Here is a 288,358-nt window from a genome sequence, read left to right as displayed (position 1 = left end):
AAAAATGACATTCTAGTAATGTTTACATATCCACACCAGTCTGAATTTTACTACACGTAATTTGCCGTGTAAAGACAGAAAAAGTAGGGATACACGTAAAATATTTGCGAATTATGTACCCATAGCCTTAATATGAAAATACATACACAAATTAATTCTTTGACAAGGTTGTCAAAACCAAACTTTCAATATAATTAGTTAGCATGAAGACGATCTTGGTTTCCATGACGATGATTCAAAACGACTGTTATTGTCTACTAGTCTAAGAGCTAGTGAACCCTCCGACTAACGGTCGTCCTGTAAGGCTAGAAATTTTTCTAGTGATAATTCATAGCACACCAAGGCTAAAAACCATGACCTGGCAGGCCTCAGTGGTGCACATGTATCTACCAGGTGAATCGAAAAGTGCAAATTTAGGGGGTAAAATAAACTTTCTTCTGTAAGGTTTAAATTTAAGTATGTGTTCGAGTAAGTCATTCAGAAGAAATGTGTACAATGACAGGCGATTCTGAAGAACATAAGACCTTGCCAGGCGAGGGGAAAGATTAGGGGTTTTTCCTAAAATTGTTCTTTTTGCATCGAACAATTTTTTTTAGGTTTTTTAAATCATTCCAAAAAGAAAACGTCTTTAGTGATTTTTCTCTTAAGTTAACAGTTTTTGTTATATAAGCGATTGAAAATTTTGAAAATTGCGAAATCAGCCATTTTTAACCCTAAATCGGACATTTATCTAAAAATTTCAATGTTGCCAAGATACGTAGATATTCTTTAAACATTGATTAATGAAATTCTGAAGAAATTTTTGCAATAAAATATCTAAAACCCCTTTGTTTTTTAATTGCTAATCAAGCGGGTGCGACACTGTAGTATAAGTGAGGACGTTTGAGTTTGCATAAATTCATTATCTCGAGAATGGGCAAATTTCAAGAGAAATCCTCAGACAGGTCGATTTTTATTTTTAAATTAGGACTTTTTGATGTTTTGCAGAATTGCGTGGATGTTAATTAAACACCGAAGTACTTCTAGTCAGTTTTATTTTAAAAGAAAACTCAATAATTCTACAAATAACTTAAACATCAAAATCAACATTTATTTTTCTTTTGACACTTATTTTTGCTTACAGTTGACATCTGACACTTATATAACATTGTTTCCAACTACATCATACAATAACAAAAATCCCCTAGATTTGCCGTTGCTTATTTTTACTGGGTATTCAACACCCCCCCTCAACGGTAAATCTCCTAGATCTAAATTAATTTTTTATTCTAAACCTAGCAACTCTCTAAATTTTTTAAACAGAGTTAAACCTAATGGTTTTGTACATATGTCAGCCTGTTGGTCACTTGTATTAAGATATTTTAATACAACAATATTTTCCTTAATTTTATCTCGTACAAAATGAAATCTAATATCAACATGTTTTAGTCTCTTATGAAATTCCGGATTTCTACTAACCCTTATAGCACTTTGATTGTCTGCATGAATTAGAACCGCTACATAATCAGGTTTTATTTTTAAATCATACATTAAGTATCTTAGCCAACATGCTTCACTCACACATACACTTAGTGCAACATATTCAGCTTCAGTAGAAGACAAACTGACTGTAGACTGTTTCCGTGATGCCCATGACACCGTGCAATTAAAAACTTTGAATACATATCCTGATGTAGATTTTCTATCAGTACGGTCACCTGCCCAATCTGAATCTGAGTACCCTACTATCAAATTTTCCTGTTTATATTTATGTTTATAGTATATCAAACTCATAGTAACTGTGCTTTGAATATATCTCAATACTCTTTTTATTGCTACCCGCATCGTTACTTGCACATGTTTGATACCTGCTTAATATACCTATAGCTATACACAAATCTGGTCTTGAGCATAACATTGCATACATCAAACATCCTATAGCAACTCTACATTTCTTTTCTATCTCTATGCTCTCAGATTTTTTTCGTTTGAGAAAATCGTGGTGAAAATTATTATCCATTGGTGTTGTTGATGGTTTGCAGCTTGACATGTCAAATTTCTTTAAAACATTTTTTAAGTAAACAGTTTGATTAATTTTTATTTTGCCTTCAGACAAATTTTGAGTTATGCACATACCCAAAAAATGTTTTATTTGACCTAAGTCGTTCATTTTGAAGTTTTTGTTTAAAATGTATTTTATTTTCTCAACTTCTTGATCATTTGTACCTGCCAACAGCAAATCATCAACATACAGCAAAATGTATATCCTACCTTTTTCATTTACTTTAATATAAAGACAATATTCATATTCAGATCTTGAAAAACTCAAATTTTGCATCAAATTATGAAATTTGTCATTCCAATTTTTAGGTGAACTTTTCAAACCATATAAGGATTTTCTTAATTTGCAAATAGTGCCCTCTTTTTCTTTAAATCCCTTTGGGAGTGAAATAAAAACATTTTCTTTAATATCCCCATTTAGAAATGCACTACAAACATCTACTTGATGAATTTTCATATCAAAAGTATTACACATGGCTAAGAAAATCCTTATTGATGGTAATTTTGCTACTGGACTATAAATATCATTAAAAAACATACCAATTTGTTGAAAACCTCTAGCTACCACACGAGCTTTATATTTCACTACTTTACCATTTTCATTTTTCTTTTTCTTGAACACCCACTTGCACTCAATGACTTTTTGACCATCACTACTTTGCACAAACTCCCATGTTTCATTTTCTAGCAACGCATTTATTTCTGATTGCATAGCTTTCTTCCAATTTTTACACTCACTACTGGCCACTGCATCATCATACGTCTGGGGTTCTTCATCATCACTAAAAGTCAACAAACTCATTTCGTCATCATCCAGAACATAATCATCATATCTTGAGGGTCTTTTTATATGTCTTCTCAGGTCATATCCATGCTCCTGCTCTATTTCATTCACATCTTCAACACTGCTATCAGTTTCGAGGTCACTCTCACTGCTTTCTTCTCTATTATTTTGAAGTTCTTCTGCTTCCCTGTCATCTTCTTCTGACTTTATCTCCTCACATATCATCTGTATGTTTTTATTCATGTCTGTCTCCCCATTTTTTATTTCTATGGTTTTCTCGGGCAAAAATATGACATCTCGATGAATTTCAACTTTATTTTTGTCTGGGACAAATATTTTGTAACCTTTTACATCCTCACTGTAGCCAATAAAGAAACCAAGCATATTTTTTGCATCCCATTTTAATCTCTTCTCTTTTGGGACATGCACTGATACTCTAGAACCAAAACTCTTGAGTGTAGAAATATTATTGACTTTCTTTTTGTACCATAATTCATAAGGTGTCACATTTTTTATGCTACTAGGGCCTGTTCGGTTTAAAACATACACTGCTGTATGTATGGCCTCTGCCCACAAGTTTTTATTCAACTTTTGCCCTTGTATCATAGTTCGGGCTGATTCAACTAGGGTTCTATTTTCCCTCTCAGCCCTACCGTTCTGCTGAGGCGTATACACTACTGATCTCTGATGTTTTATGCCTTGATAGTCAAGCATCTCCTTTATTTCTTGGTTCATAAACTCTAAACCGTTATCTGATCGTAAATTTTTCATCTTGCAGCCTGTCTCTCTCTCGGCTAATGATATAAAATTTTTAAGGTGTTTCTTAACTTCTGATTTATTTTTCATGAAATACGCGTACCTATAATTTGTATAGTCATCCTTTAACAACAGGAAATACCTATTTCCCCCTAAAGACTCTTCTTCCATAGGGCCACATACGTCTGTATGCACTAATTGTAATGGCTCACTTGCTCTTGATTCACTTAACTTGAATGGTATTCTGTGTTGTTTACCTGTTAAACACTGTTCACACACGAATTTTTCGTCTATAAAATCAATGTTATTTTGCCTTAAAAAGTTTCTCACATATGTAGTATTTTGATGTGCTAGTCTGCAGTGCCAAACTCTCAAACTTTCTGTTGTTTTTGCAGAATTACACTCTGATAAAAATACATCTACTAAACAGCTGTTTTCTTGAACTTGACCGTCAGACAAGTTTTCGTTAGGGGTGCGTTCCGAAATTAAAATATTTGCAAAGGTTTCAGTGTTTTGTTCTTGTGAGAATAACATTTTGTATAATTTGTTATCCCGTGTTGCCAATGCTCTTATTTCTCCTTTGTCATTATAAAATTCACATTTTTCATTGTTTGAAAACATCTTATAACCTTTATCTAAGGCACATCCAGCTGAGAATAAATTAAATTGTAAATCTGGCACAAATAATACATCTGACAGGGTTGACTTTATAAATTTCTTACCATTAAATGCCCATAGAGTTATTTTTCCAATACCTTTAACTGGTAATTTTTCTCCATTTCCGACTTTTACTTGTTTTTTATAGCTTATCTCTATCAATTCTTCAAACAGATCTTGATTCCAGCACATATGTTCGCTAGCTCCTGTGTCCAAGCACCATTCATTTTTATTTTTCTTACTCCCAGTATATACCATGAATGCATTACTGTCAATTTTATTTTCTTCTCTGCTTGTCTGTTGTTTTTCATTTTTATTTTTATTAAACCAACACTCTTGTAAGTTGTGTCCTCGTCTTTTACATTGACTGCATACTTTTATGTCTTTCTGGCTATTATTATCTCTCTCTTTCTTCTTGAAAAAGCAATTTTTCGCAATATGGCCACCTCTGCCACAAAAATGGCACTTTAATCTGGTTTTCTTTTGCCCTTTAAATTCTCTGCTTGTATCACTTTTCATCGCCAATGCTGTGCTGCCCTGTGCTGACTTACTTCTTTCTTCTTCGATAAGTAGTCTTGATGTAAGTTCATCTAGGGTTTGTTTATCAGATGGTACGGATTCCCATGCGGATCGAAAATGCTTATATTCCTCTGGCAATGCCATAAGTATTTTTGTCATGATCATTTTATCGGACAGCTCTTCACCAGCTTGCTTTAGCTTATTTTTTATCTCTTCAAGCTGTGATATGAATGAGGCAACATTTTTACCTGATGAAAACTCCAAGAGAAAAAACTTTTGTTGCATTAAATGAATGCTCACCTCTGACTCTTTGTCGTAGACAGACTTCAACTTTGTCCACATATCTTTCGAGGTCTCACAGGATAAAATGTGTGTCATAGGGCCTTGCTCTATTCTGGTTACTATAAATTCTTGTGCTTTTGAATCACTAGCATCCCATTTCTTTTGGTCATCTCCAGTAGTGCTCGGTCTCACAGACTTTCCTATTACTATGTCATAATAACCACGGCTTTTTAGCACTACCCTTGTTTGAAATTTCCAGGCTACCCAGTTGTCACCACCACTAAGTTTCAACGCAGCCGATGAATTTTCCATTTTTCGGATTTATGTTTTTCTTTTTTTATGTATATATACTCGAGCTTCTTTTTCACCTTTTTTTCAGCTTTTCTTTTTTTATTTTCGTTGGCCGCGGCAAACTACCGACACAGGCTCTTCAACACTGACTTTTTTACTGGCGAAATACTCACGAAACAAGTGATCTGGGCCATAACCTGATGTTTTGCAGAATTGCGTGGATGTTAATTAAACACCGAAGTACTTCTAGTCAGTTTTATTTTAAAAGAAAACTCAATAATTCTACAAATAACTTAAACATCAAAATCAACATTTATTTTTCTTTTGACACTTATTTTTGCTTACAGTTGACATCTGACACTTATATAACATTGTTTCCAACTACATCATACAATAACAAAAATCCCCTAGATTTGCCGTTGCTTATTTTTACTGGGTATTCAACACTTTTTGGCATATATATATAATATTAGTGACGTCATCCATCTGAGCGTGATGACGTAATCGATGATTTTTTTAAATGAGAGTAGGGTTTGTGTGACAGCTCATTTGAAAGGTTATTGAATTTTCTATTCACTAACATAAACATTAACATAATTATTTATACAGGGTGTACAAAAAAATTTTTTTTATTAAATTAACTTTGATTAAATTTGACAAATAGAAGAAAATTTTTGTTTGTACACCCTGTATAAATAATTATATTAAAGTTTATATTACTAAATAGAGAATTAAATAACCTTTCAAATGAGCTATCACACAACCATTACTCTTATTTAAAAAAATCATCGATTACGTCATCACCCCCAGATGGATGACGTCACTAATATTATATATATGCCAAAAAGTACTAATTCAAAAATAAAAATCGACCTGTCTGAGGATTTCTCTTGAAATTTTCCCATTCTCGAGATAATGAATTTATGCAAACTCAAACGTCCTCACTTATACTACAGTGTCGCACACGCTTGATTAGCAATTAAAAAAACAAAGGGGTTTTCGATATTTTCTTGCAAAAAACTCTTCGGGATTTCATCAATCAATGTTTAAAGAATATCTACGTATCTTGGCAACATTGAAATTTTTAGATAAATGTCCGATTTAGCGTTAAAAATGGCCGATTTCGCAATTTTCAAAATTTTCAATCGCTTATATAACAAAAACTATTAACTTAAGAGAAAAATTACAAAAGACGTTTTCTGTTTGAAATGATTCAAAAAACCTAAAAAAAATTGTTCGATGCAAAAAGAATAATTTTAGGAAAAACCCATAATCTTTCCCCTCACCTGGCAAGGTCTTATGCTCTACAGAATCGCCTGTCATTGTACACATTTCTTCTAAATGACTTACTCAAACACATACTTAAATTTAAACCTTACAGGAGAAAGTTTATTTTACCCCCTAAATTTGCACTTTTCGATTCACCTGGTAGATACACGTGCACCGCTGAGGCCTGCCAGGTCATGGTTTTTAGCCTTGGTGTGCTATGAATTATGACTAGTAAAATTTTTAGCCTTACAGGACGACCGTTAGTCGGAGGGTTCACTAGCTCTTAGACAATACCGATTTGACTTTCGAATATTATGTCAAAATAATTTTATTTCATCGAATTGTCGCGTTAATTTCATTAAAACAGGAACACAATAAGATATATTTGAAATAAATTAGTAAATAATATCTAAATATTAGTTTATTGCATGTATTATAATTACTTTAAGGCCATATTAACATATCTAAATTAACACGCGTGCGGAAAAGTAAAAACCGCGTGCGGAAAAGTAACACGCGGAAAATTGAAACTTTCTATACTAAAATGCGTGCCCGAAAGTAGACATTTTTGCACGCTCGTAGAAAAATAATTTTTTCATTTCGAACAATATTTTTTTAGATAATTTGGGTCATTCTAAGCAAAAAAGATCTCCTGCAATTTTTCTCTAAAATTGATTGTTGTCAAGTTATATCCGATTAAAAAATTGAAAACTGCGAAAATAGCCATTTTCAAGACTTAAAAACTCGATTAAAATTATTATTATAAAATTGAAAAACTGACCAAATCAAGTTTCAAACCCCTTCTTCAAGGTGCTGAATAGATTTTTGTCATTATTTTATTACAAAGCTGCTATTTTTAATTATTAACAATTAGCGCTATAGTCCAACTGTATCGTCGCCCCCGTTAGCGAAACTATTTCAATTAGATTTTTTTGCACAAACTTACTCAAAAAGAGGTCCTTATAACACATCCACAGGGTGCCGGGCGGTACCGTGGTCGAAAAATTGTTTAAACAATGTTTTTAAACAAATTCACAAAAACAATTTTTTCATTGCGGACGATTTTTTTAGATAACTTGGGTTATTCTGAGCAAAAAATGTCTCTTGTGATTTTTCTCTAAAGTTGATTGTCGAGTGATATGGCCATTTTCGCATTTTTCAAATTTTAAATCGCGTATAACTCGACAACAATCAATTTTATTGAAAAATCACAACAGACCATTTTTGCCCAGAATGTCCCAAATTATCTAAGAAAAAACTGTTCGAAGAAAAAAATTATTTTTGTGAATTTGTTTAATAAAAAAAATCGTTAAAACACTTTTTCGACCACGGTACCACCCGGCACCCTGTGGATATGTTATAAGGACATCTTTTGGAGTAAGTTGTGCAAAAAAATCGAATCGGAATAATTTCACTAAAGGCGGCGACGATACATTCTGGACTATAGCGCTAATTGTTAATAATTACAAATAAGAGATTTGTAATAAAATAATGACAAAAATCTCATCAGGACCTTGAAAAAGGGGTTTAAAACTTGATTTGGTCACTTTTTTAATTTCATAATAATTTTTAATCGAGTTATTAAGCCCTGAAAATGGCCAATTTCGCATTTTTAAATTTTTTAATCGCATATAACTCAACAACAATCAGTTTTGGAGAAAAATAACAAGAGACCTTTTTTGCTCAGAATGACCCAAATTATCTAAAAAAAAATTGTTCGAAATGAAAAAATTATTTTTGTGAATTTATTTAACAAAAATTGTTTAAACAATTTTTCGACCACGGCACCGCCCGGCACCCTGTGAATATGTTATAAGGACCTCTTTTTGAGTAAGTTTGTGCAACAAAATCGAATCGGAATAATTTCGCTAGCAGGGGCGACGATACAGAACGGTCTAATAATTTTGGAGATGAAATGATTTTGAGCAAAAATGATAACTGTTTGGGAAAGTATGCAACGTATTTTAGTATTTTAGTTTATTAGTTTTTTATAGTTAAGCATATGACTAGTTAATTATGTAATACGATTAATTTCTTTTAAAACCTATAATCTTATTTGATATTCACCCTATATTTTGTATTTTACAACACTGCCCTGTAAAATGACTGGCTGTATCATATTTTGAGCAGATATTCAGAGAAAACGCACTTTTACTTTTAACACAAAGGCATCTTTGACACTAATGCCTTTCAAAGCACCACATGCGTCAATAATTTATGACACAAGCTAAGGCTGTTACCTCCTCGGCCCCGCAAAAGACGAAAAAAAAGTCAGTACGAAATTCTACGTCGAACGAGACATATTTGCCTAGTTTACCACCCGGGTGGCCGTTCCGTCATGGAGATGCTGCCCAATCCTGGAGATACCGGCCAATTACACCCATTTTAAAGGTAGGTGCGATATTTTCTCTAATATTGATACAATTTATGAACATATAGCCAGGTCAACTTTTTCACATTTGCGTACAAACACACACATTTATTCATTTTTGCTATTCTAAATGCCCATATATATCTTATCTCTACAAATCTAAACAGTCCATTGTCTCTACTACCTAACTAATTAAACCCAGCGACCATTACTCATCAATCAGAAGACATTAGACGCTTCATTTTGGTTACTATCGAGCCAGGATTTTCATTTTTTAATTAATTAATATAGTTATTTCATCCTTTGTTTTACTTCATTAATATCTTAATATCAATTAAACGGTCCTTCGAAAAATCTATTCATATTTCAATTACATCTAATTAATTTACATAATTAAGTGTGTTCATACTGTTTAACAATTTTATTTGATTACATTACATAATATAATATTAATTTACTTAATATTTGATTATATAAACATTTTGATTTTTCTATTATTATATTTATCATTCATTGTTTAATAATACAACATTGGTTATTATTTATTGTGCTATATGATTTTAAGTGATTATTTTTTATTCAATCTGGTATTATGGGCATACTTTTTCTTACACGTTCTTCTTCTTAAATTATTTGGATTCTATCTGTACCTGTTTCGTTATCCTTACTGTACTTATCTATTTGTTGCTATTTCTGCTGTCTTGTATTATTGGCAATAATATTATTACTAATTTGCGATTATTTGTGTCTCACATCAAATAGTTTAATTCGTCTTATTCAATTCTAGAGCATTTATTCATTTTTCGTTGGTTTGCGTTGTTTAATTTTGACTGCATTGTCGCTTTACGTACGTTCTTACTTCTTATCTCGCAATGTTGAGCAGAATAAACACCTCCAATTCTTCGCTCCAAGCAGCACACCCTAGATTGAAACAGACACTCACATTCAAGCAGCAAGTCAATATTTTTGAACTATTATTCGTAGACGGGCAGATAAATTCGAAACCATTTTTATTGAAATTTTCACACATCGCACCGCTTCATCTCAATTTAATTCGTTCAGTTTTGTTCCACTCATTCTATTCGTACTCAATCCTTTTTCTCATTACTTCTACTTTCTACGTTCTTCGTAATCTCGTTAACTCTAGCCTTTGGTGCCACATAGCACCGTAGGGTTACTATTCAAGGTGTTAAATAATGTTTCTTTTGTTTTGGTTTTCACAATTTTATATACAGGTTCGTCTTTTGTTTGACTAAAAGGCCTTAAGATCATTTCGCGTTGGTTAAACAACATAATTTCTATGTAGACTGCTTGATTTCACCTTACTCATTCATTCATGCATTCATTCGTTTCAAAGTAAGGGTTGCAAATCATCGTCTCACACTTCTCTTCGTTTTAACCAACCTGCAAATGAATTTTGCTTCTTAGTTAACCGCTTCTTCAAACATTATATCAAGTGAGAACCACAACTTTGTATTAGATATGTCTCAAACCGCTCAGTTCAGTTAACTCAGACTTTTCTAGTAAACTCTTCTTTTTCATACAACCACGTCCTATAGGCAATCTTATAGGTGCTGAATTGGTTCTTCTTCTGTTACATTCTGATCGAATTCTTTGCGAACCAAATCAACTTGTGGCCTTAGAAACGATTTTCGGTAATGTTCTATAGGAGCGAGTCCCTATGGCTCTTTCAATTTCTTTTTACTTCACATTTACACTTGCTTTTTGCACTTTGCTTCTACAAAGGTTTCAGAAAGTCGAAAACATATCTAAATCTGCAGTTTTTGCCCCAGCACAATCAAGTTTATGAGGATATTCTCTAAGCTATTTATTTACTTTATTTACAATAGACAACACGAAGGTTTTTATGGTACTCTATAATTTCGACAACATAATTCTCCTTATTTTCTTTTCGATACATACTCACTTACTTTCCGGCATATAGTCGTTTTGTATGCTAGGAAACCGTTTCAGGAAATCTCATAGAGAAACATGTCGGGTCTAAGAATCATTTTAGTTCTTCCCAGCATATGACACCGTTTCCTGAATACGATTTTAAGGTGTCCACTTACTTAGTAACTTAATTACTTATTTACACAGCTCCTTGCGCAGCTTTTTATAAAACAAGTTATTAAATTCGTTACTTACATCCAAAATTCGTTCTCGCTTCGACGTTCATCTACGTAATATGACGTTCGAGGTGTGTCTCTACATACCACTTTTATACTAGTCCTCAAAGGGCATTTCCTCTGTTACTTAATTTTCGATATTTTCATTACTTCTTCATCTGCAACATAAATCAAAGGTATCGATAAATTAACGTTAACAAGGAATTTTGGAACTATTCGAGAGTTCTCTGGAGATCGGCTCCTTGTAAACCGCTCCAAGAATATTCTCCACGTATCTGCATCAAGTCACGTCTTCATATTTTCTTACTTTACAAAACTCCAAGAGTTTTCGTTTACTACAGGATCACATTCTCCTACGCCGTCACTAACACTATCGCTACATTCTACATTCATGAAGGTTTGCTAGGAAGTGATTCTCTTTCATCTACTCGCTCTCTACAGTTAGAGCTTATTCAGCTTCTAAAGCTCGATGATTCGCAGCAAGTAACCATCTAAATCTACCCCGGGGTATTCAGCGACTTTGGTTAAGATAATTTGACACTTTTCTCTTTTCGTTTGCCAAGGAGGAATTCGTCCATTATCAAGGTACTTTCCTGGAATGGAGCCGTACGACTGACGTCTTTTCTTTTTTTTTATCCTCTTCTTTTATTTCTCAGTGTCTTTTACTGGCCAAATGTCTGCTACAACAATATTATTTATATTAACATGTCAGATTGTACTTGTATGTGCCAAATTTCTAGTGTCTTTTTTTACACGATCACCAATAGCAGGGTTGGAGCTCTTGGCACTCATAATGTCCATGTCACATTTTGTCAACGAGTTTTTCGTCCAATCTTCACGTTTGGTCTAATTTCACAATTGTTTATTTAGCTTAATTATTTTCTTGTCAATCATAAGCCACATACAAGGACTGATCTCATGTTTTTCTCGGCATTAAATGCCATTTTATCAAAACCTCGCAGCTTGTGTTAGTCGTGGTTGGTCACCGGCACCACTGTTACAGGTTCTCCCTACAATTGGCAGTTTTCTACCGTGGTCCACGTCGAAATATCACTTTATTATTACTTATCGGCTATCGTCGAACACGTTCTTTCTAATAACTACGACCCCTCGTAGAGCTTTCGACGCGGTTCTTCTTCTTTCTTTCGCATCCCACGGTTATCTGTCAATCAATAGAAATTTATATAGGAAAAAATGGTCTTATTTTGACAATCGATTGGATCAGATATCTTTTTCGGTTAACGGCGTCCGACGCGCTTGTTCATCCATGTATGGCAACCTCAGACGTTCGGTGGTCAAAATACGCCCACAGCTTATCTGGCAATCAATATTTCGTCCTTACGGTATTATCCTGACAATCGATTGGATCAGATATCTTTTTCGGTTAACGGCGTCCGACGCGCTTGTTCATCCATGCATGGCAACCTCAGACGTTCGGTGGTCAAGGTATGCTTACGGAGTCATATTTCGTGTTCAGTGCATTCCTGTACTATACTACCTCTTTCATTACTTTTCTTTTATTACTATTATTTTATTACTTTTACTATTCTAACTCTTTTACTATTTTTACTATTCTATATCTTTTACCATTTTTTTTATTCTATCTCTTTACTACGTTATATTCTATCTCTTCATGTTCATATTTATACTTATACTTCCAATCGTTCTTAAAAACATTCGTTTTTGGAGGGGGAGAATGTTTGGGAAAGTATGCAACGTATTTTAGTATTTTAGTTTATTAGTTTTTTATAGTTAAGCATATGACTAGTTAATTATGTAATACGATTAATTTCTTTTAAAACCTATAATCTTATTTGATATTCACCCTATATTTTGTATTTTACAACACTGCCCTGTAAAATGACTGGCTGTATCATATTTTGAGCAGATATTCAGAGAAAACGCACTTTTACTTTTAACACGAAGGCATCTTTGACACTAATGCCTTTCAAAGCACCACATGCGTCAATAATTTATGACCCAAGCTAAGGGCTGTTACCTCCTCGGCCCCGCAAAAGACGAAAAAAAAGTCAGTACGAAATTCTACGTCGAACGAGACACATTTGCCTAGTTTACCACCCGGGTGGCCGTTCCGTCATGGAGATGCTGCCCAATCCTGGAGATACCGGCCAATTACACCCATTTTAAAGGTAGGTGCGATATTTTCTCTAATATTGATACAATTTATGAACATATAGCCAGGTCAACTTTTTCACATTTGCGTACAAACACACACATTTATTCATTTTTGCTATTCTAAATGCCCATATATATCTTATCTCTACAAATCTAAACAGTTCATTGTCTCTACTACCTAACTAATTAAACCCAGCGACCATTACTCATCAATCAGAAGACATTAGACGCTTCAATAACAAAATTGTAAAAATTTTTTAGCGAGTTTTATCTAAATTTTATGCGACTAAATAATTCAAATCTAGATAAAATATCAATTCACAATATATTTTGTATAAATATCCTTAATCACCTGGGTTCTTGACTACACTTATCAAAGGCAACATTATGGGATTGTGTAATGGTCGGCAGTTACCCCTGAGCCAGAAAGGTTGTTACATTTGTTGTATTTGTCCGATATCAACTTCAAACTGTAAGTGAAAAGCGTTTTTTTCTTTATTCCGAGACGATGAGCTGTCCAATAAACCAAAGAATAAGAAGAAAAAGACAACCTAATAAAACTAGGTTAGGAAGAACGTCATACGTACACTTATGACTAAAGTCAACTGGCTAGCGTCTAAAGGTGGGAACTAGCCATAGTGGTAATACACTATAATGTAAATTATAGGTTTCTATCGATAATTTCTCACCTCTACTAGTTTTATCTCTTTCTATTTCACAACGTATTATGTTTTCCATCTTTTGCGTTATTTTGCCGGTTAATAGCGTGTTCATCAGTGTATATGAATATGTGAAATGTGACAATAATTATTATTCTATTGCTACGTCATCTAACTATTAGGTTAAATTTTGTTTTTAGGTAAAAATAACTCAAGAAATTATTACCGACATATTTTTTTTCTGCGAGGAAAAATTGTCAACAAAAAGTGTTGAGGATATGTTGAACGGAAAAGTCTCGTTAGCTATGTTAGTAAAAAGAAGTGGAGAGAATCTTCCTGGAGAAATTGAAGATATCGTCCTGCAAATTGTGTATGGAAATAGTCGTTCCCCACCTGGAGATCAAAACTCACCTTGTCAAAAATTGACTATAAAAAAAGATAACGATGAAGACGAGGATAATATTATTTCAGGTATTATTATGCCTTATTTAAAAACAAAATTACTACTAAAAATCTCATTAGATTCTTCTTATTGTCCAGTTTTAATTTGGTGTAGTCACTTCAGAAATTTTGGAAAGATAAAAATCAGTATATTCTTTAAATGCTGAAGGCTTTTGTTTACACTTGGACGTTCATAGAGAAAGACATTAAGGGACCTTATAAAAGAAGAATTTTATTTTTTTGTGTAGACATCTGTCTGTCTTGTTTTGCAATATTTTTAACCAGTAGGTTGTCATTCCATCGTTTTCGTGGTCTTCCTACTAATCGTCTTTATATTAAGGAACCGTCTTTCGCTGTCTTTACTACTCTGTTATCGGCTTTTGTGGACGATCCCTTCCACTCTTCTGTTTCTTACCCAGTTCATTACGTTCTCCACCTTGCATATCAGTCGTGTATCTCCACTTCTAGCTCTATCTCATAGTGTCTTACCATCGATTTTTCGAAGGGGTTTCATATCTGCTGTTTTGAGCATTCTTTTTGTCCTCTCTGTATCAGGTCGTGTTTCAGCCGCTTATGTCATTACTGGTCTGATGACTGTTCTGTAAATTATCCCTTTAATTTCTTTTCCAATATTTTTATTTCTCCATATTTTTTCATTTAGGCAACCTGCGGCTCTGCTTGCTCAATTTACTTGATCTTCCACTTCTGTTTCCAGATATTCGTAGAGAGATTGATAGATATTCAGATTGATAGATGCATAGATATTTAAACTGCTTAACTTGTTCTATCATCATCCGACCCTTCAGATCTAATTTAGATCTTTGTAGATTTGCTGTTATAACCAAAAACCCTACGACCTAAACTCGTATTGTTTTTCTACTGCTGTTATAATTTTATTCAGTTTGTTTGTTATCACATCACTTCGGTTGTTATAATGTTAATGTTGGGTTTAATAAATTATTTCCTCTGTAATTCTCCTGATCCGATTTGTCTCCTATTTGAAGAGGGGTATTAGGATGCTTGATCCCTATTCGTGTAGTATTCTCTCGTGTTCTATTATTTTTTTGGATTAGTGTTAATAGTTGTTTGGTCAAATCTTGGCATCCATACTAGGACTTTATTCAATATTCTGTTCTCTCCTGGTGATTTCCTATTTTTCAATTCCTTTAATGCTTCCTTTAACTCTGCTTCTTCTTCTTCTTCTACGGCACTACAGCACAAATTGAGCCTTGATCTCCTTTATTTTTTGCCTCTACCCTTGCCTGTCTGTGGCTGCTCGTCTCCATACACGGACTCCTAAAAGGGCTTGTGCGTAGCTGTTTACTGTGTCTTCCCAGTGCTTTCTTGGCTTTCCAACCAGTCTCTTTCCCTGCATTCTAGCATTCAGTGCTCTTTTTGGTAGCCTATCCTCTCCCATTCTTATCACATGTCCGGCCCATTGCAATCTTTGTATTCTAATGATGTCTGACAGGGGTGCTTCCTTATAAAGTTGATAAAGTTCGTTGTTGTATCGACTTCTGAAGATTCCGTTTTCCCTCGCAAGTTCTAGTATTCTCCTCAGTACTTTCCTTTCGAATGTGTCGAGTTTGTTTTTGGATGTTTCTTTCAGGACCTTTCTTTCTTCCTTTTAGGATGTTTCTTTCACTGCCATAGCATGTTATTGGTCGAATTAAAGTTTTATAGATTCTCATCTTTGTATTTCGGTGGACACTTTTAGACCGAAATATATGGGAGATGGCAAAATAAGCTCTGTTTGCCTGCGTTATTCTCTTCCGTATTTCTCCATCTTCTGATCCGTCGGCATATATTTCTACTCCCAGGTATGTAAACTTTCCAACCGTTTCAATGTCATCTTCATGTATAATGTTTTGTTAGACTATATTTCTTCTCGTCTGAGTCATTATTTTTGTTTTTTCCGTGCTAACCTCTGCTTCTACGACGTTTATTTCTCCGTTTGTTGTCAGTTTAGGTGTAAGTGGTTCATTATCGTCACCTTCATCAAATAGAGATCGAAAGTAGACTGCCCAAGTTTCCTTCTGAATGTGTTTCGTTTTTATTAGTTCGTTCATATTTTTTCTTTGGCCTCTGATCATTCTCAATATAATATTTCCTTTTGTGTTTTGTATGAGTCGTGTTCCGTATCGTTTCCAGCAAGTAGTGGAGTCTCCGAAAAACCTGATAAAAAGAGGTGTCTGATACGATATTCCGGACAGTGTGAATTATTCATATTTAAAACCGTTAAATCAATATTTTTCGGAAATAAAGCGCTGGATCGCTACCTGCATGATAATATGCTTCGACTTTTAATGTTTTAAAAACCTCTCCTCGTGTTCCATTTTTATATGCCTGACTAAAGAATTTATTTGCGATTCGATTCTAATTCGTTTTTAGTGGTTGTATGCCTGTTGTGTTTGTTTTGTTCTGCATTGTAAAAATTATTTCTTCTTTTCTTCGTATTTTATCTTCACTTCCTCTTCATACCACGGGGTTTTATTTTTTGATATGTTAGTATTCGTTCCTTTCCTCTCTCCAAGTGACTCTGTTGCTACGTTAATTATGTTACTTTATAGTTTTTACCAGCTTTCCTCGATGTTATCGTGTTTTAATATTCCATTCTCAGCAATCTTCTCTGATATTCTTTTTCTGAATAATAGTCCAGGAACCAAAGCTTTTCACCTCGCAATTTTTACGCAAGTAGTGGATAGTCCATGGATCAAGATCTATATGATACCGACAGGCGCTTTTAACATGGGAGTGGTTGCCACCCCATCTGGGGGTGGAAATTTTTATTATATTTTGACAGCAAAAGTTACTAAAAACATTCATTCTAAGCAAAAAATATTCTATACATTTTTTTATAAAATTAATAGTTTTTGATTTATTCGCTATCGAAAGTGTTAGTTTTATATCTAAAAAATAAATGTTTTTTGATAGTATACTCATTTATGATTCACTCAATTTTTGCCGTAGAACAAATTTTATCAAACCAGTTCTTGAGAATTAAATTACCTACAATTTCATATTTAAACATTTTTTCGTATCTCTGATGCTAATCTGTCTATTCTGAAGAAAATTGCATTTTTTACCAAATTGCAAACATTCGTTATTCGCTTTAAACTTCAGTTTTTTTAACTAATCATTTTAAGCCAGTCAAACTTCTAGAATATATTAATAATACATAAATAAAGAAGAATAAGTAAGGCCAATGACTAAAAACACCGCTAACTAACATTATTATGCTTCCAATTGGATTTCTCCTTTTTTTTAAAATATATTGATTTTTTAACCGTAACTTTTTTATTTTTTATCTTAGAAAGTTCGTTAAAAAATAATTTTGTAGGTTTTTACAAGATCTATAAGGTTGTTAATATTAAATCCTTTTAAAATTCTCAGTCACAAAAGAAGGTGGCATTGAAAGGGTTGGTAAAGGTGGTTTTTTACATGATATTACAAGTTTTATTTGTCAATAGCTCACTCAATTTTTGCCGTAAAAAAATTTTTGCAAACCAAGTTCTTGGGAATTAAATAAGCTACAATTTCATATTTAAATATTTCTTCGTATCTCTGATGCTAATCTTTCTATTCTGAAGAAAATGGCATTTTTTACCAAACTACAAAAACTCGTTATTCGCTTTTAACTCCATTTTTTTAAAAACTAATCATTATAAGCCGATCAAACTTCTAGAACCTATTAGCAATACATAAATAAAGACAACTAAATCAGGTCAATGACAAATTTTAATTAGGATGGTGATTAGGGGATTGTTTACGATCACTTTTTTGCTAAAAAAAAGACTGACATTCTTTTCATTATAAATCACTTAATTTTTTTAGCTAGAGATTTTTTTTATTTCTGGAGATACACATTTTTAAATACTTTAAACCAGTTTCAACAAGTTATCCTCGAAAAATGCATAGTTTTCCCGTCCTTTGACTTTGAATCTACAATATTTATTATTTGACGAAGAAGAGCCAACATATAATAAAGTATAGCTCGATTACTACTGGTCTTAAAGAAAATAAAAAAACGGTTTTGTTTATTTTATCAAAAGGTACATTTTTGTTAGGTAAAGTTGTTTTGATAAATTGAAAACTTTTTGAGTTATTAGCAGAAAACTTATTAAAAACATTGATTTTTTCGATATGAAACTAACACTTTCGATAGCGAATAAATCTAAAACTATTAATTTTATTAAAAAAATGTATCGAACGTTTTTTGCTTATAATGAATGTTTTTACCAACTCTTGCGGTCAAAATATAATAAAAATTTCAACCCACGAGATGGGATGGCAACCACCCCCATGGTAAAAGATCATTTTGGCATGATATAGATTTTGATCCTTGGACTATCCACTACTTATTCTCAAATTTTCAAGAAAATCGATAAATTCGGTAAAAATTGCGAGGTTTTGTTCTATTTTAAGCTTCATTACTTGGACTATAAGTTTTCCGTGGATTCAGAATTTAGTTCTTCGATTCTGATGTTTGTTTCTGTTGGTGCCACTCTCTTTGGTGTGAAGTATTTCATGATGATATCGAAGAGGATTGAATGTAAGAATTGAATTTAATATAGAAGACGAATACTGCAATTAATTATATTTTTTAGGTATGTGGGCCCCTCCCGACAAAATGACAAAAGCTCTAGTCTTGAAACACCTATTCCCTAACCTTACAGCTCCTTATAAATTTCCAGATGCCGAACCTACACCATTTTATGTAGCCGCAGCATATGACTCATTTAAAAGTAGAGAAGTTATGGAGCTATCCGACTTGTACCCAGGCCAAGTGATGATGTACGGATTTTTTTCAAGCGACAAACCGGCTGAGGCTGCACTCATATCTAAAACCGTTACGGACTTTGAGGAAAGAACTACTCCAACTACGTAGTAAGTTAATTTTTTAAAATAGGGCTAAAGTCTTTGTGCTGTTTCACATTATAAGAATTTTGAACGTGCGAGAGTTTTCTCGTGCGATAGTTTTGACGCACTTGTCCTTTTGACACAATAAGAATTGAGTCGCACGAAGATATTTTGCTGTGTTGTTTGGTATAATATTTTTCTTTACACTATATTATTATATAGAAATATATAATGATAGAAACTTGACGAGAAATGCTTGGAATGGTATATACCGTGCACTTAACAGTGAATTTGACGAATTAGGTGACGCATTAGGTGAAAAAATCACATTTGGTAAGTACCGCAAAATTAGATATTTATATGTTGTTGGTAACAACAATAAATAAAACTCCTAAGTATATTACAATAAACTTTATTTTACATAGTTGCAATTAACGTTGAGTATAGAGGGTGTTCCATCAATATGTGTGGATATAAAAATCTATAAATCGTATCTTTTTGCGTTCATAGGTTGGACCCAATGAGCTCGGTTCCTCTTATTTCTCTTTCTTCGACAATAAAGTAACCACAACTCTATAATGTGATTTCGCCCCATATAATATAACTATACCTTTTATTCTACGAAATTATATTTAGTTTTATAGGGTAAACAACTCGGACGACTGGTGTAGGGCGGCCGTCGCGTCTTGCGTGAAATTATCTAAAAACAACATTTAAAACGAGGGGAACAACATTTAAAAACGAGTGGATGACCAGTAAATTCTGTACATGAAAAACATAGATTGTAATGTTGTTCTGAAGCTATTTCCTTGTGGCATTTTTGTAATAAACTATTCTAAATGGAAAATAAGCCACAATTTAACTAAAACATTATTTTATTAACGTTTCGACGCCCAGATCGAATGTCAAAACGTTAATAAAATACTTTTTTTAGTTAAATTGTGGCCTATTTCCCATTTAGAATAGTTTATTACATATATTGTATGAGCTAATTAGATGAGCTAATCCAAGATCCCACAAATAACTTAAACGTAGTAATAACAAAAACGATTATAAAAACAAATTAAGACTTTTAATTAAAAACATAAGAAATAATAACTGACAAAATAGAAATTGCAAATGAATTAAATACGCATTACAGTACATTAGGACAAAAGTATGGACAAGAAATACCCATTTGTAATGATACATCGTAATGATACATCGTAATGATACATATCAGACATCGTATCATGTACCGAACTCAGCTACAAAGTGTAAATAAAGCTAATATACCAAACAACACAGCAAAATATCTTCGTGCAACTCAATTCTTATTGTGTGAAAAGGACAAGTGCGTCAAAACTATCGCACGAGAAAACCCTCGCATGTTCAAGATTCTTATAATGTGAAACAGCACTTTAGAGTTAAAAATTTATTGTCGTTTAATTTTATTAATTGTTTCTTAGTGGAGTTTCTAGTCTTATAATATATAATCACAATCACTAAAAGTAAATATCATGACATCTTCTGTGATGATAGTGCTTCTAAACAATGTGCGGTGATGAGAATAAGCTGAATTCGAAATAAGTATAAGCATAGTAGACGCTCTATTCTGTAGTCTTTGAATCATTTTTACTTTTAGTTTATATTTTTAATCACTTCTGTGGATATAAAAGGAACTAGTTCACTAAAGATTAGATATTATCACGGTGAACGTCAGGTCGTGAATGCAATTATAGATTCCCTTATCGAATATTTCACCACTCTGTTCTGCTTTATTTTTCCATTATAAAAAGCGCAGAGTCTCTTGTAAACAATCAGTTTTAATCAATCCAAGAAAAAACACCAATAAAAACAAGAATAATTAATAAAAATGATTTACAATTTATTGTCACCACAGCTGTTTCGCCAGATTGCCTTTCTTAATTGATATGTTTGTACTAAGTGCCTATAGTCTTTATAGTTGGTCATTAAGAATTTATATCTGTATTTTTTTTCTGCAGACTCTAATAAAGATATCATAAAGCCTTTATTTTTAATCAATCCAAATATAAATGATATATCAACTAAATACATAAAAAAAGAAAGGGATAACACCAGTTTTCAGAACAAAGAATAACTTAATCAAAGATATTAAGAACAACATAAGCCAAAAGAAAAAGTACAGTGGTATATAAAAACTTACATGTACATAGTAACTGTTCAAAAACTTACATTGGTCAAATTGGCGGAAACTTTAGCAAACGTTTAAAAGAACACAAAAGGGCTTTCAATAATAGAAAAATAGATGTATATGGTTGAGGCACATAGAAAAATACATTAATTGAGAAAGGCACTCTGCTAAAACAGTTATAGTGACAATAAAATTTATTTAATATAAATAAAATTATTGTAATACACTTTGTGGAAGTATTGCAGAGGGCTATGAGAAACAATAACGAACCAATAACAGGCTACATTATCAATGTTTTAAAATAATATAAAACATATAAAATCGGAGTTTGGTGTTAATTTTGAGAGTATAGTAAATGTAAAACTAAGTTATTACAATGTCGAGATAGTAGCATGAGCATTATTTAATGATTGTTTCCTCATGATTTACCATTAGATCACTAACAAGAGAATTTTACTGTACCGAATCATTGCATGTTGACTTTTTAAAAAACAAATCACACGCTATGATTTTTCTGACGGAAATTCGTAAGTTAAAGTTGATTTCATGTAATCAAAATAATTAGTTTCCAGTAAAGTCGTTCCAGAAACAGGATCGCAACTGATAAATATAGTCAATATAAATGAGTCAGAAAAACTTAAACTAAAGAAAAATAAAATGTGTTATTTAATAATGTTTTGTATTTTGATAACGATTTTCATGGAAATCGAAACGTCAAATAATTTTAATTTTAAAGTAAAGTTGGGTTTTATTCCCACGAAAAACAGTCAAATGCACTAGAACTTTTACCTCCTCCACTATAGAACCTCCAATATTAAACAACAGTATAAACTTCATACATTTTATATTTTTGATTATTTTGTTTCCACACTAGGGGAGTGCGTATAGATTTTCACTTCGGAAAAAATCAAACAAGATAGAACTTTTTGTAATTTCATTAAGAAATGTTTAATAAACAACATATCAAACAGTTCTACTCGAGAAGTGGGTGCTTCATTTCTTATTAAACAAATGAACTACGAAATTAGAGTTTTTTTTTAAATAACTCCGAAAATATAAATTTTAGAAAAAAACTGACTTGACCATTGAAAAATTCAGAAAATTTTACAAAAAAAAACCTTAAATAAAGAATTTTCTAAAATTAAATTAATTAAAATGTATCTTCTATAATTTTTTATTTATAACGCTAAAGTCACCCTTCTCACAAACATTGGCGCACTGTAAACTAACGTATGGCGAAGTGCACGGTTGAGTTATTTTAATGTAATTCTTTAACTAATGGATCAAATAAAATTTTAGAAATTAAACATAAAAGAAGAATAATTAAGCTATCTTATGGTTATAATAGAAAGAAATAAAATGTATGGGCATAAGTACGGTGTGGGCTGAAATTGAGCCTGATTGAAATTGATGAATTTTGTTTAAAAATGATTTAAAAATGTGTACGTAAATAATACAATTTTTCTTATAAAAATCTCAATTTTGCACAACTTACCTTTCAAGCATCTTACTAAATGATATTTCATTCAAAAAAAATCTCAAAAATTTCATTCAAATGATATGACGTCTCAAAAATATAATTTTTGAAATCTTCCTATTTTTGTAGAATTACCACCAATTTAAGACGGTATTACTCAAGTTTGAATAAATCTATTACAGTTTTATAAGTGCTTTTTTAAAGTTTAGGATGTAAACTTTAAAATGCAGTAAATTATTTTACTTTATAAATAAAATAAACTATTTCTTTCTAAGAAAATTAAGAAAGATAACAAAAATGTAATACAAAAACCGAAAATTACCAGCTAAAAAATGTTTATACAAAGTGCTCAAAACTTTTTTCTGTAAAACTTACCTAAAATACATTTAATAATAAGATTCAACAATAACAAATGTTCAGAAAAAAATGTTTAGCTCTTATACAGTATGTCTGCGTAACTTGGAACCTATTGATAACTTTTTTATTATCAGTTTTACGAAAAAAAAATTTTCTTTATAAAATACTCTGCATCGTATGTAATCTAAGATGCAATCATCAAATATCAAATTTAATTAATGTTATACAAGGTATGCCAAAAAGCTTAATTTCACTCAAGAGTAAAGTACCTTTACATTTCACAATATATTGAAAATTGTTATCAAGAAAAGTTGTTTGGAATTAAAAAATTTGTTTTAGTGTTCAATTACATATTTCTAATTAAAATATTGTGAATAATAAAGGCACTTAAGGAAAAATTCATATTTTTTACATACCTCGTATAAAATTTAAAAAGTTTGATATCTGATGGTTTTATCTTAGATTTTAGACCAGGGAGAGCATTTTATGAAGAATAACTTTTTTTCGTAAAAGTGATAATAAAATAGTTATCATAATAATTGTAATAAAATGATGATGATTATCCGATTTGAGAAAAAATTAAAATTTTTTTTTTCGATTAGAGTGATGTAATTGTATATTTAGACATAGTTTCTAATTTCAAAAACTTTTCATAATAGCATTTTTTGATATTCTGGAATATAAAGGTACTTTACTCTTTAACGAAATTCATATTTTTGACATAACTCGTATAAAATTGATAAAATTTGATATCTGATGGTTGAGTTTTAAATTTTTTACTATCCAGAGCATTTTATTAGGAATAATTTTTTTCGTAAAACTGATAATAAAATAGTTTTCCATGTGGTTCCTAGCTACGCAGACACACTGTATAGTATAAGAGCTTTTGTATAAGAATTTTCGAATTGCAATGCCAAATTCGGATTCAACATAATCAAAAACAAAATAGAAACATATTTGATCAAAGTAAAATGATGAATTTAACGATAGTTTTAAAATTATTTATTCAAAATAATTGTTATTGTTTAAACAATTAATAAACAATTAGCGGCCAAATCTGTGAGTAGAACTTTTTACTTTAACATGTATATAAAAAAAGTTTTAGAAAAATATAAGCTTGTTTGAATTTTTTCGAAACAATGCATCTTTTCGTTCTAATGTCACTCCCATACAAACCAATCTTTTAGAATCTCAAAGTATACAAATCAGTTTCAGTGAAGAAAAAATAGTTATTCAGCTAGCCAAAACCAACGAAGAGTGCCTTCTGGCCTTCACAGAACTAGGACCTACTTACATGAGCTCCGATGCTGAGAAGGGGGAGATCGACTGTAAGCACTTCTTCCCAGCAGGATATAACGTTCCCAAAGAAGTTATTCACGAAGTAAAGAAGAAGTTTAAAAAGAAGAAGGCTAAAGCAGCTGTTGTTAATCAAGAAGAAACTCCTTCAATTGCTACGAGCGATACTACTAAAGAACAGGAAGATTTGGAGCACGAAGATGAAGAAGCTAATAGCGACGAAGAAAGAATAGAATGCGATATTGTACAGGAAGAAAATATTGAAGAAGAAACAACTGACGCTGATCAAAGTTCTGCTAGAAGTGTCAAAGAAGCGGATAAAGCTACCTCACCAATTTATGATAATAAGAGCTCGGAGTAATTTTCTAATAGAAATGGATGTACGAGTTATTAACTACTAGGCCAGGAACCGAAGCTTTTTACCTCGCAATTTTTACAGAATGGATTAATTTGTTTGAAAATTTGACAATAAGTAGTGGATAGTCCAAGGATCAAAATCTATATGACGCCGAAAGGCGCTTTTGCCATGGGGGTGGTTGCTACCCCATCTCGTGGTCAAAATTTTTTATTATATTTTGACCGCAAAAGTTGATAAAAACATTGTTTCTAAGCAAAACATGCTTTATACATTTTTTTGATAAACTTGATATTTTTCGATTTATTCGCTATCGAAAGTGTTAGTTTTGTATGGAAAAAATCAATGTTTTTCGATATACTCATTTACGATTCACACAATTTTTGCCGTAGAAATTTTTTTTTAAACCAAGTTCTTGGGAATTACATAGCCTACAATTTTATATTGAAACATTTTTTCGTATCTCTGATTGCATTTGCATTGCATTTTTTACCAAACTACAAAAATTCGTTATTCGCTTTTAACTACAGTTTTTTAAAAACTAATCATTCTAAGCCAGTCAATCTTTTAGAATCTATTAATAATACATAAATAAATAAGAATGAAAAAGGCCAATGACTAAAAACACCGCCAACTTACATTATTATGCTTCCAATTGGATTTCTTCTTTTTTTCTTTCAAAAAAATATATTGATTTTTTAATCGTAACTTTTTTACATTATATCTTAGAAAGTTTGGTAAAAAATAATTTTGTAGGTTTTTACAAGATCTATAAGCCTATTAATATTAAATCTTTTTAAAATCCTCAGTCGCAAAAAGAGGTGAGGGTTTGTAAAGGTGGTTTTTGCATGTTATTCTTCTTCTTCTTCACGGGCCATATCAGAATTATCCGACGTTGGCGATCATCATTGCGAAGGCTTCTCGATCTTCTTCGATATGGAATATTTGTCCTGAATTTGATATCTGAGTCCATTCACGAATGTTTTTTAACCAAGAAACTTGTTTTCTTGGTTAAAAATCATATGGTTTTCTCATATCGATGTTATTACAAGTTACATGCATGTGCATGTTATTACAAGTTTTAATTGTGAATAGCTCACTTAATTTTTGCCGTAAAATAAATTTTTTCAATCCAGGTTCTTGGGAAATAAATAAGCTACAATTTCATATTTAAACATTTTTTCGTATCTCTGATGCTAATCATGCTTGCTATTCTGAAGGAAAAGCCATTTTTTCCAAACTACAAAAATTCATTATTCGCTTTTAACTCCATTTTTTTAAAACTAATCATTCTAGGCGGGTCAAACTTCTAGAACCTATTAATAATACATGAATAAAACAGACCAAATAAGGTTAATGACTAATTTTAATTAGGGTGGTGATTAGGGGGTTACTTGCGATCACTTTTTCGCTAAAAAAAATGGGGACTGACATTTTTTTCATTATAAGTCAGTTAATTTTTGAGCTAGAGACTTTTTTAATTTCTGGAGATTGATATTTTTAAGTACTCTAAATTAGTTTTAATAAGTTGTCCTCGAAAAATGCATAGTTTTCCCGTCTTTTGACTTTGAAACTACAATATTTAGCATTTGACGAAGAAGAGCCAACATATAATAAAGTATAGCTCGATTACTATTGGTCTAAAAGAAATTAAAAAAAACGGTCTTGTTTATTTTTTAAAAAGGTACATTTTTGTTAATTAATGTTGTTTTAATAAAACAAAAACTTTTGGAGTTATTAGCAGAAAACTTATTAAAACATTGATTTTTTCGATATAAAACTAACACTTTCGATAGCGAATAAATCGAAAAATATTAATTTTATCAAAAAAATGTATAGAACGTTTTTTACTTAGAATAAACGTTTTTACCAACTTTTGTGATTAAAATATAACAAAAAATGTCCACCCCCGAGATGGGGTGGCAACCACCCCCATGGTAAAAACGCCTTTCGGCATAATATAGATTTTGATCCTCGGAGTATCTACTATCCACTACTTATTCTCAAATATTCAAGCAAATCAATCCATTCTGTAAAAATTGCGAGATTTTGTCCTATTTTAAGCTTCATTACTTGGACTATGCGACCAAAATAAAAGGGCTATATATGGTTTATTAGAAAATAATATTCACATGAATTAGACAAGTTCAAATACCACCATTCTTTTTTTTTTTCAATAAGCTAAAAGTTATAACGAACATACCACATAAAATGCAAAATAATTCTATTATTTATTAAAAAATTTAGGAGGTGGCTTTTGTTGAAAAAGGTTAATTTCATACCCACAACCTGAAATTTGTTTTAATTAATAAATTTGATTATGATGCCAATATGGTATTTTTAAGAGTTTACTGAAATTTTTCAATGGCTACCTATTTATTTATAACAATTTTTAAATAAATTTTTTCTAAAACCGTGTTAAAAATGCAATTTTTAGCACTCCATAGGAGTGTTAAAAATGCTACTTTAAGGCACTAGTGCTTTAAAATTTTTAAGGCACTACAGTTAAAAGTGAACTGTCAAATTGTGAAACGTCAAAATATTTATATTTCATTTATTAACATTAATATTAATAGTACAACTTGCGCAATTTGAAAAAGGTGGTTTAAAAGGTTTTTTAAAATTTAATTTAAACTGTATTATTGCATTTTTAACGTTTGTAGAAAATAGTTATTTATGAAACAGTTCGTGAAGTATGCTTTTTGCGAACGCACGCAATATTTAGAGCACGAGCGACAGCGGCGCGAGTGCTATATATGGCGTAAGTTCGCAAAAAGTACTTCACGCACAATTTCATACAATATTTTATCTACTCTACCATAAACAAATAAAAAAACTGTATCTCTTCGTTACTGGAATTCATTTCTATTCTACAATTTTTAGAACTTTGACATTTAAAAATTCTAACTTCTTTCAAACCACAAAACTCTCAAAACTTTTGTCGTAATTTATTGATAATTGTGTCAACACCATGACAACGCGAAAGGATATTTGATTATATGAAAGTGTGTTAAAAACAGTGCGAAAAAGTAAGTCCCATTTAAAATACACTCTTACTTCACGCACACTTTAAACACTTCACGCACTGCTATCTATAATGACAGTTTTCACAAACTAAAAACGTACACATAATATGACATAGAGTAGATAAATAGCTATGTATTTGTATAACAAGGGAGGAAAGTGCTACTTTTCCTTCCGAGAATGAAGTAATCATTCAACGGAGGAAAAGGCACTTTACTCCCATTTTATACATATGGTTTTTCCACCTTCCCCAAATAACAAGTCATTTTTTCATTTTTACTTAATTTATTTATGTAACTAACCAACAAAATTTATTAGAACTAAAACTAACAAGTAGGTACAATATAACTGTCAACTGTCAAATATAAGTCAAATTATTAATGTAAACATTATTAAATCAAAATAACAATTTACTGTTTTTTACCATTCTGCAAAATACAGGGTGTTTTATAAATAAACGTTAAAATGCATAGATACTTACGTAATAGAAAATAGATATTGTACAGGGCGTCAATAAGTTATATTTCATAAATGAAATACCATGACGTCACCTAGGGAGGAAAAGTACAACTTTGCTCCCTACAATCAAGTCCGGAAAAGTATACTTTCGGTAGAGGTATTGGAAAACAAGTTTATGTAACGGTACAATATTTTCGCTATGAATTTTTAGACATTCCCCTCGAGTGTAGACAACCAGTTCTACCTTTTACGGGTCATAGGTTTTATGGTTTCAGCAATTAACAAAAATATTGTATTTTATAAATTTATAACCTTTGTAGAAAAAATATTGTATGATATACGTGTTAAAAAGTACATTTTTAAGGCACTCATGTGAATTGCAGAATTCGCTTCGATCATTCTGCAAACTTTCACATGCGTGCCTTAAAATTGTACTTTTAAGACTTATATCATGAATAACTATTAAAAAACTGCTTCATTTGCTTCAAAATGACTTTTTTTATTATTTCGGTTATTATAAGATAAAAGTTATTATTGTTTTTTTTTTTCGTAAAAAGCTTATTTTAAGCGTAAAATACAAAAACAATTTTTCCACCTACCTCTACCGAAAGTATACTTTTCCGGACCTGATTGTAGGGAGCAAAGTTGTACTTTCCTCCCTAGGGAGGAAAAGTAAAAGTGACGTCATAGTATTTCATTCATGAAATCTAACTTATTGACGCCCTGTACAATATCTATTTTCTATTACGTAAGTTTCTATACATTTGAACGTTTATTTATAAAACACTCTGTATTTTGCAGAATGGTAAAAAACAGTAAATTGTTATTTTGATTTAACAATGTTTATATTATTAATTTGACTTATATTTGACAGCTGACAGTTGTATTGTACGTACTTGTTAGTTTTAGTTCTAATAAATTTTGTTGGTTAGTTACATAAATAAATTAAGTAAAAATGAAAAAATTACTTGTTATTTGAGGAAAGTGGAAAAACCATATGTATAACATGGGAGTAAAGTGCCTTTTCCTCCCTTGAATGATTACTGCCCTCCGCTACGCGTCGGGCAGTAAACTTCATTCTCGGAAGGAAAAGTAGCACTTTCCTCCCTTGTTATACAAATAGCTATTTCCACCTACCTCTACCGAAAGTATACTTTTCCGGACCTGATTTTAGGGAGCAAAGTTGTACTTTAGTAAAAGTGACTTCATGGTATTTCATTCATGAAATATAACTTATTGACGCCCTATACAATATCTATTTTCTATTACGTAAGCATCTATACATTTTAACGTCTATTTATAAAACACCCTGTATTTTGCATAATGGTAAAAAACAGTAAATGGTTATTTTGATCTAACAATGTTTACATTAATAATTTGACTTATATTTGATAGTTGACAGTTATATTGTACCTACTTGTTAGTTTTAGTTCTAATAAATTTTGTTTGTTAGTTACATAAATAAATTAAGTAAAAATGAAAAAATGACTTGTTATTTGAGGAAGGTGGAAAAACCGTATGTATAACATGGGAGTAAAGCGCCTTTTCCTCCCTTGAATGATTACTGCCCTCCGCTACGCGTCGGGCAGTAAACTTCATTCTCTGGAGGAAAAGTAGCACTTTCCTCCCTCGTTTTACAAATAGCTATTTCTGAAACGAAATTAAACCTTAACAGTCTTTATTTACCTTCGTTCTTACTCACGAATCGAGTACTAGGAATCAAAATTAATTTGATCTTTACCTAGATAAATTGACGTGCTGTGGAATGCATATCGTAGATTCCCCACGTCGATTTATTTATCGCCCTTTTTTCTTAAAAATTATAGAAAGATAAGGTACAGGTGAAGATCAAAATTTGTTTCTGACTTAAAAAATCTTTCAGATTTTTAAATATTTTAGGTTTCTCGTTGCTTGTAAACATATTTATTTTATCATAATTTATCAATTAATCTAAGTTTCACGTATCGGTTAGCATTATTTGGACTCCATCGCACGTGGGTATTACAGGAAACGAAAACGCCGATCAAGCGGCCAAAGAGGCATCCCCTTCTGACATTCCAATGGAGAATATACAACTTGGTGTAGATTTGCAACATACAGTAAACCAAATGTGCTTGAGAGTCTGGCAAAACCTCTGCAATAGAACAAACTCAAACTCCATAATATTCGACCCAGAATACATGCCTTAAAAATACCAGCACTTTGTAGAAGGGACAAAGTTGGGATGAGAAGACTAAGAATTGGACATATGGACATTGCCGTCTTACACATGGTTACCTGATGAGCCAGGGAAATTCTCCTTGGTGTCATACCTTCAACACTCGTGTCACCGTCAAACACATACTACCGCCAGCTATACACGAACACCCGAAGACAACATAAACTGCATGAAGACCAAACCGCCACTGTTAGTGATAATAGTAACTTTAATAATGTGATAATGTTTCTCACAGACTCTCGATTATATTACGCCATATAAATGTTGTTTTTTATCATTTTGCTGATATTGTAATTTCTTAATTTAAATTCTTTATTTTCTTAACTCTTGTAATTTAAACATACTGTAACCTTACTTTTGTAACCGTGTCAATGACCTGCGTTGCTGAGACACGTTAATTTAAATAAAAAAAAGAATGTGTGTACTTTGTACGCACGTAATAAGATATTCTTCTATTATATAGGTAATTTAAACGAAGTAAATATACTTAACAGGTTATTTGTATTTTATTTAAAAATTAAACTAACTTTCTTATCTACCACTTTCAAAAAATTTTTATTAAAACAACCAAAATTAAAAAAAAATATGAATCGCCCAGGATTCGAACCCGCGTCCTTCCAATCTCGGAGCTAACGCCCTACCAACTACTCCAGCGAGGTCCTTGTAATTGACGTGTAAGTTTCGGATATAATTACACAACACGGCGACAAATAGTGTAAAAATTTTATGCCTACATAATATTTTATTATTTTACTACAGAGAAACACAAATCCAAGAACACAAGAATTATAATAAATAATACATTTACTAAAAACACTAATATATTCTTTTAATGACTTATTTGCACGGTTACAGATACATACATACCTATCTTGAAAGATTAGCAATGAACTACATGCTGTCTGTGTGCGCAGGCGCGCAGATTTATGTACAATTTTACCCTCAATCGAATCGCCGCTAAAAAAGAATATCTTCAAAAATCTAAGTTTCAGCTTGTCGGTATGCAATAGACTTTTTCGACACATGATAAAATAAATAATTCGCGGCCCTAACTAATACAACAATACATTTTAATCAAAATTATACCTTATGCATAAACATAGTCCACTTTCCGGCTATGCCAGTGTAAAAAGGCAAAAATATACCCTGTTCGTGACACTTCAACAGCCAGGGTACTGAAGATTTTGTTCGACAGGCAATACCTACAAGAACAAATTGTAACTATTTCCTGCGTGTAGTATTTGGTGGCCATTCTTAGTTATAAACAATTAAGGGCCGGTATTTCAATAGCTACTTAAGCTTTTGCTTAGCTAAGCCTGTGTCAAAAGTTAAGGAGAAGCTTAAGCTACAGTTGAGTCCGCGAGTCTTTACCCGTGCGTCATTAATACTTGGCGAGATAAAACACATACTTTTTATCTAGCATCATTCTCTTCCACGCATGAAACTCATGACAAACCAGGTGCCGTTTGTTATTAAGTAAAAATACATGTTATTTTTATGAACCGTCTAGACTCAGTACAGTGAAAAGAGATAGGTACAAAAAAAGACGATTCGGTATGTTTTCATATTTTAAGCACAATTTGTTTGACGTTTCTGCTTTGTTTACTTTTGTGGCTGTCAGTCAGTTGAATTTTTTGCGGTTTTTGTCGAATTTTTGTGTTTTGAAGTTTCTTTATATTACACAAACAGTTGTTTTCACAACTAATTTTATATTGGGCTTTGAAATTTTAAGGTAAATAATTATATTTTGGCAATTAATATTTAAAACATACAAAGCTAACGTCATTCACACAGTAGAGAAATGATTGTGTTTAAATTTCCGTCAAAGTGAATAAAATAACAAAAATAAAATATGTTATTGAATTTTTTTATAAATTGTTTATTTATTTATTAATCAATAATAATAAAAGAATTTATTAAGCTACTTCAAATGTAGTTGTAATTTTGCACAAAAATTTTGAAGCAAAATTTACATTTGGCATTCTATATATTTGATAACGTCAAATTTTATAATAAAACCCGTAATCGGAACAGTAGCCACTTTCTGTCAGTTGTTGTTGCGTGAAATAGATTTCCGATTTATTTCGTATGCTTTAAATGATGACGGACGGGTAAAGACTCGCGGACTCAACTGTAAGTGCCGTATTTCCATCATTCTCTTAACTAAACTGATGCTCAGCTGTAAAGTTAATTGGTTTGGTACCTCTGAATACGTCAAAGTGCCAGAGCTAACTGTTCTGAGGTAAAAACCACTACTGTTGACATTTAATTTTATCTTGTCATCTGTATCAATGTTATTTTTACTTCACCTAATTTTGTGTAAACATGGTACATGTGTTTTTGTTTATTGTCTATATTTTCTCTGGTTATATTTTTATTGTTATTTTGCATAAGCAATAGATCCGTCTTTGTAATTTTGTTTATTGGATATATTCCTTAAAATGTCAAATTGGAATGTAAGTTTATTTTTGTAAAATAAATATACCTACCAAGCATTGTAGAAATAAACAATTTTCATGTGCCTACACCTTCCAAAAGTAGTAAGAATTTTAATAATCGTTATTACGATTAATAAATTAATAGATTATTATTTACTAATCCAATAATAACGTTATTACTTAAAAGTTGGTTTTCAAAACAACTCTATAATTAATAATCTATAGAAATAACCTCAAAAAACAGAAAACAAATTTTAAACAAACGCTTAAACCGACTCCTGCGCGAGCTTAAAATTATTTGGTTTAAGTCGAGGCTTAAGCCTCAAATTGAAGTGGAAATACAGGCATCTAAGCTTAAGCAAAGGCTTAAAGTAAGCTTTGGCTTAAGTGAGGTTGGAAACACCGGCCCTAAGTGTCAAAAACGACCTTTTCCCTTTTTTTTTCAAATCAATGCAAAATAGTTAAATTATGTTTTTTCAGCACAAACATCTTTGACAACATGGAAAAAGCTTTAAAATGGCGTATTACAAAGTTTGATATACTCATTTATTGTTATTATAATGGCAAAAAAAGGTAAATTGCAAAAAAAATTAATTTCACAATAACTATTGTAGAAATTAGTGTAACTTTTTGTCAAATGAGAGTTCTTTGGTGCTTTTATGCACAAATATGTGAGAAAAATTTCAGACCGATTCATTCAATTGTTTAAATTTTATTCAAATTGTTTATCCCAGAGGGCCTTTTTGTTGCAATAACATAAGTCAGAGAAAAATGATGTTAGAAACATTCTACATGTGTTACATGTGTCAAATAAAAGAGCATGAGCTAGATTTTCAAATTGGTTTAAAAAAAGTGAATAAAAAATGCATTTATTAGTAATAAATAATTATGCAAAAATATCGTCAATCTTTCCTTATAAACTTTTTAAATAACTTTTTTCAAAAAAATCTATTTTTAACCGTGTTTTAGGTGCACAAATATCAAGTAATGTTATGTATATAATAATTGATATATAAATGTAATAAATATATATAATTTATTATATAAAAAATAAAAAGTTTATATGGAAAAATTGACGATACTTTTGCATAATTATTTATGACTAATAAATGCATTTTTCATTCAATTTTTTAAACCAGTTTGAAAATCTAGCTCATTCTTTTTCATTTGACACCTGTAGAATGGTTTTAACCTCTTTTTTTATCTGACTTATGTTGTTGCAACAAAAAGGCTCTCTGAGATAAACAATTTGAATAAAATTTAAACAATTGAATGAATCGCTTTGAAATATTTGTCACACATGCAGCACCAAATAACCCTCATTTGACAAAAATTTCAAAGCTGTACACTCATTTTCACAACAGTTATTGCGAAATTTATTTTTTTTGCAATTTCGATCCTTTTTCGCAATTATATTAACAATAAATGAGTATATCAAACTTTGTAATACGCCATTTTAAAGCTTTTTCCATGCTCTCGAAGTTGGTTGTACTAAAAAAACCATAGTTTCACTGTTTTCGATTGATTTGATAAAAAAGTGAAAAGGCCGTTTTTGACTTGATAAATAAAAATGGCCGCCAGATTCTACGCAGGAAATATGTAGTTACAATTTGTTCTTATAGGTAATACCTGTCGAAAAAACGCTTCAGTGCCCTGGCTGTTGAAGTGTCATGGAAAAATAGTATATTGTACAACAAGTGAGAAAAAAGACATATTTCTCACGAGCGTAGAAGTTTGTTGGCAAGAGCCGAGGCACGAGGCGAGTGCCGCAAATCAAGCGAGGGGAAAATATGTCATTTTCTCATGTGTTGTACGCTGTACTTTTTCTATGGATGCGGTTTTGTCAAGAGTTCAAACTTCAAAATTAAATAATTTAAGTGCTTTTAGGTATATTATATGCATAAATTGAAATAAAATAATACATTTATACATGTTGGTATTTAATATTCTTAAAGTTTATATACGTTATTTATTTAAAATTCTAATTAACAGTTATTTTTGAACAGTTTTGATAGGTAATTCCTGGTAAGGTTTGCTTCAACACATTTTGTTTTACAACATTAATTGTGTTTGTATTGTGCTTCTTACCATGGAAACGGCGATCATATATGGAAAACCATAGGAGAACCCGTGAGAAAAAATATGGCCGACTTTTCTCACTGTGTGAGAAATTGTTCGTTTTGAATGATGTATGTAAGTAGTGAGAGAATAATGACCGACTTTTCTCACTGTGTGAGAAATTGTTCGTTTTGAATGTATGTAAATAGTGAGAGAAGTTGCACATTGTATAGCATCCATAGAATAACCTTATTACCCTGGACTAGGCTATAAGTCTATTATACTATCATACCTCACTGTATCCTATCATTTATCATAACTCTATACTTACCTGTTTTGTAGCTTTGCGCTTACTTAATGGTAGGGGAGCCCGAGCGGAGATATTTGCAGTTACTCGAGCGCGTCAGATTATCATATGGGAGAAACCTGGTACCCTGCAGATGTACCTCAACCATATATTGACTCTTAACACAGGGAAGTTCGTTAAGGGAGCCCGAATAAAAAATCTGTCCTTAAAAATATTCGAAATTGTCAGATTAAGATAAGGTAAGTTAAGTACATGCAAAAGAGTGTATATTTCAAAAATGTGGCAATTTAAGCAAGGCGTAAGGAAATGGGTGAGTCAAAAATTTCACAAAAAAAGCGAATATTTTTCGAAATGAACGTCAGATCGAAAAACTAAAAAATACGTCTTCAATATTTTTCAAAAATCTATCGAATGGTACTAAACATCAGATGGAAAAACTGCAAAATACACTTTCAAAATTTTTTTGAAAAATCTATCGAACGGTACCAGACACGACCACGACCCCACACGGAGGTGGTTACTTTAAAATCTTAAATGGGACCCAAAACTTTTTATTGCAGATTTAAATTATTTACGTAAAAATAAGCAACTTTTATTCGAGATATTTTTTCGAATTATGGATAGATGGCGCTATAATCGGCAAAAATATTATTGGAAATATAAAATTAAATTGAAAAATGGGAAGTCTCCACTAAAATGGACAATTTTATTTAACTTTTTTGGTTTTAGGACCTAATAAATACAAACCCAATAGGTCCCCATAACGCTCGAGTGACTGCAAATTTAGCATACTTTGCTCTCCTACCATAAACTTTTATTAGTGGTACTTTCTCTTATTTTTCTGGTTTAATGTTATTGTATTAGAGATAGTTCTTGAGAATTTAATAAAGAAATGAAAAATATGCGTTATGATTTTTTTGCCACAAATTAAACATATAATTTAAAAATGATTTTTAATTTTAAATATCTCAGTAATATACCATTTCGTTCTTAAAAAAATGAATCCATTACCTGTACAAAGATCACCAAAAAATAAAAAATTTTAGTATGTACTTCCTCATTGGTTATTCTGTCTGTCCAGGAGATTCTCAGCATTCTTCGATATGTCCACATTTCAAATGCTTCCAATCTATTGAGACATTGTTTATTAAGAGTCCGTGTCTCCACACCATACAAATGAACAGAAAATGCATAACATTTTAGTATTCGCTCTCTAAGATTTAGGCTGAGGTCTCTACTACATAATATTTGTTTCATAATAGTGAATGCACTTCTAGCCTTTTCTACTCTAATTCTGATTTCGTTGGTGTAATCCTTTGTTTCACTAATGTTTGTCCCTAACTAGATATAATTCTGAATTCGTTCTATCGTCTTATTATTTACGTGTGGATTGATGTTTCTAATATTTTTCTTTGATATTTTTTATTCTTTGGCACTCTCTGAACGAACTGAAATATAAGACGTCGCTTGGTTTCGTTTTACAGCGAAATTATTTTTTCCAATCAAAATACTTTTCGTGTGTACGTTTACCAAAATTTTTTTATTATTATTTAGCTAATGCCTCGACAACTAATGGTCATATGCATGGTAGGTACGGTAAATTTTGCAGTTAGGTACCTAGTGTCATGTGTAGTGTGTGTGTTGAGTAAGTGTCTTGATACTTTGCAAAGTCGACGTCATTGTCTTTGCAAAGAGACGCTAATTTTTTCCGAACGTCTGCGGTCCCTCCGGTGAGTACCGATCCCACAAGGACAGAAACTATTTTCATTTATTAATTTATAATAAACGAAAAATTTCTGACCCTGGTGAGACCAAAATATTTTATTTTGTAAGAATTTTACAATTCTTTAGGGATTTAGTGAAAAATAAAGAGTAATGACAAAAAAACTAATAGGTTGATTGCCAAAAATTTTAATTTGTTCCTTTGTTATCAATTTGGCATAGCTAACTTCTGCGTTAAAAAGTAGAGTGATTTTTATTTTTACAAACAGCAGAATGTTTAAATATTACGTAGGTTGTAAGCCGTTGTAGAACGCCGTATATAAATGTAGCATACGAAATACCTAAAATAATAAAAACATAATAATTAGTAATCAATTATTCTAATTTAAAAATCTATACCTACGTGCATATTTTTGTGCAATATAATGTGCAAAAAATTCATGTAAGGTTATGGTATTACAAAAAAAAGGTATCGTAGGTATAATTCAATCGCAACTTCAATAGTATAAGAGCAATAAAAGGGTATGTAGATGAAGTTGTTAAGAAGAGTTAAAGGTGTTACCCAAATGGATAGAATAAGGAACACGGATATAAGGAACGAGCCAAAATTACAGTACACATTGGAGTTTATAGAACAGAGACAACTGCGTTGGTGGGGTCATTTACACCGGATGAAAGGGGCGGAGGTAAATTCCTCACCAACCAGTAAAAACATATAATCCGACAGGTATTTTCCTCACCAAATTTAAAGGTTCCTATTAATCCGGTAGGTATTTTCCTCACCAACTCACTCAGGTAATAAAATAAAAATATAGGTTTAATTTAAGAATGTCTATTATGAAAGCATCCGAAATCAGAATACAAGCCATTAATTTCCTTACATTATAATAATAGTTTATAATATAGATAATATGCAAGACGTATAAATTATTATTTAATATTTACTATAATAAGGCAGACACTTTACAAATTCAATTCTAGTCATTTGATTAGACTGATATCTTAATAAATTTACTACATTTTTGAATTTCAGTTTAACTTGTTTATCTTTGATAGGTTTTGCAATATGCAAACTTTAAATTTTAACATACGTATCTACCTGAAATTCTTTAATTTTTTCAAAGAAAATATATATGGATGGATGCGTATTACAAAACGATAAATTAAAATGCGAATGAAAAGATTCGCAAGCATTCGTAATACGAGTAACAGAAGAATTTGCCTCTGTCCACAAATATGGGGAGAATATGGCATTTTCGTCTATATAAGTTTAAACTAAATAATCAGCATTCGGGGCGTTTCATGTATTACGTAACGCAGTTTTTGAAGATTTTTGACCCCCCCCCATGTAACGCGCCGTAACGTTATGCAAGATCTCCCCTCCCCCCAAGGTGCGTTACGTAATACTTGAACGCTCCCTTTCCTGGTTTGCATGACATTAAATCAAACACAAAACAGTCTGATACGTCTTCTGGTTTTGTATGTAAGGCCAAAAGTATGTTTGAGCCACTTGCTTCTTTCAGAATCATTTTTATATTCTGATATTAAATCAAGAGACCAAGACATTTCTATACCAAGCTTAGTGTAGGTGAAATTCACAACCATGTATTTCAGTGTTCGGACACATTTCAATAATTGCATTCCTTTTCAAAATCTTCAAAAATTTTACCAGCAATAAACTCAATTTTGAGATCTTTAAAAATTTCTGATCTTAACAAATAAAAAATATTGTTGTAAATTTCTGTTTTTTTGTTTGGCAGTAAACAGTATAATAAAGAAATATAATGCCCATTAATTAGCCCATGAATAATGAATAATTGCAATGTGCCATCCATATAATAAAATTCAATGTGGCTAAAAGTCTTACATGTATTTGTTTCACAATTTTTTGCTTATGTAGTCAATACAACGCATGTATGTGCTCTGACGGTTAACAGAGGTGACGGTTAACAGAGGTGACGGTTAACAGAGGTGACGGTTAACAGAGGTGACGGTTAATGGAGAGACGGGTAATCGAGGTTCCACTGTATTTGTTTCACAACAAATTTCAAAACAAATATCTGATCTATTTACATTAGCGTTTATATCAAACTTTTATTAAAATATGCAATACAACCGCGAAAATATACTTGCGCCCGTCGAACATCCATAATTTCGACTGAAAATAAAAACTGTTCAGGAAAAAACATTGCACATCAATAAAACTTCCAGCAATCGTCTTACAAATTAGATAGAATGAAAGTCTGTCATGTCTGCTAACCTTGAAACTGAAAATATTCGAATTCCCGCTAAAACAAATCTACTGAAGCCTCAATAATAATGAGAGGGAGTTTGATACGATATGCTATCCGTGGGAGCTAATGGGTTAATAACTGCGCATAGACGCCATCCCCCTCCGGCACCTTTAGAATCTGTTCACTGTATGTAGTAGCGCTGCTTTCAATTGCAATGTGATCTCTCATCATACTTTGTGAAAACAAGCTAATGGAGCAATTCTGATGGCATTTTTGGGTTCAGCAGACCCAAATTACCTAGAGAGTGAAGAAATTTTCGGAAGCAGTGTATATTTACCAGTGTAATTTACGTGTACGTTTAAACAATAATTTATTAACGGCGCAGGTACAAACTTTCGCGCCAATGTGTTTTAAATGCATTCATTTTTTTTTCGAATCCAGAGAAAACTAACAAGTATTATTGAAAAATTTAAACGCAGAATGAAAGATTACATTATTACCGAGGGTCGAAAGTCCCTAGAATAAACAAAAAGTTTCTTTTAAATGAGATATTTGAAATTAAAAATGACACTAGTTTTTCTCTTTTTTTTTTCACTCCTGTAACTTATTAAAATAAACATTATATAAGTTTTCAGAAGCTTTTAGATAAAAAATACTTCTCTGTGGGTCAAAAGTATTTTGTTCGATTTTATGTTAATAATTTTTCACTTACCAGAAGTAGTAGTGCACGATTTTGGTAAATAATTCTGTAACAATTAAATGAAAGGGGTCTCTTTGTCTGTAGCAGAAAGTTTAACAATAAAGTGCGATTACTTCTGTCCCATTGAAACCATTTGAACCGTGTGGCGTTCATGTATATGGTTTCTGACTGGAATTTAATACGAAATAAAAAAAATTAATAATCAACAATTTTCACAATTAGACACAAATATCACATTTTTTACCTTTTGTAAAATAACGTGAGTTTTTTTTACAACAGAAACCGCACACATCTTTTGAAAAATACAATATCACTGAAATGAAATAAAATTTACGTGAGTAATATTAGACTCGAATTTACAATAAAATTCATATCATTGCGACAACCCTGAATTTTAATTAATAACGGTTTAAATTGTAAGTAAAATTTATCGAAATCACATTTTTGAAGTCTATAAAACTGTCATTCATAAATACTATTAGTCTGATGGCTATTGAAAAGAGCTTACCCAGAGTGAGCTAAGCCGAATAGAGGAATTATACAGGGTGTCCCGAAAAGATTGGTCATAAATTATACCACACATTCTGGGGTCAAAAATAGTTCGATTGAACCTAACTCACCCTAGTACAAATGTGCTCATAAAAAAAGTTACAGCCCTTTGAAATTACAAAATAGAAATCGATTTTTTTCAATATATCGAAAACTATTAAAGATTCTTTATTGAAAATGAACATGGGGCATTCTTACGGCAGGAACATCTTAAAACAAAATTATAGTGAAATTTGTCCACCCCATAAAAAATTTATGGGGGTTTTGTTTCCTTAAGCCCCTCCCCCCCAAACTTTTGTGTACGTTCCAATTAATTCATTATTGTGGTACCATTAGTTAAACAAAACGTTTCTAAAACTTTTTTGCCTCTTGATATTTTTTAGATAAGCCAGTTCTTATCGGGATGCGTCTTCTTTTTTAATATGATTTCATAAACATTTTAGGGGGGTTTTGTTCCTTTAAACCCCCCAAATGTTTGTGTACGTTCCAATTAAACTATTATTGTGGTACCATTAGGTAAACACAGTGTTTTTAAAACTTTTTTGCCTCTTAGTCTTTTTTTGATAAGTCACCTTTTATCGAGATGTGCCTTCTTTTTCAAAAATATACCTAATAATGTAAATTATAAATAAATTTTCAGATTATTAACAGCTCTCTATAATCGTACTTAACCATATACAAATATGTGGTGAAATCGACAAATATTCAAAATATCTCGATAAACACTGGCTTATCGAAAAAGTACTAAGAGGCAAAAAAGTTTTAAAAATAATGTGTTTACCTAATAGTGCAACAATAATAATTTAATTGGAACGTACACAAAAGTTTGGGGGTTTAAGGGAACAAAATCCCCATAAAATTTTTATGGGGTGCACAAATTTCATTTTAATTTTTTTTTAAGATGTTGCTACTATAAGAATGTCACCAGTTTATTTTCAATAAAAAATCTCTAAGAGTTTTCGATATATGAAAAAAAATCGATTTTCAGTTTGTAACTTCAAAGGGCTGTAACTTTTTTTGTGTGCACTATTAATTGTATATAGGTAAGTGAGGTTCAATCAACCTATTTTTGACCCCAGAATCTGTGGTATAATTTATGACCAATCTTTTCGGGACACCCTGTATACTTTTTTATGACTGACCAAATTATACCTACTTTATTATCTATAAGATAAGAGTAAGCTTCTACCTTAAGTCATCAGAAAAATTTATGGCATACCGAATTACAATAGTTATTTATGAAACAGTTCGTGAAGTATACTTTTTGCGAACGCACGCGATGTTCAGAGCACGAGCGACAACTGAGCGAGTGCTATACATCGCGTAAGTTCGCAAAAAGTACTTCACGCACAGTTTCATACAATATTTTTATCTATGATGAACAAATAAAAAAACTGTAACTCTTCGTCACTGGAATTTATTACTATTCTACAATTTTTAGAACTTTGACATTTAAAAATTCTAACTTCTTTCAAACCACAAAACTGTCAAAACTTTTGTCGTAATTTATTGCTCATTATATCATCACCATGACAACGCCAAAGTTAAGGATATTTTAATATGATTATGAAAGTGTGTCAAAAACAGTGCGAAAAAGTAAATCCCATTTAAAGTACATTGTTACTTCACGCACACTTTAAACACTTCACGCACTCTTATCTATAATGACAGTTTTCACAAACTAAAAACTTATACATATAATATGACATAGAGTAGATAAAATCTTTTTTCTGTCTTTGACACGTGTACATTCCCATTTGATTTTAGGTTTATTTATATCAATTTACGCCAATAAAATTCAAAATTCAGAGTTGGTGTTATGATATGAATTTATTGCAATTTCGTGACCATTTTATTCACGAAAATTTGACTTCATTTGAGGAAGTGACATTATATTTTTTATAAGATGTGGAACAAGTTTTTAAAGATAGGAATAGTTCACGATAAAATAATTTGACACTAACAACTGCAGCTGGTTTAAAAAGCAGTGGTGAGCAGTTCCATGAAATATTTTGTCGCATAGACAATAGAAACAACTAACGTATGTCCTAAAAGTGTTTGCAAAAAATATCTATAATATATCGGATTTTTCTAATGAAGAAATTTGTGTTAACATTAACTAGTTTTTTAGTTCAAATTTTGTAACGCTTTTAGAATTTTTATACCGGGTGTTTCTAAATAAAAAGAAAAGCAATGATTATTTGTCATATAAACATTTTTTTCTCTTTTGTGACAGCAGCAAAATGTATTTTGAATTAAATCAATTACATACATCCTTTTTGGCAATAAATTTAATTCAAAAAATATTGTTTTGGCCTCCCTTTATAAATAATTATGGTAATGTTTATATTACTGAAAAGAGAATTGAACAAAATTTCAAATGAACTATCACGCGAAAAATCGACCTGTTTCGGAATTTCTCTCCAACATCTCCCATTCTCGAAAAAATTAATTTATTCCATAATTTTTTCCCTCACAATATGAGGACAACTCCTCGATATGTTTAAAAAACCGCTAGATAAAATTGCTAAGATGCCAAAAATAACAAATATTTCCATCATCAAATAACGCTAAGGAAATTTTAATTAGAATTTATTAGAGCGGTAACAAGATATAAAAGAGCAAAAAATATTTTGATTTTAAAAAATAAATGTTGTTGAAACTTTATTAAATAATCTAAATTATAATCTTTGCTTTACTATGCCCCTAAAATTATGTCACACTTAATACACGATTCCGGCCTTCTTAAAACATTAATCTTAAAAAATGACAGTGATAAAATATTCGTCAATGTGACACATTTTTCAAAAAACGATAGCTTTTTCCACATAATAGTTCTTAATTGAGTCCCAATTAATATTTGGGACTTTTTTTGTACAACATATTAATTCTCGCTGTGTCTGGCGTAAAAGCTAAACTTAGCTTTTAGTAAGTGTATTTTTTTTTAAATAAAACAATTAGTGAAAAAGAAGTCATTCATTTTTCAATCAAGAAACGGAGAAAGGAGTTTGGGAATAGGGCTTTTGATTCACAGTCATTTGTTTCGAGCTTCTGTCATGTGTCACATAATATCAATATATCTACGACATACGTTATTGGTATATACAATAATACAAACCAAAGACGTACGACGTAGATATATTAATATTATGTGACACATGACAGAAGCTCGAAACAAATGACAATCGATGAAAAGCCCTATTGAAACCAAATCGGTACTTCTTCATTTGTGGTCCTTCGAGCCGGAGATTTATTTAATGTTAAACATATTTAAAATATAAATGTGTTGTTAATACCTTACCTCGTTCTCTAAATATTGTCCAGTCTCTGTCAAAACATAAAAATTTTGTATACCAAGACCAGTCAAGATAACATAGGGCATAGCATCTCTTGGTTTTAATACCTTAAACAAGAAAGTATGTATACTTTTAAAGAGGCTACATCAGCGCCTTATCAAAGCGAAAAAAAAGGGGTTCCAAGATTGCAGCTTTAATGTTGAATATTATGTTGAGATATTTTAGTCCTGTCGCCAGGGGGGCCTCCTTTGTTCAGATGGACTTACCCAAGTTTTTTCTATGTATTTTGACCCATAGAACACGATTTTTTTGGGTAAGAGTTGATCCGGATGTCGATAAGATTGATATAAACAAAGAACTTAAGGAATTGCACATTCAGCGATTTCTCCCAAAACAAAACATTTTTTTGTATTTTTTTGGGTCATTCTAAGCAGAAAATGTTCTGACAAGTTTTTTCGTAGGATACATAGTTTTCGAGATAAACGCGGTTGAACTTTCAAAAAATCAAAAAATTGCAATTTTTTTACCCGAATAACTTTTGCTTGAAAAATAAAATGGCAATTCTGCTTACCGCATTTGAAAGTTCAAGTCAAATTATATCGGTTTTGATTATTTGCATTGCTAAAAATTTATTTTTTTATTGTTTAAACAACGCCCAACCGTGCAAGTTCGGCAAAGCGAGCCCTATTTCTACGCTCTGTACTTTTATTCGCACTTTTAATTATATTGGCCAATTATGTTAGTCCTGGTTACTGGATAATTGTCAAGGCCATAGTCCAAAAAAATAATAAGAAGAAAAAATAAGATTCAGGTTATGTTATGAAAACGTAAACAATTGTATGTAGTAAATAAAATTAGTTATTAAAATGCAGTACTGCAAGCAAAACACAATTAATTAAATTTACCTTTATATAATAATTGCATATCATATCAATATTGTGGAGCAATATATAATTTTTCTGCTTCAATGACAGAAGGTATGAAATATACGTCAATTTGACAATTTCAATTGACAATATGAATTATTTAAGATAGTTGCAATATTTCTCCGCGACCCGCGCACGGTCGTTTCTCGTTTTCCTTCCAAGTACTTGCACACCGCGATACCTAGTGCTTGAGTAATGTTTTCAATGATCTCTCATTTAAAATTGAACGAGTATGTAGACTAGGTAAAAGTACAAGCGAGGCAATTTCTACGTAGCATGCATTAAAACGCATGTATTAGGCTCGGAAAACACTATGGGTTTATAGCTTTGTTTAACAATAAAAAAATAAATTTTTAGCAATCCAAATAATCAAAACCGATATAATTTGACTTAAACTTTCAAATGCGGTAAGCGGAGTTGCTATTTTATTTTTTATGCAAAAGTTATTCGGGCTCAAAAATTGCAATTTTTCGATTTTTTTAAAGTTTAACCGCTTTTATCTCGAAAACTATGCATCCTACGAAAAAACTTGTAAAAACATTCTTTGCTTAGAATGATCCAAAAAATACAAAAAAATGTTTTGTTTTGCGAGAAATCGCTGTTATGTAATTCCTCAAGTTCTTTGTTTATAACAATCTTATCGAAATCCGGATCAACTGTTAACCAAAAAATTCGTGTTCCACGGGTCAAAATACATAAAAAAACATGCATAAGTCCATCTGAATAAAGGAGGCCGTTGTACCCCCCTGGCGACAGGACTATTTGCCACACATAGTCGTAATACAATGCGTCCATAAAGTAATGCATAAATTCATTATTTCGTAAACCAGCGACTTTAAGGAAAAATTCCGAAACAGGTCGATTTTTATTTTTAACCTACGATATTTGGGTATATATATAATACTAGTGATGTCATCCATCTGGCCGTGATGACATAATCAATGATATTTTTAAACGAGAATAAGAGTTATGTGATAGCTCATTTGAAAGGATATTCAATTCTCTATTCACTAATATAAACATTATGACATAATTATTTATACAGGGTGTTCAAAAACTTATTTTTAAATAAATTAATTGAGACAAAAAGAAGAATGTATGTCATTTATTTAATTCAAAATACATTTTACTGTTGTCAGAAAAAAGAAAAAAATGTTTATTTGACAAATAAATATTGTTTTTCGTTTAAATTAAATGTTAAATCTGCCACCTACCTCCCTCTTGGCAGTTTGAACATTTCGTTTAACCGAAAAGCAATGTATATTTTTCAAATAAAATTTTATTCTGTTTCTGACATCAGTAAAATGTATTTAGAATTAAATAAGTTACATTCATCTTTTTGTGTCAATTAATTTAATTTAAAAAATATTTTTTGGACACCCTGTATAAATAATTATGTTATTGTTTATATTATTGAATAGAGAATTGAATGCCCTTTCTAATGAGCTATCAAATGAGCCCTATTCCCAGTTAAAAAGTCATCGATTACGTCATCACGCCATCACGTCCAGATGGATGACGTCACTAATATGCTATATATGCCAAAAATTGTAATTTAAAAATAAAAATCGACTTGTTTCGGGATTTTTCCGTAAAGTCGCCGGTTTACGAAATAATGAATTTGTGCGTTACTTTATGAACGCACTATATAGTAAAGAATGGCGGTACAGAGCCAAATTTGAGAAATATGTTAGAATGTGCAAACTATTTTATAATAATTTAATAAAAAAATACAAAAACGAGCCTGTACCGCCATTAAGAAGAACAAAAAAATACACTTTCTATTTTCTGAGTATTTTTAATTCTAGAAATATCATCAGTAGTTTAAAAAAATGGGGAAAGTGCATCAAACGAAAAATAAAGAAAAGCCGTCAAAAAAAATTGTACCTATTTTGGTTTATTTTTATAAATATTTATTTACTAATAATAAAATTATTTTCTATTATTTCCATTTAGCGCGCATATGAGTATATTGTTACAATATTTAGCCTTCACCTTAGATAATGTCAAATACTGCCGATGCACTATTGCCAAAATTTCGCAGAACTTTCGAAAAGGGTCTGATACTCTCTCCCGAATTAATATTGATGACGATCTGATATGGCCTCTTAATACAGTAAAAATTGATAATTATTTACAAAATCACGGATACAAGTTTATAAAAAGTATATTTAGTAATTTTACACTGGAGTTACGACCCTGGATTATCCAATGTGATAAGGATGTAGAGAAACACTATACACAAAGAGGGGCTAAATTGTGGATAAAATTCATTTTCTCTAAAATGGACGACTTTGGAGAAAAATCAAGAAACAGGTAGATTTTTATTCTTAAATTACAATTTTCTGGCATATACTTCATACTAGTGACGTCATCCATCTGAGCGTGATGACGTAATAGATGATTTTTTAAACGGGAGTAGGGATCGTGGGGTAGCTCATTTGAAAGGGTGTTCAATTCTCTATTCAGTAATATAAATATTAATATGATTATTTTTATAAAGGGTGGCCAAAAAAATAATTTTTGAATTAAATTTATTTAAGTCAAAATACATTCTATTTCTGTCAGAAATTAGAAAAAAAATTGGAAAAAAATCCTTTGTAAAAGGTATAAAATTTTTTATTAAAAATCCCTTTAAAGGGCTACATCACAACAAAACGTTTTCGATTTTTTATAAAATCATCATCAGTGTTAAGATAAACTTGATGCTAGCTGAGCCACAAAAGAAAAATATTAGGGTAAACACCCTTTAAATATCACATTGATGCGTTATAAGTGCACACTTTGAAAAATTGCCTTGTGATGGTTACATGGCAACTGGGATAATTCACTAAGGTAATGTATATCCCAACACGTGGGATCCAAAATTTACTTGTTTACATACCGATGACTTAATGGCAAAGTCATCACAAGGCAATTTTTCAAAGTATGCACTTATAACGCATCAATGTGATATTTAAAGGGTATTTACCCTAATATTTTTCTTTTGTGGCTCAGCTAGCATCAAGTTTATCTTAACACTGATGATGATTTTATAAAAAATCGAAAACGTTTTGTTGTGATGTAGCCCTTTAAAGAGATTTTTAATAAAAAATTTTATACCTTTTACAAAGGATTTTTTTCCAATTTTGTGATTGATGGTATACGGCCAACTACAGGAAAGACATTTCTTTTTCTTTGTGGATTTAGAAAAAAAAAATGTTTATTTGGCAAATAAACATTGCCTTTCGCTAAAATTTAATGTTCAAACTGCCACTGTAGGTGGGAGGCTATTTGTGATTTAATTTTTAAGCGAAAAGAAATGTTTTTTCGTCAAATAAACATTTTTTTTTCTATTTACTGACAGGGGTACAATGTATTTTGAGTTAAATAAATTGCATACATTCTTCTTTTTGCGTCAATTAATTTAAATCCAAAATTATTTTTTGGTCACCCTGTATAAATAATGATATTATTGTTTACATTATTGAATATAGAATTGAACACCCTTTCAAATGAGCTACCACACGATCCCTATTCCCATTAAAAAAATAATCGATTACGTCATCACGCTCAAATGGGTAACGTCACTAGTATGAAATATATGCCAAAAAATTGTAATTTAAAAATAAAAATCGACCTGTTTCGGGATTTTTATTCAAAATCTCCTATTTTAGAGAAAATGAATTCATTCCATAATTTAGCCCCTCTCTGTATATACCAGTGTTTAGGTGCAAATATTTTACGGCTATCCCTACTTTTTCTTTCTTTACACGGCAAACTACGTGTAGTAACATTCTCACTGGTATGTATATGTAAAACATTATTTGACGATGACATTGTCATCATTAACTTAGAGATGGCTTTTGAAGAGCTGCTAAAACCAAACAAAGAAGCAAAGAAGAAATCTTAGATGACTCCAGAAATCCTTCACTTAATGGAACGCAGAAGGTTAATTAAAGGAAATAAAGATGAATATAAAACGATGCAGGCATGCATCAGAAGAAAAATAAGTGAAGCTAAAAGAAAGAAGCTGTAGAGTAGAGAAATGTAGATACCGAAATAGAAAGACTACGAGCCAAGCATGACAATTTTAATGTACACAAAAAGGTAAACGAAGTAACGGGTACTTTTAAAAAGCGAACACAAATATGAAGCTCATAGACACCAATGGAAAATTAATCATTGACATCCAAGAGATGAAAGACAAATGGAGAAAATATTTGTAGACACTTTTTCAAAGAACGGATTACAGGCATCCATTTTCAGACAGGATAATTATTTTCGAAATCAGAATAATATAGGTAGTAAACTAGAACGTAACTTTAGATAGACGTTCTCAAAAAAATGTTATTTCATCATAAAATAACACACAATAATGTAAGAGAAGAAAAATATAATGATAATAAAAGATTATATAATAATATGTAATAGCACAAGATACAATAAAAATGGAAGTAGCATAATATATAGAAGAAATAATGAAAATAAAATAAGAATGGTCCAAGAGCTGTGAGACATTTTTGAGTAGGTATTTTAGGCAACCTGAAAATGTTTCAAGTGACTCTTCCATGATAGCCTAATACAAAAATGCTGGTCTGGCTGGAGGGTAGCGGTTATTTTCCCCAAAAATCCCCCCCAAAGTTAAAAAAGGGCAAAAATTGTTATTACAAAAAATATTATTGACGTGACTTTAAAGTAAATTTAAGTATTCAAATATAAAGAAAATAAACAAGCCAGGCGATTTGAGGGCAATTTTAACTCTGCAAGATACTTGCATGGGCGTCCCAGGATTATTTTCAGGGGATGCATCTGAACTTCAGAAGATTTCATCTGAATCTGTACATACTATTAACGAGTATAAAATATACAACTATACATACATAGCTATGTACATTCCTTGTACATAGCAGCAGTGTAAGAAAGGGCGTATACCGATAGCTGTTTGCGTCCTCTTAGTATGGTATAGTTAGACCCAAACCCAGACATCCAAAGTGAAAGTTATCCTCCAGCACCAAATTGTTCTATATGGTCCACATAATGTTCAGAAAAAAGTCACACCATTTTGAGCGTCGGGTTTGGGGGGGAGAGGGGGGAGAAATCTGCAAATTCCTAGTTTTTTACGTTTTTCGTCAATATTTCTAAAACTAAGCGGTTTAGCATGAACAACCCTCTACACAAAATTGTTCTACATTAAATTTGAAATAAAAAAGGCCCTATGCATAACTCTTCTAAAATGAACGGTTCCAAAGTTACGGAGGTAGTATAGTATAATTGGTCCAAAAAAAGGCCTAACCCAGACATCCAAAGTAAAAGTTTTCCTTCAACACCAAATTGTTCTATATAGTCCACATATTGTTCAGTAAAAAGTTACACCATTTTGAGCGTTCGGTTTGGGGGGGGGGGAGATCGGGGAGAAGTCGGTAAATTAGTAGTTTTTTTACGTGTTCGTCAATATTTCTAAAACTATGCTTTAGCGTAAGGAATGTTCTATAGAAAAATGTTCTACATAAAATTTAAAACAAAAAAGGTTCTATCCATAATTGTTATAAAATCAACGGTTCCATAGTTACGGAGGGTGAAAAGTGGAGGTTTTCGATACTTCTTATATTTACCGATTTTCCCCCCTCTCCCCCCCCCCCCAAACCCGACGCTCAAAATGGTGTGACTTTTTTCTGAACATTATGTGGACCATATAGAACAATTTGGTGTTAAAGGATAACTTTCACTTTGGATGTCTGGGTTTTTGGTATAGTTATATCATAAATATTGCCCAAAAAATATAAAAAGTATCGAAAACCTCGACTTTTCACCCTCCGTAACTCTGAAACCGTTGATTTTATAACAATTATGTATAGAATATTTTTTGTTTTGAATTTCATGTAGAATATTTTGGTATATAATATTGTTTACACTAAAGCATAGTTTTAGAAATATTGACGAAAAACCTAAAAAAACTACTAATTTACCGGCTTCTCTCCCATCTCCCTCCCAAACCGGACGCCCAAAATGGTGTAACTTATTACTGAACAATATGTGGACCATATAGAACATTTTGGTGTTGGAGGAAAACTTTTACTTTGGATGTTTGGTTTGGGTTAGGCCTTTTTTGGACCAGTTATACTATACTACCTCCGTAACTTTGGAACCATTCATTTTAGAAAGATAGGGCCTTTTTTATCTCAAATTTAATGTATAACAATTTTATATAGAGGGTTGTTCATGCTAAACCGCATAGTTTTAGAAATATTGGCGAAAAACTTAAAAAACTACGAATTTACCGATTTCTCCCCCCTCTCCCCCCCAAACCCGACGCTCAAAATGGTGTGACTTTTTTCTGGACATTGTGTGGACCATATAGAACAATTTGGTGTTGAAGGATAACTTTCACTTTGGATGTCTGGGTTATGCCATCTTTTGGATCAACTATACTATACTATCTCTTCTATCGGAGCGAGTCCGTTCGCTCGAGAAAAATCACGTGACCTGGCGATACCCATGTTGTTGTGCCTCGAAACGTTAGAGTAATTATTATATATTATAGTTTTTTAAGTAACTTTTTGTTAATTAAAGGAAAATAATACGTACTATACAATAGATTTTGCAAATATGATAGAAAAAGACAAATTTATTATTATAAATATATAGGTAGAAAAGTATAAAACTATAAGCTAAATAAATTCGGTGTCCGAATCTTGTACATCTTCAAACCCCTCATCTGAGATTAAATATTCATTCTCTTCTTCTTCGTCAGACTCGTCAGTCGAAGCCTGCACAATCACGGGCGCATCTGAAGAAAACTTGCCATTGGTGAGATGTGGTGTTATCGAATAATGTAAAAAATATCATGGACACAACACATAGCAAACACGGAAACATTAAGAAAGATGAAGAAGGAAAAAGAAATACTCAACACTATGAAGGAAAAAAATGAGCTACTTTGGTCTTATACTAAGAAATAAAAAACCTGATGTGATTGGTTATATAAGGAAAAGTGTTAAGTATTGGTTATATAAGTAAAAATACGTAGCAACTCAATTAATTAATCACTAATTAATTTTTAATTAACTCTAAATACATATTACAAATATTTACAGATCAGGTAGAAGAGGAATCTGAGTCTCGAGTGGAGTCTGACGAAGAAGAAGAGAATGAATATTTAAGCTCAGATGAGGAGTTTGAAAAAGAAGTACAAGATTCGGACACCGAATTAATTTAGTTTAGAGTTTTATACTTGTCTACCTATATATTTATAATAATAAATTTGTCTTTTTCTATCATATTTGCAAAATTTATTGTATAGTCCGTATTATTTTCCTTTAATAAAAAAAAAGTTACTTACAACAACATGGGTATCGCCAGGTCACGTGATTTTTCTCGAGCGAACGGACTCGCTCAGTTACAACAGAGGACCCAAACAGCTATCGGTATACGATCTTTCTCACACTGGTGCTTACCTATAGCGCTTTTCATTTATATGCACGCGTAATTTGTTTGATCACATGGTAGTTGGAAAATTTCACCAAAAAAAACCTGTCTTTTTTAGAATATTTATTTTTATTATTAAAAAATACCCTGTCAAAATAACAATTGCACCTCCCTGTCCGGAAGGAATGTACATAGCTATGCATGTATAGTTGTATATTTTATACTCGTTAATAGTATGTACAGATTCAGATGAAAACTTCTGAAGTTCAGATGCATCCCCTGAAAATAATGCTGGGACGCCCATGCAAGTATCTTGCAGAGTTAAAATCGCCCTCAAATCGCCTGGCCTGTTTATTTTCTTTATATTTGAATATTTAAATTTACTTTAAAGTCACGTCAATGATATTTTTTGTAATAACAATTTTTACCCTTTTTTTTTAACTTTGGGGGGGATTTTTGGGGAAAATAACCGCTACCCTCCAGCCAGACCGGCATTTTTGTATTAGGCTATCATGGAAAAGTCACCTGAAAAATTTTCAGGTTGCCTAAAATACCTACTCAAAAATGTCTCACAGCTCTTATACTAGAACATATTATAGGAGATCCGAGTATAATAATAATCAAAAAATAATCATAATGATGGAATATACAAAGATAATGGAAGAATATATAATAATAATGGTAGAAGATATAATGAGAATAAAAGAAGAATATAGAAAATACAATAAAAATAAAAGAATAATATGTATACAGAAGATATAATTAAAATGAAAGAATAATAATATTACATATTATATTATGATGAAAATTTTCTTGTCCAAACGTCAAGAAAATCAGAATTAAACATTTCAACGAAGAAGAGTACGAAGCCGTAATGGTAGGGGAGCCAAAGCGGGGATTTTTGCAGTTACTCGAGTGCGTCAAATTATCATATGGGGAGAAACCTTGTATTCTGTAAATGTACCTCTACCATATATTAGCTTTTAATACAGGGGAGTATGTTAAGGGGGGTCCTAAAAAAATCTATCCTAAGAAAAACTCAAAATCGTTAGGTTGAGATAAGATTTGTTAAGTACATGCAAAACAGTGTATATTTCAAAAATCTGACGATTTGAGCGGGGCGTAAGGAAATGGGTGAGTCACAAAGTTTCACAAAAAAAGCGAATATTTCACTAAATGAACATCAAATCAAAAAACTAAAAAATGTATACATAACAGCACTTCAGGCCTCAGAGGCTCATGGCTTGAAATGTGTCAACTGTCTTTCTCCACTTTACTCTTTCCATGGCAGCTGTCTTCCAGTTTACAACCCCTGCTCTTTGTAGATCCTCTTTGGCTGCTTCCAGCCACTTTTTCCGCTGTCGACCCCTCCTTCTTCTTCGTTTACCCCTTAGCAATATACTCTTCGCCCATCGGCCCCCTGACATCCTTTCCACATGTCCCATATACAGCGAAGTATTCTAGTTTTAACTATATGGCTGATTACTGGCTTCCCAAACAGTTCTTGAACTTCCGCATTCGTCCGTTTTCTCCATTCGTTCTCTCCCACTTTCACACCACCGGAAATTTTCCTCAGCACACTGCGTTCACATCTTTCCAATGGATTTTCTTCTCTCTTATTCAAAAACCCAACACTCACTAGTATACAGTACTGTTGACTGTATCACCGTACTATATAAACCGCAATTTTGCTGCTCTTGAGATAAGACTACTTTTTAAAATTTTGCTCAATGCTCCAACTGCTCGTCTTCCCTTCGCAATTCTTTTTTCAATTTCTGTAATTTCATCTGCTTTCTCTGTTACAGTCACCCCTAGGTATTCAAATTCTTTAACTTTCTCGAAACAATCAATATTCTTTTCCATCGTTATCTATTCTAATTTCAAAACCTGTTCTTCATTTAGTGTATCTCCAATTTCCATAAATTTTGTTTTGTGTTCATTAATCGTCAGATCGTAGCCTTACACCTAAAGGTAGAAAGGCTTAGGACTAAGTAAGTAAGTAAGTAATTGTCAGATCGTACTGCTTAGCTTTTCTTTAAAAATGTTTAATATTCTTAGTATTAGAAAATTAAATATTGCAACGAAGAAGTGTACGAGGCCGTAATGGTAGGGGAGCCAAAGCGGGGATTTTTGCAGTTGTTCGAGCGAGTCAGACTATCATATGGGGAGAAACCTTGTATCCTGTAAATGTACCTCTACCATATATTGGCTCTTAATAATGGGGAGTACGTTAAGGGGGGTGCTAAAAAATCTATCCTTAGAAAAACTCGAAATTGTCAGATTAAGATAAGGTAAGTTAAGTACATGCAAAACAGTGTATATTTAAAAAATCTGACGATTTGAGCGGGGCCTAAGGAAATGGGTGAGTCACAAAATTTCACAAAAAAAAGAGAATATTTCGCGAAATGAACATCAAATAAAAAAAAAGAGAATATTTCCCGAAATGAACATCAAAACAAAAAACTGAGAAATACGTGTTTAACATTTTTTACAAATGTATCGAATGATACCAAACACGACCCTCACGGAGAGGGGTGGGGGTAAATTTAAAATTTTAAATACGAACCGTGCGATATTTCGCGAAATGATCATCAGATGGAAAAACTGAAAAATACACGTATACAATATTTTTGAAAAATGTATCTCCCCACCCCACCTATAGATATTTTTGTAATATCTATAGGTGGGTTGGGGGTTACTTTAAAATTTTATAGGAGGCCCCATATTTTATTGCAGATTTGGATTCCTTACGTAAAAATAAGTAACTTTTATTCGAGATATTTTTTCGAATTATGGATAGATGGCGCTATGATCGGAAAAAACTATTGTTGCAAATGGAAAATTAAATTAAAAAATTGAAAGTCCCCTACTTTATGGAAAGCTTAACCTAACTTTTCTTTATTTTAAGACCTACTCTTCACAGCCCAATAGGTCCCCATATCGCTCGAGTAACTGCAAATTTAGCATACTTTCCTCCCCTACCATAAGTATTGTTATGAAATAAATATTATAGAGATGTTGTTTGAGATATTTATGCCTCTCACTTTTACGAACGAAATAAAGCATAAAATAGATTTAGCTAAGCTAGCATATCCGTACACATACTTATAAAATACCTGAAAATAATAAACATAATGATGAATTATACATACCAGAATATTTATTAATAATGCTCCCAAGACTGCACCTGCAGTAAATACCATCATAAAAAAACGCCACTGCATAAAGTGTCTGTAATAATTTATGGCCCTTAAATAAATTGCGAATTTTTAAAAGGTACTTACATAATTAAAATTACAAACTATACACATATCAAAAATATCTAATGCCTCATTGTACCAAAAAATCTTAAGCTCCAGCTTAGTACAGCTCAGCTTATACAGGGTGATTGATTAGTTGGATAAAGCTCAATAGATCCGCTATAGTAATAATAGATAGCTATAAAAGTTACAAACAAAAATTTTAGCCAACTTTGAGCTTCATGTAAAATTAATTAGAATTTAACATCGTGGCAGACTAAACTTATGTTTTTTTAAACAGAACACCCTATATTTTATCTTATATTCGAAATCTTCTTAACTTCTCCATTACAAAAATATAAAAGTCTGTTATGTTATACAGGGTATTTACAAAGTTATAAACAATTTTCTATGAAAATCGTAACAAGTTCAGCTCCCTGTATAAATAAAAATTAGCCAAATAGCAATGGTTTATTGATGCCATATTTTTTTGTTGATTATGAAAATTTTTAAGAATGGTTGATATTGCTAATTTTCTGTACATCGAATACAGGGTGAGTGAAAACGCAAGTACATTATTTTCTCAGTAATTTTAAATGGAATACCCTGTATTTTATGTCACTATCAAAAAGTGGCGTTACCGTACTTTAATTTTTGTATAATATTCCCTATGTCTAAATTTATTAGCTTTCGAGATATTTTAATTTTTCAGAGCAAATTATTAATTAGGGGTCTAAATCTTTCCAAATTTTAAGTAAGCCATGACTGAATTTTTTAAAACTAATAATTATTAAGATTACTGATTATCAATAAGGTAACCAATGTAACAATGTAGCAAATAAAGAAAGAAATAGTACATTGTTTACCGGGTAGGAAAAGCTTAACATTCCTGGACGACTGTGAAGATTGCTAAGTCGAGGCGCAAGCCGAGACTTAGCAACACAGAGTCCAGCAATGTGGCTTTTCCTACGAGGTAAACATACTATTTTTCCGCAAATCTTTTAAAATTCGACAGATATTGATTGATTTAAAAAAAACGCGATAATTTTATTCCCAAATAAATGGTGCTTTGAAATTCCTAATAAAATTACTTGGGTTACTATGGAAACGTATTGAGGTTTTTTGTAGTTTTTTCTATCATTTATGTAGAACACTAACAACTGTACGGAAATATCATTTCCTTACAGTAAGGAAATGACATTTCCTTACAGTAAGGAAGTCCTGACTTTTTCTTCAAGAAATTTTGACAGGAATGTCAAAATTTCCTGGCGATTTGCGGAAAAATAATTTATTAGTAATAAATTTTCCAAAAAAAACACAGCCATAACATACAACATTTTTGAAACAATTAAAAACTACATTTGTATGTAAATGTAACAAATAAAAAAAGAAAAATAATTTATTAGTTATAAATTTTATAAAAAAACACAAACACAAAATACAATATTTTCTGAAAACAATTAAAAACTAGTTTTGTATATAAATATAACAATGTAACGAATAAAGAATGAAAATAGTTATTTTTCTAACAAGTGCAGAACGTCATTATTTTTCGCACGCGACTGCAGTTTGCCGAACGACGCGAAGCGGGAGTTCGGCAAGCGGTCGAGTGCGGAAAAGAGACTTTCTGCAAGAGTTAGGAACAATATTTTTTCTAAGAGTCTTTAAAAAATTACCAAATCTTAATCAATTAATTTAATTAATATGAAAATACATACACAAATTAATTCTTTGACAAAGTTGTCAAAACCAAACTTTCAATATAATTAGTTAGCATGACGACGATCTTGGTTTCCATGACGATGATTCAAAACGACTGTTATTGTCTACCGATTTGACTTTCGAATATTATGTCAAAATAATTTTATTTCATCGAATTGTCGCGTTAATTTCATTAAAACAGGAACACAATAAGATATATTTGAAATAAATTAGTAAATAATATCTAAATATTAGTTTATTGCATGTATTATAATTACTTTAAGGCCATATTAACATATCTTCTAAATTAACACGCGTGCGGAAAAGTAAAAACCGCGTGGGAAAAGTAACACGCGTGCGGAAAAGTGAAACTTTCTAAACTAAAATGCGTGCACGAAAGTAGACATTTTTGCACGTTCGTAGAAAAATAATTTATCAGTAAAAAAATTTACAAAAAAAAACATGAACACAAAATACAACATTTTTGAAAAAATTAAAAGCTACTTTTAGCAAAATATTTTATATATATTTAATTACATACGGTGTTCAAAATGAGTTGAGTGAATGAGTTACTTACACTACGAAGCATTTGTAAATTAACACTTCGAAATACACTTTGTATTCTATTTTTCATCTCATCCCTTGTTGTTGGAGACATTTTTACCTTCATTCTTAACGCAACCCCAAAAAAATCAGTCCAGTTTTTTAAATTGTGGTGATCTGGGTGGCCACGTTACTGGTCCATTTAAAAATGAAAATATCTCAAAAACTAATAAATTTAGACATAGGGAATGTTCTAACAAACTAAAGTACGATAATGTTACTTTTCAATAGTGATATAAAATATAGGGTGTTCCATTTAAAATTACTGAGAAAATAATGTACTTGCGTTTGGACTCACCCTGTAGTCGATATAAAGAAAATTAGCAATGTCAGTTAAAGTGGAGTTTAAGTTTTAAGTTGGTACCTTTATCAATGCAATTCATATGGGTAAATGTCAACTTTAAAGTGAACTTTAATTAATCTTCACTTTAAGTTGATTAAGAATCCGGGAGTAAGTCTCACTTACGTTGCACCATAATTTTTTATTCTTATCCAACCACTCCACCTGGCAATCCATTGTGGAAAGCTGAAAATTAATCTAATACTCAATGGTACAACGCATATGTTTTGTAAGCTGAGCTTAAGGCACGTCTTTAGCTTCAGATCTGTTGGTGCAACGAGCCATAAGGAACACAAAGTTATTTTCTCATATTATATTCCTCAATTTTGATTGGATTGAGGAGGTCACTGAAGGTTTTCACCTCCGATTTCGTTGAACCTCCATCGATTTTCATGAAAATTGGTGAGTATTTTGAAGATACCTCAAGAAACCAAAATGACATGGTAAAGTAACCAATCATAATTTGTTATATAAAGTTATTAAAAAAATCAATATTTTTTGAGTTATTAAAGATCTTATGTGTGGGGAATGCTTGATAAATAAAAAAGTACCATAAAATATAATTTTATTATAATAGTACATACAGGGTGTTCTATTTAAGAAAACTCAGAAAATACTCATTCCGGTCTTCGACCAACCCTGTATACTAAAATTAAACATTTCGCTATATTAACAATTTTTAACAATAGTAGACTATAATATACAGAGTCGGTATTTTGTTATCGATGGTATGCGCATTTAATAAGAGCAACAAAGAGACATGTATTTATTATACATTTAAAACGGGTTAGAAGATGTGGGACGGTCGAACGTGGCGGAACTGGGAAGGGTCACCAAAAAATTTCGGGTCGTAGGTAATGGCTTTGTCAGACAGTGTTGCCAAAGTTGGAAATTATCAAAAGAAAATATTAAAATAGAAAAAATATTATATTTAACTTTTTGTAAACAGATATAATAAACAAATTATTTAAAAGAAAAAAACTTAAGTAAAAAAATATTGTTTTCGCCAATTTTAAAAAATGTGAAAACGTTGAATTATATTTCAACGTTTATTTTTTTATTAATTTTTTCTTTTAAATAATTTGGTTAGTACCTACACTATTTGTTAACAAAAATTAATATAATATGTTTTCTACTTTAATTATGCAAGTTTTTCTGTCCCAGAGACTTTGTAAACACAACTTTTCCGTCATAAGATCAGACAGAAGGACAAATGAGGTGTAAGAGTGAAAGCTCTTAACCCAAGGATGTTATTAAAGTGAGAAACTTGATCGCACAAGTACTATTTTAAAGTCGCCGAAATAGTACAAGCGACATATTATTCGACGCGCCGTAGCAAGATGCTTCCGGTATTAGTCAAGTCCGACAAAAAAATAGAATGACAAATGATGTGTCGAATGCGAGCTTATAACCCAAAGATGGCATTAGAAGTAAGACATTTGACCTCGGACTTCCGTTTATAGAGTTACAACCGGGAGTACGGTTTTAATGACGCCGAATTAATACAAGCAATGTATTATTTAACACGCTTTAGCAAGACGAAAACAAATGTATTGTACTATTTCAGTGATTTTAAAACAGTACTTCCGGTTGCAACTGATACCATCTTTGGGTTATAAGATGTAATTTGATACCTTGTCTTCGTATTGCTAAAGCGCATCGAATAATATGTCGCTTGTACTATTTCGGCGGCTTTAAAACACTACTTCCAGTTTCAACTCTGCAACCGGAAGTGTGAAGTCCAATTTCTCAGCTTTAATACCATCCTTAATTCGACACCTCATACTTACTACGTACTACGTGGTGTTACAACCCTTCGTGGGTTTTAGCCAACTCGACAGCATGTCTTCACTATTCTCTGTCTTAGACAATCTCTGTCCATTTCTTCACGCCCGTAGCTTTCAGGTCTCCTGCTATATTATCTTGCTACCGGAGTTGAGTGTTTTAATAACGTAGGAGTTATATTCGATAGACAGACGGACGGACAGACTTGCACAAAGCCGGAAAAATATAATGGTTTTCGTCTTGCTAAAGCGCTTCCAATAATAAGTCGTTTATAATATTTATTGGGCGACTTTAAAATAGTACTTCAAGTTTCAACTCTAAAACTAGAAGTGCAAGGTCAAATTTCTCACCTTAATAAGATCGTTGGGTAATGAACTTTCATTCGACAGCTCATTTGTCCTGCGTCTTATCTAATGACGGAAAAGTTGTGTTTACAAAGTCTCTGAGAGAGACAGACATGCGTAACTATCCATCAAAGTAGAAAAAAAATAATACAGTGATGAGCGCGCTAATAACCGGCAAAATAACGCAAAAGATGGAAAACTTAATACATTTTGAAATAAAAAGAGATGAAACTAGTAGATGTGTAAAATTATCGATAGGAACCTATAAGTTTACATTACATCAGGTACCTACATAGTTTCCCTCCTTTAGACGTCTGTGACAGAAAACATTTAGAATTTTATAAAATTCTCCTGTCACGGTTAGATTTGCTATACTCCTCAGATATGTCTAAAGGTGCGAAACTATGTAATGTTATGTAAATTTATAGGTTCCTATCGATAATTTTACATCTCTATTAGTTTCATCTCTTTTTATTTCACAACGTATTATGCTTTCCATCTTTTGCGTTATTTTGCCGGTTCTTAATAGCGCACTCATTACTGTACCTATATTATTTTTTGTGAACAAATAAGTACATCTACTAAACAAATTATTTAAGAAAAATATAAGTAAAAAAATAAACTTTGAATTATAATTCAACGTTTTCACATTTTTTTTTAAAATGGATGAAAACAATATTTTGTTATTTTTAAATAATTTGTTTATTATATCTGTTTACAAAAAGTGAACTATATTATTTTTTCTACTTTAATATTTTCTTTTGATAATTTCCAAATTCGGCAACGCTGTCTGACAAAGCCATATACCTACAACGCGAAATTTTTTGGTGGCTCTTCCTACTTCGGCCGCCCAATATCTTCTAACCCGTTTTAAATGTATAATAAATGCATGTCTCTTTGTTGCTCTTATTAAAAGCCCATACCATCGATAAGAAAATACCGACTCTGTATAAAATCGTTTTAAATTAAATAGAAATTTTGATGTCAAGTCACTACAATTTTACAGGTGTGAATGTTGCTACGAAATTAACAAAATAAACGCATATATCTTTTAAACTACCTCGTGTAATATTACAATATTACAAAACTTTATATTTTAGGAAAGAAGACATCGAGGAGAATCCAAAAATGTAAAAATATACAGGGCGTTCCATTTAAAAAAACATAAGTTTGTTTAACCCTGTCAATTGGGACCGTGCAAGTTCGGCAAAGCGACACCTATTTCTACGCTCTGCAACTTTATTCGCACTTTTAATTATATTGGCCAATTATATTAGTCCTGGTTACTGGATAATTGTCAAGGCCATAGTCCAAAAAATAATAAGAAGAAAAAATAAGACTCCGGTTATGTTATTAAAACGTAAACAATTGTATGTAGTAAATAAAATTATAGTATTTTTACTACAAAAACGTTATTACGTAGGTCAAAATTTTTGACGTAAGAGAACTGTCAAAACATTAGAATGTGACTTTTCATTATTGCCGTGTTTATAATAAACATAGCAATAATGAAAAGTCACATTCTAATGTTTTGACAGTTCTCTTACGTCAAAAATGTTGACCTACGTAATATCGTTTTTGTAGTAAAAATACTATAGTTATTAAAATGCAGTCCTGCAAGCAAAATACAATTAATTAAATTTACCTTTATATAATACAGTCGAACCCGCTTATTAGAGTACCGCTTATAGGAATATCCCGGTTTAAGGAATAGAATTTTGAGATCCCGGAACATTTTCATTTACTCCTTAATAAATTTAATCGCTTATAGGAATACGTTTTAGTAAAAGAATACCGCTTTATCTAATAATTCTAAGTTACCAAAAACTTTTTAGGTACAATTTCCCACAAATTTATATGTTTTCTGGTTTATAAGACCTGTCGATAATATATTTTATTAGGTACTTACTTTATTATGGGTACCAATTCTACCTTCCGCCAAACATTTACCGATCATAAAGTAGGTATTACCTACTTTTTCAATTGTGTAAATATTCTTATTGCTCACCCACCACCAACGTCGGTCGTTGTCTGTTTAGATTTTTAGGAACAGTTGGAAGTCATAAATAACCGCTTGTAATATAATAACCGCTTTATAATGTGTAAGTAATCTTCTGGAGGGTAAAACCAATGTCAATTTTTAATTTATTATATTTTAGAGCAACAAGTGACTAATATTTTATGTAACAAAACAAATAGTCTCAGATTACCGATTATTTTTCCAGAAAAAAAGTAAATCTGTTGTATGTATGTTAATAAGAATATATATACCTATATCTACATATTGCATACATTTCATACTTATTTGTGTCGGTATGCATGCACAGATAATGTAGTTTGGTGTTTTAAGAAAATAAGTAATAGTTACACTAGGTACTGTATTATTGACATAAAGAGAAATAAAACCATATACATAATATATGTACATAACGTATGCATGTACATGTACATACATACTATGTACATGAACATATTATAGTATGTACATGTACAAAGTGTGTTGTACTATTATGACGTATATTTGGTACATTAATTTCTGCTAGCCACCACTGATCGGTTATTAGAATATCCCGGTTATAGGAATATTTTTGCTTGGCACGAAGGCTATTCCAATAAGCGGGTTCGACTGTAATTGCATATCATATCAATATTGTGGAGCAACATTTCTTTTTCAATGACAGTAGATATGAAATGTACGTCAATTTGACAATTTCAATTGACAATATGAATTATTAAAGAAAGTTGCAATATTTCTCCGCTATTCGCGCACGATCGTTTCTCAACTCCCTTCCAAGTACTTGCACACCGCGAATACGGGTGGCCCTGTATATTTAAAATTTCTTTATAACTTTTTTTCGTATCTTTTACGACAAACGAGTAATAGGACTGACTCCCTCGCACTAATTCCTCACCTTGTATACCTACATCGGAAAAGGGATATTTTCCGATGATTTTTGCATGAGTTTAATGAAATGGTAACAAATCAATTGGAAGTTCTGTCCGACGAAATACATGGAACGTTTTCGTAGTCTGACATTCCAAATTTTTAACCTGTTCCACAATTTTAACCTGTTTCGGTGTGCCCATATATCAAAGTTTGCCCGACTAAACACCTTTAAGCTATTAACAAATTTTCAGCTTCCTATTAATCCACTTTTTTTGGTACGCGGGATCCAGGTCTAGTCCTGCCCGTGATTTCTCAGAGACAAAATTATGACAGATCCGTCACGAAGGTGTCTGGTAACTCTATTGTTGTCAGTTTGACAAACGTCATTGAGGCGTAATCAATTTTGGACGGATATAATGAATCCAGACGAAAAATCAAGATTTGAATGCCAGTCAGGTAAAGAAATCAAAAAATTGGTTTCGGAAAATGTCCCATTGAACACGCAGAGGTCCAGAAGCTCTATTTGGTCCCAATTTTCGGAGTTCCTACAGGCGAGAAATTTTACGCTTGAAAGATGCAGGTACTACCATAACGGAACTGTCAAAAATTCTCGAGGATTATGTGTTCAAAATGTGCTCCATTTGTGAGTTGAGAGTACCCTAATCAATGGTAGAATGCGTCTACTACATTTCTCCATGATTGTCTAGAAATTACTGGAGATTCATCAATAATTCGTTGCCTTAGCTCTGCAAGAATTGCTGGTTTAGTTTTGTAAACTGAATTTTTCAAGTATCCCCAATAAAAATAATCTTTGTGATTGAAATCAGGTGAACGTGGAGGCCATTCAATTCTACCTCGTCTACCAAGCCATCGTCCGGGAAATATCTCATCTAAATAACGCCGAACATTAACACCAAAATGAGCTGAAGCTCCATCTTGCTGAAACCATATCTGATTAAAATTGGCCCCAAACAAGTTTCTCAGTGTAGGTACAATTTCATTTCTAAGTAACATTTCGTAAGAATGGCCCAATTAACTGAGTACCTACTATACCTGACAATACATTTAATTTTCGTGGTCTTTGAGTGTGGCTTTTATGCATCCCGTATGGATTTACGTCGTTCCAGTACCTTAAATTGTGTCGATTTACACTTCCACACAGTGTAAAGGTTGCTTCATCGGAAAAATATATTCTGTTAACGAAAATTTTCATAATTTTCAATTTTATCCATCATTATCTCAGTAAACTGTAATGTACGATCGAAGTCATCTTCACTTAATTCTTGCAATAAGTTAATTTTGTATGGTTTAAATTTATTCTTACGTAATACACGTAAGACTGAAGAACGACCTACATCATGTACTTGTGCAGCCCTGCGTGAGGATGTATGTGGATCTTCAACAAAACTTTGCATTATGTTTAAAGTTTTGTTGTTATTCATAACTCTTTTCGGTCTACCTGACCGGTATCTATCTTTTACTTCTCCAGATTCCTCAAATCGCTTTACAGTTTTTTGTACCGTCGCCTTATGAATAGGAGAACGGTTTGGGAAAGTATCATTGAACAAGTTGGCTACTTCACAATAATCTTTTTCTGTCACCGTACCCTCTCATCATCAGAATAGTAATTCATTCTTTTTTGTTAAGCGCCATTTTAGAGAAGCAATTTATCTTGCAGAACTTTTCAAATCATAACTACTGTCAGTTTTAGTCAATAATGTAAATGGTGAACAAATGTCAAAATCACAGCATTGTACATTTAAATATTTAAATTTATTAAAATCTACATATTAGGCACTGTTTTATGTATTTAAGACCTTCCAAACTACATAAAATCATAAGTGTTACATATGGTTGAAATTGTATTGAATAGGAGATTCTAATAGTGACTGAATATACAGGGTGATGAATTTAAAAAACCAAAGTTACTAATAATATAAGAGAAACGGCAAATCTGGCAACATTGCAAATGTCAAATATGGAATCTCCGTATCCGAAAATAGGTGCACCTCAAATTTTGTACAATTATGACTAGCAATTTACGAGATAATTGGCCGTTTCCAAACTTTTGGGCCACTCTGTATATATAAATAGTTAATAGACATATTTTTAATACCATAATAAATAGTAAGAATAAATAATGTTACTTACATTTTAATATGTTCAAGTTGTGTGCTAAAATATATCATATCTCTGCGAATTCTTTTTTGATATTCGGGAGAGTGGTAACTTGAAGTTTTGGCATCCATCTCAAAATCTATTAAGATTTCAATTTGTTCATTCAAAGCTTTTAAGCAATAATAAGAATGCGATGAAAAGTAACAATTTATCAATATTATTTGTGTACAAAACATAAGCGAATGGGGCATTATAAACATCAAAAATAAAATTAAAGCTGCAATCCTGCCTTGAAAAAAATCTTTGATTATTTTATAATAAAGTTGTTTTTTGTGATCCATTGATAACATTACTGTTAAGAACACAACGGTCATTACCACAATACATATACTTAAATATCTTTTGACAGTGTGGCTAAACTTAAATATGGATTTTTTTAAAGTGTCACTTATGGGTCGACCGGAACCATTGTATACATTTTTTAAAAGGTTTACTGCAAACATTGTCATATCCACATGGTTCATAAACGATCCATAACCAACGATTATCTATAACAATAAAAAAAGATAAACATAATTGCCGGCGATTGTACTATTATTATTCAGCAACATAAAATAAAAAATAATAGGCGATAATATTAGACACTGGTCCGCAATAAAAAAACATTAAAAGGAAATAGTAGCGATCAACAGGTAGCGAAAACGCGTTCCAAGATTGCGGCTGTAATTTTGAATATTTTTTCGAGACATTTGGTACATGTATCCGTAATATAATAAAGAATGGCGGTACAGAGCCCAATTTGAAAATTATATTAATATGTGGAAATTACTCTGTAATTAAATACAATATTAAAAAAACGAGCCTGTATCAAATTAAGAAGAACAAAAAAATACACTTTCTTCAAATAATTTTTTATCCGATGCCTAGATTTTGTGTCATTTTAGAACTACTAAAATTTTTTATTTCATTAGTAGTTCCAAAATGACACAAAATCTAGGCATCGGATAAAAAGGTTTATTTGAAGAGAGTGTATTTTTTTGCTCTTCTTAATGGTGGTACAGGCTCTTTTTTTAATATTGTATTTAATTACAGAGTAATTTCCACATATTAATATATTTTTCAATTGGGCACTGTACCGCCATTCTTTATTATATTATTAATACGTGTGTCAAATATCTCGAAAAAATATTCAAAATTACAGCCGCAATCTTGGAACGCGTTTTGGCTACCTGTTGATCGCTACTGTATCACCTTAAGGACCACGGCTAATACAACAGTTAAAAATTATATTTAATAAAGTTGTAACAGCCCTCCGACATATAATAATTATATTATTATAATATTATATATATACAGGGTGATTGATTAGTGGGGTAAAACTCAATAGATCCGCAATAGTAATAGATAGCAATAAAAGTTAATAACAAAAATTTTAGCCACCTTTGAGCTTCACATTACAAAATTAGTTATAATGTTACAGGGTGTTCGATAACACAGTGGCAGACCAAAATTATGTTTTTTTTTTAAATAGAACATCCTATACTTTATTTTAAATTAAAAATCCTATTAACTTCTCCATCACAAAAATATAAAGGTTTGTTATGTTATACAGGGTATTTACAAAGTTATAACCAATTTTATATAAAAATCGTAACAAGTTCAACTCCCTGTATAAATAAAAATAAGCAAAACAGAAACGGTTGATTAATGCCATATTTTTTTCGTATTGTCAAAATTTTCAAGAATGACTGATATTGTTAATTTTCTTTATATCAAATACAGGGTGAGTCAAAGCGCAAGTACATTATTTTCTCAGTAATTTTAAATCGAACACCCTCTATTTTATATCACTAATGAAAAGTACCATTACCGTACTTTCATTTTATATCTAAATTTATTAGTTTTCGAGATATTTTTATTTTTCAATGGACCAGTAGAGTGGATACCCAAATCACCAGAATTTAATAGTCTGGACTGATTTTTTTGGGGTTGTTAATAATGAAGTTTATAAAATACATCCAACAACATGGGATGAGATGAAAAATGGAATACAAAGTGTATTTCGATGTGTTGATTTACAAATGCTTCGTAGAGTAAGTAGCTAATTCAATGATCGTTTTTAGGCGTACATAAATGTGTTAGGAGGTAATTTTGAACACCTTATGTAATTAAATATTAAAAATATTTTACTCAAATTAGCTTCTTATTTTTTCAAACATGTTTTTTTGCAAAATGTATTACTGATAAATTATTTTTCGTTCTTTATTTGTTACATTGTTACATTTACATACAAAACTAGTGTTTAATTGTCTTCACAAAATGTTGTATTTTTTGTTTGTGTGTTTTTTTGTAAAATTTATTACTGTTTTTTTTTATTTGTTGCATTTACATAAAAAATTAGTTTTTAATTGTTTCAAAAATGTTGCATGTTTTGGTTGTGATTTTTTTTTTGTAAAATGTATTACTAATAAATTATTTTTCTTTCTTTATTTGCTACATTGTCACATTGATTACCGGATTGATAATCAGTAATCATCAATTGTCAATTCAGTCATGGCTTACTTAAAATTTAGATAAATTTAGACATCTAAAATAATTTGCTCTGAAAAATAAAAATATCTCGAAAACTAATAAATTTGGACATAGGGAATGTTACATAAGAATTAAAGTACGGTAATGTTAATTTTCAATAATGATATAAAATACATGGTGTTTCATTTAACATTACTGAGAAAATAATGCACTTGCGTTTTGACTCACCCTGTATTTGATATAAATAAAATTAGCAATGTCAATAATTTCTGAAAATTTTGACAATAAATAAAAAAATTTGGCATGAATAAACCATAGCTGTTGTGCTTATTTTTATTTATACAGGGAGTTGAACTTGTTACGATTTTCATACAAAATTGGTTATAACTTTGTAAATACCCTGTATACCATAACAAACCTTTATATTTTTGTGATGGAGAGGTTAACAGGATTTCGATTATAAAATAAAATATAGGGTGTTCCATTTAAAAAAACATAAGTTTGGTCTGCCACTGTGTTATCGAACATCCTGTAACATTCTAACTAATTTTGTAATGTGAAGCTCAAAAATGGCTAAAATTTTTGTTATTAACTTTTATTGCTATCTATTACTATAGCGGATCTATTGAGCTTTACCCCACTAACCAATCACCCTGTATAATAATAATCCGGCCGTATTATAATCCGGCCCTGTAACATATTTACTTTATCACAAAAAATTATAGTTTCGTTAAACGTCTTTTACCTGTTTCTTACTTCATAAATAAGTTCCTTTGATATATTTTAAGAAATATTATTTATATAATATCTGATTCGTCAACTCGTGGCGCCATTAAAACTACTATTTAATAGAGAGGCTAAATTAACCCTTTAACGTGCACACTCGAGTTAACTCGAGCGCGCTAAACTAGTCAAACTGTGCACACTCGAGATAATTCGAGCGGCGCTGCAATTTATTTTGCTATAATTTTATAGACTCGAATGCAATCGAGAATTGACAATAATAATTTAAAAGCAAAAAAAGCAATCATTTTATTGATATCTATCAGTTACATGGGATTGTAAGCTATGACACTTACTTATTCAAGTATAAAATATAATCATTTTTCTACTTATCACTTACGACTTATCTCTTTCTTGTGAGCTGCTTTCTGACAAATTTGCGTATTTATATTCTGATTTATTCATTTTTCAGTATATACAGGGTGTAACAAAAATACAGGTCATAAATTAAATCACATATTCTGAGGCCAAAAATAGTTCGAATGAACCTAATTTACCTTAGTACAAATATGCCCATAAAAAAAGTTACAGCCCTTTGAAGTTACAAAATGAAAATCGATTTTTTCGAATATATCGAAAACTATTAGATTTTTTATTGAAAATGGACATGTGGCATTCTTATGGCAGGAACATCTTAAAAAAGAATTATAGTGAAATTTTTGCACCCCATAAAAATTTTATGGGGGTTTTGTTCCTTTAAACCCCCCCAAACTCTTGTGTACGTTTCAATTAAATTATTATTGTGGTACCATTAGTTGAATTCAATATTTCTAAAACTTATTTGCCTCTTAGTATTTTTTCGATAATGCAGTTTTTATCGAGTTGCGGCTTCTTTTTTAATATGTTTACATAAAAATTTTATGGGGGTTTTGTTCCTTTAAACCTCCCAAATGTTTGTGTATGTTCCAATTAAACTTTTACTGCGGTTTCATTAGTTAAACACACTGTTTTTAAAACTTTTTTGCCTCTTTGTATTTTTTCGAGAGGGCACCTTTTATCGAGATGTGGCTTCTTTTTTAATATGGTTCAAAATATACCTAAAAATGTAAATCATAAAATAAATTTTCATATTATTACCAAGTCTCCATAATCGTACTTAGCCATATACAAATACTAGCTATAATACCCGGCTTCGCCCGGGAGTTGATATGAGATTACGCGGTAGTTGCAATAAAAAAATAAACTATGACGTAATAGTAAAAAAATTTATTGAAAACATTCGCTCATTTTTTACACTATTTGCTTATAAACAACCATTAGAATTAATTAAAGACACTATTAATTATCTTTTCAAAAATAATTATTTTTTCAAAAATAATTAATATAAATAATTAATAATCAAACTGAGAACTTCCTTTTTCTGAAGTCGGTTAAAAATACTTACATTTGATATTTCACAATAAAGGCTCACAGACGACTTTTTTCTTCTCGGCTTCAAAATCGAGAATTAATTAAACACACTATTAAAAATACTGACACGTGATACTTCAAAATAAATGCTCACAGATAACTTCTTTCAGTTCCTTTCGCAATCGCTTTTCAAATCGAACTAACTCTGGCGGGTGATACCGGGCCCTTATATATTCAGAGAGCTAGGCTCTAGCATATTCGGAAAAGTTCGAGAGTATTTTCTTTTACACATTCTAGAATGTACTCGACATTATCGTCCGCCGTAACAATAAGTTCTGCAGCTATAGCATAAGTAGTAAAGGCGCGAAATTTGAAAACTTAAATTTTTAAATATTTTCAGAATTAATAATTAATAATTTGAATAACTAAACTTATCTCGCTTCAACTCCAAAATATATATATTTATTATATATAATGATGATAATGATGTTAATACCGGAATATTTAAAAGTTTGGCGAAGGGGCGAAATTGGGAATATTTAAAAATTTGGTGGAGGAGCCAGGTCTAGGGTTAGCCAAGCTTGCTAGGAAAAGCCCTTATATCTTTAAAAATACGCCCTTTAAGTTAAAACGGGAACTTACTTGTTCGAGGGGGGATAAAGGGCTATTGCACTATATAAGTCACTTTATCGTATCGGGAATCCTTTTTAAGTTTTATCGGCACACACATTTTATCAACTTAGTTTTATTATATATAATGATGTGGTGGATTTGACAAATATTCAAAATATCTCGATAAAAACTGACTTTTCGAAAAAGTACTAGGAGGCCAAAAAGTTTTTAAAATATTGTGTTTAACTAATGGTACTACAATCATAATTAAATTGGAACGTACACAAAAGTTTGGGGGGGGGTTTAAAGGAACAAAACCCCCATACAATTTTTATGGGGTGTCCAAATTTCACTATAATTTTTTCTTAAGATACTACTACCATAAGAATGCCACATGTTTATTTTCAATAAAAGATCTCTAATAGTTTTCGATTTATTGGAAAAAATCGATTTTCATTTTGTAACTTCAGAGGGCTGTAACTTTTTTTATGTGCACATTTGTACTAAGTTAAGTTAGGTTCAATCGAACTATTTTTGGTCCCAGAATATGTGATTAAATTTATGACCTGTATTTTTGTTACATCCTGTATATTATCATGCTCATGAGCGGTAAACAAAATACGTTCCAACAAAAAAAAAATGATCGTTCATCACATCGTCCATCCGATTATCCTAACAAAAATTGTGATCGTCCAGTGACAGTTTCGTGACGATTATTCGGGTAATCAGATAAATGCAAGTAATAGTTGGGCTGACCTGGGCACCAGGATCACTTTTTACATTAAAAATTAATTGATTTTTTGGCCGATCATTGTCAAAAATATTGTGCATTAAGGAGTTAAAACTATTAGTCAGAGTTTTAGATCGGGGAATTTAGCACTAAAAACACCCGAATAAATCGATTTTTTAATACAGCACCTAGAGACTTGCAGTTTGTTGCATTTTGTTCAGGATGACGCCAGGAAAAAAGTCTACTATTTAAAAATGGGTGGAAATGCACATTTGCACTTTAAATGCATCCAAAAGTGCATAAACATGTCAAATTCAGTATCTCTCTCTTGTCGTTTCCCCATTCCTGAGGATCGTGATTTCTTCCAATATTCCTAACAATGTTTCTCCACTGGTCTCTATCTTCAGCTGCTCTAAGGGCTTCGCAGAATGGGTTTCCAGCTGTATGCTTTATTTGGTCAGACCATCTAGTTGGTGATCGTCCTCTTGATCTTCTCCCCGGAACGTTTCCAGAAACAATTAATCTCTCTAAACTGTCGTCACCTCTGCGAACCACGTGACCAAAGAATTGCAGAATTCGTTGGAGGCATATTGTGGACAGCCTTTTTTTAATATTGAGTTGGTTTCGAATGGACACGTTTGTCCTATGAGCTATCTAAGGTATGCGTAGCATTCTTCTCCAGCACCACATCTGAAAGACATCAATTTTTTGGCGCTCGCATGCGCGAAGAGTCTAAGTCTCTGCTCCGTATAGAAACATTGAGAATACAAGGGCATTTAACAGTCTCACCTTGATATTTTGGGAGATAGATCTGTGTTTCCAAACTTTAGTTAGGCGACTCATCTCATTTTTTGCCATACCAATACGTCTCCGAACTTCTGCTTCACATTTACCATCGTTAGTTATACTAGACCCGAGATAGACAAAGGTGTTTACTATCTGGTATTCCTGTAACATGTTAGTCAGTTGAATAATGTCGAATCTGTCGACCACCATTATTTTTGTCTTAGCTTTATTGATTTTCAGACCAACTTTATTGCTTTCGTACTCAACTCTTCGCAGAAGATCAACCATTTCTTGCTCATTTGCTGCTATAAGTGTAGTGTCATCAGCAAATCTTAAATTGGAGATTTTCCTACCAGCTACTGTTACTCCACCGGCCCATCCTTCTAAAACCATCCTCATGACATGTTCACCATAAATGTTACATAAGTCAGGTGACAACACGCATCCTTGCCTAACACCTCTCTCGGTCTTGAATTGGTTTGAAAACTTCTGATCTAGTCATATTGTCGCTATATTAGACTGGTACAGATTTTTAATAAGTGTCACCAGGTGCATTGGTGCTCCCATTTCTATTAAAATTGACCACAGATTTATCCAGCTTATACAATCAAATGCTTTTTGGTAGTCAGCGAAGCATATAATCATAGGTACTTGAAATTCTCTAGACTTTTCAATGAGTTGTCTCAGGTTCAGGTTCAGTTTTCTAAGGACCAAATTTTGGTATTTGGGGGGTTTTGGGGTCACTAAACACGAATACGCCATCAGAACCGCTCCTCCAATCACCTGTTGCCCAAGGTCACTGAAAGGGACGTCATCTTCTAGGGTTCCGAGAGTTTTCGGTATTAAATTGATCAAAAGGATTAATCGGGGGTTTTTGAGATTGCTAAACACGAATATGCCATCAGAATAGACCCCCGGAGCACCTGGTGCCCAGGGCCAGTCCAAGAGAAGTCATCGTCTGAATTTGGAGGATTTTCGGCATTTAATTGATGCAAATGATAGTGATGAGCAAAACAAGAACAACACCAAGACCAGGCTAGTCTTGGTCTTGGTCTTGTTCTCGCAAGCTTGGTCTTGATCTTGGTCTTGTAGCTAAAAGGCAGTCTTGGTCTTGGTCTTGGTCTTGCACTAGCCGGTCTTGTGCTTGGTCTTGGTCTTGCTGCAAGAGTCTTGCTGGTCTTGCTTTTTTGGTAGTAAGAATTTGAACCAAACAATTTCGTATAATATACACAAAAATCAAATATTTTTTTACTTTATTTAATATAATTAACTTTTTTTTATAAACTAACTAAAACATGCTTTTTAGTAAATACATACATATTTACCATACATATTTATAGACCTAATACTATAACATAATAACTAAACCTAATGGGGAGTTACAAACGCTTAATGCTGTAATTTGTTATCTTGCAGTTCTTTAATTTTATTTAAACTATTAAAGCACGAGTTATTCGCACTATTTATTTTCACATATTTTTGGATTGAATACCCATTATGACATTTAAAAATTTGAAAATATTCGGATGTGGGTAGTAAAAACTAGAGTTTAAAACACACTGAAATGATTCGCATGCATTTCAAGTGCGGCACATGCTATTTGTAGTACTGGCCCTTTCTGGGGAAAACTTAGATTCTTCCAAATAGTTTTCAACTATGAAATCAGTAAAATTCTTTACGCGTTTGTCATCCGGGATTTTCACAAATAATTCAACTTCCAACTTTCGTTGATTGTAAAAAATTAATCCAAAAAACAATTTTGAAAAATTTCCCAGTATCGGAATTTTTGTCATTATATTCAGAAACTGAACCTAAGTTTTGGATTTTGCGATACCAAGCTTGACACATTACAATCGACAACCAGTTATTTTTTATTCAGGCCAAAATACTTTCACAGCATTGTGAATCCCTTTTCAAAATCTATTATGAAGTTTTTTGGTATTCATTTTAAATTTAACGACCTACATTTTTCCTCGATTATGCGAAAAGAATTGAAATAAGTGTCAGTATTTTTATTGGACAAAAAAGCGAAAACTACTGGTACATAAAAACCGTTTTTAATGGCATTTTTTTAATGGATTACCCTATCTATAATTACATTTTTTGTCTTTCAAGTAATTTCAATTGTCCTTGAACTGTCGCCGTTTAAAAACTTGCCTTCTGGACACTTTGAACGTTGAAAAAATGGAAACAGTTTGACTTAATCAAAACGACTTAAAAATATAACCAAAATATTATGTATTTTAAAAATTCGATATTGTTTATAGTATATTAAGTATGGAGAACGGTAAGGGTTTTATACTGATCGAAGACAATTGTTTGGAGGAGGAGCGAAGCGACGAATCCAATTATTGTCTGAGATCGGTTACCCTTAACGTTCGACATGCTTATAACGTTTTTTGCACGATTGATACCATTATAAATTATAAAATTAAACATTTTCGTCATATTGACTAGTTTCATTCATTTTATCAAGATAGGTACTTTGGTTGTTAGTGGAGTCAATGAAGGTGGATATGAGTTACTACCTCAGATTTCGTTGAACCTCCATCGATTTTCATAAAAATTGGTGAGTGGTTAAAGGATACCTGAAGGAACAAAGGTGACATAGTGCCAACTTTCGCTTTTTGCATTTTAGGGGTGAAATACACCCCTTTTTTAAAAATTATTTTTTAGATTTCTGAAAGTGCAGTCACTGTAAGTTTTCACTTCCTATTTCGTTGAACCTTCATCGATTTTCATGAAAATCGGTAAGTAGTTAGAGAATACCTCAACAAATAAAAGTTATATAGCATTAACTTGCTCTTTTGCCTTTTAGGAGTACAATACACCCCTACTTTTTAAATTGTAAAAAATGCAGATTTCCGCATTATGGCGCAAGTAATCTCGTTTAATTAAGAAAAATAAATATTTTTTTATATTTATGTGCATGAATTACATTTTTTTTTTTTAATTTCAAACCTTATAGCAACCAAAAATCCGAAAATTAACAAGTCGAAAATCACGAAAACCTTATTTTTCTATATTTCTGAAAGTGTAGTCACTGAATGTTTTCACCCACGATTTCTTTGAACTTTCATCGATTTTCATGAAAATTGTTGAGTAGTTAGAGGATACCTCAAAAAACAAAAGTAATATGGCACCAAGTTGCGCTTTCTGCATTTTAGGGGTGAAATCCACCTTTTTTTTAATGATAAAAATGCAGATTTCAGCATTCTGGCTCAAGCAATCTCGTTTAATTAAGTAAAATAAATATTTTTTTACAGTTATGTGCATGATTTATAATTTTTATTAATTTTTCAAACCTTATAGCAACCAAAAATCAGAAAATTAGCAAATTGACAATCACGAAAAAAAATGATTCTTTTATATTTCCAAAAAGGCAGTCACTGAAGGTTTTTACCCCTGATTTCGTTGAACCTCCATCAATTTTCATGAAAATTGGTAAGTAGTTAGAGCTTACCTCAAGAAACAAAAGTGATGTGGTACCAACTTGCGCTTTTATCCTGGGGGTGGATGTTACCTTTTCTCATGGGTGAACACTATTTTATTAAAAATAACCCCATAATTAGATAGAGGAGTAAATTCTAAGCAAACTTTATTTTATCAAGTTTATAAATTTTTTATTTAAATAATGTTTCATAATTTAATAAAATATTATTGGTACAGTAAAACCTGTCAATAACGGCCACTAAAAATAGAAAACAATTGGCCGTTATAGAAATGTGGCCACTAATGCTAGGTTTCCTTTTCCACAAATACATAAAATATAATTGAAAATTTATTTATTTTAGTAATTAAAGCAAATCTAATTAAATATAATTCTACAAACAAACGGAACATACCTTTCATTAGATATCGCAAATCACTTTGACTGATTTTGTCTGCATATATATTATGTTTGAGGAATCCCTTTTTTTGTGAGACTGGATATAGGACATTTCTCAAGTATGAATTCACATTCATGGTATATCGTTGCTATACAGGGATAATAGTCTGTGCAATGTTATGGTACAGGCTACGTTAAATATGAAGTAAATGTGGAAGATATACACTGGTTATTCATTTCAATTTAATTTGATTGTTTTTTAATCGTTTACAATATTTAAAATAATTAAAGATATAAAGTTAGGAATTTCAAAAATAAATTCAGTTCTCACTGGCAGAGTGGGAAATAATAAAGTGCCATACAATAGCATTTCATTACAATGCTCATTACAGGCATTACAGGCTGCTCCGTTTGAGAAAACTCATACTCTCAAACTTTGAGAAAACACTCATTCAGTTTCGACCAACCCTGTATTACCTAAAATTAAACGTTTTGCTAGATTAATAATTTTTAACAATAATAGACTATATTAAAAATCACTTGAACATAAATTGATTTTCTGATGTCAAATCACTACAATTATACAGGGGGTGAATATTACTATGAAATTTGAAAAAAAACGTAATTATCTTTTAAACTACTTCGTATAACATCACAAAACCTGATATTTTAAGAAATAAAACATAGAGGAGATTCCAAAAATGTAAAAATATAAAGGCTGTTCTATTAAACAAAAGATAATTTTGTTTCACCCTGTTAATATGGGTGGCCCTGTATATTTGGAAATGTATTTAAATTCTGATATTATCTATGCCCCAATCTTACCTAAATACACTTTTTTCATATCTCCTACAACAAACGACTAATTGGACTTCCCACAACCTGTATACATACAAAATCTCCGCTATAAAATTTTTTCAAAGAAAATGTTATTGGTTTTTTTTTTAAATAACTCCGTTAATTTTTAAAATATGAGAATTATCCAAAAACTATTACAAAGCTAAGTAAAAGGTCTATAACACTGTATTAAAAATAATTTTGTAAATCCTTTATTTTTTTTAAATACAAGGTGAAAGGGCCCCGGTTACATGGTTCTCGCAGTAAAATTTACGTTTTAAATGTTTCTATCTCGGTTATTTTTTATCGTAAAAAAATATTAAAAAAAGAAAAAGCTTAAATAAAGTTTAAACTAAAATTTTGTTCTCTACCATTTTTTAAGTATATCGAGTATTTTTGGAGTTATTATCAAAAGAAAATGAAATTCACGAAAATTTGAAAAATTCTAATTTTTTTTAATCGTATTTTTTTTTTCAAAAATATGCATTCTAAACCGGTTAAAATTGTTGAAGTTATTACTTATGTTAAAATAAATAAAGATTTAAATGAGTTACTATAAATTTTAATTTTTGTGGAAATGACGTAGGTTTCATTTTCCATTCTTCCCTAAAAAATCTGAAAGGGTCCTCTTATTTCCATCATAACTTGCTTAATTTTGATGCTATCGACTTCTTATATAGCTTTTTGATAGTTACCTTTAAGTACTTTATTAAAATGTTTAGTATCTGTATTTAACAAAGTGCATCGTTTTCCTGTTATTTAAGCTTGAATACTAAGATTTGAGTACTCGCGGAAAAAAAATATACATTCAATTGCATATAACTCACTTCGTATATGTAATAAAGGATTTTTCGAATAAGGAGCTTATTTATTTTTATATTATCTTAGATTTTGGTAACAACAACTTTTTTGAAGAAACTTATGGTTTTTGAGTTATTTATGAAAAACTCCCTTAAAACATGGATTTTTTTCAGGAAAAATCAAAACTTTTGATCTTTAATAACTCAAAAGCTATTGATTTATTGGAATCACTTTATATAACAAATTTTACTTATAATTTGTCCCTCTATCGATTAGTGGTATTATATTTAATAAAATAATTTCCACCCCCGAGAAGGGGTGGCATCCACCCCCAGGGTAAAAGCGCAAGTTGGCACCATGTCACCTTTGTTTCTTGAGGTATCCTCTACATACGTACCAATTTTCATGAAAATCGATGGAGGTTCAACGAAATCGGAGGTGAAAACCTTCATTGACTCCACTATGTTAGGTAGTAACTAAGGTGCATAACAACAATGGAGAATTGAGTTTTTATTTAGTTGTCAATAATTTTAAGTACAATTTTGATTATTGTAAATTAAAATATGAGCCAAAGTGAATTTGAAGAAATTTAACGGGCTTGGGAAGAAGGGTGTTCCGCAATTATTGCCGAAAAATCCAAAATCCGTTATCAAAATACCTACCAAAGTTTTAAAAAATGGTGCAAAGGCAAAATTTAAGAATCGAAGAAAAGACTCTATTGGCATATTTCGTTCAAAGACATATGCAGTTGAAAGCTCCTGGAAGCCTCTGGGCAGAATATTCAATGATTAAATCCACCGTTTTTCTTTATGATGGCATTGATATTTCCAAGTTTTCAACTTTGATCGCGTATTTGGAGAGAAAAAATGTTGGATACTACTAATGTATGCGATTCTGCAGTAGTTTCTGTTAGAAGTGAAACCACAGCCCAAACAAGTGGGATTTCATTAAATAATTTAACAAATTTTACCATAAGTTTCAATATTAATAAATAATTCGTTAGTTTTCTTTATTCTTTCAAAAAATAAGTTAAAATTAAGAGATTTTTTAACTCGACGGTAAGTAAATTACTTACCGTCGAGTTGGAGTACTTACCGTCGAGTTGGATTACTTACCGTCGAGTTGCTAGTAAATGTCACCTACTGACGTAAAATCTGTCACGGTAAACAGTCAAAAATGATCAATCGTGCAAAAAGGTTTATTACAATGTCAGTATATATCATTCAACTAAAAAAATAAAGTTAAATAATAAAAAACCAATTTCACAAAAAAGTGCAAGAGTCTTGCAAGTTGGTCTTGGTCTTGCGTAGTCTTGCAAGATTCGGTCTTGGTCTTGGTCTTGGTCTTGCTGCAAGACCAAGACCAAGACCAGTCTCGCTCATCACTAGCGGTTTTTTCTACTGATCATCAAATACGAATACGCAATCAGAACCGACCTCCGGAGCACCTGGTGCCTAGGGTCACTGCAAGGGACCTCATCTTCTGGAGTTTAGATGGTTTTCGGCATTTAATTGATGCAAATGAATTACTGGCGAGTTTTTTTAGGTCGCTAAATACGAATATGCCATCAGAACCGACTCCCGGAGCACCTGTTACCCAGGTCAATGCAAGGGACGTCATCTCCTGAAGTTTTAAGGGTTTTCGGAGCTAAATTGTTGCATACGGATTTCTCATAGGTTTTTGGGCTTGCTAAAAACAAATACGCCATCAGAACAGACACCGGAGCACCTGGTGCCTAAGGCGCGATATCTTCTGGAGTTTCGAGAATTTTCGGTACTAAATTGATGCAATCGGATTACTCTTGGGGTTTTGGGGTTGCTGAACAGGAATGGTATCCCAAATAACAAAAGTTGGTCCTTAGTATACTGATTTTGACATGTTTATGCACTTTTGGATGCATTGTATGCACTTAAAAGTGCAATTATTAGAATTTTTCCTGACGTCATCCTGAACATAATGCAAAAAACTGCAACTCTTTGGGTGCTGTATTTAAAAATCGAATTATTTTGTGCTAAATGCCCTCGTTTATTTATCAAAGACAATCAAAAACAATTTTAATCGAAACTTTCTACACAGCTGCCTTATGTATGGTCCTTTTTATGACTTGTTACTAAAAGGGTTTTTTAATAGCCAGTCGTGAAACAATTAATCGTTTTTCAGGTTTACAAAACTATAAAGTTATAGGAAAGATCATATTTATAATAGTATCCCCCCAATCCTTAACACTTAACAGTATGCTCGTAAGTCAAACTAGTCTGCCGTTATCTCTTGTCGAAATAAATCGTGTTGGTTGAGCATTTTGCTAACAGGCGTGTTATAGCGTAGTGAGTTAAGTGAAAAATTTGCTAACAGGCGTGTTCTTATGTAAATATTTAAAACATTTATTTTTACTAAATATATAATTCATCTCTATATTCTCTATTTATCTAGATTGTCAGAGGTCTTGTGGATCTTTTGTGCTTAGGTATTTATGGTGTAATTCTTGTTACAACGAAAGAAAAAATAAACAATGGGAAAGGTCACGTAGAAGTATAGAGCAGAATATGGGAGGAACAAGAAGCTCAGAAGCCTGGAAAATTGTGAAATCATTACGAACTAACAGGAAAGAAAAAACTTTTATACAATACATACAGGACGATGAGTGGGAGAACCACTATAAAACCTACTGATAGAACAACGAACAGGATTCAGCATTGATGAAGACGAACAAAAAACAATGATCACAGAGGAAGAAAAAATAGTCATAACAGACAAAGAGATAAAACAAGCAATAACTTCCATGAAGAAAAATAAAGCTGGCACACCAGGAGGAATTGTGGCGGAACTAATCAAATACAGAACAGAGAAATTAAGATGAATGATATACCGAATCATGGAAAGAGCAATAAATGGAGAGGAGATCCCTAAACAATGGCAGGAATCCTACATAAGATCGATATATAAAAAAGGGAACAGATAAGTATGCGAAAACTACAGGGAATAAGCTTCATCGCTACAATGCAATGGGAAGACTTTATGGTAGAATCCTCAGGAACAAAATTGAGAAAAGTGTAGACGTTAAAAACGGTGAAGAGCAAGCAGGATTCACAGCAGGAAAATCATGCCTAGATCATATCAATACAATACAACATACAATAGAGAGAAGAATAAAAGGTGCCTTATCGAATAAATACTGGGAGGCAAAAAAGTTTTAAAAACACCGTGTTTAACTAAAGGTACCTCAATAATAGTTTAATTGGAACGTACACAAACATTTGGGGGGTTTAAAGGAACGAAACCCCCATAAAATTTTAATTAAACATATTAAAAAAGAAGCTGCATCTCGACAAAAACTGGCTTATCGAAAAAATACTAAAAGGCAAAAAAGTTTGAAAAATATTGATTTATTTTAACTAATGGTAGGTACCACTAATATAATTTAATTGGAACGTACACATAACTTTGGGGGGGGGTTAAGGGAACAAAACCCCATTTTTATGGGGTGTACAAATTTCACATGTCTATTTTCAATAAAAAATCTCTAAGAGTTTTCGATATATGAAAAAAAATCGATTTTCATTTTGTAGCTTCAAAGCGCTATAACTTTTTTATGTGCACTATTGTATATAGGTAAGTGAGGTTCAATCAACCAATGTTTGACCCCAGAATCTGTGGTATAATTTATAACCAATCTTTTCGGGACACTCTGTATAACGGCACACTAGTTTGACTTACGAATATACTGTGTATAGTGTATAGGATTGGGGGAAGGAATACTCAGCACCGCGACTCTTTTACAGGAATAATATAATTATTTTAAGAATTTCTGGAATTGCGGCCAGTTGCCGCGCGTGCGTGTAATAATGTGTTAACAGAGTTTTTCACAAAAATCTTGATATTAGCAAATACTTACATAAATACCAAATGCGCCTGTTAATAAATGGTCTAGAAGCTCTTGGTTAGTTGGAACAATAAACCAAGCATGTAGAAGAACAATGCCAAATAAGCCAACGTGACAACAAAAATGTAAAGTTGTAATAGTATTTTGAAGTAAAGTTCGGGAAAGAAGTGTGCCCCAGTCAAGTATCCAGTAGAATGGATCATCTGAAATATTTTAATGTAAATAATAAAACGCAATGTGACAGTAACAAGAACAATTGAGGGGGCCAGACGTAAAAGGGTTTAAGTGCAGTTTTGATAGTTATGAGATAATCAGCTTCAAAGTTATTTGAGTTTTATAAATTCTAGGAGTCATTAAACTACAATATATGTCTAGTGGACAATGTACTATAAAATGATAAAAATATAAGGGTATATTATTACTCTTATATACGTCCTTTTTTTCAATTATGAAAAAAATGTACTTGAATCGGTACATGCATGGTGTTGATAAATGTTACTGGTAAAACGGATTAAGTGCAGATGTTAACTACATATTACTAATCATTTTTGTCCCAGCTGTTATCCACAGTGTAACTACTACTGGCACGTTGCATAATACTTATAGTCCACGGCGCATCTGTTTTGAGATGGACGTTGAGAGGTGACTCAAATTTTTTTGTAGAAATTGCTTGAAAATAAATCAAATAATAATATTTGAGTTATTCTCCCTCTCAAAAAGGTCCGGAACATTGTTTAAATAATCAAAATGGCAAAAAATGAAGGAAAAATTCGATTTTATTCTTTGTTTTTTGATTATAACTTTAAAAGTATTCATTTCCGAGAAAAGTTGTACTAAAATAAAAGTTGCGTAATTAAATTTTCTACAATATAGAATTGGTTAAAAATTTAAAAAATAGTCACCCTAGTTGCAAAATAGCAATAATTGCGAAAAAAACATACAAAATCAAGTATTGGCATTTTACGTTTTTGAACCATTTTTGCTACACTTAGGACCTTCATATTTCACCCAGAAAAACTTTATGATACAGTAAAACAATACTGTAAATTTCATTAAGATCAGTGTAATAGATTTTGCAAAATAAATTTCGCAATCCAGCTTTCGCAAAAAAAATTCATTTTTTCAAAATGTTACAGGACCGAAAATAAAGCAGATAGCAAGTTGAATTTTTTTTTGCTTATAAAAGTGTACTGTACCTTTCATTTGCAATTTGCAAAATTAACATCGATTAATTACCATGGCGTCAGGAAATTTTTTAAATAAACATAAATTTTTGGTGCTACGCGCAGGACAGCTGTGTTCGATTCACACAAGTTGATTTCCACCAAAATTTCTTCCAATCTTTATCTAATATATTATTTTCTTACTCTATATTTTGTTGTATTTTAATATTTTAATTCCACAAAAATCAAACTAATTTTATTATTGTTTGTGAAATATTGTTTCAACAATTGCATATATTTAAAAATAATAAACTTTTATTCTCTAAATTAAAATATATGAACAAAGAAAGTTTTTGCTAATAAAACTATTATTTCAAAGGATAGAGTATGTGTTTTTATTTTGCAATAAACAAATTTATTTATTTACATCGAAATGTAGTAATAATTAAAATGTATCAATCATTATCAAAGGTCATTGGAATGACCAATCAGAGCAAACTATCCGCTGTCCTGCGCGTAGCACCAATAATTAATGTTTATTTAAAAAAATTCCTGACGCCGTGGTGTTAACCGATTTTAATTCTGCAAAATTTCAAATGAAAGGTACAGTACACTTTTATATGCAAAAAAAATTTTAACTTGCCATCTGCTTTATTTTCGGTCCTGTAACATTTTGAAAAAATGAATTTTTTTTGCGAAAGCTGGATTGCGAAATTTATTTTGCAAAATCTATTGAACCGATCTTAATTAAATTTACCGTGTTATTTTACTGTATCATAAAGTTTTTCTGGGTGAAATATGAAGGTCCTAAGTGTAGCATACATGGTTTAAAAACGTAAAATGCGAATACTTGTATTTGTATGGTTTTTTTCGCAATCATTGCTATTTTGTAACAAGGGTGACTATTTTTTAAATTTTTAACCAATTCTATATTGTAGGAAATTTATATACGCAACTTTTACGTCAGTACAACTTTTCTCGGAAATGAATACTTTTAAAGTTATAGTCAAAAAACGAAGAAAAAAATCGAATTTTTCCTTAATTTTTTGACATTTTGATTATTTAAACAATGTTCCGGACCTTTTTGAGAGGGAGGATAACTCAAATATTATTATTTGATTTATTTTCAAGCAATTTCTGCAAAAAAATTTAAGTGACCTCTTAACGTCCAAATGTACTAATATTTTTACAGATGCGTCCTGGCCTATTAATTAGTCTTCAAAATTGGTCACAAATCTAATATTTATTTACTTGAAATTAGTTCTGTATTACCATGTGTTTACACATTACAGAATACTAAAAATAGTTTTGTGGTTAAATGGTTCAAGCGCACTTAAACCCGTTTATTACTATTTGTTTTTACAGAATACTACTATTTCAAGCGCACTGTTAAACCGGTTTACTACCAAAGCAAACTGCAATTGTTTTCAGTGAACTAAATGTAATGGCGATAGATGGTGACTGTACGGCGAAATATGCTTAACGAATCTGTACTTAACGTAAAATTTTAAAGAAGTGCACTTAAACCCTTTAACTTCTAACCCCCTCATTTGTTAGTTTATATTTCTACAATTTTTGACTATTTATACTGCTAATTACTGGCTAATTGGCTCTGTCAAAGCCATTTTTCAAGCAAAAAACTGCTAATTATTGAAATATAACACTGGCCAACAAAAAAAATTCTTTTTGAGTCTGTTATTTAGTAAATATTTTCTGTTTGTATACATCGAATATTAAGCTGAAACTCAAAAAAATAAATAAAGTTTGCTTTTCTACCTTTAGATAATAAAAAAGAAATATACGGTGTTTTAGCAGATTTTTGAGGATCCGTTGTATTTAAGATGCCAGAAAGGGGTGATGTGAATAGATTTCACTACCAAAGTTACTCAAACCATCAACGATGGTTCATTCGTCATAGCCACATTTCTGGATGTGCAGAAGGCTTTCGACCAGGTCTGGCACGACGGGCTTGTTCGGAAACTTCTGGACATCGGGCTACCATTGCAATTTACCAAAATTGTACACTCCTACCTCCACAACCGTACTGTCAGAGTTAAAATAGGCGATCAAAAGTCCACTCCCTTCACTCCACAAGCTGGAGTTCCCCAGGGTTCAGTCCTAGCACCGCTGTTGTACATCATCTACAACAGCGACATCACTAACCAAAATATCTCAGGTACTCGGCTGTTTCTCTATGCAGACGACACGACTCTGCTCTCAACAACCTCTCGATACAACCCAAGACTCCTCTTCAGAAGAGCCCAGGCTCTGTTGGACGGCGTCGGCGAATGGTGTTGTAAGTGGAGAGTCACGCTGAACGCGAACAAAACAACAATTGTGTTTCGCGCCCCTTCTGTGTCAAATAGAATCATAGTCAATGAAGACGACCAATATCCACTGAGACTGTTGGGAGAAAGGCTTGTTGTTAGCCCGACTGCGAACTATTTGGGAGTACTGTTCACCAGGACTCTCAACTGGGACGCAGATCTAAAGGCAACTTTAGATAGGGTAAGGAACAGGGCCAGACTTCTCAACGCTCTCTCGGGAAAAATTGGCAAGACACACAAGAAGACTCTCATTCACACTTACAAGACCTTTATTCGACCCGTCATGGAGTACAAATCATGTATCTACTCTCTTTGTTCAAGACAAAAACAAGAGAGGTTGATGAGAACAGAACGTAGAATCTTGCGTAGATGCAACTATGAGCACTGGCGATATCCCTCAAACGAAATCCATAACATCTCGAACACCCCCAAAATCACCGAGAGAATAAACTCTCTGAACAGGAACTTCACAATCAAAGTAATCAACGGCCCCCCTTCCGACACACAAGAATCTCTCAAATGTTTCTGTTCATCTTCCGGCCACGTACTCCACCGAAAGCCCAAACGCAAAAAGATTCATTTACCGTCCGCTCTAATGCAAACATGCATTGACGAACTCCCGGTGGAGTACGAAAACATCCTCGAGGCTACCCCGTTAGCCTACCGTACCCACCTCTAACATTTCCTCTTCCCTACCCCGAACAGGGAGAAGTTGGTTTTTTGCGGTTTCCCAACTTCATTGCACAATTATACCTGTTCGTCCCAAGAAAATAGCCGCAACTATTTTCTCCACTCGAACGCACACTGTCCACGCTGCGCTCAAAGCCACCTCCTGACCGCCGACGAGGGACGCAGGTTCGCCTGTCGTTGTACAATGGTTTCTAGGGAGACTGGTCGAGAGCAAAGCACGGACAGTACACGTAAATGTCTATGGAACCAACAACAATCCATCAAACTTTCTTCTCTGTTGACTTCTTAGCCTTCTGGACACCACCGTCCGGCATAACCCAGGATCCAAAAACACCAGGACACGGCGCTTGCCCCAGTGTGTTTTTCGGACTGTTTGCTTTTGCTGCCAACACTACACATTCACTACAAACCCTGAAGAGGACAAAATCCTAAACGGGGACAATCATTGATCGCATTTCCACATAGCAATTTATCTATACACGCAAATCAAACAATGATAGTAGTAGGTGATGTGAGGAGGGACTGTGGGTGTGAAGTGAGAAGTGGCACACTGACATGACATGGTAGTGTACGCGTGAGCATTGCAGTGGAATAACGTATTGTATGTGTCGCAAGGCCTAGAAATGTATTTAAAAAAGTGTAAAAATGACGTGGACTGTTTTTGCTTAATTTGTGGCTGATTCATTAAAGTGGGAGCCAAAAGATTTTGTTTGACAGCTCTACAAGAAGCTTAAAACAGTTCTTTATAATGGAAATAAATTACTATTTCTTCCTCTGACTCATTCTGGAATGCTCGCATAAAATTATGAGAGCGTTAATAAAATGGTGCTCCAATTTTAAGATATGAAGAGTAGGTCTGGCCACTGATAAGGGATTTCAACATGGTTGGTTTTCTGGTGCGAATGCAAGGCGGATACACTAGATATCCATATTACCTTTGCTTTTGGGATAGTAGAGCCGATATACATCACTACTAGCAGCACTCATGGTCTCATCGGAGCGTGTTTCAAATGTGGATCCCCATCAAGCTTTAATACCTCCATTGCATATAAAATTAAGTGTAATGAAGCAGTTCGCAAAGGCTCCTGGGTGAATGCCTTTACCAAGATGTAATGAACTTCGATCAACGGTATCGAGGAGAATATAATGAGAACATGATGTTAACTACGTTTGGGTGCTCCTACTACTACGAGACAGTCCTTGTTTACATAATAGAAATACCAAAACTGTTCATGTTTTAAAGTTTTATTTGTATTGTTTTTTGTATCTATGGGTTTTATATACCTATGCCGTCTTTTATAATTAAAGTTTATAAAAATATATAATTCAAAATTTGTGTACTTTTAAAAATAATTTGACAAGGTGATACAGTAGCGATCAACAGGTAGAAAAAACGGGTTCCAAGATTGCGGCTGTAATTTTGAATATTTTTTCGAGATATTTGGCACACGTATTCGTAATAGGCCATTCCACGAACATACGCCTGTTTTGGATTACTTCGACAACGAATATTTTACTGTGCAACATAAGAAGTACGAATGTAAATGGCGCTAATAATTATTCCAATAAACAACAATGTAATTTGCAATTTACTTTCGTTCTTCTTATTTTACACAGTAAAATATTCGTTGTCGAAGTAATCCAAAACAGGCGTATGTTCGTGGAATAGGGTATAATAAAGAATGGCGGTACAGAGCCCAATTTGAAAAATATGTGGAAATTACTCTGTAATTAAATACAATATTAAAAAAACGAGCCTGTACCGCCATTAAGAAGAACAAAAAAATACACTTTCTTCAAATAAACTTTTTTATCCGATGCCTAGGTTTTGTGTCATTTTGGAACTACTAAAATTTTTTATTTCATTAGTAGTTCCAAAATGACACAAAATCTAGGCATCGGATAAAAAAGTTTATTTGAAGAAAGTGTATTTTTTTTGTTCTTCTTAATGGCGGTACAGGCTCGTTTTTTTAATATTGTATTTAATTACAGAGTAATTTCCACATATTAATATATTTTTCAAATTGGGCTCTATACCGCCATTCTTTATTATATTACAAATACGTGTGCCAAATATCTCGAAAAAATCTTCAAAATTACAGCCGCAATCTAGGAACGCGTTTTCGCTACCTGTTGATCGCTACTGTTTCCTCTTAAAAAATAGAGCTTTTTATAAAATTTGAAATTTTGTTCTGGTAAGTACAAAATCAAACTTTATTAGATAAAAATATTTTTTCTTTGTTTATATACGCATATATACAGACCGGTCACTCTAGTAGAGTATAGGTCGCTCAGGTTCATGAGATCTTTTAATCAATTTCATGCGGTGGATTGGTCCGCATAAGCCCTCTTCATTATCTTTTATAGAGTTCGTGTTTTTTTGCTTTCTCTGTGATCTGTTTTCATTCTTTCCTATTCTGTATTTTTTCTCTCCAGTCTGTAATTTCCATATTGGATATATCCTCTCGCAGTTGATCTTCCCATCTTATTTTCGGTCTTCCTCTAGTTCTGTTTATTACTGGCGTCCAATTTGTTATCTGCCTAGTCAGTTCATCCACTCCTCTTCTTTGAATGTGGCCAAACCATTTTAGTCTTTGTGCTTTAATGAATCTCACTATGTCTTCTCCTTCCATTTGATTTCTTATTTCGTGATTCATCAGAATTCGTATTTCTCCTTGATCTGTTTTAATTGGACCATGTATTCTCCTCATAATTTTTGTTTCTATTATTCTCAGTTTTTCTTCATCTTTTTTTTTGTAAGGCACATTGCTTCTGCTCCATAGGTCATGACTGGTCTAATTGCCGCTCTATATATCTTTGTCTTTGTTTTCTTGCTCAAGTTTTTATCTTTAGGTAGCTTGTGGTATTTCCAGAATGCCCTATTCCCTGCTTTATTTCTTTCATTTATCTCAATGCTTCTTCTGTTTTGACCATCTACTATCACTCCTAAGTATTTAAAGCAGTCAACCCTTTGGAATACATTATCACTTATTCTTATTTCTTTTATTCTATTTATTTGGTCTTGATTTCTCGTACTTATTAAGTATTTTGTTTTTGCTGGTTAATGATTAACCCCCTGATTTTTGCCTCTCTTGTCAATGTTAGCAATGCATCTGCTAGACTTCTCTTGTTGCGGGCTATCAATCCTAGGTCATCTGCACACCCTATTATTTGTGTAGAGCTTTGGATAATTTGTTTTTTGTTAGTCCTGTGTTTCTAATTACTCCCTCCAAGGCTCTATTAAAGAGAGTTGTCGATAGGCTGTCACCTTGTCTTACCCCATGTTCTATGTTGATATTCTTTGTTTCACCATCCACTGTTTTAATCTTTGCTGTTGAGTCCTTTATTGTCATTCTGGTCAATCTTATCAATTTTGTAGGTATATTCATATTTTTCATTTCTCTTAATAGCTGTTTTCTGTAGATGCTGTCGAAAGCCTGTTGGAAATCAATAAACAATATGTGCAATTATATGCCATGTTCGTAACTTTTTTCGATTGTTTGCGTTAAAACGTGGATTGCATCGATAGTTGATCTCCCTTTTCTAAATCCCTGTTGATACGGTCCTAGGTTTTTTCTGTATATATGGTTAGCCGATTTCTTATAATTGTTGTCATGATCTTATATGTTGTATTTAATAGCGTGATTGCTCTATAATTGCTGCAAAGCGTTGGGTCTCCTTTTTTAAAAACTGGTATAATGAGTCCGTTCTTCCATTCTTCAGGCATGTATTTCTTTTCCCAAATATTAACCATTAATTTATATATACGGTTTAGAAGGTCATATCCTCCATTTGCAATCAATTCATTGTTAATCTCATCCGGTCCTGGAGTTTTGTCAGATTTTAGTTGTTTTACTACTTCTATAAATTCTTGGTAGGTAGGTGCATCTTCTTCTTCATCTCGGTTATCTGTTATATCTTCTTCTTCTGCGTCGATTGCTTGGTTGCTTGTATTTATATCTTTAAAGTGATTTTCCCAATCTTTTTTGCTTATTTTGCTGGTCACTTTGTTACCGTTATATTGTTGTTTTATGTATTCAAACAATTTTTTGTTGTCTTTATTATTTGTTTCAATCTCTTGCATTTGATCTGAGATCCATGTTTCTTTCTTCCTTTTATAAAGTTTGGCCGCTTCTCTCTTTTCTTTTTGGTATTGTTCTCTTTCTTCTTGTCCGCTATTTTCAAGCCATTTGTTTCGCGCCAGCGTGTTAAGTTGACTTTGGTATCGACATTCTTCGTCAAACCATTCTTTGGTTTGACGAATTTATATACGCATAAGTGATCAAAATCAGAGGTACAGAACTCAGACTCAAAATTCATGCTGACCAGTGTAATAGATTATCTTAGGATACTACGTCCTATTATAAGTAAAACTCACCAACTACACTTTTCAGAAAGAGGAGTAAAATCGATCAAAAGGAACAAATTGTTTTTTAAATTCACCTGACTTGAATATTTGAATTTTTTGAATGTAACTTTAAAGAGTAAATAGAAACAGATATTTTATGCCATGTTTCCAATGCCTTGACATTGAAGTAAAAAGGGAATCTAAAGCAAAATATCGGAGAGGACCACAAAAAATCAAGTGGTGGATGTTAAAAGATGACCGTGAAAGCCGTGTAAGGCAATTTCAGGAAAAGATTAGTAGACAAAATGTGTTGGAACATGAAAGGAAGCCCTAATACAATTTGGAGAAAAATGGCCAGTAGTATTAGAGAGACTGCTATTGAAATACTTGGGAAAAAGTCAGGAAAAAAGTTTGAGAATAAAGAGACTTGGTCTTGGTCAAACGAAGTACGAGGAAAAATAAAAGAGAAGGGAAAATTATATAAAAAGTGGCAAGAAACCAGATCCGACACAGATCTTCAAAACTATAGGGTGGCGAAAAAGGAAGCGAAAATAGCAGAAGCAATAGCCCAAGCAGAAGCGTATTCAAACCTATACGATCAACTTAATACCAGGGAAGGCGAAACGAAGATATATAAAATAGCCAAACAGAGAGCAAAGAAAGCAAAAGATTTTAATCAGATTAGATGTATCCGGGACGAAAATAATTAAAAACTAGTTCACGAAAAGGATGTCACAAAGAGATGGAGAAAGTACTTTGACACCTTATTAAATGAAGAATTTGACAGACAGCCTGTAGATTCAACGGAGACTGTAGCAGCAATGGTCAAAAAAATAACAAACGCGGAGGTGGCTCAAGCGCAATAACAAAAGCGGTAGGACCAGATGATATTCCTGGGGAAGTATGGAGAGCATTGGGATAGACAGGGAAAAGGTGGCTAGCAGATTTATTTAATAGAATTATGGAAGTTCAACAAATGCCAGACGAATGGAGAAGCAGTATACTAGTACCTGTCTACAAAAACAAGGGATATATACAACAATGTACAAACTCCAGGGAACTGCTTAGCCACACCATGAAAATATGGGAAAGAGTAATTGATAGACGGATACGTGAAGAGACCGAAATATCCGAGAATCAATTTGGCTTTATGCAGGGCAGATCAACAACAGATGCAATTTTCATTATAAGGCAGTTGATGGAAAAATACAGTAATAAAACAACAAACGCTCATATGGTATTAATTGATCTTGAGAAAGCATATGATAGAGTTCCTCGAGAGATTCTGTGGTGGGCACTCAATAAGAAGGGAGTACCTGGTGAATATGTAAAGATTGTGAGGGATATGTATAAGGTAGTAACGACTAGTGTTAGGACAGATGTGGGAGAGACTGATAAATTTCATGTGAAAATAGGATTGCACCAAGGCTCCCGTATTTATTCTCATTAGTTTTGGACCATATAACAGAAAAACTACAGGGTAACATTCCATGGTGCTTAAAATATGCTGATGATGTCGTGTTAGTAGGAAATAGTGAAAGAGTCTTAGAACAAAAACTGGAACAGTGGAGACAAGCTCTGGAGGAAAAAGGTTTAAAACTTAGTAGGACAAAGACAGAGTATTTGCAATGTTCATTTAAAGATGGAGTTACTACAAATAAAATGGTATCTTTGGATGGTGAACTGATTTTAAAAAGCAATAGTTTTAAGTACCTGGGACCGGTATTACAGAGTAATGGAGAAATAGATGGAGATGCATGCAGTAGAATTAGGGCTGGATGGATGAAGTGAAAGGAAGCGAGTGGTGTGCTGTGTGACAGGAAAATTCCAATGAAGTTGAAGGGAAAATTCTATAAAACAGCATAAGACCGGCTATGATATACGGAACTAAATGTTGGGCAGTGAAAAAGAAAGAGGAATAACGAATGCATGTGGCGGAAATGAGAATGCTTAGATGGATGAGTGGAATGACAAAAAAGAATAAAATTAAAAATGAGTATATTAGAGGAAGTCTAGGTGTGGCACCAATTGATGCCAAAATGAGAGAGCATAGGTTGAAATGGTTTGGTCATGTTCAACGTCGAGACGCTAATCACCCAATACGAAGAATTGCTGAAGTGCAGATTCCTGGAAGGAGTAGGAGAGGAAGACCAAAGAAAACGTGGGGGGAGATGATTAGGCAGGACATTTTGGTAAAGGGGATTAATATTGATATGACCCAAGATAGAATTGTATGGAGAAATGCAATTAGGGAAGCCGACCCCGTATAGGGATAAGGCAAAGAGAATGATGATGATTTTATGCCATGTTTCGTCACAGAAACTTTGATTTATTAAATATTCGATTAACTGTCGTACTTGATGATTTTTTCCATAAACACAATGATTGGATATTCTAAAGTTAATGATTTTTTATCCATAAAGTATTAAGACCTCGTGATTGAAAATGAAATAAATAAGTAACAAAACATGCATTATGGTACAAAATGTTAAAACTAAAAGAGATTTTTTAACCTCTAAAGAAATTAATACTGCAAATCTACACAATAAGTCAAAAAATTATTGTGAATGAACTTTTGGTAGCAGTTTCCTAATCGAAGAAAATACTTCAATACATCTTATGTAAGACCGCACAGATATGTTTACTAAAGTATTTTTGAAAGATCATTAAGTGCCGATTCGGTGCTCCAGATTGTAAGGAAAAAATCACTAAGTACAATAAGTTTTTTAATGAGTTTTACCTTGAAACCGAAATACCCAATAATGCGCTTAGTGAATTGAACCATAAATTATCTCAGCAATTAAAAGGCTTTAAGTACTTGGTGAATTTTCCACGGCTGGGCAGTACTATATTGACTACAAATTGATGAAAATGTCAAAATCTCAAAAAAGTGCACTTAGTGAGTTTTACCTCTAATAGGACGACTATAGGTTTGTTCCAACCCACATAATTATGCCGACGATACGTTAGTGCTTACTAATTATGGAGAAGACCTTCAAAATCTAATGAACAAAATAAAGCAAACCTGTGATCAGTATGGATTAAAATTCAATGTTAAGAAAACTAAATATATATTATGATAGTTATCAAACAAAATATATACAGCCGTACACATGTATACAGGATGGCGGTATGAAAGTCGGAGATGCCACACTGGACAGAGTAGATAACCTCGTGTATCTCGGCAGTAATATCAATCAGAGCTGGGATCCAACCGCAGAAATTAAAAGCCGAATAGAATAAGCCCGAACTGCTTTTGTAGAAATGAGAAATGTACTTTGCAGTCACGATCTTAGTATTGACGTTCGCGTTCGAATGACACATTTCTATATCTGCTCTGTCCTACTGTATAGAGTAGAAGCGTGGACTCTAAATGACGATGTGCTTAAACGCTTGACAGCCTTTAAGATGTGGGTATACAGACGACTACTAAAAATATGTACAAGACCAAGACCGCCTAATTTTAGCAAGACCAAGACCAAGACCAAGCCTGCGAGACTCTTGCGTCTTGCAGTTAGAACTGAGGGTCGTTTTAGGGAGTATATTAGTTGGACTATATTCTTAGATAGGTACTCTATAAGAAACAAAAATTTGTAACAAAAATTTTGAAAATTGGACTTATGTGCATTACGAACAATACCATACACATACATAGCGAATCAAACTATCCATTAAAAGAACACTTGCCACATTTGACACGTACTCAGAAGTCATTATTACAATGTAAAAATAAAATATTTTATACATACTTTCCCAGCACACGATTTTTTCGCTCTGAAATTAATTGTCCAGGTTTATATCGAATAATATATCGTTTATAATATCGAATATCGTATCCAAACTTTTTAAAAATATTATGTCAACAAGCTGATAAAAAATGTACCAATTTTATTCATTATTAGTCTTCTAGGAATTTAAACACCACAAATCTTATCGGTGTATAGTAAGACTATTAAACAAAAAAAAGAAGTCAATCTTTGAACACACTCAGTGATCAAAAGATACAAAGTTGGTTCACCGACCAATCGTAAATAGTGGATGTGTGAGTTAATTCGTAAGGGGATTTTTCCACATTCTCTATTTCATTTGTTTGGTAAGACTATTATGTATTGTTTCTGCTGAGTGTTGCTATGTGGTCACTCGCTTACACAAAATTTGCCGAAATAGCGCGACTAATATTTAATAGTATTATAACGAGACAAAGAACAAAGATAATGCCGGATATTGTGTAAATAAAATACCGAAATATTATTAATTTAATAACGATATACACTTCTCCAAGAAATTAACGCACCACCTTAAAACCGGGTCATTTTGAATGTTTCGAATTTCCTAAACCTGTTGTTCGATTTAAGTGACTTTTTTAATACGTTTTCTTATTCTTTATAATAGGCCTGGATCCCGCGTATGAAAAAAAAGTTGATTAATAGCAAGCTGAAAATTTGTTAATAGCTTAACGGTGTCTAGTCGGACAAACTTTGGTATATGGGAACACTGGAACAGGGGAAGTTTTAATTGTGGAACAGGTTAAAAATTTTGAACGGTCAGACCACGAAAACAGCACACGTAATTTGTCCGACAGAACAGACTTATACTCTCCGAAAAGAGATTAAACTCTCATGCAAAAATCAGACTGCTATTTATCACCAAATGGGCGTTTTAATGAGTGGAACATGTAGAATATGTCAAATGACAGGAATTATGACAGGTGATAAATAGCAGTCTGATTTTTGCATGAGAGCTTAATCTCTGTTCGGAGAGTTTAAGTCTATTCTGTCGGACAAAATAAATGTGAGTTTTCGTGGTCTGACCGTTCCAAATTTTTAACCTGTTCCACAATTAAAACTGTCCATGTTCCAGTGTTCCCATATATTAAAAGTTTATCCGACTAGACACCCTTAAGCTATTAACAAATTTTCAGCTTGCTATTAATCAACTTTTTTTTCATACGCGGGATCCAGACCTATAAATATCGTTGTAATAATATTGTTGCTAGACAGGTAAATTATTGTCATTGTATATCGGATGTACCAATCAAACTGTGTTTTTTCTCAGAGTTAGCATCACTTTGTGGAATATGCTAGCATTTATAAAACACTGAAATTAAAACCCAACTATAACCTCATATTTTCTTAACATTGTGTTTGTTTATCTAGCCATATCTAACCAAAAGTTAGGTAATTTTTCAACTAGCCATGTTTTTCATCAATCATCATCATCATCATCATCATCATTACTGGCTCGACAGCCCTTTCTGGGTCTTGGCCTGTTCCAGGATTCTTCTCCACTCTGATCTGTTTCTTGCTTTTTTTTCTCCAGTTTTTTATTTTTAAGGTTATTATATCATTTTCTATTTGTTCTAAATATCTCAGCTTCGGTCTTCCTCTTGTTCTTTTTCCTACTGGCATCTGTTTGAATATTTTGTTTGGTATTTCGCCTTCTTCCATTCTTTCTACATGTCCCATCCAACGCAGCCGTCCTATTTTAAAGAATGTTATGATATCCGGATCCTGGTATATTTCGTATAGTTCCAAGTTTTACCTTCTTCGCCAAATTCCGTTTTCTTTTGTGCCCTTATATGTGTGTCGCAAGATTTTTCTTTCAAAGGTGGTTAGCAAGGTTTCCTCTCTTTTAGTGAGTGTCCAGGTTTCTGAGCCGTATGTGAGTACCGGTCTTATTAAGGCTTTGTATATTTGGCATTTTGTTTTCCTTGCGACGTTATCTGATCTTAGTTGCCGAAGTAAGCCATGGTAACTTTTATTGGCAATAAATATTCGCCTCTTCACTTCCTTTGCTACGTTATTATCAGACGTTACTAGGGATCCCAAGTATGTAAAGTTTTTTACTCTCTCAATGTTGTATTCCCCTATTGATATATTTTGTGGCTGCCTTATTTCTGTGTTTTTACTGATCTGCATATATTTTGTTTTGGTTGATTTTAAGGCCACTAATTTGTGCAGCTCGTTCTATTTGATTGAATGCCTCTATCATTTCTCTTCTTGATCTTGCGATTATGTCAACATCATCTGCAAATGCTAGTATTTGCACGCTTTTATTAATGATTGTTCCTCGAGTATTGATTGTTGTGTCCCTCATTATTTTCTCGAGTACGATGTTGAACAAGATGGATGATAGAGCGTCTCCCTGGCATAGTCCCTTTTTCACATCTATTGTTTCCGTTAGTTCGTTTTGTATCCAGATTTTACTTTCTACTTTTAGAGATTCTTTTATCAGTTCTATTAGTTGTGTTGGTATATTAAATTCTTTCTTTGCTTTTATTAAGAATTCTCGGTTTATATTGTCATATGCGCTTTCGAAGTCTATAAAGAGATGATGTGTGCCGATGTTATGTTCACTTGTTTTTTCGAGGATCTGTCGCAGAACAAATATCTGGTCTATTGTTGACTTCTGTCTACAGAAGCCACTTTGGTACCTGCCAACTATTTTTTCAGCGTGTGGTCTAAGTCTTTCATAAATAACGTTGGACATTATTTTGTATGCTGCATTCAGTTTTTCATCAATACAGAATGTTTTTAAGTATGGCAAACTTTAATGGGCACTGCACGAAAAAGTAATGACAGTTTGCTATATAAACGTTTGCTTTATAAATGATTCGTTTCCCAAATAGGGGGTGTTGAAATTTTTCCTACAGACTGACGATTTATTTATTGCACTAAAACCGGTTGAGATACGCAAATTAAATTTTGTGGGTTTTAAGAGGTAGCGCATTTAAGCTGAAACGCTTAAGGTTTTAAGAGGTTATTGCGCATTTTTAATATACACAATTAAGAATTTAATATTCACCGTTGAAGCGCATACGGATAACATGGCATGTTTATTTAATTACCCCTTATAGATTGCCATATTTATTTAAAAACACCCTATAATGATGGCTAGTTGTTAAAATAAACTTTTACATTTTTGTTATCCAACACAAGTGAGTGAATCAAAAAACATAATCTTAAGAAAACATCAGACAATAGCGGGGTTTTAATTTCAGTGTATTATAAATGCTAGAATATTCCACAGGATGTGCGAACTCAAAAAAACACAGTTTGATTGGTACACCCGGTGACCGGTATTACAATGACAATTTAGCTGCCTAGCAACAATATTATTACAGTGATATTGTTAATGAATAAGGCTATATCATATTAAAGAAATCACTTAAATCGGGCAACAGATTTAGGTAATTCGAGACATCAAAAATGACCCATTTTTAAGGTGGTGCGTTAATTTCTTGGAGAAGTGTATCATTCTCTGTTTGGTATTCGGTACTCAGGTTATTGGATAGTAAAGGGTAGTTAATTTTCGACGAATTTTTAATGGAATATAATATGACATAAATGATAAAATACAGCGTATTACGGTCGAACACACAACTGCAAATACCAAATGTACGTAGGTATGAACTGGGCAAAGCTGCCACACTTTGATTCAGACAATCAACATTTCTGGTGCTTTGCTCACATTTTTTTAACCTTGCTGTACAGGATTTATTAAAGACCTTAGCATTACACAATGAAACTGACAATAATCGACAAGAACAGTAGTGTGAAGCCTGTGAAGACGAAACTGAGGAAGACGAAGAATATGCGCCAAAATTGCTGAGTTACGTACAGTTATAATAGAATTACGCAGTATGTCCAGTAAAATTAAAGGAAGTGAGGATATTAAAGAGTAATTTTCACCGTTGATTGAGGTATTGGAGGGCAATACCTCAATCAACGGTTTCACTATGCTTGTGAAGCAGCTGACGTGCCATCAAATTTGAATCCCATACTCGACTGTCCAACCCAACGAGATGAAATTCCACACATGATATTACTGGATTTGATTTAACAATGAGAACTGACATTAACAAATTGTGCAGATCAATCTGTCGCCGAATTGAATGCTTTTTAAATCACAGATAGTGAATGGCAAATACTCGAAAAAATACATAAGATTCTAATAAACTTTAGTTAGGTAGAACATAGGCACCTATCACTTAGATCGTGAGTTCAAACCTCACTCTGTGTCAGTTGTTTAAGATATTTATTAATTCGGCTGGTCTTTACTATGGCTATGATATTCAAGCTTAAAATCTACCCCTCTGTTACATTGTTTTAAAATATGCAATAAACTAATGGACAACTGCGAGACTTGCAAGACTCTTGCTGCAAGACCAAGACCAAGACCGGGACCGCAATACCAAGACCAAAACCAAGACCAGGTGTACTGACACAAGACCAATACCAAGACTGTCTAAGGCCTTGCATTGGGGCAACACTAGTCACATTATGAGACATCCTAAAAATATGATCTTTTACATCTGATCATTCAAGAAAAGATCCAAGGTAAACGTGGTTCAGGTAGAAGAACATTATGACTGAAAAATCTATGCCAATGGTATGGAAAATCGACTACATCGTTATTCAGAGCTGCTATCAATAAAGTCACGATAGCGAATATGGTTGCCAACATGAAATCCAACGATCGATAACGGTCAAGGAACTAGAAGAAGAATTAAAGTCACTTTTACAATAGCCCAGTCGGGAAAGCATTTGACCTTGCATTTGGAGCTGCCCCAAATTTTATTTTTCTAATCTTTAGGGAGGGTCAATATTAGTATAAATTTAAAATATCGACTGAATTCCACCGTTGCGTTAGCCGCCATCTTGATTTTAAACGAGAACCGTTTTTGCTCAATATTTCCGCCATTTTCAATTTTTTGACAAAAAGTGTAGAAACTGAAATTGTTGCAAATACGATTTTCTATAATTTAATTTATTTTAATTTTTTTCGTGCGGTCGATATTTTCCGAGTTATGAGGGGAAAATTGTGACAGTTGTAGCATAATTATTGAATTATTAAATTATCTCGTTTATTATTAGTTTTACAACAAATATATACCTATACAAAAATGAAGAGAATTAAATTTTGTACAATTTTGATGCCGTTCATTTTTTTGATAAAATCAATATTTAAGGTAGTACGTATGTGGTAAATGTGCGAGCGTAAGACCTGATTGATTTTGTAGCAATTGTTTTTGTTCAATATCTCCGCCATTTTCAACTTTTCGACAAAAAGTGTAAGAACTGAAATTGTTGCAATTACGATTTACTACAATTTTTCGAGAGAACCAGTGGCGGGTCTACAAGGGGGGGAAATGGAAAAATTCCCCCCAACAGGGTCCAAAATTTAAAAAAAAATGTTGAAACATCACGATATTTTAGCTGACATAAAACTTAAAATATCGACAGACAAATTCAACCAATAAAACACGATAGTTAATAAAATTAAGTGAACATAATGCATATAATGTCTTTTTATGTCTTTTATATACTTAGTTTGGTTGATGTTTCATTGGAAGTTTCAAAAATTGTATAAAATATAATTCTCTTTATTTTTGTTTATGTACAGTTATGTCGTAAAGTTAATAATAAATGAGACAATTCAATAATTATGATTCCCCTCCGCTTCCATTATTGTCCCCCTTAACTCGGAGAATATTGATCGTATAAAAAAATTGTGCCAAAAAAATTGTAGGAAATTGCATTTCCAACAATTTTCTCTCCCACTATTTATGTCGAAAAGTTGAAAATGGCGGAGATATTAAGCAACAACAGTTCTCATTTAAAATCAATATGGCGGCTAATGCAACCGCGGAATTCAGTCGAGATTTTAAATTTACACTACTATTGATCTCTCCTAAAGGATAGAATTATAAAATTTGGGGCAGCTCGCAAACAAAATTCAATTCAATAATTATGCTCCCCCCACCACTTTTTACCATTTTCCCATGTAACTCGGAAAATATCAACCGCATGAAAAAAATTGTTAAAAAGAAATTGTAGGAAATTATATTTTGAACAATTTTAGTTGAAAATGGCGTAGATATTGAACAAAAACATTTGCTATAAAATCAATCCGGTCTTACGCTCGGGCTATTAACGCATACGTACTACCTTAAATATTAATTTTAGCAAAAAAATGAAAGAAATCAAAATTGTGTAGAATTTAATTCTCTTCATTTTTGTATAGGTACATATTTGTTGTAAAACTAACAATAAACGAGATAATTCAATAATACAATAATTATGCTCCAACTGTCACTATTTTCCCCTTATAACTCGGAAAATATCGACCGCACGAAAAAAATTATAATAAATGAAATTATAGAAAATCGTATTTCCAACAATTTTAGTTTCTACACTTTTTGTCAAAAAGTTGAGAATGGCGGAGATATTGAGTAAAAACAGTTCTCGTTTAAAATCAAGATGGCGGCTAACGCAACGGTGGAATTCAGTCGAGATTTTTAATTTGGACTAATATTGACCCTCCCTAAAGATTAGAAAAATAAAATTTGGGGCAGCTCCTAATGCAAGGTTAGGCCTGTTATTCGTCTAACCCGACTGGACTACAACGAGAAACCAAACCTATGAATGAACTAGATATACGAGTAGTAATGAAATTACCTTCAAAAGTGTGTAGCTCTCCAAACAAGAACGTAATAATTTTTTCCATTTTTTAAAACTAAATAGTATTCTATACTAGTTTGCTGATAGTGATTTATGTCTTCATTTGGCTGTAAAAAAGGCTAACAATGAAACTAACACAAAATAATATTAGCAGTATTTCTAATTGATATAATAATATAATAGACTAAGAGCTAGAGCCGAAAAATTATCAGTAGTAATTGCACAAGAGCTCTGAAATTATTGAATTTTTCCCGAGTGACACTTTGACAGTTTTAATTTCACGAGCCGAAGGCGAGTGAAATTATGTCAAAGTGTCACGAGAGCAAAAATTCTATATTAATTTCAGAGGTCGAGTGCAATTTGTTGCGATTATTTCATGAATAAAACTGTTCAAAACCAAAATTTTATTATAATTTATTTATGTAAGTACCATTAAACACACAGTTTTTATAAATATTTGACGATTGAAAGTCATCACTTATAATTTTTAAAACATTAATTGTCATTAATGTCACTGAATGTATTTTTTCGTAGCAACAAAGGGCATTTGACGTAATATATTTAACGACGGGAGATTATCAAAAATTATCGATTTAATTCAGATTTCTGTAGCTTTCTATTGGTCAGAATCTCCTATGAATGAAATAATCGTCATAAGTAATATGGAGTTTGTCCTGTGAAATGCGTTCATTGTATATGTATATTGATAATTATGCGGTGCTGCCCAAAATCCCGACAGCCAAAATCCCGAAAGGCCAAAATCCCGACATGCAACAATCTTCGCTTTCGCTTAAGTAAAAATTCAGACCACTACATTTTGAATATTTATTGTTTTCTTTTCAAATGCAATACCAAATCATATTATAGAGTATTGGAATTGAAAAATTAATTACTTACTAATAAGTACGGGTACTAATTATTGTGTATTTTAAAAGAAAAAATTATTAAACAGTTCATTTTATAATACGGGTGTCTGCGTAACTTGGAACCATATGGGAAACTTTTTTAATATCAATTTTACGAAAAAAAGTCATTCTTTATAAAGTGCTCTGCATAGTCTAAAACCTAAGATGCAATCATCAGATATCAAATTTTGTCAACAGTATACGAGGTATATCAAAAAATATGAATTTCGCTCAAGAGCAAACTACCTTTATATTTCAAAATATCAAAAAATTTTATTACGAAAAGTTATTTGTAATTAAAAACCATATTCAAATATGCAATAACAGCTTTCTACTTGAAAAACATTTTTTTGAAATTTTCCTAAATTACCGATTCCGAACATCATTTTTATTTATTAGACATGTAATAACTCTTTTATTAATAATTTTAGGAAAAAAAGTTATTCTTCATAAAAATCTGTGCATGGTATAAACCTTAAGATGCAACCATCAGTTATCCAAGTTTGTTAATTTTATACGAGGTGTGTCAAATAATACGAATTTAGAAAGAATTCTAGAATCCTTTTTAAATTCATATTATTTGACACACCTCGTATAAAATTAACAAACTTGGATAACTGATGGTTGCATCTTAAGGTTTAGACCATGCACAGATTTTTATGAAGAATAACTTTTTTTCCTAAAATTATTAGTAAAAGAGTTATTTCATGTCTAACAAATAAAAATGATGTTCGGAATCGGTAATTTAGGAAAATTTCAGAATTTTTTTTTTCAAGTAGCAGGCTGTTATTGCATATTTGAATATGGTTTTTAATTACAAATAACTTTTCATAATAAAATTTTTTGATATTTTGAAATATAGAGGTAGTTTGCTCTTGGGCGAAATTCATATTTTTTGACATACCTCGTATACTGTTGACAAAATTTGATATCTGATGATTGCATCTTAGGTTTTAGACTATGCAGAGCACTTTATAAAGAATGACTTTTTTTCGTAAAATTGATATTAAAAAAGTTTTCCATATGGTTCCAAGTTACGCAGACACCCTGTATAAAAGCTATACTTACTGAAATAGAAGGTTGTAAGTGACATGATAATATTTATTGAATGAAAGTAAACTTGATTTCACGATTGGATTATACATAAATATATTATTGGACTATATATTGGCAAAAAAATAATTTCATTCATATACCCATGTTAAAAATTTTATTTAGAAAATTAGTTCATATTAAATGGTAAATACTTTTGTTTAGTAACAAAAAATAAAAAACAGATGGCCATAAATAGTATGGTATAGTTAGACCCAAACCCAGACATCCAAAGTGAAAGTTATCCTCCAACACCAAATTGTTCTATAGGGTCCACATAATGTTCAGAAAAAAGTCACATCATTTTGAGCGTCGGGTTTGGGAGGGGGGAGAGGGGGGAGAAATCTGCAAATTCGTAGTTTTTTACGTTTTACGTCAATATTTCTAAAACCAAGCGGTTTAGCATGAACAACTCTCTACACAAAATTGTTCTACATTAAATTTTAAATAAAAAAAGGCCCTATGCATAACCCTTCTAAAATGAACGGTTCCAAAGTTACGGAGGTAGTATAGTATAATTGGTCCAAAAGAAGGCCTAACCCAGACATCCAAAGTAAAAGTTTTCCTTCAACACCAAATTGTTCTATATGTTCCACATATTGTTCAGTAAAAAGTCACACCATTTTGAGCGTCCAGTTTGGGGGGGAGATGGGGGAGAAGTCGGTAAATTAGTAGTTTTTTTAAGTTTTTCGTCAATATTTCTAAAGCTATGCTTTAGCGCAAGGAATGTTCTATAGAAAAATGTTCTACATAAAATTTAAAACAAAAAAGTTTCGATACATAATTGTTATAAAATCAACGGTTCCAGAGTTACGGAGGGTGAACAGTGGAGGTTTTCGATACTTTTTATATTTACCGATTTCTCCCCCTCTCCCCCCCAAAACCCGACGCTCAAAATGGTGTGACTTTTTTCTGAACATTATGTGGACCATAGAGAACAATTTAGTGTTGGAGGATAACTTTCACTTTGGATGTCTGGGTTTTTGGTATAGTTATATCATAAATATTGCCCAAAAAATATAAAAAGTATCGAAAACCTCGACTTTTCACCCTCCGTAACTCTGGAACCGCTGATTTTATAACAACTATGTATAGAACATTTTTTGTTTTAAATTTCATGTAAAACATTCTTGTATATAACATTGTTTACGCTAAAGCATAGTTTTAGAAATATTGACCAAAAACTTAAAAAAAATTACTAATTTACCGGCTTCTCTTCAATCTCCCTCCCAAACCGGACGCTCAAAATGGTGTGACTTTTTTCTGGATATTGTGTGGACCATATAGAACAATTTGGTGTTGAAGGATAACTTTCACTTTGGATGTCTGGGTTATGCCATCTTTTGGATCAACTACACTATACTAAAACAAAAAACAAGAAATAAATGTAATTATATGTTAAAAAGAAACTTATCAAACCTGTCGGGATTCTGGCCTGTCGGGATTTTGGCCGTCGAGATTGTGGCTGTCGGGATTTTGGCTGTCGGGATTTTGGGGTAGACCCATAATTATGATTCCTTGCAGGCTGACACCTCAGTGGATACAGGAAGTAGCAGTAAGGGGTGGAAGGGGAAAATTAGTGCAGTCACAAAAAGTTCTCACCTCCCATTTCGTTGAACCTCCATCGATTTGCATGACAATTGGTAAGTAGTTAGAGCATACCTCAGGAAACAAAAGTGACATGGTGTCAACTTGGGATTTTACCCTGGGGATTGATGCCATCCCTTTCCATGGGTGAAAATTATTTTATTAAAAATAACCCCAATCGTTAGAAAGACAAATTATAAATAAAATTTGTTATTTCAAGTTATTATAATAAATCAATACTTTTTGAGTTATTAAATATCAAAGATTTGAATTTTCGCGAAAAAAATGCATGGTGTAAAGCGGTTTTTCAGAAATAGGTAATTCAAAAACTACAAATTTTACCAAAAAAGTTGTGATTACCAAAATTGAAGATAATAAACAATCGAATAGATTTCTTACTTGAAAAACTTCAACTAAGTACTCAAATCTAAGTATTCAAGCTTAAATAACGGGAAAAATGTCCACAAAAATTAAAATTTATAGTAGTCTCTATAAGACTTTCTTTATTAATAAGTAATAACCTCAAAAACATTTTGGCCGATTTAGAAAGCCTGTTTTTGAAAAACAAATGATTTAAAAAAATTATAATTTTACAAATTTTCGTAAATTTCATTTTATTTTGATAATAATTCCAAAAATAATGAATATATGTAAAAAATTATGAAAAACCAAATTTTAGATTTTTCTTTTGCAAATATTTCACTTTTTTTATTATTTTTGTGGACAAAAACTCAACGAGATAAAAACGTTTAAAACGTAAATTTTACTGAGAGAACCATGTAACCGGGATGGTTAACCTTTTATCTTAAAAAAAATATGGGATGTAAAAGATTAATTTTAATACTATTTTATAGCCCTTGAAACGGTTTAAACCTTTAACCGGTTTAAACGGTTTTTAGCTAAACCCGACATCATAAAAAATAATGGAGTTATTATAAAAAAAACATTTGTTTGGAAAAATTTTTGGAGCATAAACTTTAATGCTACCAACTTCTCCAGGAGCTCATTTGATAGATATTTCCTTGACAAGAGTTCTTTGACAAGTGTTTAGTAAGTAAGTATATTTTATAAAATGCATCGTTTTCCCGTTATTTAAGCTTGAATACATAGATTTGAATACTAGCTAAAAAAATATACATTCAATCACCTATAACTCATTTTAAGTAATTAATTCTAAGATTTTTCAAGTAAAGAATCTATTCAATTTTTTATCATCTTCAATTTTGGAAATCATAACTACTATTTAGTTAAAACTTATAGTTTTTGAATTATTTATGAAAAACCGCTTTACACCATGCATTTTTTTCACGAAAAATTCGAATATTTAATCTTTAATAACTCAAAAAGTATTGGTTTATTTTAATAACTTTATATCATACATTTTGCTTAATATTTGTTCCTCTATCGATTTGTGGGGATATTTTTAATAAAATAATTTTCACGCCCGGGAAGGGGTGGCATCCCAGGGTAAAAGCGCAAGTTAACACCATATCACTTTTGTTTCTTTAGGTAGGCTCTAACTACTTACCAATTTTTATGCAAATCGATGGAGGTTCGACGAAATCGGAGGTGAAAACCTTTAGTGACTGCTTTAGTTTTCCACTTTCACCCCTTATTGCTACTTCCTGTATTCACTGAGGTGTCAGCCTGAAAGGAATCATAATTATCAATATACAATGGACGCATTTCACCGGAAAACTTCATATTACTTATATTATGACGATGATTTTTCGGTTCTAGCTCTCCGTCTATAATGAGAAGTCTTAGATCAGAAAATCTAAAACTTCTATCGTTGGAATCAAGATTCTGGTGACAACTTGAATTCGTGCCTTCTAAAATTTGCAATAGACTAATTTGCTCAATTAGACTAGTTAGTCTCATGAGCCACTCTCTCAAGCTACTTCTTAAGATAATTCTTAATAGAATCAAGCAGAAATGTGAAGAGACAATGGGAAACAAAGAATTCGGCTTTAGAGAAGGATTGGGAATAAGGGAAGCTTTGTTCTCAATGTTAACATTACTTCAACGATCATGGGAAGTACAGAAACCAATTTACGTCTGCTTTATAGATTTTGAGAAGGCGTTTGATAGAGTTCAACATGATAGGTTGTTTGAATATCTAGAAATGATTGGAATAGATGATAAAGATCTGAGACTTTTACAACATCTATATTCGAGTCAAGAAGCTTCTATTCTGGTAGATGGCAAAGAAACAGACACAATTTGCATTCAAAGAGGTGTCAGACAGGGTTGTGTGTTATCCCCAACTTTGTTCAACGTATACTCAGAAATAATTTTTAATGAAGCTCTGGAAGGACAATGTGGAGTTCGAATCGGGGGAGAAACTATTAACAACATCAGATATGCAGATGACACCGCGATCATGGCTGAAAATATTTAAGATCTTCAATTCCTTATAGATCGAGTCACTTGAGAATGCTCCAATAACGGACTTAACATAAATGCAACAAAGACAAAGTTACTTGTGGATAGTAAACAAGACGTCGGCCCTATGCAACTAATTGTCAGTGATGAACCAATAACAAAAGTTAACCATTTTAAATACCTAGAATGTTGGATAAACGAGACACTAAATCCGGATAAAGAAATTAAAACTCGTATAGAAATTGCAAGAGGAGCATTTATGAAACTTAGATCTATTCTGAGCAACTCTCAGCTGAACATACAACTAAGAATCAAGTTCCTAAAATGTTATGTGTATCCTGTATTACTATATGGATGTGAAACCTGGATCATGAAGGTTAACATGATGAACAAATTAGAAGCCTTTGAGATGTGGTCGTATCGTAGAATGCTCAGAATATCTTGGGTTCAACGCATTTCAAACAGAGAAGTCTTAAACAGAGTAGGCCAAGGCGAAGGTGATTTAACCAAGATGATAAAAAAGAGAAAACTTGAATATCTGGGGCATATAATGAGAGGTAGCAGATACAGGATGCTGCAGTTAATACTCAATGGAAAGGTCGACGGAAAAGGAGGAATTGGTCGGAAGAAATATTCATGGCTCCGAAACCTTCGTCAATGGACTGGCTTATCAGCAGATCAATTGATATGGGCAAATTGTTATGGAAGCTACCCACGCCTAAAAATTTGGGCACGGTACTTAAAGAAGAAGAAGAAAATTTGCAAGGAAAACGAACAGATGAACACTATGAATAAAGCAGACTAGGGGGATCTAAGATTGCATTCCACCACCTATCTGAGTAAAAGGAATCAAGATTCGTTGGAATTTTAACTGGATGAATTGACTGGTGGTATCAGTCAAGTCTAGTCCGCTTTATTCGTCGTTCGTCTATCTAAAACAAATTTTAGAATGAACGAATTCAGGTTATCACCACAATCTTGATTTCAACGATAGAAGTTTTAGATTTTTGGATCTAAAACTTCTCATTGTTTTAAATAGATGTCGCTACAGCATCCAGAAGCAAATTATTTCATATACAGTCCGTCTAATTTACTTACCGTTGCACGTCATTATCTACGCCAGAGATCTAAGTTGACATAGTTGCCAAAGTATAAAAAAATCCTGAATTCATTTTAAATCAAATAGATCATATAATTATTGTAAACATGGATTATACAACAAAACAAATTAATATTCAACGTAAATAAATAAAAACTTTAGAAATAGAAAACAAGAAATTCAGTTATATTCCTACGTTAAAGTAAATAATAAAAACAGTACATATAAAAACACAAATACTTACAGTAAAGAATATAAACAAATATGAAGTGTCATCACCGCAACTGTCAAATAAATGTTACCAATTTATTCTAAAATGTCACCTTCGTTCGATTACAGTTACAGTGGGTTCCGAGCAAATGTGCTTCATAAAAACGCTTTATATTCCATTATTTATACAAATTAAATAAAACATATTATTATTGTGTATTTCTTTAGGTTAACATTAATAGAAATCTTCAAATATTATTTCTACGCGTATATAATAAACTATGTCTAGTGGTTGTAATTCCAGTGTACTCGGCAAAATCATTCTAAAAAAGAACACACCTACCGCCTAAATATTACGTGTTGGTATCATGTGACGTCACAGGCTATTACGCGGATGACGTGCAACGGTAAGTAAATTAGACGAACTATATTTTTGCTTATAGTCTAGTCGCAACTTAGGGAGTCCCGTGGACACTTTTAGGTCGCCGCGATTTGATGGTGGTATTATAGGTTTTTTGGGTCGCTGAATCCAATGGAAGTGGTCTGCAAGCCTAAATATGGTGCGTTTAATTGTTATTAACAAATTATGGTAAAATCAGGTGTTTTTCAAGAATTATTAGAAGCCTTGTAAATAAATTGGTAGTGTTAAGGTCTTCTCTGGTGTATTTTTGGTCGCTGAATCGAATGCGCCTAGTCGCGATTACTCAAAATAAATTCTTATTTTGTTAATAACAAAATAATTGTTTATTCGCCGAAAAGCTCGAAATGCGTTATCTACAGCAAGTTTGTAGTCTTTTTCGTAGTATTTTTATACACAAAATCGATTGTCACTAGTCGTGATAGCTTAAACCACGTTCCGACTTGTGTTATTAAGGTGATACAGTAGCGATCAACAGGTAGCCAAAACGCGTTCCAAGATTGCGGCTCTAATTTTGAATATTTTTTCGAGATATTTGGCACACCTATTCGTAATATAATAAAGAATGGCGGTACAGAGCCCAATTTGAAAAATATATTAATATGTGAAATTACTCTCTAATTAAATACAATGTTAAAAAAAACGAGCCTGTACCGCCATTAAGAAGAACAAAAAAATACACTTTTTTCAAATAAACTTTTTTATCCGATGCCTAGATTTTGTGTCATTTTGGAACTACTAATGAAATAAAAAATTTTATTTTTTTTTTCATTTTTTTGTTCTTCTTAATGGCGGTACAGGCTCGTTTTTTTAATATTGTATTTAATTACAGAGTAATTTCCACATATTAATATATTTTTCAAATTGGGCTCTGTACCGCCATTCTTTATTATATTACGAATACGTGTGCCAAATATCTCGAAAAAATATTCAAAATTACAGCCGCAATCTTGGAACGCGTTTTCGCTACCTGTTGATCGCTACTGTTTCCTCTTAATAAATTGTTGCAAAAATAATGGTTTATAGTACGTTTACTCACGGTTTTTGCTCTAGATTAAAAAAAAAACCACCTGGAATGACATGAAATTTGTACTTTTACCCTGGGGTGAGTTTCGCCCCGTTTCGGGGGTGGAAAAAGAAACCTTTAAAATACGTCCGGAATTGGATACACTGATTCTAAGGAACTTTTGATCTATACAGTTTTTTCACCAAGTCAATACTTTTCGAGTTATTTGCGAGTAAATGTTCATTTTTCAACAAAAAACAAAAATAACTCAGAGTATTGACAAAAAACTGTATAGAACAAAAGTTGCTTAGAATTAACCAGTTTATCCACTTCCGGACTTATTTAAAGGTTTCTTTTTTCAACCCCGAAAAGGGGTAAAACTCACCCCCAGGGTAAAAGCAGACATCGGCACAATATCACTTGTTTTGTTTGACATGTTAGCTACGTGTATGCCAAATTTAATGTCAATCCAAGTGGTTTTTTTAAATCTAGAGCAAAAATCGTGAGTCAACGTACTATAAACCGTTATTTTTTGGAATAATTTATTAATAATAAGTCTGAACGTGGTTTAGGCTATCACGACTAGTGGCAATCGATTTAGCGTATAAAAATACTATGAAAAAGACTGCAAACTTGATGTAGTTAGCGCATTTCGAGCTTTTCGGAGAATAAACAATTATTATGTTATTAACAAAATAAGAAAATATTTTGAGTAATCGCGACTAGTAGCATTCGATTCAGCGACTAAAAATACACCAGAGAAGACCTTAACATTATCAATTTATTTACAGGGCTTCTAATAATTCCTGAAAAACACTTAATTTTACCATAATTTGTAAATAACAATTAAACGCACCACATTTGGGCTTCCAGACCACTTCCATTGGATTCAGCGTCCCAAAAAACCTATAATACCACCATCAAATCGCGGCGACCTAAAAGTGCCCACGGGACCCTCTATGTTGCGACTAGACTATTAGTAAAACGGTTGGTTTTCGTTACAATTCATAGCAGACCGCATGCCTTTCTGAAGATTGCAAAAGGGTGAAACTTGCGTAAGAGAATGGTGGTTGTCTCGGAATAAAATATTAACTGTCTTTCATCATTTTATGATATAATTAAGTTAAATAAAAAGAAAGACATTTTTTCGTATTGGCAATAAGTATTTTCTGAGGTAATTATTTAGGTAATGATTAAAATTGATGACTTTTTTGATGATTTAGGTAATGATGATTTCGTATTGGCTGTTAATTATTATAAGTATTTTCTTAGGTAAATATTTAGGTAATGATTAAAATTGATGACTCATTCATTAAAATACTGTTTTGGGTTTGTCTGTAATAAAATATAAATAATGTTAGAAGTAAGAAATAATACTAGTATCCTTGCTTGGTATTTCGTGAATTATTTATAAACAGTTTACAGAAGTTTATTAATTGTTAAACTGATCTACTAAACCATTATTCAAAAAACAAGTTTGTAACTTTTAACCTAATTTTGTTATTTTTATTACAACAGAGTTGCTTCCTTTTAGAAACCACTACTTATACAGTGTGGAAACATGAAATAAAATTGTTTATGTGCTTATTTTCAAGAACGGGATAATGTGAAACAATGACAAGCCACACATGAGTTCAAAAAAGTTAGTGCTATGCTCGGTTAAAGTAATAGTATAACAAGCCACTAAAATTTTTTCAGCCCTTCGTGTATGACGCGATAAAGCTATGGTCATTTCTATGAACGTCGATAATAATTTCAGTGACTTTTTGAATAAGCTTGTCTGTATCTTCAATAAAGCATTTCCTTTAATCACAATTAAGCCAAAACATCACAAACCTTGACCTTGGACTACCAAAGGTGTCCGCATATCAGCCAAAAATATGCGTTCACTACTGTACATCAAGAAATTTACTACCAACGTCTCTGTTACTGAATATATCACCAAGTACAGGGCAATCTATTAAAAACTTATAAAATCGGCTAAAAAATTGTACTATCAAAATCGTCTGAGAAGCTCTAAAAGTGTTGCAAAAGAAACTTGGTCCATAATAAACGATCTTAGAAATAAAACTCACATAGCTTAAACATTTTCCCTCCCAGACCCAGAAAATCTAAATGGATACTTTGTTAATGTGAGTAAAAATATAACATCAACTATTGTGTCACAACGAGATCCCATTTCCAATCTCCCTAATTCAGGAAGGGTCTCGAATTCATTCTTTATAAGACCGGTTGATAAATCTGAACTGATCCAAACAATCAATAGTATCAAAAGCAAATCTTCCTGTAGTACCGATGGACTATCCATAAAAATTTTATCAAATCTCCCAGACAGTGTGTTGGGAGTCCTCATCTCTCTAATTAATGATTCTTTTGAGAAAGGTAAATTTCGAGAGTGCCTAAAGACGGCCATCATTATTCCTCTTCATAAGGGTGGTGAAAAATCAAATGCCTGCAATTATAGACATATTGCATTACTACCGGTACTCTCCAAAATTATTGAGAGACTCATAAAAGCCCGACTTATGTCCTTTCTCGTTGATAAAAATATTTTATCAGTTATCACAAAATCAGTTCGGCTTTTTAAGTAATAAATGTACCACAGATGCCAAGTTTTCTGTACTACATGAGGTTTATCAAGCATTAAACAATAATCTGCACACTGTCACTGTTTTATGTGATTATGCCAAAGCTTTTGATTGTGTAAATCACGAAATTTTGATAAAAAAAACTAGATTTCTATGGAGTTCGAGGTATTTCTTCGAACTGGTTTCAATCTTGCTTGGATAATAGGAAACAACTGGTTAGAGCAAATGATACAGACTCTCGTCTCAAAAATGTTGTATGTGGGGTACCACAAAGTTCAGTATTGGTTCCTCTACTTTTCCTTATATTTATTAATGACATCACTAGCTTAAAAATTGAGAGAAAAGTTTTTCTTTTTGCTGATGCTAGTGATGATACCACTATCACTTGGAGCAACTCAAATATCGCAACTCTTCATGCTACTATAACTTCTGATCTACTCACAATAAAATTCTGGTTCGATTGAAATTTACTCAAATTTACAAACGTAGATAAAACAGTAGCATTATCCTATAAAGGAGCTCTTCAACCCTTACCTCTTCATAACAGCCAGATCAGTATCGTTGGTTGATTATGATTCTGTAAAGTTTCTTGGTATTTTTTTTAGATAGCAACCTTGTTGTTTATTTGGGTTTATATGACTGCGGACACTAAATCCATTCGTCAATAGCAACCTTAAATGGTCCCTTCATATTGATGTGTTAAGCAAAAAACTGTCCTCAGCTTGCTTTGGAATAGGATCTGTTTCGAAGGAAATGAATTTAGCCTCTTCCAAAATAACATACTTTTCTTTGGTCGAGTCCCATCTTTGACACGGTCTCCCTTTTTGGGGTTCTGGTACGGCTGCCCAATCCGATGTTTTTTTTTTAATTACAAAAAAGAGCAATAAAATATTTGTTTGGCCTCAGAATAACAACACATTGCAGAAGCTACTTCAAAGATCACAGGATTCTAACACTACCTTCTTTATATATTTTAGAAACTGTTTGCTTAATTCGTAAATATCTACATGTCTTTCCAGCAAGACCTAGACATGACTATTCCACAAGAAATTCTACCTTTGACATCTATTTACCGATCCCGTCTAGTGAGTTAGTAAAGATATCTATATTATATTCTGCAAAAAAACTTTACAACCATCTCCCTCTACAACTTAAATCTGCAACATCTTTCCCCAAGTTCCGTAAAATGACTAAAGCCTATTTATCTGAAAGACCATATTATTCAATAGCAGAGTTTTTTAACTAATAACTAGAGCTCGGGAAATATGCAAAATGCATATTAAGTGCATATTTGCATATTTTGGATAAATTGTATAAATGCATATGCATTTATTAGAAGTGCATATTTTTAGATATATCCCGATATTACAAATATCTGAGGACACAAATAATGCAATTTAGCGAGGTAGGTAAAAATGTTCCTCGGAAATTGTCCTTATTGGTATTAAAATTGTCATAATTGCCATATTATAGCATAATATGACAATATACCCTACTGGACAGTAATGCAGCCTATAGTATTAGATATTTATATCTTCTCATCACATATTCCATATATCTCTAGTTTTCTTCTCTTAATTATTGTTAGAGGTACTTCTGTTTCCTTATGCATACGTCTCATTATCTCTACGTTGGTTATTCTACATCCACATCTCGAATGCCTCCAGTCTCCTCATGTCAATTTTCTTCTGTATCCACGCTTCCATCCTGTAGTATAGAACGGATAGCACATAGCACCTCAGCAGTCGTATTTTTAACTTAAAATTTAAGTCTCTACGGCAAATTTTGTTAAAAGAAAGATGACAGATATCATAAAATAATTCAAAAAATAATCTTATTAAGATTTGGGAATTGTGAAGGTAATTTAATTTTACACGTAGAACCTCAATTATACAACATTTTACGATGGGCTCATTTATATTACTGTCGCCAGAGGGGGTACAACGGCCTTCTTAATTCAGATGGACTTACCCAAGTTTCTCTTATGTATTTTGGCCCGTAGAACACGAATTTTTTGGGCAACAGTTGATCCGGATGTCGATAAGATTGTTATAAACAAAGAAGTTGAGGAATTACATAACAGCGATTTCTCGCAAAACAAAACAATTTTTTGTATTTTTTGGGTCATTCTAACCAAAAAATGTTCCTACAAGTTTTTTCGTAGGATGCATAGTTTTCGAGATAAACGCGGTTGAACTTTCAAAAAATCGAAAAATTGCAATTTTTTAACCCGAATAACCTTTGAATAAAAAATAAAATAGCAATTCTGCTTACCGCCTTTAAAAGTTTAAGTCAAATTATATCTGTTTTGAATATTTGCATTGCTAAAAATTTATTTTTTGTTTGTTAAAAACTATAAACACATAGTGTTTCCCGTGCCTAATACATGTGTTTTAATGCATTTTTCGTAGAAATAGCCCCGCTTGCACTTTTACCTCCTCTACCTACTAGTTTGATTTTAAATGAGAAATCATTGAAAACATCACTCAAGCACTAGGTGTTTATAGCTTTGTTTTAACAATAAAATAATAAATTTTTAGCAATACAAATAATTAAAACCGATATAATTTGAATTGGACTTTCAAATGCGGTAAGCAGAATTGCTATTTTATTTTTTAATCAAAAGTTATTCGGGTTAAAAAATTGCAATTTTTCGATTTTTTGATAGTTCAACCGCGTTTATCTCGAAAACTATGCATCCTAGGAAATTTGTAGGAACATTTTTTGGTTAGAATGGCCCAAAAAATACAAAAAAATGTTTTGTTTTGCGAGAAATCGCTGTTATGTGATTCCTCAACTTCTTGGTTTATAACAATCTTATCAACATCCGGATCAACTGTTACCCAAAAAATTCGTGTTCTACAGGTCAAAATACATAAAAAAACTTGGGTAAGTCCATCTGAATACAGGAGGCCGTTGTACCCCCCCTGGCGACAGGACTATTAACTTCATGTGAAGAAAAACGTAGTTAGAAAAACAGATAGATGGCACAGTTTTTTTCTAGAAAATTTATAAAAACATTTAGTAATATAGTTTTAAATGTAATAATCATAAATAATGATGATGAATATAAAGAATAAATCAATATAATGATGTAGGTAATAGAAATTTCAATTAATATTTATTGTGATTTTAGCATAAAATAAATTAAATACCTTCAATATAAGGATTACTATGTTTTTTATTTATATGCGTTAAATGCATAAAAGCATATTTTAGTGCATATTTTAACTGTTTTTTGTGCATATTTGCATGCATATTTTAGGGTTTTTTAAGTGCATATTTCCCGAGCTCTACTAATAACTAAGAAAGTACAGTATTCTTATTTATAAGTAGAATCTTAATCTAAGTATATTTGAGTGTCATATGCAGCAGCTTAACTTAACTTATTAAATTTCTTAAGGTAGATTATGCAATTTGCAATTTTTTTTTAAATTTTGCAATAGATTGTTACTGTTTTTTGTTTCACTCATTATATTTTATTTATATTGACGAATTATATCATTTTAGTAAATTGTATTTGTTATTTGTTATTGTTCTTATTTATGATTCTTGTAAGCTTTGTCTATAAAATTGTTAAATTTTTCATGACAATAAAGCATATTTCTATTGCATAGTATAGCAGTTTGTCTCTATACTCAACTTGCCGCGCCGTAATGCTTGCTTGTAATTGGTCCAATTGCAGACAAGTTTACTCCACTAAATTATGAAATTTTGACACTATTGACATTTTTATGAAATTTTGACACTATTGGCATTTAAAATTCACAGGTTAATTAAGTTATATCGACGACTTTTGTATTTTCTCCATCATTCCTTTAATTTTTTGATTTTAATTCTGCAGTTATATAAAAAAAAACCGATTTACTCCGTGCGTGACCATGGTGGGGATGCACGAAACTACGCCAGCGTCCGTAGCGGCAAAATATGACTCCTTTGGCGAATATAATGACTGAATCATAATTTTTTTCAATAGATATTTCGCTTTCCTTATTCTTGCCGTTTTGATTTTTGTTATTTATATTTATATTTTCGTACTGACCTTCTTTCCTTCCCCGATCTGGTAGTATATTCCTATCGTCATCTATTTCCATTTTGTGTTACAGACTCACACAAAATTGATAGTTCAATAGACCCAGCTAATGGTATAATGATATAAAATCTGGTACTAATAATTCACACTGCCTAATTGCTTTCGATGTACACTTAATTAATGTTAACACCGACAACTAAACTATAACGAAAAAGTGAAGAAAAACTCTTAAAATTGATATTTTCGTCAGAGAACTTTCAAATATCCGCTTTTTAATTTGACGTTTATTTGACACTCCAACTTATTGCTTGTTTAACCAATTTTATCAAAAATGGTAAATAAATATTACATACTATAGTTATTTTCCTAACAAGTGCAGAAATTCATACTTTTCCGCACGCGACTGCAGTTTGCCGAAGGACGCGAAGCGGGAGTTCGGGAAGCAGTTAATTCCATTGCAAGAATAATTGTCAAAATAACATTACCGAACTCGTCACCACCTGAACCATTAGTCCAAGTAATGAAGCTTAAAATAGGACAAAACCTCGCAATTTTTACAGAATGGATCGATTTGCTTGAAAATTTGAGAGTAAGTAGTAAATAGTCCAAGGATCAAAATCTATATGAGGCCGAAAGGCGCTTTTACCATGGGGGTGGTTGCCACCCCATCTCTGGGGTGGAAATTTTTTATTTTATTTTGACCTCAAAAGTTGGTAAAAATATTCATTCTAAGCAAAAAACGTTCTATACATTTTTTTGAAAAAATTAATAGTGTTCGATTTATTCGCTATCGAAAGTGTTAGTTTTATATAGAAAAAATCAATGTTTTTAATCAGTTTTCTGCTAATGGTAGGGGAGCAAAGTATGCTAAATGTGCAGTCACTCGAGCGCTTTGGAGACCTAGTGGGTTGTGAAGAGTAAGTCCTAAAACCAAAAAAAGTTAAGTAAAATTTTCCATTTTAGTGAGCGCTTGACATTTTTAAATTTAATTTTCCATTTCCAACAATCGTTTTTTTCCGATTATAACGCCATCTATGCATAATTCGAAAAAATGTTTCTAATAAAAGTTACTTTTTTTTTCGTGAGGAATCCAAATCTGCAATAAAAAATAGGGGCTCCTATTTAAGATTTTAAAGTAACCCCCCACCCCACCTCCGTAGGGGGTCGTGTTTGGTGCCATTCGATAGATTTTTTAAAAATAATAAATAAGTGTATTTTACAGTTTTTCGATCTGATGTTCATTTCGCGAAATATCGCGGGATTCGTATTTAAAATATTAAATTTACCCCCCACCCTTCTCCGTGGGAAGTTGTGTTTGGTATCATTCGATAGATTTTTAAAAAATATTGAGCGCATATTTTTTAGTTTTTCGATCTGTCATTCATTTCGCGAAATATTCGCTTTTTTCTTGTGAAACTTTGGGACTCACCCATTTCCTTAGGCCCGGCTCATATCGTCAGATTTTTGAAATATACACTCTTTTGCATGTACTTAACTTACCTTATCTTAATCTGACAATTTCGAGCTTTTTTAAGGATAGATTTTTTTTTCGGGCCCCCCTTAACGAACTCCCCTGTGTTAAGAGCCAATATATGGTAGAGGTACATCTGCAGGATACCAGGTTTCTCTCCATATGATAATCTGACGCGCTCGAGTAACTGCAAAAATCCCCGCTTGGGCTCCCCTACCATAATAACTCAAAAAGTTTTCGTTTTATCAAAACAACTTTGCTTAACAAAAATGTACCTCTTGAAAAAGTAAACAAAATATATTTTTTTATTTTCTTTAAGACCAATAGTAATCGAGCTATACTTTATTAAATATGTTAGCTCTTCTTCGTCAAATGCTAAATATTGTAGTTTCAAACTCAAAAGACGGGAAAACTGTGCATGTTTCGAGGACAACTTGTTTAAACTAATTTAAAGTATTTAAAATTATCTATATACAGAAATAAAAAAAGTCTCTGGCTCAAAAATTAAGTGACTTATTATGAAAATAATATCAGTCCCAATTTTTTTCAGCGAAAAAGTGATCGGAGAGTTCCCCTACTTACCACCCTAATTAAAATTAGTCATTGATCTTATTTGGTCTTCTATATTTATGTATTATTTATAGGTTCTAAAGATTTGAGCGGCTTAGAATGATTAGTTTTAAAAAAATGGAGTTAAAAGCGAATAACGAATTTTTGTAGTTTGGTAAAAAATGCCCTTTTCTTCAGAATAGAAAGAGTAGCATCAGAGATACGAAAAAATATGTGTATATAAAATTGTAGCTTATTTAATTCCCAAGAACCGTGTTAGCAAAATTTTTTTTATGGCAAAAACTGAGTAAGTTATTGACAATTAAAACTTGTAATAACATGCAAAAACCACCTTTACCAACCCTTTTATAGTCACCTCTTTTTGCGACTTAGGATTTTAAAAGGATTTACTATTAACAGCCTTATAAATCTTGTAGAGACCTACAAAATTATTTTTTACCAAACCTTCTAGGATAAACAATAAAAAAGTTACGGTTAAAAAATCAATATATTTTTTTGAAAAAAAAAAGGAGAAATCCAACTGGAAGCTTAATAATGTAAGTTAGCGGTGTTTTTAGTCATTGGCCTTTCTCATACGTCTTTATTATTGTATTAGTAGTGGATACCAGAAGTTTGACTGGCTTAGAGTGATCAGTTTGAAAAAAACTGGAGTTAAAAGCGAATAACGAATTTTTGTAATTTGGTAAAAAATGCCATTTTCTTCAGAATAGAAAGATTAGCATCAGAGATACGAAATAGCTATTTGTATAACAAGGGAGGAAAGTGTAAAGTGTAACTTTTCCTCCCGAGAATGAAGTTTACTGCCCGACGCGTAGCGGAGGGCAGTAATCATTCAAGGAAGGAAAAGACACTTTACTCCCGTGTTATACATATGGTTTTTCCACCTTCCTCAAATAACAAGTCATTTTTTCATTTTTACTTTATTTATGTAACTAACCAACAAAATTTATTAGAACTAAAACTAACAAGTAGGTACAATATAACTGTCAATCGTCAAATATAAGTCAAATTATTAATGTAAGCATTGTTAAATCAAAATAACAATTTACTGTTTTTTACCATTCTGCAAAATACAGGGTGTTTTATAAATAAACGTTAAAATGTATAGATACTTCGTAATAGAAAATAGATATTGTACAGGGCGTCAATAAGTTATATTTCATGAATGAAATACCATGACGTCACTTTTACTTTTCCTCCCTAGGGAGGAAAAGTACAACTTTGCTCCCTACAATCAGGTCTGGAAAAGTATACTTTCGGTAGAGGTAAGTGGAAAAAATGTTTAAATATGAAATTGTAGGTTATTTAAATCCCAAGAACTTGGTTTGAAAAAAATTTATCTACGGCAAAAATTGAGTGAATCGTAAATGAGTACAATATCGAAAAACATTGATTTTTTTCGATATAAAACTAACACTTTCGATAGCGAGTAAATCGAAAAATATTAATTTTATCAAAAAAATGTATGGAACATTTTTTGCTTAAAATGAATGTTTTTATCAACTTTTGCGGTCAAAATATAAAAAAAAATTTCCACCCCCAAGGTGGGGTGGCAACCACCCCCATGGTAAAAGCGCCTTTCGGCATCATATAGATTTTGATCCTTGGACTATCCACTACTTATTCTCAAATTTTCAAGCAAATTGATCCATTCTGCAAAAATTGCGAGCTGAAAAGCTTCGGTTCCTGGACTACATCGGATATTGAGTTTTGTTCATTTTGCCCTCGCTGCAAATATAGAAAAGTAAAAAAAAAATGTAATTCTTGTCATGAACCAATTTGTCCAGAACATTCTTGTTATACTTGTGTAAAGTGAGGTGCCGTAAATTATAAAGTTATGGAGATTCAATAACCTTCCGCAACTAAGATAGGTTTTCTGAACATTAAAGCTAACATCGGGTCTCAGAGACCGACATAAAAAAATGTTTCCATTGGCACACTTTCAAGCGTAGGATTGTGTTTACTCCCTGAAGGTAGGGGTCGCCAACTTCTTGAAAAGTTCAAGATATTGTCTTGATTTTAAGAAAAGATCAAGACAAGATAAGAAATTTTATGTCAATACCAAGATTTCTTGTCAACAAAACAAGAAATCTTGAAATATCTTGACCAATAATGAAAACTCTAAAACGTATTTATTTGTGAAAAAGATAAAATTATTTAAACATAACATAACAAATTTGAATTTATTGAACACTTTTTTTGCTAAAACGATTTACAGAAATGTAAATTAAAAATAATAATTAATGACTCCTACCTAATCCTCTTGAAAAAAAAAAAAATTAAAAACTATATTTTATTTTAAATAACAAAGGACCCCGGAGAAACCTTATGGGAAATGGCTATCTGTCACTTAGACCATAAAAACTGATAGACACGCCGTAATGCTATTCTCTCGCCTCGAAGAGTGAAGCCAACATAAAACGATTCACACAGCTGTGCGTGACGTCAGTTTACGGCAGAAAACGTTAGAGATTAGAAGTGTTTATAGGCGTTGTAAACTTTTTAAAGTGTTTCAATTTAAAAATTTTCCAATACAATAATTTTTTAAATATGGTGTTATCTTGCACAGCATTTAATTATACGCAGCGACAAAAAAAAAAGGGGGAAAACACCTAAAATCCAGAAACTGAAGAATTTATAAAGTATCTTAATTCACTCAAATATTCCAACAATGGTGAACCACTGCATCTAAGCCAAAAAAAAAACGGGTTTTATTGGTATGATCATTAATTTAAAGTCACTAATGCGAATTTGGAAAAATTACGTGAAGAATAATATGGATGGAGGTCTGAAGTATCTTTCGGCCTATAAAGTTTCTCAGGATCACTTAGAAGTTTTCTTTAGTTCTATTATAGGAGTCATGGAGGTTACAACAACAACCCAACGGCAAAACAATTTAAAGATGCATATAAAAGACTCTTAATGCACACAAGTGTTACAGGATCTACCCAGGCTAATTGTATAGAACAGGCACTTTCCACAATTTTCGCAATGAGCACAACAAATACTGTGAAAATGAAAACTGTTGATCATCAACTCATTGACAACTTTATAACTGATGAAAATAACAGGGAAATAATAACTAGTATTAACCATGATTATACTGTAAATAATTTAAGTTTTTCAAAAACAGTCATCTTATGTTTGTGATGTTGTTGTATTGACTATATCGCTGGGTTTGTTGTTAAGAAAGTTAAGAAAACATTAGATTGTGACATAATATGTTTGTGTGCAATTGAATGTGATAATTTACAATGTCCATTCATAAGACACAAAAATTATAGCATATCAAAAATTTTTTAATTCAACCTTCTAAAGACGTCATTCATATTTGCAAAATTGCTGAAAGCGAAATTAGAATTATGTAGGTACAATTTACAATTCAAAAAAAATTGAACGATTCTAAATTATGACAAAATTGATCTTAAACGTGCATGGTTCTGTGTTTAACGAATACAAAGAACATAATGTTTGATCATGATTTTGAAACAAACCATTTGTTTAATCGAATAAAGATAATTTGTTTGTATTATTGCTACATCAGATTGTACCACGAAGGTAAAAAACTAAATAATGTAATAAGAGTTAGAAGTTAACAAAAGCTATTTTGTTTTGTGGTCATTAATTAATAGATTTCCTACATATTTTTTCACCTAACGTGAAACTTACACCCAAAAGAAAATTACTCTCCTTTAAATTTATTTTTGATTATCAAACAAGAAGAGATATACCAACGATATACTTTCAAATAAAACATTTATTTTTACAAAATTACTTTAAGTCAAAAATATTTATTAATTACTTTGCTAAATGATTTTTCTTCCATATTTTTTACAAAATATTCAAGTTATACTAAAATTAATCTAAAATTGGGAAATTTTATTAGTGCTTTGCTAAGAATCCAAACGAGTTCTTGCCGTATTGTGACGTCACTTTCGCGGAAGGTCATTGCTTCAACGGTTCGGTACAAGGCGTGTCTATCAGTTTTTATGGTCTAAGATCTGTCATATGTTCTGAAACTCTGGGTTCTGGTAGTCCTTGATGTGTAGAACAAAAGACTCACTGGGCCCCTCGCTCCAAAAAATCATGGTTTTAAGATATAAGCCTCTGAAGTTATAGTTACAGTGAGGACGTTTGAGTTGAAATAAATTCATTTTTTCGAGAATGGGAGACTCTGGAGATAAATTACGAATCAGGTCTATTTTTATTTTTAAATTTTAATTTTTTTGGCATATATGTCATACTAGTGACGTCATCCATCTGGACGTGATGACGCAATCGATGATTTTTTTAAATAATAATAGGGGTCGTGTAATAGCTCATTTGAAAGGTTATACAATTCTCTATTCACTATTATAAACATTGACATAATTATTTATACAGAGTCCTCCAAAAATTTTTTTGAATTAAATTAATTTAGACAAAAAGAAGAATATATATAATTTATTTAATTCGAAATACATTTTACTGCTGTCAGAAAACAGAAAAAATGTTAATTTGAAAAATAAACATTGCTTTTCGCTTAAATTAAAAACAGGCTTAAATTATCTGCCTCTTAACTGCTAAGAGGCACTCTAACAACACAAAACATTCCAGGAATGTACTATCAAAGTTCTATTAATGTTTGAATGTCCTGGACATTCAAGGAACATTCGGTGAACATCTGATTAAGTTATTCGTGGAATGTTACCACAAGACATTCTATGAACATACTACCAATGTCCTATATGTTAAGAGAGGCCATTTACTATTTAATTTGCATTCATGGTCAAATTTGCCGCGCGTGTATATTAAACCACGTGACTTCTGATTCTGGTTGGCATAAGTTACAGGTTACAGAGGTTATGTTTGTAATATCATTTCATTTCATTGTTTATCCTCGTATTTTGTCTATTTTGGATTCATTTGGATTTTGTTTGCTGTATTTTGTGAACTTTATAAACTTTACCACACTGCAAAGTGATTATTTAAGGAAATTATTGCAAACTCCAGATGTTTGGAGAAAGGTAGGGGAAACAATTTTTATTTACTCTTTATTTTTCTCTGATATTTATCAATATTAATGAATTTTGCAAGCAATAACATTATTTCTTTTATTATTTTAGATATTTATTGAAGCTGAAAATAATTGGGGATTTAGATCCAAATACAATTCAGTCAGAATTTGATTTTACCATAAAGTGCATTCCACCAAATTACTATTATAGATATTTATACATATCTGGTGGAGTCTTGCAGTTACTACTCTAAGCAGCAGATGAAAGCATACAAAAGCCTTCAGGCACATAAATATTTTACAGCTGGATTTGTTTTTAAAGTTGGAGCAAAGTTGCAAGTCACAAGCAACAACTTCATAAGTACCTACAAGAATATTGAGGAAATCCAGCTCCTCGATACTACTGGGCAAACTAGAAGATTGCAGAGGACAAAGCCTTTTGAACTAATTTGAGTGATAAGTGATAGTGAAAAGCAGAGCATAATGCTTGTGTGCCTGTGTATGTTAGACTAGTGCGGTTAGAAAAGCAGAGCATAGTGCTTGTGTGCCCGTTAGATTAGATAAGAAATGCTATGGGGTAAGCTCTTCATTTTAAGGAATAGTAGTAATTTAGGTTAAATTAAAATTGCTCATTGGTCAGAGTTATGACCAGATTGTAATTGTAATGTACAATTCAATACAATGAATCGTCATCGAAGTGATGATTATGCAAAAAAATATATGACAAGATTTTGTGCAATAAAAATGTTTATATTTATCAAGGATGTATTATTTGGTATGGCCACATATACTTCTGGTATATCGTCGGTGATGTGACAATACCTCCTATCTGCTTTTTCATGAATTTTGTAGGAGATGAAAGTTTGGACCACTTCCTATTTTCATATATTTTTTGACTTGTTTCGTAGCAAATTCAACTATCTATTTACTACAAAACAAGTCAAAACTTACGTATGAAAACAGGAGATGACCTTAAAAAATGTTTTTCGTCTCCTGCAAAACTCATGAAAAAACATATAGGAGGTATTGTCACATCACTGACGATATATTTCAGAGAATGTCTAAAAAATATACTTTGAATGTCCTAAGAACATTCGTAGACATTCATGGAATGTTTCAACAAGACATTCAGTCTAAAAAATGTACTGTGAATGTTCAAAGAACATTCGTAGACATTCGTGGAATGTTCCAACAAGACATTCAAGGAATGTTTAAAATGCTGACACAGCACTTTCCTGGGACTTTCCAGGGACGTTCATGTGCTTTTAGGGACATTCCAGGAATGTTTTCAATGTCCTGTGTGTACCTTCTAGGAACATTCCTGGAATGTTTTGTGTAATTGGGGCAGGTGGGTGGCAGCTTTAATATTGAATTTGAAAAACAATATTTATTTATCAAATAAACATTTTTTCCTGTTTTCGGACAACAGTAAAATGTATTTAGAATTAAATAAATTATATAGGTACATTCTTCTTTTTGTCTCAATTAATTTAATTTAAAAAAAAATTTTTTGGGCACCATGTATAAATAGTTATGTTATTGTTTATATTAGTGACTAGAGAATTGAATAATGAACTATTTTAAATGGGAAATAAGCCACAATTTTACCAAAAAAAATGAATTTATTAACGTTTTTGTGGCGGATATTCTTGAGTTGGGGTTGATTTCATGTAATCGAATGAACTATCTTTTAGTAAAGTCGTCCCAGGAACGCAACTCATCAATATTGGCAATATCATTTTAAAGTCTTCTACTTTAAAATGAATAATACGTGCCTGAATTGCCGATATTAATGAGTCAGATTAAATAAACTATTAGAAGAATTTTTTACTAAGCAACAACATTTTTGTTTATTTAGTATTATTTTGTATTTTGACAACGACACCCGACTTAGGCGTCGAAACGTTATCATTTTTTTGGTAAAATTGTGGCTTATTTCCCATTTAAAATAGTTCATTATAAAAATGTCACAAGGAAATAGCTTCAGAACAACATTGAGAATTGAATAACCTTTCAAATGAGCTATTACAACATAACATTTCAAAAAATCATCTATTGCGTCATCACGCCCAGATGGATGACGTTCCTAGTATGATATATAAAATATAATTTAAACATAAAAATCCACCTGACTCGTAATTTATCCCCAGAGTCGCCCATTCTTGAGAAAATGAATTTATTCCAACTCAAACGTCCTCACTGTACCTATAATTTCAGAGTCATATATCTTGAAACCATGATTTTTTGGAGCTACGCGCCCACTGAGTATTTTGTTCTACACATCAAGGACTACCAGAACCCAAAGTTTCAGAGCATTTGACAGAGAGCCATTTCCCACAAGATTTATGTGGGGTTCTTTAGCATATTTTTAAATCGGAATTGATAAGCCATGAATTAAGGCAGATAACACGTCTCATGGAATCAACGCCTAGCCGATTTCTTGGCTTTGTTATTGTTAAAGCTGCGCTTGAAAATAGCCTTTCCGCAGGTACAGATGTTGCTGGCGTTCCGAGAAAATCCTTGGCAATTTTCGATAATAACTGGTAGATATTTTCGTGTCTTCTCCACCAATCAAGTATATTCTCAGAATCTTCTGACCTAGGCTCATTTATGTATTTTTTTTATTTCGTACTTCCAAGGAAATAAATATTGAAAAAACAGAAGCTTTAGTAATATCGAAAACACAAGAAAATATAAATGTAAAGCTGAATAATGAGACCATTACACAAGTCGAGGACTTCAAGTATTTAGGATCAACAATGAATGGACAAGGAAATATAGAACCAGAAATAAACAGCAGGGTAATGAGTGCAACAAAATTGTACTATGCGCTAAATAAAAGTTTTATTAGGAAGAAAGAAGTAAGCCTGAAAACAAAAATGAAAGTGTTCCAAACTGTATACGAGCCGGTGCTACTCTACGGTAGTGAAACGTGGACAATGAGTGACAACATCCGTAGTAAAATTCAAGCATGCGAAATGCGATATTTACGTGCGGTATCCGGGGTGACCAGACGTGATCGTATAAGAAATGAAGACATACGTGAAAGGTGCGGTATTGGAAGAACCTTAGACAGACTTGAAACGAAACAGTTATCGTGGTTCGGACATATGACGAGAATGGGTGAAGGTAGAACTGTAAAGAGGGTATGGAAAGCGGCATCCGACAACAAACGAAGAAGAGGCAGGCCAGCAAGAACGTGGAACGCAGATATTGGAAAGGCTTGCGTAAAAAGGAATATTGGGTGAAGAGAAGCAGAAAGACTAGCTACTGACCGAAAGGCATGGAGACGTCTGATTTCTCCACTTACCTCGACACCGTAAGGTACAAGAGGACGGCTTAAGTAAGTAAGTACTTCCAAGATTGTAAGTTATCATTATCAGTTTTCTTAAATAGATAAGTAATATCTACATCAAATTTGTTATCCTCTTTTCTCAGACTAAGTGCTGGCTCTGGTATTGGATTCTGTAGATCATTCTGAAAGAATGCAGAAATGGACTGGGAACCCGGGACGCACTCTTTGCATTAAATGTGTTATTGCAGAAATGCCGAGATCAAATAAAAGACGTCTTTGCTGTATTTATTGACTATGAGAAGGCCTTTGATCGAGTACAACATCATAAATTAATTAAAATATTAAAGGCTAAAGGAGTTGATAGTCAAGATGTACGAATCATAGAAAAATTATACTGGCGTCAAACAGCGGCAGCTTGTATAAATGGAAAATCAACAGAAATATGCAAAATACAAAGAGGTGTCAGACAGGGTTGTATACTGTCCCCACTGTTATTCAATTTATATTCAGATAGAATATTTAAGGAAGCGCTGCATAATTAGGAATGGGATGTGAAAGTTAATGGAATTCTGATAAATACAATCAGATATGCAGACGATACAGTTATTTTAAGTGATGATATGAATGGATTACAACACCTTTTAAATGCCATTGATACAGTAGGAAGAGAGTTTGGCCTAAATATAAACTGTTCAAAAACAAAATACATGGTATTTAGCCGTTTGGCCCATCAAGATTCACGGTTTTATGTTGATGGTCATATAATTCAAAGAGTACCCAGCTTTAAATATCTAGGTTGCCATATTACTGAACAACTGGATCCAGATAAAGAGATAAAATGTAGAATTGAGATAGCCCGCACGACATTTTTAAAAATGAGGTCATTCTTCTGTAATGATACCTTGCAACTTCAACTTCGAAAGCGCATGATTAAATGCTACATTTGGTCAGTCCTCTTATATGGTGTCGAAGCATGGACATTAAAAATATCCACCATTAACCGTTTGGAGGCCTTTGAAATGTGGCTGCACAGACGTATTCTGAAAATACCATGGACGGCTATGCTGACAAATGTGGCAGTCCTTAAGAGAGCAAATGCTACCCGCGAGCTGCTTGATAACATCAAATAATAGAAAGATGGCCTATTTTGGACACGTAGTAAGGGGAGACCGGTATAATATTCTTCAACTTATTATGATGGGTAAAATCGAAGGACGCAGAGGAATTGGTAGAAAGCAGGCCTCTTGGTTGAAAAATATCCGGGAGTGGACAGGAATAAAGAAAGCAGAACACCTATTTAGAATAGCTCGAGACAGAGACAGTTTCGCCATGTTAATCGCCAACGTCAAGGGGACTTGATAGGATACGTTAAGAAGAAGATCATTCTGGGATTTATTTGGGATCTAAAGTAGTTGGCTTTAAATATTTCTTCAAATTTTTGTAATGCCTCTGATTGTAGAAGCTTTCCCAAGATGAAGAGGAAAATGCCTCTACTTTATGCCGAGAATCCAAAATAAGAACTATACAGTATATCCAATTAGTTTTGTTGTAGTGTTTCAGTATTTTATCTATTGTAGCTTGAATGCGGTAAATTATTTGCTCATCGGTAGCGTCTCTATCAATTTTATTATCAAGTTCATAAGCCCAATATTTCCAGTTTGTCTAAAAGTAAGGTTACTCCAATGACCACCAATGGGAGTGTGCAATATATTTCCCTTTCTAGTATTGAAGAAAGTGTTTTAAAGCTTCTCAGATACTGACAAAATTTACTGATCAGAACCCATTCTTTATCTAACATTTTGCAATTATTTAGATTTTCGATGTTGTCGCAAAATATGGTTAAAGCATTTTTTACACTCAAATCCCATGTTAGTATCTCGAAAGTTGAATGCCATTTTGTAGGCACATCTAATTTTGGCATAGTCATCTTACAATTTATAGCCTCGCAGGGTCTATGACGTTTCATCGCCGCCAGTTCATCGCCGCCGTTTCGATGCCGCCAGTTCATCGCCGGCCGATTCATCGCCGGCCGATTGATCGCCGGCCGGTTCATCGCCAGTCAGTTAATCGCTAACTGATATATTTCCGAATTTTCGACAGTTACATTTATCATTTATTTTTAGTATTAATTAGGAATTCTAGGAAATGCGAGATATGACCATTCTCGTGGCCATACTTAATCTTTTAATAGACTTTTAAACTTTTATAATATAAAATATAATTTAACACTACAAATTTAATACTATTTAGTATCAAATTTAGGGGAAGTAGAAATATAACAGTAAATTATTATAATAATATTTTTTATCTTTTAATTTGTCATAAGTTTTGAACTGAATTTAACGTCGTGTCGTGTCATCTCCCATAATACAAAATCAACTGACTAACTGGCGATGAAACCTAACTGGCGATGAAACGGCCGGCGATGAAACGGACGGCGATGAAATGGACTGGCGATGAACCGGCGGCATCGAAACGGCGGCGATGAACCGGCGGCGATGAAACGTCCCATTCCGGCCTCGCAAGCACTGTTAAGTTTAAGTTGCATATTTGCCCTGAGTTGTGAGTTTTTGATCTTTTTTGACAAGGTATTTAATTTTACTTACAGGAGAGTTGAAATCTAAAGCAGTATCATTCATATGATTTTCTACTTCGATCTTATCCTCCAAATAATCAAAATTCCTTTCAATGTCTAAACTATTTCGATTTGGTTCAATATTTTTTATCAAATCCTGGACAGTTTAGAATAAGAAGTTTAGAATATGTGCGAAACATACAAAATGCTTATTATAAACATCCAACTACACATCAATTTTGCGTTCGTCAGGAAACAAATGCAGATCGGGGACTCCCCCCAGTGGCAGTGGATTCCGTGTTAGCACGCAACGCAATAAAAAGGTCGCCAGGGAATCAGCGGACCGGATAATCAAGAAATTTCAAGATCTTGAAATTTTTTGAGTCAAGACAAGATATAAGATGTCAAGAAAACGTCAAGACAAGATTTTTTAAATTTCTTGATTGTTTCTCAAGACAAGACAAGAAGTTGTTGTCAAGACAAGAATTCTTGTCTTGTCGACCCCTAGCTGAAGGAGTAAAATTAAACATAAATGATACCTATTTTTAAAATATTAAACCTCTTATAAAGTACCAAAGAAAATAAAACAATCACATAACATCTGATTTGTCAAAAATAACCTCAATATATCCTTTTGCTGTTTTCTTGTACCCAGGGCCCAGGATCACATTTTACTCTTGGCAATTGGGTTAGTAAATTATCGGCACTTGTTTGCACGGTCTTTCGTTAATCTAAATATTTTTCATCGAGTAGATCATGAGTCCAACATGGGTCTCTGCTGAGACAAGATTTGCCGATAATTGCATAATCAGTTGACACTGAAAACTCAAACTTCAACACTAAAAACAGGCATCTAAATCAGGCGGCTACTGATGGCGGCGAAGATTCATAACGAACGATTTGGACATAATCGTAAAAACTCTAACTGGTCGGTCTCACAGACCCAATGTTAGTCACGGAAGGTTAATATTGGTTTAATTCCTATCATTTTTTTGTACCTTATTTATATTATTTATATTTATATTATGTATATTATGTTAAATGGAGAACGATTAAACAACATAAGATACGCTGACGATACTGTCATTTTTGCAGACAGTCTTGAAGGTCTGCAGACACTTGTCTCCAAGGTGGCAGAAGTAAGTAGCAGGTTTGGGCTTGATTTTAACATCAAAAAAACCAAATACATGGTTATAAGCAAAAATAGGATACCACCTGGTCAATTACTAGTTAACCAACCACCTATAACACAAATCATCAACTTTTGTTATTTGGGTGCAAACTTAAATGAACAGTGGGACCAATCGACGGAAATTAGGATAAGGATCGAGAAGGCAAGATCAGCTTTCGTCAAAATGAAACAAATCTTTAACAGCCACGATATAAAATTGGAAATAAAAAGTTCGTTTACTAAAATGCTACGTATTCTCCGTTCTTTTATATGGCGTGGAGTCATGGACCTTAACTGAAGCATCACTAAAAGAGACTCGAAGCATTTGAGATGTGGTGCTATAGACGCATGTTGAGGATTTCCTGGGATAGACAGAGTTACCAACGAAGAAGTTCTACATAGAATGGGTAAAGAGCGCGAACTAGTCGTAACCATAAAACGTCGCAAACTGGAATACCTCGGCCATATAATGCGCAATGAACAACGATATGACCTACTTCGGACCATACTTCAAGGTAAAGTGTATGGGAAAAGAGGTCCAGGACGAAGAAGAATATCCTGGCTGCATAACCTGCGAAAATGGTTTAACTTAACCACTACCGGACTTTTCAGGGCAGCAGTCAACAAAGTCAGAATAGCCATGTTAGTGTCCAACATCCGTAACGGCTAGGCACCATAAGAAGAAGATATTATTATATCTACCTATTATTATGTTCTTATTATTAGTTAAAAATAAAAAAAGTTTAAAATCTGTTTTAAAAATTTTATTTTGTAAAAAAAGGCATAAGTTGGATATGTGAGAGAAAATCTCATGCGCGACCACTCGCGTACAAACCTACCTAGCGACCAAAGCCGGGTCTCTATACAGTGCTAGTCAAAAGTCCGTACCCCCCCTCGTATCTTTTGAACGGTTATACCTATAATAGTGAAATTTGGAGGAAGGAAATAAACGGACGTAAGCTTCTTAACTAGTTATGACAGGTGACGTAATAGTGACAGATGACGTTACAGAGCCACTGTGACCGATAATTTTAAATAGGACCTTATGGTAAGTGATACCTCGTTTGAAAGGTATTTAGAATACCTATTCAGTAATACTAATTTTTTTGAGTTTACGTTGATTTTGATTTTGGTGAATAAATTAAATAAATATAATATTGTAGTTTCGAATTTAATTAATAAAAATTTAAATGTCCGCCTATGAATTTTTTGGCAAAAAAGTTGACGTTTTTTAATTCTCTAGTAGTTTTTACCTCAACGTCAACCTGTTTGACAAGTAATCATAGGCGGAATTTTGAATTTTTATTAATTAAATGCGAAACTACAATCTTATATTTATTTCATTTGTTCATCAAAATTAGCTTAAACTCAAACAAAATTAGTATGACTGAATAGGTATTTTCAATACCTTTCAAACGAGGTATCACTTGCCATAAGGTCCCATTTAAAATTATCGGTCACAGTGGCTCTGTAACGTCATCTGTCACTATTACGTCACCTGTCATGACTAGTTAAGAAGCTTACGTCCGTTTATTTTCTTCCTCCAAATTTCACTATTATAGGTATAACCGTTCAAAAGATACGAGGGGGGGTACGGACTTTTGACTAGCACTGTATAATTATTGTAACCACTGTATCTAATTGACATTCCAGATTAAATTATTTTTTAGCATTCAATTTTCCTAATAAAGTGGGTACCTACTCTCAAATTAATGTTGCTAATGTAATTTTTAAACAAACTTAAAAACAATTTATAATAATTAATAATGGAATTAAACAAGTCTTTACCGCCATCTACTGACGATAGAAAGAATAAGTAATATTAAGTTCCTGCTTATAAAAGATTCCTCTTACACAAAGTATTTTAGTTTAATAACTTGCTGTATAATAGCACACTAATCATGTTATTTCTTTTTTTTTTAAATCAGTTGTTACTTACTACACACAAACAATGAATTTGTGTTTATGACTCAACATAAACAATCTACCTTGTAAGAAAAAATACTGTACAAAAAATATTTTTTTCAGGATATTGGGATAAAAATTGTAGTATAGAGATCGTCTACTGGCGTTGTCTACAGTTTACAATCTTTTTCCACTATTCATGTCTCCCTACTAATATGATCATCAACTATCATAGACAGTCTATCTGTTTATCCAATCTAGCATTCAGATTTCCTCCAATTATCAGCTTACGGGTATTTGGGATTTCATTTAGCACTTTCCTCAGTGCTTCTTAAAAATTCTTCTCCAGGACATCGAACAGTAGAATCGTCATTTATGGCATGTACCTATACCAAGAATCATCATTTTTTTCTCCCCGCATTTTCAAGCGGGGATTTTTTCAGTTACTCGAGCGCGTCACATGGGGAGAAACCTTGTATACTCGTTTTAATTATTCCTAGAGGTACCTCTCTCTTGAGTATAACAAATGGATAACGTTCTTTAATTTGACCCTAGTTTGTTTGTTATCACTTTAGTTGTTAATTTTAGTATTGTATTTAATAAATTAATTCCTCTGTAATTCTACGGGTACCATTTGTTTCCTTTTTTGAAGAGAGTTATCAGGATGCTTAATCTCCCATCTTGTGATCTTCTATTTTGTTATATTATTTGTTGAAATAGTTTTAATATTTGTTTAGTCAGATCTTGTCCTCATTACTTTAAGAGTTCGTTTACATTCTGTCCTCTTCTGGAGGTTTTCTATTTTTTAATTTCCTTAATGCTTCCTTTACTTCTCCCTCCTCGATGTTTATTTCTTCTTTTGTCGTAACTTCAGATGTTGGTGGTTCATTATCGTCGCTTTTAGCAAATGGAGATTGAAAGTAGTCTGCCAAGCATTACATTTACACAATACACAATTATAAATACGCAGTAGTAATCTTTTAGCCAGCCTCTTTCGGAGCTGTATTTTTGAATATCTTAATGGCAGATTCCAGTTCGTATGTTATTTCTTTTAGTGAATAATATTCTTCTGAAGGTGAACCTTGGTAAGGTATATGTTTCTCAACAAAATGACTTAGCTACTGTAGAATATCTTCTGCAACTGAAGTAGGTATGTTTATTGTTTATGTATGTTTATAGACAAGACGAAAACGGCGGGTCCGTTGGGAAAAATATTCCCATGAGATTTTTTTGCATAATCACATTCGTGAGACATCCCAGAATAAGGTTAAAGAAGTCGCCCACGTGAAAAGTGGTTCATTTTTTTAACAATTTTTTTAAATCAAATTGCAATAATCAATATTTTTGGCTCGGACAATTTTTTTGTAGGTTTTTTGGACCATTCTGGATAAAAAAGGTCTCTTATAATTCGTTTTCGAGTTATAAGCAATTTAAAATTGAAAAAACCAAAAATGACGATGTTCAAGGCTCAAGGCTTAATAACTCGGTTAAAAGTTATTATTATGAAAGTCAGAAAGTGACTAAATCAAATGCCCCCCCCCCCCTACAAGTTCCTGAAGAAATTTTTGTCATTATATTATTACTAAGCTGTTATTTTTAAATAATAATAATGAGCGCAATGCACGTGGTAGGCGGCCGTAAATGTGAGTGGCAAGTAAGATGCACAATTGGACTGCCGGAGTGGCATCTCACTCGCACTCAGCATTTACGGCCGGCTACCACGTGCATGGCGCTCAATATTATTACTTAAAAATAACAGCTTAGTACCTAATAAAATATTGACAAAAATTTCTTCGGGATCTTGTAGGGGGGCATTAAACTTTGATTTAGTCACTTTCTGACTTTCATACTATTAACTTTTAACCGAGTTATTAAGCTTGAAAATCGCCATTTTTCTTTTTTTTTTTTCAATTTTAAATTGCTTATAACTCGAAAACCATCAACTTTAGAGAAAAATTATAAGTGACCTTTTTTATCCAGAATGGTCCAAAAAAACCTACAAAAAAATTGTCCGGGCCAAAAATATTGATTTTTGCAATTTGATTAAAAAAATTGTTAAAAGAAATTTGGTCCACTTTTCACGTGGGCGACTCCTTGAACCTTATTCTGGGATGTCTCACGAATGTAATTATGCAAAAAAATCTTATGGGAATATTTTTACCAACGAACCAGCCGTTTTCGCCTTGTCTATTAATGTTTATGTATTTGTTGTGTAATTTGTACATCTTATCCAACCATATTTGAGTTGATGGGCAGCTAGGGTCAAGAGTGGAACAAAACTGAATCCATATGCTTTTGACTTTCTGTTTAAACATTTCTTTAGTTGTAACTGCTATCCTTTATAACATGTTTTATGAAATTTTATGACTAAATAGATAAAAATAAAACTCACTAATTATCAAGAGTTTTTTAATTGATAACATAAATAACAAATATTTACAAGAACACCAAAATTACGATTACTGACGTTACATCAGACTTAAATAAAATTATCACTTGTGTGTAAACTTATGGTATTCGACGTTGATATCTACACTAATCACAGCCTTTATACAAAATCATTATCATTTAGCCATGTAAGCCCATTCCTAATAAAACTAATAAACGGTATACATACAGTGATGAGCGCTAATAACGGGAAAAAATAACGCAAAAGATGGAAAACATAGTACGTTGTGAAATAAAAAGAGATAAAACTAGTAGAGGTGTAAAATTATCGATAGGACCTTATAAATTTACATTCAATTACATAGTTTCCCACTTTTAGACGCCTGTGACAGAAGAATTTTATAAAATTCTTCTGTCACAGTGACAGTTGTCATACTTCTCCGATACACCTAAAGGTGAGAAACTCTGTAATGTAGTGTAAATTTATAGGTTCCTATCGATAATTGTACACCTCTATTACACCATACCTCTATATTTTATCTAAAATCGCAATAAAGATGCACTAGAAATAAACAAACCAAGACATGTTAATGTTACAAGGAGCACTCCCAAATCATGATTTCCAATGTAGGTATATACATTGTAAAACATGATTCGAGGGTGCTCCTAGTAACATTTGAATAGAACATTCTCTGAGCAATCCATAGGTATTAAAATAAATGGTGTTAGATTAAACAATCTGAGATTTGCTGACGACACCGTTCTGATCGCAGAAACACTTGAAGAGCTACAGACATTGGTGAATAAGATAGCAGACTGCAGCAAAGAATATGGACTATCTTTGAACATAAAGAAAACTAAATTTATGGTAATATCGAAATTAACACGAAATCTCCAAAATTTATATTTACCCAATGAAATTATCGATCGAGTTAGCAAATACAAATATTTAGGCACTTTAATAAATGAAGACAACGATAGCTCAGCAGAAATCAAAATAAGAATAGAAAAAGCCAGATCCATATTCACTAAAATGAAGAGAGTGTTCTGTGGAAGAGATTTGAGCCTTGAAATGAAACTTCGCCTGATGAGATGTTACGTACTTTCTGTGCTGTTCTACGGAATGGGGTCATGGACGCTGAAAAAGATTGATTACCAAAAAATTAGAGGCATTTGAACTGTGGATGTATCGCAGAATCTTAAGAATATCATGGACGGAGAGAGTCACAAACGTCGAGGTCTTGAGAAGAATGAATAAAGAAAAGGAAGTCATATTTACGATCAAAAAACGAAAACTACAATACTTGGGACACATTACAAGAGGCAAAAGATATAAACTGCTTCGAATAATTATGCAGGGGAAGATAGCAGGAAAAAGGTCCATAGGAAGAAGACGAAACTCCTGGCTAAAGAATCTACGGGAATGGTATAGCTGTACCAACAACGAATTGTTTCGGTCAGCAGTTTCGAAAATACGTATAGCCCTGATGATCGCCAACCTTCGGAACGAAGATGGCACTTGAAGAAGAAGAAGGTTTGTTTATTTCTAGTGCACCTTTATTGTGATTTTAGTATAGTTCCATCTCTTTTTATTTTCACAACGTTTTATGTTTTCCATCTTTTGCGTTATTTTGCCTATTCTTAGCGCACTCATCACTGTATAACAATTATACACAATAAATGTTGAAATTATAAATGAACAACAATATCAATATCATTCAACTATGTTACAAAATGCATCAAAACAAGGAGTGATTGTATTAGACTTAAAAAAATAATGACAATTTCACAATCCGCATACAAATAATATCCAAACAATTACTGTTAAAAGCATATTTTCAAACCCAAAGTCTTACAAGATTAAACATAGTACTCTAATTAATGTGCTCAATAGCCCAAAGTCGACTAATGCTATAGTAACCTTGTAATGATATGGAAAGTGACCAAAATTAGACCAAAGTATTAGAGTAAGTGGTGCAATTTTCAAGAAAATTGGCAGATCATATCTTTAGAAAAGATTAGAATGATTAGAAGTGGAATAAAAAGATTATCTTTTGAAGATTATGAGAATAAAAGACTCGTAGATCTCAGCCACTATGTAGAGACGAGGACACTTGAATTTTGGGACCAATGGAGAAGATACGAGTGAGTTTGTACCCAAAAATATGTGAAATTAGACACAACGGATAGAACCTACTGATAGGAATCTATATAAAGCCATGGAGAAGCATACTCGACAAGATAATAAGACTAGTGCAATAATGAGTAAAGTGGTCTGCTGAAAAGCTGTTTTTGCAAGGCTTTGAAACACATGAGGTTAGTACACGTAGACGTGTTTCATAAATAGGGACCTAGTCTCAAGCGCGGCTCCTCCTTAGGGTCAATTGGTCAATGACCCCCCTAAAATAATCTCATAAAAATACCAATTTTATTAAAAATATCTTTTATCTAAAACTTCACTCTGAAATATAAAATTCTCTCTCAGCAGTCTGCATTGGCAAAACAAATATAATAGATATAATAACGTCGCGCCTCGCGCTATACACAAGCCCGTGGCTGGGCCGTATTTTAAATTGTCTATATACAGTTCTTATGGCTTATGGACAAATGCATGTAAAATAGAAAAGAGACGGCAGATAGCAATTTCGTGGGCGAGAGTGGGAGTGACCTTTCCGTCGTATACCTCTAGTAGAGTCGACGGCCTCACGTTTAGTTAGTTACCGTCTGCTGACCGCACTTCACGGCAGGTCTATATCGATCGCGGCGTATTTGCGTAATTTATTTTGTTTTGTTGGATTTTTTTGTGATTGTAACAAAAACAAGATGAGTGTTGTTGACGAAATAATTGCCTTAAAATCTGCTGGAACACTAAATTATGAACGGCGGCTTGAGAAAAAAGAAAGTGGTCGACCAAAACCAAACATGAATTTAAAACAAACAACAAAGGATAGGGGTAAGGACATTCAAAGATATTTTAAAGAATCAATGTACAATTTGTGTGATTGGATTTGTGGCTGCAGTGTGAGAAATGCATTTTTTTGCTATCCGTGTTTACTGTTTTCGAATGACGCTGTATGGGCGAAAAATGGAGTAACTGACATTAAGCATTTAAAAGTGAAAATTACAAAACATGCCTCTTCAACTACTCATATAAATTCATCAATGAGTTACGCAAGTTTAGGACGTGTTAACATAAGACAGCAACTTGATAGTGTATATCGTAAATCTGTGCATGACTTTAATGAATTGGTATCTAAAAATAGGTATATTTTAAACAAACTAATCGACTGTGTAAAATTTTGTGGAGTTTTCGAAATTGCATTGCGCGGTCATGACGAAAGTGACAGCTCCAATAATCGTGGAATTTTTCTGGGCCTTATCGATTTTGTTTCTGAACTGGATTTAATGTTTAAAGAACACATTGAAAAAAGTACAGTATTTAAAGGAACATCGAAAACAATTCAGAACGATATTTAAGAATCAATGTTAGCCATTGTGCATACTCATATCATGAAGGAGATTGGCCAGACAAATTTTGTGGCCATTCAAGTAGATGAGACCACAGACAGCTCCAATAAAACGCAGATGATTATCATATTGCGATATGTATTAACTGGTATTGTACATGAAAGATTTTGGAAATTTGTTAACCCCCTAGGTACTACAGCACAACATTTAACTAATGTAATATTGGAAGAACTTCAATTATTAAAAATTAATGAAGCACCTGAAAAATTGATTGCCCAAAGTTACGATGGTGCATCAGTCATGAGCGGTAAACTGGGAGGAGTACAAACAAAAATTAAAGAAATATACCCAAATGCACACTTCATTCACTGCTATGCCCATCAATTTAATCTTATCCTCCAAAAAGCGGCGAGTCAACACAAACCGATAAAAATATTTTTTGCAAATTTACACGGATTTTCGTCCTTTTTCGGCCGATCTCCAAAACGTACGATGGTTCTGGATAGAGTGGTTAAAGTAAGGCTACCTAAAGCTGCGCCTACTCGATGGGCTTTCAATACAAAATGTGTTGAAATTGTATACACTTATAAAGATGATTTAAAATCTTGCTTAGAGGAAATTATTGATGAGGAGCAAGATGGTAACAATATAAATCAAGCAACTGGTTTAAAAAGACATTTGGAAGATGAGCATTTTTTATTTTGGTTAAATTTTTTCCATAAAATAATGCCCCATGTTGATATATTGTTTAAACAATTGCAAATGCGAGACATTGATGTTATATCTGTCAAAAATTGTATCCTGTCTTTTAACAACAATATCCAAATAATTAGAAATACTATTTTGGAATCAGAAGTACCAAGCACATCAACAGCAAAAAAAAGAAAAACTACTGCAGAGGATCCAAAGCGACGAACTGCACTTGAAATTTGTGATATTATTATATCTGAAATAAATCACAGGTTTAGTTTCAATGATCATCTCATGATTTCACAGTTATTCTACATAGAGAAATTTGAAGCATACACTACCAACTTTCCGCAAAATATTTTAAAAATGGTGACGGCTAATTATCCCACAGTGAATATTTCCAAACTAAAATCGGAACTTGAAGTCTTATATTGTCGTGAGGATTTTCGCAATAGTGCTGGTGCAGTAGCCATACTTCAGCTTTTTATTAACATGAATTTGTCTGAAACATTTTCTGAAGCAGTGAAGTTATTAAATATTTTGTGCACACTCCCTATGACAACCGTGGAAAGTGAGAGATGTTTTTCTACTTTAAAAAGAGTAAAAACATTCCTGCGTAATACGATGGGACAACCTAGACTTAGTGCCTTGTCTATGCTGAGCATCGAGAAAACGCTTGTCAAGAGCATTCCAAATTTCAATGAGAAGGTCATAGACTATTTTGCAGAACTAAAGGATAGAAGAATTGACTTAAAATATAAAAATATTTAAAGTAAGTTTCGTTTTAATAAATTTACAATTTATTATACTATAAATATTCCTATCTATATATCAGTCAATAACCTGTTCATACCATTTTTCCTATATTTTTTAAAAGATTTACTCTAAAAAAAGACAAATTTAATTTTCGGAAAACTAGGGTAAATAGTATTGAGTTTTATCTAAGTCTGTATTTTTTATCTAAAATATAAATGCTAAAAGATCTTTTAAATACTTTAAAAAATCAACAGTTTGAAGTTTTCAAACCAAAATGACCCCCCTGAAGATTGACCCACGAGCCGCCGCTGCCTAGTCTAAGATACGGATACCTGTGAAGATCGAATGAAAGCTACCCACTAAGTCAAACACGTAACCAAAGCGTAGGTTCAACATCACGATCAGGTAAAGTCAGCCCTTAGAAAAATAGAAGGCGCAAGCCCCAAGAAAATATAAAAAACAAAAAAAGGCGCAAGCCACCAAAAAAAAACATAAAAACAAAAAATATTGGAGCACCAAGCCATTGGACTGAGCTCAGTGGGGCTTGGTACAATGATTTGGGGCCCAAGCAAGCAATTTTAGTTCCGCGGATAAGTAATCAGAAGATAAAGGCATAGAGCGCTTCACGCTGGCCTAGTTTTGAATTCGATTAGGACACCACATTGGTTCCTTATTACCCAGGATTCCATTGTGAAGAGCATTTGGCTACGCTAGTTGTGCCCCCATCGCGCATCAAAGTGCTATGGGGGGGGGGGGGAAGGGATGGCCTGGGGCATTGGAGCGAGGTGGGGTGATCCCTGTTCTCACTCGGGTCAAAACCAATGAACTGTCAATACGGATGGAATAGGCACAAAGACAACTACTTAATGCAGCCACGATACAAGAGAGCGGTCCTAGAGAGAGACAGACAAGGTGGTGGAAACTTTGACAGGCCGTGTAATTTGAGTTGCCTATATCAACTTAAATCGGGGAAATATAAAAGTCTAAATATAAAAGTAACATGAAAACATAATCAAGGACTTCTTCACTTTGTATAAAACAGTCACTAATTTAGTATTTAAATAGTTTTAAAATTATTTAACTCCCAAATACTTTAGGAAAGTAGGTATTTGTTTTGATAAATACAAATAACAATTCTGAAAAGTATCTAAACACCAAGTATGGCACTGTGTACTCTATTTATCCCCTAAATACAAAAAAGTGGTTAAATTTTGAAATATGTACTGCCAATCAGCATTAGGCCTTAGCCAAGTTAAAATATAAGTTAAAATATTCAACGAACTGTAAATACTGATTCAATCGGGTCCATTTATATAGGCAACTCAAATTACACGGCCTGTTAAATTCTCCAACACCTTGTCTGTCTCTCTCTAGGACCTCTCTGTTGTATGTTGGTGTCAATCTTGCTTCACTATTTGAATGGGGCATGGACATCACTCCCACAGGTCGGGTTTAATCAAATTGCTTGCTTGCTTGCCTCTCAGTCAACCTATGAGAAGTAAAAGTGGGAACAGGCCAAAATTGAGGCGGAAGAATGGTGTAGACGAGGCTGCCAGAAAGATTAACGTTGCAAATTGGAAACGTTTGGCAGTTGACAGCATCGACTGACGAATAAGAAGTACTTGAGACAAGGTCGAGGTGATTATGATTATAGTATTGACTAGATTGTATATAAAATAGATGATCCTAATAAAATCACAGATATCTAACTATAGTGGAATGAAAAATTGAAAAAAACTTGACCATTTATTTTGCGCACTAAGAATGGGCTGTGAAAAGGCGACCAATAGCTGATATCTATGAAAAGTTTACTTTAAATATAAATGTCCCACTGTTGTGACACCATATCAAATAAACACGTGCTTATTTTATGAATTATAGCTCACTTTTTACAACCAATAATTGTTAATATTTGTGGAAATTTAACATGTTTAAACTATAATTTTGAATGAAGTAGAACTATTTATACTTACATACACTAAGTAAAAGGAACGATTGAAGACTTAGTATGAGTTTTAAAGTAAGTTCAAAATATTTCTAATAACATTTGTTTATGACTTTTTTGTATGACTACAGTTTAAAGTATCTATTTGATAAAATGTCTCTACCGAACAAAACTGAAAAATAGAAATTTGAATAGTAGCTTGGCTGATGGAATAATGTATAAAAATTGAAGCACTATGACGCAAACATGACGATCTCCATATGCACGAAAAGACTACAGAGGTACAGAATACCCGAAAACAACGTAATATAGATTGTAGACACCCAAGTCCAGATTTTGATTACAGTTGAAGATGAATTGAGAAGATGGAAAGAAACCGTAGCAGTAGTGAGAGTAGAGACTAATACCACTGAAGAAATTGAAATAAAGCGAGGGTGTATACTGTCACCAACCCTGTTTAATCTCTATTCCGAAGACGCAATGAATAGAACACTCTCTGAGCAATCCATAGGTATTAAAATAAATGGTGTTAGATTAAACAATCCGAGATTTGCCGACGACACCGTTCTGATCGCAGAAACACTTAAAGAGCTACAGACATTGGTGAATAAGATAGCAGACTGCAGCGAAGAATATGTACTGACTATCTTTGAACATAAAGAAAACTAAATTTATGGTAATATCGAAATCAACAAGAAAAGTAAAAATTTATATTTAGACAATGAAATTATCGATCGAGTTAGCAAATACAAATATTTAGGCACTTTAATAAATGAAGACAACGATAGCTCAGCAGAAATCAAAATTAGAATAGAAAAAGCCAGATCCATATTCACTAAAATGAAGAGAGTGTTCTGTGGAAGAGATTTGAGCCTTGAAATGAAACTTCGCCTGATGAGATGTTACGTCCTTTCTATGTTATTCTACGGAATGGAGTTATGGACGCTAAAAAACATTGATACCCAAAAAATTAGAGGCATTTGAACTGTGGATGTATCGCAGAACCTTGAGAATATCATGTACGGAGAGAGTCACAAACGTCGAGGTCTTGAGAAGAATGAATAAAGAAAAGGAAGTCATATTTACGATCAAAAAACGAAAACTGCAATATTCGGGACACATTACAAGAGGCGAAAGATATGAACCGCTTCGAATAATTATGCAGGGGAAGATAGCAGGAGAAAGGTCCATAGGAAGAAAACGAAACTCCTGGCTAAAGAATCTACAGGAATGGTATAGCTGTAGCAACGACGAATTGTTTCGGTCAGCAGTTTCGAAAATACGTATAGCCCTGATGATCGCCAACCTTTGGAACGAAGATGGCACTTGAAGAAGAAGAAGAAAGAAACCGTGTAGTATTATTCGAAGATATTTAAGAAAACCGACTAAAATAGATAATCCTTACAGCCCAGCAATAACAAACGAAAAAGTAACTAAGGCAATTGAGTGAATTAAAGATGAGAAATCACCAGGACCTGACGAAGTGCATGGTGAAATTTTAAAGCTATAACAAATCACCTAAAAATATCAGGACTTAATGGTACAGTTATAAGACTAATATTAAACTTATATCTTCAACAAAAAGCAAAGATACGATTTGAAAATTAACTGCCCGGTGTCTTCAGAGTACGAAATGGAGTTCGACGAGGTAGCATGCTGTCCCCACCATTATTTAACATATCTTATATTCTGAAAACATCTGGGGTCTTACAAAAGATACCATAAAACGATTAGAGGCATTTGAAAGGTGATGCTACCGACGTGTATGTTAACATGGTATACATCACACAACTTATATAACTATTATTCAGAGGCAAAGAGACCACAAAAAATTATTAATACCATAAAGAACAGAATATTGGCTTACTTCGGCCTTATTATATGTAATAATAAATACCAACTTCTCTAGTTAATTCTACCAGACAAGATCTAGGTTAAGATAGGCTCTGGACGCAGATGTATATCCTGAAGCCAATCTTAGAAAATGGTCTGATCTACCGCAAACTGGTCTATTTCAAGCTATCTTGAATAGAATAAGATGGACCAATGTGGACGCCAACATCGTTAGAAGGTACGCACCGTTAGAAGAAGAAGAAGAAGAAGAAGAAGAAGAAGAAGAGTAAAACCAAAAAATTTGATGATAGAGATATACTAAAATGAAACTCAAAACATACAAATTTTGCATAAAGAAGAAAAGAAAATGGTCTGCAACAAAGATATATGAAAATAATTGGTAAAACAAGTCCAAATATGTTTAATCTTAAATGAATTGATAAGGAAATTCATGAAAAAATAGCTAATGAGTAGCATGTCAAATCTAACTGTTAAATTTAACAACACCTAATTATCTTTACTTTTACTTTAGTATAGTAAAAAAATCTGCATTGAACAAACCACTGTAACTCCAATTAAATGTTAATTAGAAAAATAAGTTACCTACGTCAGTAAAACTCATAATAATGTCAAAATTTTACCTATTATGTTGAAAGTTGTAATTATGTGGGAAATTTTTATTCAAATTGGCAATATATATAGATACGACATCCGACATCCAAAACAGTTTTAGAAAAATAATGGTCAATTATAATTATAATGGTTTTTGATAAAATGTTTGTATCTATATAGTTTGCCGTAAACAACTGATCAGTAAATACAAAATTATTTCCTTTTACGTATTTTTCACATTTCTACAGAAGAAATGTAGAATAATGTACTTACTAAAAATTAAATTCGTGTCCCTTATAACGAAGAACCGAAAAGTACTGACCACCATCAAATCTCGAAAGCTACAATATTTCGAATACATTAGGCAAAATTCAGATATGCTCTTCTACGAGCCAGATATGATCCAGGAAGAAAAGACCATCTTGGTTAAATAACCCCAGAAGCTGGTTCAGCACAACATCTGTGCTACTTTTTCCAGCTGCTGCAAACAAGATAAATATTGCCAGATAATGATGTGGTTATCCGTAAGCACATCAAGAAGAAGAAGAAGGTAATTATAAATTTATAGAGTCTAATCAAACAATCGCATAGCCTTCTTTATATGGAAAAGGACAATGAAGCCTTCTCCATGGTGATTGGCAACACCTGATCGTAATATAGCACATAAACAAGAAGAATAAATTGAGCAAAAACGAGATTATAATTTTGTGTTATACAGATGAAATAATGCTAGGATAAATGGAGAGATGTCTAAATAATACAATATGGCAAAAGAAAAATATTATCGGCGAAGAATAAGATGAAGAACATTAGGAATAGATGAGAAATAAATGATAAGTATTTCCTATTAATTATGAATGTTTTATTTATACAGCAGGGCGCATCGGTAAAAATATTAGTACATTTGGACGTTGGGAGGTGACTCAAATTTTTTTGCAGAAATTGTTTGAAAATAACTCAAATATTATTTGAGTTATCCTCCCTCTCAAAAAGGTCCGGAACATTGTTTAAATAATAAAAATATCAAAAAATGAAGGAAAAATTCGATTTTTTTCTTCGTTTTTTGATTATAACTTTAAAACTATTCATTTCCGAGAAAAGTGGTACTGACATAAAAGTTTCGAAATTAAATTTCCTACAATATAGAATTAGCTAAAAATTTAAAAAATAGTCATATCACCCTTGTTGCAAAATAGCAATAATTGCGAAAAAACCATACAAAAACAAGTATTCGCATTTTACGTTTTTCAACCATTTATGCTACACTTAGGACCTTCATATTTCACCCAGAAAAACATCATGATACAGTAAAATAACACTGCCAATTTCAGTAAGATCGGTTCAATAGATTTTGCAAAATAAATTTTGAAATCCAGCTTTCGCAAAAAAAATTCATTTTTTCAAAATGTTACAGGACTGAAAAAAAAGCAGATAGCAAGTTGAAATTCTTTTTGCATATAGAAATATACTGTACCTTTCATTTGCAATTTGCAAAACTAAAATCAATTAACTACCACGGCGTCAGGAATTTTTTAAATTAACATTAATTATTGGTGCTACGGGCAGGACAGCGGATAGTTTGCTCTGATTGGGCATTCCAATGACCTTTGATAATGATTGATACATTTTAATTTTTATTACATTTCGATATAAATAAATAAATTGGTTTATTGCAAAATAAAAACACATACTCTATCCTTTGAAATAACACTTTTTTTAGCAAAAACTTTCTTTGTTCATATATTTTAACTTAGAGAATAAAAGTTTATTATTTTTAAATATATGCAATTGTTTAAACAATATTTCACAAACAATAATAAAATTAGTTTGATTTTTGTGGAATTAAAATATTAAAATACAACAAAATATAGAGTAAGAAAATAATATATTAGATAAAGTTTGGAAGAAATTTTGGTGGAAATCAACTTGTGTGAATCGAACACCGCCAGTGTTTATTTAAAAAATTTCCTCACGCCGTGGTAATTAATCGATTTTAATTTTGCAAATTGCAAATGAAAGGTACAGTACACTTCTATAAGCAAAAAAAATTCAACTTGCTATCTGCTTTATTTTCAGTCCTGCAACAATTCACAAAAATGAATTTTTTTTTTGCGAAAGCTGGATTGCAAAATTTATTTTGCAAAAGCTATTAAACCGATCTTAATAAAATTTACAATGTGGTTTTACTATATCATAAAGTTTTTCTGGGTAAAATATTAAGGTCCTAAGTGTAGCATAAATGGTTGAAAAACGTAAAATGCAAATACTTGTTTTTGTATGTTTTTTTTTATCGAAATTATTGCTATTTTGCAACAAGGGTGACTATTTTTTAAATTTTTAACCAACTCTATATTGTAGGAAATTTAATTACGCAACTTTTATGTCAGTACAACTTTTCTCAGAAATGAATAGTTTTAAAGTTATATTCAAAAAACCAAAAAACCAATAAAAAAATCGAATTTTTCCTTCATATTTTGACATTTTGATTATTTAAACAGTGTTCCGGACCATTTTGAGTGGGAGGATAACTCAAATAAAATTATCCGAGTTATGTTCAAGCAATTTCTGCAAAAAAAATTTGAGTCACCTCTCAACGATCTCAAAACAGATGCAAGTCTATTAATGTAAAAATAATTATACGGATTTTAAAGCTTTTCTTATTTATTTGGAGTCAGTATATTTAAAAATTTTTTACTTATTTTGAGTGTATAAAGAATTAAATTTCACGCGCCAAGAATAAACTTGGTTTTTACATTTCTTGCGCAAACGTACCAGGAAAATTTTGTTCTTACTGTATTTAAAAAATATATAGTGATGTTGTTCTACAAAATTTTTAATTTCAAACAAAGATTATTTTCTAAATCTGTCACATTGCTATTTACAATAATCATGTTGGGCAATCAACGAAATAAGCAAAAAATTATTTTTAAAATTCTTTGAGTATAATACAGTATACTCAAATGTACTGAATATACTGTGTACTCTTTTTACAGATTATACAAAATAAACTATCGACGAAACGCATGGCAAAGGAGCCATAAATATCTTACTATAGTGGAGCAATAAGTCATTTGCAATAATAATAATCAGGTAATTCGAATCATCCCTTTTCATTCGAATCATAAAGAATCTATGTAACTCAGCTCAAATTACGGAAATATCTTGTTATCTAGAAATGAATATACTTTTTTGCTGGAATCAGTTCAGTATGTATGTACCTTGTATCAATTAATCACGATATGAGCCATTCGCAAACCTTCTGCTTCATTTTATTAAAATCTGAAAAAAAAAAAAATGGAAAATTTTTGCTTTTTGTGTCCATATTTTGATCTATAACTCGAAAGATATTGTTTCTACAAAAAATTACTTTTCGTTAGGAAAAATTTTCGTTTTTCAGTTTTACATAACACCTGACCAGAATTTGAATATTTAATGTTTATCGTTTAAAAAATAACAATAGGTAATTGGAAAAATAGTGCAAAAAATGAAGTTTCTCCTTTAAATTTTTTCGACCCCTTAAGCATAACTTAAGGCCTTCATGTTCCGCCTAGGAAAACTATATAATACGACTGAAACGTGTGATAAATTTCGTTGGGTCAGTTTAAGAGTTTTTGCTTAATTATTTTGCAATCCAGAGTCTGTAAAAAAAGTACAAATTTGCAAAATTCGCTGGATCCGAAAATAAGCACTTTATATATTGTAAATTTTTTACAGATAAAGATAGGCTGGCTCAAGATTTCCAACGGATTTTGAAAAAGAAATCGGTCAACTAGAAGAGCCTACGGAATTTTTTAAAATTATGGTGAGGGGGGTAGCCCCCAGCACACAAAGCAAAACATAAATCGTCGAATTTAAAAACACAACGCGCTCCAAAAATTGCATTTTTTCTGTTTTTTGTCATCCGATTTTAATCTTATTTTTAATCGACTTCTCGGTCGACAAGGATTCCAAGTATGGTAAGATATGATTATATAATTTGCAAGTTTTGCAATAACAATAAGTGTTTGAAAATATTTGAAACCCTTGTCGCCCGAGACATAATTAAAAAAATATTTCAAAATCGGATGAGAGTAAGTCAAGAAAGGGCAATTTTTGAGGCGCGTTGTGATTTTAAACACACCGATTCACTTTTTGTGAAACTTTTACCTTGTATAATTTTTTATAGGAACCATATCACCCGAGTTACAAGCAAAGATATAGGGGCAAAAGCAAAAATGTTTTTCAGATGTGCAAAAATGTTTGCAATTTTTTCAGATTTTGTTAAATAAAAAATTAAGCACATGGTTTCCGACTGTCGCATATCGTGATTGTTAATACATCCTGAAGTGATTCAAGCAAAAAATAGACCCCTATGCAAATTTTGCAATTCAAAACAGGTGCTGCCCGGACTATAAGTAGTATTGTTTATGTACACTCGGGTGCAAAAAAATCGATCCACTGAAAATTTGGTCATTTTTGACGTCTCTAATTTCCTAAACCTGTTGTCTATATAGCCTCAGGTTTTATTAACATTCTGTTTTTAGATTCATTCGCTTATGTTGGATAACAAAAAAGTTAGGTACTTTAACAACTGGCCATGTTCGTCATCAGTACAGGGTGTTTCTAAATAAGTGCGACAAACTTTAAGGGGTAATTTTACATGAGAAAATGACAGTTTACTTTATAATCATATGTCCGCAAACGCTTCGTTTTCGAGATAGGTGATGTTCAATTTTTTTTACAAATTGATGATTTATTTATTGCTTTAAAACCAGTTAAGATATGCAAATCAGATTTGGTGGGTTTTAAGACGTAGTAATTGCACATTTTTTGACATACAATTATTAAGAATTTTATATTTACCATTGGCCTGCATGATCGGGTAATATGATCGGTCATAATACCCGTTGGCGCGTTAATGGTAAATATTAAATTCTTAATTGTATGTCAAAAAATGTGCAATAACTACCTTTTAAAACCCACCAAATTTGATTTGCATATCTCAACTGGTTTTAAAGCAATAAATAAATCGTCAGTTTGTAAAAAAAAAATTAAACATCCTGTATCTCGGAAAGGAAGCGTTTGCGGACATATTATAAAACAAACTGTCATTATTTTTATGTGTAAAATTACCCCTTAAAGTTTGCCGCACTTATTTCGAAACACCCTGTACTGATGACGAACATGGCCAGTTGTTAAAGTACGTAACTTTTTTATTATCCAACATAAGCGAATGGATCTAACAACAGAATGTTAAGAAAAGCTGAGGCTATAGTTAGTTTTTAATTTCAGTATTTTATAAACTCTAGAATAGTCCACAGGGTGATGCGAACTTTGAGAAAAAAACACAGTTTGATTCGTACACCGGTATACAATGACAGTTTACCTGTCTAGCAACAATATTATTTCAGCGATATTGATAATGAATAAGGCTATAACATGGTAAAAAAATCACCCTAATCGGACAACAGGTTTAGGAAATTCGAGACATCAAAAATGACCAAATTTTCAGTGGATCGATTTTTTTGCACCTCAGTGTATCATTATTTCTATCAAAATTAAAAACCAGGGCCAACTGAATTTTACTAATCAAGAAATTCATATTTTCTGCTCATTTCGTTGTTCTTAAACTATATTACAGTTCCAAACTAATTTTAAGTCCATGACAGAGCAATTTTTATAGCAAAACAATCCATCGTATCCGTTTCAAACCACTGCACAATCTCGGCGACTTGAAAAATCCGTCAGACTCAACTAAATCTCCTTCGCTCGAAACCACAAAATTAAAAAAAATCCTTTCAAATTTCAAGTTCAAGTCTAACTAACTTCATGTCGCTTTGGCGGAATCCGCGTTGTCGTTGGTACATCCCTGGAAGAACTTCACGACGTTCATGCTAGCGGGCGTGACGGGCGTCGGAGGTGTCTGCGGCGTCCAGTCCGCGACGTCTACCGTTTTGGCAGGAAGCGGAGGGTCCTTGACCCGGTGGAGCTGCTGCAACGCTTCCTCGTATGTTGGTAGGCCTGATGCTATTGTGTAACTTGGTAGTTCCGATTCCGGTAGTCCGGTTTCTATGTTGCCAGCGTTTCGCGCTTCTATAACTGTAACAAAAGAATAAAATAATTAGTCATGTGGGAAATATAATTAGGAAGAAATTTCTTAACAATTGATTATATGTTTTAAGGGGACTCTCCCATGATTTTTTTAGAAGAGAAACTACACTGCACGTCAGAGAAAACGGGCCACCCACAAAATGGGTCATTTTTGATGTCTCGAATTTCCTAAACCTGTTGTCGGATTTAAGTGATTTTTTTAATAATATGTTATAGCCTTCTTCTTCTTTACGTGCCATCTCCGTGACGAAGGATCACAATCATAATTGAAGAAAGTGAAAAAAGTATATTAAAAGTGTGTAAATATATTTAATTTCCTTATCTAAGCGCTTTCGACATATATGTCATCTTCCTAGCTAATGGCCAACATATAAAAAATACCACTACTTCGAGTTGCAGGTGTGTGCATCGTATTAAGAAAGTTGGTCTGTTGTGCAACTCCGGATGCTGAAAGATTATTTGAATTATAATTAAAAATTGTAAAACAGTAAAAACAACCACTTAGACGTTACAAACATATAAAATTCGGTCATGGTAAGGTATCACCCAACCATTTTTAAGTGATGCGAGCAGTTGACATCACAACAACAGTTGAGTCAACTTCAGACTTTTTTTTTCGGGCATTAACAACTAAAAAGCAGTGTTTCAGAATGAAATAAGAATAAGTCCAAAAGACTTATCAAGCACTGATAAAATAAGGTTTGAACTTGAATCTAGGTACTTCGTAATTTCAAAAATGATATTTTATACTTATGTTTTTAAGCCTTGAAAATTGTCATCTTTTGTTTTTTTTTCAGTATTAAATTGTTTATAACTAGAAAACGATCAACTTTATAGAAAAATTACAAAACACCTTTTTTGTTTAGAAAGACCTAAAAAATCTTAAGTAATATCTGCCCGGGTCGAAAAATACTTTTTTTAATTTATAAAAAAATGTAATTTTTTAATTATTAATTAATTATAGTTAGAACAAGATTAGATCGGGCAACTCTTGTTTTTTGTAATTGTTAATATGCTAAAGTATAGATATAATAATTTTTATCCATTAAGGTGAAACAGTAGCGATCAACAGGTAGCGAAAACGCGTTCTAAGATTGCGGCTGCAATTTTGAATATTTTTTTGAGATATTTGGCACACGTATTCGTAATAAAATAAAGAATGGCGGTACAGAGCCCAATTTGAAAAATATAATAATATGTGGAAATTACTCTGTAATTAAATACAATATTAAAAAAACGAGCCTGTACCGCCAATAAGAAGAACAAAAAAATACACTTTCTTCAAATAAACTTTTTTATCCGATGCCTAGATTTTGTGTCATTTTGGAACTACTAATGAAATAAACAATTTTAGTAGTTCCCAAATGACACAAAATCTGGGCATCGGATAAAAAAGTTTATTTGAAGAAAGTGTATTTTTTTTGTTCTTCTTAATGGCGGTACAGGCTCGTTTTTTTAATATTGTATTTAATTACAGAGTAATTTCCACATATTACTATATTTTTCAAATTGGGCTCTGTACCGCCATTCTTTATTATATTACGAATACGTGTGCCAAATATCTCGATAAAATATTCAAAATTACAGCCGCAATCTTGGAACGCGTTTTTGCTACCTGTTGATCGCTACTGTTTCCTCTTAAACAGATCGGTGCAAATCGACCTTATATCGTATCTTAGACTATAGACGAATAATCAAAACATCTATTGCTTTGACGAAAAATAATTCCACAACAAAGAATATTCACATCAATATCATCCGAGTAGTTAATGATTTGAGCATGGCGTATTTACATCTAAATATTATTAAACATTCTTTATCAGTACGTCCATTGACGTCATACCATCAATTTATTCTTTTAATATCTTTAGGTAATGACTTTTTAACAGATACAAAAATAATTAACTGATAACGACGTTTTTTTAATTCTGAACATTATTCATGTATATTCTTTGCTTACCAACATACCAGCATAGATAATTGCACAAAAAACGGGCAGATAAGATTGTAGATATCATAGGTCAGACGAATAAGGTTAAGAACTGCTATTATTATAAGTAGAAAAAGTAAGATTTTCTATTTACATACGGGAGCGTTTTAGACCAGGGCATGTAGGAAAAAATAAAACGATTTTTAAATGCAGCATATAGAGACTTGAAAATTTTCGCATTGTGTTACGGATAATGCCAGGAAAAAAGTCTATAATAAAAAATGGATTGAAATGCATAATTGCATTTTAAAATGCATAAATTGCATCCAAAATTACATAAACATGTCAAAATCAGTACATTAAGTGCCAGATTTTGTTATTCGAGGGTGTTTTGGGGTCACTGAACACGAATATACAATCGCGACCGACCACCGAAGCACATGGTGCCCAGGTTTATTTTTAAGGTACGTCATCTAGAGTTTCAAGGGTTCGCTGAACATTAATACATCATTAGAAGCGACCCCTGGACCACCTGTTGCCCAGGGTCTATGCTGGAAAGGTCATATTCTGGAATTTTGAGGGATTTCGTCACTAAATTGATAGAAACAGATTACTCGGAGATTTTTGGGGACAAGGAAAGTAAAAGAAAAATAAAGGAATAAAAAACAAAATGGGTATCATAATAGTATCGTGGCAAGGGATACGTAATAATTTATCTAGAGAAAGTATGTGATAGAGGATCCTAAGGGCACTGAATAAGACAGCAGTTCTTGCCTTATTTAACAAAAGTTAATTATATCTTGCGGTAAACTATTTCGGAAGCAACAGGACTTTCCATTGAATTTCTGAAAACAAGTTCAACTAATGGATACAGGAATCAAAGATCAAACGAAGGAGTTGCTTAAGAACTTGGAGAAAAAAGAAAGTTAAAGAAGTTGGAAATGACATTGACTCTGAGAATAAAAAAATCTTCCAAAAAGAGGGAAAGTTGAAAGCGGTCCTGATACACTGAAAGAAAAAATATAAAACGCAATGCTAAAATTTATGTTAGCTAAAAATGCTAAAAATGAAAAAGCAACGGGGACTGACGAAATTTCTACAGAACTATTAAAACAACAAATTTTACAATAAAATTACGCCACATCGTCTAACGCCATATACAATACTGGTATTATTCCTCAAGAACGGCTGTTATCCACATTCATTCCAATACCAAATACAGCTAATGCAAAATAATGTTCTGATCATCCATCAATATCGTTAATGAGTCATTTGTTTAAGTAAGTTGTTTCTAAAAACCATTCATATTCGTGTTTACACAAATCTGAAACTTCATATTAACAAGTTGGGATTCAGAACAGGACTATGCACTAGAGAAGCTCTGTGTGCTATAAATGTTCTCATACAGCGATGCTTTGACGTCAATCAAGAGATACACGCCTGTTTCATAGATTTCGAGAAGGCTTTTGATATGGTACGGTATACGTCATGATTTAACTAAAATTATTCTTGAGAGCAAAGACATAGATGATCAAGACATAAGAATAATAGATCAAGATATATTGGAATCAGCGAGCCAGTCCAAGAATGGAAGATGAAGTTTTAGACACAATAATCGTAAACTGTGGAGTGAGACAGAGATGTATATTATCGTCACTACTGTTTAACGTCTATAATGAACACATTTTCGAGGAAGTTTTATAAAGCGCAGATGAAGGAATAATCGGAAATGGGGAAGTAATAAATAACAAAATATACGCAGACGATACTGTGATGTTGAAGACCACCTAGAGCAAGAACACCGAAGGACCTCAACTTTTACTAGAAAATATAAATGTACATAGTATGCAATGACTACGGTATACCATAAATATAAAATAAGAATAGAAAAATAAATCATTAATACCAAGAATAGAAAGATATTTTATTTAACGTCATCATTTATGTCGTTTATTCACTAAGAAGTATTTTAAAAACAAGCATACATAGTTTATTTCTAACATTTGCTTACAATTTCCATAATTGGGTATAAAACGCTGTTTATTTCTGACTAGCTTACTAGGAATGATACGTGTACTTACAAACTTAAACTTTATACGTCAATAATATAAAAAAAAAATAATTAAATAAACATTTCAAGGAGCTGCCACAATAATTTTCATATTAATATGACGAGATAAAAAAACGAGCCTGTACCGCCAATAAGAAGAACAAAAAAATACACTTTCTTCAAATAAACTTTTTTATCCGATGCCTAGATTTTGTGTCATTTTGGAACTACTAATGAAATAAACAATTTTAGTAGTTCCCAAATGACACAAAATCTGGGCATCGGATAAAAAAGTTTATTTGAAGAAAGTGTATTTTTTTTGTTCTTCTTAATGGCGGTACAGGCTCGTTTTTTTAATATTGTATTTAATTACAGAGTAATTTCCACATATTACTATATTTTTCAAATTGGGCTCTGTACCGCCATTCTTTATTATATTACGAATACGTGTGCCAAATATCTCGATAAAATATTCAAAATTACAGCCGCAATCTTGGAACGCGTTTTTGCTACCTGTTGATCGCTACTGTTTCCTCTTAAACAGATCGGTGCAAATCGACCTTATATCGTATCTTAGACTATAGACGAATAATCAAAACATCTATTGCTTTGACGAAAAATAATTCCACAACAAAGAATATTCACATCAATATCATCCGAGTAGTTAATGATTTGAGCATGGCGTATTTACATCTAAATATTATTAAACATTCTTTATCAGTACGTCCATTGACGTCATACCATCAATTTATTCTTTTAATATCTTTAGGTAATGACTTTTTAACAGATACAAAAATAATTAACTGATAACGACGTTTTTTTAATTCTGAACATTATTCATGTATATTCTTTGCTTACCAACATACCAGCATAGATAATTGCACAAAAAACGGGCAGATAAGATTGTAGATATCATAGGTCAGACGAATAAGGTTAAGAACTGCTATTATTATAAGTAGAAAAAGTAAGATTTTCTATTTACATACGGGAGCGTTTTAGACCAGGGCATGTAGGAAAAAATAAAACGATTTTTAAATGCAGCATATAGAGACTTGAAAATTTTCGCATTGTGTTACGGATAATGCCAGGAAAAAAGTCTATAATAAAAAATGGATTGAAATGCATAATTGCATTTTAAAATGCATAAATTGCATCCAAAATTACATAAACATGTCAAAATCAGTACATTAAGTGCCAGATTTTGTTATTCGAGGGTGTTTTGGGGTCACTGAACACGAATATACAATCGCGACCGACCACCGAAGCACATGGTGCCCAGGTTTATTTTTAAGGTACGTCATCTAGAGTTTCAAGGGTTCGCTGAACATTAATACATCATTAGAAGCGACCCCTGGACCACCTGTTGCCCAGGGTCTATGCTGGAAAGGTCATATTCTGGAATTTTGAGGGATTTCGTCACTAAATTGATAGAAACAGATTACTCGGAGATTTTTGGGGACAAGGAAAGTAAAAGAAAAATAAAGGAATAAAAAACAAAATGGGTATCATAATAGTATCGTGGCAAGGGATACGTAATAATTTATCTAGAGAAAGTATGTGATAGAGGATCCTAAGGGCACTGAATAAGACAGCAGTTCTTGCCTTATTTAACAAAAGTTAATTATATCTTGCGGTAAACTATTTCGGAAGCAACAGGACTTTCCATTGAATTTCTGAAAACAAGTTCAACTAATGGATACAGGAATCAAAGATCAAACGAAGGAGTTGCTTAAGAACTTGGAGAAAAAAGAAAGTTAAAGAAGTTGGAAATGACATTGACTCTGAGAATAAAAAAATCTTCCAAAAAGAGGGAAAGTTGAAAGCGGTCCTGATACACTGAAAGAAAAAATATAAAACGCAATGCTAAAATTTATGTTAGCTAAAAATGCTAAAAATGAAAAAGCAACGGGGACTGACGAAATTTCTACAGAACTATTAAAACAACAAATTTTACAATAAAATTACGCCACATCGTCTAACGCCATATACAATACTGGTATTATTCCTCAAGAACGGCTGTTATCCACATTCATTCCAATACCAAATACAGCTAATGCAAAATAATGTTCTGATCATCCATCAATATCGTTAATGAGTCATTTGTTTAAGTAAGTTGTTTCTAAAAACCATTCATATTCGTGTTTACACAAATCTGAAACTTCATATTAACAAGTTGGGATTCAGAACAGGACTATGCACTAGAGAAGCTCTGTGTGCTATAAATGTTCTCATACAGCGATGCTTTGACGTCAATCAAGAGATACACGCCTGTTTCATAGATTTCGAGAAGGCTTTTGATATGGTACGGTATACGTCATGATTTAACTAAAATTATTCTTGAGAGCAAAGACATAGATGATCAAGACATAAGAATAATAGATCAAGATATATTGGAATCAGCGAGCCAGTCCAAGAATGGAAGATGAAGTTTTAGACACAATAATCGTAAACTGTGGAGTGAGACAGAGATGTATATTATCGTCACTACTGTTTAACGTCTATAATGAACACATTTTCGAGGAAGTTTTATAAAGCGCAGATGAAGGAATAATCGGAAATGGGGAAGTAATAAATAACAAAATATACGCAGACGATACTGTGATGTTGAAGACCACCTAGAGCAAGAACACCGAAGGACCTCAACTTTTACTAGAAAATATAAATGTACATAGTATGCAATGACTACGGTATACCATAAATATAAAATAAGAATAGAAAAATAAATCATTAATACCAAGAATAGAAAGATATTTTATTTAACGTCATCATTTATGTCGTTTATTCACTAAGAAGTATTTTAAAAACAAGCATACATAGTTTATTTCTAACATTTGCTTACAATTTCCATAATTGGGTATAAAACGCTGTTTATTTCTGACTAGCTTACTAGGAATGATACGTGTACTTACAAACTTAAACTTTATACGTCAATAATATAAAAAAAAAAATAATTAAATAAACATTTCAAGGAGCTGCCACAATAATTTTCATATTAATATGACATTTATTCAATAATACACAAGAGAAAAATTACATAAAAAACACCTATAAAAAAATAGATAATATCTAGAATCATTTTCAGTAGTAATTGCACAAGAGCTCTAAAATTAGTAGTAATTGCACAAGAGCTCTAAAATTATCGAATTTTTCCCGAGTGACACTTTGACAGTTTTATTTTATTTAAATTATGTCAAAGTGTCACGAGGGCAAAAATTCGATAATAATTTTAGAGATCGAGTGCAATTTGTCGAGATTATTTCATGAATAAAACTGTTCAAAACCAAAATTTTATTGTAATTTATTTATGTAAGTACAAATTAGTACAATTGAACACACAGTTGTTATAAATATTTGACGGTCGAAAGTCATCACTTTTATAATTTTTAAAATATTAATTGTCATTAATGTCACTGAATGTATTTTTTCGTAGCAACGAAGGGCATCTGACGTAATATACTTGACGACGGGATATTATCCAAAATTATCAGTTTAATTTTAATTTCTGTAGCTTTCTATTGGTCAGAATCTCCTATGAATGAAATCCGACCAATTCTCTTATGGCGTCTTGTTACCGTTCTTAGCCTACTTGGTTGCTTGTTACTTTCTTGTCTAGCTCTGGCTGTTCAATACGATCTTATGTAGTGGTCAACAGTGTTATTCCTCTCAAATCATTGCATCTACGTATATTATTTACCTAATTCCTTTTATCTTTCCTAGTCTGTTTTTTAACTGCTATATTCTTCTTTGTATTTTCTTTCCAGTTCTTTTACTTTTTAGTTTGCTTTCTTTTGTAACATCTTTGATTTTCTTTCTTTCCTTCTATTAGTTTTAATGAAAGACATAAATTACTACCTCAGAAACTTTTAAATACATTTTTCTTTTGAAGGACATATTTATAAAATTAAAAATCTGTGCAATAGAAGACAACGAAAGTTATAGTAAAAATATATGTGAATATCTAACTAATAACAAGTCAAATGATTTTTATTAGCTCCCATGTGAAATATTATAACAAAGCATGTTATTTATTTATTTATGCTGAAATCTTTGTAATATTTCCTAGTGTAAATTACAAAGCTTTCCGATACAATAACTGCAAAGTTATCAAATTAAATTAAATCCTCAAAGTATTGATTTAAGCTATTATTACCAACTGTAGAATAATTATTCAATTATTACATAATTCAAAACATTTAAATAAATAAATAGATGTTTATATTAATAAATAAAGCATTAAATATATAGATTTATTCTTTTAGGTACTTTGTGATTAATACTGACATTATTTGTACTGCTGCAAACTGCAGGAATTGGAAAAACGCAAACAAAAAAATTAAATTGCACCAGTAATGGATGACATATTACAGCTGTCAACAAAGTATTACCAGAGAACGGCAGATCTCGCCAGTGGCGCACACCTACACCCCCTACACGCGACACTATATATACACGAAATTTTCGATTTTCTAAATCTGACTGAATTGAAAATTGGGCCAACTCCCATCTTAAAGTTCAGGAAGAGACTCACCCATTCATATGTCAACCATTCATTTTGATCCAAGGGTGTGGATTTTACGGCCCTTCCTATTTAGGGTCTGTTTTTCGTTCTCGTCCCCAAAACTCCCAAAAACTTCAAAAATTTAACTCCAACCATTGCGGCTTCTAATAGAAGCGATCATTACCTTTCCAACGCATGTCTAATTTTGAAAATCTATACCGTTCAAAAGTTACCGAGCTCAGAAATATGAGTCAATTTTTATTAAAAATGGGAAAATGTTTGTGGATACCTATGTATGTATGTATGTGTGTAGAAAAGTTACACCGATCTGAATTATTTTTTCTGCGTTTGAAGAGGGGGTGAGGGCCAATTCAGAACCGGTGTAATTTGTAAGTTTTGACTACCCATAAGCCAGCTATAGGACTTGGTAGGTACAAAACGGCATATTTTTTGGCGGTATATATCTTCGGTTCAATAAGAGACAGGAGAACAGTAAATACACCAAATCAATAGCGTTGAGTAAAGCTTTCAAATGGTGTTTAAGCTGTCAGGATCAGACATACACACGGCTCAGTATACGCTCTGAGCTTCGCTGGTGGCGCTCCTAGCGGATTACTAATTCAACTTTTACCGGTAATTTTTAAATTTATTATTTAATTGTTATCGCTTAACATTTACAACGCAAAAAAGTAATTAAATTGTGATCGATTTTTTTAAGATTTTGCTAATCATTTTGACGTTCTGTTGATAAAATATGAATTTCCTACTTCAGATACTTTCACAATTATCGTGTAGATGGCGCTAAGATTTTTAGATTAAATTATAATTACATATTACGGAACATTAAAAAAACTTAAATTCAGTATTTAAAACGTAAGTATATTTAAGGTAAAAATATATACCACAGCTTTGACCAACTAATATTTTTTATAATTAATGTTTTTAATTTTAATTTTAAATTAATCACTTTGACATTTATGTCAAATTTCCGGTAAACGTTTACAGACTTGCCACTACTGGCGCTCGAGAATTTGTAAATATCCCCTCTACGTACGAGCTCACAGCATATAGCCGAAAAACTGAAAAACTAAACTTTAAAAATTTTGGTTTTTCGACAATTACTCAAAATTTCAACCTACGAATTACGTCAAGAACTGAGCGTTTTTAGAAGGACTCTAACGAAAGACGAATCTAACGGTGTATACCTTATATCCAGGAAAATTCGAATTGTTAAGATATAGGCTTCATAAGTATGATCAAATCCATTTCTTATGGGAAAAACGGTTTTTCAAGCTCAATAATTCCTGTAATAGCTTCAGTTATCATACATGACCTTAGATGCATAAGATACTACTTATCAATACGTTTCAAACTCATGTTTAGTGAACAAAATCGGTTAAGCCGTTTAGAAGTTATTAAGCTACAAAGTATAATCCAATTAACGATTATTCCCTAAATGGTTTATGTAGTTGTAGTGGTTACGACACTAATTTGATCTGGCAACGGGCAATCCGAGTTCATTTACCGGCCATCTCAATATTTTTTCAATCTATTTCGAATAGAAAAAAATTTAGTGTACATTCGATGGACACTAGATCATTTGGGAGATAATGCGACAAAGGCGACCATTTATAGAGCTTAACTTGTAATCGAGAAACATTGCATTCAACTTTATACATTTAATTTATAAATAACTTTGAAAAACTCCTGATACTAGAATAAAAAAACCGCTAAACGCCGTAAAAATGAGTGGCGCATACAATATTCCAGCTACAAAAGATCTGATATGAATATTACGTGGCGCGAAAATGTATTTTCATTTTGATGCAAAACAAAATTCTAGTTTTATTTTAAATGATTTATTCATAAAATTTGCTAAATTTGAAGTAAACGCGTCACAAAAGAGTTTCAAAATTCAAACTGTATCCAAGTTACTCTTTTGTGGCGCGTTTTACTTCAAATTAGGCAAATATTATAAAAAAAATCTTTTAAAATAAAACTAGAATTTTGTTTTGCATCACAATGAAAATACATTTTCGCTCCACGTAATATTCATATCAGATCTTTTGTAGCTGGAATATTGTATGCGCCACTCATTTTTACGGCGTTTAGCGGTTTTTTATTCTTGTATGATAAATTTACAAAATTCTTGATAATTTTATTTTTTTTTAGGAGCAAAATCAACAAAAATTGGAAGCAAAAATTTAAAAACATGATCTGAAATAAAAAGTCTTATCGGCAACAGAAAAACAAGATCTATGTCGATCAGCGTATTCAGCCTTATTGTAAACATCATAACAATAAGTAATTCAATCCAAACTAAATGTTAATAGGGGTTGAAATGTTTGCAGCAGGCACCACCCAAAAATCAAACGCTGCAGTGCACAGTTGGGCTAGGGCTATACATTTTTTAAAATCACTAGGTGCAGAATCTACAAAACAGACGCCGCATTGGGTCACGTGGGTTAGCTGGTCGTAAGTCAGACCTTCCTGCCGTCTGAAACTCAAATGTGGTCGGGACCAGTTATACCTCACCCTTCCCATACTATGGCATCGGGGTGGAACCGTCCTTTAGAACTTCTCCCCGATATCCTTATTTTGACATATTCTCGCCATGGCTTCTGCCTAACTATATTTTCTTCCTACGCATAGCTATATACATACTTCCAGACTCCAGACCATAATTATTTCAATCTTATTGCGACCCAGCTTCCAAGCAGAAGACAGAGCCGCGATAAGTTGTCCCGTGTGATCTTTATCGATGCCGTCTGCACCTCGGTCGACACGGGTCTATCCCAAAATCCCGACAGGCAAAATCCTGACGGCCAAAATCCAGACACGCTAGAATCCCGATACGCCAAAATCCCGACACGCCAGAATCCCGACACGCCAAAATCTCGACAGCCAAAATCCCGACGGCCAAAATCTAAATTTCTTTTTTTTTTTGTTGAAAACAAAAATATTTACCATTTACTATGAACTAGTAAAATCACTTACAGCCGTCCATTTAAGTAAGTTTAGCTTTTACATTATAAAATGAGGTGTTTAATTATTTTCTATTTTTAAATACATAATAATAGTACCGTACTTATTAGTAAGTAAGTAATTAATTTTTCAATTTCAATACTTTCAATAATAGACAATTTACAAAGTACGACTAAGATTAGTTAACACTCTACTCTATATTATAGGCCAAGGTAATAAGACAAAAATATACCCTGTTCGTGACACTTCAGCAGCCAGGGTACTGAAGCGTTGTTTCGACAGGTAATACCTATAGGAACAAATTATAACCATTTCCTGCGTAGGATCTGGCGGCCATTTTTATTTATAAACAATTAACTGTCCAAAAATGGCATTTCCCCCTTTTTTTTCAAATCAACGGAAAACAGTGAAACTTAAATTTTTTTTTAGTACAAATATCTTCGAGATAATGGGAAAAGCTTTAAAATGACGTATTACAAATTTTGATATACTCATTTATTGTTAATATATTTGCGAAAAAAGGTCGGAATTGCAAAAAAAATATTATCTCAATAACTGTTGTAAAAATTAGTGTACAACTTTGAAATTTTTGTCAAATGAGGGTTCTTTGGTGCTTAATATGTGATAAAAATTTCAAAGCGATTCATTCAATTGTTTAAATTTTATACAAATTGTTTATCCCAGAGAGCATTTTTTTTGCAATAACATAAGTCAGAAAAAATGACCGTTGAACCATTCCAGAGGTGTCAAATGAAAGAGCATGAGCTACATTTTCCATATGGTTTAAAAAAGTGAATAAAAATGAATTTGTTAGCAATAAATAATTATGCAAAGTGTCGTCAATTTTTCTTTATAAATTTTTGAATAACTTTTTCCAAGAAAATTAACTTTTTTACCCTGTTTTAAGTGCACAACTACCAAGTAATATTATCTATATCATAATGGATAAAAAATTGTAATAAATATGTATAATTTCTTATATAACAAAATAAAAAGTTTATAAGGAAAAATTTGCGATGCTTTTGCATAATTATTTATTACTAATAAATGCATTTTTTATTCACTTTTTTTAAACCAAGTTGAAAATATAGCTCATTGTCTTTCATTTGACATCTGTGGAATGGTTCGATCGTCATTTTCTTCTGACTTATGTTATTGCAAAAAAATGCTCTCTGGGATAAACAATTTGAATAAAATTTAAACAAATAAATGAATCGCTTTGAAATTTTTATCACATATTAAGCACCAAATAACCCTTATTTGACAAAAATTTCAAAGCTGTTCACTAATTTTTACAACAGTTATTGCGAAAATAATTTTTTTTGCAATTTCGACGTTTTTTCGCAATTATATTAACAATAAATGAGTATATTAAACTTTTTAGTACGTCATTTTAAAGCTTTTTCCATAATCTCGAAGATATTTGTACAAAAAAACCCATAAGTTTCCCTGTTTTCCATTGATTTGAAAAAAAAGTGAAAAATGCCATTGTTTGACACTTAATTGTTTATAAATAAAAATGGCCGCCAGATCCTACGCAGGAAATAGTTACAATTTGTTCCTATAGGTATTACTTGTCGAAAAAACGCTTCAGTATCCTGGCTGTTCAAGTGTCATAGAAAAAACCATATTACCCTGGACTAATAGTTTATGTATATGATAGTGCCGCAGTCCGCCTCAAGGCGGACCGTAATAAATGTTTTCAGACTTAGTATTTAAGTATTTAATAGCTGCAATAAGCAATAACCAAACCATCCTCTGGACTAGATAGGATAAGCACCCAGCTTTTAAAAATTTGAGAGATCAGACAAATTTTTACGCTGTAATTTTCAGTTTAGACTGAAATTTGGTAGTGGTAGCGTGGTACCAAAAAAATTCTGGCACTAGTGCACTAGAGGGTTAACTTAGCCCACAATCTAAATGTGCTTGAGCTTGAGGGGTCTATCAGAAGGCGTATACGTCAAGCGTGCAATTCATGCTCGAATTCTGATGGAATTTAAAAAGCTAAAAACGTGTGGGCTCTGGAATTGGATAATATCTAAATTGGATTAATGAACAATACAGTATTGTTTGGTGTCCACCCAGATCAAAAAGACTAAGAGTTTGGTGGTAATCTGAATTCGCTGCAATACTAAAAACTAGGAACAGTTCAAAGTATATAGTTATGGTGTGGTTCTGTTATGGTTAGGAGTTTTATCAGGAAGAACTTATATCGTTTGGCATAAGGTTTTTTAAATGCAAATTCATATCAGTTACTTCTGTATGCAACACCTGTTGACACGATATTTCTAGTATATCATAACCTCCTGATGTAGCTAAAATACTTCTTTTATTCCTTTTTGCCTATACATTTTTCTTCTTCTTGATCTGACGATCTGTTAATTCCATTGCTGTATACAAGAGGTAGACTACCAGTTATCTCTCCATCTTTGTGATGGTCTTCCTTTTAGTCGCCTGCCAGCTGGTCGTTCCTTTAGCGCATTCTTGGTAGCTTGTGGCCCTTCATCCGTTTTACATGATTCCATATCTTGTATGCTGCGTTCTTCTTAAATGATCTTTTGACTTAATTGGTGTTTATCGTGATTAGCCTTTATATTTTCCATTAGTCTTTTTATTTCCGTTCACCGGGCTGGGATTGAACTTGCATTCATTACGGCGAAGTGATATGCGGCCCACCGCTCGTCCCGCTAGGATACCTGATCTACGGAACAGTTCAAACCTCACATAACTTTATAATAACTTTATACCATTTAAAGGGTTTTCACCCAGATATTGTTAGTGGCTCAAGCATGTGTACCTCGTAAGCAGCACTGATATTGGCATTATCATTCCTAAAACGTTCCTTGATCTAGCCCTAATTTTTTTAATGTTCTTTTTTAATGTTAATATAACTTTATAAAGAATTTTTAATAAGATGTTTGTGATTTATGATATGGAGGAAATTCTTTTCCTTGTGAATTAGGAGTTAACGTATAGAAGACAATGTAGTAAAAAATAAGCATTTAATAGCCTTAGTGTAGTTTACAATAAGAGTTTGGGCAGATTATCGGAGAATATGCCATTTTTGGGAAAAGTTATTTACCAGCAATTTTATTGCTGGAATCGAATCTTATGATTGTATATATAATAATATAGGTATGCAAAGTCCGCAGATAGTGTGCTACTTTTTTATAAACAAAATGGCGCCGGAAAATCGTGTTTTTTTCAATTTTTGCTCTATATCTCCAAAGATTTTAACTTTACACCAAAAACACAAATAAAAATTCACCATAATTAAATTCTGCATAGAGACGTGATTTTCCCGATTTACTTCGACAAAAATTTTCCCCGAAAAATGCAGGTTTTTCCAACAAAATCTTTAATTTTCAACTAAAATTTTAGATAAGTAATTGTTCATCAATAATTAAATAACTTGGTAATATAAAAGAGCATTTCGTATAGATTATAATTCCAGAAACCGACGTAAATGGAATGAATAGATTAGCAACAATTGAATTGTCATTTAAAAATTTACGGTCGCTATAATAACCACAATAATTATGATACATAAAAGTAACGACGATAATGAAAACAGTATTGGAAAAAAAAGCGGAAGGACGCTTCTTTTAAAAGAAAAAACGTTTAATTGTGATGAGTGGTTCCTGAGATACAACCGGTCAAAGTTGACCGGCATTTACGGCAAAGATATAAACAATAGGTTCATAATTTTCAAACCATCACCTTTTTATTTCGGTCCTCTTTCTCCACACCAATTTGCATATCTTTAAAATTCTCATAGCATATATTATTATAATAAAACTATCGATATTAGGAGTGAAAATGCCAAAAATAGCAAAATTTCAATCAAAAATTAGGTTGGAGAAAATGTAATCTCAAAGATCAAAATCGGTATACGTTAAAAAATGCATTTTCTCTGCTTCCCGTGGAGCAATTTTCTTCATTATTGTTTTGTTCCCAAGTAACTCGAGTAGAGCCATCTAACTAACGCATTATTAAATGTCAAAGTTGCTTTTGTTTTGTTATAATAAATTAATTTTTTTATTACAACAAAAATTTTTAGTTGGTTTAAATAAAGATTGTTTAAATAATTATACAGCTTTCAAATGAGAATATTTGTGTTCTTAACGTTAAAACGTACACGTGTAGTAAGTTTTTTTTTAAGTCTACAACTGGAATAAATGTGTAGTTTCCTTTTCTTATAAATAAATTAATATATTATAACAAAACGAAAGCAAGTTTAACATTTAATAATGCTTTAGTAAGATGGCTCTACTCGAGTTACTTGGGAATAAAAAAGAATGAAGAAAATTGCTTCATGGAAAGCCGAGAAAATGCATTTTTTTAACGTAGACCGATTTTGAACTTTGAGATTACATTTTCTCCAATCTAATTTTTGATTGGAATTTTGCTTTTTTTGTCAATTTTCACTCATAATATCGATAGTTTTTATTATAATAATATATGTTATCAGTCTTTTCAAGATATGAAAATTGGTGTAGAGAAAGAAGACAAAAATAAAAAGGTGATGGTTCGAAAGTTATGATACTGTTGTTTATATCTTTGCCGTAAATGCCGGTCAACTTTGACCGGTTATATCTCAGGAATCACTCATCACAATTAACCGTTTTTTCTTTTAGAAGAAGCGCCCTGCCGCTTTTTTTCCAATACCGTTTTCATAATTTAATTTAATTTAATTTAATATTTCCCGAGATATTCTATTTGTTTATAAGCCAAAAAATTGTTTATAATTTTAAAATATTCCTGAGGCCGCCTAAATAGTCCAATTTCAATTCTGTAAAATACATTGAATAAGTACAGTGCTTTTTTATACAAAAATCATAGTTATTCTTATGTATCATAATTATTATGGTTATTACAGCGACCGTAAATTTTTAATTAACAATTCAATTGTTGCTAAACTGTTTATTCAATTTCCATCGGCTTCTGGAATTATAATATATACGAATACTATATATACTATATATATATATATATATATATATATATATATATATATATATATATATATATATATATATATATATATATATATATATATATACGTCTTCATATCAAGGCGAGATCCGACTAAATCGAGGACAACCCGAGATCCACCAATAGGAAATTAATTATTGGAGTATATTGTTCATAAGTATCTTTATAATTAACAGATTAATCATGGCACACTTAGAGGGGAAAAGATTTTTGTACTTAAATTTTTCTGATAAATTTACAGCGAAACGAGATCCGTCGCTGAAAAGTAAAGGGGAGGACTTATATACGAAATTTTAGATATTTACCGTTCAACGCGAGATCACACACTGATGCCAGCTCTAAAGAGTATTAGTCGAGCGGTTGGAGCTCGTGTTGTATTGTATATTTCCCACGATATAAAGATATATAATGGGCGTAACTTTTAAGTATCGCTTCTTTTGTGTCTTTAAAGTCTACGATTGACCTTTCAGAAAGTCCCTTAGTTTTATTACATACATAAGGGTGTGAAAAAAGAAAAAGAATACTTGACAAATAATAACCATTTAATAATGATAATTATTTGCAATACAATATTTTAAAATTATACATTAATATTCTTAAAAAACACTTACTACGAAACCAAAATGTAATTATTATATTCTTATGTAATACAAATTGTTACAAAATAATTATTTAAATGACTGCTTGTTTTAAAAATACATTACAAGAAAGTAAAATTTTTTATAAATATTATTAAAGTTTAAAAAATAAAATAACTCAATATGTAATTATTATTTGATAGTTAAAAAATGATTTTAAGTAAAATGATTTAAAAGATAAAAAGAAACACACATAATTTTCAGGGTCAACTCCTAATTGCATGAAAATTTGGATTTAGATTCTACCCATCCCCCACTTCAAAGTTGAATTTGTGCCGTTGATTGCTTTTACTTGGAGGGTGAAAAAATATACGTTTAAAATAAGTCCGGAAACAGATCTGACTAAGTTTAAGCAACTTTTGTTCTATAGAGTTTTTTTAACTTAGGTACTAGGTTAATTTAGTAGTAGGTACTAGAGTCACTTGCGACTAAAAATATTTACTTTTCAACAAAAAAAAAACACGTTTTTCGGCGGTTTTTCGCAAATACTCAAAAAGTAAGTATTATATCGAAAAAATATTCTTGGAAAAAATGTAGCATATAAAAAAAACGAAAAAAGGGTATATTCTTAGTCTATAGAACCAGTAAAAGTAAATTTGTAGCTCATAAAAAAGACGATCTTATCCTTCAAATTCCAAATCAAATATTTTAACGTGATATATAGTACCAAAAAATGAAGCTCTTTTCGGGGAAAACCCATTAAAACTTTTTAAAGTGTTAACAAAAAGCTTTATGTTATTTTATAAAAGTTATATACGGGTAGGAGAGACAACGGAACGAATTTTCGAACGTTTAAACAGACGACATCCCAGATTTACCAATTTCTGGACAATTGATCCAAAGGCTGGATTCTAACAACGAAACAGTTGTGGATTTTTAAGTTTTCAATGAGAGTTAGAATGAAAAAACATTAGTGACCTCGAGTATGATGGTTTGGAGAATTTGGCTGGTTATATCTGCCATAAATTGAAGGACTCCAGTATTCAATCCGAAGATGTTTCAACGTACACGTGGGTTGATCATTTGAGTAAGTGTGGTTTATGTAAACCATCAGACACTCTCTTGTCATATATTAAGTAACTGGAGACAATTTTTCCTTCCACATGAATGGTGATTCCATTTTGGTAACTAAAAATTATTTAGAAAACCTTATGTCCAAACGTGTAACTGTAGACTGTTCTAACAAAGCGAACAAGTTATTTTTTAGGTCTCGGATGTACTTCCGAATTAAAGAATTAAACAAGTCTCTTAACAACCTGACATTGCGTAAAAGAAAAATTATGAAAACTGCTACATAGTTGCTGTATGTACGTCTATTTCACATGCACAAAATTTAAATAAAGTGCATGGCATGAAAACTGTAAAACTTATTTTTGTCTTTTCCAAGCCTCTTACTTAAATCTGATGAAATACATTATTTAAAAAGTAAAAAATTTTGTTTTTTTATCAATCCATTAAATTTATGGTTTTATTTTGGGGCTCTTCTTCCCCTTGGTAAAAATTATATTTACTAATGTGTAGGCCACTAATCAATTTTTGCCAACTAACGAAATATAATAATTTTAGTAGATATCGATTATATGAATATTTTTATTTTCCGGATACTAATATAATCAAGAAACTGGGAACTTTACAAATAACTGAAAATCAATTTAAATAAAAGTAAATAGTTTAATAATTTTCCTCTAAACTATAAAAATCACTTAGTTTCTTTTAGTCATAATTCATTCATTTGTACTATTCTTAAATTTCATTCGCGTTCGTATTACGAACGCATAGACGGAACTATGCTTTACTCTGTTGTTAACGTCATGCGCCAATCGGACGAGCTTACGTAACTAGAATATCAGGGTGTGCATATTTCCGGGTCCCGGTGAATTCGTATCTATTTTAATCCCCATCCTAATTACAGACCAACTGGCAACTCTGGTGCGCAGGTAATTTTTAAATAACGCATTAACTACCGGTGAATTGGTAACTTTCATTTTTTAAGTATTGTTGATAATCTAATATCGGCATTCCAGGTATTTAGCGCTGCACTCCTAGAAAATGTAAAAAATGTCACAGGAAGTGAAACCGATGATGAAACGAAACGCAAAAGAGAAAATTTGGATGATTGTTTTAATAGAAGTAAAACTAAAAAACGGTCACCAAGCAAAGCAGGCAACGAAAACAAGGAAGACATGGAAAATGTTATGATTACAATAATGAAAGAGCTAATGAATAAAAACGATGAAATGCTTCAGGAAATAAAACAAATAAGGAAAGAATAACAACAAACCAATAAAGAGTTAATGGGTGTAAAAGCAGAGAAGCAAAAACTAAAAAAAGAAGTAAAACAGCTACATGAATGAATGGAGCAACTAGAGAAATTTAGCAAAAAGAAAAGCTTGATCGTAACTGGGTTGAAAGTAGAAACAAATGATTATAAGAAATTAAAAGAAGAAATGGAAAATTTCAGAGCCCAAGAGTTGCAAATACAAATAAAACTAAGAAGTGCAAAAAAAATAGGAGAAACAGTATGCGCAATAGAAACAGAAGCCCTCACGGATAAAATGGAAATCCTAAACAAGAAACGTAAACTAAAACAGCATAAAGATTGTATCTATATAAACAACGATTGGACATCGAAAGAAAAAGAAATACAAAAGGAAATAACTAAAATAGCAAAGGACGAAAGAAGCAAAGGTAAGCAAACGAAAATCGGCTACAAGAAATTAATAGTGAATGGCAAAATCTACATATGGGACGAAGAGAGAGAACAGCTGATAGAAAATTCAAAAAACTAATAAACGAAGAACAGCGGCTGAAATATGATATTGACATGGCAAAAAAGACTCGGAAATGCAAACGGTTAACGAAAACAAAATAACGCACACAAAATAAAGAAAGAATCTCAATAAGAAGAAAAGAACAAAACCCATTAGAATGGGCTCTTGGAATATTAGAACCATGCTGGCAGCAGGTAAGATGCAAGAAATGGCTCTTGAAATGAAAAAATACCAACTAGAAATCCTAGCCGTACAGGAAATACGATGGAAGAAAGAAGGAAAAATTGAGAAGAAAAACTTTAACATGTATTATTCGGGAGAAAACAAACAGGGAACGAATGGTACGGCATTTATGGTGAACAAAAAAATGAGGGAAAAACTGATACAATTCAAAGCAGTTAATGAAAGGATATCTTACATAAGAAAATAAACAAGCCCACATCTCGATAGTCAATTGCTATGCACCCACCGAAGAAGCAAACCAAGAAGATAAAACAGAATTCTAAGACATCCTGGAAGAAACCTGTGAAAATATTCCGAGGAATGACATATTAATAATATTGGGTGATTTCAATGCAAAGATCGGAAAGGAGGACTATAATCGTAATGTAGCTGGCAAAGAAACCATTCATGAAACTACGAATGATAATGGAGGAGAAATCTGCAACCTAGCAGCAGCAACAAATATATATATATATAGTTAGTACTGGGCATAAACATAAAAAAGAAAACAAAATAACATGGATGATACCAGGAAGAATGGATGGAAGCCAAATAAATCATACTCTAATTTCGAAAAAGTGGACACAAATAGTACAAGACGTAAGGTCATATAGAGGGGCAAATGGAGGCACTGACCACATATTGTTGATAGCAAAACTTAAGATGAAAATAATCAAAGCAAATAATCATAAGAAAGGAAAAAGGAGGAAATGGAATATAGCCAATCTGAAAACGCAAGAAACAAAGCAACAATATACAGAACAACTGGAACAGAAATTGGGTCAGTACGAGCACATAGAAATAGAAGGAGAATGGAAAAACATAAAGAACAGCATAATAGAGACAGCAAAACAAATAATAGGATTCCAAAAAAACAAAGAATCGAAAGAATGGTTTGATGAGGAATGTCACCAAAAAAGTCAACTGAAGCACCTCGCAAGAAACAAATGGCTACAAAGTGCCGAACAGGAACAACTGGACCAATATAGAAAAGAAAAACAAGAAGCATTGAAACTCTATAGAAGAAAGAAGAACACATGGATCTCTGAACAAATGCAAGAATTAGAAACGAATAATAAAGACAACAAGAAATTGTTCGAATAGATAAAACAATAACACAGTACCAAAAAATCTGTCACAAAAATAAACAAAAAAGATTGGGAAAAACATTTCACGGACCTATTCGCGGTGTGCAAGTACTTGGAAAGGGAAACGAGAAACGACCGTGCGCGAGTCGCGGAGAAATATTGCAACTATCTTAAATAATTCATATTGTCAATTGAAATTGTCAAATTGACGTATATTTCATACCTTCTGTCAATGAAGCAGAAAAATTATATATTGCTCCACAATATTGATATGATATGCAATTATTATATAAAGGTAAATTTAATTAATTGTATTTTGCTTGCAGTACTGCGTTTTAATAACTAATTTTATTTACTATATACAATTGTTGATGTTTTCATAACATAACCTGAATCTTATTTTTTTCTTCTTATTGTTTTTTTGGACTATGGCCTTGACAATTATCCAGTAACCAGGACTAATATAATTGGCCAATATAATTAAAAGTGCGAATAATAGTACAGAGCGAAGAAATAGGGGTCGCTTTGCCGAACTTGCACGGTCCCCAAAAACGACAATAAGGCATATTCAGAGGATGAGGATATAAGAGATAACAGAGATGAAGAGGAAGTCGCACCTACTTATTAGGAATTCATGGAGGTATTAAAACAACTAAAAGTAAACAAAACGCCAGGGCCAGATGAAATCAACAACGAACTGATCATCAACGGCGGAGAGGAGCTCACGAAGCGAATGCACAAGTTAATGGTTACAATTTGGAAGGACGAAAGCATGCCCATAGAATGGAAAAACGGACACATCGCACCAATCTTTAAGAAAGGAGATCCAACTAAGTGCTACAACTACAGACCAATTATGCTACTAAATACAACGTATAAGATATTGACCACAATTATAAGAAACCGACTAAATCAATACACAGAAAAAATTATAGGACCATATCAACAGGGTTTTAGAACAATAGATCAAAGGAAGATCAACAATAGATGCAATACACGTACTGACACAAACAATTGAAAAAAGCTATGAACATGACATAGAATTACACATACTATTCATCGACTTCCAACAGGCCTTCAACAGCATATACAGACAACAATTATTAAAAGAAATGAAAAAAATGGAGATACCGGCAAAATTAATAAGACTAACTAGAATGACAATAAAAGACTCAACAGCAAAAGTTAAAACAAATGAGGGCGATACAAATGACATCAAAATAGAACTTGAAGTAAGACAAGGAGACAGTCTGTCAACGACAAACGACACTATTTAATATCGCTCTAGAAGGAGTAATTAGGGACACAGGGCTGAAAAAGACAATTATTCAAAGCTCAACACAGATCATAGGATATGCAGATGAACTGGGACTGGTATCACGAGATAAAAAAAGACTAGAAGAGGCACTTTTAACCCTGGTAAGAGAAGCAAAGACGAGAGGACTAATAATCAATCAGAATAAAACAAAATATCTTATAAGCACACGAGACAATGTAAACAGAATAGCAGAAATAAAGATAGGTGAAAATACATTCCAGAGAGTAGATTGCTTCAAATACCTGGGGGTGATGGTGGACGGCAAAAACGGAAGGAGTATAGAGATAAACGACAGAATTAAAGCAGGTAATAGAGTATATTGGAAATATCACCAACTACTCAAGGACAAAAACCTGAGCAAAAAAAAACAAAATCAAAAATATACACAGCAGCAATCAGATCAGTGATAGCCTATGGAGCAGAAGTAATGTGCCTTACGAAAAAAGACGAAGAAAAGTTAAAAATAATTGAGAGAAAAATTATAAGGATACATGGCCCAGTAAAGACAGAAACAGGGGAATATTGAAAGCTGATGAACCACGAAATAATAAATATAAATAAAGGAGAAGATATAGTAAAATTCATTAAAGCACAAAGCCTCAGATGGTTTGGCACACACAAAGAAGAGGGGTAGAAGAACTGATCAGGAAGATAATGAACTGGAAACCAGTAAAAAATAGACCAAGAGGAAGACCAAAAATTAGATGGGAAGATCAACTGCTAGACGATATATCAAAGATGGAAATTGCAAACTGGAGAGAAAAGATTCAGGACCGGAGAGAGTGGAAGAAGATAGTAGAGAGGGCAAAAAAACATCACAACCTATGAACTAAGACCTAAAGGAAAAGCGGACTAATTTACCGCGTGAAATGGATTAAAAGAGCTCATATTGGAGCGAACTATAGGGTCATTTCATATCAAATCAACCAGGGGTTTGGCAGACACCCTCTCCGATTTTGATAATTTTTGGTACACTTATTTTATCCATAAAGTAGATGAAAAATCTAAATTTTCAAAATTTTTGGTCCAGTAGTTTTTTTGTTATTAATTTTTGAAAATGATAAAATTGACAAGTTTTGCCTTTACATAAGTATAGAAAAATAGGAATATCTCTAAAACTACTTATCAGAAATTCATGAGCGATACCTTGTTTAAAAGGTCTTTTAAAAACCTTTTAAATAATGTATAACATGGCACATTTTAAAATTACATTTTTTTTTCAAAAAAATTGAAAAAAGTATTTTTTATTTTTTTTCAAAAACACCATTTTTTATTTTTTTGAAAAAAATATATATTTTTTTTCAGTGTTTTACTAAGACACACACCAATTTTCAAGATGGAGAAATGATGGGTTTCATATGAAAAAAAATAAAACAATATTCAAACATGTAAAAAATGGTAGCTTTTTTAAGTAAAACACATAAAAGTCAAAGATACATGCTATAATATAGAAAACAATAATTTTTTATAAGTAACACAAACGCTTCTCTAAATTTCAAATAAATTAAATATTTTTTAAAGTTATTTTTCTTTCCAAAATGTGGGTGGAATCTGACATTTCCTCCTTTGTCAGTGTGTAAGTCCGACCTGTAGCGGTAATGGGTTGAACTTTTCTTAAAATCATTTTTCTTTCAATAATTAGAATATCTGATTTAGGTTTGGGGTAATAAAAGGAGGGGGCTGGCCCGTTTGGATGCAAGAAACTAACTTTAATTTCATTTGTCTCATCATTTCTGCCTATAATACAAGCCACCCACCAAGCATTGTTATACTCTACCGTTACAAATCCAGATTCAATTAGTTTAAGTTCCATTTGATTTAATTCTGACAAATCTTTCTGAATTAGTTGTTTTTGTTGATCAGAACTTAATGAATAATTTTTGGTTATGATTTGTGTTTCTGAAAAAGGAATAACCGCATGCACTTTTTGTGTCCCTTGTATTGTTTGGGCTTTAGCAAATCTTGGTTCTAATTTTTGAGTATGTTCATTATATTCTTCAGTTGAACAGTACTTAAAAGTGATTCCGTGAATATTTTCGGTGGCAAATTGAAATAATTGCTCTGGTGTTAGTATCTGATTCTCGTAAGGCCTTTGCAAACTGGCCTTAGTGGCCAATCTTTTGACTGTACCTCCTAGACCATCACAGGCACTTTTACCATGTGATGTGGCAAAAAAATGCCACTCAGCTGTAAGACCAAAATCTTTTTCGTGGTAGGACAGATTTAAAAAAATTTTTTTGTTCTTATATTGAGCGGCACATCCGTCAGAAAAGTAGAATATTTTTGATAGATTCATAATTTCATTTTTCAATTCCGGTAACAACACAGTTAGAAATAAATGAAAAGCTATTGTATTATGTATTAAACAATCAGATATGAAAACATAATTCATATGCTTTATTTCTCCTTGCTCATTTCTGTAGTAAATCACAAATGGGTGCAGGGTGGCTTGCGAATTATTCCAATGGTACGATTGTACCTCATCTTGTAAAACAAATGAGTAATTCTCTGCAAAATCTGACGTAATGAGCGCTTCTCCATTTTTTAAATTATTTTTGGTCTCATTATAAAATTCCTTTTGAATGTTTGAAATAAATGAGTGTGTTTTTAATTTTAAAAGGTTTTCACCAAAGTCTTCAACAAAATCTTCTGTAGATTTAATCACCGTTTCCATATTGCACCGGTCAACAGAAATCCACTTTTTGTAGGAAACATTATCAATGAAGGATTCATTGAACTTTTCCATAAGATGATTTTTCAAATTTTCTATGCCAGGACATGTTGAGCATTGGTCCAAATAACAATCAATATTTGGGGGATTACACATTATTTTGGTTAAGCAAGCATAGTAATCCGGATAGCTAGGTTTGTTATTTTCATTAACAATTATTTTATTCAGTTTTGAACCATTAATCATTAATTTAATGTTTTGATGAATAGTGCAAACACATACTGAGTGTGTTCCACTTTGTCCTGCTAATAAGCAATTTTTTGGTTTTAACTCATAAAATTTTGTAAATCCAACTTTAACTTCAGAATTCTCTTGTTTAAATAGGGCATAAATTTCTTTTAAGTTGGCTAAAAGTAAGCGTTTTTGAACGTGTTCTTTCTGGTTTTCTTGCTTGACCACAACACAGTCTTTTTTCCTGGCATCATACGACTTATGTCATGTCTTAAATAAAATTCTGTAACTAACTTGACTATTTCAGGGGAAACCGTTTTTCCTGGCTTTGGATTTGGGGTGGACAGAATCCCTTTTTCTTTTACCATCTGCTTAACAGCCCTTGCCATATACTGACTGACTCCGAATTCTTTCACTATTTTTGATCTACTCCAACTAATAGGCAGGCAGGATAGCAAATGCATTTTCTCGCTCCTTTTTGTAAGTTCCCTAAATTTCTTCTTTAATTGCTGTACCATCTCGCATTCATGTTCTTTTACAGCTTCAACAGGTGGCTCTTCAGTTTCAGCTCGTCTTTCCTCTCTTAATTTTTTCTCAATAACAGTTTTAACCTTTTCCGCTTTCTGCATTGTCAATCTTTTCTTTTTAATTGGTGATTCTCCTAAAAGCTCAAGTGATTGGTTAAGTAGCTCTAAAGACAGGTCTGGTCCAACCTTAGGTTCGGCTTTAAAATTGGGGGATGGATTTTCTGTTGAAGGTCTGAAAAAAAAAAGAACTGAATAAGTGTTAAAGTTACAAAAAAATTATAAAATAAATAAAAAATATTTTTTTAATATAAATAAATAAAGTTCATGTCTATATAATAAAAAAATCCAATGTAGATGTTTACTCTTGTAAAAAAAATAATAAATTAAAACTTACCCGGCTTCAGGAGATTCAGCATTTTTCAAAGTCTTCATGTACTTTAGCCTACACCCATCACAAATCTTCATTCCTTTTTTTATGTCGACGCGATTGCACATGGCTTCAGTAACATTTCTAAGTTTTCCTGAATGTTTTCCAGTACAACACTTAGTTGAATACTTGTACCATTCTTTTGCCTGGTTTTCAGACATTCTTTTGCCGTAACCCCTAAATCACTATTTTTCAAAAAACAACACTTGCAATTTTTTACAGTTTTAAACACGTACTCTTACACCACAATAGATACGCCAACGTCTATTTGTTGAGCTCAAATAAATTAAAAATGAGTTTACCCCTGTGCTTCTTTTATGCAGGATTTTTCCTGCAAAAACATGCATTCTAATTTATTTCTAAGACTGACCAATCAGGGAAATTGAGGTGTGGCCTAGCTAAAACGTGAACATGCAAGTTTTTGTATCTAGTTTAAAAAGTGGTTCATAGAAACAAAATAAGTTTTACAAAAACCAAGAGAAACCAAATTAGCTTTAATAAAAAGTTAATTTTTTAAGGTAAAATCATGTGTATTGAAAACTTTATTTATTTTTTGTACCTAAACCCATGATTTCTCCATCTTAAAATTTGGTCAGTATCTCACTAAAATATTGGCAAAAAATATATATTTTTTTGAAAAAAAATAAAAATGGTGTTTTTGAAAAAAATAAAAAAAAAATTTTTTCAAAATTTTTTTCAATTTTTTTATTTTGAAAATGTGTCATGTGACACATCGTTTGAAAGGCCTTTAAAAGACCTTTTTAACAAGGTATCGCTCATGCATATCCAATAAGTAGTTTTACAGATATTCCTATTTTTCTATACCTATGTAAGAGCAAAATTTGGTAATTTTGTAATTTTCAAAAATTAATTACAAAAAAACTACTGGACCAAAAAATTTGAAAATTGAGATTTTTCATCTACTTTATAAGTAGAATAAGTGTACCAAAAATTATCAAAATCGGGAAGATGAAAATCCAAAGTCACCATTTTATTGGTTGATTTCATATGAAATGACCCTATACTCTAACAAGAGTGAACGGTCCATATAATAATTCCAGGTATGTACCTGTATAAATTACCCTCCTTGAAGTTGGTGTAAAATTTATTCACCATTTATGTATTGTCTTTTGGAAGGATTACTAGAGAAAATCCAAATAAATTTTGAAAAAATGGCTGAAATCGCTGAAATTCTTGTAACAGATTCCGTAATGAGTGTACATGGGTGGTAAATGATTTTAAATTTCACTTAAAGAAAGTGCTAAAAAGTCTAAAACATTTATGGTACTGTTCTGCATCTGGTTTCCAGGCAATCTGTTATACCGACGGTTAGTTTTTTTAATATTTTGAGTAGTAACTATGTTGGTTATCAACAATTTGATGTCAAAAATGCACATTTTGCCATTTTTTGTCTACCAGTAAGAAGAAAAACATTCAAAACAAAATTTAAGATAACCGCATTATAGAGCATGTAAAGCAATTTAAACAAGGTTTTATAAATTTCGCTATACTTAATTGTTGCTTATAAAACTATAAATTAAGTCAGTTTAACGTTAATATAACTTATGAAAAAAATACAACTTATATCTCGATATTATGTGAAATAGCTCAAAGAAATGAGTAAAAATACACGGTTTTTATGACACTCAGTGTAACTACGTAACAATTGTTTTAGTTTCTATATGGACGGAATAACAAAATTTATGTAAATCTGACCAATTTTTTCTCAATTTAATTATTTATTGACAATTTAAATGAAAAATAGCCGATTTTAAGAATTTTCGTCTATAAGTTACAATGTTTTACCAAAAAACTGAAAAAAGAACCGATTAGTTTATTGAAATAGCCTTAAAATGAGTTGAAGTAAAATAGAATTGTAGCTTTGTTTATCAAGAAACATTAACTATTCAAATTTATTTCTTACGTTTTAAGCTAACTACCTGAGGTACCCCTAAACCCTAAAAATGTCATCAAAACGACGATTTTGAAGCTCTTCCGACTGGATTAAAGAAGCTATTATCGATTCAAACAAAAGTTGTGTATTTTTAATTCTAAATTTCAACTATTTAATTAAAAATAAAGTGTTTCAGTTGAAAATTCAAAGTTGCTACACCCACCGCTTTCGCAGGCAGAATAAGAACCCTGCTATTGCATAAGTATATAGATTTTGAAAAACCATTCAAAAAGCATTCCAACGTTTTTTCGATATGCCGTCTAGTTCTCGAGATATTTGACAATCGCCTTTCTGGACAGAGCCATTAAATAATGTAAACATTCTTATTCAAGCTAGACATAAGCCGAGTGAGAGAGCTGACCGTGAAATTCATTTGCAATGTTTCCAAATTTACCGGATCTCGGGTTGTCTGCAAAATATATATTTACCATATACACAACGGATCGCGCGCGCTGCCCTCTACAGCGGATTTAGTGGAACCACTGCAATATAAAATTCACCAAAAGGGGTGCAAAATGAGGTCCAGACAAAAATCGATTTACTTGTACCTTAACCATTGTTACATCGAGATGTCACTATATACACGTGAATACAAGGTGAGATCCAAAATCGGATCTCGCCTTGCAAAACGGATCTCATCTTGCATAGCTTATGATACAAACGGATCTCGCCTTGATATGAAGACATATATATATATATATATATATATATATATATATATACTATATATATATATTACCAAGTTATATAATTATTGATAGACAATTACTTATCTAAAATTTTAATTGAAAATTAAAGATTTTGTTTTAAAAACCCGCATTTTCCGAGGAAAATTTTCGTCGAAGTAAATCGGGAAAAACACGTGTCTATGTTGTTTTTGATTGTTGTTTGTGAATTTTTATTGGAGTGTTTTTGGTGTAAATTTAAAATCTTTGGAGTTATAGAGCAAAAGTTAAAAAAACACGATTTTTGGGCGCCATTTTATTTATAAAAAAAGTACCTAGCACACTATCTGCGGCTTTTGCATACCTATATTATTAATATATACTATCATAAGATTCGATTCCAGCAAAAAAATTGCTGGTAAATAACTTTTCCTTGTAATTTGCTAATTGGCCCAGAGTATAATGATAATAATCATTATCCAGCAAAAGTAGACGTCTCATTTTCCATAGTTCGTTTAGTTTGTTTCTTAATTGTTAATAAACGACATACTTGTTTTGTTCAAAGACAAAGATATTATTAAAGGTACATACATAATTAGTCGTATCTAAAATAGACTGTGGGCAATTATATTTTCACAGTAAGATAACATTATTTGTTTTAACGTGTAGTGTGGTTTACCGTTTCATGACTCACAATGAAAATGCACTGTTATATTATGGCGGTGGATACCGTAATAATAAATACATCACATAATAATTGGACTATGAAGAACTGATTATTTAATGATTAAACACCCAAAAATAGATTCTAACGGAATTCCGATATATGGAGATAATAATGTATTTTATTCCAACCACAAAGCAATAAATTGGTGTAATATACCAGCTTTAATAAATTCCTATGGCTGAAGCATGTTTTTTCTTCAATAAAAAATAATTGCAAAAAAATAAGTGAATACGTATTAATAAATTAAAAAAATTAATTTCATATTGACTGATATAACAATTATTGATTTAGATGGAAGCATGGAAGTGAGGTGGCACTGGAGATTTAGGGGCCAACTTCATTGCTATTCGTCATTTATTGTAAAATATATACAATAATTTTTTTGAAACAAACACAAAAAAATAGCAAATGTAAAAAGTATTCCAAAAAGTACATTTAAAAATATTAAAAACAGAAAGTTCTACAAAATAACACATGACAAACAAGAAAACATATTCTAAAGAATACAAAAGACAAAAATTACCTCATTTGTTTCTTCACTTAGCATTCGCAAACTGCCATATTAATACTATCAAAATTCAGTTGCCCGAGTTCTTTATTTTCTATGATACAATTAGGCATTCCAAATCACGTGATATAATATGGCTGCTGGATGGCGAAACTGTCATCCATAGGCATATCCAATGTTTAAACCACTTCATATTTAATTTGCTATCACAATTTCACAAATTTCGCTACACAATTAACAAAAAAACAAAACCAAACAGGATATTCTTTACAAATTTGTCAATATTCAATGTAAATATTAGATACGAAATGACCACCCCCCTTAACTATGTCTATGGCCATGTCAGTTTAGCCATCCACCGGCCACCACTGACAGTTCATTGGAATCCCTAATAGTGAGAATGGGTGCGTTCGGACGACCATAGCGGCTGGCTGGCAGCAGAAATCGGCTGAGTGGTTGCATCCAGCCGTGATAGGGAAAGCTAGGTAAATCTCTCAGCGGCTGGCTTCCAGCGGTGACGTCTGACAGCTACTGCTGGCTCAGCTATCCAGCCGCTGTGGTCGTCCGAACGCACCCAATGCGTCTAGGGTCTCTTGATCCAAATTTGACCTTCAATATATATAATATGTACCTTTATTCTTTTTAAAACCAAGAAAGACTGCTCGGCTGACGCATTAGAAATTGGTAATCGTCAAATAAACTTATGGCAATAAAGTTAAAAATTGGGAAAAGTTGCATTTACATCCTGGATGACATCAAATTTTCAAATGTTTATTCAAATTTTGGCATAACATTATAAAATGAGTAATTTCATTATGAAATTTCTCTTTGGTTTCATCAATATCTTTTTTAAATATCTCGTATAAAATATTAATTCACATCTTGACTTCTTTATTTAGCGTAAAAAAACATCTAACAGCTGATGTAACGTCTTTTTAGCATTATATTCTCTTTAAAAGATCGTAGTCCAAAAAGCCACTGCGCATCCGCTAGGAAAAATATTCCGATTCGGATTTTTTGTACAATCTTACTCAAAAAGGACCCCTTTTAACAAATTTGCATGTTGCCAGAACCAAAAATGGGTCAAAAACTTTTTAAACGTTTTTTTTTTGTTTTTTTCCTAAAATTATTTTTTTTGCATAAAACAAAATTTTTTTTTAGGTTTTTTTGGGTCATTCCAAATAGAAAAGGTCTTTAGTGACTTTGTTGAAGTTGATAGTTTTTGACATATAAGCGATTAAAAATTGAAAATTTGCGAACTAGGCCATTTTTAACCGTCAAAAACTATGTGAAAAACTGAAAATTTGAATGTTGCCAAGGTAGGTAGATATTCTTTAAACATCGACTGATGAAATCCCGAAGAGTTTTTTGCAATACAATATTCAGAACTCCTTTGTTTTTAATTGCTAATCAACCGTGCGCGACACTATTTTCCACCGTTGCATGTGTATACAGTATGGTACAAATGAAAGGAATAAATTCGTTATATCGTAAACCGGCGACTGTTTAGGAAAAATTCCGAAACAGGTCGATTTTTATTTTTAAGTTATGATATTGTGGCATATATGGTATACTAGTGACGTCATTCATCTGGGCGTGATGACGTAATCGATGATTTTTTTAAATGAGAATAGAGGTTCTTCAATTCTCTATTCATTAATATAAACATTTACATAATTATTTATACAGGGTGTCCAAAAAATTTACAGGACAGTATACAAGGAATTGTGGGTATATATGTTACCGGCCAAACCCGATTTCAGGACAAACTAGTTTGGCCTAGGCCAAACTAGTTTGTCAAAATAAAAAGAAAAAAATTAGTGTGATAATTAATTTTAAATATCTCATTCAAAAGAAGCTTTTTGGTTATTCTAAAAGATTCGGCCCTCGGTAATAATAATCTTTAATAATGTGTTTAAATTTTTCAAAAATACTTACTAGTTTTCTCAGAATTCTAAAAAATAATGCATTTGAAACACATTGGCGCGAAATTTTGCGCCTACGCCCTTGAGATGCCACAAGAATATAGCTTCAGAATAATATCTTTGATAGTTTTGAGAAGTTAGAAAAAATTGATTCATAATAAATTCTTCACCGTAATGAGTATACAGGGTGAGTCACCATTAACGGGACGGAAGATTACAGCGAAACGGTAAAAGATTAAAAAAAAATTTAAATTGAATAGTTTGTAAGTTGATAAAATCTACATTTTAAAATTATTTTTAAATATACAGGGTGTCCCAATAAAAGCGTATCAAAGTTATATTTTTTCGTATGGAACATCCTGTATTTTATTGCATTTTTTAATTGTCCGCAAAAAAGGTATAGTTTCATAAGGCTTCCCTATACCTATGTACAGAGTGTTCTGAGTTATGTTAACTTTTCTTAAAATGTAAAGTTTTAAAAGAAGCTTTGAAAATTTTTAGCTTCTAAAGTTTACGCTTAAAAGTATCCTGATAGAAGACACTCAAAAGAGTAACAATTTAAATAATTGTAAATTACACAAAAACTATGAGACCTAGGTATAGGACATCTATATACCATTCGAAAGAGGTAAATTTGGTAAGTATAATTATTTATTAATATACATGTTGTTCTCTCTTAAATAACTTGAGAATAAGCCTTCTTTTAAAACTTTACATTTTAAGAAAAGTCAATATAACTCAGAACACTCTGTACATAGTATAGGGAAGCCTTATGAAACTATACCTTACTTTTTGGGGACAATTAAAAATGCAATAAAATACAGGGTATTCCATAAGAAATAATATAACTTGGATACGCCGCCAGTTATTGGGACACCCTGTATATTTAAAAATAATTTTAAAATGTAGCTTTTATCAACTTACAAACTATTCAATTTAAATTTTCTCAAATCTCTTACCGTTTCGCTGTAATCTTCCGTCCCGTTAGTGGTGACTCACCCTGTATATCCAGTCAGTTAATGTACAGTGATTGAAATTATAACTGACACATTAAATAGGAAGAATCTAGACGAATGACATGGCGTTTTATGACGTCAACAAATTGTTACGCTTTTATTCTTCTTTGTTAGTTTGTGAATAAAATTAACACCCTTAAAATAACACATTTGTCGTATATACGCTAATTTACATATAGATCTATTTACAAATTGGTACAAGGCACTTTCAATAAACATATAGATAATTATTGACAGAGCGCAAATAAACAAAGTTCATGTCTCTCCAATTATCTGTAAATTGAAAAAGAAAAAATTGTTAGCGAAGACATCTTTTTTATCTAGTACTATTATTAGATGCCCATATCTTGGATATAAATTGATTTTTATTTGACAGCTACAAAGTTTATATTCATACAAATATTGCAACTCGAAAGTCACTTTTCACCAACGTTATTAAAGATAGAATATAACTAGCAAGATATATAATGGATAAGAGGCTGAAAACATTCCTTCAAAGAGAAATTCCACAAGAGCAAACTGAATTTACCAAAGGTAGGGGCACTCGAGAACACTTGTTGAATATAAGATAAATAATTAATCGGAAAATCTAGGAAATTCAATATTTCACTATACATATTATGTTATGAGACACTAAGCGCATAAACATACGATTTTTTTTCTCTTAGTAATTTTTCGTGAAGCCAGTTTTTATCGAGATATTTTGAATATTTTTCAAATCCACCACATTTTTATATATGGTTACGTATAACTATAGAGACCTGGTAATAATATGAAAATTTACATATTTAGGTATGTTTTTAACCAATTTAAAAAAGAAGATACATCTCAATAAAAAATGCCTTATCGAAAAAAAAGAGGCACAAAATTTTCAAAACACTGTGTTTGATTGGAATGTATACAAATATTTGGGGGGTTTAAAGGAACAAAACTCCCATAAAATTTTTATGCAAACATATTAAATAAGAAGCCGCATCTCGATAAAAACTAGATTATCGAAAAAATACTAAAAGATAAAAAAGTTTTAAAAATATTGTGTTTAACTAATGGTACCACAATAATAATTTAATTGGAACTTACGCAAAAGTTTGGGGGGTTTAAGGGAACAAAACCACCATCAAATTTTTATGGGGTGCACAAATTTCACTATAATTTTTTGAAGTTATACTTCTTTAGGCACGAGGGTGAATTTTTACATTCCCTGGCGCATGCGCACACCGACAGTATGGTATTAGTCGCTACATCTTCATGTAGCGCAAATAAGGTGTGCGTGAAAAGAATATATTATTATTGTTTTTAGTAAATATATTTATTATAATTTTTGTGTCTTTAGATTTGTCTTCCTCGGGAATAAGATATTTTATAATAATAGTAAGTATATTTAAAGTATTTTTGTATACTTCACTTGGTCTATTAAATTTGTTAGTATGTATGAGAAATCTTGTAACCTGTCAAAGCAAAGGGAGTATAGCTCATTCGTAGAGCGTGTGACCGGAGATCGAGAGGTCCCCGGTTCGAATCTGTGTGTTTTCTAATTTTTTTTATTTTTCTTATTGTTTTAATAAAAATTTTTGGAAAGTAGTAAGTAAAAATTAGTTTAATCTTTAAATAAAATACAAATAACCTGTTGAAACTATATTTGAAGCGTCTAATGTCTTCTGATTGATGAGTAGTGGTCGCTGGGTTTAATTAGTTAGGTAGTAGAGACAATGGACTGTTTAGATTTGTAGAGATAAGATATATATGGGCATTTAGTATAGCAAAAATGAATAAATGTGTGTGTTTGTACGCAAATGTGAAAAAGTTGACCTGGCTATATGTTCATAAATTGTATCAATGTTAGAGAAAATATCGCACCTACCTTTAAAATGGGTGTAATTGGCCGGTATCTCCAGGATTGGGCAGCATCTCCATGACGGAACGGCCACCCGGGTGGTAAACTAGGCAAATGTGTCTCGTTCGACGTAGAATTTCGTACTGACTTTTTGTCGTCTTTTGCGGGGCCGAGGAGGTAACAGCCCTTAGCTTGGGTCATAAATTATTGACGCATGTGGTGCTTTGAAAGGCATTAGTGTCAAAGATGCCTTTGTGTTAAAAGTAAAAGTGCGTTTTCTCTGAATATCTGCTCAAAATATGATACAGCCAGTCATTTTACAGGGCAGTGTTGTTAAATACAAAATATAGGGTGAATATCAAATAAGATTATAGGTTTTAAAAGAAATTAATCGTATTACATAATTAACTAGTCATATGCTTAACTATAAAAAACGAATAAACTAAAATACTAAAATACGTTGCATACTTTCCCAAACAATATTTATTTCATTGAAATCATATAATAGAAGTATAACTTCTTACGTGCGTACAAAGTACACACACATTCTTTTTTTTTAAGATGTTCCTGTCATAAGAATGCCACTTGTCCATTTTCAATAAAAAATCTCGGAAAAGAGTTTTCGATATATGGAAAAAAATCAATTTTTATTTTGTAATTTCAAAGGGCTGTAACTTTTTTTATGTGCACATTTGTACTAAGGTAAGTTAGGTTCAATCTATCTATTTTTAGTCCCAGAATATGTGATTTAATTTATGACCTGAATTTTTGTTACACCCTGTATAATTGTAGGGTTGCACAATATTACGACCTACTACTCGTATTCATGTCAACACTGGTAGGCAGTCAGTGGCCTAGGTCAGGTGTCTTATGTTTGCTAATTAGAGGTAATAAGTGTGAACGTTGCTCTACACATTAAAACAATGTCAATTTTCAGCCGAACCGTACTTAATAGTAGGCAAATAAACAAAGGAGAACAATGAACTTTTACTTTAAACCAAATTCCAACGAAGTGTTGAAGCGCGGGTTGAAGCGCGCTTCACCAGTTTACCAATTAAAACGTCGGCAGCGAGAGATAGAAAATATACAATAAGTATGAAACATTTTAAGAGATAATTCTACAGGAAAAAATAATGGCAGTTTGTTCTATAAATGTATGTCCGCAAATGCTTTGTTTCCGAGATACAGGGTGTTGAAATTTTTATTTCAAACTGCAAATTTTTGTATTGCTCTAAGACCAGTTGAGATATGAAAATTACATTTGGTGGGTTTCAAGAGGTAGTTATTGCGCATTTTTTGGCAAACAAATAACAATTTTATATTCATCATTGGCGCACCTACGGGTAATGGTCTGAACTTTTTTAAAGAAAAAAATGATACGCCACTGAGATATTTCAAACAAAAATTATTTTTATATTCCACGTTTAATTTGTAAAAAATAACCCTTCTAGTATTTTTTTCCTATGGTGCACCGTTTTTATGCGAAAAAATAAAACATCTTCGAGGGAATTTTTCATTTCTTAATACATTATCAAGAACTCTCCAATATAATAATACCAAAGTAGAACAATAACAGAAAATATTACTAAAAAGATTTTAACTAAGTGCAAAGCTACAACAAATGTCCAAAATCACCTCCTTTAAAGGAGACAGAATAGTTTTATATTCACCATTGGCGACCGCTCAGGTAATGGTCTGAATGTTTTAAAGAAAAAAAAATAGTACGCCACTGAGAAACTTTAAACTAAAAATCATTTTTGAATTCCTCGTTCAATTTACGACAAAAAATCATTCATGTCTTTTTTTCATATGCGGCGCAGTTTTTATACAAAAAAATAAAATGTTGTTCTGAAGCTATTTCCTTGTGGCATTTTTATAACAAACTATTTTTAATGGGAAATAAGCCACAATTTTACCAAAAAAATGATTTTATTAACGTTTTGAAGCCCAAATCGGGTTTCGTTGTCAAAATACAAAATACTACTAAAATAATCAATGTCAATGTCGTGATACTATCCCGACATCGTAAGTATTTGGTCTTACATTTAATTTACTTTCAAAAAACTAATACCAAATTCTGACTTTAATATGTTTAAATTATAAATAATATTAATAATATAGATATATAATAAGTAATACTAAAATATAAAATTTTTACTAACTCGATATGTTATTGACTTACTAATCGTGGTATTTTCTTTCTATTGACTTCCTCTTTCAGTATGGGTAACCACATCCTACTGCAATCTACCGAGGAATTTGCGACACAATTGGTTTCATTCAGCATAATTAGAGCCGCTTCTTTGATTTTTCTCTTTTTACTATCTGATTCTTTCAGGACTATACTTGAATCTCTCCGCTGAACTCTATGTTCATTATCCCATGCGTGTTGACATATTTGAGATCTATCAAATTCTCTATTTTTAATATAAGACTGAAGTTCACTTATTCTAACGTTCAATAGTGTTGATGTTTCACCTAAATAAAATTGTTCGCATTCACAAGGTATTTTATAAATGCAATTCTTTGTTCTTTCTTGTTCATTGTTAGGTTTAGTTTTAGATAGAATAGATCTCAATGTGTTTGTTGTTTTGAATGTTGTTGAAATGTTGAATTTTTTATTTCCTATTGTTTTAAGTTTCTCGGATAGTCCTTTTATATATGGTATTGATATTTTCCTCATATTATTTCTTGTGAATGTTGTAGGATCCCGGTCTAAGTTGTTCTGTTCCATTCGATCCAATCTTGACAATTCCTTATTTATAAACGATAAGGGATAATCATTTTTTAATAAAACAGATAACAATTGTTTTTCTTCTAAAAATGAATTTTCGTTAGAACAAGTAATTTTGGTTCTATCATATAAGGATTTAATGATTCCCTTTTTAACGTTGATGTTGTGATTTGATTTGTAATTGAGATATCTGTTGGTGTGTGTTGGTTTTCTATACACTTGAGTCTCATATCCAGTATCCTTCTTTGAGACTCAAACATCGAGGAAAGGTAAAGTGTTATTGTATTCATTTTCCATTGTAAATTTTATTGTCTCTTCTTGATCGTTTATAATATTCAGGAATGTATCCAACAATTCTGATCTATGACGCCATATTGAAAAGACATCATCTACATATCTCCACCATACTGTGGGTTTTAAATTTTGTTTAGAAATGATATTAGTTTCGAAATCCTCCATAAATATATTAGCTAATAATGGAGACAAAGAAGAGCCTATTGCTAGACCAAAATTTTGTTTATAGAATTCATTATTTAGTTGAAAATAGGTATTATTAGTAAATAATGTCAATAACTCCATTATAGCTGATACATTTAGTCTTGTCCTAGTTGTCAATGTATTATCATTTTCTAATTTCGTTTTAGTAGTAGCGGATAGATACACTTATACGACCCCGGTGTAAGTCAGATCTATTTCAGGGACGCGACCCTGCTCACGCAAGCCATGGCTATCCCCCAAACCCAAATAGGGGAGGTCATGTCCCGATCCAAGTTTCCTACCAAATATCCAAAAATCCTTTCCGATTATCCAACCCACAGCAGTAAACCTAATGCACCAGAAAAATCATTGGGGAAGGCAACGGGAAACCACTCCAATTATTTCTCCCGGGTAAAGTTAACATGGCGCAATCCAAACATAATCAGAGTATTACTGATCATGGATCTCGGAAACCAAGATCCGGCAGGGAAGGGTGCGCACCAGACTGTAGGGCCTTCCCGGTCGTCACCACACGAAACCCCTACAATTTAAAAAGTACGACAACTTTAAAGATGTCTAGCAGTACAATCAGATTAGGCACATGGAATGTTAAAAGCCTCTATGCAGCAGGCAAGCTCAGTAACTTAGTTCAAGAGGTTAAACGCTTAAAAATTGATATAATGGGCATCAGTGAGCTCCGCTGGCCTGGAGCGGGAACATGTGAACAAAATGAAGGCACACTATACTATTCTGGAAGTGTAGAAGATGACGTACATCATAGGAATGGAGTTGGCATATTTATAACATCTAAATTCAAGAAATATATAAAAAAATTTGTACCTGTAAATGACAGACTAGCGATACTCCAATTAAATAGTAAACCATTTAATGTCAATGTTATCCAGATATATGCCCCTACTTCAGAAAAGAAATATGACAATGATGTTGAATCATTCTATAGTCAATTAAAACAGACACTTAACAATCTAAAAAGGAACGAAATCACATATATTATTGGAGATTTTAACGCGAAAATTGGTCAAGGACGAAGATCTGACCTGATAGGTGATATGGACTAGGGGAGAGCAATGAAAGAGGCGATAGATTATACCAGTTCTGTCAAGAACATGACATGATAATCGCAAATACATGGTTCAAATTACACAAAAGAAGATTATATACATGGAAGGGACCAGGAGATCACTCGCTTCATATAATTAGAAATCAGATAGATTATATTCTAGTAAACAAGAGATTTAAGAATGGTGTCAAGAGATCAACGACATATCCTGGTGCAGATATCGGTTCAGACCATAACCCTCTAATAGCTGACATCCAAGTGAAGCTCAAAAAAGTCGAAGAAAACCCCAAAACACCAAAATTACATATATCAGCATCCAACAAAACGCTAATAGAAAATGACCTGAATAAGCAGCTAAAGAATTCAACAAATGAAAACAATACAGAAATATGGAACACGTTTAAAGATCTTACCTGGAAAGTAATGGAAAAATATACGACAACGATGCAGAGGCACAAAAAACAACAATGGATGACTGATGAAATCCTGGAATTGATGGAGCAGAGAAGAAAACTGAAAGATAACAAAACAGAATACAAAGAAAAACAAAAACTAATTAAACAAAAAATAAAGGTAGCTAAAGAAAAATGGATGGAGGATAAATGCAAGGAATTAGAAAAGTTGAATGAAAAACATGATACGTTTAATATGTTTAAAAAAGTTAGAGAAGTAGCTGGTCTTTATTATAAGAAAACTCCACATACTATAACCGATTCGTCGGGAAAAATGATAATAGACGAACACGAAATCCGAACTACCTGGTATAATTATATAAATGAACTGTATAATGATGATAGACCCGAAGAACTGGACACTTTAGATGAAGGTGAAGGACCAGAAATACTAAAATCAGAAATACAACATGCTATAAAATTGGCAAAAAACAATAAAGCCGTTGGTCCCGACAACATACCTACAGAAATGTTAAAGCTCATAAATGAGGAAAACGGTGGAATACTAGTCAAACTTTTCAATGATGTTTATTCGACTGGTGATATCCCTGAAGATTGGTTAAAGTCCGAATTCATAACCCTACCAAAAAAACAACGTCCGAAAAACTGTAGCGACTATAGAATGATAAGCCTTATGAGCCACACCTTGAAAATCTTTCTACGTATCATCCACAGTAGAATCAGAGATAAATGTGAAGAAGACCAGGATGAAACACAATTTGGCTTCAGAAATGGACTGGGAACCCGGGACGCACTCTTTGCACTAAATGTGTTATTGCAGAAATGCCGAGATCAAAGGAAAGACGTCTTTGCTGTATTTATTGACTATGAGAAGGCCTTTGATCGAGTACAACATCACAAATTAATTAAAATACTAAAGGATAAAGGAGTTGATAGTCAAGATGTACGAATCATAGAAAAATTATACTGGCGTCAAACAGCGACAGCTTGCATAAATGGAAAATCAACAGAAATATGCAAAATACAAAGAGGCGTCAGACAGGGTTGTATACTGTCCCCACTGTTGTTCAATTTGTATTCAGATAGAATATTTAAGGAAGCGCTGCATAATTTGGAATGGGGTGTGAAGGTTAATGGAATTCTGATAAATACAATCAAATATGCAGACGATACAGTTATTTTAAGTGATGATATGAATGGATTACAACACCTTTTAAATGCCATTGACAGAGTGGGAAGAGAGTTTGGCCTAAATATAAACTGTTCAAAAACAAAGTACATGGTATTTAGCCGTTTGGCCCATCAAGATTCACGGTTATATGTTGATGGTCATATGATTCAAAGAGTACCCAGTTTTAAATATCTTGGTTGCCATATTACTGAACAACTAGATCCAGATAAAGAGATAAAATGTAGAATCGAGATAGCCCGCACGACATTTTTAAAAATGAGGTCATTCTTCTGTAATGATACCTTGCAACTTCAACTTCGAAAGCGCATGATTAAATGCTACATTTGGTCAGTCCTCTTGTATGGTGTCGAAGCATGGACATTAAAAATATCCACCATTAACCGTTTGGAGGCCTTTGAAATGTGGCTGCACAGACGTATTCTAAAAATACCATGGACGGCTATGCTGACAAATGTGGCAGTCCTTAAGAGAGCAAATGCTACTCGTGAGCTGCTTGATAACATCAAATATAGAAAGATGGCCTATTTTGGACACGTAGTAAGGGGAGACCGGTATAATATTCTTCAACTTATTATGATGGGTAAAATCGAAGGACGCAGAGGAATTGGTAGAAAGCAGGCCTCTTGGTTGAAGAATATCCGGGAGTGGACAGGAATAAAGAAAGCAGAACACCTATTTAGAATAGCTCGAGACAGAGACAGTTTCGCCATGTTAATCGCCAACGTCAAGGGGACTTGATAGGGCACGTTAAGAAGAAGAAGAATTTCGTTTTAATTATGTTTAAAGTGTTATCTAATGGCACATTTGTAAATAAACTGTTTATGTCAAAACTTACTAAAATATTATTTGGATTAAATTCAATATTTGATAATTTGTTTAAAAAATGTTGTGTATTTTTTATAAATGTGTCATTATTATTTGCAAATGGTTTTATAACATTTAATAAAAATTTTGATAGTTCACTACAAGGAGAATTGATGGTACTACAAATGGGTCTAAGTGGAATATTCGCTTTATGAATTTTCGGTACTCCATAAAAATGTGGTGTCTTACTGTAATGAGGTGTCATTAATTTTCTTTGATAGTACGTTACATCATTTTTAAATTTGAATAAAGTTCTATAGATTTTGTTTTCCAGTGTCTTCGTTGGATCCTTCGTTAATTTGGTATAATGTCTATTTGTAATTAGATCTGTAATTTTGTCCTCATATTATATTTTATAAATTTTTTATTTTATTTTAAAAAATAAAACACCTTAACGCTTACAAATTATTCGAGGTAGATTCGATATGCATAGAAACTTATTTCAAATACTTTGTAAACGTTAAGATATTTTATTTTTTTGGATAAAAACGGCGCCTCATATGAAAAAAGACATTTTTGTCGTAAATTGAACGAGGAATTCAAAAATGATTTTCAATTTGACATATCTCAGTGGCGTACTATTTTCTTCTATAAAAAATTCGAGCCATTACCCGTACGAGCCGCACCCGTACGCGTTGTAGCCTTGCACATAGTTAAAATCTTTTTAGAAATATTTTCTGTTATTGTTCTAGTTTGGCATTATTATATTGGAGAGTTCTTGATAATGTATTACGAAATGAAAAATACGCGCGAAGATGTTTTATTTTTTTGCATAAAAACGGTGCACCATAGGAAAAAAGACAAGAAAGGTTATTTATCAAAAAATAAACGTAAAATACAAAAATAATTTTTAATTTGAAATATTTCAGTGGCGTACTATTTTTTCTTTCAAAAAATTCAGATTATTACCCGTAGGCGCGCCAATGATGAATATAAAATTGTTATTTGTTTTCCAAAAAAATGCGAAATAACTATCTCTTGAAACTCTCCAAATTTAATTTTCATAGCTTAAAAGGTCTTAAAAGGACATATGTTTATAGAGCAAACCTACATTAGTTTTTCATGTAGAATTAGCCCTTAAAGTTTTTCATACTTATTTACTAACACCCTGTATAATAGTGAAAAGGAAAGAGAACACCGTTAGCACCCCTTGTTACTGTGCAACTAATAAATATTTATGTTTTGATAAAACCGGTCGAACCCAGAGTAAAACCTGATTTAGACGCTGCGATAAATGCGAGCAATTTATCGTAAAAATAAATCGCTACGATTTATCGATTTGTTTATTTCGGTACATCGCACCGATTTATCGCTGGTTTAGACGCTGCGACAACTGTGAGCAATTTATTGTAACGATCGAGTTGTTTCAATTTATAATCAATCGACACACAATATATCGCAGCGTCTAAACAAGCTTTAAAGACAATCAATAAAGCGTAGCATATCGTCACAATAAATTGCTCGCATTTTTAGCAGCGTCTTAACGCTGCTTAAGGACGATACACCACCACCAGTGTGGGCGATAGAAAGTTTATTAAGTTGGTTAATTCGTACCGGGTGTCCCAATAAGAATGGCTCTCGGCCATATCTCAGGAACCGTTTATAGTAGAGCTGTGAAATAAAAAATTTTATAACAAAAGTTACCTCAGGAAAAGCCTGGAAATTATTTTCATAATTGTGGGTCCACCGCTAGAGGGCGTAATTGAATATCAAAAATTAAAAAATCTAAATTTTACAAAATTTTCCTAATGAAGGGGTACTGAAAATCCGATCATCGTATTCTTCATAAAATTCTGCGCATATTTGATCTCACAAGTTTAAGTATACCTTTGCAAATAAGAGGTGGGGGTGAGTGGGAACCTTGTTATGAAAAAAGGGCTGTAAATCCGGTCCTGCTAAATCAAATTTTGCAAACTGGGTCTTGTTGAAGACAGATCTTTTTCGTTAATGTAAAAGTTATAATTTCGAACCAGCCTAATAAGTAATAAGTCAGCTTTCTTTGGAAAATATTAAATACAAGTATGCCTTTTTAATCCTACATTATAAAGTTAGATTAAATTAGCAATAGAATAGCGAAAACTGCATGTCGATACCTTTTTTCTATCTCAAGATATCTTAAGAAACGTGTAAATTTTAAACATAACTGTTGCTGTCACCGGTAAACTAAGTTAATGAAAACTAGTGTGCTATGGAAAAAACAAAGAAATATTTTCCAGATGTCAACGTATAAAAATATAATTAATTAAAACAACAATATAAAGACAAACAACACTATAAAATATAACAAAGAAATAAAAACAACTACTTAGTGACGACCTAAATATTCAAATTATTGTCCATCATTTTTGAAGCAAGCATTTACAATACTGATACACTACTCGAGAAAACATTACCCAGAGAATACGAAAGCATTTCAAGAGCAGAAATTGAGACCGCTGTTCAATCTGAAAGAGTAAATGATTGCAACGAAAATAATTTGCAAAAATCTGAACATTTATGTCGTCACTAACACTAAATAGTTGTTTTTATTTTTTTGTTGTTTTAATTAATAGGGCTTTTCAACGCTTCTCATTTGTTTCGAGCCTCTGTCATATATGTCGTATAATCCGTGATAATATTAATAGGTATACGAGATATGACCGAGGCTCGAAACAAATGAGAAGCGTTGAAAAGCCCTATTATATACGTTGACATCTGGAAATGCTTCTTTGTTTTTATCACAGCACACTACTTTCCTTAACTTCGTTTACCGGTGACAGTAGTTATGTTTTTAAATTTACACGTTTCGTATGATATCTCGAGATAGAAAAAAGATATCGACATGCGGTTTTCGCTATTCCATTGCTAATTTAATCTAATTTTATAATGTAGGATTAAAACTGCATACTTGTATTTAATATTTTTCAAAGAAAACTAGATTTCTGAAAAAAATTAAATAACGCCTTATAGCCGGCATATTACTTAGTAGGTTGGTTCAAAATCATAACTCTTACATTGACGAAAAAGATCTGTTTTCAACAAGACCAAATTTGCAAGAGTTGATTTAACAGAACCGGACTTACAGCCATTTTTTCATAACAAGGTTCCCACTCACCCCCACCTCTTATTTGCAAAGGTAGACCTAAACTTGCGAAATCAAATATGCGCAGAATTATATGAAAAATACGATGACCGGATTTTCAATGCCCCTTCATTAGGAAAATTTTGTAAAATTTTGATTTTTTAATTTTTGATATTCAATTACGCCCTCTAGCGGTGGTCCCACAATTATGAAAATAATTTCCAGGCTTTTCCTGAGGCAACTTTTGTTATAAAATTTTTTATTTCAAAGCTCTACTATAAACGGTTCCTGAGATATGGCCGAGAGCCATTCTTATTGGGACACCCGGTACAATAATAAAACTCTTAACATAACGTGGTTAGACCACGACATAGTAAAATTACTGTTGTTCTGAAGCTATTTCCTTGTGGTATTTTTGTAATCAAATAATCTATATGGGAAATAAGCCACAATTTAACTAGAAAAATTATTTTATTCATTTTATTCATTAAAATCATTTTTTTAGTTAAACTGTGGCTTATTTCCCATTTAGAATAGTTGACTGTAGTAAAATAACCATGGCACTGATCGTAGCTCCATCAGAATAGTGGAAACTTTAGCACCTGTATGTTAAATTTCTTTGAATCGTGTCATTCTACCGACAATTCACGGGAAAAAATACGACACTCCACAGGACAATAAAAATAGGGTACAGAGACCATAAATTAGGGTTCGGCATTAGCTTACGGATCATAAATAACAAATTTTGAGAGAAATTTCGCTGTTTCACGTTGTGTTGAATCTATTTCACGTTGCGTTGAATCTTCAGTTTTCAGAAGTCTTCAGAATCTTCAGTTCTTATTTTTTTTTTCTGTTAGATACATTTTTCTATCTCACTCAGCCTGCCGCACCACGTTCCTTCGGATTTCTTTACTAGATGGTGTTGTTCTTGTTACAGTTATAAATAAATATAACCTGCATAATGATCATATTCATGCATTCAACAAGTAACGTGTGAGACAACCGTTATGGGAAAAATATAAAAAGTTAATTAATAAAATACTGAAAGTGTAGTAGAATCTACCATACCTACTGTTAGCGGATCAGAGTCACCGACAGCAAGCAATTTATTTAATCGTCTTGTTTCATCTCCGTTAGACAATGGATCTCATGAATAGCACAAATAACATGAATAACGTAGCAAATGCTTTTCCTTCAAATTAATGTAGCAAGGTAGTAGGTATACATCTTCTACTCATGTTCACAGTATTACATCGGCCAATAAGTCCTGGAGCTAACCATCGGATATAGTCTAGTAAAATAAGATTATACCCTATTCCACGAACATACGCCTGTTTTGGATTACTTCGACAACGAATATTTTACTGTGCAAAATAAGAAGAACGAAAGTAAATTGCAAATTACATTGTTGTTTATTGGAATAATTATTAGCGCCATTTACTTTCGTACTTCTTATGTTGTATAGTAAAATATTCGTTGTCGAAGTAATCCAAAACAGGGGTATGTTCGTGGAATGGCCCATACACTACATGTAAATCAAAATGTAAATTCGCACAAGTTGGAACAAATTTTATATCAAAGTTTAGTTGAATACAAAAGATATTTTCAAGAAAGTATTCAAATCATATAAGGGGACCATTGCTTAAATAATTAAAAAGGGGTCATTTTTGCACAATATTTACTTTTTTAATCGCTGAGGTAATTTACATTTTAATGAGGGTTTTTAGGGTTTTTTCCTACGAAGCTGAAGGACAAATCTTTCACTTGACTTACCAAATTAAATTTGACCCCCTATTTATTTAAATAATTATATATAAAATTTAAAAATCAAATTTGCAAAAAAAATTTTTTGCGTTTTAGATAAACACTATAAATTATTTTATTTAATGGGAGAAGTTGCGCTATGTTATCAGTATTAAGCAAAAAAATTGGTTAAAAAATATTTAATAATTTATGAGATATTTAATTTGTTTATCAAATGTTACTATATTTTCAATTGCAAAAACGCGGTTTTTACCAAAATAATATAAACCTGTTTAAAATTTCATTACTTTTATTTTTATGTATGTTTTGGATAAATGTACCGATATATTCAAATTTCAATTTAACTCCCCTCTAAAATGACATTTGAAAATTGTTCTAATTTGTTTATAATTTGTTTTTTTTTAATAAAGTCGCAAGGATTAAACATTTTGAAATTCTGTTCCAATGATCAAGTTCCTGGGAATTTTTCACTGATTAACAATTTTTGTTGTCGTTATTTCTTCTTCTTTTTTTCCTTATAGTAAAAGATATAGTTTTGCTTATAGCAGGGGTTTTATTAGGAATCCTGAGTCCAATCTCTGAGTTGTCGATTCTAGACATCAAAATATAAGGATTTAACCAAAATCACTTAAATAAAATTTGGCTCCTTATTGAGTTACAGGGTTTTTTTAAAAATTTAAAAAATATGTTTGCTCAGTATTTTAAAACCATTCGACGTATTCTTTTTCATACTTGGTAGAAAGTGTAGGTACTATGCACACTATGAAAATATGTTAAATACAGGTTTCCGGCTATTACCAGAGGCGTACGACAGGGGAAAGCAAGTGGTTGACTCTTCCCAATTTCTACGTCACTGGCGAAATTGCCATTTTAGTGCAATTTTTAGATTCTCCAATAATCTCTATTTAAATAACTTACTTTTCACTCGTAACGATAAAGTCATTAGTTTTCGAGATATTTGCAGTTAAACATGTAACGGCACAGTTATTTTGATTAATATTTCGTGCCGCTTAATTTCTAATTTCAAATATATCGAAAGCTAATGATTTTATTGTTAAGACTGAAGATTAGTTTTCGAGATATTTAAAAGTAAATGTTAAGTGGCACAATATATTAATCAAAATAACTAAATAACTGTGCCGTTACATGTTTAACTTCAAATACCTCGAAAACTAATGACTTTATCGTTACGAGTAAACAAAATGTTATTTACATAGAGAGTATTGGAGAATCTAAAAATTGTGCTAAAATGGCAACTTCACCAGTGGCGTAGAATTTGGGAAGGGTCAACCATTTACTGTCCCCTGTCGTACGTCTCTGGTAATAGCCGGAAACTTGTATTAAACATAATTTCATAGGGTGTAAATTACTTACACTTTCCACCAAGTATAAAAAGTATAAGACGAATAGTTTTAAAATACTGAGCAAAAATATATTTTTTTAATTTTTAAATAAAATACCTTGTAACTCAATACTATAAAACTATAGAACATAACTATAAAACAGACATAAGACCGGCTATGACGTACGGAACTGAATGTTGGGCAGTGAAAAAGAAAGAGGAACAACGAATGCATGTGACGGAAATGAGAATGCTTAGATGGATGAGTGGAGTGACAAAGAAGGATAAAATTAGAAATGAGTATATTAGGGGAAGTCTAGGTGTGGCACCAATTGATGCCAAAATGAGAGAGCATAGGTTAAGATGGTTTGGTCATGTTCAACGTCGCGACGTTAATCGCCCAATACGAAGAATAGCTGAAGTGCAGATTCCTGGAAGGAGTAGGAGAGGAAGACCAAAGAAGACCTGGGGGAGACGATAAGGCAGGACATGTTGGTAAAGGGGATTAACATTGATATGACCCAAGATAGAAGTGTGTGGAGAAATGCAATTAGGGAAGCCGACCCCGCATAGGGATAAGGCAAAGAGAATGATGATGATGACCTTGTAACTCAATAAGGAGCCATATTTTATTTAAGCAATTTTGGTTAAATCTTAATATTTTGAGGTCTAGAATCTACAACTCAGAGATAGGACATTCTTAATGAAACCCCCTCTATAAGTAAAACTATGTATATCTTTTACTATAAGAAAAAAAAAGAAGAAGAAAAAACGATGAAAAAATTTGTTAACTTGTAAAAAATTCCCTGGAACCCGATTATCGGAACAGTATTTCAAAATGGTTAATCCCCGCGACGTTATTAAAAAACAAATTATAAACAAATTAGAACAATTTTCAAATGACATTTTAGAGGAGATAAATTTAAATTTGAATTTTTCAATACATTTGTCGAAAACATACATAAAAATAAAAGTACATAATGAGGTTTTATACATATTTATATTCTTCTGGTAACAACCGCGATTTTGCAATTGAAAATATAGTAACATTTAGTAAACAAATTAAATATCTCATAAATTATTAAATATTTTTTAACCAATGTTTTTTTGCCTATACTGGTAATCTAGGGCAACTTCTCCTATTAAATAAAATAATTTATATTGCTTATTTAAAACGTAAAAAATACTTTTTTGCTAATTTTATTTTTAAATTTTATATATAATTATTTAAATAAATAGGGGGTCAAATTTAATTTAGTAAGTCTTAAGTGAAAGATTTGTCCTTCAGTTTCGTAGAAAAAAACCCTAAAGACCCTCATTAAAATGTATACTACCTCAGCGGTTAAAAAAGTAAATCTTGTGCAAAAATGACCCCTTTTTAATTATTTAAACAATTATCCCCTATATATGATTTGGATACTTTTTTGAAAATATCTTTTGTATTCACCTAAACTTTGATATAAAATTTATTTCTACCTGTACGGAATTAAATTTTGATTTTTTTTTATTTTATTAGGCTAATAGCGATTCTAATAAATAATACTGTCAAACTTTCATGCCATTAGTGATATGACGCTAATGACGCTACCTTTGTTTTTTTTAACTTTGATTTTGATTTTTAAAAATGAATTCAAAGCAATTGCGTGTGTTGATATATCGCTGTTATTTGATGGCAAAAAATACCCTCTTAAACGGAATAATGTCTCAAAAAGTCTAATCGAGACTCTGCTCCATCGATTACAACCATTAAACGACGGTTTGCTGAATTCAACATAGGCAATACCGGCACCAATGATGAGGAAAACTCTGGAAGGCCAAATGATGCAGTTATTGCCGAAAATATCGAAAAAACGCTAAAAATTATTATGGAGAACCGCAAAGTGAAATTGCAAGAGATAGCTGACACTCTAAACTTATTGTAACCTTTCGATTATCATACATGAACATTTGGGTATCAGAAAGCTGTTTTCCAAATGGGTACCGCCTTTTATCACACTAGAGCAAAAACAACAACGAATTGACGAATCTCAACTCTGTTGGGACATGTTTAATTGGAATAAGTCGGAGTTTTTGCATTGATATGTCACAATGGATGGAACATGGAACCATCACTTGAGTCCGGAATCAAATCGGCAGTTAACTGAGTGGACAGCACCCGAGGAAAGCCGTCCAAAGTTATCAAAGGACGCAAACCAGGTCGCCAAAACAATGTGCCAGAATTAGATGAAAACGATGGGCAAAATGCACAAATTGGGCTTTGAATTATTTCTTTACCCACCGCATAGTCCAGGGGCCTGATTCTAATTCATTTCGACAGTCGCAATTTTATTTCGACACCGCCATGACAGCCGGAGAGTATAGCGATTCTTGGGGATATTAACCTTATCATGTTGAGACTGCTCAGAATTTGGGTTGGCGCTTCGGTTTCTTGGATTTTGTTGATAGTCTGGGAAAATTATCGAAAAAATACCATTTTTGGGAAAAATTATTTACCAGCTATTTTATTGCTAAAATCGAATCTTAAGATTGCATATATTAGTAATATGGGGTATGACAAGTCCGCAGAAAGTGTGTTATTTTATTTATAAACAAATTAGCACTCCTAAATCTTCTTTTTTTTTCAATTAGTGGTCTGTAACTCCTATAATTTTTCCTTTGAGCCAAAAACAATCAAATAAAAATTCACCGTAATTTAGTTCTGCACAAAGTTATTTTTTTTCCGATTTCCTTCAACAAAAATTTTACTCAGAAAATCCGAGTTTTCCCAAAAAATCTGCCATTTTCAATTAAAATTTTAGGGAAGTACCTAATTATTTATCAATAATTAAATAATTGAAGACATGAAAGATTTATTATAGTAGATTATACAGAGGGGCTAAATTATGGAATAAATTCATTTCTTTAAAACGGACGATTTTGGAGCAAAATCCCGAAAGAGGTCGATTTTTATTTTTAAATTACAATTTTTTGGCATATATTTCATACTAGTGACGTCATCCATCTGAGCGTGATGACGTAATCGATAATTTTGTTAATGGGAATAGGGGTCGTGTGGTAGGTCATTTGAAAGGGCGTTTAATTCTCTATTCAGTAATATAAACATTAATATCATTAGGTATTTATACAGGGTTGCCAAAAAAAATTTTGAATTAAATTAATTGGCGCAACAAGAAGAATGTATGTAATTTATTTAACTCAAAATACATTGTACTGCTGTCAGAAAATAGAAAAAAAGGTTTATTTCACAAATAAACATTTCTTTTCGCTTAAATTAAATCACAAACAGCCTCCCTCCTACCTATTGGCAGTTTGAACTTTTAATTTAAGCTAAAAGCAATGTTTATTTGCAAAATAAACATTTTTTTCTATTTTCTGACAGCAATAGAATGTATTTTGAGTTAAATAAATTACATGCATTCTTCTTCTTGCGTCAATTAATTTAATTCAAATTTTTTTTTGGCCTCCCTGTATAAATAATGATATTAATGTTTATAATACTGAATAGAGCATTGAACGCCTTTGTAAATGAGCTACAACACGAACCCATATTCCTATTTAAAAAAATAATTACGTCATCACGCTCGGATGGATGACGTCACTAGTTTGAAATATATGCCAAGAAATTTAATTTAAAAATAAAAATCGACCTGTTTCGGGATTTTCCTCTAAAATCGTCCATTTTAGAGAAAATGAATTTATTCCATAATTTAGCCCCTCTCTGTATATCAGGAGACCGGCGACAATCTAACCGATAGTTTAGCAATAATTAAAATGTTAATTAAAAAATTTCGGTCGAAATAATAACCAGAAAGATTATGATACACCAGAATAACTATGATTTTCATATAAAAAAGCACTATACCTATTCAACGTACCTTACAGGATTGAAATTGGACCATTTGAGCGGTCTCAGGAATGTTATAAAGAAACAATTTTTTGGCTTATAAACAAATAGAACCCCTCAGAAAATATTAGATTAAATTAAATCGACCTGTTTCGGGATTTTTCTCTAAAATCGTCCATTTTAGAGAAAATGAATTTATTCCATAATTTAGCCCCTCTCTGTATATCAGGAGACCGGCGACAATCTAACCAATAGTTCAGCAATAATTAAAATGTTAATTAAAAAATTTCGGTCGAAATAATAACCAGAAAGATTATGATACACCAGAATAACTATGATTTTCATATAAAAAAGCACTATACCTATTCAACGTACCTTACAGGATTGAAATTGGACCATTTGAGCGGTCTCAGGAATGTTATAAAGAAAAAATTTTTTGGCTTATAAACAAATAGAACCCCTCAGAAAATATTAGATTAAATTAAATTAAGTTAACGCTGTTGAAAAGAGCACGGCTTCTGTGTCCTTTTCGAAGAAAAACAAATTGAATTGCGAGGAGTGATTCCAGGTATAACCGGTCAAATTTGACCGGCATTTGCGACAGAGTTATAAACAACAGGATTTTAATCTTTGAACCATTAGATACCTTTTAATTCCGGTCCTCTTTGTACATACAAATTTTCATATCTTCAAGACACTCATAACAAAAAAGATTTATGTCACTGTCACCAAATTATTTAATTATTGATAAATAATTACTTCCCTCAAATTTTAGTTGAAAATTAAAGATTTTGTTTGGAAAACCCGAATTTTCCGAAGAAAATTTCCGTCGAAGGAAATTGGAATAAATTATCAATGTGCAGAATTAAATTACTGTCAATTTTTATGTGAGTGTTTTGGTTTAAAGTTAAAATTTTCGGAGTTATAGAGCAATAATAAAAAAAAAAGATTTCGGAGTGCTAATTTGTTTATAAACAAAATAGCACACTTTCTGTGGACTTTGCACAGCTATATTACTAATATAGGAAATCTTAAGATTTGATTTCAGCATGTCCAGCAATAAAATAGCTGGTAATTAATTTTCCTTGTTTTTTACTAATTTTCCCAGATTATTACCTCACATCTTTCATTGAGTTGATGATTCATGTTGTGGACATTCTCAATTATTATATTTCTAATTTACTATTCTATCTAATTCCTCAAAACAAGCAAATTTCAATTAAACCCAGCTATATTATAATACCTTTTGATTTAGTTTTCCTTGCAAGAAATAAACAAAACACATCTAAACTAAACCTAACCTCGCTTTTGGCCATTCATTCATCTCCATGGTACAATAAAGTTTCATTTTATTGTACCATGATTCATCTCCGTGTCAAATAATTTCGACAGTCGCCATATTGAAAGCGACTTGTTTTTGGTCGAAATTTGATTTAGAATCAGGGCCCAGATCTGGCCTCCTAGATGAAATGGTACCTACCTACAACCTGAAATTTTAACCATAATCTACGTAGACACGAGTGGCAAATGTGATCTTGCCACAATATTCAAGTATTCAATCGTTATAATATGTTGCCAAAAGAAGTTGTACATTAAGAACAATGGGAGATTATATTTCAAAAAATCAATGATAAGTATGAACAAAATGACTAAAAAAATTATACGTAAGGAAATATATACGAATCAATTTGATGATGGCTTGATTTTTTAAATGACCACAATAATCACCTTCACTTACGCTTGCGGTTTTACCCGTTGCGATATTTTAAATAGAGGAGACTGTTCTACCAAAAAACCATACCAAATGTCAATTTAATACGTTCTATCAGCGTTCGGAAGAAATATCTTTAAGTCAACCTTGGTGATCACTGATGTGTTATAAGCATTTATATAGTCCGAGAGCCGGGATAAGTAAAATTGCTGATCACTTCGACAACAAAAGATTCTATAATTTAAAAGGAGTTCTTCACTATTATCTTGGAAGCCAATGGCCAGGTCGTCAGCATAAGCGAATTTTCTCGATTTTGTTTCAGGTATATCTGCCGCATAAAAGTTAAATAATAAAGGAGCTAGCACTGAGCCTTGAGGTAAGCCGTTGTTAAGTTTTCTAACGTTACTTCGTGCATCACTTATATGTATATACCCGAAACAGTCTGTTAGTTAGTAGATTGTTTATCAGCTAAGTTTTGAGGCAGGGTATGATTTTCATCAACTTATAAAATAAGGCCCTTTCTCCACAAAGTATCATAGACAGCCGTAAGATCTATAAATGTTATGGCAGATTTTTCACATCTTTCAAAGCCAGCTTCGATAGATGTACTTAATTATTATTTTTATTTTAGACTCTTACGGTGTCTAAAACGATTAACAAATGTTACCTTTCCCGGCTCGTAGTCTATTTATGTAAACCGAAGCTTTTATAAATTAGAACTAAATATCATAATAAAAAGCAAATTATTTCTGAAAACTGTATCGGAGAAGGTAAAATAATATTATAAAATTACTGTTTTTGTAATGATTTAACATGCGTTTTGTTTACTATTTTGTAATAAGATCGTGTCTTTTGCAATAAACGCTATTATTTTCAAGGGCAATTTTATCAAATAATATTACATAACGATAAAGACATAAAGTATTTATTTTTAAAAGATGAAGTTTTCGATCCTAATAGCATTATTAATAATATTTAGAAAATATTAAAATATTACTAAAAGATTTTTAAATCGAAAACTTATTGGTCCATTTCCTCGGTAACACCTCCAAGGCTTCTAAATTTTGCAAGCCAAATGGATGCTGAAACGAAGAAGACAAGAGGGAATCCCGTCTATTCAGCTGGTAAATTCCAACAGAAAATGCACCTAGTTACTCGAAGGAGTAAAGACCAATATAAAAATAAAATAAAAATTTTATTTTTAATTCAGCTGCAATGCGAAGGCAAAAAAATCTTACTTTTCAATTAGAATACGGAGCGCAGTCCAGTCCCTTGAATCGCGATTTTCGGCTCTTATTGGAGACTCATCGGAAAGAACGTAGACTTGTTCTCCATATCCCAATTGATCCGCACTGAGAGGTTTTCCCACCCATTGCAACTGAAGTGAAAATATTAGGTGACTAGCGTCATCTGGCGATTAAAAGATGAATTTTAATTGCCAGATGACGCTAGTCACCTAATATTTTCACTTCAGTTGCAATGGGTGGGAAAACCTCTCAGTGCGGATCAGTTGGGATATGGAGAACAAGCCTACGTTCTTTCCGATGAGGCTCCAATAAGAGCCGAAAATCGTGATTCAAGGGACTGGACTGCGCTCCGTATTCTAATTGAAAAGTAAGTTTTGCCTTCGCATTGCAGCTGAATTAAAAATAAAATTTTTATTTTATTTTTATTTATTTTGAATTTGAAATCGTATTTCTGACTTAATATATTGAATATATTGAATTATATTTTAATTTAACGGTGTCTCGTCGGACAAACATGTATTTTGTCGGACAGAATTTCCAATTGATTTGTTGCCCTTTCATTAAGCTCCCATGCAAGAATCAGACTGGTAATTATCACCAACTGGGCATTTTATTAAGTCCGACACGTAGAATATGTCAAATGACAGGAATTATGACCGGTGATAAATAGCAGTCTGATTTTTGCATGAGAGTTGAAAGGGTAACAAATCAATTGGAAGTTCTGTCCGACAAAATACATGGCACATTTTCGTAGTCTGACGTTCCAAATTTTTAACCTGTTCGAGAATTAAAACTTCCTCTGTTCCGGTGTTCCCGTAAATCAAAGTTTGTCCGACTAAGACACCGTTAAGCTATTAACAAATTTTCAGCTTGCTATTAATCAACTTTTTTGGTACGCGGGATCCAGGCCTACTATTTATTTATAAACGGATATGAGGTATTTTCCCAGATATGATGAGGTATCAGCTATGAGCTTCGCTGGTATCACCAACTAGCGGATTACTTGTGCAACTTCGCCGGAAATTTATTTAATTCTTATCGTGTTATATTTACAATGCAAGCCGTAATTAGAATGTAATCGATGTTTACTACAGAATTTATGATTCATTATGATTATTTCTTTAATATTTTATTTATCATTTTGACGTTATATTGGCTAGTTTCCTTTTTAACTACTTAGGATACTTTCATAATTATTGTGTAGATGGCGCTAAATGAATAGATTAATTATTATTATAGAATGTAAAAAAACAAAATTTTAGTATTTAAAACGTACCTATATTTAAGTTAAGAATATATGCCACAGCTTTGGCCAACTAATATTTTTTCCTAAAAATGTTTTTAATTTCAATGTTTTAAATTAATCACTTTGACATTTATGTCAAATTTCCAGAAAAACTTCACTGACTTGTCACTACTGGCGCTCACGAACTTTTAAATATCCCCTCTACCTACGAGCTTAGAGCGGATAAACCGTTAGAGACGCCTAGAGTCTTCCTGCATACGCTCAGTTATTGGAGCAATGGACGGCCGGAGTGATGACGTAGAAGTGTCAATTTTTATTGACATATGTCATGTCAAATTTTTCCAAACCTTTCCAAACAAACGTTGTTTAGTGTGGCAAATTTGTATTTTTTATTATTTTTTCAGTTTTTACAGAGAATATTTCTGTTTTTTGCAATATGTAAGTATTGTTATAGTTACTACAACAATTTTACAAGGTTGTGTAAATAATAAAGCATGATGTTTTATATAAATAGCAATAAAATGTATGTATGGGTGAAGTAAGGTTAGAATTTATTTGATTTCTAGAAATTTTAGATTTTATATTTTATTTTATTTTTTTTTTTAGATTTTATACTAATTAAAAAGTCTTGAGATTCAGTAAAACCTTACTTTTCAACGTGTTTACAATTTTTGTTTGGAAAGTGATCATCATAACACTGAATATAGCCGCAGTTGGCCGTGACGCCACACTCCGGCCGTCTATTAGTAGGTGGGAATTTTGAGTAATTGTCGAAAAACCAAAAGTTCAATTTTTCAGTTTTTTGGTTATACTGAACCGTCTGTGTATCTGATGCAGAAAACCTAGGTGCCATTTGAGAGCTGAACTCAGCGCTATCGATTTGGTGTATTTGCGGTTTTCCTGGCTCTCTTTGAATTTGACATACATTTACCCAAAAAATATGCTCTTTTGTACTTACCCTGTTCTATAGCAGGCTTATGGGTGGTCAAAAGTCACAAACTACACCGGTTCTGTATCGGCCCCGACCCTTTTTTGAAACATAGAAAAAGAAATTTAGATCGGTGTAAATTTATTCACGCAATTACATACGTACCCACATAAAATTTCCCCTTTAAATAGAAATTGAGTCGAATTTCTGAGCTCGATAACTTTTGAATGGTATGTGGCAGCGTTTCCCAACCGGTGAGTCGCGACCCAGTGATTCATTTCACAGTCTTTTAAAATTGGCGAATAGTCTTGGCGTAGAGTTAATAAGTAAAGCATTGGTAGAAGAATGTCGAAAATAAGAAAAAAATCAGGGAGTTTGCCTCTTTCAACCACAATAAACGAGGAGTATAAACATCCGCGCTTTCTGCTCCAGTCTTTTATGACTCCGTAATTTTTGCTAACTCAACAATAATAGCGAGTGTGAATAGTTATTATTTTTGATATTATGTGGCCTATATTTAATCCAGATAAATGTAGCTGGTAGCTGTTTTAGTAGGGACCGGTTTGCATTTTCACAAAAAAATATTTATTTTATGGTAGTCCTCAGATTTATTATTCCACAGGCACTCATGATTACGCATATTTCTAGAAATATATGCATATGTTCATTTTTCTACTGGAAAGTCATTTTACATAGGTATCAAAATATAAATTTATGAGAAAAATATCGAAAAAAAAAACAAGTTTACACTTTACACTAGTGGTTCATTGTGGAAGAATCATCCAACCATTTCATCAAAGTAGGAACACCTTCTACTTTGTTCACTGTTTACTTTGGATGTGCATCTTGGATGAAATGTAGATGAAGAGTATGTGTATACCTTTCAATGCAGATGAATCATCCACAGTGTACATCTAAAGTGAATAGTCTAAATTCGCCTTTACAGTAGCTGAGTAGCGTATCCTAGTAGCCGTCATGGGTGAGGGATGGGTCGCGAATATGAAAACACAACAGAAGGTAGGTCGCCAGACATAAAAGGTTGGGAACCACTGGTATATGGTATATAACCGATTTTTAAAATAAGACATGCTTAGACTATCAAAATACTATCAGCAGCCGTAGAGGTCGGACTTAAATTTTCGAAATTTTTTTGTGAGTTTTTGGGACGAGAACGAAAAATAGACCCCAAATAGGGAGGGAAGTAAAACCCACACACTTGGACCAAAATGGATGGTTGACATATGGATTGGCGGGTCTTTTCCTAATCTTTTAGATTAGGAAAAGACCCTTTGGCTTTGGCTCATTTTTCAATTCAGTCATAGAAAACTTCGCGTATATATAGTGTCGCGTGTAAGAGGGTATGCGCCACTACTGGCAAGAACTACCATTCTCTGGGGTTGATAAAATTTCTTTTTACACCGCCCAGTTTTTTTATTTGAACAGCTAATTGTAAACAGATAATCGTAATTTTTTAAACAACTCTCTTATTATTGAGTTGATATGCTGCTGTATGTCGTAATATATTAAATTAATTAACAAATTACCATTATGTGTTGCACTTTGCCGGCTCAAAAATTATAATCTATATCAATTAAACTGGTGTCAATTCAACTGACCTTAATCTTATCAAACCAAATCGCCGAATAAGATTTATAACTTTTGTTCCAATTAATCTGTTTACGTGAATATACATACATACGTATAAGTAGTGATGGATACGTGAGTGAATTTTGTTTGCTCAGGTCATTGCTTTTTCTTGACCGGTAAGAACTGGTATACCTATAAACAGAATTATGAAAAAGGAAAAAAAGCAAAATTGTGCAAAAAGGTAATCTTCTTATCAGACAATTAGACCAAGATTATTGATCATAAAATTACATGAACGACAATTTTGTTTTGAAAAATTTATGATGTTGAAACAATTTCGTCTCTTTTTTTATTACTGCTGTTATTTTGACTCCATAAATAAACAAAGTACGGCGCAAATAATAAAATATTAAAAACGGTTGTATAGTTAAGATAAAAATAATTAACAGATAAATACAATTAGATTATAAGTTATTTAAGAGATCAAAAATTTCACTCTCCTTCGCGTCGTGAAATTAAAACTGTCAAAGTGTCACGAGGGCTACAAGTCGATAATAATTTTAGAGATCGAGTGTAATTACTACTGATGTACTGATAATTTCCCGTCGTCAAGTAGCGCGGCATGTCTCCTTCTATTCGTTTTTACGAAAATTTTAAAGTAAATAAACATGCAGTGATATTAATCACAATTAATTTTTTACAACTTGTGAAAGTGAACACAATGAGCAGGTTCAACAAATATTCAGACGAAGATATCAATATAATATTAGTTAAAATGATTTAAAAATAGTTTTATTAATTAAATAATCCTACCGAATTATACTCGAGCTCTTAAAATTAGCGATTTATATTGCCCTCATTTTTACATTACCATATATAACTTTGAGGTGGTCAAAGAATTCAAATACTTTTTTGAACAACACAGGAACAACAATTACCAGTGACAACAAAGGAGAACGGGAGGTTGAAGTACGAATACTGACGGGGAATAAAACTTCCTTTGCCGTTCAACATCTAATGAGGTCAAAGCTTCTCTCAAGATGTGCCAAAATCTAAATATACAAAACCATAATACGACCAGCAGTGACATACGGAAGTGAAACATGGACGTTGAGAAAAAAGAAATCGATAAACTTTTAGTATGGGAACGCAAAATCCTGCGAGTTATATATGCTCCTTGCAGGGACAGTGTGACAAATGAATGGAGGAGAAGATACAGCAATGAATTATAGACTCTCTTCGGGCAGGGAAACATCGTGAAATACATAAAATCCAATAGACCAAGATCGGCAGACCACGTCGTACGGAGTGATGACGACAGACTGATTAGCAATGTGTTTTGGGAAAGACAAGACGGTAGAGGACCGGCAGGAGGGCCTAGAAAAAGGTGGAAAGATGCAGTCAGAGAAGATCTGGAGAAGATGGAGGTGAGACCATGGAAAATAGTAGCACAGGACCGGAACCAATGGAAAACAATAGTAAACGCGGGAAAGACTCACGAAGAGTTGTAAAAGCCAATATGATGATGATGATTGCCCTCGTGACAATTTGTCATAATTTCCCTCCTAAATTTCATAAAAGTGTCACTGGGAATACAAATCGGTTTTTTAGAGCTCTTGTATATTACAAGTGGCAATTTTTTTAAATGCGTATTTACCTAATGTATTTCGTAGATCCTTTTGTTTCAAGTAATTAAGAAATACTGAGGTACAGTAAATTGGACGATTACATTTTATTCCTTTTTAGAATAGCAATTAAAAAGTTTTATTCACGTTTATTTTTCTCCTAACAACCAGCACACTGAAGTAAATTTAAAATGCAATACAGCAACAAATAGACAATCCTCATTATCGGTGCAACCAATTAGTGGCATGACTTGAGCAGTTGAAGTCTGGTAGAAAACAACATTTGGAATCAAAATGGTAGGGGAGCCCAAGCGGAGATTTTTGCAGTTACTCGACCGCGTCAGATTATCATATGGGGAGAAACGAGGTACCCTGCAGATGTACCTCTACCATATATTGGCTCTTAATGCAGGAGAGTTCGTTAAGGGAGGGCCGAAAAAAAATATATCCTTAGAAAAACTCGAAATCGTCAGATTAAGGGCACCCGAAGTCCCATTTAACGACAATGTTAACATTATGTCACATAGCTCTGTAACCAAAGCACTTAAATACCTAATTTTTGTGTTATTTTGAAATTAGATGTATTGTTTAATGCCGTGTAGATTTCTGTAAAGTTAGAGTGAAAGCAACATTTATTTTAAATTTTTTTTAAATACTCTTACAAAAAAACCCAAAATAGTTTAGATTTTATTTTTTATTTTACTTGTTTTTGTATATTTTTTAATAAAACTTTACGTGACACTTCATATTGTCTATTTACAACTACTGTAAAAATTTGAACCTTCTGTCATCTAAGGATCCAGAGATATTTGACATCAAAATTAAAAACCTAGTATTCGGGAAATCGCAAAAGTATAAAACACTCTAATACGCTATAAAGCTACCGGTACACGGTAAGTTAAGTGCAGCCGTTCAAAAAACAAATAATTTCGTTCGTTGCAATCCGTGACTACACGCCGGGGTTTGTTTTGGTTGGATCAGAGAGAGCAGCATATGTGCCTCCTGATGAGAGACTAATAGGTAGAGGTGCTTACTGCACTCTCTGATGGGACTAGAATACGATGCGGGTGTATTTTCGTTTTGCAACGAAATTGAAAATGGTTATTCATTTTTTATTTACATGTTTACTCTGATTGGAGTACGAAGGGAACCATTCTCGTTGGAACTTTACCGCGCTGAGCAGATGGGACGTGAATTATAAATTGTAAAATTCCCCTCATCTTTCTTATTCTCAGCATCCGTTATGGCTTGCAAATTGTAGAAGCCTCGGAGGTGTAACCAGAGAAGGTTCCCATTGTTTTCAGTCTGGTGGGATGTAGAGTAACATTATGTTGTTTTACATGCCATTAGATTGAAAACTTAGTCCTTTTTTCTTTAAAAAATTCAATTTTCGGACTTTGGATGCCCTTAAGATAAGGTAAGTCAAGTACATGCAAAACAGTGTATATTTAAAAGATCTGAACGGGGCGTAAGGAAATGGGCGAGTCCCAAAGTTTCACAAGAAAAAAGCGAATATTTCGCGAAATGAATTGACAGATCGAAAAACTAAAAAATAAGTGTTCAATATTTTTCAAAAATCTATCGAATGATACCAAACACGACTTCCCACGGAGAGGGGTGGGGGGTAAATTTAAAATTTTAAATACGAATCCTCCGATATTTCGCGAAATGAACATCAGATCAAAAAACTGAAAAATACACTTATTCAATATTTTTGAAAAATTTATCGAATGTCACCAAACACGACCACCACAGAGTTGGGGGTTACTTTAAAATCTTAAATGGAAGCCCCCATTTTTTATTGCAGATTTGGATTCCTTACATAAAAATAAGTAATTTTTATTGGAGACATTTTTTCGAATTATGGATAGATGGCACTATAATCTAAAAAAACGATTGTTTGAAATGGAGAATTTAATTAAAAATGGAAAGTCCCCACCAAAAAGGAAAACTTTACTTATATTTTTTTGGTTTTAGAACCTACTCTTCATAACCCAATAGGTCCCCATAACGAGTGACTGCACATTTAGCATACTTTGCTCCCCTACCAAAATGTCGATGCATGGATATTTGCGTTTTATATTATGAGTAAGCTAAGAGACAAGATACGTGAATTGAATGATCAATATTTTGACTATAAATAGCTACCATATATCGCATTCTTTCAGTCGACAAATACTGATCTCATCTCTAAAATATGAAAAAATAAAAAATTAGAAAAAACATCGACGGCAGACGGTAACAAGTTACAGATTTAAGACTACGAGATTGCTGTTAATACCCTGAATATATAATATTCTTGAACTCTCAATAGACCAGGGCGTATCTGTAAAACTATTAGTTACATTTGGTCGTTAAGAGGTGACTCACATTTTTTGCAGAAATTGCTTGGAAGTATGTAACACATATAATAATAATTGAGTTATCCTCCCACTCAAAAAGGTCCGGAACATTGTTTAAATAATGAAAATGTCAAAAAATTAAGGAAAAATTAGATTTTTTTCTTCGTTTTTGATTATAACTTTAAAAATTATTCATTTCCGAGAAAAGTTGCACTGACATAAAAGTTGCGTAATTAAATTTCCTATAATATAGCATTAGTTAAAAATTTTAAAAACTGTCACCCTTGTTGCAAAATAGCAATAATTGCGAAAAATACATAAAAAAAACAAGTATTCGCATTTTACGTTTTTCAACCATTTATGTTACACATAGGACCTTCATGTTGTACCCAGAAAAACTATATGATATAATAAAACAATACTGTGAATTTCAGTTCAGAAGATCGGTTCGATAGATTTTGCAAAATACATACATTTTGCAATCCAGCTTTCGCAAAGAATATTCATTTTTTCAAAATGTTGCAGGACTGAAAATAAAGCTGACAGCAAATTGAATTTTTTTTACATATAGAAGAATACTGTCCCTTTCATTTGTAATTTGCAGAATTAAATCGGTTAACTATCACGGCATCAGAAATTTTGTTAAATAAATATTAATTTTTGGTGTTACGCGCAGGATAGCGGATAGTTTGCTCTGATTGGGCATTCCAATGACCTTTGATAATGATTGATAAATTTTAGTTTTTAGTACATTTCGATATAAATAAATAGATTTGTTTATTGGAAAATAAAAACACATACTCTGTCCTTTGAAATAACACTTTTTTTAGCAAAAACTTTCTTTGTTCATATATGTTAACTTAGAGAATAAAAGTTTATTATTTTTTAAACACATGCAATTGTTTAAACAATATTTCACAAACAATAATCAAATTAGTTTGATTTTTGTGGAATTAAAATATTAAAATACAGCAAAATATAGAGTAAGAAAATAATATATTAGAAAAAGATTGGTAAAAATTTTGGTGGAAATCAACTTGTGTGAATCAAACACCGCTGTCCTGCGCATAGCACCAAAAATTAATGTTTATTTAAAAAAATTTCTGACGCCGTGGTAATTAATCGATTTTAATTTTGCAAATTGCATATGAAAAGTACTGTATTCTTCTAATATTTTAAAAAAATTCAACTTGCTATCCGCTTTATTTTTAGTTCTGCAACATTTTGAAAAAATGAATTTTTTTGCGAAAGCTGGATTGCAAAATTTATTTTGCAAAATCTATTACATGGACCTTAACGAAATTTACAGTATTTTTTTATTGTGTCATAAAGTTTTTCTGGGTAAAATATGAAGATCCTAAGCGTAACGTAAATGGTTGAGAAGCGTAAAATGCGAATACTTGTTTTTTTATGGTTTTCTCGCAATTATTGCTATTTTGCAACAAGGGTGACAATTTTTAAAATTTTTAACCAAGTTTATATTATAGGAAATTTAATTATGCAACTTTTATGTTAGTGCAACTTTCCTCGGAAGTGAATACTTTGAAAGTTATAATCAAAAAACGAAGAAAAAAATTGAACTTTTCCTTCGTTTTTTGACATTTTGATTATTTAAACAATGTTCCGGACCTTTTTGAGTGGGAGGATAACTCAATTATTATTATATGAGTTAATTCCAAGCAATTTCTGCAAAAAATATGAGTCACCTCTCAACGTCCATCTCAAAACAGATGCGCCCTGGACTACAAGTGGAGTACAGAGCTTCAGTGGAAACGCGCCATCGGGTTCTATTTTGAGCCAAGGCCTTCACCTCATTCCAAGACTTTTCTTGACCTCTTATCACGTCCATGATGGATCTTCTCCAAGTTGGTGCTGGGCAACCTCTTTTTCTTTTTCCTTGGGGATTCCACTCTAGGGCAGTCTTTACAATACTGGAACTATTTTTTCGTAGTGTGTGACTGATCCAACCCCACTTTCTGGACTTTATTTCATTTTCTACCCTCTTTATTTGGGCAGGTGTAGTAGATCTTCATAAAAATTGCTACATGGAATGCGAGAAGTCTATATTCTCCAGGTAAAATCGATAATGTTGTATCCGAAATGCAATTGAAAATAGGCATTATTGCCTAAGCGATGTTAGGTGGCCAGGAGAAGGTAAATGTACAACAACAAATGGCACGATGTACTATGTAGGAAACAACAATCCAGCTCATCTTTATGGAGTCGGTATTGTTCTGGACAGTCGCATAAATGATTCGATGATAAATTTTGTTCCTTATTCAGATAGAGTAATGCTGATACAATTAAAAGCACAACCGAAGAACATTAATATTATTCAGGTATATGCCCCTACAGCAGATAAGGATGACAATGTAATTGAGGACTTTTATACACAATTACAAGCGGTCCTCAAAAGTATACAAAAAAAGGAACCCATAATAATAATGGGTGATTTCAACGCCAAGGTGGGTCAGGGTACAGTGGAAGATTGTGTTGGAGACTATGGGTTAGGAGACCGTAATGAACGTGGTGACAGAATGGTTCAATTTTGTCAAAATGAAAAATTTGTAATTACAAACACAATGTTTAAACTCCTGAAGCGTAGACTTTACACATGGAAATCCCCTGCTGATGGTAACGGGAGGATGATTAGAAATCAAATAGATTACATTCTGGTTGACCACAAATTTAGAAATTCTATACTATCAACAAAGACCTACCCAGGTGCGGACATCTACTCTGACCACAATCCGGTTGTATCTGTGTTAAACATAAAATTGAAGAAACTAAAAAAAAAGAAAAAGACGACTCGGATAGATTTCAATAGACTAAAAGATACAAGAACAAGAGAAGACATAAAAGAAAAAATTAATAAAAACTTCAAAGAAATTAATAGCGTGAACTCCGAAGAAGTTGAAAATAATTGGAAACAGATAAAGGCAGCACTAACAACAGCTGTTAAAGAGACGTTGACTCCTAAACGAACTGAGAGAACTAAAAGAAAGGCATAGATGACAGAAGAAATTCTTAATTTAATGGATGAGAGACGTGCCTATAAGAACAAAAACAAACAACAATATGATGCAATAAATCGAACCATAAAGAGAATAATTAAATAGGAAAAAGAAAAATGGCTGTCAGAACAATGTAAGGATATTGAGGAATGTGAGAGAAGGTACGATAGTTTCGGCATGCATAAGAAGATCAGAGAAATTACTGGTACAAAGAAGAAGCCTCATAGTGGAATGGTGAATGATTCGAAGGCAAGATTATAATAGATTTCAAACAAAAACTCACAAGATGGAAAGAGTACGTAAAAGAACTTTTTGACGACGAAAGAGAATTAATAACAGTGAAACAAGGAGAAATGAAGGGTTTAAGGATACTTCAACAAGAACTGGAATATGCTTTAAAAAACAACAAGGATGGTAAGACACCAGGGCTTGATGAAATACCGGTTGAAGTATTAAAACTTATTGATGAAGAAGTGATGAACATGATACTCGAGTTATTTATTAACATATATGATACTGGAATAATACCACAAGACTGGTTAAGGTCCACATTCATTTTAATACCTAAAAAATCAAATGTAAAAGAGTGCTCGGATTACAGAACGATTGCCTTGATGAGTCATACGCTTAAAGTTTTTCTAAAAATCATTTATAATAGAATTTTTCGCAAACTTGAAGAAGATATAAGTGAAACACAAATGGGCTTCAGGAACGGCCTTGGTACGAGGGAAGCGCTCTTTGGTGTGGGCGTACTATTTCAGCGGTGCTTGGATATCAATCAGGATGTATACGCCTGCTTTATAGACTTTGAGAAGGCATTCGATAGAGTCCGACACGACCGACTGAACAACTTTTAATCGAAAAGAATATTAATGAAAAAGATATTAGAATAATAATTAATTTGTATTGGAATCAAACAGCATAAGTCAAGGTCGATGATGAAATGACTGAGGAGATTAAAATATGTAGAGGAGTAAGACAGGGGTGTATTCTGTCTCCTCTTTTGTTTAATTTTTATTTTTAATTTTAAAGTCATATTTAAAGAAGCTCTGTCGGAGGTTTTTTTTATTTTTTTTTTAATATGGCTTCGGCATTTTGCCATACAGCCAGTTCCATGATCGTTTAATCTCATTAGGCGCAGTAAAAAGTTTATGAATAGACTAGAATAGATACATTTAAAGTTGGACTGTCGGAGGTTAGTTGTGGTGTAATGATCAACGGAAATACAATCAATAATGTGAGATACGCTGACGACACAGTGATCTTAGCAGACAATCTTTCAGATCTGCAACGACTGATAGAACGCATTAACCACTACTGCAACAGCTACGGACTTACATTAAACCTCAGAAAAACTAAATGGATGGTAATAACAAAAGATTCACACGCCAGGAATGATTTGGTTGTAAATAACACCGTTATAGAAAGGGTATCCTCCTATAAATACCTTAGAGCTTGCCTGGATCATACAGGCGATCAAACAAAAGAAATAAGAGCAAGAATAGAAATAGCTAGATCAGCATTTAACAAGATGAAAATATTTCTCTGTAGTCGTGACATAAATCTTGATCTGAGAGTGCGTATGCTGCGGTGTTATATCTTCTCCACTTTATTATATGGAGTTGAGTCATGGACCATGAAGATGGGCAGCATTAAAAACATTGAAGCTTTTGAGATGTGGTGTTACCGTAGAATGCTACGTGTACCTTGGGTGGACCACGTGACGAATGCCGAAATTTTACGTCGAATCGGAAAAGGATGTGAAGTTGTACTTACTGTTAAAAGAAGAAAGCTTGAATACTTTGGCCATGTTATGAGAGGTGACAAATACTCGCTGCTGAGACTGATCATCCAGGGTAAAATCAAGGTAAGAGAAGTATCGGTAGGCGCAGAATATCTTGGTTAGGAAATCTGAGGGAATGGTTCGACTGCAGTTCCATCGACCTATTTAAGGCGGCCGCCAGTAAAATAAGAATAGCTTTGATGATTTCCAACCTCCGATAGGAGACGGACTTTAAGAAGAAGAAGTAGATCTTCGTTTCTGATGATGTTTGGTCAGAAAATACGAACAATTGTTCATAGACATTTGTTAACAAAGACCTGCAGTTTGTCTGTAAGGGTTTTTGTCACTTTCCAGGTTTCACATCCGTAGAGTAGAACAGACATGACATTTGACTGGAATATTCGACTTTTTGTCCCTGTAGTCTACTCGCCAGATCTCCAAACAGGGTTGAGCATGCTGAATGCTTGTTGAGCTTTTCGTATCCTCATACCAATATCGTCTTCTGTACCTCCGTTTTCTGTTATAACAATTCCAAGATACGTAAAGTTTCCACATTTTCAATCTTCATGTTGTCGATAGTAAATAGCGTATTGTTCCTTGCATTTATTCTCATGGACTTGGTTCTACTAATATTGATTTTCAAACCTATTTTATTGGCTTCAATGGAAAATATTTCTAGTTGGTCAGTCACATCTTGGAACCTTTGTCCTAATAGGCACATATCGTCGGTGTATTCTAGACCGCTTAGGCGTGTGGTCAACGTCCATTTATCTTATATTGAAGTCTAGTTTGGGGAGAACATAGTCTACAGCAGTGATACTCAACCTGCAGCCCAAAAGCTAACTGAAGGGCCCTATGATCAAATTATTTGTCAAATTCCACGTGTTTTTCAAATTATTTGATAGTGTGCCGATGTGTTTGAGGCGTGTTTGTGCATGAGGCAGACTATTTAATGACTTTAATTTTAAATTATATTTACATTTTTAAGAACTCTGATTTAAAAGCAAGGTATTATTAACTTTTAATAATAAATTATTAAAGTTAATGAACAAATATTCATTTTAAAAATAATCAATACTTATTTACTACATTGCAACGACCCATTTAATAATCACAAGAAAAATTCAGGTCCAGATTAACAAAAAAAAAGTTAAAATAATTGTGACATTGAAACAACATCCTCTATATTAAAATTTTCAAAATTCGTCTGCACATTTAAAACGAGCACAAAAAACTAAGTTTAATTGCTCGCTTCAATTTTTTGCGCAGATAGTTTAATGACATTAATTTTAAAATTATATCGAAATTTTTGTTTTGAAAGTTCGAGTTTTTAAAAATTTCGACATAATTTCAAAATTAAAGTCATTGAATTGTCTGTGGAAAAAATGGAAGCTCCATTAAAGCTCTTTCCAAATGTGCAAACGGGTTTTGAAAATTTCAATATACAGGATGTTGTTTCAAGGTCACAATGGATTTATAATTTTGTTTAATCCGAATCTGTATTTTTCTTCTGATTAGTAGTTGGGTGGTTTGGGTTCTAAATGTGACATATGTGTACCAAATATCAAAAAATATACAAGGTGGTTATAAAGTTATGGGTCCAGAAAGAAATGGGCAAAATCGATAAAACACCCTGTAACTCGGTTATAAAGTCGGTGGAGCAATAAATTTAGTATGTCTAGAACCGCCTCATTTACCTCTATTCACCATTCAAGTATTTCCGTTTCCCAATGAAACACCCTGTATACTACTTCATCTTGATTGCGGCCCGCAAGCTGTGGCAATAGCTACTATGTGGCCTAGGAAAGAAAAAGGTTGAGTATCGCTGGTCTATAGCTATGTTACAAAGAAACAGAGAAAGCACGCATCCCTGTCTGACTCCAGTAAGTACGTCAAATTCGTCACTGTTGATCCCATTGTATGTCACGCTACATTTCGCCTCAGTGTACATTGACTTTCTTCTTCTTCTTCTTCCGTCTTGTATGTAGGCTTTAAAGCCTGTTTATTCTTCAATATTAGCCTCCTAAATTGTTTAAGTTATCGCACCATCTTTTTCTTGGTCTGCCAATACTTCTTCGTCCATTTGGTGACTTATCTCGTGCTAATCGTACTATCATATCCTCTGCCATTCTACTAATGTGTTCGTTCCACTCCTGTTTCCGTTTTGTCACCCATCCATTTATGTCTTCTACATTGCATGATCTTCTTATGTTTTCGCTTCTCTCCCTATCTAACAGACTTTTCCCTGATATTCTTCGGAGTATTTTTATCTCTGTTGTTTCTAGTAGTCGTCTCGTTTTAGATGTGTCAGGTCTTGTCTCCGTAGTGTATGTCAATATAGGTCTAATTGCTGATTTATAGATTCTTGCTTTTGTGTCTTGTCTTAGGTGTTTGTTCTTCCAGATTGTGTCATTAAGAGATCCCGCCGCTTTACTTGCTTTTAAGCTTTGTTGTCGTACTTCCTCTTCAACATCTCCGTAACTGGTTATATATATTCCCAGATATCTAAAACTTGCTTCCTGCTTTATTATTTTCCCATCAAGTTCGATTTTACATCGTAGTGGGTATTTAGATGTTGTCATACATTTGGTTTTTTCTGCTGATATTATCATATTGTATTTCTTGGCTGTTGTACTGAACATGTGTGTTAATCTTTGGAGATCGTTTTCTGTCTTGGCGATTATTGCGGCGTCCCCGTCGTCTGCATAACATAATATTTGGATTTCTTTATTCCCCATTCTGTAACCATGAACTTTACGTACTGCTTCTATTATTTCGTCCATTATTATATTAACGAGCAGTAGGCTTAATGAGTCACCTTGTCTAACACCGCTTTGTACTGGTATAAACTGCGTTAGGAAATGGACTGTATAATGGAAATTATATTATGCGGGGGTCTCTTAGCTCTAAAATTTTCCATATAGCAGCATGAGATAAGCTATCAAAAGCACGTTCGAAATCAACAAAAACCATGTATAGGTGTGTGTTACCCTGTATGGTCACAGATAAAACATTTAGGTAAATCAATATTTTTAATCAAGTTTTTTTCTGTAAAGAACGAATAAAGATAATAAGAGAAAACTTAATACAGATTAAGAATCTTTGTGCTTCTTCCAAAATAAATAATAAAAGAATCTTTCATTAATCGATCTCTGCTAATCTAATTTCCATAAAATTTTTATGTTATGTGAAGCAAGGACCCGGACTTTTAGATTACCTACTCACATTCTTTATGATCAATCTACCAAATTCTCATCAATTCACAGATATATCTTTAAACGTCCTTGTAAAAATTTAAATTTTGAGTTATTTTTGGAAACATTTGTTCAATTATTAAAGACTTAAAAGTTAATTATAAACCTTTCTGTGACGTTTAGTCGAAAAAAAGATGCACCTGCCAAAGTGTTTATGAGAAAATTATGATAAGTGTATCTCAAGTATGAGTAAGAAAGAATGGTTATGATGAAATTTAAATGCTTATATCTAGTTTGAGTTAACTATTCGGATAAAGACATGGCACCCAAAAAAAAACTATAAAAAGATGAAAGACAATAGTACCTAATTAATATTAATAATGGAGGATGCTACACCCACTTGGAGAAAAGTGTAATGCTCATAAAAATATAAAATAAGAGGAGAGGTAGCGTTTCTCAGTTGTCTTTATTAGATGAAATGGGCGTTAGTAGCACCATTATGTATAAATCACGCTAGTGGATACGTGGACGTGGACATACTGGTGTTGAAGGGAATGAAAAAACAGATCTGCTTGTCAGATTTTGGAGCGGGCCAAAAGAAAATTTATAGGGCCTGAACCTTTCGTTGGCATAGCAAGAAGCACAGACAAAAACGATGTCAGGATGGGGAAACGGATGAAACCTAACCAAATTGATCTTAAACATTCGAAAACATTTATATATGAACCTTCGAAGAAGATATGCAAAGGTCTACTATAGAGGAGTGCATATAGATTTTCACTTCGGAAAAAATCAAACAAGATAGAACTTTTTGTAATTTCATTAAAAAATGTTTAATAAACATATCAAAAAGTTCTACTCGAGAAGTGGGTGCTTCATTTTTTATTAAACAAATGAACTACGAAATTAGATGTTTTTTAAATAACTCCAAAAATATAAATTTTAGAAAAAAACTGACTTGACCATTGAAAAATTCAGAAAATTTTACAAAAAAACCTTAGATAAAGAATTTTCTAAAATTAAATCTGTATCTTCTATAATTTTTTAATTATAACGCTAAAGTCACCCTTCTCACAAACATTGGCGCACTGTAAACTAACGTACGGCGAAGTGCACGGTTGAGTTATTTTAATGTAATCCTTTAACTAATGGATCAAATGAAATTTTACAAATTGGACATGAAAGAAGAATAATTAAGCTATCTCATGGTTATAATAAAAAGAAATAAAATGTATGGGCATAAGTACGGTGTGGGCGGAAAGTGAGCCTTACATGAATTTTGTTTAAAAATGATTTAAAAATGTGTAACTAACACAGTTTTTCTTATAAAACTCTCAGTTTTGCACAACTTACCTTTCAAGCATCTTGCTAAATGATGTTTCATTCAAAAAAAATCTCAAAAATTTAATTCAAATGATATGACGTCTCAAAAAATGTAATTTTTGAAATCTTCGTAGTTTTATAGAATTACCACCACTTTAAGACGGTATTACTCAAGTTTTAACAGATCTATTACAGTTTTATAAGCGCTTTTTTAAAGCTTAGGATGCAGTCTATAAAATGCACTAAATTATTTTACTGTAGAAATGAAATAAACTATTTTTTTTAAGAAAATTAAGAAAGATAACAGAAATGTAATACAAAAACCGAAAATTACCAGCAAAAAATGTTTGTACAAAGTGATCAAAACTTTTTTCTGTAGAACTTACGCCCTCCGACTTTGTAATTTACAAAAGGTCATAAAAGACTTTGTTAAAAAGGCTGGACTAAAAGGACAACGTTAACCTAGGGACGAGCCACAATAGACCTCTTAGGCCGATTGAAAGGACGCTTCAACGCCTAATAAGGTTAGACAAGTAGAGATTAGGAATATGGAGCTGTAGTCTGCTACTTCATAGGTCTACGTTTTACACTGTAAGTAACGGAGCCACTACCAAGCTTAAAGCGGTGAAAAATATATAGTGAGAAAAGCAAAGAGCAGGATACCAAAGATTAAGAGAAAAGAGGAAGTCCTGAAGACTGAAGATCGTTCAGATCAGAAATAGGTGCAGTAATAGAAAAACAAGAGAGAGATCGGCAAGGTGAAGGGAGCTGGAAAGAACATTTAAGCGAAGGAATACACTGAAAATGTAGAAATAATAGTAGTAGATATCAATAATTTTGCTATATCCTCCATGATTTAGTTGCTGCTACATATAATTTCAACTAGAATATGTACTATTATTTCATATTGTTCTTTTTACATTACTGTCGTTACATTGTAAATGCAAAAAATCTAATATTTTATATTTTTGTTTACCAACAGGTCTATATCGTTTTCTTGATATGGTCCTAATCTAGTTTCATCTAGTGGGAATAACCAAAAACTATACAGGTTGTAACAAAAATACAGGTCATACATTTAATCACATATTCTGGGACCAAAAATAGTTTGATTGAACCTAACTTACCTTAGTACAAATATGCACATAAAAAAGTTACAGCCCTTTGAAGTTACAAAATAAAAATCGATTTTTTCCAATATATCGAAAACTATTAGAGATATTTTATTGAAAATGGACATGTGGCATTCTTATGGCAGTAGTATCTTACGAAAAAAATATAGTGAAATTTGGACACTCTATAAAAATTTTATGGGGGTTTTGTTCCTTTAAAACCCTTCCAAACTTTTTTGTACGTTCCAATTTAATTATCTTCATTGTAGTACCATTTAGTTAAACAATGTTTTAAAAACTTTTTTGCCTCTTAGTACTTTTTAGAAAAGTCGAGTTTTTATCGAGATATTTTGAATATTTGTCAAATCCACCACTTGTTTGTATATGGTTAAATACGATTATGGAGACTTGGTAATAATATGAAAATTTATTTATTGATTTATATTTTTAGGTATATTTTGAACCATATTAAAAAAGAAGCCACATCTCGGCTTAAGAAGGCAAAAGGTGCCTTATCGAAAAAATACAAAGAGGCAAAAAAGTTCTAAAAACATTGTGTTTAACTAATGGTGTCGCAGTAGTAGTTTAATTGGAACGTACACAAACATTTGGGGGGTTTAAAGGAACAAAACCCCCATCAATTTTGTATGTAAACATATTAAAAATGAAGCCGCCACTCGATAAAACCTTCTTTATCGAAAAAATACTAAGAGCCAAAAAAGTTTTAAAAATATTGAATTTAACTAATGGTACCACAATAATAATTTAATTGGAACGTACACAAACGTTTGGGGGGGTTTGGGGGGGTTTAAGGGAACAAAACCTTTAAAATTTTTTATGAGATGCACAAATTTCACTGTAATTTTTTTAAGATGTTTCTGCCAAAAGAATGCCACATGTCCATTTTCGATAAAACATCTCTTATAGTTTTCGATATATTCTAGAAAATCGATTTTCATTTTGTAACTTCAAAGGGCTGGAACTTTTTATATGTACATTTTTGTACTAAGGTAAGTTAGGTTCATTCGAACTATTGTTGGTCCCAGAATATGTGATTTAATTTATGACCTGTATTTTTGTTACACCCTGTTTATTATTACTGAAAATAATCATTCCACCATCGCCTGACCACTAGTTTGGTATATTTAGTATTTTTAGTACGTATGTATGTAGCCCATTGTCCCTCCTCGGTGCCGCCCAAAATCCCGACAGCCAAAATTCCGACAGCCAAAATCCCGACGACCAAAACACCGACACGCCAGAATCCCGACATGCCAGAATCCCGACAGGCCAAAATCCCGACATGCAACAATCTTCGCATAAGTAAAAATTCCGATTTTTGTTTAATACTTTGAATACAAAATACTTTTGTTTAGTAACAAAAAATAAAAAAACAGATGACCATAAACAAAAAACAAGAAATAAATGTAATTATATGTTAAAAAGAAACTTATCAAACCTGGCGGGATTCTGGCATGTCGGGATTTTGGCCGTCGGGATTGTGGCTATCGGGATTTTGGCTGTCGCGATTTTGGGGTAGACCCGTCCCTCCTCTGTGAACATAGAGTAGTCGAAAAATTTTCCCATTTCTGCCTATTTTTCGCGATGTCTCTGTCATCTGTCTAAAGGACATATTGGCTTCTGCTTAGGAACTTCTAATCCAAGTTTCCTTTGGCCGTCCTTGTTTTCTTCTTCCGTGTGGGATCCAATGTAAGACACAATGAGGACACAATGTCCTCTTCTTCTGCTGGGGCCCATAGTTCTCTGTTTCTTATAACGTCGGGCCACCATATCTTAAATATTCTTCTTAGACATTTATTCACGAAAACCTGGAGTTTATTTTCTATTGTTTTAGTAATTGTCCACGTTTCCGCTCCATAGAGTAAGACTGGTTTATCCATTGATCTAAAGACTTTTATTTTTCTATGGGTTGTCAGGGTGCTTGTACGCCAAATCTTATTTAGTCCTGGCCTTATTCATTCTGTTATCGACGTCTCGAGTACTCCATTATTTTTCGACATAGTACTTACTAGATAGTTAAACTCGTCTATTTCTTCTATAATTACTTCTTTTAGTTGTATATTTTGTGTCACATTCAAGCTCATCCATTTGGTGTTTCCTTTATTTATTTTTAAGTAAAAGTAAAGTCTTTTTAGAAAAACTAATTATCCTCTCCATTACTTTATATACGTTGACAACGCTATAAAAATACAAATTAATAGACCAATTTAAATAGTCGTGTATTTTAAGAAACGCAAGACAATAAACTTTACTAAATAATGGTAATGACTTCGTCATAAGCGCCTCCTTTTGCAGACCATCTCAAGGTTGCTGGTCTCTTATTAAAGATGTAAACACATTCTTGAAGATTTTTTGCGCTCTTATAATGCAGATAATGTTGGCGAATTGATTGATGCTAATAAAACTACTTGAAAATCAGGAAGAGACTTCGTTGACATTTTTATTGGAAAATATATGTGTTCTGAATATATTATTTATAGCTTTATAAGGTGTAAGGCGACGCTATTAACATAGTTTGTTAAAAAAATTTACGTAATCTCCGGTTGGATTCTGAACATTTGTTTCAAAGGATATTATAGTCAGACCTATACGTTGTCCTTCATATAATGTATGACATATTATGTCTTCTTTTTCTTAAGCAATCGACTAATGGATGTTCGCGATCATGTTTGACCATTTTTCTCTAGGACTTGCAGTGTGTATTATTATAGGTCTCCTATGTTTCCTAGCGCTGCAATTGTTTGACATAACGGAGCCATGGCATTTTATTCCTGCCTACTTTCCTTCTTCCTTCGATCTTTGCTTCCATTAAGGTTTGCAGAAATTGGTGTCTTTTATTTCTACTTACGTGCCTCAGGTATGCCGTTTTTCTCTGTTTAATTGTTTATAGCAGTTGTCACTTTGTACCAATTCTCCTCAGGATTTCTTCATTTGTTATTCGTGAGGGCCAGGGAACTTTCAGGTTTCGTCGGTAAATCCACATCTCAAATGGCACTAGCTCATTCATTGTGTTTATTTTTAAAGTCCATCCTGCCATGCCTTATGCCATATATAGGGGAGTGCATATAGATTTTTACTTCGGAAAAAATCAAACCAGATAGAAGTTTTTGTAATTTCATTAAGAAATGTTTAATAAACAACATATCAAAAAGTTCTACTCGAGAAGTGGGTGCTTCATTTTTTATTAAACAAATGAACTACGAAGTTTGATGTTTTTTTAAGTAACTCCGAAAATATAAATTTAAGAACAAAACTGACCTGACCATTGAAAAATTCAGAAAATTTTACAAGAAAATCCTTATATAAAGAATTTTCTAAAATTAAATCTGTATCTTCTATAATTTTTTATTTATAACGCTAAAGTCACCCTTCTCACAAACATTGGCGCACTGTAAACTAGCGTACGGCGAAGTGCACGGTTGAGTTATTTTAATGTAATTCTTTAACTAATGGATCAAATGAAATTTTACAAATTGAACCTAAAAGAAGAATAATTAAGCTATCTTATGGTTCTAATAAAAAGAAATAAAATGTATACGCATAAGTACGGTGGGGGCTGAAAATGAGCCTTACATGAATTTTATTTAAAAATGATTTAAAAATGTGTAACTAATACAATTTTTCTATAAAAACCCTCAATTTTGCACAACTTACCTTTCAAGCATCGTGCTAAATGATGTTTCATTCAAAAAAATCTCAAAAATTTAATTCAAATGTATGACGTCTCAAAAAATGTAATTTTTGAAATCTTCGTAGTTTTATAGAATTACCACCACTTTAAGACGGTATTACTCAAGTTTAAACAGATCTATTACAGTCTTATAAGTAGGGAGCGGATTTATATGCGATCAATTTTGATGAAATATGCGCATATATATGCAGTAAAAAATTACGAAATATGCGCAAGATATGCACAAAAATTCAAAAAATGCGCATTTCGAGAAACCACAAATTTTCTGTTCTATTCTATTCTAGGGGGTTCTTTTACAGGGGGGGGGCACTCTTATTTATTATCTTTCAAATAAAATCGTTATTTTTTATACAATGCAATTTATTCACATTTTTTACAAAAACTGATACCAATAGTTACCAATTTAAAATAAAACAACAATATAACTATATATATATATATATATATATATATATATATATATATATATATATATATATATATATATATATATATATATCTTCGATTATAATTCACTATAATGTGTTTTTCCAAATTTTTCACGACGAAACATTTTCTTTGATCAGATAAAATATTTTTATAACTTGAAAAACTCCTTTCAATATCAACAGAAGTAATTGGGGCGCATTAAAATAACTTGTTAAAGACGAAAATTCTGCACCAAAATCAATTTCAAAATTTCCATTAAAAATTTCGCATATATGTTTTCCAAAGTTTTAAAGCCGTTTAAAGACGGGATCTGATCTAAAGCATGAATATTTCAACTTCCGTTAGAAAATCGTAAATCTATGGTTAAATGTGTAAATTCTCTTAACAATAGGGGATTTAAAGAATCACCAGAATTATAGGTACCTACTAAATTGGGATACAAATTGTACTAAATATAATAAAAGTAAATAAAATTCGGATTTCCCGGTAAACCATCCTTCATCGTTTTAACATCCTACAATCATTTTATAACGGCGTTCTATAAGCACTATAAGTACTTTGTGTAAAGATCGGGTATTTTCTAAGAAAAAATGAAAAAACAGTGAATGAACCGTCTCTCTTCAGGTAGTTCTCGAATTAATAGATACGACAGCCTGTGCGGGGAAATATTTTGTGTCAAATTAAAAAATAAATTTTTTTTTTGACTTAAATGTTTTTAAATGCACAAAATATGCATGTCTCTTTAAAAATATGCAAAATTTAGTAAAGTACTCAAATATGCGAAATATGCATGCAATATGCATTTAGCATAAAATCCGCACCCTACTTATAAGTGATTTAAGCTTAGGATGTAATCTTTAAAATGCACTAAATTATTTTACTTTAGAAATGAAATAGACTATTTCTTTTTGAGAAATTTAAGAAAGATAAAAAAAATGTAATACAAAAACCGAAAATTACCAGCTAAAAAAATGTTTATATAAAGTGATCAAAACTTTTTTCTGTAAAACTTACCTAAAATACATTTAATAATAAACTTCAACAATAATAAATGTTCAGCAAAAAAATTTTTTTTAGCTCTTATCCAGTATGTCTGCGTAACTTGGAACCTATTGATAACTTTTTTATTATCAGTTTTACGAAAAAAAAAGTTATTCTTTATAAAATACTCGTATATAATCTAAGATGCAATCATCAAATATCAAATTTAATGAATTTTCCCAGCTAGCAAGATAACGTTACATTAACGTTAAATTTAGATTTTTTTGTATTGTTACGTAACATCTATCAAAAAATAACGTTACTGATACGAGATTTTAATACGTATATTATACGTATGAATTTATTCGTTTCTGAAACGTGGCTCTTTGGTAGGTTTTAATGCGTATGAATTTATTCGTCTCTAACACGTGGCTTTTTGGTAGGTATAGACACGTATAAGATCTCGTTTGAGATTGCAGCACCATCGCGTATTTATTTCGAACCTTTCATTAATACCTAACCTTACATTTCCGTGATTAAAATCGTGTTTGTTTTTATGGAGTATGGAGTTATGTCAAAAAAATCGAATTATTATTGTTGTGTGCCGTGCCTCAATGTGATTTATGGATAAAGCGTACCTAATAGTAATTTATCGTTTCATTCTTTCCCTAAATAGGATAAACAAAATAGAATTCGATTCAATGACAGTTTAGTTGAAAAACGAAATGTATGGAAATATCATAGAGGTATATATTAACATAGAGGGAGCCTACCTTCCGCGCTTCCTGACGACAAGATCTCATGGACTGGTTTGCTGCATCTCTTTCTAACACATTGTATCGAAAATCTATGATGACATTCAGTGTGAATATAGGCACGGAAGAGGAGGACAACTGTAGCAGCTTTACTATGCGTAAGAGTGAAACAGCACTAATCCAAATAAAAAAGATGGTGTCGTCACTTCGCTCTGAATGACACTCTCTCTATGCTAATATATAACTCTATGGGAAATATCTTCTAAAAATGGGAAAGCAGCCTAGTCCTTATATGAAAGTGTGCAGTTTACGAATGAAGATTACTTCAAGGGTATGTTTATGTATTGTAATATAAAGTAGCTATTAATAATTTGGTCTCTTTCTCTCACATAAAAGTCAATTACATAATAAATGTTTATTTCAAATATTTAATAAATGTGTCAGCATCATGTATGGGGTTTTATTTACACAATAATTTTAAGTCCTATTTATAAATATCATTTATACCGAAAATTCTCCTAAAAAGTGACGATTTTGTGACGTTAAAAAGGTTACGTAGAAATAACGTAAAATTGTTACGTAACATCGCTGTGACTTTTATACGTATATTTTAGGTAAAATTTGATGTAACTTTTGTCGTAACTTCTCCCAAAATGTTGACGTTTGTTTGACGTTATACATACGAACACTGTTAGCTGGGTTATACGGGGTATGTCAAAAAATATGAATTTCACTCGAGTAAAATATCGTTAAATTTTACAATATCGAAAATTGATATTAAGAAAAGTTGTTTGGAATTAAAAAATTTGTTTTAGTGTTCAATTACATCCTTCTAATTAAAATATTGTGAATAATAAAAGCACTTAACTCTTAAGAAAAATTCATATTTTTTACATAACTCGTATAAAATTAAAAAAGTTTAATATCTAATGGTTGTATCTTAGATTTTAGACCAGGAAAAGCATTTTATGAAGAATAACTTTTTTTCGTAAAAGTGATAATAAAATAGTTATCATAATTGCAATAAAATTATCATAAGTATCCATAATTTGAGAAAAAATTGAAAAAAAATTTCGATTAGAATAATGTAATTGTATATTTTAAGTGGCTTGAGGTTGATATAAATGATAAATGATATAAATTTATATTTATCTTGAGTTAATTGTTAATATTTAATTAATTTTCATTTCATTTGTCTGCCTAAAAAGTTTTTATTTGTATTCCCTTTCAAAAACAAAATATCAAAGTGGCGACCCTTTCGGCTATATTGCTTCATTTTTCACTTTTTTATCTATTATGTGCTAGTTTAGCTCTAGTAGCTATTTTCCATCTTTTATTCTTTGTCTATTATTTATAATGTAAAGAACCTCCCCACATATCTAACCGATTCTGAGCAACGCAACGGAGCCTCTCATATATTATGTTGACAACTTCTTCTTATTTCCCCAAGATTGCCACAAGAGAAGAAAAGATGTTTACATGTGTTTTATAGATTATATGAGAAGGCGTTTGACCGAGAAAAATACACCAAACTCATTGAATTACTCACTAAACAAGCGTTAGACAAAAGAGAAATTAATTTTAACATAAATCTTTGTTAATTGATGGAAAAAAACTCCATAAGAAAGCCCTGAAATTAGTCTATCCACCACCACAGACAGAACCCAGTGCCTTCGGCTCTATCACATATGCTGGCAAGATAACAACAAAAATAGCTACATAGATACATAAAAAAGAAAGAAATAACACCAGCTTTCAGAACTAACAACAACTTAAGCAAATATATTAAGAACAATAAGAGCGGAAAGAGAAAACAACTACAGAGATCTATCCACCACCACAGACAGAACCCAGTACCTTCTGCTCTATCACATATACTGGCAAGATAACAACAAAAATCGCCAGATACATAAAAAGGAAAGGAATAATACCAGCTTTCAAAACTAACAACAACTTAACAATAAGAGCCGAAAGAGAAAATAACTACAGAGTGGTGTCTACAAACTAACTTGTGGTGACTGTCCGAAAACTTGCATCGGTCAAAGTGGCAGAACCTTTGTCAAACGGATATCAGAACACAAAAGGGCTTTCAACGATAGAAAAACAGACACTTCTACATACGCACTTCACCTTCTAGATCATAATCATTCTTTTAATGAAGAGTTTCAGATTCTGCATATTCAAAATAAAGGCCTTAAGCTATCTTTATTAGAATCTATGGAAATTAATAAATTAAAAAATACAGATATAATTCTGAATGACCAACTCGAGACAAACAGCTCCCCACTCCTCAACCTCTTCAGTTAAAGACTTTAAAAAGGCAAACCCATAGTAAACTAAATCACTTGAGAAAGGCACTCTGCCGAAACAGCTGTAGTCACATAGTTATAATAAATTTTGTGAAAGTATAGAACACAAACATTTTCAGTGTTTTATTGTTAGATAAATCTTTGTTACATACAGACAATTTCAGTCAAAATAGGCAAAACTATGTCTAATAGTGTCCCCATGAAAAGAGGAGTGGCACATTGTTCTGTCACTTCTTCTCTTCAAAATTTATTCTGAAGAAATGTTCAAAAATTTAAAACTAATATAATATCAAAAATTCTTAGCTTAAAGAAATTTAATTCGTGAACGAAAGGGTTAAAGAAATTACATAAATATTACTTTTTGCACGATTGATCATTTTTGACTGTTTACCGTGACAGATTTTACGTCAGTAGGTGACATTTACTAGCAACTCGACGGTAAGTAATCCAACTCGACGGTAAGTACTCCAACTCGACGGTAAGTAATTCACTTACCGTCGAGTTAAAAAATCTCTTAATTTTAATTTATTTTTTGAAATAATAAAGAAAACTAACGAATTATTTATTAATATTGAATCTTATGGTACAATTTGTTAAATTATTTAATGAAATCCCACTTGTTTGGGCTGTGGTTTCACTTCTAACAGAAACTCCTGCAGAATCGCATACATTAGTAGTATTACTAGTATTGCACAATATTTTTCGGGAATAATTGCGGAACACCCTTCTTCCCAAGCCCGTTCAATTTCTTCAAATTCACTTTCGCTCATATTTTAATTTATAATAATCAAAATTGTACTTAAAATTATTGACAACTAAATAAAAACTCAATTCTCCATTGTTGTTATGCACCCTAGTTACTACCTAACAACCAAAGTATCTATCTTGATAAAATGAATGAAACTAGTCAATATGACGAAAATGTTTAATTTTATAATTTATAATGGTATCAATCGTGCAAAAAACGTTATAAGCATGTCGAACGTTAAGGGTAACCGATCTCAGACAATAATTGGAGTCGTCGCGCCGCTCTTCCTCCAAACAATTGTCTTCGATCGGTATAAAACCCTTACCGTTCCCCATACTTAATATACTATATTGTGTCAGTTAATTATGTTAATGTTTATATTACTGAATATGGAATTTGATAAGCTTTCAAATAAACTAGCACACGATAACTATTCTCATTTAAAAAAAAATGACGGATTACATCATCACGACCAGATAGATAACGTCACTAGTATGATAACGGTATATGTTAAGAAACATTATTTAAAAATAAATGGACCTGTTTCCAGATTTGTCTCAAAATCGCCCATTCTCGAGAAAATGAATTTATTCCATAACTTTGCCCCTCACTGTATATATATATATATATATATATATATATATATATATTTCAACACAAACACATCCAATTGTGGATGACAAAAATAAACATGCCTCGCCTCTGATAATTTTTTTTTCTGAATATTTCGTCTTCCTTTCGAAGGCTTCATCATAAAAAAGTTTATGAACCAGGTATGTCCTCTTATATCATTGATTGCACATAAAACAAGCACCATAACAAACAATATTAAACATTTCAAATATTCATTATCGGACAATTCACTGAGACAATTCACAATTCACACTTCCAGAGTAAATTTTTCCATAATATTCATCAATAAATATTGTAAATGTTTAAATTCAAATTCATTGCATCTTTGTTCAATGATGTGCCATTCGCCTTATCTACTGACAAGGTCCTAACCCTGTCTACATAAATAAATCAAAAGTAGTACCAACAAAGAGCTAAATATATCTTAAATACATAAATATGAGTTTAAAAGGCAAGTATCTTCTTTAACAATATTTACTGTTACATTTAAGCCTAAATATTTGCATAAAACCAAGGCAATTGCTATTTTTAATCATTTTTGGTAATCTATGTCAAACACACCACATAAAATTAAAAAATATAAACAACAAAAACGTTTAAGTGATAGGTCTACTTTAGGATTTATCTTTTTTCACAATCTAACAGACAGACAATCTAACATTAAAATTCAAATATATTTTTAAAATTTTCATTTCAAACAAATATTGGTTCATTAAATGCTTTCCTTGTAGGAGTCTAATTTAACCATCTAAAAATAACTTGTTTTTAGCTTTCTGTGTGTTTTTCATATTTTAGTTGGAAATAAATAAAAACAAAATTGTAGTAAAAAATTTCAATGAAACATTATATTTATCAAACTACAGTTATTCCAGAGCTCATGGAACAGCCAATACAAAGTACAGGAAATATAAGATCCAAGAATATACCAGATATACCACACGAAGGAATTCAACATGTTCTCAAACATATAGGGTGTCAATTTAAAAAGTTGCCACCCCTATAATTTGGTCCCTATAGAAAATCTAAAAATATACAAAAACACGTAAAATTTATTTGTGAGGGGGACATTTTATAGACCAGTTTTCAACTAAGTTACACTAACCCTCTAGCGGGGGCGGACACAAACCCCAAAATCTTTAATGGAAAGGGGGGTTGAGTGATACCTCATTTTAAAGATCCTTCGATTACCTTTTCAAAAATACCACATACATTATATTTCTTTTCAGTAATTTTTATTTTTTTTATAATTAATTTTAATAATTAAATATCGAGTTCAGAACTCCAAAAAATGTTTTGGAGTATTGAACTCCAAATTGAATTTTTTTTGGGGTGTTGAAGTATTTAGAGTATTTTTTTGAAATATTTTTGGAAAAATCAATTCAAACCGTAAAGATATTAAGTATAGAGTTCAGAACTCCAAAATTTTTTAGAGTATTGAGTCCAAGATTTTTCCAAAAGTAATGAAAAGAAATATGGCATGTGGTATTTTTGAAAAGGTAATTTACTTACTTACTTACTTAGTCCTAAGCCTAAACATAAAGGTAATTTAATGACATTAAAAATGAGGTATCACTCAACCCCCCTTTCCATTAAAGATTTTGGGGGTTGTGTCCGCCCCCGCTATAGTGTTGATGTAATTTAGTTGAAAACTGGTCTACAAAATGTCCCCCTCACAAATAAATTTGACGTGTTTTTACATATTTTTAGATTTTCTATAGGGACCAAATTATAGGGGGTGGCAACTTTTCAAATTGACACACTGTATGGAAAATAATAAAGCTATCTGGGAAGATGATGTAGTCATTGAGACAATTAACCTAGGAGGTCCACTTTTGATGTCACGAATCCAAACACTTTGTAATGTACCTACGTATCCATAATGAAAATGTTCCAAATTAATAGAAGAATTCGGATACAATCCTTATTCATAAAAACTTAGATAAAAAATTATATAATTGATGGATTCGACCGTTACTTGATGGAAGTTCATTTTATCTAACAATAAAACACTGAAAACGTTTGTTTTCTATACTTCCACAAAATTTATTATAACTAAGTGACTACTGCTGTTTCGGCAGAGTGCCTTTCTCAAGTGATATAGTTTACAATATGTTTGCCTTTTTAAGTCTTCAACTGAAGAGGTTGAGGAGTGGGGAGCTGTTTGTCTCGAGTTGGTCATTCAGAATTATATCTGTATTTTTCAGTTTATTAATTTCCATAGATTCTAAAAAAGATAGCTTAAGGCCTTTATTTTGAATATGCAGAATTTAAAACTCTTCATTGAAAGAATGATTATGATCTAGAAGGTGAAGTGCGTATGTAGAAGTGTCTGTTTTTCTATTGTTGAATGCCCTTTTGTGTTCTGCTATCCGTTTGTCAAAAGTTCTGCCAGTTTGACCGATGTACGTTTTCGGACAGTCACCACAAGTTAGTTTGTACACACCACTCTGTAGTTGCTTTCCGAATAAAAGCCGAAAGAGAAAGCAACTACAGAGTGGTGTGTACAAACTAACTTGTGGTGACTGTCCGAAAACGTACATCGGTCAAACTGGCAGAACTTTTGACAAACGGATAGCAGAACACAAAAGGGCATTCAACAATAGAAAAACAGACACTTCTACATACGCACTTCACCTTCTAGATCATAATCATTCTTTCAATGAAGAGTTTCAAATTCTGCATATTTAAAATAAAAGCCTTAAGCTATCTTTTTTAGAATCTATGGAAATTAATAAACTGAAAAAAACAGATATAATTCTGAATTACCAACTCGAGACAAACAGCTTCCCACTCCTCAACCTCTTCAGTTGAAGACTTAAAAAGGCAAACACATTGTAAACTATATCACTTGAGAAAGGCACTCTGCCGAAACAGCTGTAGTCACATAGTTATAATAAATTTTGTGGAAGTATAGAAAACAAACGTTTTCAGTGTTTTATTGTTAGAAAAGATTATATCTTGAAAACTATAGGCCCATTAGATTACTAAACCACTTATACAAGCTGTTTGCTTGAATACTGGTAAACAGATTGCAAATAAAACTTTAGTTGAAAAGTTTATGGAATATAATAGACCACTTATTTTGTTGACATCCACAAAGCAGGTGAAAGAGTAGAAGTAGTCGGTATCTTAAAATCACTACCAGAATGAAGAATAGACCACATGTATGCTAGTATTCTTCGAAATAATATACAATGTAAAAAAAAACTAGCGCTGAGTAGATGGGACATGAATTATAAATTGTAGTCTTTTAGTCTTCCTTAGTCTCAGCATCCGTTATGGCTTGCAAATTGTAGAAGCCTCGGAGTGTTACCAGAGAAGGTTCCCATTGTTTTCAGTCTGGCGGGATGTAGAATGACTTTTTTGATGTTGTTTTATGTGCTATTAGATTGAAAACTTAGTTTTTTGCTAGCAGTTGCCGCTAGGGCATCCCTGCCATTTCGTTCGTTGCAATCCGTGACTGCACGCCGGGGTTTGTCCTAGTTTGGTCAGAGAGAGCAGCATATGTGCCTCCTGATGAGAGACTAATAAGTTTCGAAACCGGTAGAGGTGATTGCTGCACTCTCTGATTGGACTGGAATAAAGATGCGGCTGTAGTTTCGTGTTGCAACGAAATTGAAAATGGTTATTCATTTTAATATACAATGTACATAATGTATACGAATATACGACAATACCTGTAAACCTTCATTGCATGATTGAGAAGATAAAAATTGGCAGAGGGCTGCAGGAGGGAGATACTTTGTCGCCATATCTATTTGTAACAGTAATGGAGTACACATTTAAACGATTGGAGTGGGACCCAAAGGGTATGAACATCGATGGAAAGAAACTAAATCGTCTCAGATATGACTATGACATTGTTCTCATAACAGACGACTTAGTAAAAGCCAGAGTTATGCTACAATAACTACAGCAACTAACAGATAGTCGATTTAAATCCCAATGAGCTAATAGAAATTGAGAGGTCGTTGTGACGAGTAGGTATCACACTAGAAAGTATGTTTAGACTGACTCGCCATCTCTAGATTTTAGTGAGTTTTGGGAGAACGAAATATGTAGATGAAGTTGCACGTCAGCAAAACAGTATCTTGAAGTTACATTTTTAACTGTATTTTAAGTAAAACTGCCAGCAATAGATTTCTATTAGTGTTGCCCAAATGCAAGACCAAAACGAGACTTGGACAGTCTTGGTCTTGGTCTTGCACCAGTACACCTGGTCTTGGTCTTGGTCTTGGAATTGCACTCCCAGTCTTGGTCTTGGTCTTGCAGCAAGAGTCTTGCAAGTCTCGCAGTTACCCACTAGCATATTGCTATTTATTAATAAACAACTCACATTAGGTGGGTTTGAACCCACGATCTAAACTATCCCTGCCTATACTCTAACTAACTGGGCTATCTACCATGTCCCACGGGAGTCAGTCTGTTTCTTAATAAACTTTTGCATTTAATAACCTGACATGTGCTAAAACATGGTGAAAACACAAAAAATCAAACAAATGACATAAACTTATCTAGACTGTATTTTAAAGAACATTATCTGTCTAGAAAGGGATTGATGGACTCTCACATTAGGTATATGAAATGAAATGGAATAAAAGATTTCTACAATTTGCCATTTATTCAAATAAAAAATAAAAAAAAAATACAAATTAAATTACAGCACAGTACGCAATAGCTTTGACACTATTATTAGTTGAAAATTTTTGTTTGCTATTAGTTGAAAATTTTAAGATTGACTTTTTTTAACAAGAATTAATACAAAGTAATACACGCAGGTTAATTATATAATATTTATACAGAGTGAGTTTTATGTATGGAACGCCTCAAATGTCTCGGAAACGACTTGAACGATTTTTATAGAATTTGGTGAGTAAAGGTCTTCTAATGCGGCCGATATTATAGTGATAATTACAGATTGTTACCAGATCTTGCGTTTTTTTGAAAATATAATGAACTTTAGTATTTCGAATAGAACACCCAGTATATTTTTGCATTTTGAACCATAATAACTACTAATTAATGTTCATGTAATATTTCCTATACCGAAATGCCGTAATTTCTGAGTTATTTCTATATTTATTTAAAAAAAAAATTAAACAAATTATAAAAATCAATTGTTTCAGCCCTGGCAGACTTATTTTAGGTTCTTTGAATCATATGGAACAAAAAAGGTCTTTTGTAGTTTTTGTCTAAAGTTATTAGTTTCCGAGTTATAAACAATTTAAAACTGAAAAAAATCGAAAAATGACGATGTTCAAGGCTCAAAAACACAAGTAATAGCTATTTGTATAACAAGGGAGGAAAGTGCTACTTTTCCTCCCGAGAATGAAGATTACTGCCCGACGCGTAGCGGAGGGCAGTAATCATCCAAGGGAGGAAAAGGCACTTTACTCCCATGTTATACATATGATTTTTCCACCTTCCTCAAATAACAAGTCATTTTTTCATTTTTACTTATTTATTTTATGTAACTAACCAACAAAATTTATTAGAACTAAATCGAACAAGTAGGTACAATATAACTGTCAACTGTCAAATATAAGTCAAATTATTAATGTAATCATTGTTAAATCAAAATAACCATTTACTGTTTTTTACCATTCTGCAAAATACAGAGTGTTTTATAAATAAATGTTAAAATGTATAGATACTTACGTAATAGAAAATAGATATTATACAGGGCGTCAATAAGTTATATTTCATGAATGACATATGACGTTACTTTTACTTTTCCTCCCTAGCGAGGAAAAGTACAACTTTGCTCCCTACAATCAGGTCCGGAAGAGTATACTTTCGGTAGAGGTAGGTGGAAAAAAATATTATTTTCGAAATCTAGAAGTGCCTAAACTGAAGTTTAAACTTTATTTATCAGTTGTCGATAAGTAATTTGTTTATTTCATTTTAAAAAACATTGTTTTTTAGTTTTTAATGCAGCCCGATCACCCATCCTCTCATAAGTTCTTCATTAACAATAAAAAAACAATGGCCAAATCACACATCGGCCAATATCTCTTTTTATATAATAATAAATATCTCTTTTTTTGAAATTTGAAGGTTTTTTAACATTATACCGTGCGCGAATGAGCTTTATACATGGTAGCCAGGCATTATCTTATCTGGTTCTTTTTCAGCAAAAAATTTTGTTTGGCCGATTGATCTAATATCTAATTGCACACCCTGCAAAAAGTAGGACGTTTAGTCTTTACGATATGGATAAGGAAAAACAATTGAGCGGTTGTCCGTAACAGTGAATATGGTATTCGTATTATATTTTTATCACGTTATAGGCGACATACTTCTTTAAAAGTTTCAATGCGATATTGTTATACACACAACACAAGAAGATTATTTTATGAAAGGTTGCTATTCTCAAAATCTAGACAATTGCTCAATTGTAATTAATTTCGGAGCGAAGGCATCGTCTGATATTAGGAAAGAATGAAATATTTTATTTTTACATTGTATAATAATTTATTATGACCTCTGAGTACGTATCCAATAAATAAGTGTTCATATTTTTAATTCGGTATGTATGTTCATCGTATTGTTCATAATGCGGATAAATCCATTTTTCCAAATTTTTGTTACATATTTTTTTGTATCTCATAGTCTCTAAGCATATACCCGAACTAATATACAGGGTGTAACAAAAATACAGGTCATAAATTAAATCACCTATTCTAGGACCAAAAATAGTTCTAATGAACCTAACTTACCTTAGTACAAATATGCATATAAAAAAGTTACAGCCCTTTGAAGTTACAAAATGAAAATCGATTTTTTCCAATATATCGAAAACTATTAGAGATTTTTTATTGAAAATGGACATGTGGTATTTTTATGGCAGGAATATCTTAAAGAAAAATTTTAGTGAAATTTGTGCACCCCATAAAAATGTTATGGGGGTTTTATTCCCTTAAACTCACCCAAACTTTTGTGTACGTTCCAATTAAATTATTATTGTGATACTATTAGTTAAATTCAATATTTTTAAAACTTTTTTGGTTCTTAGTATTTTTTCGACAAGGCAGTTTTTATCGAGTTGCGGCTTCTTTTCTAATATGTTTAAGTAGAGATTTTATGGGGGTTTTGTTCCTTTAAACATCCCAAATGGTTGTGTACGTTCCAATTAAACTATTACTGCGATACCATTAGTTAAACACAGTGTTTTTAAAACTTTTTTGCTTCTGTGTATTTTTTCGATAAGGCACATTTTATCGAGATGTGACTTCTTTTTTAATATGGTTTAAAATATACCTAAATATGTAAATCATAAATAAATTTTCCTATTATTATCAAGTCTCCATAATCGTACTTAGCCATATCACAGATGAACATAACATATATGTGGCCATATACAAATGTGTGGTGGATTTGACAAATAATATGCAAAATATTTCGACAAATACTGACTTTTCGAAAAAGTACCAAGAGGCAAAGAAGTTTTTAAAGCATTGTGTTTAACTAATGGTACTACAATTATAATCAAATTGAAACGTACACAAAAGTTTGGAGGGGTTTAAAGGAACCAAACCCCCATAAAATTTTTATCGGGTGTCTAAATTTCACTATAATTTTTTCTTAAGATACTACTGCCTTAAGAATGCCACATGTTCATTTTCAATAAAAAATCTCCAATAGTTTTCGATATATTGGAAAAAATAGATTTTCATTTTGTAACTACAAAGGGCTGTAACTTTTTTTATGTGCACATCTGTACTAAGGTAAGTTAGGTTCAATCGAACTATTTTTGATCCCAAAATATGTGATTAAATTTATGACCTGTATTTTTGTTACACCCTGTATTATTCCATAAAACGACACTCAAACTGCAAGACGCAAGAGTCTCGCAGGCTTGGTCTTGTTCTTGCTCAAGTCTTGCACGGTCAGTCTTGGTCTTGGTCTTGCTAAAATAAGGCGGTCTTGGTCTTGGTCTTGCTAAAACGCAAGAACAAGACCAAGACTGCAAGACCAAGACGGATTTTGGGCAACACTAATTTCTATGCTCAAAAGGACATAGAGCTCAGATGTAAGTCATCTGTTATTCGTAATTGCAAAAATTTTCATAACCCATTTGTACTAACCGGTGTTACCTTAGCCATAAATTGCATCCATACATTTTTTTTTCATATTTTCACAAAAATTTGGTATAAATTTATCAAAAATGAATAAAACAGATAATATTGACAAGAAAAATGTTATATATGTTATATATGTTTGGAAAAAAAATTTAAAGGGCGATGTATTGACGGTGAGTAGATAATGCCACTCAAATTCAAAAATCCTTTATGGATGGTACGTTAGTCAACTTTTTTTCTCAGTTTTTTGTTAAATTCTCAAAGTAAATATAATAAAGCATAACATGTAAAAAAATCGTGATGGAGGTATTTTCCAAAACAAGCGAAAAAAATTCTGAAACTTAGATGTATTGCGCGCTATTCGTTAATACGTCTCAAATTCAAAAATCCTTTATGGATGGTACGTTAGTCAACTTTTTTTCTCAGTTTTTTGTTAAATTCTCAAAGTAAATATAATAAAGCATAACATATAAAAAAAACGTGATGGAGGTATTTTCCAAAACAAGAGAAAAAAATTCTGAAACTTAGATGTATTGCGGGCTATTGTACTAACTTCATTGTATTATAGTTTGATAAGACCGAAATTAGAATATGGATCAATTATTTGGAATCCAATATATGGGCTATTCCACGAACATACGCCTGTTTTGGATTATTTCGACAACGAATATTTTACTGTGCAACATAAGAAGTACGAAAGTAAATGGCGCTAATAATTATTCCAATAAACAACAATGTAATTTGCAATTTACTTTCGTTCTTCTTATTTTGAACAGTAAAATATTCGTTGTCGAAATAATCCAAAACAGGCGTATGTTCGTGGAATAGGGTATACATTCAATATGCATCCACTATTGAGTAAATATTGAGAAACTGACAGGAGTTTATCCTACTAGAGGTTGTAATTACTTGAACTTACTCAATCAGTTTGACTTTGTCTCGTTAGAAAAGCGTAGAAATCAAGCTTCTGTCATATTTCTGCATAAATTGTTAAACAATAAGGTAGATTGTGCTAAGTTACTTTCACAAGTTAATATATGGGTTCCTAGATTAGCATGCTAGATTAGACAACAAAATAATATCTTTTTATGTAACAGAGCGCAAACTAATATTTTGTACAAATCACCATTAAATCTAATGTGCCGTAATGCTAATAAATTAGTTGGTGTTTGTGATATATTCACGTGCAGCGAATGTGAACTTAAAAATAAATCACGGGCACATGTTTTAAATGTGTGAAAGTAAGTTACAAACCTATGTATTTCATTTTTTCTGTTACGTTCTTTATTTTAGTATTCTTTTATTTTTCTTTAGATTAGTATCGTTATTCGTATGTGCTGTTATAAAAATAATTGTAAAATTTGCTCTGTAAATGGGTAACTGTTGGGCAATAAACGCTATTATTATTATTATTACATATCTTAAAACCAATATTGTCAAGTATAACTATTTCTAAATATGTATATAGTTACAATTTGGCTTATACTTTATTGACACCCTGTATCTTCTTCTTTAGGTGCCATGTCCATATTTAGACGTTAACCGTCATCATGTCTACAATTTCCTAAAACTTTTTCTATCGACTGCTGTGCAAAATAATTCTTCTACTGTGGAACCACACCATTGTCTAATATTACGCAGACATGAAAGTTTCTTTCGACGAATCCATCTCTTTCCCTCCACTTTTCCTTGTATTGTTAGAGCTTCACGATACGATACAATATCGATACTTTTTAAGTATTGAGCATTGTATTGGTTATGAAGTATCGTATCGAGAATCGATATCGGCAATACTTTCTTATAAAAATATCGTATTGATATTGATTTCGATACGATATCGATATAATACTCGATAAAATATCGACATAAAAAGGATTATACATCTGAGCTGTGTATATGTTTATACCCACTTTTGCATTCTTGGCAAATGGACATTATTCTAAAAATATTACCAATATTCCTTATAACTTATATGTATATTCTTATAAAGATTGAATATGGCTGAATGCTTCTTTGAAAGTCGACAAATACTTACTAATTATGTATTGTTTAAAAACTACTTTTGAAAATATAGGGAAATCCCCGGAGATTCGGAATAAATCGCACTTCAGTATTTGTTAAAAATTATTTTTGAGTCATCATCACTTACTTTCATAATATTGCCACAAATGCCATATGATATAAACAGTGTAATCATAACAGACATTACTCACTCTCAATAATTTCAAGTTCATGCACTCAAGTGTAAAATATTATAACAGCTGATGCTTCGGTTGCAGATCACTTATACTTTTAAGTAATAAAAAATTATGATCTAAATACCTATTCCACAAAATATAATCAAACAACTGTGGCGTTTTATTTTTTTTTCTCGATATCGATATTTTCAATAATATCGAGGCAAGCGTATCGACAATACAAGAGTATTGTATTGATTTCAGATAATGAGTATCGTATCGACATTAATATTGCTAAGTTATGTATTGTATCGGTATCGTATTGGTTTTCGATGCGATATCAATACAATATCGATATTTTTATCGATTATCGTGAAACTCTGTATATTGTAAGGTGAAGTAGATGGTATTTTAGTCCTCTAATTATGTGGCCGAAGTATTCTGTTTTTCTACTATTTAAAATGTTATGAGCAGACGTTCTGAATTAATCATTTTAAGAACATCTTCATTGGAAATGTGCAAAACCCACGATATGTTTAGAATCCGTCGATAGCACCACAATTCCAATGCTTCTAATTTGTTTAGCATTGTAATTTTTAACGTCCATTTTTAATCTACATATTGCTAACCATACAATGGGATAGACCATACTTAACATTTCAGGACCTTCTTGCGAAGATTTATCGACAGGTTTCTGTTATATAAAACTGGTTTCTAGATCATAAAAGCCTTACGTCATTTTTTGATCCTGGTTATTATCTTTTCATCAGTCATAATTTACATTTAACCAGCGGCCAAAGTATTTAAAATGGTTTACACTTTCCATTTCCTCTCCATTAAGAGATAGCAGACCTTCATCTATGTATATTAGTATTGCACTGGATCTAAATATGTCACCCTGTATCTTCTTCTTTACGTGTCATCTCCGCGACGGAGGTTGGCAATCATCATAGCTATTCTGATCTGAGATGCTGCTGCTTTGAATAGTTCGGTTGATGTGCACCCTTACCATTCCCTCAAGTTACGCAACTATGAGATTCTTCTCTTTCCTACACTTCTCTTGTCCTGGATTTTCCCTTGTATAATTAATTGAAGTATATTGTATCTCTCATTACGCATAACATGTCCCAGGTATTGCAACTTTCGTGTCTTGATGGTTTCCAATATTTCCATTCTTTTGTTGACTCTTCTCATGACTTAGTTGTTTGTTACATGCTCGGTCTATGAGTATCTTCAGGATTCTTCTATACAACCACAGTTCAAATGCTTCCATCTTTTTAGCAGTCGACGCATTAAGTGTCCATGTTTCTATCCCGTAAAGCAGAGTGCAGAAAATATAACACCTTGCCAGCCTAACTCTCAAGTCTAATTTTAGTTCTCTTGCACAAAGTAATACATTTCTCATTTTATTGAAGTTTGTTCGTGCTTTCTCTATTCGAACTTTGATTTCTTTTGAGTAATCGTTTCTGTGATTAATTATTGTGCCAAAGTAGTCGTAGTTTTCAACCCGTTCTAAAGTTTTACCGTTAATTGTCAGTCTTTCATCATTATTTTGGGTTTTTGATATCCTCATAAATTTAGTTTTCTTGATGTTTATTGATAATCCATATTCTTCTCCATAAATGTATACATGAAATGACATAAGAGACATAAATGTTTCTACCCTGTACAAGTCAAATATCTCTAATATTATCTTATAATAGAAGTAACCTATTGAAAGTTTGTAAATGGTTAATCTTTATCAAGAAAACGAGTTCAAACCAAATATAAGCTAAAAATTTTAGCTTCCTAAATATTTAATATTCCTTCTTAAAGGGTACCTACGTGATTTTTCTCATGACCGACGTAGAAAGTGTGTGGTGGGATGCAGATTATAGTGTACATAGAGTCAAACGACAAAACAAAACTGTCGTTTAATTTAAACTCATTTATTCGGTTTCTAATGGGTTAGATATATGGATTTCTAATTAGGCTAGACATATTATTTTGGTAGTGAAATAATACAGCAATAATGGACTTGTTATCTGGTAACTACAGCTTAATGCGTATTTACTTCTTTGGTTTCTATTTTTGGAACAAAATATTTCCTCGATTAGTATTTTAATCTGTAAGCAACTTGTTAAATATTTTGGTATACAATGTATTATACTATACAGGGCGTTGCTGTATTCAACGGACAACGACTTGTCCTATTCACTATAATACTCCAGGGAAATAAGCTAGAAATATACCATGTTCGGGACACTCAAAGATCCAGGTAGCTGACTACTATTTTAGTTATTGTAGACCTATAGGAAGAAAACCTACCTGTTTCCTGCAAAAATCGCGATTTTTTAGATTTTTTTCACCCCATTCAAAAGCTAAACAGTTGACAAAAAACTACAAAATTTAATTTTTTAGAATATTGAAAAACCTTCAAAATGCCGATTTTTGAAAGTTAAAAAGTTAATATGTTGCTACGCAAACTGCAAAATAACTGAAAATCGTTATCTGTTAATAACTTCTACTAAAATTACTTTAAAACTTTAGTGTTTCACCCAAAGTTGTGTATTGGGGTACTTAACAAACCTTCAAAATTTGAGACCGATTCATTAGTTAGTTTAAAAGTTATTCTATTTGTTTATCCCAGAGACCTTTATTTTGCAATAACATAAGACAAAAAATAATGAAGGTAAGGCAATTCTGCGTATATCAAATGAAAGTATAAAAGTGATACTATCAAAATGTACTAAAAAAAGATAAAAAATATCTAATATAGTCAAAAATACTAATGCCAAATTTTTGAAATTTTGTAGTTTATAAACATTTAGAACAACTTTAAAAATATTGTCCGTAGGAAAAATCATTGTACATATTCGAAAAGTTGGTATTTTACACGAATTTTTAAAGATATTGTTTAGTTGGTGACTAGTCGTGGTAAGTGAAGGGGGAGCTGGGAGCCGACAAATGCACGAGTTCAAAAACTAAAAAAGGCAACTTAAAACTACTATCGTTTTCTATATCTCGGGATCTACTGAATATTTTTTGATCTTTCTTTCTTTAATTGGTATGTACTTTTTCTGTACATTACAAATATGTAATTTGTCTATTTTCAATTTGACATTTATTAATTAATAAAAAGTTTAATTTGTTTAAACAATTTTTGAAAAAATAAATTTTTTCCAAAAATCCATGTTTTTAATCAGATTATCGTTATTAATTATACGAAAAGTTAAGATATACTTTAATAAATAAATTATCTCCAATAAATAATTATCTAATAAAAATAATTTATTTAATAAAGTGAACTTTAACTTTTTGTTTGATCATTAATGATACTATGATTAAAAAAATAGATTTTTGTAAAAAAATATTTTTTCAAGAATTGTTTAAACAAATTAGACTGATTATTAATTAATAAATTTATAAACAAAGTGCATATTTGTTATGTACGTAGAAATTACATACAAATTAAAAAAGAAAGATGAAAATCCATTGAGTTGATCCGGAGATACAGAAAATTGGGTCTAGGACGTTTCATCGCCGCCGTTTCGATGCCGCCAGTTCGATGCCGATGCCGGCCGATTCATCGCCAGTCAATTAATCGCTATCTGATATATTTCCGAATTTTCGACAGTTACAATTATTAGTTATTTTTAGTATTAATTAGGAATTCTAGGAAATGCGAGATATGACGGCGATGAAATGGACTGGCGATGAACCGGCGGCATCGAAACGGCCGGCGATGAACCGGCGGCATCGAAACGTCCCATTCCGCAGAAAATTGTATTAGTTTGAAATTGCTTTTTCGGTATTTTAACTCTGTGGATTCGTATGTTACCCCTAGTAACCGTTTGAACTACACCTTTGAAAAATCGTAGAGGGTTCTGTGAAGATACAATGTTTATGCAAATTTTTTAACAAAAACTGCAAATCCCATTATTTAAAATAGCATAAATGAAATTCCTTAATTATTATAAACAAATTAGCTGTGAATAAAAAAACACATGGCTAACTTTGTCCCTAATGAACCCAGGCTAATTTTTTTTATTTGAAAATTCGTGATAAAATACTAGCTTTTCGAATATATAAAAAGATTGTTCCTACGGACAATATTTGTTAAGTTATTCTAAATGTTTATAAACTACAAAATTTCAAAAATTTGACATTAGGATTTTTGATTATATTTATTAATTTTTTTATCTTTTTTTAAAACATTTTGATACTATCACTATTCTACTTTCATTTGGCATACTCAGAATTGCCCTATCTTCATTATTTTCTGTCTTATGTTATTGCAAAATAAAGGTCTCTGGGATAAACAAATAGACCAACTCTTAAACTAACAAATGGATCGGTCTCAAATGTAAAGGTTTGTTAAGTACCCCAATAGCTAACTTTGGGTGAAACACGAAAGTTTTAAGGTAGTTTTATTAATAGTTATTAACAAATAACGATTTTCACTTATCTTGCAGTTTGCGTAGCAACAAATTAACTTTTTAACTTTCAAAAATCGGCATTTTGAAGGTTTTTCAATGTTCTAATAAACTAAATTTTGCAATTTTATGTCAACTATTTAGTTTTTGAATAGAGTGCAAAAAATCGAAAAAATCGCGATTTTTGCACTAAATTGTTAATAATTAAAAAACGGACGCGAACTCTAGGCAGGAAACAGGTAGGTTTTAGTCTACAATAACTAAAAAGTAGTCAGCTACCTGGATCTTTGAGTGTCCCGAGAAAATCCTTATTACCCTGGACTATAATAGACCTCTCTGTAGTTGACGAACTTTGATATGGCAATGAAAAATGAAAGAGCTTGATTCAGTAAATACAGGTTAGTAAATAAAAGTTCGAAAACAAAATTAAAAATTGGTGATAAATCAAAAACACTTTTAAATGCTATCTTCAATTCACGAAAACATTTTTTACTTACTTCCATTTCTAATCAAAATGGCAATAACCTTAGTTCTAATATTAAATAATATTAATTAACAAACAAAATGGATGACGAAGTAAACAATATCTGCTTATGTGCTTGACAATTTGCTGATGATCAGATGACTGTTACAAATTACAGAGAAGATAAGGATGAAGTATACAATAGGTTTCTATAGCTAAATTTTCCACCTCTACTAGTAGCATCTCTTTTTATATCACGATTTAACATTCAATTTTCCGTCTTTTATAGTAAGGGAGCAAAGTATGCTAAATGTGCAGTCAGTAGAGCGCTTTGTGGACCTATCAGGTTGTGAAGAGTAGGTCCTAAAACCAAAAAAAGTTAAGTAAAGTTTTCCATTTTAATGGGCGCTTGCCATTTTTTAATTTAATTTTCCATTTTGAACAATCGTTTTTTCCGATTATAGCGCCATCTATCCATAATTCGAAACGTTTCGAATAAAAGTTGCTTATTTTTACGTAAAGAATCCAAATCTGGAATAAAAATTTGGGGCTCCTATTTAAGATTTTAAAGTAACCCCCCACCCACCTCCGTGGGTAGTCGTGTTTGGTGCTATTCGATAGATTTTTCAAAAATATTGATTAAGTATATTTTGCCGTTTTTCGATCTGTTTATTTTGCGAAATATTGCGGGATTTCTATTTAAAATTTTAAATTTACCCCCCACCCCTCTCCGTGGGGGTCATGTTTGGTATCATTCGATAGGTTTTTAAAAAATATTGAACACGTATTTTTTAGTTTTCCAATCTAATGTTCATTTCGCGAATTATTCGCTTTTTTTGTGAAAGTTTTAACTCGCCCATTTCCTTACGCCCTGCTCAAATCGTCAGATTTTTGAAATATACACTCTTTTGCATGTACTTAACTACCTTATCTTAATCTGACAATTTCGAGTATTTTTAAAGATAGATTTTTTTTCGGGACCCCTGAACTAACTCCCCTGTGTCAAGAGCCAATATATGGTAGAGGTACATCTGCAGGGCACCAGGTTTCTCCCGATATGATAATCTGACGCGCTCGAGTAACTGCAAAAACCCCCGTTCGGGCTCTCCTACCATTACCATTACGTTATTTTGCTGGTTATTAGCGCACTAATCAGTGCATAATTTGTAAATTCATCGAAGAATACAAGATTCGTTTCGATTTCCATTTGTTTTTGAGAAAAAAATTCAAATTAAGTATTTTGTAGTTAAAAATTCAAATTGTGGTCAATTCTAAATAAAAATAGTAGATAATGCAAAAGGTACCTGGGAGTAATATTTGATGAAACTGGAATCAATGACAAGGAAATTAACTAGAGAATTATTATACAAGCAAGCGTAATTTGATCTCGTAATAATTTTTATAGAGTAATCAAATATATGAAAAAGAAGAATAAACATCTAGAAGGTTAAGATCCAGAGCAGTCTATTACATGGTGCACAAACTTAGAGACTATCAGAGGAAATCAAACAATCTCGAAATAATGAAAACGGTTGCCATTAGGAGATGACTGCGGTATCCCGATGAGATAGAGATCTATCCGAAATCTTCACAGTCCAAAAAGGAGTTAGACAGGGTTGAATATTGTCACCAGCATTATTTAAAATAGGTATACATGCTCTGAAAACATCTTTACAGAAGTCTTGAACGAATCAGAAGATGGTTTTGAAGTAAATAGAAAAACTAAAAAAACGGATAAAGAATATTAGGTATGCAGACGCTACAGTACGTTGTAAAAAGATGTAACAAATAGAGCCTAAAATAGAATTGTAGAAAGACAAAAATAATAATCAAGAGTAAGAACACCAACATAAATGCCCAAATTACAATAAGCGATCACCGCCAGAAAGAGTCGAGAAAATATACTACTTGAGCTGCAATATTAAGAGGAAACAGTAGCGATCAACAGGTAGCGAAAACGCGTTCCAAGATTGCGGCTGTAATTTTGAATATTTTTTCGAGATATTTGGCACACGTATTCGTAATATAATAAAGAATGGCGGTGCAGAGCCTAATTTGAAAAATATATTAATATGTGGAAATTACTCTGTAATTAAATACAATATTAAAAAAACGAGCCTGTACCGCCATTAAGAAGAACAAAAAATACACTTTCTTCAAATAAACTTTTTTATCCGATGCATAGATTTTGTGTCATTTTGGAACTACTAAAATTTTTTATTTCATTAGTAGTTCCAAAATGACACAAAATCTAGGCATCTGATAAAAAAGTTTATTTGAAGAAAGTGTATTTTTTTATTCTTCTTAATGGCGGTACACGCTCGTTTTTTTAACATTGTATTTAATTACAGAGTAATTTCCACATATTAATATATTGTTTAAATTGGGCTCTGTACCGCCATTCTTTATTATATTACAAATACGTGTGCCAAATATCTCGAAAAAATGTTGAAAATTACAGCCGCAATCTTGGAACGCGTTTTGGCTACCTGTTGATCGCTACTGTATCACCTTAAGCATACTTGGGATCATAGCTGCGAAATAAAAACGTATTGAAAAAGCCAGAAGCTCTCATAACTGTAAGTATCAATATACGCATAAGAATTTTTAAATGTTACGTCTTTAGTGTTCCCTATGGAGGAAAAATCTGAAGGCCTAAAAAAAGGTGCCATAACATACAGAAGATGTCTCATATTTACAGCACACAATTAACATAACCATTCCCCAGAGGCTAAGAAAAGGCAGAGACAGTATTAACACTGTAAATATAAGAAAATTAGCTTACTTCGACCACAGTATGCGTAATAATAAATACCGACTTCTACAGTTAATTCTACAAGGCAAAATTGAGAGCAAGAAAGGTCCTGGACGTAGACGTATATCCTGACTGGCCAATCTTAGGAAATGGATAGGTCTAAATTTAACAGATCTGCTTCGAGCTGCTGTAAATAGAATGATGAAAGATGGATCAATGTGGTCGCCGACATCAATAGAAGATAGCAATCTTCTATACGCCTTCTATGCACCTTTAGAAGAAGAAATATCTGGAGGTACAAATAAGGAGAAACTTTAAAACAACGATTTATGAACTGTATCTACAAATCGGTCAATTACTGGTGTCACAAGCGACGTCCAGATACATAAAAAATTTATGGTCCAACATACCAGGGCCTTGATAATTTAAAAAAAGTCTCCAAAAATTCTGTTACTCCTAATTTTAAAAATTTCTTGAATACATCACTACTACAGCGTTCTCTAACGCCTTCCGACTCCTAACCGCCATTCTTCTCTGTTTAACAATTAGTCCAGGGCGGATCTGTTTTGAGATGGACGTTGAGAGGTGACTAATATTTTTTGCAGAAATAGCTTGAATTTAACTCATATAATAATAATTTAGTTATCGTCCCACTCAAAAAGGTCCGAAACATTGTTTAAATAAGCAAACTGTCAAAAAATGAAGGAAAAATTCGATTTTTTTCTTCGTTTTTTTATTATAACTTTAAAAGTATTCACTTAAGAGAAAAGTTGCATTGACATAAAAGCTGCGTAATTAAATTTCCTACAATATAGGATTGATTAAAAATTTTAAAAGTGGTTACCCTTATTGCAAAATAGCAATAATTGCGAAAAAACCATAAAAAAACTATTTTCAGCCATTTATGCTTCACTTAGGACCTTCATATTTTACCCAAAAAATCTATATGACATAATAAAATAATACTATAAATTTCATTAATATTGATTCAATAGATTTTGCCAAATAAATTTTGAAATCCAGATTTCGCAAAAAAAAATTTTTTTTCAAAATATTGCAGGACTGAAAATAAAGCAGATAGCAAGTTGAATTTTTTTTACATATAGAAGAATACTGTACCTTTCATCTGCAATTTGTAAAATTAAAATCGGTTAACTACTACAGACAGCGTCAGGATTTTTTTAAATAAACATTAATTTTTGGTGCTACGCGCAGGACAGCGGTGTTCGATTCACAAAAGTTGATTTCCACCAAAATTTCTTTAAATCTTTATATAATATATTATTTTCTAACTCTATATTTTGTTATATTTTAATATTTTAATACTCTAATACAAAAATCAAACTAATTTGATTATTATTTGTGAAATATTGTTTAAACAATTGCATATGTTTAAAAATAATAAACTTTTAGTCTCTAAGTTAAAATATATGAACAAAGAAAGTTTTTGCTAAAAAAAGTGTAATTTCAAAGGACAAAGTATGTGTTTTTATTTTGCAATAAACAAATTTATTTATTTATATCGAAATGTACTAAAAATTGAAATCACTGTGAAAAGTAGACAATGAATAAATTTAAGGTACTAAAAGATTATTTTAACGGGTATATTATACGTTTTACAGAATACTAATTAATTATAAAAATAATGGAGAGTGCTATAATAGAGAAAAATAACTGGAAATGGGAAATTTTTCAACTGAACATTATTTTCTAGTTCTCTTGCGTTATTAAATTTTTCCGTGGTTTTTACTACGTTGACATATAACGAGAAATGCAATAATTACTAACAACTGTTAGATATTAAATAAAAGATATGTCTGCAACTACCTATTATGGGTAATCCTGAATCTATAAATGATCTCGTAGTATTTTCCATAAACTATGATTCATTCGGATGAATTATTCTTGTTTTGAGTCGAATAGACTTTAAAAAGCCATTGAAATGTTATAATGAAATCATCGATTATGTATACAGTAAATTCTTGATCAATTTCCTTATGCGTATCTTCATACGTTTCAAAAAAACAAAAATTAAATAGATTCATAATTATTAAAAGTGAAACCGATCAGTTTAAATCGTCATTTTTTTAGTGGTTCATTCAAAAATTAAAGAGATTCATTATTATTTAAAGTGAAACCGATCACTTTAAATGGTAATTTTTTTAGATGTCCATACTACTCAAAAAATTTGGTTTCGGCCTGGAGGGGGAAGTGTCACGAAAAAATCTTTCTTTGGACTACTAGAGACTTATAACTGTTTGCATTGTGTTCAGAATGACGTCAGGAAAAATTTCTGCTATACAAAATATGGGTGGAAATGCATAATTGCATTTTAAGATGCATAAAATGCATCCAAAACTGCATAAACATGTCAAAATAAATTAATTAAGGGCCAAATTTTGTTATTCAGGGGGGTTTTGGGGTCACTGAACACGAATATGCAATCAGAACCGACCCCCCGATGCACCTGGTGCCCAGAGTTACTGATAAGGCACGTCATCTGGAGTTAGCCCAGGGCGGCAAATCTTCAAATCCGCCTCTGGAACTAGAAATTAAAGTACACTTTTAGAGTACTTTTATTTTCAATTCGTTTCTTTGTCATAAGTGAGTACAAAACATATCCGTCTTTTGCAACAAAAATTTAAATATAATTTTTTTCAAATCTGATTCTCCGAAATCATATTAAAAATAATTTGACCGCAGCCGTTCGGATACAATTAGCTCTCTTTGTAAAGACTATGAAGTCGAATTTACTAAGTAACAAGACATTTAATCAACACACCCACTATATTATATAATATAATCTGATTGCGAAATCAACCGTACATGCCAATGGCCTTTGCTGGCGAGGCATTTAAGCTAAATAAAAAAAAAATAAGTTAGCACGTGTATTTTTTCTCCACAACTTAAATATGAAATGTCATTATTATTCTGCTCCATTGTGTCTCCATAGAACGTTAATGAGAGTGACATAGTACAGTAAACATTGAATATAAAATTTTATAAACTATAAAACACTTGCTCAATATTTGCTGTGAAAGATGATAAAAATTCAAAACTTAAAATCATTGCAGATATAATTTGCCTTATACGTAAAAACATTATTGATTAAAATTGCACATTACGCACATGTCAGTTTAATAAACAACAAAAGTAGTGCAAGCGTTTTTTGTATTGATAAATACTAAATCAATTTATTACGTATAGGAATATTATTTCAAAATGGGAAACATTTTCTTTCCGGGGCAGAAATGCTACAGCAAATTTTACCTTAAGTGGGCATGAATAGAGAAAATCAATGTAAATGCGGTACGAAATTTGTACCACTGCACATTTCAGTCAATTTTTTGGGGTACATTATGGGTACCGTCGCGCGTCGCGTCGCCCTGAAAGAGTTTTAACTAACTGATAGTTAGAGCCTGGATAATGGTTAAAAATGGTTAAAATATGCATTCAACATGCACTTAAAAAGTAACAAAATATGCCTCTATTATATGCACTTTAGAAAAAATATTTTGCAATTTTCAAAGCTTACGATTTAGTGAGAAATAGGATTATAGTGAAACTTAGACAGTGTTTATTTATTACTACGTTTAATAATAAAATACAAATGAAAATTCACAAGTAAATGTCCTCGTTCCTGCTGTTACAGTATACAGTATGGTGCAAATGAAAGGAATAAATTCGCTATTTCGTAAACCGGCGACTTTGAGGAAAAGTCCCGAAACAGGTCGATTTTTATTTTTAAATTATGATTTTTTGGCATATATGACATTCTAGTGACGTCATCCATCTTGGCGTGATGACGTAATCGATGATTTTTATTAATAAGAATGGGGATCGTGCGCTAGCTCATTCGAAAGGTTATTCAATTCTATATTCAGTAATATAAGCATTTATATAATTATTTATATAGTGTGTCCAAAAGAATTTATTAAATTAAATTATTTGACAAAAAAGAAGACTATGTAATTTATTTAATACAAAATACATTTTAATGTTGCCCATAAGAGAAAAAAATGTTTATTTCACAAATAAACATTGCTTTTCGATTAAATTGTTCAAGCCAGCTCCCGTCAGCTACCCTGCCTCTTGGAAGTTTGAACAAATAATTTACAAGAAAAGCAATGTTTATTTGTAAAATAAACATTTATCCTATTTCTGACAGCATTAAAATATATTTTGAATTAAACAAATTGCATACATTCTTCTTTTTTTTTGTCAAATAATTTAATTTAAATTTTTTTTTTTTGGACACTGTATAAATAATTATGTAAATGTTTATATTACTGAATAGAGAATTGAATAACCTTTCAAGTGAGCTAGCACACGATGCCTATTACTATTTAAAAAAATCATCGATTACGTCATCGCGCCCAGATGGATGACGTCACTAGTACAACATGTAAGTCAAAATATCATAATTTAAAAATATAAATCGACCTGTTTCGGGTATCTGATAATATTTTTGAGTTTTTTCGACCTTGATAACCGAAACCTTTATATTTATTGCAATGGGTTCGGAATCCCACTATAACGGAACCGCAATAAAAATTTTATTTGTTTTGAGAATCTTATAACTTCAACCTTCTTTTCTTCGATAAGTGAAATAGACAGTAAATATTTTAACTGTGCAACATAATTATTGCGATTTTTTAATTTCAAATGAATATCTAATGAATCTTTTGCATGTGTAGATTACTTTAATTGCTCCAATTGACGTTGGATCCTTGATAAACCCCATATTAAAATCTCTTTAACACATGTTACTTAATAAACAAATTGACTGTTTGAACTTATCTACCTTTGAACTTTTAATTTCATATTGTTTGTTCAAGGTGTTTTTATTAATAGAACGCAATCGGTGATTTAACTTCGTCAACAAAGTGGCTGTTAACTCATCGAATTGTTTTAAAATGGACTTAGTGAATAAATTGTAGACTTCTATTCCTATATTTCGATGCAAAAATTGTGTTATAGTCTAAGAGCTAGTGAACCCTCCGACTAACGGTCGTCATGTAAGGCTAGAAATTTGTCTAGTGATAATTCATAGCAAACTAAGGCTAAAAACCATGACCTCTCAGGCATCAGCCGTGCACGTGTATCTACCAGGTGAATCGAAAAGTGCAAATTTAGGGGGTAAAATAAACTTTCTCCTGTAAAGTTTAAATTTAAGTATGTGTTTGAGTAAGTCATTTAGAAGAAATGTGTACAATGACAGGCGATTCTGAAGAGCATAAGACCTTGCCAGGCGAGGGGAAAGGTTATGGGTTTTTCCTAAAATTATTATTTTTTGCATCAAACAAAGTTTTTTTAGGTTTTTTGAATCATTCCAAACAGAGAAGGTCTTTGGTGATTTTTCTCTTAAGTTAATACTTAGTTTTTGTTATATAAGCGATTAAAAATTTTGAAAATTGCGAAATCGGCAATTTTTAACCCTAAATCGGAAATTTAACTAAAAATTTCAATGTTGCCAAGGTAGGTAGATATTCTTTAAGCATTGATTGATGAAATACCGAAGAGTTTTTTGCAATACAATATCGAAAACCCCTTTGTTTTTTAATTGCTAATCAAGCGGGCGCGACACTGTAGTATAAGTGAGGACGTTTGAGTTTGCATAAATTGATTATCTCGAGAAAGGGCAAATTTAAAGAGAAATCCTCAGACAGATCGATTTTTATTCTTAAATTAGGACTTTTTAGCATATATATATATATATATATATATATATATATATATATATATATATATATATAATACTAATGACGTCATCCCTCTAGGCGTGACGACGTAATCGATGATTTTTTTTAAATGAGAGTAGGGGTTGTTTGACAGCTCATTTGAAAGGTTATTAAATTTTCTATTCAGTAATATAGACATTAACATAATTATTTATACAGGGTGTACAAAAAATTTTTTTTATTAAATTAATTTAGACAAAAGGAAGAAAAAAATTGTGTGTACACCCTGTATAAATAATTATGTTAAGGTTTATATTACTGAATAAAGAATTAAATAAACTTTTAAATGAGCAATCACACAACCCCTACTATCATTTAAAAAAATCATCGATTACGTCATCACGCCCACATGGATGACGTCACTATTATTATATATATGCCAAAAAGTCCTAATTTAAAAATAAAAATCGACCTCTCTGAGGATTTCTCTTCAAATTGGCCCATTCTCTAGATAATGAATTTATGCAAACTCAAACGTCCTCATTTATACTACAGTGTCGCGCCCGCTTGATTAGCAATTAAAAAACAAAGGGGTTTTCGATATTGTATTGCAAAAAACTCTTCGGTATTTCATCAATCAATGCTTAAAGAATATCTACCTACCTTGGCAACATTGAAATTTTTAGTTAAATGTCCGATTTAGGGTTAAAAATGGCCGATTTTGCATTTTTCAAACATTTTAATCGCTTATATAACAAAAACTATTAACCTAAGAAAAAAATCACTAAAGACCTTTTCTGTTTGGAATGATTCAAAAAACCTAAAAAAACTTTGTTCGATGCAAAAACGATAATTTTAGGAAAAACCCATAATCTTTCCCCTCGCCTGGCAAGGTCTTATGCTCTTCAGAATCGCCTGTCATTGTACACATTTCTTCTAAATGACTTACTCAAACACATACTTAAATTTAAACTTTACAGGAGAAAGTTTATTTTACCCCCTAAATTTGCACTTTTCGATTCACCTGGTAGATACATGTGCACGGCTGATGCCTGCCAGGTCATGGTTTTTAGCCTTGGTGTGCTATGAATTATCACTAGACAAATTTCTAGCCTTACAGGACGATCGTTACTCGGAGGGTTCACTAGCCCTTAGACTATTACCCAAAGAGCCCTGGAACACTCAATGTTAGGCATTTCTCGTAGGGATCGAATTACGAACAAGGAATTAAGAGGAAGAACAGGAGTCAAAGATGCCTTAGAAAGAATTATGACCCTAAAATGGAACTGGGAAGGACACATAACTAGATTGTCGGATAACAGGTGGACAGGTGGCTGTTGACATAAAACGGATCGACAAAAATTGGATGCAAACAGCACAAAACATAAATATATTATAGAAAATACTTTAGGGATACCTATATCCAGCAGTGGATAGATCCGGGGAGAATAATGATAATATTAGAGAGTGTGGAGAAATCAAGACTGTTATAGTTATTGAGGTATCAAAGGTATTATAAGGATAATAACGCTTGAGGTCAATAATGTGTATCCCGAGAGTCCCTGGCCCGAGTAATATACGTTGACCAAAAGCGTTATTATCCGTAATACCCGTGGTGCCTTCAACATTTTTTAATATCCGACTAAATATTGTTTATATGAGAAAAATTTGAATGAATTTTGAATTAATTAGTTTTCAAATAAGTACCAGCATTTGCTTGAATAGTGGTAACGTAATTGTGGTAAATATAGTTTACTTAGATTGCTATTAATCAACTTAGAGTACGTAAAAAATAATTTCTCGATTGAGGCACAAAGTTCGAACTATCCGAAAACACCGATCTCCCCCCAAGATATTTGTGCCAGAAAAAATAGGCGTATTTACGAGAAAAAATATTTTTTTATTAAATTTCATACAAAGACAAATATTACTTGCATGTGTTGCCTATCAAAATATTGTCATAGCTATCCATAAGGAGGGTCGTAGGGTTTGAAATCAACATTTCAAGCACATTTTCGTGAATATTTTTTTGGAAGTATGGTAGAAATATTTTATTTTTAACCCTTAACTACAGACATCCCAATATTATCACGTAACTACAGACTCCCGGTATTTTTTACCGGTCATTATAAAATAGAGTCAAAATATAAAGTTAATAATAAAAAACAAAAACGTTTTGCATTATGTGTTTTTATGGAGTCTCTAGATATGGGAAAAATGGTAAAATGAGTGATTTTAATAATATAAGACAAGATTTTTGAAGAATAATCTATTAAACCAGAATTTTGGTAACATTTTTGGTCTATTGAAACAAACGGCCATAAATGCTATGGACAAAAATTTAAACTTTTTTTTAACAAATAAACGTAACATAGAATCACAAGGAAAATATAAAATAGCATCCACGAAAATTTTTACATCCATGAAAAAAAATCTGCAAGGGGTAAAATTGTAATAAAATTAAATGGCAATTCCATTTTTGCAAAGTGGCCTCAAAATTTTTATCTTTCAAATTTAACCTTCATTGAAGGTCCAGGATGTCTTCCACAGTCCATTTCTTTACTTTTTCCCCAAAAACACAAAAAAATAATGTAAACATTTCAGATTTACAAATATAGTACTCATATAAAAATACTCCCTTAACACAGACATCCGGTAATTTTTACCGGTTAAGATTTTTTATGTGTACCACAAAAAGAAAATATTGACAATACACAATACACGCTTTGACTAGCATTGTTATACAAACTGCCCGAGAGGTACAGAGACACATGAACTTGTAAGTGGTGAGGTTACCACGAAATCCACATTTTGGGAATGCCCGCCGGTAAAAAATACCGGATGTCTGTAGTTAAGGGTTAAATTAAATAAGCATATTCAGTACAATTCATACATCATTTTAAAAAAATTCGAGGAAAAATATGGAAAAATATGGAAAAATAAGAAAACGATGGCAAATTTATAAAGACACCTCAAAAAGCAATGGATTTTGCGGTGCACATCAGAACTCATCATTGGATCATGGTAAACAATTCAAAAATATTTTATTAGCTTATGAGTTTCTCGACGTAACGCTATCGAGTATTTTAGATTTATCGACTTTTGACTATTTGATATCACTCGGAAGTTAAAACAACCAACTTTTTTTAAAGGGTGAAAATCAACATATTTATTATTGTTAAACAAAAAATAAGCATAAAACAAAAAACATCTAACCAGCGTTACCTCAAGGAATGTGTAAAGAAAATATATACAAAATTCCAATTGGGTGGGTTAAGTAGTTTTTGAGTTACAATGTCTACCGCCTTTGAAAAAAGCCGTTTTGAGGAAAACGCGTTTAAATTATTGTCAACTTTTATTTTCATTTTCTTTTTTGTCTGTCAAGTCGTAAAGTGATTCACACAGGAGTATGTTTTTAAATAGCGGAGTAATTTACAAAGGAGAATGAGAACAGCTGTTGACCGTTGTTCACTACGTTCAAGCGCGCTGGAGCGAACCTGCTGCAAAGCGAGTCGAAGGTAGGAAGGAACATTCAATACTATCTCTCTACTTCCCTAATAGGGATAATATTCATACCATAGGAATATTCACAGTGGAATGCATTAAGCTTACGGCTAGACGAGCGACAACTACAACGCTGTAAATGAACCTCGAAAAATGGGCCCACCTTATGTTACTATTAGACAAGGCGAAAACGGCGGGTTCGTTGGAAAAAATATTCCCATGATATTTTTTTGCATAATCATATTTGTGAGACATCCCTGAATAAGGTTCAAGAAGTCGCCCACGTGAAACGTGGTCCAGATTTTTTTTTCAATTTTTATTAATCAAATTGCAAAAATCAATATTTTCGGCCACGACACATTTTTTTAAGTTTTCTGGACCATTCTGAACAAAAAAGATCTCTTATAATTTTTCGCTAAAGAGGCTCGTTTTGGAGCTATAAGCAATTTAAAATTGAAAAAAAAACGAAAATTGGCGATTTTTAAGGCGATCTAATAACTCGGTTAAAAATTATTATTATGAAATTCAGAAAGTGTCCAGATCCTAAATAGTCCATTCTTTCACGGTTTTTGCTCTAAATTTTAAAGAACCGCTTGGATTGACATGAAATTTGGCATGCGTATAGGTTACATGTCAAAGAAAAAAATTGATATTGAGCCGATGTGTGCTTTTGCCCTGGGGGTGACTTTCACCCCCTCTTGGGGGTGAAAAAATATATGTCCAAAATAAGTCCGGAAATGGGTAAACTAACTAATTTTAAGTAAGTTTTGTTCTATAGAGCTTTTTCGCCAAGTCAACACTTTTCGAGTTATTTGCGAGTGAATATGTTCATTTTTCAACAAAATAACCACATTTTTAGACGGTTTTTCGCAAATAACTCAAAAAGTAAGTATTTTGTCGAAAAACATGTTCTTAGCAAAAATATAGCCTATAAAAAAGTAAAAAAAAAGGTGTACGGGTTAGATCTCTGGATCTCGTAGAACTAGAGTTATAGCTAATGAAAAATAGATTCAAATTCACCAAATTTCAAATAGAATATTTCGACGTGAAATATCGAAAAAATTAAGCACTTTTTGGGGAAAACCCATTATAACTTTTTTAAAGTATTTAAAAAAATCTTTATTTTTGTTTTTACAAAAAGTTTCTAACACTAAATGTAAGCAAGGTACGCTCAAAATAAAGTTGGTCCCTTTTGTTTTTGCAAAAAAAAAATCGGGAAGACCAACCCCTAATTAGCAACTTAAATGAAATTAATCGTTACCGCTCCACAAATTATTTTACTTATGTTTGGTTTATATGATCTGTAAGTTTCATCGATTCAAAGTGCTTATTTTTGAAAAAATTTGGTTTCAAAGTAAAATTTTTAAAAATTTAAATTTTGAAAAATATGCTTTTTTTCGAAATAACTTAAAAATTGTTAGAGATACCAAAAATCTCGAAAAACAAAAAAAGTCAGATTTGCTTTTCTGATTATCATGTATTTTTTTGTTTTTCTGTTAGACAAAAATTGATTAAGATTTGGTGTTTCTAAATTTGCATACATTCGTGATCAGTGACTCGTTCAACCCCTTTTAACTACAGCCCTTTCAATAGTAAGGACTTTGAACCGATGAAACTTACAGATCATATAAACAATATATACACGAGTCAAGGAACTTGTGAAGTCGTAACGATTAAGTTCATTTAAGATACTAATAAGGGGGTGATTTTCTCGATTTTTTTACCAAAACCAAAAGGGACTAACTTTATTTTGAGCGTAACTTGTTTAATTTTGATGCTACAAATTTTTTTTATAAAACAAAAATGAAGCTTTTTTTAAACACTTTAAATAAGTTGTAATGAGTTTTCCCCGAAATGTGCCTCATTTTTGGTTATTTCACGTTAAAGTATTCCATTTGGAATTTGACGAATATGAACCTACTTTTCGTTAGCTATAACTCTGCTTCTACTAGGTATAGAGACGTGATGTATACACAATTTTTTTTTAAATTTTTTACAGGCTATATTTTTGCTACGAATGTTTTTTCGACAAAATACTTACTATTTGAGTTATTTGCGAAAAACCGTCTAAAAGCGTGGTTATTTTGTTGAAAAAATGAACATATTCACTGCCAAATAACTCTAAAAGTATTGACTTAGTGAAAAAACTCTATAGAACCAAAGTTACTTAAAATTAGCCAGTTTATCCATTTCCTGACTTTCTTTGGACGAATATTTTTTCACCCCCAAGAGGGGGTGAAGCCCACCCCCAGGGCAAAGGCACATATCGGCACAATATCACTTTTTTTCTTTGATTGTTAGCTATGTGTATGCCAAATTTCATGTCAATCCAAGCGGTTGTTTAAAATTTAGAGGTTTTGCAATATCTTACCGTTAAAGAACGGACTAAAAGAAATTTGTGCCATTAATTTATTACTAAGTTGTTATTTTTAATTATTAATAATGAGCCGTAAGATCGTATTGACGCGGCTGTAAATGTGCGTGCGAGTAAGATGCACCATTGACTGCCGGAATGGCATCTCTCTCGCACTCATCATTGCCGGCCGCCTAATACGTGCATGGCGCTCATTACTTTACTTAGAAATAACAGCTTAGTGATAAAATAATGACAAAACTTTCTTCAGGATCTTGTAGGGCGGGCTTTAAAAATTTTTTTTGATCATTTTCTGACTTTCATAATAATAACTTTTAACCGAGTTATTAAGTCTTAAAAATCGCCATGTTTCGTTTTTTTCAATTTTAAATTGCTTATAACTCGAAAACGAGCAACTTTAGAGAAAAATTAAAACAAACCTTTTTTGTCCAGAATGATCCAAAAAACCTAGAAAAAATATGTCCGGGCCGAAAATATTGATTTTTACAATTTTATTAAAAAAATTGAAAAAAAAAATTTGGACCACTTTTCACGTGGGCGACTTCTTGAACCTTATTCTGGGATGTCTCACGAATATGATTATGCAAAAAAATCTCATGGGAATATTTTTCCCAACGAACCCGCCGGTTTCGCCTTGTCTATATGTTGCTGCAGCGATATTTACAGCTCAATCTGGCCATCCACTTCACTCGCCGTGGGACCCATTTTTCAAGCTTCTAGAGTCTAGAGCTGGCTCTAGAGTCTAGAGTAATCTAAGACAGCAACATGACGAAGAGCAATATTGATACCGTGAATTTCGACATCTAAATTGTAGTGTGAGATCTACTCGTGGTAGTATTATGAGTTTTCTAATTTTGCGATATCAGTAATAAATATTTAATCAAGGTATTGATAAACCAAAAATAATTGAAAGATAAAAATGTTTACAAACAAGAATATTATATGTACTATGGTATTATAATAAGGCGACTTGATATTTTCATTTTTCGAGAATAACAATATATTTTAATCAACTGAATATATTTACGATTATGATAATTAAACTGGATAATAATTTTAAGTTTAAGTGCTCACTTATCGGAAAATTATACTACAAAAAAGGTTGTTAAACTGTCAACTGATTGTCTTTTAACTGCTACCACTTAATTGAAGATCCAACTCATTAAATATGAAAATAGAAGATAAAAGAAATCATAGGAACCTTAATAACTATAATTGGGACAAACTAAAGTACATGGATAATAGGGAACTTGCATAAAAATTATATTCCAGAAATATTATTGATAAACGTTATTTAATGCTGTTAAAAGAACCCTAGTTTACAAAAAACTCATATTTTATTATTATGAAATAAATGGTACAAGCAATTAAAAACTGCAGAATTTAAATTATTCTTTCAACCGGCGGAATCGGTTGTGACGTTAGACAGTTGGTTGATCGTCCCTATAAACGGGCGAAAGCGATAAGTATTGCAACGCTGCAACGGTACATTATGTGACAAAATCATAAGAAATCATAGAATCATAAAGAATTAGTATTAAAAACATAAGGTCTTTTGTAATACTATAGTAAATACCTATTATATTGTATATTGCATTAATATAATATATATTAGGTATGAAAGGCTGGGTCTAAATGAACATCTATACAAGACCATGCAGAAAGCTGTACTACTCGCAACGGCCAGATGTGTACGAAAATTTTTGGGAGATACACCTGCATACCAAGTCACCTAGGGCTCGATAACATGGAAAGAGTCCCACCACAGCTCAATCCTTTTGATACCGTAGGTATCTGGGATGAGTCAATTTTCCCCTTAGAGGGAGTGTGAGCCGTGTGGCTAAATCTGGATAAGGAAGCAATCTGTATTGTCTGGGTACTTTCCATTCCTGGAAGGAAGCAATCTAGATGGAAGCAATCTGGATGAAAGCAACACAAAATTTTGTGTTGCAAAAAAAACCAAAAAAAATTAAGTTAACTTTTCCATAAAGTGTGGGACTCCTCATTTTTTAATTTAGTTTTCCATTTCCACCAATGGTTTTTTCCGATTATAGCGCCATCTATCCACAATTGGAAAAAACGTTGCGAATAAAATTTGCTTATTTTTACGTCAAGAATCCAAATCTGCAATAAAAATTGGGGGCTCCTACTTAAGATTTTAAAGTAACCCCCCACTCCACCTCCGTAGGGTTCGTGTTTGGTACCATTCGATAGATTTTTGAAAAATATTGAATAGGTACGTGTATTTTGCAGTTTTACGATCTGATGTTCATTTCGCGAAATATCGTATTTAAAATTTTTAATTTACCCCCCACCCCTCTCCGTGGGGTGACGTGTTTAGTATTATTCGATAGATTTTTGAAAAATATTGAACACGTATTTTGTAGTTTTTTGATCTGACGTTTGTTTCGCGAAATATTCGCTTTTTTTTGTGAAATTTTGTGACTCATTTTCTTATGGTAGGGGAGCAAAATATGCTAAATGTGCAGTCACTCGAGCGTTATGGGGACATATTGGGTTGTGAAGAGTAGGTCCTAAAACCAAAAGAAGTTAAGTAAAGTTTTCCATTTTAGTGGGCGCTTGCCATTTTTTAATTTAATTTTCCATTTCCAACAATCGTTTTTTCCGATTATAACGCCATGTATGCATAATTCGAAAACATGTTTCGAATAAAAGTTACTTATTTTTTCGTAAGGAATCCAAATCTGCAATAAAAGATGTGGGCTCCTATTTAAGATTTTAAAGTAAGCCCCCCACCCAACCCCCGTGGGGGGTCGTGTTTGGTGCCATTCGATAGAATTTTCAAAAATATTAAATAAGTGTATTTGACAGTTTTTCGATCTGATGTTCATTTCGCGAAATATCGCGAGATTCGTATTCAAAATATTAAATTTACCCTCCACCCCTCTCCGTGAGAAGTCGTGTTTGTTATCATTCGATAGATTTTTAGAAAATATTGAGCACATATTTTTTAGTTTTTTGATTTGTCATTCTTTTCCCGAAATATTCATTTATTTCTTGTGAAACTTTGGGACTCACCCATTTCCTTACGCCCGTCTCAAATCATCAGATTTTTGAAATATACTCTTTTGCATGTAATTAACTTACCTTATCTTAATCTGACAATTTCGAGTTTTTTTAAGGATAAATTTTTTTTTCGGGCCCCCCTTAACGAACTCCCCTGCATTAAGAGCCAATATATGGTAGAGGTACATCTGCAGGGCACCAGGTTTCTCCCCATATGATAATCTGACGCGCTCGAGTAACTGCAAAAATCCCCGCTTGGGCTCCCCTACCATTACGCCCCGCTCAAATCGTCAGATTTTTAAAATATATACTATTTTGCATGTACTTAACTTAACTTATCTTAATCTGACGATTTCGAGTTTTTCTAAGAATAATTAATAAGTTTAATTTAAAATCTTAAATAGGAGCCCCAATTTTGATTGCAGATTTTAATTCTTTACTTAAAAATGAGCAACTTTTATTCGACACATTTTTTCGAATTATGGATAAATCGCGCTATAATCGGAAAAAAACGATTGTTTCAAATGGAAAATTAAATTAAAAATGAAAAGTCCCCCACTATATGGAAAACTAACTTAACCTTTTTCTGGTTTTAGTACATATTCTTCACAATCCAGTAGGTCTCCATAACGCTCGAGTAACTGCAAATTTTGCATAATTTCCTCCCCTACTATGAGGATTTATTGATGAAAAACATGGATAGTTGTTAACGCACATAACTTTTTTATTATCCCATAGAATTAAATGAATAGAAAAGAAAAATGTTAAGAAAGGCTAACTCTACAATCGAGTTTTAATTTTAATATTTTATATATGCTAGAATATTCCACAGGGTATTTCAAACTATAAGAAAAAAACACAGTATGATTGGTACACCCGGTATAAAATGATATTTACCCGTCTAACAACAATATTATCACAACGATATTCTTAAATAATAAGGCTATAACACACTAAAAGAATCACTCAAATCGGACCACTGGTTTAGGAAATTCGAGACATCAAACATGTCCCATTTTTAAGGTGTTCGGCTAATTTTGCCGGTATGTGTATTAACAGCCACATACATGAATTTGTCATATGTATATATTTTAATTTGTCCCAAATGTAGTTAGACAAGGCGAAAACGGCGGGTTCGTTGAAAAAATATTCCCATGAGATTTTTTTGCATAATCACAGTAGTGACACCCCAGAATAAGGTTCAAAAAGTCGCCCACGCGAAAAGTGGTCCAATTTTTTTAACAATTTTTTTTAATCAAATTGCAAAAATCAATATGTTTGGCCAGTACAAATTTTTGTTAAGTTTTTGGACCATGCTGGATAAAAAAGATCTTGTGTAATTTTTCTCTAGAGTTGATGGTTTTCGCGTTATAAGCAATTTAAAATTTGAAAAACGCGAAAATGGCCATTTTTAAGACTTAATAACTCGGTTAAAAATTATTATTATAAAAGTCAGAAAGTGACTAAATCAAATTTAAAGCCCCCCTACATGATCCTGAAGAAATTTGCGTCATTAATTTATTACTAAGCTGTTATTTTTTATTATTAACAATAAGCCGTAAGATCGTATTGACGCGGCTGTAAATGTGAGTGCGAGTAAGATTCCCCATTGGACTGCCGGAACAGCTTAGTAACAAAATAATGACAAAAATTTCTTCAGTATCTTGTAGGGGGGCTTTTAACTTTAATTTAGTCACTTTCTGACTTTCATAATAATAGCTTTTAACGAATTTATTAAGCCTTAAAAATCGCCATTTTTCGTTTTTTTCAATTTTAAATTGTTTATAACTCGAAAACGATCAGCTTTAGAGAAAAATTACAAGAAACCTTTTTTGTCCAGAATGGTCCAAAAAACCTAGCAAAAATTTGTAAGGGCCAAAAAAAATATTGATTTTTGAAATTTGATTAAAAAAATGAAAAAAAAATTGGACCACTTTTCGCGTGGGCGACTTCTTGAATCTTATTCTGGGATGTCTCACAAATGTGATTATGCAAAAAAATCTCATGGAAATATTTTTTCTAACGAACCCGCCGTTTCCGCCTTGTCTAAGTTACTTGTTAGGGTTCACGTATGGTGTATTATTGTTTTGTCTGATAGTACAAACATTTAAATATTTTACCTGTTTAAATTTCCGGAAACACGTGATTATAGAATGAAGTGTATGTATAAATAGTATAGTATAGATCACTGTATAAAGTAAAATTATTTAAAATTTAAATTAGATTATATGCATGTATGTTTATTTTGGGCAAGTTGAAACGTAGCTTTGTTAAAGACCAGTGACCCAATTTTGATCCCATTAATGAGATGATAACTTATGCAATATTACTTTATTTATAATAATGTCTTTATTAGTGGTATAACGTTTATGTATTTACTTATTTATTTATTAGAGTCGATATTAATACATGGATGAATTAATATTAAAAAATAAATTTAGATAAAGCCCTATTATATCTCGGTATTATTAATGTACGACTTTTAACAATACAGATGGATACCTAGTCAAAACAAATATATTTTTTTCAATAAAGGCATCAATCAGATGTTCAAACAAATGAAACAAATCAAACTGAAATAGAAAAAATACACAACAAAAAGTAAACTTTATATAGTTTATCTTCAAAAATTCTACTGTAGATGATTAGATGAGAAATTTGGAGAAAAGTCATTACAAAGTCGTAGAAAAATTCTGTAGAGAGTTTCAGAAATAAATCCATTCAGGCTTTGAAGAACTAAGAACTCGTCGTACATGACAATATCAAAATAACATCCCTCATTAATGGGATACACAAATAAAACAAATTAATCATCACTTTCTACCATATAGTCAACATGTCATTGTGAACAAGTCAAATTCGAGCTCAATGGTACCTAGAGCATAATACATTGTATATTTTAGACATCTATGTTTAAGTTCACATTATTCATCTATGTTCCTATGATGGATCAATTGTAAAGGGTTTTTACCCACATATTTTTGTATTTTGGTGGTTAGCATGTTAGCTTCACGTAAGCACTGATGATGATCGGTCATCCGATCGAAAACTAGTTTTGTGACGTAGCCCTTTTTAGGGATTTTAACAAATATACCTTTTATAAAAGATTTTATTCGTTTTTAAATTAATCATATTCCCAATATGTACTAAACTGACATACGGACCAACGATGTTGAATTTGGCAAATTTAGTTACAGATGGTTATGCAGACGATATAGTCCTGATAACAGATAATAGGAAAGAGTTACAGAAGATGGTTGAGGAACTAGACAGAAAAGCGACAGAGGTAGGTCTAGAGGTGAACTATAGTAAAACCAAGACTATGACCAACCAAGAAGACAAAAAATGAGAAATAGTATAATAAAACAGAATAAATTAGAGCAAGTGGCAGAATAATATACCTAGGACAGATAATAAAGCTAAACTGGGACAATCAAACAAAAGAAATAAAAAGAAGAACTAGATTAGCATGGGCACCATTTGGTAAACTATCATAATATGATATATATAATAAATATATTATATTCTAATAAATAAAAAGTACTCTCAATATATGCGAACGAAAGTATTCGACCAGTGCATATTACCACTAATCACATATGGCTCACAAACATAGATTTTCACAAAGGAGAACATCGACAGGATATCCAAAACATAAAGAGCAATGGAAAGACAGATGCTGGGTATCAGTCCTAAGTCTTAAAGACAGGAAAAGAACCTTTTGGATCAAAGAAAAGTAAATATGAACGATGTATCAGAACAGGTTGCAAAACTTAAATGGAACTTCGCCGGCCACACTCTGCGGCAAAAAAGATGAAAGATGGAATAAGCAAATTCTACACTGGCGAGCGTGGGAACAGAAAAGAAAAAGAAAAAGACCACAGATGAGATGGACAGACGACCTTAAGAGAACGGCAGGAAAAGGCTGGATGCAGATCGCAAAGAATAGAGACCAATGGAGATTATAGGGGCTGCCTATGCCCAGCAATGGGCGTTTAAGGTTGATTAGATGGATAGATACGGATGGATAAAGAATCGAAATATTCAAACAATCCCTTATTGCGCCATTTTTTCACATAAAAAATACACAATCAATCACAGATTCTTTCACAAACATTGATTCATACATTGTGGTGAGAACATTAAATAATTGATTTATTATTTAAGTGAAATCAACTATTATTCATTATAATATATAATTATTTATTAATATTCTTTGTTTTTAAAATGTAATCTATCGTTCAGTCCTAATTGTTATGTCCCATTAATAATAATTAACGGTCAAACAGTGTCACATATTATCAATGTTTGGGGAAACAAAAGAAAAAAATATTTGTCAACGATTATTTGGTGTATCTCAGTTAATAATGTTTTTTTTTTATTTTTGCTATTAATATGATATGATAAAAATATGTATTAATACTTTTGTTTATAATAGAAGTAATAAGTTTAGAAAAATATAATATGGCATTGGTAAATAAGGTCATAGGGGTTTCATTGATCAGATATGATACATTTTTATTTTCATTTTATTCTTCCCGCAACTATTTTACCCTCTCTAGAGGTAATAGTAGTACTTGTTTGTTGCTTTGGTGTCTATTCTATTTTACGTTGTTTTTCGTTTCTCAATATCATTTTCATTTCTGTGTAGTTGTTCCCTCGGGCTTTACCTGCATTTATAATTTCATTTATCCAACTTTCTCTTGGACTTCTTCTCTTTCGTTCTTTTACTCTTTTAGTTAATTCTTGCTCTAGTTCGTTTCTAATTTGATCATTTCTCTTTCTGTCTTTCCTAGTTTTGTGTGTTATTTTCCTCAATACTTTCATTTCAATAGCATTTATTTTACTTTTATGGATCTTTTGTAATACCCAACTTACACGTTCACACCATTATTGGTATGCTAATCTTATTACGTACTACTAATTTAGTTTTGTTTATTTCCTTCTTTTCGCAAGTATATGTATTGTTATATTTAGCGTATAGTAGATTTTGTTAACTTTCTTTTGTTTATCAGCTATTTCCAGGTGGAATTTTCCATCATTTCAAAAGATATTTCCTAGCTACTCAAATGTTGGGACCTCCTCCAGTTTTTGTTTTGAGTTAAAACTCATTATCTTGCTTTTCCTTATATTAACCTCAACTTCTAATTAAGGTACTTACGGGTAAAATATGCGGTATGGCAACGGCATTGTCATGCATTAATCTAAAGTTTTCACTAATAAACGAAAGCCTCGGAAAGCTCAAGACCCCTTCTGATATCTAGGAGATCATGAATATATTGCTGAACCTGCTCCAAGTAGTCCTAAGGGCAAGAGGCGGCAACACCCATTATTAATACTCATAATCAGACTATGATTTTAAAAATTATGTTTGTTTGGATTTTCTTCGAAGATTTGAAACATTGGATTTTTGCTAAGCATCCCTTGATAAACGAATTTTTCAAAAATTTTACTGTTTTTTCCTCAAATGTGATTTTTACCCTATCTGTAATAAAATATTTTCCAAGATTGATAATTTCTGCAAATTGAAAGAAATACAAGAAGTCCGGTCCTGAACATGGTAACACAAACAGTGTTTACATTTCAGTCCCAAAAAATCATCTTTTTCATAGTAATTTATATCCAAATAAACTTGAAAATAAGCAAAAAGTAATAGTATATAGTGCAGTTACCTTATGGAATAAAACAGTGAGTTATTATTATTTTATTTGTTTAAAACATTACAAAGCATACCAATTGTAAAGTTAAGTGACCGCCGAAAGGCCAGTTATCAGAAACAGTTTTGGTTCTACAACTGGTTCATAATTACTAATGAGTTTAACAAATGATACCAGATCCAACCTAACAAATTTGACAACAATCATGACTGACCATCAACAATCTCAAAACAAAACATCATATTCCGCTGTGCTTAACAACATTTCAATTCTGTTCAAAGACTATCAAATAAGAGAATATGTATTTATTTCTCCAGCTAATCCTTGGTGGAAAAATTTATGTCCGGTCCAGCAGAAATAACAATTAAAGGCGAAAATCTAAAAGCACGAAAATTGGTAACTCCGAACGAAAGACTGTTACTATCAAATGTTTGCCCTTCTATTCCACATATTCTAATAATAGAGAATGAGTTAACCAGATTAGGTCTTAAATTAATGTCACCTTTAACCTTCCTTAGAATCGGTAGTCAACTTCCAGAATTTCAACACGTCCTCAGTTTTAGAAGACAAATTTATATTCAACCACTTGTATATATATAGACCTTCCTTCTTCTTTCTTAATTATATATGAACTAACTTCGTATCGTATATTTTTAAGTTAATCTCCCCAGTCTAATCCATCACCCTCAGAAATGGAACCAGATCATCAAGTCAGTAGTTCTAGTGCCGAACCTTGACTTAACCAACAAAAAGATACTAATTTAATACCTCCCGTATTATTTATGGACATGGAAACTAATTGTATATCTAATGATCAGTCAACGACCAATAAGAGAACAATTTCGGAAATTAATACTACTCCATCTCCCACTGAAGAATTAAATAAAGCATTTAAAATACCAACACAAACCAAAAAGAAACAAAAAAAGCAAACTGAAGCTACCACATCAATTCAAAAAATGATGATGCCAACAAAAACAATATTTCACGATATGTCAAATAATTTTAACTTAACATATATGAACAAACTGTTGACTTTTTTGAAAATTGTACTAGCTCGACTGATCCCTTGAGTTTACTACAAACATAGTACACAACGAATATACCCAACTTTATTGGCATGATAACGACAATTAAGCCGTATCTTACAAAAAAAAAGCATGAAAACCAAATGCAATAAATTAATAAACAAAATCCACAAAATGCTAGACGATGCCGATAATCAAGAAAGTGATGGTACAACAAATTAAACTCAAGAAATAAACTAAAATCTTCAATCCGATTCTTCAATGGAATGTTAACGGTTTCTAACCCGCTTTAGAAAGATATCTCTCTCTCCTTAATATTTAATTCCCAAAATTTTTTGATCAGACAAACACATTCACTTCTCCTCCCTGGACCTTTCGTCCTACAATATGTGATCTAACTCTTTCTGAATACAATAAGTTTGATACCACCCATGCAACAATTATTCAATCGTTTCTCAACATACTTGCTTCTTTCCCAGATAATTGTCATATTTATACAGATTCATCCAAAACTATTGATGGTGTGGGATCACCAGTTATAGATTCGAACACTATATTACAATGTAAATTATTGCAGTATTTACTCTGGAAAACTATATTCAATTATGCAAGCCCTCATTCATATTCGTACTCAAAAATTTCCAAAATCTGTCATATTACCGACTCTCTCAGGGCATTACATACGATAGAACAGTTATATACAAGTAATCCTATAGGCATTTTAATAAAAGAACAATTACATTTCCTAAAGAACACGAGGCACCAAGTAGACTTTATATGGGTTCCATCACACATTAGACTTCAAGGAAACGAAAAAGCAGTTTTTCATACCAGAGAAGCAATACATAGTGCTTTTTAAAGAAAAAGTGATAAACAAACGGGAAAACACTCAATGCCTAACAGTCTAAAAGCAGTCTTAAGACCACACTGTAAGCTTACAAATTATTTGAAAGACATTAATGATTTAAACAAACTGTAACCACTGTTAACATTTTGTAAATCCCATTTCTAATTTTAGTCCAGGGTAATCAGGTTTTTTCCATGACACTCGAGCAGCCAGGGTACTGAAGCGTTTTTTCGACAGGTAATACCTGTAAGCGCAAATTGTAACTATTTCCTGCGTAGGATCTGGCGGCCATTTTTATTTATAAATAATTAAGTGTCAAAAATGGCATTTTTCACTTTTTTTTCAAATCAATGGAAAACAGGGAAACTTATGGTTTTTTTAGTACAAAATCTTTGAGATTATGGAAAAAGCTTTAAAATGACGTCTTACAAAGTTTGATATACTCATTTATTGTTAATATAATTGCGAAAAAAGGTTGGAATTGCAAAAAATAGCTATTTGTATAACAAGGGAGGAAAGTGTAACTTTTCCTCCCGAGAATGAAGTTTACTGCCCGACGCGTAGCGGAGGGCAGTAATCATTCAAGGGAGGAAAAGGCACTTTACTCCCATGTTATACATATGGTTTTTCCACCTTCCTCAAATAACAAGTAATTTTTTCATTTTTACTTAATTTATTTATGTAACTAACCAACAAAATTTATTAGAACTAAAACAACAAGTAGGTACAATGTAACTGTCAACTGTCAAATATAAGTCAAATTATTAATGTAAACATTGTTAAATCAAAATAACAATTTACTGTTTTTTACCATTCTGCAAAATAGAGGGTGTTTTATAAATAAACGTTAAAATGTATAGATACTTCGTAATAGAAAATAGATATTATACAGGGCGTCAATAAGTTATATTTCATGAATGAAATACTATGACGTCACTTTTACTTTTCCTCCCTAGGGAGGAAAAATATTTTCCTCCCTAGGGAGGAAAAGTACAACTTTGCTCCCTACAATCAGGTCCGGAAAAGTATACTTTCGGTAGAGGTAGGTGGAAAAAATATTTTCGCAATAACTGTTGTAAAAATTAGTGTATAGCTTTGAAATTGTTGTCAAGTAAGTGGTCTTTGGTGCTTAATATGTGATAAAAATTTCAAAGCGATTCATTCCATTGTTTAAATTTTATTCAAATTGTTTATCCCTGAGAGAATTTTTTTTGCAATAACATAAGTCAGAAGAAAATGACGTTAGAACCATTCCACAGGTGTCAAATGAAAGAGCATGAGCTATATTTTCAATTGGTTTAAAAAAGGTGAATGAAAAATGCATTTATTAGTAATAAATAATTATGCAAAAGTATCGTAAATCTTTCCTTATTTTTTATTTTTATTTTGTTATATAAGAAATTATACATATTTATTACAATTTTTTTATCAATTATGATATAGATAACATTACTTGGTAGTTGTGCACTTAAAACAGGGTAAAAAAGTTATTTTTTTTGGAAAAAGTTATTCAAAAAGTTTATAAAGAAACATTGACGATACTTTTGCATAATTATTTATTACTAATAAATGCATTTTTATTCACTTTTTTAAACCAAGTTGAAAACATTGCTCATGCTCTTTCATTTGACACCTGTGGAATGGTTCTTTAACGTTCTAAAACGTTATTTTCTTCTGACTTATGTTATCGCAAAAAAAATGCTCTCTGGGATAAACAATTTGAATAAAATTTAAACAATTGAATGAATCGCTTTGAAATTTTTGTCACATATTAAACACCAAAGAACCCTTATTTGACAAAAATTTCAAAGCTGGACAGTAAGTTTTATAACAGTTATTGCGAAAAAAATTTTTTTTGCAATTCCGACCTTTTTTCGCAATTATATTAACAATAAATGAGTATATCAAATTTGTAATACGTCATTTTAAAGCTTTTTCCATAATCTCGAAGATATTTGTACTAAAAAAATCATAAGTTTCACTGTTTTTCGTTGATTTGTAAAAAAAGGGGAAAATGCCATTTTTTGACAGTTAATTGTTTATAAATAAAAATGGCCGCCAGATCCTACGAAGGAAATAGGTATAATTTGTTTCTATAGGTATTACCTGTCGAAAAAACGCTTCAGTACCCTGGCTGCTGAAGTGTCACGAACAGGGTATATGTTTGTCTTATTACCCTGGCCTATTTGTAAATTATGATATTCTTACTTAACTGTGAACATATTATGTAATAATCAAAAATACTCTGTATTAGGTTTAAGTAACCATGTATTAATTATAGTACAGCTAATAACCCAAAGTGGTTGATGTGGTATCAATAAAAAAAAGAAATACAAGGTGGGCGGTTAATTTTGCGGGTGAGTATGTTATAAAATTCCACGTGACAATCATGCATAGTCTGATATTCTGCTATTCACCCAAGCAAAAAGATCGTTGCACTTTCGATTCCTCACCAGTTGTACCATCTACGGATCTACGCACGTCATAAAGACCATGAACAATGATGACGAGTTTACTTCTCAATGTTAAATCAATATCAAGACCAGTTCCGATTGTTCGACGTACCAAATTATTTTTATTAAAAAGTGTTAAAATCTCTTAAACTTGTTTTTCTACTACACTTTTGCATTTACGTGAATGGTACGTGTAGTTTCCGCAGTAATATCAGTTCTAGAAACGCCTTAAGCTACTGTCCGAGGTTGTAATAATCAGAATTTCCAATGAAAACAAGCGTAAAATTATGCAATCTTCGATGATTCTTTTACTCTTATATTTTGAATGAGTCATTTTCATAGAAGTCTGTTAATATGTGAAAATTATCACAACCTATTAATAACTTGATTTTATCTTGCTATGATCCCTTTGAACTTAAAAGTTACAAGTTAGGGAAAAATAATGAGAACGGGTAAACTAACCAAAATTACAGTGAGTAAACGAAAATTATTAATAGGAAATTAAAAATTTAAAAGCTTAGGCGCAAAATTTCGGACCAATGTTTTTTAAATGGATTCATTTTTTTCGAATCCTGAGAAAACTAATAAATATTTTTGGAAATTTTAAACGCAGAATGAAAGATGACATTAATACCAAGGGCCGAAGGACTCTTAGAATAAACAAAAAGTTTGTTTTGAATAAGATATTTGAAATTAAGAATCACACTAAATTTTCTCTTATTTTTCACCCCTGTAACTGATTAAAGTAAACATTATAGAAATTTTCAGGGACTTTCGGCCCTCGGTAATGTAATCTTTCATTCTGCGTTTAAATTTTTAAAAATTTTTATTAGTTTTCTCAGGATTCTTTTGCGTATATTGATACTACTTAAAGATAAGTTGCAGAGAATCATCCTAAGACTGTGAAAAGAGCTTCTGGCTCTTTCAATACGAGTATTTATTTCGTAGCTATGAACCCAAGTATCCTTGGGCCAAAATAGCATACTTTCTGTACTCTTTCGAACGGTGTATTGTTTATTGTAATTTGGGCGTTTATGTTGGTGTTCTTACTGAAGATCATTATTTTTGTCTTCCTACAATTTAGTTTTAGGCCGTATTTGTTACATGTTTCTACATTATGCATCATCCTTTGGAGCCCCTGCGCACCATCTACCAGCAATACTGTATCGTCTGCATATCTAATATTGTTTATATGTTGTCCATTTACTCCAATACCATCTTCTGATTCGTCCCAAGGCCTATCTAAAGATGTTTTCAGAGTATATTGTTAAATAATGCTGATGACAGTATGCAACCCTGTCACACTCCTTTTTCTAATGTGAAGATTTCGGACAGTTCATTTTCGAATCACACAGTTGTTTTTTGTTGGATATATAAGTTTGAGATCAGTCTGACATCCTTACCATCGAGTCCTGATGTTTGCAGGATATCGAATAGTTTCCCATGTGGTACTTTATCAAATGCTCGAAATCAATGAAACATGCATACACATCGCAGTTAACATTCCTGACTCTCTGTAATAGAACTTGCAAACTGAAAAGTGCTTCCCTCGTTCCGTGTCTTGCTCTGGATCCAAATTGAACTTCACTCAGGTGTTCTTCTAATTTGTTTTATATTCGCAAGTGAATGATAGTAAGGAGTTCTTTAAGTAAATGACTCATCAAACTAATTAATCTATGTTCTTCACATTTTCTAGCATTGGCTTTTTTGGGAAGTGGAATGAATATTGATAGTAGCCAGTCTTTTGGTAAGTAACCAGTCTCATATATGTTGTTGAATAACTTCGTAAGAGCTGTGATTTGGTGTGCCTCTAATAGCTTTAAAATTTCACCATGCACCTCATCAGGTCCTGGTGATGTTCCATCTTTAATTCGCTTAATAACCATAGTTACTTTTTCGTTTGTTATTTCTAGGCCGTAGGGGTTGTCTATTTCAGCCGGACTTCGTGCTGCATCTTCGAAGAATTCTTGCATATATTCTTTCCACCTTCCTAATTTATCTTCAATCGTAGTCAAAATATGGCCTTCGATGTCTTCAACTATGCCTGTATTGCGTTGTTTTCTGGTGTTCTGTACATATGGAAATCGTCATGTTTGCGTTGTAGTGTTCAATTTCCTCCATCGGCAATGCTTCTTCTGCTTTTTTATTCTGATTAGTTTATTCTTATGCAACTTTTTGTATTCATTGTCATTTCTACCTTTTTGATTTCCTACTCTCTTCCATCATCTGCATTATTTTATCCGTCATCCATTCTTGCTTTTTCTCTGTTTGATTTAAGATATTCATGCGAAATTGTGGTAATAGATGTCTTCATTTCGTTGCACTGTTCTCCTATGCCACTAGTATTGTCTTCAGTCTTCAACTATTTCCGCAAAATTCTTATTATTCTCTGTTTTCACTTTTTCCTTGATGTTATTTTCTTTCAGTAGTTTTATATCTTTCTTGCGCCTTATTTTCTTATGAATTATTTTGAGTCGAATGTTGATATTTGCAACTAATAGTCTATGATCTAAGAAGGCATCTGCGACATTCAATAAACACCAGACATGATATAGAATATAATTTTTTCAATAAATTTCCCGCATGTGCGGGTTGAAAGTAATTTTGCCGGTCAATTAAAGCTTCAAATTAACCACGATAGTGTTAAAGAATGCATCGGTGGTATAATTATCATCAAAAAGCTAACGAATCACTCTGCATTCTTAATGTGCAGGTGCATGACAATATTAAATGGATCATTTCCGTTATAATTTTTATAAAGAAGAGTTTACATTGCACTGAAATTCTCTGTAATTAAAGGTCATCCACACTTTAAACAAAACATTTTAGGAATTTCCATTTAAGTAGACTTAGGTGTGAATCATGAAAATTTTAATAAAGAGATAAATCAGTTAAACATTATGCACACTAATACTCAAATTATACATTGTAAGATTAAGTTTATTACAAGAGTGATGAAAAATTTCTGGAAATATTATTGTTTCTATATTTATATTTTTACCATGAAGTATTAGGTTTGTTCTAGCAAACAGTCAAACTAGTCAGAAGCCGTCAGCAAACAGTTGGTCAGTGAGAGAACATAATACAGTCACCAGTGCTATCCCCTCTACTCGCGCTGGTCCACTATTCGCTGATGGTTTCAAACCGTTTGAAACTGATGCTAGAACAAACCTATTATTTTCTTTGGAAGTCGGGATCGGCACAAACAGAATCTGCATTGTGAAGTAAAATACAAATTTCTTTAAATTGTGCAATATTTTAGAAAAAGAAAACTATTTAGAGTGTAGTGGTCTACGTGTTATCATGTACTGTCCGTCTCCAAAGATCTCTGTCTCTGGTCATTTCTTTTAACTCATGCATAGGTCTTTTGCATATTCATGTAATTTGATCGATCCATCTTGTTGGGGATCTTCCTCGTGATCTTCTGTCTTCCACATTTCCTTGTATAATAAGTCTTTCCATGTTTTATGTGTTTTCTCTCATATTACAGGGCATGGGGCATCCACGAAGCTTCTCCATTCTCCTCTATTTCTGGCCATGGATGCTATTTCTCCCCAGGTTTTCTTTATACTTTTGTGGTCTTCTTCAATGGTACTCCTCCATGTTTTGGTCGGGCGTCCTCTGCTTCTTCGTCCAACTGCATTCCATTTGAGTGCCGGTTTAGTGTTATATCTGCATTTTCTTTCCTCAAGGTGTGTCCCAGCCAGTTCCATCTTTTCCTCTTTATTGTTGTTCTGATGGGTTCTTGTTTGGTTTTCCTCCATAGTGCTATATTTGTTATGGTATTGGGCCAATATACCTTTAGAATTTTACGTAGACATCTATTTACAAAAACTTGGATTTTATTTACATTTCCGTCAGTTATTGCCCATGTTTCACTCCCATAAAGTAGCACAGTTTTCACGTTACTATTAAATAGCCTCATTTTAGTATTTTAGCTGATCTGTGTTGATCTCCGTATATTTGAGAGGGTTTCAAAGGCTTGTTGTGCTTTTCGTATTCTCTGTTTAATATCTGCTTGAGCTCCACCTTTTGCACTGATTATACTGCCTAGGTAGCAAAATTCTTGAACCTGTTTTATTTCTTGTTGGTTGATGTATAGTTTATCACAGTTAGTTACTCCTATTCTCATCTCTACTGTCTTATTCGTGTTGATTTTAAGACCCACTTCTGCCAATTTTACATCTAGCTTCCTTAACATGCTCTTCATATCGTCTATTGTGTTCACTACGAAACATATATCATCTGCGTATTCCATATCTGCTAGTTTCTTGTTCTGAAGGTAGTTCCAAGGGATCCCACTTTTTCTTTCAATTGTTTTTTCCAGTATATGATTAAGACATATATTGAAGAGCAAAGGTGACAGTATGCAACCTTATTTTAAACCTACTTCAATTGGTATTTTATCTGTTATTTGCCCTTTATGCAATACCTGACATGTTGTTTTCTGATACATTATTTTGATTATTCCAATGATCTTAGGAGGTAATTTATTTTGCCTTAAGATTTTCCACAGGGCTGTATGTTTTATGCTGTCGAAGGCTTTAGCAAAGTCTATAAAGGCCATTATCAAGGCTGCGTTCTTCTCTGTAGTTTCGTCTATGATGATTCTTGCCGTCGAAATTTGGTCTATACAGGATCTTTCCCTTCTGAAACACGCTTGTTCTTTTCTGATAGTTTTGTCTATTATATTGTTGATTCTTTGATGAACGATAAATGCTAATATTTTATTTATGGAACATAACAGCGTTATTCCTTTCCAGTTTTCGCATAGCTGTACGTCCCCTTTCTTTGGGAGCTTAACTATAATTCCATTATTCCATTCCGTGGGTAGGATTTCTTCAGCCCATATATCTGCTAGTAGGGGTGCTATTAGCTCCACGGTTCTCTCAGTGTCCGCTTTCCACAGTTCTGCTGGGATATCGTCCATTCCCGCTGCTTTGTTGTTTCTCAGGTGCCGGATTGCTTCAGCTATTTCTTTTTTCGTTTGAGTGTCCTCGTTCATCTTTAGATAATTTTCATTTGGCACTACGTCGTTACCCTCTTGGAACGGCGGCTCATTTTCTTCTTCTGTCATAAGTTCGTTATAGTACTCATGCCATCTTCGTGTTTGCTCTCCAGTTGTTGTAAGCAGCTGTCCTTATTTTTCTTTTAGTGGTTTGTCACTGTTGAAGTTCTTATTTGTCAGATGTTTAGTGGTTCTATATAGCTGTCTCTGATTATTTGTTTCGGCTGCCTCTTCTGCTAAGCGCGCCATCCTCTCTGTCCATATTCTTTTGTCAATCCTAGCGCTCTTTTTTACTTGTTTATTTGTATCTGCATACTCTTGGGTTATTCTGATCTTATCTTCTAATTTTTTTATTCTATTTAGTTCAGCTTTTAAGTCTTTCCTCTTTTTTATCAATTTCCATGTATTATCACTTAGCCACTCTGATTTCTTTTCTTCGTTGTAGCCCAACACTTCTTGTGCGGTTTGGTGTACAGCCTCTTTGATCATTTCCCATTTCAGTGCCTTCTATCTTTCTTCTATCCGATTGTCTCAGGGTCCAAGATTCACATCCGTAGGTCAATATTGGGAATATTAAGCAGTTAATCAACCTCATCTTTAACGCTCTTGAAATTTGACATTCTTCCATATTTTGATCATTTTTGCTGTAGCAACTTTTGCTCAATCACAACTACGTCTAATCTCTTTCTGTAATGACCCTGTGTTTGTGATCAATGATCCCAGATATAAGTATGAGCTCACAACCTCAAACCAGCTAACTATGGTAATGCGTGGATGATTGTTATGTAGTCTATCCACTATTATGATCTTTGTCTTTGATATGTTTAATTTCAAATCAAATATTTGACTTTTGTTTTCGACCAATCGTATAAGATCAATCAGCACAACATGTATAAGCTTACTGAAAAAGGAATCTAGATCCATGTCAAACTATTTAAAGTTGTTTTTTTGTTAATGAAGGTCTTAAAATAGTGCAATTATTATTATGTGAAAAATTATTAATAATATAAGCTCTTGTTAGCCTACATGTCAAAATGTAGTACTTAATTAACATAAATATATTATTAGTGATAATAATATAGGTTATTTTCACTATACATTTAGTATATGTACGCAATTAAAAAATTCATTTAAATACAACAAAAGGGACTTCGAAAAAAAACTGGAACGAATATTTTTTATAACATATTATTTGTCATGTAGGTATACGTTTGGTTATATTTTGGCCTGGATCCCGCGTACCAAAAAAAAGTTGATTGATAGCAAGCTAAGAATTTATTAATAACTTAATGGTGTCTAGTCGGACAAACTTTGATGTACGGGAACACTGGAACAGGGGAAGTTTTAATTGTGGAACAGTTTAAAAATTTGGAACGTCAGACTACGAAAACGTCCCATGTATTTTGTCGGACAGGACATCCAATTGATTTGTTACCCTTTCATTAAACTCTCATGCAAAAATCAGACTGCTTTTACTAACCAACATGACTCCTGTCATTTGTTCTTCCTATTCTGCTCATTAAAATGCCCAGTTGGTGATAAACACCAGTCTAATTTTTGCATGAGAGTTTAATAAAATGGTAACAAATCAATTGGAAATTCTGTTCGACAAAATACATGGAACGTTTTCGTAGTCTGACGTTCCAAATTTTTAACCTGTTCCACAAATAAAACTTCCCCTGTTCCAGTGTTCCCATACATTAAAGTTTGTCCGACTAGACACCGTTAAGCAATTAACAAATTTTCAGCTAACAATTTTTTTTGGTACGCGGGATCCAGATCTATTGTAAAAGTAGGTACGTATTAAACTGAAAAATATAAAATAGTGGAAAGAGGATTTCGTGATGGATTCATAGAAACAGTTTCGTCAATATATTAAAGTCAGAAGAACAAAAAAGAACTCCAAGTAATATACATATTATATTCTTAATAGTAATAATTGCGCTGTAAAAAGAAGATGAACAAAGTAATACCCCGTAAAATGTGGACGGATAGGATGCCTGACATAGCAGCATGAAAGAATATATTATTGAGCAGGGGACTATTGCGCCGATGGTGCTTGCTAATATCAGGTCTCCATAAAAGGTCCTTTAAGCTGTGGGCAGTGGGCACGATTGCGCCGACAGCCGATTTAATGCTTACAACACTTGCTACATATTATATTATTAGCTACTTACTCGAATTTCTGCTCTTCTAGGAAAAATTGTAAATTGCGTAAAGGAAATGTCAAGATAATGAAGAACACGAGGGTTGTGTAATGTACATGTTAATAGTAAGACTACAGCATAGAAGACAATATATGGGCAACAAAACGGAAACAGGAATGGAACACATTAAGAGAATGGCAGAAAATAGGATAGTAAGAATCAGTGGCGGCTCGTGAGTTTTACAATAGGGGAGGCTCTAACTATAAAAAGTCTAGACAAATTTGCACTAGCAAAAAAATGCACCAAAAAATGTAATTTAAGGCTCCATTTGTTTTTGACCATTTTTATTTACATTTCACCTTACGGGGATCCTCCCTCTTACCGCATGCTTGCATTGATAACTGAGATGTAGAATAGCTTTTGTAATTAATAATAATAATATTGTTAGAATTATTGATACTAAAAGAACTTTATAAGAACAGGATTAAATCTAAAATTAACGAAATTTTTCGAATTTTGAGTCAAATTTACCCCACAACGATAGAAGTTCCTTGTAATTGCCGCGATTAATGGAATCATCACTTTCATCGTGTCCGAGAAAAGCTAATTCTTGCGAAACCAAATATATTGTTATATCGATAAGCCTATTTAAATTCATCCTATTCTCCAACATCTGATTATTGTAAGTAATTATGGCCTCTTTTTGAGCTGTATCTAAAGTAGTTACTATATTTTGTTTAGCAAAAAGTTTTAATTTATACGACGAAAATATGTGATCTTTAGATTTGGAATGTCATTCAGTTGAACGAGGTAAACTTTTTAGATCTGAATATCCTATTTTTTGAAAATAAGACACAAGGATAGTAAAAAACTTTTCCCTCTTAATAGACCCGGTTAACCAGTCCCATTTATTAAACCAATTAATATTAAATGCACAATTTTAACGATTACCTGAGGATTTATTAATAGTTAAATTTGGCTGTGGTCTTCCTAAGGTTTTAATAATATAAGCATTATTATATATACTTAAAGTAATACAATTATTCCTGAGCAGCCAGTCAATTATATCTTCAGATATTTTGATTTCGTTTAACTTATCCATTTTATATAAACAAACAACGGTACATAAATTGTAAAAATAACCATACCAAGCCAATAACAACACAAATAAAAATATATGAAATACAAAAATTCACCAAACACTAATTAAAAAAAATAAAATGATGAAATCACACAAAGAAATACCCTGACTATTAACTTCCTTATAGAATATAAGTAAAAACAAAAGGGAGCCTAATTCTGGTTTAGCCTCCCTTGCCTTATATTTCTGGGTAGTATGACGTGAAGCGATATAATATTACGTTTCTCTATCGAGTATTATTGTACGCATAGGAAACTATATTGCTGGTTTCGAGACGTTTGTCGTAACTTATAACACAACGGAGTGGAGTCTGGTTTCTGCCTCCCTTGGTAGGGATATGAGGAGCTGCTGACAGCGTATAGATGGGCATATAGATGCGTTCCAGATGCGTTTAGTTATAAGTGTGCAATAATTTACACTTTGCATTAGTACGAGCGCTTGTTGTTTTTCGTGATTAAAAATAAACAAAATAGTGACATTTCATCAATAATTATAGAAATATTATGTCCCAGAGATGACATAAAATGTGTAAAAAAATTATGGGGAGGCTAAGCCTCCGTTGCCTCCTCTGACGAGCCGCCACTGGTAAGAATACCACGAGACAAATCACTAAATGGTCGAAAAAGTTTTGGAAGACCAAGGAAGATATGATGAGGTAAACAATACAGGAGGCTAATAGCGAAGAAGAACAGCCCTTGGGAGTCTATACATAAGAAAAAAAAACATGTAGATCCATAAATCTATTATCAGTGCATGCTAATAATAATATGCATAATAATAAACGATTTTGCAAAACAGGATTTGTGTTAATCTTTAAGCCCATATCAATATTTCAATCAACGCTTTAAGTCAATCTTTCAACAAACTCTGGTATGAAGGATGACCATCTAAAATAAATAACTTGCCTTATCAATTCTACGAATTTCTAAACTTTAGCTGAGCATCAGGAAACCTATAAGTTAGCTTAAATTAAAAGAAGTTAGGTAAGTTCTTAAGTTTATAACAAAAATTAGCATATAAATGACATAAGTACGCACTGCATGAGAGCGCCATCCTACAAAGATTCCAGAACAAAGATTTCCGTATTATAACCAATGCTCCATAGTATGTTACAACTAATATAACAGAAAATGATCTCCACATTCCATTTATAAGAAGCCACAAAGTAAGGCGAAAAATACAAGACATGATCATGTGCAAAAAATCTGGTAAAGCAACCTCTGTCTTTAATCCAAAAGTTTGGTATATAAGTTTTTAACACTCTCATTGTTGGTTTTATGGTACTATCATAGTGTTATTCGAACGTTTAATGTTAAACTTTAGAGTAACTGCTAAAAATAGAGTAAAATATATACCAAAACTGGACGCTCTGAGCATCAATTGAAAGTATAAAGCATGGAAGGAACATTTAGAGGTGTAACCAGGATTATCCTAACGGGGGGGCCTTGATGGTCTCTGTGGGGTATGGAATAGTAATTAGGGATGGGAAAAACCTACCGGTTTTAACCTAAAACCGGTTTTTTTACTTCGCAATAACCGGTCTTACCGGTTGTTCTTTTGTCCCGGTAATAACCGGTTTTTTCTTTTTAAAGTAAAAACCGGTTATTCGGTTTTTACGGTGATTAGGATTAGGTTAGGTAATATTTTGGATCCCAATCATAATTATTATTCTCAAGTAATTATTCCAAACAAAGCCATAATTCAAATTTTATTTTATAAATATAGAAGCAAACTGAAAGTGCAAACTCACATCAGCCAGAAACAATTAAGTTTCATTATAATATTTCATTAAAAAGGTATTTGTAATCATAATATTTACATAAGATGTGATCTGGTTGAAGTAGACGCAAACATCATCTATTTTTCACACTTGACTCTTGACATTGAAAGTGGGTGAATGACTTTTTCTGATTACCAAAAATACTGTTCTGACTATGAATATCGAATTACCGATTACGAATACGAATCGCCCAGGATTTCCCTACGTTTTCAAAACGATACACCAATACAGGAAGTATTAAATGAGTTAAAATATACCTATTATACAAATATACAAACGTGTTAAAATAAATACATGATAATCTTTTTTGATGGTAGTAAAAATAAAAGATAAATTGCATTATCCAATTTATTTTGAAGTAAAATGTTTATGTTGATATTATTTTTTTTAAATCCCATTTGAAAGAGTCTGGGAAATTTTTTATAAGTTGAAATGATTGGGTTAAATTGTATGTTATTGCAATATGTATATATTAATCTTACGCTATATTATATTTAATAATATATATTTAACAATAAATATATAATAATAATAAAATATTAAATAAATATAATAATTAATAGAATAAAATGGTTTTATTAAAAATTGTGTTTTATTTATATTGATATTGATGTTCTTTCGATAGTGCTAATTTTGATCATATTAATATCGAGTATCGAGTCGAGTGGAGTATCGCAAACTAAAGTGCATTGTAAATGTAACATTGTAACCTATTGGATTAAAAAAACCGAAAACCGGTTTTTGAAAAAAACCGGTTTTTTTGGCCGGTTAAAACCGCCAGGTTAAACCGCAAGCAAAAAAACCGGTATAACCGAAAACCGGTGTTTTGTCAAAAACCTCCATCCCTAATAGTAATGGTGTTAAGCATATAGAGCTCAAAGCACAGGGGGTTATAACACCCAAAACCCTCCCTGGTTACGCCTATGGGAATATTAACCACTATTCTATCTAAAATAAAGCAATGGGCAACAGAAGATACTGTTTAACATATTTAACAAAGTAATCCCAATCTGATACATCATGGGTGGATATCTAAGAAAATAAAGGAAGAAAATATCTGGCCAGAAATTACGGCATTATACCAAATTATCAAAATAATGCATTAAGAGCGTAGGCGCCAACGGCGGATCCAGGACCGATTTTCGAAAGGGGCCATAAACTTTTTTTGGGGTGGAGAACCGGAGGTACGGAGGGTAATTTTTAAAAATTAGGGTTACAATGGTGAGTTTTAAGGAACTTTTCACACACTTTTACCGTGTGTGAAAAGTGCCTTAAAACTCACCATTCCTGCCATAGTCTCGATTCCTACACATTTCTTCGGATTTAAGTGCAGTTCTTTCAACAAGTTTAATACTATTTTTCCCAATGCTGCTCCTGTCAGGCCTTGTTCTTTCCCTCTTTCTTGATTTTCACTGATTATTTTTAGGTTCTCATAAGCGTCAATGAATTTGACAAATTCTTCACGATTGTTGTTATGGTGTATGTATCTCAAATTTATAGAAAGCTGTTCCACGTAGGATACGTCGGTCGTTTCGTCAAATATTATTTGTTTAATTATTTCTTCACCACAACATGTTATTAATTGATTTTGAATGCTGCTACTAATGTATGTTGCTCAGGAAGATGCTGTGGATAGGTGTTATTTAAGAGTCTTATCTCCTGATGCGATTTTAAATCTTAACAATTCCCCTCATTGCTAGGTCCAGCATCTTCGTCCAGAAGCAGAAGGCCATCATCACGATGGTCTCTTAGAGGAATATTTTGTCGACCTAAGAACACTAAAGACCCTACTATTGGTCGTAGTCTTTCTTTATTTTTTGTATCTGTTTAGACCTCTGAGAGTATATCTGTTAATGACTGACTTTGGAGGGTTGCGATAACTTTGTAGAAAATCCAGCTCAACCTGAACGCACTCCTTGTGGTATGATGTTTTTTCATGGGTTTATATGGCTCCGTCTTTGCTCATGAGTTTGGCGAAAGATGTTAAAGGTTTCGTGCCAAGGCTCTGGTATATCATCCCCTAATTGTGACCTTATTTTTCATTAGAAAAATAAAACTTGTAAAACAATTCCTTTTGACTGTGAGAAAATATTAGCTGAGAATTATTATGCAAGGAGGGATCCAAGGAAGAAGACGCATCTCCTGGCTGAGGAACCTTAGAGAATGGTTTAACTGTAGTTCATTACAACTATTTAGAGCAGCAGCCAACAAAGTGAACATAGCCATTATGATATCCAACCTCCGATAGGAGAGGGAACTTTAAGAAGAAGAAGTGAGAAAATACCAACCAACTCCTTTGTTCTAAGTGCTAGTGACCCAAGTAACGCTTCATTTCTTTTTTATTCTTTAAGTGTATAGAATATGGAAATTTGTACGATTTTGATGGCTGTCAAGGTCATTCTAACAATTGGCATTTTGTAAAATTATCAACATTTTAATTTTTAATTTATAAAAACCCAAGTCAATCTTGAAGCTTCCGTTACTTCCTTTTTTCAATTCTAGTCTAGAAATCATATTTTAATCTCCTGTTTTATACATGTATATGTGTTTGAAATTAAAAACATTTGAAATGAAAATATTTAAATTTATATTTTTTTAAATTCTCGGAGGGGGCCATGGCCCCCTCCCTGGATCCGCCCTTGGTAGGCGCTAAATTTCGGTCGAATGCTTTTAAAATGCATTCATTTTTTGGAATCCTGAGAAAATTAATAAATATTTTTGAAAAATTTAAACGCAAAATGAAAGATTACATTATTACCGAGGGCCGAAAGTCCCCGAAAACTTCTATAATCTTTAGTTTAATAAGTTACAGGGGTGAAAAAAAAAGGGAAAATTGAGTCTGATTTTTAATTTCAAATATCTCATTCAAAAGAGACTTTTTGTTCTAAAGGGACTTTCGACCCTCGGTATTAATATAATCTTTTATTTTGGGTTTAAATTTTTCAAAAATATGTTATTGTTTTTTCGGAATTCGATAAAAATGAATGCATTTAAAAAGCATTGCAAGCAAAATTTGCGCCTACGCAAAAATAGGTTACTATAAACATCATAGATGGTAGTAATTTTGAGCTATAGATATGAAAACTTAAACTTATATATCCGACGGCCCGAGGGGCACTAAGGATTATGAGAAAGAAGAAGAAAATTTAAACTTACCTCGCGTTTTCCACTGCTGAAACTTGTGATAAATCAAACAAGAACACATAAAACATACACAACTAAGCACCATAAGTGTCAATACGATTCCGACCCAAACATCAGCCAAAAACTGTTCATATTCAGGATCAGGAACATTCAGTTTTCCTCCTTCAGTCTCGGTAGATTGTACTAAAATATTCGTGAAGTTTTCGCTAAAGTTAAATTCACCACTACTGATACTACTGAAGTCTCCGATTTTTGGAGGAAGTTTTAATTCAACTTCTTCCTCTAATGTCAACATTTTGAAAATGTGAAAGACCGGTTAAATCCTTACTCGTCAACGTTGAGGTTAAGCACTAACTGTAACTGATAAATAAGTCAATTGACTTTGTTAAGTTTCGTACTACTCGCTAGTCGCTGGTACTCCCACTTTCACACCGGCATGGTGGCACCGTTGTTGTTTTGTTTTATCAGAATTATCGGTTCACTAAAGTCGTACAAATGAATTTTGGTTATAATATTGTTTAGTTATTTATTTAATAATTAGTTTACACGCGTATAAAAATTTAACAGATACTTAGCTATACAGGGTGTCCAGAAACTCCCGACAAACGAAGACCAGAGATCCCTCAGATAGTTTGAAGAGAATTTCACATAATTGATCTGGTCCGAAAATGCTTCCTAAGGGAGCTATTCTTCTTTAAGTGCCGTCTCCTAATCGGAGGTTGGATATCATCATCACTATCTTTACTCTATCTACCGCTGCTCTAAAGAGTTTTATAGAACTGCATTTAAACCAGTCCCTTAAATTCTTCAACCATGACACTCTCCTTCTTCCTATAC

At 32.2% G+C, this 288,358-nt stretch overlaps 2 protein-coding genes across 2 annotated transcripts; both read right to left on the bottom strand.

Annotated features, from left to right (window-relative positions):
• Window positions 1–37,233: 37,233 nt before the first annotated feature.
• On the bottom strand, window positions 37,234–55,404 carry LOC126883491 (uncharacterized). The gene is made up of 4 exons (XM_050649085.1): window positions 55,325–55,404; window positions 43,845–43,946; window positions 40,007–40,162; window positions 37,234–37,401 (listed from the first exon to the last, which is right to left on the bottom strand). The coding sequence occupies exons 1-4, from the start codon at window positions 55,394–55,396 to the stop codon at window positions 37,345–37,347; spliced, it is 387 nt and encodes a 128-aa protein (XP_050505042.1). The 5' UTR covers window positions 55,397–55,404; the 3' UTR covers window positions 37,234–37,344.
• An 84,702-nt stretch (window positions 55,405–140,106) lies between these two features.
• LOC126883490 (protein commissureless 2 homolog) lies at window positions 140,107–287,905 on the bottom strand. Its single transcript, XM_050649084.1, has 2 exons — window positions 287,534–287,905; window positions 140,107–149,396 (listed from the first exon to the last, which is right to left on the bottom strand). The coding sequence occupies exons 1-2, from the start codon at window positions 287,814–287,816 to the stop codon at window positions 149,125–149,127; spliced, it is 555 nt and encodes a 184-aa protein (XP_050505041.1). The 5' UTR covers window positions 287,817–287,905; the 3' UTR covers window positions 140,107–149,124.
• Between the last annotated feature and the right edge of the window lie 453 nt (window positions 287,906–288,358).

Source organism: Diabrotica virgifera, chromosome 4, assembly GCF_917563875.1.
Source record: "Diabrotica virgifera virgifera chromosome 4, PGI_DIABVI_V3a".
In the NCBI taxonomy this organism is placed as follows: domain Eukaryota; kingdom Metazoa; phylum Arthropoda; class Insecta; order Coleoptera; family Chrysomelidae; genus Diabrotica; species Diabrotica virgifera.
Note: the sequence above shows the minus strand (reverse complement) of the source record. Positions and strands in the feature narration are given on the sequence as shown.

Coding starts and splice junctions, on each gene's coding strand:
- LOC126883490 (XM_050649084.1), bottom strand. CDS start 287,816: ATGTTGACATTAGAGGAAGAAGTTGAATTAAAACTTCCTCCAAAAATC. Junction 149,397..287,533: donor TCAGCAGTGGAAAACGCGAG/GTAAGTTTAAAT, acceptor CTTTTGTTACAG/TTATAGAAGCGCGAAACGCT.
- LOC126883491 (XM_050649085.1), bottom strand. CDS start 55,396: ATGCAGTGGCGTTTTTTTATGATGGTATTTACTGCAGGTGCAGTCTTG. Junction 40,163..43,844: donor GACAATATTTAGAGAACGAG/GTAAGGTATTAA, acceptor ATTAAATTCCAG/TCAGAAACCATATACATGAA. Junction 37,402..40,006: donor ATCGTGCACTACTACTTCTG/GTAAGTGAAAAA, acceptor TTATTATTTTAG/GTATTTCGTATGCTACATTT.